Genomic DNA, 288,358 nt, shown 5'->3' with positions numbered 1-288,358 from the left:
TGATTCAGGCATTTGAAATACAGCCTTGTTGGGCAAATAAATATTTAATTCAGGCCTACACTGGTTCAGACCGTGTGAGATACACCCTATACATTCAGGGGTTTGATTCAGGCATTTGAAATACAGCCATTTTGGTCAAATAAATATTTAATTTAGGCCTACACTGGTTCACGCCCTGTGAGATACACCCTCTACATATAGGGGTTCGATTCAGGCATTTGAAATACAGCCATTTGAAATACAGCCATTTTGTGCAACAAAATCTTTAATTCAGGCCTACACTGGTTCAGGCCCTGTGAGATACACCCTCTACATACAGGGGTTTGATGCAGGCATTTGAAATACAGCCATCTGAAATACATCCATTTTGTGCAAAGAAATATTTAATTTAGGCCTACACTGGTTCAGGCCATGTGAGATACACCCTCTACATACAGGGGTTTGATTCAGGCATTTGAAATACAGCCATTTTGTGCAAAGAAATCTTTAATTCAGGCCTACAGTGGGTCAGGCTGTGTGAGATACACACTTTACATACAGGGGTTTTATTCAGGCATTTGAAATACAGCCATTTTCGGAAAATAAATCTTTAATTGAGGCCTAGTCTGGTTCAGGCCGTGTGAGATACACCCTTTACATACTGTCATTGTATTCTACTAATAATTAAACACCCATTTAGGGCAAGATCCTAAATTCGAAAAATATGAGGAGAGTGTCAAAGGGAAGTGGCCTAGGTCGTGGTGCTGCTGGTGTAGCTCCTGTTGCAGGGGGATGACGTGGTTGATCTGTTCCAGCTAGACACGCACAAGTGAAAGCCCGTCCTCAGGTGCGAGTAGGCGACAGAACCTGCAGCGGTATTCGGTAGGGCCTAATGCGGCTCTACGAATGGTGAGGCCTGAACAAGTACAGGCAATAGTAGATTGGGTTGCCGACAATGAATCCAGTTCCTTCACATTGTCTCCCACCCAGTCTCCTGCTGAAAGACCACAGTTGGCACCTGCAGCCGATGTCCATCAGTCTTTTACCTCACCCCCTCGCAAATCAGCCAAGCAGTCTGAGCCCCAAGTCATGCAGCAGTCTCTTCTGCTTTTTGATGACTCTGTTAGCAGGGTTTCCCAGGGCCATCCACCTAGCCCTGCCCCACAAGTGGAAGAGATTGAGTGCATCGATGCCCAACCACTTATTTTTCAAGATGAGTACATGGGAGGACCATAGCAGCACGTCTCGGATGATGACGAAACACAGGTGCCAACTGCTGGGGCTTTCGAAAGTGTGCAGACCAACAAGGAAGGCAGGGGTGAAGACTGGGTGGAAGATGATGTGGAGGATGATGAGGTCCTCGACCCCACATGGAATCAAGGTCATGCAAGTGACCTATGTAGTTCGGAGGAAGAGGCGGTGGTCGCACAGAGCCACCAGCACAGCAGAAGAGGGAGCATGGTGCAAAAGCGGAGCGGCCATCCTCTAGACAGTATGCCTCCTACTGCCCACCGCAGCAAGAGATCGAGCACACCAAAGCCAGCTCCAAGGAGTTCCCTGAGTGGCAGTTCTTCAGACAATGTGCTGACGACAAGACACGAGTTGTTTGCACGCAGTGCAATCAAAGCCTGAAGAGAGGCATAAACGTTCTCAACCTGAGCACAACTTGCATGACCAGGCATCAGTGGCGTAGCGTGGGTTGCCAGCACCCGGGGCAAGCCATGTATTGTGCCCCCCCCCCCCCCCCCACCTGTGTACACACCCCTTTTTACAGATAATGTAGTAGATATCACTTGCATTCATACGTAACACCCCGTATAACACAGTGATAACTCTTTGAGTACAGATATTGTAGTACAGGCATGCTCAACCTGGGTCACTCCAGCTGCAAAACTACAACTCCCAGCATGCCCAGTCTGCCTACAGCTATCAGCCTACAGCAGGGCATTGTGGGAGTTGCAGTTTTACAACAGCTGGAGGGCCGCAGGTTGAGCATGCCTGTTGTAGTAGATGGGTGGGAGACCCCAGAATTCAGAACATCCGGCAGAGTTGATCTGTTCCGTTTTTTGCATAACAGATCTGGACCAGATCTGGACCCATTCATTTTCAATGGGTCCTGAAAAAAATCGGACAGCACAATGACTGATTTTTTTTCAGGACCCATTGAAAATGAATGGGTCCAGATCTGTTCCGCAAAAAATGGAACAGATCAGGAAAGAAACAACGGACGTGTGAATGGACCCTTACCGTAGGTATTCATTCTGTGGGATATTCATGACTGGTTGGTGGGCCTGGAGGACTGGAGTTGAGACACACAGTATCTCCAATAGCAATCCCATTGTTATGTGCTCAATAATAATTCCCCCATGGGGCCCCTAGTAGACATAAGGCCTCCAATAGTGCCCCCACCAGCAGTAACAGAAGGGGACATTTTTTATATATATATATATATATATATATATATATTAATTACAGAGGGGGCCATTAGATATTATATAAAGGGGCCATAATATATATACTAATACAGAGGGGGCCATTATTTATAATTATACAGGGGGTTATTATATATATTATACATAATGTGAATGTGTATACAGCAGAAAACTTCCATGTGTAGAGCCCTGGTACAGATTATGCAGTATAGGGATTGTTGTCATGTCTTGGTGAGCGGTGACCAGCAGAACCAGGCCTCCAGCACAGTACAGCAGGCACGATCATGAACAGCTCTGTACCGGGAGGGTCACTGAGTTCACACTGTGAGGGACAGACAGAAAGTGTGTGCAGTGTACATGTTAGGGGTCCCTCCTTTTTAACCAAAATGCCTCTGTCACTCCTGGGTTGGATCTACCGGTAATTATTGAGACTGCAGTGTAAGTAGGTTTGTTTTGCAGTCACTCACAACAGCATCTTGAGATCATGCCTGGCATCCAAAGTGGACCCTGGATCGCCGTTGCGCTTGGTCCTAAAGCGGCAGCCATCTTTTCTTAGTTTTTCTTGCTCCGCAGTGTCTGAAAGGTGGGCGGAGCCTATATCAGTGCCAGGTGCTTACAGCCGTGCGCGCGCTCCTTCGGCCGAGCTGAGAGTTTACTGCTCCCCTTGCTCACTCTCTGCACAGTGCAGCAGAGGTGATTTTGCACCAGCGGACAGTCAGCGCCCCCTGCAGTCTTGCGCCCGGGGCAACGGCCCCCCCAGCCCCCCCCACGCTACGCCCCTGCCAGGCATTTAAGTGAAAAGCACGAGCTGCAGTGGAGTAGACACCTCAAAAACCAAGAAAGGTCTCTGGCTATTCCTGCTTCCTCTTCTGCTGCAGTCTCGGCCTCATCATCCACCTCTGGAGTGACAGTGCCACCTGCCACCCCGCAAACAGAGGATCTGCCAGCAACACCAACACCTGGGTCACCAAGCATCTCCACAATGTCCCACGGAAGCGTTAAGCTCTCCATCTCCCAAATGCTGGAGAGGAAGAGGAAGTACCCCCCTACCCACCCGTGATCCCTAGCCCTGAATGCCAGCATTTCTAAATTACTGGCCATTGAAATGCTGTCATTCCGTCTGGTGGAGACGGATAGTTTTAATGGCCTTATGGTGATGGCTGTCCGACAGTACGTCGTGCCCAGCCACCACTACTTTTCCAGGCGAGCCATCCCTTCCCTACACAACCAAGTAGGGGACAAAATCAGGTGTGCACTGCGCAATGCCATCTGTGGCAAGGTGCACCTAACTACGGATATGTGGACCAGTAAGCACGGTGAGGGCCGTTATATTATATCTCCATAACAGCACACTGGGTAAATGCAGTGGCAGCTGGGCCTGAGGCAGATAGCAGTTTGGCGCATGTCCTTCCACCACCGAGGATTGCAGGGCGCTTCAGTTTGCCTCCTGTTGCTTCCTCCTCCGCTTCCTCATCCTCTACCAGCTCCTTATCCGGTCAGCGTAACACCTTCACCACCAACTTCAGCACAGCCAGGGGTAAACGACAGCAGGCAGTTTTAAAACTTATCTGTTTGGGGGACAAACCCCACACAGCGCAGGAGCTGTGGACGGGCCTTGAACAACAGACCGATGAGTGGTTTGTGCCAGTCAGCCTGAAGCCCGGCCTGGTAGTGTGCGATAATGGGTGAAATCTCGTAGCAACTCTGAGAATTTGGTGGTGCAGAGATTCCTTAAAAATTACCCCGATAAGTCAGAGCTACTGCATAAAGTGCGGGCCATCTGTGCGCGCTTTCAGCGTTCTTACCCTGCTGCTGCTCGCCTGTCAGCGCTGCAGCGTAACTTCGGCCTTCCCGCTCACCGCCTCATATGCGACGTGCCCAAAAGGTGGAACTTCCCCTTGCACTGCAGCCAGCCAGTCACAGGGGGAACATGCGAGGTTCACGGTGTACCGATGAGGGGCCAAATGGTATAACACATGGTTCATCAGTTTACTCACGGTTAGCAGATAGTCTCCCTGGGCTGGCAGCACAGTGTTGAGGTGGACAGCACGAAATCCTCCGGGGCACACTCTGTGGTAGGAAGCATCAGCCAAGATGGTGGTTGAGGTGCCCTTGATGTTAAGGGTGCTTAGGGTGCTTGTTGCGGCTGAGTCCTTTGATGGTTTTTGTCGTGACGCCAGTACCGTTAATGGTGGTACAACCATAGGTAGTAATAATGAGGTAGACAGTGGTAAGATGCAACTCACAACTTTTACTTTGGATGTCTTTCAGTTGCAGTAGTACAATTATGCAGTCTTTAGATGAGACAGAGGTAATTCTGCAAATCCACTGTTTTAGGCTTGTCAGGTCTTGTGGTTTTGGAGCAGTGGGTTAGGTGTACCTGGTTCCTTTAGATGCTTTGGATCCTTTTCCTTGTCTTTCCCTACAAGCTGAATATGTGTAGACAGGAAAGCTCAACTGTCCCTTAGAAGTTTGGTGTGGCTGCCTGAAGCTAATAAACCTCCACCATGCAAATGTGTCTGTGGCCCTCAATAATGGCTCTTATCACCGATGGATTCCTAGGAATGCTTGTTTCTTTTCCAGGGAGGCAAACTCTTCTCCTACTGTCAGCAATGCAAGTCTATAGTCCAGCGACAGAAGGAAAATGCTCTTCTGCGCCTAACATCTGATTCCACCTATTAGCGAAGTTGGCTCCACTCACTAATCTGTGTTGCAAAGTCTTCACTCTATCTTTCCTCCCACTAAGTTGATCTGACTACCTCAGATCTGCTCTCTTCTGAATTACATTTTCCCTTCAACTCCTCTCATCTCAACCACTCTCAACTAACTAACTAGGCCTGACCTGAATATATATAAGACGTAAGCTCTATCCCCATCTAGTGGTGGGATGTAAAAATTGCACCTAATAGGCCTGTTAACAGGGATTTTGCATTTACACAAATGCAAAATTATACATGACAACCTAGTGCTTATAATAATATAAAAAGTGCTTTTAAGCAGTGCCAACACACACACGTAGTGGGATGCTGCAGCACATGCTGGACAGACTGTGCGAGCAGCAGTAGGCGATAGTGGAGTTTCAGCTGCAGCACGCACGGGTGAGTCGCTCGGCGGAACAGCACCACTTCACCACCAATGACTGGGCCTCCATGCGAGACCTCTGTTCCTTGTTGCGCTGTTTCGAGTACTCCACCAACATGGCCAGTGCCGATAACGCCGTTCTCAGCTTTACTATCCCACTTCTATGCCTCCTTGAAAAAACGCTCCTGGCGATGATGGAAGAGGATGTGGCACAGGAGGAGGAGGAGGAAGAGTGATCATTTCGTAGGGTTTCCGGCCAGTCATTCCTAAGTGGCTCCGAGGGTGGGTTCCTGCAGCCACAAACCCAAGGTACACAATTGTCCAGCCAGGGCACAGTTCTGGAGGATGAGGAGGTGGAGAATGAGGAGGAGGAGATGGAGGAGAAGAAACCATGTTCACAGCAGGGTGGCACCCAGACCAGCTTATGGCCATCACTGGTGCGTGGATGGGGGATACAGAGGACACAGACGATACATCTCCCACAGAGGACAGCTTTTCGTTGCCTCTGGGCAGCCTGGAACACGAGAGATTACATGCTTCAGTGTCTCCGCAACGACCGCCTAGTTGCCCACATTCTAACTTGTGCTGATTACTGGGTGGCCACGCTGCTGGATCCCCGTTACAAGGACAACGTACCATCCTTAATTCCCTCACTGGTGCGTGATCATAAGATGCGTGAGTACAAGCGCATGCTGGTAGACGCGCTGCTGGTGGCATTCCCACCTGACAGCGGGGGCACAGTGGAAGACAAGGGGAAGGCAGAGGACGAGGAAGAGGTCGCCAACGCAGCTGGGACATCGCCAGAACCTCAGAAGGCAGGGTTAGCATGGCCGAAATGTGGAAAAGCTTTGTCAGCACGCCACAACAACCAGCACCACCAGCTAATATGGAACATCTTGGCAGGAGGCAGCATTTCACCAACATGGTGGAGCAGTATGTGTGCACACGCCTACACGTACTGAATGATGGGTCTGCCCCCTTCAACTTCTGGGTCTCCAAATCGGGCACATGGCGGTGCTGGCCTGCCCTGCAGCCAGTGTATTATCTGAACGTGTGTTTAGCATGGCAGGGGCGTTATCACAGACAAGCGCAGCCGCCTGTCCACAGCCAATGTGGACAAGCTCACGTTCATTAAAATGAACCAGGCATGGATCCCTCAGGACTTGTTCGTACCTTGTGCAGAATAGACATGTATACCGGCACTAACCAGCCATTGTTATACTGCAGTGCAATTGCTCATTCTTGCATTTTTGACACTCTTTTAGAGTGTACCCTAATTTAAAAAAATAAAATTAAAACCAAAAACCTGTGTTGGCTACCTCGTCATCTCCACCGCCTCTTCCACCTACACCGCTACGTCCACCGCCTCCTCAAACTCCTACTCCATATGGAACTCCACCTCATAAATCAATTTTTTTTTTATTTGCACGTATTTTATTTTATATCATTTCACTACTTTGTCATTTACATTTTCATGTGAAATTCTCAAATTTTGGGGTGTATAGTACTACTGCAATACCTAGTAGGCCATTTAAAAAATAAAAATAAAATTGTCATTAACATTTTTGTGGGAAATTCACCAATTTTTGGGTGTATAGTACCATTGCGATACCTAGTCGGCCATTTAAAAAATAAAAATATGTTGTCATTAAAATTTTCAGGTGAAATTCACAAATTTTGGGGTGTATAGCACCACTGCTATACCTAGTAGGCCGTTAAAAAAAAAAATTGTCATTAACATTTTCGGGTGAAATTCACCAATTTTTGGGTGTATAGTACCACTGCTATACCTAGTAGGCTGGTTAAAAAAAAAAGTTGTTATTTACATTTTCGGGTGAAATTCACCAATTATTGGGTGTATAGTACCACTGCTATACCTAGTAGGCCAGTTAAAATAAAAAAATTGGCATTTACATTTTAGGGTGAAATTTACCTATTTTGGTATGTATAGTACCACTGCTATACCTATTGGATCGGCAAAAAATAAATAAAAAATTGTCAGTTACATTTTCTGGTGAAATTAACAAATTTTGGGGTGTATAGTACCACTGCTATACCTAGTAGACAGGTTAAAAAAGGTTAAACAAAAAAAAACTGTCAGTTATATATTCTGGTGAAATTCACAAATTTTTTGGTGTGATGTACCACTCCTCTACCCAGCTGACAGCTTAAATTTCTATAATTTTTCTGTTACATTCTTGGGTTGACATTATACAATTTTAGACGTGAATAAACACCTGCTATGCATAGGTGACAGGGAATAAAATGTAATATATTATTCAGTAATTAATGTGCGCCACATCCTTTCATTCAATGCTTAAACTTTGAAAAGTTGTCACACTTTTATGCTTTAATAATTTCTCCATATTTCAACTCTATAATTTTAAATTTTAAAAAATGAATCCTCCCTTGGATGTGGTCTCGCTTTCTCACGCTCCCTCTCTGGCCTGGAATCCTGATTCCCCGCCACCCGTGATCACCATGGTAGGCGTATAAAAAAACATCGAAAGTTGATAGAGCAGATATCAAATTGGATGGTGAACATCACGGGGGACGTGCGACATGGTGGGGCAGTAAGTGTGCACAAGCCTACACGAACTGACTGACAGGGGTCAGCCCATGCACTTCTGGGTCTCCAAATTGGGCACATGGCCTGAGCTTGCCCTTTACCCCTTGGAGGTGCTGGCCTGCCCTGCAGCCAGTGTATTGTCTGTATGTGTGTTTAGCATGACTGTAGGGGGTTATCACAGGTTATATTTCCCAATGTTTTGTGGTGTGCCCTAATTTTAAAAATAAAATTTAAAACCAAAAAGCAGTGTAGGCTACCTCCTCCTCCACTGCCGCTTCCACCTACACCGCCACATCCACCGCCTCCTCAACCTCCTACTCCATATGGACCTCGTCCTCCTAGATCAAGATTATAATTTTTTATTTTTACGTATATTATGTTAGTTAAAGCCATTTTCCTATCCACATTTGTTTGCAGAGCACTTGCCATGCTTTTAACCACATTTTGCTGGCATTTTCAGCCCTCTAGCCCTTTCCATTTTTACAGCCATTTTAGTGCTCAAAAGTTCGGGTCATGTTGCATAGTGCAATTCGCACTATGCAACATGAATGTATTCTAAAGAAATTGACTATCTCAGCGAAGGCCAAACAGTTTACAAGAATAGCGCTTTTTTGAAGAAGCTTGATCCCATTATTGACCAAAATGGGTTGCTAAGAAAGGAGGATTCAGTGGTGGCGTCTGTTGATGCCAGATGGGGAGTGTTCTGCCCAGCAGGGTTTGAATTTAATTATATTTCACGTCAGCCAGGTTTTAGTATTTATGTAGTGATTAATGTGGTAATAGCACCATCTAGCGGTGTTACCTTATTTTTCTTGTTTTAAAGACTTTTATATTGTGGATGGTGCAAAGCTTTGTGGGAGAGCAAAGCATCCTGGGAAAGAGAAGTCTCGAGGACACAGTACAGAGCTGTCCTCCTGCATATCTCCTTCTTTTACTCCTCCACCCTGGTAAAAGTTTATCTGGTGAAAGATTGATCTTTGTTTCAGAGACCAAAAGTTATGCAGAGCTGTTTAGTTAGTTATAATTGTCACTCAGGGAATTGTTAATTCTGTTAGTTTGACATGTAATCTTTGTTCAGGCAGCAATTTAACCATGTGCTTCAGTGTTATGCAAATGTTACAGTACATGCTATGCTATATACTTATTCATGTTATTTGTATTCTTATTGTTTTGCCAATCAATTGATCAATCACTCAAATACTCCTGTTTTGCGAATAAACAAGTTAGACTACAGAAACAGTCCTCTTATTTAGAAGACAGGAATGGTTTATGCTGAATGTCAGACTGCACACTGTGTGAACGTGTATGAAGACAGAACAGTTACATAGCATCATAAATCAATATAATGCTATGTGACCCCATCAGTGCTAGGAGGTCAGGCCGGCAGCTAAGCTGCAGACTCGCAGCTTGACTAATGCTAGTCTGCAAGGGGCCTAAAAGTCACACACAGAATTGACACACATATAAAAAACAAAACAGAAAAAGTGTTGGCTTCTTCCCCTGCCTCATCCACCTACACCGCGACATCCACTTCCTCCTCCTCTACTCGGACTTCCACCTCCTGGCTCAAGATTATTATGTTTTATATTGGCAGAGTAGAGAAGTATACCACCCCAAAAAATGGCTGTTGGCTTCCTCCTCCGCCTCCTCCACTTACACTGCCACGTCCACAACCTCCTCAACTTCCTTCTCCACTTGGACCTCCGCCTACTGATTCAAGATTATTGTTTTTCATTTTTATGTATTTTATGTTATTTTAAGTAATTTCTCTATCCTCTTTTCAGGGCAATTGTATTGCTCTTACCCCAATTTTGGATCATTTTGCCGCTCTAGCCCTTTCTATTACTATTACTAAGTTCAGGTCCCCATTGACTTCAATAGGGTTCGAGGTTAGGTTCAGAAGCCGAACCCATCGAGCCTGAACATCTACCAGTCCGCTCATCACAAGAAATACCCTTTATTTAATGCTGGGGGATTCCTACCATTTATGTTTGACTGAAGCACTTATGAAATGACACCATTTAATGGGGGATTCCTACCATTATGTTTGACTGAAGCACTTATGAAATGACAGATAAGAAAAGTCGAGGGCAGCACCACGGCCGAGGGAAATGAGCACTTCCATTGTGAAAGCGCTCATCTCTCTATATCCAGCTGTATCGCCGTCCTCACAACTGTGATACAGCAGAATGCTGCAGCAGGGCACGTCATCATCATCACACTGCCTGAGCCAGGCAACCTACAGCATGGGACACAGGCCTGAAGAGGTCTGCACCAAATTGCTGACAACTGCATGAAGGAAAGTATATTATTATTATTTTTTTTATTTGACCCTGTGCTGTTTGGTCAATATGGAAAAGGGGGAAGAGGAGCACTATGGGGGCATTTACTGCAGGCACTATATAGGGGAATTTTATTCTGGCACAGATTACGGGGGCACTATGGGGAAGGGGGAAGAGGAGCACTATGGGGGCATCTACTAGGGGCACTATATAGGGCAATTTTATTCTGGTACATATTATAGGGGGGCACTATGAGGAAGTGAGAGAGGAGCACTATGAGGCATCTACTGGTGGCACTATATAGTTTTTTTTATACTTGCACACATTGTGGGGGCACTATGGGGACAATAGTTCTACTGGGGGCACTAAGTGGGTTTGTTTGTGTACTGATATACACAAAGGAGGCATTGGCACATGTTATGGGGGCACTGTGGGGACATTGGCTCTCAAGGGGGCACTAAAAGGGGGTATTTCTTGTACTGATACACAGTAGGGAGCATTGGCACACATTATGGGGGCACTATGGGGATATTGGTTCTACTGGGGGGACTAAGAGGAGGTATTTTTTGTACTGGCATTTAACAGGAGTATTTTTTTTAACTGTCACACAACGGGGCATTTTTTGCACTTGCACTAGCTTTATATAGTATATATTTAGCTTTATAGTATGGGCACTGTGGGAGCATTATTACTTCTGGTACACAATAGGGACATTATTACTGTTGGGGGCACTGTAGGGTCACTATTACTACTAAGTGCACTCTGGCAGAGAATTATTACTCTTGGTGGGACATTGGGGAACACTATTACTGTGGGGGGAACCCTGGCACAGCATCAGCTTGGCACAATTATTTTCGAGGGACATCATGTTTACAACAATTAGTGTCAAAGGCACTATTTGCTGGGTGCAGTTATTTTTGAAGGGGGCACTATCTGTGTGGTACTAGTATTTCAAGGGGACTCTTTCTGTCATATAGTTTTGGGGAGCACAGTAGGCACAGTATTGAGGTTGGAAGGATAGGGTGTTCAGAAGGTGGGGAGGATGATGGAAAAGTAGGAAATTAAGATGTCTGTTTGTCAATCTCTGCAGAGAGAAGACATGACTGAAAGAAATCTTCATGGCGATCTGGTCTGAAGGAGATGAGGAAAGAGAACGTCTACATCAGAGGAAACATCACTGGATGTAAGTGGCCAGGGGTCCACCACCAATGAGGCCAGGTGAGGCAGCACCATGTAGGGGCAAGAAGGGGCAGCGGAAGGGCCATTGGCAATGAGCACTTTCATTGTGGCAAAGGGGTTCAGTTAAGAAATTGGTATTGGGGGAGTGGCGTTTCAGTTTTTTCGCCAAACTGCAGAACGGCTAGGTGCACCCCTGTATATGGCAATATATTGCCCTATATGTTTTGTAGTGCTGCAGCAGAAAGGCTAGGTGCACCCCCTGATGACACCTGAGGTGCTGTTGTTACTATGCAGGGCCATTTAAAGGAATTTGGGGGCCCCAAGCAAAATAGACATGGAGGCCCCCACAGTATAGCCATACAGTTTAAGTTCACCCACACTTTTTGCCGCCCTAGGCAAGATAAAAATTGACACCCACCCCACCCCTTTCTCAGCTTTTAAATTAAAAGAACTGCTATGTTTCCCTTAGGGTTAATCCAGCTTCTTGTAGCTGTCTCTTTTTGTGGAACGGAATTGCGGACCCATACATTTCTATGGGGCCGCACGACGTGCGGCCCCGATCCGGAATTGCGGACCCGGATCCGCAATTCCGATCCTGAAAAAAATAGAACATGTCCTATTCTTGTCCGCAACAGCGGACAAGAATAGGCATATTCTTAGTGCTGGCAATGTGCGGTCCGCAAAATGCGGAACGCACATTGCCGCTGTCCGTGTTTTGTGGATCCGCAAAACACACACGGATGTGTGAATGGACCCTAAATGTGAGGTAAATTAGTTTCCAATGTAGTATTAATAACTAAACAATTACATAATAAACATATTGCATTGTCTACTTACCACCAGGACAATAAGATGATCTGGTCTCTGGCTGCAGTCTGGCTCTTGGTCTGGCTCTGCGGACTCCCTTGTCACTCTCATTATCCCCCCCCTCCCTTGTCACTCTCATTCCCCCCCCTCCCTTGTCACTCTCATTATTCCCCCCCTCCCTTGTCACTCTCATTATCCCCCCCCTCCCTTGTCACTCTCATTATTCCCCCCCTCCTTGCCCCCCTCGTCCCCCTCATTATTCCCCCCCCCTCCCTTGCCCCCCTCATTATTCCCCCTTCCTTGTCACCCTCATTATTCCCCCCTCCCTTGTCACTCTCATTATTCCCCCTCCCTTGTCACTCTCATTACCCCCCCCCTTGTCACTCTCATTATCCCCCCCTTCCTTGTCACTCTCATTATCCCCCCCTTGTCACTCTCATTATTCCCCCCTCCCTTGTCACTCTCATTATTCCCCCCTCCCTTGTCACTCTCATTATCCCCCCCTCCCTTGTCACTCTCATTATCCCCCCTCCCTTGTCACTCTCATTATTCCCCCCTCCCTTGTCACTCTCATTATTCCCCCCTCCCTTGTCACTCTCATTTCCCCCCTCCCTTGTCACTCTCATTCCCCCCCCTTGTCACTCTCATTATTCCCCCCTCCCTTGTCACTCTCATTATTCCCCCCTCCCTTGTCACTCTCATTATTCCCCCCTCCCTTGTCACTCTCATTATTCCCCCCCCTCCCTTGTCACTCTCATTATCCCCCCCCTCCCTTGTCACTCTCATTATTCCCCCCCCTCCCTTGTCACTCTCATTATTCCCCCCCTCCCTTGTCACTCTCATTATTCCCCCCCTCCCTTGTCACTCTAATTATTCCCCCCCTCTCTTGTCACTCTCATTATTCCCCCCCTTGTTATTCTCATTATTCCCCCCCTTGTTATTCTCATTATTCCCCCCTCCCTTGTCACTCTCATTATTCCCCCCTCCCTTGTCACTCTCATTATTCCCCCCTCCCTTGTCACTCTCATTATTCCCCCCTCCCTTGTCACTCTCATTATTCCCCCCCTCCCTTGTCACTCTCATTACCCCCCCTCCCTTGTCACTCTCATTATTCCCCCCTCCCTTGTCACTCTCATTATTCCCCCCCTCCCTTGTCACTCTCATTATTCCCCCCCTTGTCACTCTCATTATTCCCCCCCCTTGTCACTCTCATTATTCCCCCCTCCCTTGTCACTCTCATTATCCCCCCCTCCCTTGTCACTCTCATTATCCCCCCCTCCCTTGTCACTCTCATTATCCCCCCTCCCCTGTCACTCTCATTATCCCCCCCTCCCTTGTCACTCTCATTATCCCCCCCTCCCTTGTCACTCTCATTACCCCCCCCTCCCTTGTCACTCTCATTATTCCCCCCTCCCTTGTCACTCTCATTATTCCCCCCCTTGTCACTCTCATTATCCCCCCTCCCTTGTCACTCTCATTATCCCCCCCTCCCTTGTCACTCTCATTATCCCCCCCTCCCTTGTCACTCTCATTATCCCCCCCCCTTATCCCCCTCATTATTCCCCCCCCTCCCTTGCCCCCCTCATTATTCTCCCCCCCTCCCTTGCCCCCCTCATTATTCCCCCCCTCCCTTGTCACCCTCATTATTCCCCCCTCCCTTGTCACTCTCATTATTCCCCCTCCCTTGTCACTCTCATTACCCCCCCTCCCTTGTCACTCTCATTATCCCCCCCTTCCTTGTCACTCTCATTATCCCCCCCTTGTCACTCTCATTATTCCCCCCTCCCTTGTCACTCTCATTATTCCCCCTCCCTTGTCACTCTCATTATTCCCCCTCCCTTGTCACTCTCATTATCCCCCCCTCCCTTGTCACTCTCATTATCCCCCCCCTCCCTTGTCACTCTCATTATCCCCCCCTCCCTTGTCACTCTCATTATCCCCCCCCTCCCTTGTCACTCTCATTATTCCCCCCCTTGTCACTCTCATTATTCCCCCCTCCCTTGTCACTCTCATTATTCCCCCCTCCCTTGTCACTCTCATTTCCCCCCCTCCCTTGTCACTCTCATTCCCCCCCCCTTGTCACTCTCATTATTCCCCCCTCCCTTGTCACTCTCATTATTCCCCCCCTCCCTTGTCACTCTCATTATTCCCCCCTCCCTTGTCACTCTCATTATTCCCCCCTCCCTTGTCACTCTCATTATTCCCCCCTCCCTTGTCACTCTCATTATTCCCCCCCTCCCTTGTCACTCTCATTATCCCCCCCTCCCTTGTCACTCTCATTATTCCCCCCCTCCCTTGTCACTCTAATTATTCCCCCCCTCCCTTGTCACTCTCCTTATTCCCCCTTGTTACTCTCATTATTCCCCCCTCCCTTGTCACTCTCATTATTCCCCCCTCCCTTGTCACTCTCATTATTCCCCCCCTCCCTTGTCACTCTCATTACCCCCCCTCCCTTGTCACTCTCATTATTCCCCCCTCCCTTGTCACTCTCATTATTCCCCCCTCCCTTGTCACTCTCATTATTCCCCCCTCCCTTGTCACTCTCATTATTCCCCCCTCCCTTGTCACTCTCATTATTCCCCCCCTCCCTTGTCACTCTCATTATCCCCCCCCTCCCTTGTCACTCTCATTATTCCCCCCCTCCCCTCCCTTGTCACTCTCATTATTCCCCCCCCTCCCTTGTCACTCTCATTATTCCCCCCTCCCTTGTCACTCTCATCCCCCCCCCTTGTCACTCTCATTATTCCCCCCTCCCTTGTCACTCTCATTATTCCCCCCTCCCTTGTCACTCTCATTATTCCCCCCTCCCTTGTCACTCTCATTATTCCCCCCTCCCTTGTCACTCTCATTATTCCCCCCCTCCCTTGTCACTCTCATTATTCCCCTCTCCCTTGTCACTCTAATTATTCCCCCCCCCTTGTCACTCTCATTATTCCCCCCTTGTTACTCTCATTATTCCCCCCTTGTTACTCTCATTATTCCCCCCTCCCTTGTCACTCTCATTATTCCCCCCTCCCTTGTCACTCTCATTATTCCCCCCCTCCCTTGTCACTCTCATTATTCCCCCCCTCCCTTGTCACTCTCATTATTCCCCCCTCCCTTGTCACTCTCATTATTCCCCCCTCCCTTGTCACTCTCATTATTCCCCCCTCCCTTGTCACTCTCATTATTCCCCCCTCCCTTGTCACTCTCATTATTCCCCCCCTCCCTTGTCACTCTCATTATCCCCCCCTCCCTTGTCACTCTCATTATTCCCCCCCTCCCTTGTCACTCTCATTATTCCCCCCCCTCCCTTGTCACTCTCATTATTCCCCCCCCCTCCCTTGTCACTCTCTTCTCTCCCTCCTTTGTCACTGTCTCCCCCCTCCCTCCTTTGTCACTGTCTCCCCCCTTCCCTCCTTTGTCACTGTCTCCCCCCCCTCCCTCCTTCGTCACTGTCTCCCCCCCTCCCTCCTTTGTTACTCTCTCTCATTTCCTCCCCCCCTCCCTTGTCGCCTCTAGTGTAGCGTGGCCGAGCTCTGTTCGGTCCGTGGTACAGGAGCATTTGTTTCCTGTACCCGGCCGGACTGAAAGGAAGTGCACACTAAGTGTGCACTTCCTGTCAGTCCGGCCGGGTACAGGAAACAAAAGCTCCTGTACCACGGACCGAACAGAGCTCGGCCACACTACATTAACAACAGCATAGAGGCAGAGCAGACACAGCAGGCAGGATTCTTTAGAGCGGCGCCGGCAAGCGCTCAGCCTCAGCCGCTCAGGCAAAACAAGCCAGCTCGGGGCCCCAAGCAATTGCTTGTTTTGCCTGTGTATTAGCGACGGGCCTGTTACTATGGTATCACATTTGGCCAGGGACGCCATGTGACTGCTCCTCTGAAAATGCTTGTTGTGATGCACAGGATTTTTATCTTCACTTCCACCCCAATACAGCCTGATCAATGAGAGCATGCTATGCTGAACACGTTAGAATATATGTATTGTTGCTGCATCTCCTTGAGCCCCTGCACTCCTGCTTCAACGCCGCTTCCACCTACACCGCCACATTCACTGCCTCCTCAACCTCCTACTCCATATGGACCTTGTCCTCCTAGATCAATATTATTTTTTATTTTTCTGTATTTTATGTTATTTGAAAAAAAAAAAAAACTGTGTAGGCTACCTCCTACACCGTCGCTTCCACCTACACCGCCACATCCACTGCCTCCTCAACCTCCTACCCCATATGGACCTCGTCCTCCTAGATCAAGATTATTTTTTTATTTCTACGTATTTTATGTTATTTGAAGTCATCAACATTTGTTTGCTGGCATTTGCAGCCCTCTAGCCCTTTCCATTACATTTTTTGAGCCATTTTAGTGCTCAAAAGTTCGGGTCCCCATTGACTTCAATGGGGTTCGGGTTCGGGGTCAAGTTCTGGTCCTGAACTCAAACTTTTTTGTGCCGTTCGGCCGAACCCGAACATCCAAGTGTCAGCTCAACTCTAGTCACTATGAAATCCTATGTGGAAGTTGCTGCGGCTTGGTGAAGCTCATCAGGTGGAACAAAGTATTGCTGAGAGTGTTGCCAGCTGGAGGACTGTGCAATGGAGGATCGTTTGATCAGGAGATCTGACAAAACATGCGATTGGTGATTGGGAATCCAGCTGGGGGTCATTCTATATTTCTGCCAACAAGTGTCTTGGGTTATGCCAGAGATACTGGACTTCCTGGATAGGGGGCCAGAGACAGATACCACGGTTGTCTCTGACCTTGGCTACGGACTATGGCTCTGTACAGTGGGAGCTATTGATATACGAGACCCAGGAGGTAAAATTTGTGCTGGGCAGAGACTTCCCATTTTTGGCAACTATGGAACAGAGGAAGTGCTTCAAATTGTGCAGATGGAGAATCCGAGAAAAAGTCTTTAGCAGAGTGTGTGTCCTGAGAAAGAAGACTGGTTTCAAGGCCAAGATGTTTCCCATGGCAACTGCTGCACTAAGGAGCCTGCATGTGATCGTGTGACCAGGAACCAAGGGCTGGAGGTTACTAACATCCAGAAAAAGGATAATGACTAGAGATAAGCAAATTTTTTTAAAAAATTTCGATTCACCGTTTCGGCAATTTTTTGGGGAAAAATTTGGTTCGATCCAAAATTATTCACAGCGAATTTCTTTAAAAAACGCATATTTCCTGGATGCAATGAGTCTTTATAGTTTATGGTACAGAACTCTGTGTCTTGCAGTAACACGCATAGGGAGTCTGCTCTGGTACTTAAATAATACTGAGTCTGTATGACAAGCAGATGACAGGCGTCGCTCTTAGAATCACTGCACACTTCACTTATTTGGGCAGTCCCGGGACCATAACTGACCAAATAAATCAAGTATGAACTAAGCCTTACAGGTGGATGTTAGAGCCAAGAAGAAGCGCACTCCTTTTACACTGTCGTCAGCGGATTCCACATATATGTCTACAGAACCTGTTCTGTTACATGCTTCCCCGACAGAGTGGAGAGCGTGTCAGCAGTAAGTTTGTGTTGACGTCACTTATTATTTTGCCATTCCTCTGATCCGTCAGAACAATAACCCCACAAAAACCGGATCCTGTTTGTTGAACATCCACCTTCACTTGGTCAGCATTTGGTCAGTAATCCATCAGTATTGCTAATGCCCAAAAAAACAGGAGTGGATCCAAAGAAGAGATGACACGTGAACGGAATATTTGCAAGTCTTCTATGTTTTGTAACCACTCCTGCTTTTGGCTATAAAATCATAGCCAATTCTGATGGGACCATACAGGCCTTACAGCTGCTTCACAGAGAGGATCCATTGTGCTTCTCATTTCACATTCCTTCTGACAGATAAGAAGAAGGGTCAAATAAATGATGATGTCAACCAAGCCGAAAAAGGCTAAATAGTGGCCCAGTCATGAAGTGGGGAGGGTGGGAGCAGCATGAAAAGTCCACAGAGTGGCCCTATGACATAGTGGTGAGGTGGAAGCAGCATGAGGAGACCACAGAGTGGACCAATGACATAGTTTGGAGGTGGCAGCAGCATCAGGAGGCTACATAGTGGCAAGGTGACATAGTGTGGAGATAGGAGGAGCATGAGGAGACCACAGAGTGGCAAGGTGACATAGTTTGGAGGTGGCGGCAGCATCAGGAGGCCACAGAGTGGCTAGGTGACATAGTGTGGAGGTGGCGGCTGCATCAGGAGGCCACAGAGTGGCTAGGTGACATAGTGTGGATATGGCAGGCCACAGAGTGGCTAAGTGACATAGTGTGGAGGTAGGAGCAGCATCAGGAGACCACTGAGTGGCAAGGTGACATAGTGTGGAGGTGGGTGGCAATACCAGTACCGCTGAAGATGGTAGGTGAAAGAAGGAGCACTTGGCATCAAATGTGTGGCATCAGGTGGGTGGCAGCATCAAAATTGTAGCTGAGCAGGTATCCACAATAAACCGGTCTCTTTTGTCAAAGTGTTGGTGTGGCACCATGGATTATCTAGTCTGATGCATCAGGAATTGGTGGGTGGAAATCCTGGCTGATCCACGCCTGATTCATCTTGACAAAGGTCAGTCTCTCCACATTTTGGGTGGATAGGCATAGAGGGCCCCCCCAGTCAGACCTGCGAGACGATGGTCGATGGCGCAGATAGGCAGCGGCCAACTGACTACATAGGATGTCTCTATAGTAGTTCAGTTTGTCTTCCCTCTCAGCAGGTGCAAAAAAGGTCCCCATTTTGGACCAGTAGCGAGGGTCCCACAAGGTGGAGAGCCAGAAGTCATCCCTCTGCCGAATGGTGACAATTCGGCTGTCACTACCCAAGCAAGTGAGCATGCAGCGGGCCATTTGCACAAGTGACTCCCTGCCTCCATCTTCACTGCAAACTTCCACAGTGTGTCTGGGTCCTCTGCCTCATGTTCTTCATTGCCATTTAGCTACTATGGCTGCTCCTGCACCTCCTCTGCTGGCACCTGTGTAGAAAAACCACCCATTTCTCTACACATTGCTTGTGCTCCCATGTGCTCCTCTTCCTCCTCCAGTTCAGCCCCCACAGGGCTCATGTGGCCGTGAGATCTAGGCGCCCCTTCTCCAGTCCCCTGACCAGCCAGATTAACCAGCATCTGTTCCAGGACATGAAGCAGTGGAATGACGTCGTTCATCCCGTAGTCCTGGAGACTGACAAATAACGCGGCCTCCTCAAAGGGCCTGAGCAAATGGCAGGTGTCACACATGAGCTGCCATTGGCTGACATCAAAGTTACACAGGGGAGTACTCCGATTGGATCATCAGGAAATTGTTTATCCCCTTACGGACACATGACGAACCAGTACGGCATGTTTCCCGAGTACTTAAGGACCTATGACGTACCGGTACGTCATTGGTTTTAAACGCGATTGTGGTGCGGCGGGGGTTAATCGGAACAGGATGCCCGCTGAAATAATTCAACGGGCATCTTGTCACAACGCCGGGGGGGTCATGTGACCCCTGTATCGGCAATTGCCGCAAACCGCAGGTCAATTCAGACCTGCGGATTGCTGCGTTTCCGGTCCATTAAGGTCTCCGGTAACCCGATGAACAGGAAAATAACTGTGATCGGTGGTGTGATTACACACCACCAATCACAGTCCGAGCATTTGGGAGAGGCGGTGCTGGCCGTGGTGCTGATGGCTGCTGTCCAGGGTGCTGATTGGTGCGGGGAGAGAGGCGCGAGATTCAAACTCCCCGCGCTCCTCTCTCCCCTCCTCTTCCTGTTTCAGCACCTGCACCGTCCAGCACCGTCCTCAAGAGGCTCCTGCGATCCCCCCGTCGGCACCCATCACCCTCCTGCACCCATCACCCTCCAGGTAGGTTAGGGTCAGTGAGGGAGAGGCACCGTTAGGCAGGGATAGAAGGGAAAAGTTAGTTAGGAAAAAAAAATAAAAAACACTTTATCTAAATGTATTGTTTTCCAGCTTTGAGACCCTAGGAAGGGGATACTCTAGCCCCGAAACGCGTCTGGTCTGACCCCCCAAGCTTATGTGAGTGCACCACATTGAGGACACTAAAGGACGACTCTGGAACCGATCATCATTGTCAGCCGATCTGAAGTCTTTTGCCCGGAAGGTTGGTAACCACTATTGGGATCCGAAAGAGGCGAGGTCGTAAGCAGTAACTAAACTGCAAACAGGTGACTAATCACGGCCGACCATAAAGGATCCATACGACCGCAACGAATACACCAGGAATAAACTTCGAAAGACGGCAGACACCGGTAAGAGCGTCCTATATCTTTAAAGTGAGATAACGCAAGATCGCTTCTTGACCCAAAACAGGTACTCACCAGAGTTTACCTCATCCGCTCCACTATTATGGAAATCATTTAATAACCGGTTTTAAGTATTATACTGCTTGTATACATCGAGCCACTATACCATCTGTATCATCCACATCAGGGAAGTGTATCTATCCCAATAACTCAACGTTGCTACAGTCACAAACCGGGTCCTCTGCTTCTCATCACTATTCAATGTGTCTACACTGTGCGAGTACAAAGTAGCAAAATCAAAAGCGCACAGTTTTTATACCAATTCTAACGCATTGGACCTAAGGTGTAGGCGTTGAGAGGCTTCTATTGTGCGCTGTCCCGGCGTCCAAACCAACCACTCTCCACTACACATTAGTTACAATGCTTTACAATTCGATCTCCTGTAATCGATTGTAATGTTTTTAGGACTGATTATTCTGTATTATGGCTGCATGATTTTATAGGGCTTTTACAGGCTTTTATAACACTTTTTAATATACTGTAACTTATTGTGGCTGTATTATCCCTTTAAGGTTTTACTATTACTATTTCTTCCATGTTTTAATACTACTAGTATGATCTAAGCAATAAAGACTTATTTACCAAATACCCTAGGTGTGCTCAGGTTTTTCAATTAGAAATTATTACTGGTTACAGCAGTGGGGTGACTCTGCGAAACTGAGAGCACCCTTTTTGGTATATCAACCACCCTGTGCAGCGCACTAACATATATTCACATTACTCAGATAATGCAGCATATCCCCCATGACGCAGGCCTACGTACCTGGAAGGGAGGTCGCGGTTGGTGAGTCTCTCGTTGCGTTCAAGGGGAGACTCAGTTTCTGCCAATACATTCCCACTAAGCGGGAGAGGTATGGCGTGAAGCTGTACAAAATTAGTGAGAGTACCTCAGGGTACACTTACAAATTTCGTGTGTACGAGGGGCGAGATTCCCGTATTCACCCCCCAGCATGTCCCCCCACTCTGGGTGTTACCGGGAAACTCGTGTGGGACCTTATGTACCCACTGCTAGATAAGGGTTACCACTTGTACGTGGATAACTTTTATGCTAGCATTCCCTTGTTCAGGTCCATTGCCGCCAGATCCACGTTCGCTTGTGGGACCGTGCGGAAAAATCAGCGCGGCCTCCCTGCCCACCCCCTCCAGGTACCTATCCCCAGGGGTGAGACCTGTGCCCTTACCAGTGGAAACCTGTTGCTGGTCAGGTATAAGGACAAGAGGGATGTCCTTGTACTGTCCACAATCCACGGTAATAGCATCACCCCTGTCCCTGTGCGAGGTACCACGGCAACGGTCCTCAAGCACGATTGTATCGTCGACTACAATCGGTATATGGGAGGAGTTGATCTCTCTGATCAAGTCCTCAAGCCATATAATGCCATGCGCAAAACCTGGCATGGTACAAAAAAGATGAGGTCTACTTGGTACAGGTTGCCTTGTACAACGCTTTTGTACTATTCCAAAGCACTGGCAGCACAGGGACATTCCTCCAATTCTATGAGGCAGTCCTCAAGGACCTGATTTTTTCAGACCGGGAAAGAGCAGGCCGGAGTACCTCGGGAATTGGAGGTGTCCGGATCGTCCCTGGTCATCATTTTCCAGGTGTGGTCCCCCATACTGGAAAGAAGGGACGAACCCAAAAAAGATGCAGAGTGTGTCACAAGAGGGGGATATGGAAGGACACCACCACTCAATGTGACACTTGCCCCGATCATCCGGGCCTCTGCGTTATCGATTGCTTCAGGAAGTATCACACTTCAATGGAGTACTACATTTTTATAATCCCCAACAGTCCCCTAGAGAACATAAAAAACTATGGCTCTCAGACTTTGGAGACACGGAAACAATTTTTTCCCCGTAAAATATTAGTTTTAATGCAGGCATCCTCAAACTGCAGCCCTCCAGATGTTGTATATTATAGTGTAAAATCTAAATAAATTTTAAAATGTAGACATATTAGGTATTGCTGCATCACATAACATTTGACCAAACCCCTCGGATGAACAGCGTTAAAAATATAAAATGAAAACGGTGCCAAAACACCAATTTTTTGGCAAAATTTCCATTTGAATACTTTTTTTACGGTAATAAAGCAAGGATTTACAGCTAAACAAAACTAAATATTTATTGCTCTGATTCTGTAGTTTGCAGAAACACCCCATATGTGGTCGTAAATGGCTATATAGCCACACGGCAGGGCATAGAACGAAAGGAACGCCATATGGTTTCTGGAAGGCAGATTTTGATGGACTGGTTTATTTACACCATGTCCCATTAGAAGCCCCCCCCCCCCCCCCCCCCGATGTAGCCTAGACTAGAAACTCCAAAAAAGTGACCCCATCTAAGAAACTACACTCCTCAAGGTATTCAAAAGTTACTTTACAAACTTTGTTAACCCTTTAGGTGTTCCACAAAACGAAATAGCGAATGTAGTAACAATTGGAAAAAATGGATTATATTGGAAGATTTTTAAAAAAATTAAAATTCTTAAATGTTATGTCAATTTGCCATGAAGTCTTGTGGAAGACCTAAAGGGTTAACAAAGTTTTCAAAATCAGTTTTGAATACCTTGAGGGGTGTAGTTTCTAAAATGGGGTCATTTTTGGATAGTGTATATTACGTAAGCCTCACAAAGTGACTTCAGACCTGAACTGGTCCATAAAAAGTGGGATTTGGAAAATTTCTTAAAAAATTCTAAATTTGCTTCTAAACTTCTAAGCTATGCAACATCCCCAAAAAATAAAATATAATTCCCAAAATGATACAAACATGAAGTAGACATATGGGGAATGTAAAGTCATCACAATTTTTGGGGGTATTACTATGTATTACAGAAGTAGAGAAACTGAAACTTTGACATTTACAAATGTTTCCAAATTTTTGGTAAATTTGCTATTTTTTATGCAAAAACTTTACTTTTTTGACCCAATTTTAGCAGTGTCATGAAGTACAATATGTGACGAAAAATCTATATCAGAACGGCCTGGGTAAGTAAAAGCCTTTTAAAGTTATCAGCACTTAAAGTGACACTGGTCAGATTTGCAAAAAATGGCCTGGTCCTTAAGGGGAAATAGGGCTGAGTCCTTAAGGAGTTATGGCCTTTCTCTGTTCGTAAAGTCGGTCCAACATATGGAGGGTGAAATTCCAATGGGTGAAAACGTCGCATATCAGCCTATGTTGGGAGGGTGCCGTTCTGCCGCTGCAGCTCGAGGAGGGTGTGCTTTGCAGTGTACGAGTGGCTGAAGTGCATGCAAACTTTGCTGGCCAATTTGAGGATGTCTTGCAGATGGGTGGAAGATTTCAGGAACCGCTTGACAACCAGATTGAACACGTGTGCCATGGCTCAGCCCTCCTCGACACAGTGCCGACATAATGTTCTTCCCGTTGTCATTCACCATGGTTCCGATTTTGAGTTGTTGCGGAGAAAGCCAGGATTCGATTTCATGCTGAAGCACACAGAGCAGTTCCACCCCTGTGTGACTCTGTTCATCTAGGCAAACAAGGTGCAGAACAGAGTGACACTGCCGTGCCCTACACATGTGATATGCTGGAGGGGCACTGTGCATGGTCCCTGCAGTGGAGGCTGAGGACACGGTGGAGGATGAGGAGGCAGAGCCGGATATTGTCGCTGGACCAACAGCGTGGCAACTTGGAGGCGGAAGCAGCTTCACCTGGCCAAGTTGCTGGTGTGGCTGTGCAGGAACTACATTCACCCAGTGAGTCGTAAAGGTCATGTACTGTCCATGACCGTAGATACAGCTCCACACGTCGGCGCTGCTGTGCACTTTGGCAGACACCGACAGGCTCAAGGACTGGCCCACCTTCTGTTCTACATATTTGTGCAGGAATGGTACTGCCTTTTTGGCGAAGAAATGACGGCTTGGGACTCTCCACCTCAGCTCGGCACAAGCCATCAGTTCTCTGAAAGGTGCATAGTCCACCACATGGAAAGGGAGGGCTGCAGCACCAGCAACTTGAACAGGAGCACATTCTTCTTCTATGCCATTGGATGAGTGCACGCATACTGTCTTTTGGCAATTGCTTCAGTGATCGATTGCTGAAGTAATGCATAACGAGGAGTAGGAAGAGGAGCAGGAGCATCAGGACCGGCAGATGATGAGAAGGACAGACATCTCCCTTCGGCTGAGTTGGTGGACTGACAGAAACCGGGTGCATGCCAGTGGGTGATGCAGCGGTTGCTGCAGCAGGCTGGACCACCACATCGGAGCTACGGTTCTCCCAGGCCACTTTATAGCGACGCTGCATATGTTGACGCAGGGGCATAGTACCATCATGGGCACCCTGGCCACGCTTCACCCTCTGCTCACAGATTCTACATATGGCCACGTTCACCTCCTCCAGCGGCTTAAAAAATGCCAACTAAGAGTTGTGTCTGACGAACCCATTGACTCTTGGCTTGGGGTGTCTGATATAGTGTTGAGCTTGAATATTCAAATTACGAATATTTATCGTGACTATCGCAACTTTGAGAATTCATGAATATTTTGAATATAGTGCTATATATTCGTTTTTCGAATATTTGTCATATTTTCTTTTTACTCGAAAAATTGCATAATATTACGCGATCAATACAGGAGTGGGTCAAAAACAAATATATAGCACTACAGAATATAGTGCTATATATTAGTTTTTTTAAATATTCGTCATTTTTTTTCCATCTGAAGTTATAATTCCTCCCTGCTTAAATTGCTTGTCAAGTAACTTAAACAGGGAGGAATCATGACTTCAGATGGAAAAAAATGACGAATATTCTAAAAAACAAATATATAACACAATATTCGATGTAGTGCTATACACTCACCTAAAGAATTATTAGGAACACCATACTAATACGGTGTTGGACCCCCTTTTGCCTTCAGAACTGTCTTAATTCTACGTGGCATTGATTGAACAAGGTGCTGATAGCATTCTTTAGAAATGTTGGCCCATATTGATAGGATAGCATCTTGCAGTTGATGGAGATTTGAGGGATGCACATCCAGGGCACGAAGCTCCCGTTCCACCACATCCCAAAGATGCTCTATTGGGTTGAGATCTGGTGACTGTGGGGGCCATTTTAGTACAGTGAACTCATTGTCATGTTCAAGAAAGCAATTTGAAATGATTCAAGCTTTGTGACATGGTGCATTATCCTGCTGGAAGTAGCCATCAGAGGATGGGTACATGGTGGTCATGAAGGGATGGACATGGTCAGAAACAATGCTCAGGTAACCTGTGGCATTTAAGCGATGGCCAATTGGCACTAAGGGGCCTAAAGTGTGCCCAGAAAACATCCCCCACACCATTACACCACCACCACCAGCCTGCACAGTGGTAACAAGGCATGATGGATACATGTTCTCATTCTGTTTACGCCAAATTCGGACTCTACCATTTGAATGTCTCAACAGAAATCGAGACTCATCAGACCAGGCAACATTTTTCCAGTCTTCAACAGTCCAATTTTGGTGGAGCTTGTGCAAATTGTAGCCTCTTTTTCCTATTTGTAGTGGAGATGAGTGGTACCCGGTGGGGTCTTCTGCTGTTGTAGCCCATCTTTCTTTCCCATTCTGACATTCAGTTTGGAGTTCAGGAGATTGTCTTGACCAGGACCACAACCTTACATACATTGAAGCAACTGCCATGTGATTGGTTGACTAGATAATCGCATTAATGAGAAATAGAACAGGTGTTCCTAATAATTCTTTAGGTGAGTGTATATTCGTTTTTTAGAATATTCATAATTTTTTTCCATCTGAAGTCATGATTCCTCCCTGATTAAGTTGCTTAACAAGCAATTTAAGCAGGGAGGAATCATAACTTCAGATGGAAAAAAATGACGAATATTGTATATTGTATAGTGCTTTATATTCGTTTTTGACCCACGGCTGTATTGATCGTGTAATATTCAAATATTACGCGATCATTACCTTTACGCGATCATTTTTCAAGTAAAAAAATGTAGAATATTCTAATTTGTAAATATTCAACGAATATTCTACTAAACATTCGCTAAATATTGCAAGTTCGAATATGACCCCTGCCGCTCATCACTAGTCTGATGTCACTTTTGCGACAAATTAGAACATCTAGTCAACCATTCAAGAACCGCTGGGTTGCTGGTCACAACACAACAGGACCGCTACCTGACACTGGACACTCAGGCCTCTGGAAGTGACCCCTGCTGCCACGGTCCCTTACTCTGCTGCGACCTCTGCCTGCACCAGAAACATTTAGGCCTTTTTCACATGGGCGTCTTATTTTTGGGCCGGATAAGAGGCGGATGTGTTGCGGGAAAATGCGCGATTTTTCCGCACAAGTGCAAAACATTGTAATGCGTTTTGCACTCGCGTGAGAAAAATCGCGCATGTTTGGTACCCAAACCTGAACTTTTTCACAGAAGTTCGGGCTTGAGATTGATGTTCTGAAGATTGTATTATTTTCCCTTATAACATGGTTATACAGAAAAATAATAGCATTCTGAATACAGAATGCATAGTATAATAGTGCTGGAGGGGTTTAAAAAAAATAATAAAAAAAGTTGAATGATGAGCTGTGGGCTAAATGACCTTTGGTGACGTCAGATCACATGCTCCAATAACATGGTCCACCCCCTCCAGCACTATTATACTATGCATTCTGTATTCAGAATGCTATTATTTTCCCTTATAAACATGTTATAAGGGAAAATAATACAGTGAATAGACTGTCACCTAGTAACCATGCGTGAAAATCGCACCGCATCCGAACTTGCTTGCGGATGCTATGCGATTTTCACGCACCCCATTCACTTCTATGGGGCCTGCGTCGCGTGAAAATCGCACAATATAGAGCATGCTGCAATTTTCACTCAACGGTCAGGATTCAGTGCGGGTGCAATACGTTCACCGCACGCATCGCACCCGCACGGAAAACACGCCCGCGTGAAAGGGGCCTTAGGCCTCTGCCTCTCCCTGTGCAGGGCCTGGCACTTCTCTGCCTGACATACTGTTAGATCAAATATTTTTTATTTTGCCACTAATACACAGCAAACAGGGTTTTAGAATATACTGCACTACACCACTAAACGGCAAATAGGATCTAATTTTTTTTGAAACTTTTACAGAACACAACAGGCTTTTCAACAGATAAGTGCAACGCAGGACGGCAGATATATTTTTATTTCGCGAGTAATACACGGCAAACTGGGCTTCAGAAAATTTCACAGCACCGCTGAGCGGCAAATATATTTTTCCTTTTTCCACTAATACACGCAAAAAAGGGCTTTAAAACAGATAACTGCACCGCTGAGCGGCAAATATATTTTACTTTTGCCACTAATACACGACAAAAAGGGCTATAATTTTCACACTTCACCACACAACGACTAATAAGCCCCTTTTTTCCCACTAATAAAAGCCAAAAAATGCTTTAGAACAGGCATGCTGAACCTGCGGCCCTCCAGCTGTTGTAAAACTACAACTCCCACAATGCCCTGCTGTAGGCTGATTTGGCATGCTGGGAGTTGTAGTTTTGCAACAGCTGGAGGGCCGCAGGTTAAGCATGCCTGCTTTAGAACATATAACTGCACCGCACTAGGGCAAATAAAATGTAGAAATATTTCCTTGTAATAAACCACTGTTAATGCCTGTATCAAACAGCACTTACACCCTAATAAGAACGGTTAGATGGAATTACAGAGCTGGATAATGGCAATTTGGATCTCCAGTCAGTGCTACAAGGTGTAAACTGAATTTTCCTATTACCCAAGCTGTAACCTCCCATACTGTTCAACAGAAATGCTGGTGGAATGATTCCTCCCTATCCTTTCCCTACACCTTGAATAATCTTTCCCTGCACTTGCACAATTATGTTTTTTCTATCACTGTCCCTAGCGCCTCCAGACGTCTCTCCCTGAACTAAGTACACTGGTCAATGGCAGAATCTAAGATGGCTGCCGCTATTTATAGGGCTGGCTGGCTGCTGATTGGCTGCATGCATGGCATTGTGGGTGATCCCGCCTTCCCAGAGTTCCTTGCCCCATGTCCTCACACGTGCAGCAGCCATTTTAGGAAAGAATGCGATTCTTTGCAAAGTAGCGTGAGGAAATTCGTATTCCGTGCAAATCGAATTTTTCCTGATATTCAGAACGAATTCCACTTCATCAGCTTCGATTTGCTCATCTCTAATAATGACCTCTAATAACGTGGAGATGTTCCAATGGCACCCGGGAGCACCGAACCCATGGTGTCTGTGGGTAAGAGCATTTCTGTTATTGTGTGTGTGACAGAAAATGTGATAGAAAGCAAGGCTCTGGAGGGTGGGCAGTTGACTGACCAGTGCCCTGGTGCCTCAGAAGCCATGAACTGTGGGGAGAGCCGGCGGCAGTCACTATGTGCTGAGCCGGTAGGTGTTAAAACACTGGATCTAGAGACTGCATCGGAAATGTGCAACATTGTGGTGAATGGCAATCCAGTCCAAGCATGGTTGGATGCAAGGAGCCAGCCGAGCCTAGTACATGCAAGCTTGGTAGCTGGGGACTATGTGTTGGACAAACAACTGAGTGGGATGGACTTAGTCAGACCACACATGGAGTACTGTGTACAGTCCTGGGCTCCTGTGCACAAGACAGACATAGCAGAGTTGGAAAGGGTTCAGAGGAGGGCAACTGAAGTAATAACTGCAATGGGTGGACTACAGTACCCTGAAAGATATAAAAATTTGGGTTATTCACTTTAGAAAAAAGACGACTAAGGGGAGATCTAATAACTAGGTATAAATATATCGGGGGTCAGTACAGAGATCTCTCCCATCATCTATTTTTCCCTGGACTGTGACTGTGACGAGGGGACATCCCCTGCGTCTGGAGGAAAGAAGGTTTATACACAAACATAGAAGAGGATTCTTTAGGGTAAGAGCAGTGACACTATGGAACTCTCTGCCTGAGGAGGTGGTGATGGTGAGTTCACTAAAAGAGTTAAAGAGTAGTGTCACGGATGATCCGCGAGAATATTGAACTGTCCTCCCAATATTATCAATATTACTCTGCCTTATTGAACAGTATTGAACAGTAGGTCTATTAAACAGTAATTATTTCCCTAGGCCCCAGAACCTACAATTTGATTATTCAGAGCGTCTCCTTCTGTCCTTCTGTTGTACCCAGAGAACAACATAGTCCTTTTGTTCAAGTCAGTCAATAGATGCCCAGCAGATAACGCAATTACAGCTGGCTTCCTCAGGTTGACAAAAGAACTTCCCTTCCTGAGGAGATATCACAGCTAGGTGTGAAGACTGCACCTGGGGGGGGAGACATTTGGTGTCGCTGCCATAAGGGGTCTGTAAGCTGGCTTGCTGCAGACAGGCCGGCACCAAGGTTTCCCAGACTGCAACATGAATCTGAGATATGATTTTTACCTTTTTAAGAGAGCCCATGCATCTTACAGACATAAAAATTACATCATCGTGTCACTCAGGACAAACATACGTTTACATAGGACAAACATAACTCTAAGATGTGTCCAGGTAAAGTTATGGTGTTACCCCATCATAGAACCAGTTATAATAGTAATATTTGGTATCCCTGAACTCCATATTTTGTGGGGAATGTGAATATGTGCTTGTTACTTGTGTACAGCGGAGACATCCCACGATATGGCACATGCCATATTTCAGAACTGACATTCACCTCAGGAATACAGCCTGCCCAGCAGGCGGACTCTCAATTCTCCGCCTTGATTCTGGGACCCTTTATAACAAAGGCCTAGAATCTGCTAAAGGAGTTCTCCACTTTTAACAACACCTAAAGAGGGCCTCAGCCAGAGAACCTGTGGGCTGTAGGCATATTACACTGGACAAAGGCTTCTTGGACTTTACCCCTGCAACGGACTATTTCACCATCTTTTCTGCGGAAACTAAGTATTTTCTTTCTTTTCTCCCTTTTGTTTATTGGACTATACTTTCCTTGATTATTGTGTTATAATTACTGTGCATCGTGATAATTTGTATTGTATATAGATATATAATAAATGACCTCCAAGTCATTTCTCTAGCCATATGCCTGTTTTCAAACACTGCAAAAACTTACCCTAGCCTCTCCGAAGAGAAAGCTACTCGGTTGTGTTATCTAGATAGTGGGTTCCTCGCTCCCATAAATTGTGAGGTGGTGGCAGTTAAACTACCCTGTGTGTAGTTCCGGTCGCAGATCGTCGCACGCTTACTGGCGGTCAATCGGCGGTCCACTCCCTGCGCTTTCAGCCTATCGACTGTACGGACTCAAGTTAGACTGTCGGTGTGCTGAAAGTGGCTGGGAGGCCTGTTTGCGGATTGACCACTAGGGGCGCTGTGACGGTTTCGTGACGTATTGTGGCCGCGGCGGTCGCAGTTCGTCACAAGTAGTGTGCCGAATACCGTACCCCTCGTGCCCTGACTGACGCCGGACGTCAACTACGTCGAGCCTCTAAGGATACGGTATGGTCACTGGTTACCAAGGCATGACGTTACACCCTCCTGGAGGAGCAGGTAAAGTCAGTCTTGGTACAGTTTTCACAGACTCCTCCTGTCCACACGGGCACAGAGAGGCAACAAGCTGAGAGAGCCCCAGTGAAACAGCTCGTTCTCAGCCCGGGAAGACTGCCACCGCTAACGGGATTATATAGGGTAAGAAAACATCCCGCGGTAGAGCATTACTAGGCCGACACATGGAAGTGGGGATTCGTGATCGAGATACAAGACAGCACAAGATTAAATTATATATTTAATCACCTTAAGGGCTCACTAGAAATGACACTATACACACTAAGAATATACAGTGGTCTGAGGTTACAAATACAGGTAATAGGGTACAACAGGGTTAAGCAGAGCAATAAGTCAGTTTACCAGATATATGAGTCCTTTGGGCTGTGATGAGTTCTTAGCTGCATTCACATCGGAGGCAGTGATGTCAGCCGGTTGCAGGTCCTTCTAAACACATGACACGATGTGACCCCCTTTCAGAGAAAAAGACACGCCCACTTGCTGCCACAAGCCTTTTAATCTGTAGCCGACCCCTCCTCTTCCCGCCTCTGGGAAGGGTCCCACCCTCCATGCTGATCCTGGCAGCTCAATGACCCACAAAACCCTTTAGGGTTCATAGCTCCAGACCATAAGGTCATGGGGAGCTGGTTCTGGGACCAACAGACCCGCCTGGGTTCCAGCTACAAATAGAGTCCAAGCATGGTACCGTTATTTAGTTTCTGTGGGGAGATATGTACAGTACAGACCAAAAGTTTGGACACACCTCATTCAAAGAGTTTTCTTTATTTTCATGACTATGAAAATTGTAGATTCACACTGAAGGCATCAAAACTATGAATTACCACATGTGGAATTATATACATAACAAAAAAGTGTGAAACAACTGAAAATATGTCATATTCTAGGTTCTTCAAAGTAGCCACCTTTTGCTTTGATTACTGCTTTGCACACTCTTGGCATTCTCTTGATGAGCTTCAAGAGGTAGTCACCTGAAATGGTCTTGAAGGAGTTCCCAGAGATGTTTAGCACTTGTTGGCCCTTTTGCCTTCACTCTCTGGTCCAGCTCACCCCAAATTATCTCGATTGGGTTCAGGTCCGGTGACTGTGGAGGCCAGGTCATCTGGCGCAGCACCCCATCACTCTCTTTTATGGTCAAATAGCCCTTAAACAGCCTGGAGGTGTGTTTGGGGTCATTGTCCTGTTGAAAAATAAATGATGGTCCAACTAAACGCAAACCAGATGGAATAGCATGCCGCTGCAAGATGCTGTGGTAGCCATGCTGGATCAGTATGCCTTCAATTTTGAATAAATCTCCAACAGTGTCACCAGCAAAGCACCCCCACACCATCACACCATCTCCTCCATGCGTCACGGTGGGAACCAGGCATGTAGAGTCCATCCGTTCACCTTTTCTGCGTCGCACAAAGACACGGTGGTTGGAACCAAAGATCTCAAATTTGGACTCATCAGACCAAAGCACAGATTTCCACTGGTCTAATATCCATTCCTTGAGTTCTTTAGCCCAAACAAGTCTTTTCTGCTTGTTGCCTATCCTTAGCAGTGGTTTCCTAGCAGATATTTTACCATGAAGGCCTGATTCACACAGTCTCCTCTTAACAGTTGTTCTAGAGATGTGTCTGCTGCTAGAACTCTGTGTGGCATTGACCTGGTCTCTAATCTGAGCTGCTGTTAACCTGCGATTTCTGAGGCTGGTGACTCGGATGATCCTCCGCAGCAGAGGTGACTCTTGGTCTTCCTTTCCTGGGGCGGTGATGTGAGCCAGTTTCTTTGTAGCGCTTGATGGTTTTTGTGACTGCACTTGGGGACACTTTCAAAGTTTTCCCAATTTTTAGGACTGACTGACCTTCATTTCTTAAAGTAACGATGGCCACTCGTTTTTCTTTACTTAGCTGCTTTTTTCTGGCCATAATACAAATTCTAACAGTCTATTCAGTAGGACTATCAGCTGTGTATCCACCTGACTTCTCCACAACGCAACTGATGGTCCCAACCCCATTTATAAGGCAAGAAATCCCACTTATTAAACCTGACAGGGCACACCGTTATTTTAGAAAGAAAAAAGTCCTTCATACAAAACGGAAAACTAAAACGATGATGTGAACCCAGCCTAAAGCCTCATTCACACGTCAGAGTTTTGGTCAGTGATTTCCACCTGTGATTTTGGGCCACACGACTGTTGGTGTCCCGTCCCATTTGCGGATCCGCAATACACGGGCACCGTTCCGTTGTCATTCTGCATCACGGATGCGGACCCACTCATTTCAATAAGTCCGCAAATCCGGAGATGTGGAACGGAAGCACGGAACGGAACACTACGGAAGCACTACGGAGTGCTTTCTGGGGTTCCGTCCCGTGCCTCCACACCGCAAAAAGATGACCTGGAATTAAAACCATCTGATAAGGGAGGTAATGTCGTACTTATGGATAGGGAGGAATATGTCACGATGGTGATGAGACTGTTAAATGATAAGATCACGTATAAGAAATTAGAACAGAATCCAACAGAAAAATATAATAAGGAATTGAAAAACATATTGTTAAAAGCAAAAGAAGAACTTATTACAAAATAAGAATTTAAAATTCTTTGTAAACCGCATCCAACCATCGCAACTTTTTACGCCTTACCAAAGGTCTACAAAAAATGAGACCCCATTCCAGGAAGACCAATAGTTTTGGGAAATGGTAAGTTGTGCGACGGTATCAGCGTCATTGCACCATTTGTGCAGACGCTCCCTTCCTTCATAAAGGACACAAATGACACTGTCATCAGACTGAGGGATTTACATGTGACGGAGAATACATATATAGCAAGTCTGGATGTTGAGGCCTTATATACAAGCATCTAACACAAAATGGGCATAAAAGCTGTAGAATCTTACTTGTACACGAAAGGGATGCAATTTCATGAACACAATAAATTTGTTCTTACACTTTTACAGTATTTACGTACGCACATTTTTTTCACTTTTGATGGACTATTTTATTTACAGATAAATGGCACCGCGATGGGCACGGTTTGTGCACCGAGTTTCGCAAATTTGTTTTTAGGGTGGTGGGAGGGTAAATATGTTTTCACAGAGCCCAAGTCACGATACACTGATTACATTTATTTTTGGGGAAGATATATAGACGATATTTAGATTTTCTTGGGATGGCACAGAGTATGATTTTCTTCAATTCAATAGAAACCTCAATGAAAAGATATAGGCTTATCATTTACTGCAGAGATTCAAAAACAGAGTTTGAATTTTTTGAGGTCTGATGGCAGTGTCATGATGGAAGTGTACAGAAAGCCTACATCCACTAATGGGTTCCTTCATTGGGAGAGCTTTCACCCACCGGCCCTGAAAGCAGGTATTCCGGTGTGACAATACTTGAGAGCCAAATGAAATAGCACTAGTGAGCAGGCTTTTGAGGAAGAAAGTAGCCTCTTATATCGCAGAGTCATAGCTAGAGGCTATACAAAGAAAACACTCCATCGAGCCTATAACAGACCTAAAAGTGTAGAAAGAGATAGTTTATTTTATAATAAAAAAGAACAGAAAAAAGATAGAAAAACAGTACGCTGTATAGGCACATATGAAATAGAACATCAAAAAGTGTATAAAATTCTTAGATGACATTGGAATATACTGTGGGCAGTTAAGGATCTGAGAGAAGTAATCCCAAAAAACCCGGCTATAACATACAGGAGAGGGAAAAATGTAAAAGAAATATTAGTACATAGCCATTTCCAGCGATGACAAAAAATACTGAAACATGGTTAACAACAAAGGGATCTTACCCCTGTGGAGGATGCACCTTCTGTAAATATATGGCCCCAAAGAAAGAATTTAAAAACCAGACGGATGGAAAAATCTACATTATAAAAGACTACATTAATTGTAGGACCACAGGAGTGGTATATAAGATCCAATGTGGGTGTCCAAAGCTCTACAATTTGGCATGGTATTAAAAAGCAGGAAGTGCTCAACCCCTTATGCAGTGGTGCATCTATACCGAGGGGGCAGATCCTGTACTTGCGGACCACAAGTACCACAATGGACATCCTACACAGGATAGAAAATGTGTGGATGTGAAAACAGTAAAAATAATATAACAAAAACAAAGACAGGTGCACTCTGCGGGTTTACTAAGCCCTCAAACTGGTGTTAAAATTGAGAGATTAGCCAACATGCCCTACATGAGGACATGTCTGAGCCCGAGCACAGCGCCAAGGTTTCTCAAGTAGCTCAGGACCTAACGCTAAACCTACCTGGGCCGTATGGGCAATACCAGGAGCCAGTGGGCGAATTACAGGAGCGCAAGGTCTGACTCAAAGCACTCTCCCAGTAACCTCCAGCATGTGACCATGCATACAATGGGAGGAGGCAGAGAGCTCTGAGCCCCACCCAAGACTGGCTGATATAGCCCGGGCCTCACATGTGCACCAGAATGCTGCCTGTGGATGGAAATAAAGGCACATTCAGACTAGGAGTCTGTGTGTCTATGGAGAGATAATGATGGGGAGAAGAATGAAATTGTGACTAATGGAGGAGATATACAGTATATACAAATAGAAAAAGAAAATACATCTAGAAACAGTAATAAAAATGTATATATCAGAAAAATCAGTTTATAAGTACTGAATTTCCCAGCAGGAATAATATATATGTATATAATTCCCCCCCCCCCCCCCATACTCTGCCCCCTCCCCTTCCCCCTTTTCCTTTCCAACTTTCCTTTCTCTTCCATTAGTTCATACATTCTACTATACATCTGGAAAATATCCCCTTGGGATAATACAAGTAGAGATGGGCATCTCTAGCAATACAGTGGAACCTACAAGAAGAAATTCAGACTAAGTCCACAGTCATGCGCACTAGAGGAAGATAAGGCTCCAGTTTTCTAAGTCCGTGCGCATGCGCGAAGATTCGATGCGGCGCACGGGCGAAGACGAGACTGCGGCATGACGTGGAGGGAAGGCGATACCTGGGAATAGAGTAAGCCTGCAGAGATTGGAGGAGGGTAGCGATGAGGAGGGGTCACGGTACGAGGAGCGGTATGATTGACCGAGCAACAAACGTCACCAAATACTGAATCTTTAAAACATGGTCCCCGCCCCCAAACACACACACCTGCTTTTCCCCTGAAGACGTTGGGTGTCCAGCGAAACATGTCGGGACGCAGGGTGCGCGTGTGTTAAACGTTTTTAGAATCAGTAGTGGCAGGCAGGGAGCTCTAACAAGAGCAAATTACAAATTACACAGTACAGTGAGCAGTGTAGGATTGACCGCTCAAGCGGCAGAAATGAATACAACATATCAACCTCCAGGATTTAAAGGAGAGTAATAAATATAGTAAAAGCTCAGATAAGAGCTAACAAAACAGCATAAGAAGAGATTAGAACTGTGGTTGCCAGCCGAGTGAGCACGCAGCCAAGGTCACCTAACACATTAAACCTCAGTACACTGCTGGAAAGAAATACAGATAGTAAATGGTGTATTACCTGCCAGCATACCACAGAGAATTTTTAAAGAGTCTATAATGTTTAAATGGGTGTTTTAAACAAAATAAACAAAAGTGAAGTTTTAAATAAATATACAGCACATAAATAAGACGTAATTAGGTGTCAAGGACCACGTGTATCAGTTCCTTAATCCCCTGCACGCGCTATGTAACAGCAGTGTTTGAAGTCAAGGGGGCAGCGGTATACTCGCTTCAAGTCAAGATAATCACGCCCCCTTTCCCCGCCCCTTCGCTTTTGATTGACAGCCGATAGCTTTCTGCTGTTCAGCAAAGCCGGGCAAGTATGAGTGCACGTCAGACTTTCACGTGCATGGCTGTCAATCAGAGGTGAAGGGGCAGGGAAAGGGGGCGTGGTTATATTGACTTGAAGCAAGGAGGCCGCTGCCCCTTTGACTTCAAAGTCTGCTGTTACATAGCACGTGCAGAGGATTAAAGTTCATTTTTCAAGATCTTGGTGCATCTGGCCGGAGGAAGAAAAGGATCTTTAGGAACATACTGCTGGCTACTTTAACCCCTTGAGGACACAGCCTTATTTCACCTTAAGGAACAGGCCATTTTTTGCAAATCTGACCACTGTCACTTTAAGTGGTGAAAACTTTAAAACGCTTTGACTTATCCAGGCCATTCTGGGATTGTTTTTTCGTCACATATTGTACTTCATGACACTGGTAAAATGAAGTAAAAAAAAAAATCATTTTTATTTATAAAAAAATACCAAATTTCCCAAAAATTTGTAAAAAATTGCACATTTCCAAGTTTCAATTTCTCTACTTCTATAATTCATAGTAATATCTCCAAAAATAGTTATTACTTTACATTCCCCATATGTCTACTTCATGTTTGGATCATTTTGGGAATGATATTTTATATTTTGGGGATGTTACAAGGCTTAGAAGTTTAGAAGCAAATCTTGAAATGTTTCAGAAATTTTCCAAAACCCTTGTTAACGTTGTTAACCTTTTAGGTGTTCCAAAAGAGTTAATGGCAAATGGAGATAAAATTTCAGAATTTAGATTTTTGGGAAAACTTTCCATTTTAATAAATTTTTTTCCAGTAAAAAAGCAAGGGTTAACAGCCAAACAAAATGCTATATTTATTGCCCCGATTCTGTAGTTTGCAGAAACACCCCATATGTGTCCATAAACTACTGTACGGGCACACAGTAGAGCGTAGAGGGAAAGGTGCGCCGTATGGTTTTTGGAAGGCATATTTTGCTGGACTGGTTTATTTACACCATGTCCCATTTGAAGCCCCCCTGATGCACCCCTAGAGTAGAAACTCCATAAAAATGACCCCATCTAAGAAACTACACCCCTCAAGGTATTCAAAACTGATTTTACAAATGTCGTTAACCATTTAGGTGTTGCACAAGAGTTATTGGCAAATGGGGATGAAATTAGAGATTTGAAATTTTTGGGCAAATTTTCCATTTTAATCCAGTTTTTCAGTAACAAATCAAGGGTTAACAGCCAAACAAAATGCTACATTTATTGCCCCGATTCTGTAGTTTGCAGAAACACCCCATATGTGGCCGTAAACTATTTTAAGGGCACACAGTAGGGCGTAGAGGGAACCCCTAGAGTAGAAACTCCATAAAAGTGACCCCATTTTGGAAACTATGGGATAAGGTGGCAGTTTTGTTGGGACTATTTTTAAGGTACATATGATTTTTGGTTTATCTATATTACATTTTTGTGAGGCAAGGTTACTAGAAATAGAGCTTCTGAAATATCATCTCCATTTGCCAATAACTCTTGTGGAACACCTAAAGGGTTAATGACGTTTGTAAAATCAGTTTTAAATACCTTGAGGGGTGTAGTTTTTTAGATGGGATGTTTTTATGGAGTTTTTACTCTAGGGTTGCATCAGGGGGGATTCAAATGGGACACGGTGCCAAAAAAAAAAAGGCCTTCCAGAAACCATACGGCATTCCTTTCCTTCTGCGCCCTGACGTTTGCTCATACAGCAGTTTACGACCACATATGGGGTGTTTCTGTAAACTGCACTATGAGGTTCATAAATACTAAGTTTTGTTTGGCTGTTAACCCTTGCTTTGTTATTGGAAAAAAGCAAATTAACATGGAAAATTTGCTTTTTTGGCACTTTTTTTTTTTTTTTTACCGTGTTCATCTGGGGGGGGGGTATTTTTATAGAGCAGATTCTTACGGACGCGGCGATACCTAATATGTCTATATGTTAATGTGTTTTATACTATATTATCTTTTTATAAACAAAAAAAGAACATTTTAGTATCTCCATAGTCTCTCCAGAGTCATATTTTTATTTTTTTTAGCCGATCTTCTTATTTAGGGGCTAATTTTTAGCGGGATGAGAGGACGGTTTTATTGGCGCTATTTTGGGGGGCATATGACTTTTTGATCGCTTGCTATGTAAGGTGCACCGTTTTTACTTTTATTTTTTTTACCGTGTACATCTGAGGAGTTGGGGGGGGGGTTATAGAGAAGATTCTTACGGACACAGCGATACCTAATATGTCAACTTTTTTTATTTATTTTAGTTTTACTAAATAATATTTTAGAAAATTTGTTTTTTTGTTTTAGTGTCATAAGTCTGAGAACCAGTTTTTTATCCGATTGTCAGTGGCTAAATTGGGATATAAATTTAGTACTCCATGGAAGTGTGGTACTCCCTGAAGCAACCAATAATGCAGAGGCCCGGATGATCGGGGCACGTGTCACACTGAGTAGTGATGTCCTTCCGTATCCCCCTCCTGTGACACACTCTGCACCTTTTTGGGGTCCGTCCCTTCTTTCCAGTATGGGGGACCACACCTGGAAAGTTTAGGTCAGGGACAATCCAGGCGCCTCGAGTTCCCGAGGTACTCCGGCCTGCTGGTACACCAGACAAGTTCACCGGCAGGGGGCTCCGGTGGATTTAACTAGTACGAGCCCTAGAGCTGCTCGTACTAGGGTGGGCCCCTTGCTCCGCCTGGCGGCATCTCCGCTGCCTTGGGAGCTCATCATCATCGCTAGATGATGAGGAGGACGCGGATGACAAAAGGAAAGTGGAGTCATCCTCGTCCTCACTGGGACTCTCGGACTCGGAGGCAAGCTGGGCGTATGCCTCCTCGGCCGAGAACATCTGGCGGGCCATTGGGGAGTGTGTGTCTGCGCGCGTGTGCGTGGGGGCGCAGGTGTTCGCGAACTCACCCTAAACCTAACAGACAAAAAAAAAGACTAACTAAAAAAAAGGGAAAAAAATGTGAAAAAAAAATGTAAATTCAAAATCAATGATCAACCGTCCAAAGTTGATCAGCAGTGGGGTGTGTGATGCGCTAACAGTGGCCGGATGCTAAGAGTGCCGGCCACAGTCAGCGTCCGCAGGGGGGCAAGCTGCAGCACCCCAGGGGGGTCTAGGGTCACACAGCTGTGCTGTGGACCCCAGACACCCGATTTAGGGTAATGCAACAAAAATGTGTTGTTGTTTTTTCCACACTAACTTTCCCTGAATATCCCTGCCTAACCCAACCTTTCTCTAACCTTTCCCTAAATACCTGGGGGGTTCATGGGCATAGATGGGGTGCTGGGGTGCTGGCTGGAGATCAGTGCAGCTCTGGATCCACGTGCAGCAGCGCTCCTCTCTCTTCGGCTCCCGGACACAAAAGGAGGAGTAGATGAGCACTGCTCTAATTTGAACCTCTCGCTCACCCACCTACCAATCAGAGCCGATCTTGAGAGTTGATGTCACCATCAACTCTCAGGATCGCAGGATAGTGATTGGTGGTGTATTATCACACCACAGATCACCATCCTGTTCTGGGTTATCGGGTCCTCAGAGACCCGAATAACCCGGAAAAGCGGCAAACCGCAGGTCTGAATTGACCTGCGGTTTGCTGCAATCGCCGACATGGGGGGGGGGTCACAGGACCCCCCGGTGCATTTAGCCAAGGTGCCTGCTCAATGATTTGGGCAGCGGTGATCGGAACTATACATGACGTACTGGTATGTCATGTGTCCTTAAGTACCAGGACAACATGCCGAAACGGTATGTTATGTGTCCTGAAGAGGTTAAGGTAATGCTGGTGGTTTGGGAGGAGTTTTTTAGGTGACAGGTTCCCTTTAAATGTGGCAATAAACACAACCACAAATGCTGAGAACATACAACAATTTACATACACCCAGCCCTAAGGCTGAGACCCTTGTACTGCACAGCACGGCGCCCTCCGATGGATGCAGGAGGAAAGGGCAGTAATTTACCTACTGGCAGGCACAACTAAACTGCCACTCCTTACCTGTTATTACCCTAAAAGGACAAGATTCACTGTATGGTTGTGTGGTACGGGCTGGCCTGCGGTGCAACACACAACAGCTTACAATCTTACACAGATCTACAGTATTCCCCCTCCCATAACTGGTCCTGTAGCACATGCCTGAGTATTACTTCTGAGCAAAACGCCAACCTGGCTTAAGTTTGTGGGGATTAATCAGCTCTCCAAGGTGAAATGTCCCTTTAAGTTATGGAGTCCTTGCAATGAACAGTATTAACACTTGTGGCCTGACACAAGCAGAAACCCTAACTAACTACAGGCCTGGTCTCAGTCTCTAGGTGCCAACACTGTGATGAGGTGAGTGCACGATCTTACCGACCCGGGTCTGCTTTGCATCCGCTGGTGACTCTGATCAGAACATGCATCTCACCAACAAGCATGCGGTACTGCAGTGAATGTTGCTTTGTTCCTCTGCTCTCTTTAGCGTTCCTGGCCGCAATCTTCCTTCCTCTGGACAGGATCAGGGTTTTGGGCATGATCAGCTTCACTCACACACCTAGACTCCGTTGGATTCACTGCTCACACAGTTCCTCAGTGTCTCTCACAGCATCCTTCTAATATGGCTGCTGGCTTCCTCTCCAGACTTGTAATTCCACCTCTCTCATGAATATGAAGATATATGTACAGTCTGTAGCTGTGTTAGGAAACAGCGGCATCTTGTGGCCAAACACAAGAATGTCAGTCCAGAACATTTAATTTAATCACACAGTGTTCAGGCTAGGAGAGCTGTTTCCCCATCTTACATATGCACACTTCCGCTGTCCCAGCCACCAGAGAGGCCAGAGCTTTTTCCTATAGTATGCAAGAATGGCCACCGGTGATCGATTACAGGGTGGTCATAACCATGGAAATGAGCAGTGTATAAATGTAATGAAAAAACAGCAAAGGAGGTAATATGGACACAGTACATTTGTAAGTGTTGCGTATTAACTTTGTCTACATGATAAATGCCATTAACTGAAGGTAACAACCCCTTTAAGGGTGCATTCACATGATTGTATGTATTTCATACAGTCTGCAAAACGTGCTTCCGCAAAAAATACAGACGTCCATGTGTGTTGCACCTGGGTTTTTTTATTTTAGTTTCTGCGGGACTACAACAATCATACTAATGCAGACAGCACACGATGTGCTGTCTGCATTTTGTGCAGTCCCATTAAAATGAAAGGGTTCACATCCAATCCGCAATTGTATCAGATATGGACCAAAAATACGGTTGTGTGAATCAGGCCTAAACCTAAAATTTTTGCCTCAAAAAGCTACTCCAGTTTTCCTACTCCACTCTTCTGCAGGAGTGAAACTGCAACATTTTTCGATTTTTTAAGTCTGTAATTAACCCCTTAAAGACCGGGCCTATTTTCATTTATCTTTTTTTTCTCCCTATGTTCCAATAGCCATAACTTTTTTTATTTTTTCGTTCACATAGCTATATGAGGGCTTCTTTTTAGGGGCAAGATGCATTTTTTGAATGCCACAATTTTTATTTACCATGTCTTGTATTAGAAAACAGGGAAAAAAATTATTTGTGTGGCAAAATAGAAAACAAAAAACTGAATTCTACCAAGGTTATTGGGGCTTTGACATCACAGCAGTCACTAGTCACTAAAAATAATAGTAGAAAATTGCGGCACACAGCTTTTTTTAGATTCGCAATTAGTCAAGTTTTAATGGTATCATTTCACATCATCAACATGATCCAGTTACAATCCCACATCACAATGGTAGTCACAATCAGTGAGTACAATGACCGTATGTTTCGGCCAGGGTGGCCTTCTTCAGCAGTCCAAAAATCTGGAGATGATTTGGGTGGCGAGCGCTGGATCACAGGCTCGCCACCCAAATCATCTCCAGATTTTTTGAGGTGGGATTGCAACTGGATCATGTTGATGATGTGAAATGATACCATTTAAACTTGATTAATTGCAAATCTAAAAAAAGCTGTGTGCCGCAATTTTCTACTATTGTGCTCCGACTGCAAAGTCCTTGTGGGCACCAGCGAATACGGAGTGCGGTATTTCATCTAGTGAATATTAGGCACAAAAATGACCTGACGTCCTTATTCTGCGGCTCAATACGACAATACAAATGCAGCAATACCAAACTTCAAAATTTATTTATTTTTTTACTACTTTAACCCCTTAAGGACATAGGACGTACCGGTACGCCTATTTCCCGAGTCCTTAAGTACCGAGGACGTACCGGTACGTCCTGACTTAAAAATGTAATTCCGGCGCCGTGGGGGTTAATCGGAACGGGATTTCACCCGTAACAACGCAGGGGGGGGTCATTGGACCCCCCCCCCCCCCGTATTGGCGATCGCAGAAAACCGCAGGTCAATTCAGACCTGCGGTTTTCTGCGTTTCCGGTCCATTTGGGTGTCCTGTGACCCGATGAACCGGAAAAAGACTGCGATCGGTGGCGTAATTTTACACCACCAATCGCAGTCCGAGGATTTGAGGAGGCGGTGCTGTCCCTGGTGCTGAACACTGCTGTCCAGGGTGCTGATTGGTGCAGGGGAGAGAGGCGCGAGATTCAAACTTCCTGCGCTCCTCTCTCCCCTCCTCTTCCTGTCCAGCACCCTGACCGTGCAGCATCGTCCAGCACCAGCTCCTGTGTCCCCCTAATCGGCATCTGTGTCGACCACCCGCCAATCCCGTCGTACTAAGCCACAGTTGCCATACAGGTCTCCACTAGAGACTCCTGGAGGCGAATCCACTGTGAGCACAGAAGACGTTTAAGATTGGTTGGTGGGCCCAGACAGGATGCAATCACGATTGTATGTACAATCGGTAAAAATAAAATTACTGATTTCACGCTGGAAATCAAATTAATTTGCTGCCACCACTCTTCGTATTGAATCGGGGCGAAGAGACCCCGGCTAGCTAATCCTTAAGGGACGAAACGGTTATTTGCAACCTAGCTAGTACATTAACAATGAGAACACACAGAGAGAATGCACCAAACAGATATAACACTGACTATGCTGGCAAGACATAAGTAAAGGTATTAAAAGCTGAGACTTTTGCCAATATGTTCCAGTCATGGAGATATCGGAGCCCACATGCACCACGTCACGGTTTCTCAGCATAGCAAGGGGTCCTAACCACTGCTCTGACTATGGTGTGAACACGGTCTGGGGATGATATAATTCAGCTCACAGCCAAGCTCCCCACAATTGCCCAGCATAAATGCTGTGGTTGTACAATGTGGATGAAGCCAGGCCGTGAGCCACACCCACACCAGACCATGTGAGGGAGGTTACCAGGTGCAAAAAAGTGCTAGAGTGCCAAATAAAGGCAAACACACTCAAATCTAACAAGACAGAAAATGAAAAACAAAAAAATTTAGTGGCAATTCTGGAGGAGCTGCTCAGCCCATGACACTGTAGCGTGTCTTTAGTTAGGGGAGCAGCCCGACCGCATGTGGACCGCAGTAATCGACTAACCCCAGCAAAATATGCATACAATGGAGGATATCGACGCGGTCCACATGCACCACAAGAGCAAACTACACAGAATGTAGCAATCATAGAGAACACACAGAGAGAATGCACCAAACAGATATAACACTGACTATGCTGGCAAGACATAAGTAAAGGTATTAAAAGCTGAGACTTTTGCCAATATGTTCCAGTCATGGAGATATCGGAGCCCACATGCACCACGTCACGGTTTCTCAGCATAGCAAGGGGTCCTAACCACTGCTCTGACTATGGTGTGAACACGGTCTGGGGATGATATAATTCAGCTCACAGCCAAGCTCCCCACAATTGCCCAGCATAAATGCTGTGGTTGTACAATGTGGATGAAGCCAGGCCGTGAGCCACACCCACACCAGACCATGTGAGGGAGGTTACCAGGTGCAAAAAAGTGCTAGAGTGCCAAATAAAGGCAAACACACTCAAATCTAACAAGACAGAAAATGAAAAACAAAAAAATTTAGTGGCAATTCTGGAGGAGCTGCTCAGCCCATGACACTGTAGCGTGTCTTTAGTTAGGGGAGCAGCCCGACCGCATGTGGACCGCAGTAATCGACTAACCCCAGCAAAATATGCATACAATGGAGGATATCGACGCGGTCCACATGCACCACAAGAGCAAACTACACAGAATGTAGCAATCATAGAGAACACACAGAGAGAATGCACCAAACAGATATAACACTGACTATGCTGGCAAGACATAAGTAAAGGTATTAAAAGCTGATACTTTTGCCAATATGTTCCAGTCATGTAGATATCGGAGCCCACATGCACCGTGACGTGGTGCATGTGGGCTCCGATATCTCCATGACTGGAACATATTGGCAAAAGTCTCAGCTTTTAATACCTTTACTTATGTCTTGCCAGCATAGTCAGTGTTATATCTGTTTGGTGCATTCTCTCTGTGTGTTCTCTATGATTGCTACATTCTGTGTAGTTTGCTCTTGTGGTGCATGTGGACCGCGTCGATATCCTCCATTGTATGCATATTTTGCTGGGGTTAGTCGATTACTGCGGTCCACATGCGGTCGGGCTGCTCCCCTAACTAAAGACACGCTACAGTGTCATGGGCTGAGCAGCTCCTCCAGAATTGCCACTAAATTTTTTTGTTTTTCATTTTCTGTCTTGTTAGATTTGAGTGTGTTTGCCTTTATTTGGCACTCTAGCACTTTTTTGCACCTGGTAACCTCCCTCACATGGTCTGGTGTGGGTTTGGCTCACGGCCTGGCTTCATCCACATTGTACAACCACAGCATTTATGCTGGGCAATTGTGGGGAGCTTGGCTGTGAGCTGAATTATATCATCCCCAGACCGTGTTCACACCATAGTCAGAGCAGTGGTTAGGACCCCTTGCTATGCTGAGAAACCGTGACGTGGTGCATGTGGGCTCCGATATCTCCATGACTGGAACATATTGGCAAAAGTCTCAGCTTTTAATACCTTTACTTATGTCTTGCCAGCATAGTCAGTGTTATATCTGTTTGGTGCATTCTCTCTGTGTGTTCTCTATGATTGCTACATTCTGTGTAGTTTGCTCTTGTGGTGCATGTGGACCGCGTCGATATCCTCCATTGTATGCATATTTTGCTGGGGTTAGTCGATTACTGCGGTCCACATGCGGTCGGGCTGCTCCCCTAACTAAAGACACGCTACAGTGTCATGGGCTGAGCAGCTCCTCCAGAATTGCCACTAAATTTTTTTGTTTTTCATTTTCTGTCTTGTTAGTACATTAACAATTTATAAAAATAAAACAATTTGGTAGTATGTCTTCTGAGGACAGAGTTCTTAGCATAGATCAGGTCATCAAGTAACAAGGGCAAAACTGGAACGATGAAATTGTTAGTTTTTATTCTAAAACTACACACAAAAATATATATATTAAAGCTGACAGATAAATATACCTGCCAGGTGAACAGATTGGTTTGGATAGAAATAGTTAGAGGTGGAAGGAAATAGAATGTCTGTAAGTTCAGAATTACCGTGGTAAAGTCCAGTAATAGGCAAAGTCTTTGAAAGGAATAATCCAAGATGGTGGGGTGCCCGTGTCCCGGGGGCGGTCGTGATGTTAGACGACGTCAGATGGTAGGTGAAGGACGCAGGACCTGAGTGTGTCACTGGTTTTACCCCCTCTGGGGAGTGGTTATGACACGTTCAGGTCCAGTCTTGTGTAATTGGAACAGGGGCAGTCCTTTGCCCCATAGGGAGAAAACCTGGCAGCATCTTTGCTTTGCCCATTTCTCCATATCCCGTATGTCCAATCAAGAAATATAGTTGATATTGATAATCAGTACAATTTTACGCATTATCTGATAACAAATATGACTAAAAGATAACACAGGGTGCCTGAGAACCTTTATATCTCAGAGCGGGAATCTCTGATTTGTCCGCGGGTTTCCTAGAAGGTGGGTTAGGAGAACCAAAACCATCTCTGAAAAGATGGTTCCTTTCACATTTCCATAACCCATGAAATATTAGGAAAACATGGGAAAAATATGAAGCTTATGGATTGAAGGGGACTTTCAGGTCATCTTCCTTCCTGTACCAACCAGCTGTGTGATAAGGATCTGTCCTTTTCTTCTGAAGCTCGCTGCCTAGGCTAAAGGTGTGAGACCCCTGCTGGTATTGGAGACACTATGGCTGCAGAAAGGAAGTTTTTTATGAGGTTCTGTCAAGAGAATACCAGATTGATGGGTACTCAACCTGGCATGAGGCAGGAAGATTCTTTGGCAAGAAGGTGCTAATTGTACCTCTGATCTGTGAGTTACTCCTTTAGTGAAAGAGAAGATTCTTAGTGAAGGCTCTTTTGTCTTTGTGATTGAGAAATATGGCGCATTTGTGATTTCCTAGTATCGCTGTGGATCGCAAAGCGTCACAGCATCCATCACCCTCCTGCACCCATCGCCACCCAGGTAGGTTAGAGTCAGTGAGGGAGAGGCACAGTTAGGCAGGGAAAGAAGGGAAAAGTAAGTTAGGAAAAAAAAAAGTACTTTTATTCCAAACTTCCAAACTTCCATCTATCCATCTAACCCTAACCCCGACCCCCCCTGCCACTTGCCCCCCCCCCCACCAGCCCCCCCACCCCCCACCAGCCCCACCTACACGCACACACACCCATGGCCCGCCGGGTGTTCTCGGCCGAGGTGGCATACGCCCAGATTGCCTCCGACTCCGAGAGCCCCAGTGAGGATGAGGATGACCCCACATTCCTTTTATCATCCGCATCCTCCTCATCATCATCGGATGACGATGAGCCACCAAGGCGGCGGAGACGCCGCCAGGCGGAGCCAGGGGCCGCGCATGCTAGGGATCCTGTGGCCCACCCTAGTACGAGCCGCCCTGGGGTTCGTACTGGTTTCCCGGCCCACCAAATAAGTATTAGGATATATATATAAGGATTTCGCTGGCAATCCTGGAATCCAGATTCCCACAGTGGGGTTTACTGAAATAGACTTTTTTAGTTTTTTTTTCAGTAACCCACTGGTGAATTTGATGGTGGAGCAGACGAATCTGTACGCCCAACAGTTCGTCGCTCAAAACCCAGGCTCAGTTTTGGCTAGACCCGGTGGCTGGACGCCGGTCAGTGCAGCCGAAATGAGGACATTTTGGGGCCTCGTGCTGCATATGGGTCTAGTCCAAAAACCCAGTGTCAGGCAATACTGGAGTGGGGACGTCCTGTACCAGACCCCACTGTACAGTATGGTCATGACACGTCACCGGTTTGAGGCCATCCGGAAATGTCTGCATTATTCCGATAATGCAGCATGTCCACCCCGAGGTGATCCTGCCTATGACCTGCTGTATAAGATACGGCCGGTCATCGATCACTTTGGGGCCACATTTCAGCAGGCCTACGTACCTGGAAGGGAGGTCGCGGTTGATGAGTCTCTCGTTGCGTTCAAGGGGAGACTCAGTTTCCGCCAATATATTCCCACAAAGCGGGCGAGGTATGGTGTGAAGCTATACAAAATTTGTGAGAGTACCTCAGGGTACACTTACAAATTTCGTGTGTACGAGGGGCGAGATTCCCGTATTCAACCCCCAGAATGTCCCCCCACTCTGGGTGTTAGCGGGAAACTCGTGTGGGACCTTATGTACCCACTGCTGGATAGTGGTTACCACTTGTACGTGGATAACTTTTATACCAGCATTCCCTTGTTCAGGTCCCTTGCCGCCAGATCCACGTTCGCTTGTGGGACCGTGCGGAAAAATCAACGCGGCCTCCCTGCCTACCCCCTCCAGGTACCTATCCCCAGGGGTGAGACCCGTGCACTTACCAGTGGAAACCTGTTGCTGGTCAGGTATAAGGACAAGAGGGATGTCCTTATGCTGTCCACAATCCACGGTAACAGCACCACTCCAGTCCCTGTGCGAGGTACCGCGGCAACGGTCCTCAAGCCCGATTGTATCGTCGACTACAATCGGTATATGGGAGGAGTTGATCTCTCTGATCAAGTCCTCACGCCATATAATGCCATGCGCAAAACCCAGGCATGGTACAAAAAAGTTGCGGTCTACTTGGTGCAGGTTGCCATGTACAACTATTTTGTACTATCCCGAAGCGCTGGCAGCACAGGGACATTCCTCCAATTCTATGAGGCAGTCCTCAAGGACCTGATCTTTTCGGACCGGGAAAGAGCAGGCCGGAGTACCTCGGGAACTGGAGGCGCCCGGATCGTCCCTGGCCAACACTTTCCAGGTGTGGTCCCCCATACTGGAAAGAAGGGACGAACCCAAAAAAAGTGCAGAGTGTGTCACAAGAGGGGGATACGGAAGGACACCACTACTCAATGTGACACGTGCCCCGATCATCCGGGCCTCTGCATTATCGATTGCTTCAGGGAGTATCACACTTCCATAGAGTACAAAATTTTTATAATCCCCAACAGTTCACTAGAGAACATAAAACACTATGGCTCTCAGACTTTGGAGACACGAAAACAATTTTTCTTTCCCCCAAAAATATTAGTTTTAGTGCAGGCATCCTCAAACTGCGGCCCTCCAGATGTTGTAAAACTATAACTCCCAGCATGCCCAGACAACCTACAGCCATCATCAGGGCATGGTGGGAATTGTAGTTTTACAACATCTGGAGGGCCGCAGTTTTAGGATGCCTGCTTAGTGTCTCTAAAGTCTGAGAGCCATACATATTGGGCATCGTCGCGTGCGTAAAAGTCGTCGCTATAAAAATAACTTTTTACCAAACGCCTCGGATGAACGGTGTTAAAAATATAAAATAAAAACGGTGCCAAAACACCTATTTTTGGGCAAAATTTAAATTTAAATCCATTTTGCCGGTAATAAAGCAAGGGTTAACAGCCAAACAAAACTGAACATCTATTGCCCCAATTCTGTAGTTTGCAGAAACACCCCATATGTGGTCGTAAATGGCTATATAGCCGCACGGCAGGGCATAGAACGAAGGGAACTCCATACGGTTTCTGGAAGGCAGATTTTGATGGACAGTTTTTTTTTTTTACACCATGTCCCATTAGAAGCCCCCCCTGATGTAGCCTAGACTAGAAACTCCAAAAAAGTGACCCCCATCTAAGAAACTACACCCCTCAAGGTATTCAAAAGTTACTTTACAAACTATGTTAACACTTTAGGTGTTCCACAAAACTAAATAGCGAATGTAGAAACAATTTTTTATTTTTTTTTGGTGTTCAACACATAGTCCATTGTAATAGCATCCAAAACATACAAAGATATGGGACTTGCCTATGATTAAAAGCTTGGCTCTCTATTTGCGATCCACAAAACAGAGGGTCAGAATAGAAGCAAGTATAAAAAGGAAAATTGCATGCTGCTTGGACCTGCTGTTTTATGGATCGAAACAGAGAGCCAAGCTTATAATTGTTTTTTTTATATAACCTTTATTTTTTTATTTTTCAAGACATAAAATCTTTCATCAGATCAATAACATAGCATAATAGAACATATTCCATATAACTACTATATAAAAAAAATAGTTAATTTTTCATAATCCTCTATATTACCAGAAAATTGTATACCCAAATATTTGAAACTCTCGTGTTTCTCAAGTACTTGAACTCTTAAGTCTCTCCCTAACTGCCCCTCCCCCAATACCATCATGTGAGATTTCGCCCAGTTAATATTTAATCCAGAAAAAAATAAAACTTATCTATTTTATCTAATACTCTACTAAACTGATCCCCTGTGTTATGCATAAATAATAGAATATCGTCGGCATACATTAATAGTTTTTCATCTCCTCCCGAATATTGAAAACCTTTTATCTCCCTATCATCTCTTATTATATTTGCAAGAGGCTCAATTGCTATAGCAAATAATAATGGGGAAAGAGGGCATCCCTGCCTGGTGCCCCGATAAAGGGCAAGAGGCAGGGACAAACTCCCGTCCACCATCACTCTAGCCCTTGGGTTGTAATATATTAGCTGAATCCATTTTATAAGTCGATCCCCTATACCAACCCTTTTCAAAACTGCCCATAAATACTCCCATTCGATACAATCAAAAGCCTTTTGGGCATCCAATGAAAGTATTGCTTTATCACCTGGTTTTGTACGATTAGCCTCAATATTCAAGTACAACCTTCTTATATTTGAATATATCGTTCTACCTGGTATAAAACCAGTCTGATCTTCGTGAATTACACCTTTAATCACCTTGGAGAGTCTCCCTGCCAAGAGCTTTGCCAGGATTTTAACATCTGTGTTCAGCAAGGATATTGGTCTATAGGAACCAGGGTCTAATGGTTCTTTACCTTTTTTTGGGATCAATGTAATAATTGCCTCTTTCATGGAGTCTGGTAACTCCGCTATCCTTTGCGCTTCCTTCAATGTTGTTATTAATTCCGGTATTAATACCGAGCAAAGGTCTTATATATTTCAAAAGGAAGGCCGTCACACCCTGGTGTTTTTGTGGGTTTTACATTGCCCAAAACTTCATAAATTTCAACAATTGATATTTCTCTATCCAAATATTCCTTTTGGGCCTGGGATATCTTTCTTCAGGCAACCTGATCAAGATATAAATCTAGACTTGAATATCAGGCCCTAGTTGCATACACTACATGCAGAATTATTAGGCAAATGAGTATTTTGACCACTTCATCCTCTTTATGCATGTTGTCTTACTCCAAGCTGTATAGGCTCGAAAGCCTACTACCAATTAAGCATATTAGGTGATGTGCATCTCTGTAATGAGAAGGGGTGTGGTCTAATGACATCAACACCCTATATCAGGTGTGCATAATTATTAGGCAACTTCCTTTCCTTTGGCAAAATGGGTCAAAAAAAGGACTTGACAGGCTCAGAAAAGTCAAAAATAGTGAGATATCTTGCAGAGGGATGCAGCATTCTTAAAATTGCAAAGCTTTTGAAGCGTGATCATCGAACAATCAAGCGTTTCATTCAAAATAATCAACAGGGTCGCAAGAAGCGTGTGGAAAAACCAAGGCGCAAAATAACTGCCCATGAACTGAGAAAAGTCAAGCGTGCAGCTGCCAAGATGCCACTTGCCACCAGTTTGGCCATATTTCAGAGCTGCAACATCACTGGAGTGCCCAAAAGCACAAGGTGTGCAATACTCAGAGACATGGCCAAGGTAAGAAAGTCTGAAAGACGACCACCACTGAACAAGACACACAAGCTGAAACGTCAAGACTGGGCCAAGAAATATCTCAAGACTGATTTTTCTAAGGTTTTATGGACTGATGAAATGAGAGTGAGTCTTGATGGGCCAGATGGCTGGATTGGTAAAGGCCAGAGAGCTCCAGTCTGACTCAGACGCCAGCAAGGTGGAGGTGGAGTACTGGTTTGGGCTGGTATCATCAAAGATGAGCTTGTGGGGCCTTTTTGGGTTAAGGATGGAGTCAAGCTCAACTCCCAGTCCTACTGCCAGTTTCTGGAAGACACCTTCTTCAAGCAGTGGTACAGGAAGAAGTCTGCAAGGTAAGAAAAACATGATTTTCATGCAGGACAATGCTCCATCACACGCGTCCAAGTACTCCACAACGTGGCTGGCAAGAAAGGGTATAAAAGAAGAAAATCTAATGACATGGCCTCCTTGTTCACCTGATCTGAACCCCATTGAGAACCTGTGGTCCATCATCAAATGTGAGATTTACAAGGAGGGAAAACAGTACACCTCTCTGAACAGTGTCTGGGAGGCTGTGGTTGCTGCTGCACGCAATGTTGATGGTGAACAGATCAAAACACTGACAGACTCCATGGATGGCAGGCTTTTGAGTGTCCTTGCAAAGAAAGGTGGCTATATTGGTCACTGATTTGTTTTTGTTTTGTTTTTGAATGTCAGAAATGTATATTTGTGAATGTTGAGATGTTATATTGGTTTCACTGGTAAAAATAAATAATTGAAATGGGTATATATTTGTTTTTTGTTAAGTTGCCTAATAATTATGTACAGTAATAGTCACCTGCACACACAGATATCCCCCTAAAATAGCTAAAACTAAAAACAAACTAAAGACTACTTCCAAAAATATTCAGCTTTGATATTAATGAGTTTTTTGGGTTCATTGAGAACATGTTTGTTGTTCAATAATAAAATTAATCCTCAAAAATACAACTTGCCTAATAATTCTGCACTCCCTGTATAGTTCCTGGAAATACTCCTTAAAAACCTTTTTAACACCTTCCGAGGAAGTAATTATTCTATCGTTGTTATCTCTAATTGCCCCCATCCAAGATTTGCCTCTTTGGTTTTTTACGATTCCTGCCAAAAATTTTCCTACTTTCTCTCCCTCTGATGCCAATCTAAACCCTTGGAAGAACAGTTCTTTCCTACTTTTCTCAAGTTGGTATATTTTTAATTTTTCTTGTTCTTCCTCCCATTCCTTCCTATTTTGTTCAATGGGGTTAATCATATATGCCCTTCTTACTTCTTGTACTTTATTTTCCATTAGATTAAAACTTTCCTTGTTGCACTTTTTCCAATAATTTACCTTTTTGAACAGAAGTCCTCTCAGGACTGCCTTGGCTGTGTCCCAGACTATCAGCCTACTGGAGGAATTATTATTCTCCTGGAAAAAAAAAATCATTTCCTCGATTATACTATCCGTATCTGTAATAAAAGACAACCAATGGGCATTGAACTTAAACAAGGGAAAATTGTTCTTTTTACTCAGCTCTAGTTCCATTACCACTGCACTGTGATCTGAAAGAACCATAGGTAGGTATTTTATCTTGATCCTATTTTGGAGCATTAGATTTTTATTCCCCAACACAATATCTATTCTTGACCAAGATTGGTGGGTTTTAGAGTAACAGGAATACATGGATACCTCCGGGTTCTGTTGGCGCCACACATCTATCCAGTTAAATTCCGAGACCAGTTTGAACAAATCCACATTCTGTATTCTTCCCCCTCTGCTAGAGAGCCTATCCTTTAGTGGGTCCATTACCGCGTTGAAATCTCCTATCGCTACCATTATACATTCTTGTCTGTTCAACATAAATCTATGTAGTTCATACAAAACATCTGGCTTATATGGTGGTGGAATATATATGTTTGCAATTACTATTTTAATCCCTTCTATATTGCACTGCAGCTGTCCGCCTCACATGAAACACACTCAAATCTAATCCCGCGATGTACCAAGATTGAGACCCCTCTAGAAAAGGTGGTATGTACCGAGTGGTACCCAGAAACTATCCATCTTTTCTCTAGCCACCTTAACGAATCTTTATCCAAGTGTGTCTCTTGGAGGCACACGACAGCCGGCAAGAACCCCTTCACCCACTCCAAGATAGCGTATCTCTTTACTCTATCTCTCATACCTCTCACATTCAATGAAAGAATCCTGACCATCTAGCAGGGGGATAGAGAAAAAAAAATAAAAAATTTCTATATCCCTCTCCACCGTCCTCTCTCTCCCTTCCCCCCCACTTCCCCCCCACTTCCCCCCCCCCCTTAGATAGCCCCCCCGACCACACTTAGGCGGTTGGGGTGACTCCGTTACTATGCATATTGCTCCTTATCCCCCCCCCCGCACCTTACCCTCAAAGACCCAACCCGTCCGCCCATTCCTTAGCTTCCGATGGTGTCTGAAAAAATTCCGACTTTCCTTTGTACTCGACCCTTAATTTTGCCGGAAAGAGTAAACTATACTTCAATCCTGTCTCCCTTAATCTCTTTTTGACACTTATATACTCTTTCCTACGAGCATTCGTATCGGCTGAGTAATCCGGGAAGAGTCTTATCTTTTCACCATGCATCCGATACTTTTCGGAAGTACGGGCATCCGACAGTACTCTATCCCGGTCCTTGGCCAGTAGGAATTTAATCAGCATGTGTCTAGGATATCCTCCTGGTGGCCCTTTTTTTGTGGGGACCCTATGTGCTCTCTCAATGGCAAACAAAGGGGAAAGAATACCCTCTCTAGAATTGTCCCTTATCCATTTCTCCATGAATTCGATACAATTATCCCCTTCTGCCTGCTCTGGGATCCCGACACAGCTTATGTTCGTTCTCCTTGCCCTATCCTCTTGATTTATCAGTTTTTGTTCCATCTTAATATTCGTCTGTTTTAAGGATATAACCTGTTTCTCTAAATCACAAACCGAAACCTCCAGGGCGGGAATCCTTTTTTCCATCTCGTGCAATCGCTGCCTTATTTTCTCCATCTCATCCCTTATTACACTGACATCCGTTTGCACTGCCCCGATCTGTACGACCATATTCCCCATTAATTTTTCCATCCTCGAGACAGTGCAAAATATGTCCTTCATCATTTTTGTATCTATTTCTGTGTTTACCCCCGATGATCCCTGGTCGCTTACCGCACCCGGAGATCCGTTTTCATGTGTCAAAACTTGAGAGTCTAGCACTGTATTTTTTTGCTTCTGTAAGGGGCTAGAACCTGGAGAACTTGGTGCCAAAAATTTACTTAAACCCTGTTGTTTCGGCCCAATCTCTAGTCCTGTCCCTGACCTCCTACTACTGGCACCTGTAAGGGCACGTTGTTCCTTTTTCTCTGGGGACATCTTTCCTCCCTCTCCCTTCCCTCCCCTCTTTCTATCATTCCCCTCCCTCCAACTTCAGACCTCACCTTCAACTACTCCCTTCCCCCCCGTCTCCCCCACCTCCCCCACCCCGCAAATCCCCACCCCCAACAATATCAGTGGCAGGTCTCTACCCCAGGCCGTTACCTATAAATACAAAAATGGGATCAAATCTTGAAAACACAGTGTCTAATTTCAGTGTCCAACAAATTCAGCAACCCCAAATATCCTTACAAAGAATATAGACCCTTCAAGAGAAGATGCGTCGATAACTGGAGGATAAACGAAGGGGGAGAAGGGGGGAAGAGAGGGAAAGAAAGAAAGGGGGGAAAAAAAAAAAAACACACACAAAATTTCCAGCTAACCAGCTGTAACAGTTGTCAGAAGTCCAATTGTTTTAAACATTGCATCCCATGCAGCAGTATCCGACGGTCCGAGTTCATCCTGGTTAGTCAGGGAAAGTTCAATAATATCATGCAATCCACAGGTATTAAAATAAGATTTGTCCAGAGCCGTTTTCTTGATATTAGTCAAGACAGGGAAAAAAAAAGGAGAGCACAAATCCACAACACTGCGATAACACAACAGGTGTAGGAGAGGGTTAGCGTACAAAGAGTTAGTCCTTGGTTAGTCCAGAACATAGGTGAAAGGAGCCCCTGGTTTGTCTGTGGGTGAATCACCGGCCGGACAACCACTGAAGACCAATACACGTTGATAGGTATAAAATGGTTGCTCCTTTATTTTGACATCGTAGAAAATTTATAGCTTCAAACCACAAATTAACATAGATACATAGACCTGCCCTACGTTTCATCCAATCAGGTAACGAATTTTCAAGGACATCTTTATTCCAACAAAGTAAAAAAAGTCATGATAATTTCTTAGAAACAAGGTACATATGTGACGCATTTATTATTCTTAGAATTTAGATATCTAATCACCATCTTTGTTCTTTGTCGCCCTTCGCTTTGTTCAAATATTTCGCGGAATTATCTTGGTTTATTTCGTACCAACATTTACCTGATAAAACATCCTTTACTTTATCTAAACCCAAGGTGAACGTCAATATACAAACCCATATTGCAGTAAGTGTAAAATATATGTCTAATGCACATATTAGATATAAGTGTAAAAAGGTATTTATGTATATATGCATATATATGTTTCTGCAGCTATGATGTCATGCATTCAGCAATTCTCTCTCCAGATACCTTCATCATAAATGTGGCATTCTTTTGCAAAGCATGCATATCTCTTTCTAGCCATGCGGTTTTGAGCTTCAGACAGCCATTTCCTGTTAGCTTGTGTTACTAGACCTTGTTGTTACTTCCTTTAAAGAAGAACTCTGTATACTTTAATACAAGCATATAAGGCTGAATATATATATGTGAACGTGTGTGGATACAGACATAATTTCCTTACAATCCCCTCTTTGATCATATGGAATTCCCATTCCATATGATCACTCCTTATGCCACACACCATTTTCATTCTCTGAATCATCTGCTTACTAAATGGTTCAGGAAAGTTTTGATCTTTTAAGTCCTCTGTCTCTAGTTCATTGGTATACTCCCTGAACATAAATTCTTCCTCATACAAGTCCTGCATAGTCTTTGGATCCTCTGGACAAAGTGGTTTAGGATAGCCTCTTAGCCATCGCTCATATCTATTTTGCAGGCTTGGGGGTATGATCAAAGTCATCTCCTTCGAAGGCATCTTGTCTAATGGACTCATGTTTGTCCGGGGAATTCCTTGAGGACTCCTTCTGGTGTCTTCTTGAGTCGGCTGGCGTGTATCCACTGTGGACTCTGGTCAGTAAGGACAGCCGTTCGAGCAACTCTCAGAACCTCAAATGGACCTTGATATATTGGACCAGTCTTGTGGCGGACAGCCAGTTGTTTCACCAGAACCTTGTCTCCGGGCAAGAATGGATGAGTTGGGTCTGTGGAAAGAGGAGGAAAGGTGACAGCAACCTTATCATGATTTTCCGAGAGTATACCTACCAAATGTTTCACGTACTGCTCCTGCAAGGCAAAAACGTTACTGTCAATATCTGGTTCCTCACGGGTATTAGGGGGTCTTCCGAATAACACTTCATAAGGTGACAACCCTGTCTGTTTATTTGGTGTCGTTCTTATTTGGTAGAGAATGGCGGGTAGAAATTTCAGCCAATCCTTCAATGTTCCTGAAGTGGCCTTTTTTAACCTATCCTTAATGGTTCGGTTCATTCTTTCCACGACTCCTGCACTTTGTGGGTGATAGACTATATTGAGCTTCCACTGGAAACCCAGAATCTTCATCAGTTCTTGTATTAGTTTGGACTGGAAAGCAGGTCCCTGATCTGAATGAATTACCCGAGGGAGTCCATACACTGAAATCCATTGATTTATCAATGCCCTAGCTGTCACACCAGCTGTTTCTCCGGAAGTAGGTACGGCTACACACCATCCGGAGAACCTACAGACTATTACAAGGAGATATCTTATATTCCCGGGTTGCTTTGGCATGTGTGTGTAATCCATCTGCAAATCTTGCAGAGGGCCTGTAGGGGGTGGTAGATTCCCATGTCTTCCGTGTGCTTTTCCTTGAACATTATTCTGTGCACAAGTCATGCATGAGTCGACCAGATCGTCTATCAATCTCTGCAATTGGTGTGTACAGAACAGTGACTTGTAATGTTCTGATATGTATTGTTTTCCCAAATGTCCAGGACCATGAAGATAGGATATTAGGAGCGGTGCTGATGCAGTGGGAACCCCCAATATCCGATCTTTTGTCCACATACCTGTACCTGTCATCTGCAGTCCCTGAGATTTCCAGTACTTGATGTCCTCACTGGTAGACTGCTTCTGTAGTTGACATACTACTGACACCCAGTTTTCACTTTCAAAATCTGTCATGAATAATAACTTACTTTCCCTTCTCGTGTCTCTCTTGGCTGCCATTTTCGCTGCTCTGTCTGCTAAGTTGTTTCCCATAGCTTGATAATCTCCTTTTGCAGAGTGTCCTTTCACTTTTATCACACTTATAGCTTCTGGCAGTTGAATTGCACGTAGCAGGTGATCTATGTATTTTTGATTCGCTATCTGCTTCCCATCTGCTGAGATATATCCCCTATTTTTCCATATTAATGCATAATCATGCACTGTTCCAAATGCATAGCTACTGTCAGTATAAATATTCACTTTGTGTCCTGCGAATATTTCACAGGCTCTTGTGAGCGCTACCAGCTCAGCTTGTTGTGCCAAAGTTGTGACAATTGGTTCAGCTTCTATCACTTGATTTGGGAGCATGACTACTGCGTAACCTGTTTGATATGTCCTGTCATCTGGTCTTGTGCATGATCCATCCACAAAAACATCTATACTGTCAGTCTGTGGCGTGTCCTTTAAATCTTTCCGAGGTGTTGTGCATGACAAGATCACTTCATCACATCTGTGTTCAGGTGTTGGGTCTACTTGTTCGTCAGAACCTTCACACTTAAGTCTCAAAAGTGTATGCAAAAATCTTATCACTGGTGAGGTGTCTGGACATGTCTTTATCACCAGGTTTGCCGTACTGAGTAATATGGTCTCATATCCGGACAGTCTCTGAGCTGTCATGTGTTGTGTGGTCATGTTTTGAAGGAGGGACAAAACTGTATGAGTGGTGAAAAGTTCCATTACATTCCCATGGACTATCTTAGTAGCATCTTTTACTGACATGGCCGCGGCTGCTAATGCTTGGAGACAGTGAGGCATTCCAAGAACTACAGGAGGTAATTTTCTCGATAGGTATGAAACTGGCCTGTTTCTTCCCCCATGTGTCTGTGTCAAAACCGCTGCATAGGTTTCTCCTGATACCACACAGTATAATTGGAATGGTTTTCCATAATCTGCCAGGGCCAAGGCTGGGGCTTGGGTCAGGGACCGAATCAATCTCTCAAAGGCTTCTACTCTGTCCTCTGTCCACTCCACTACCTTTGGTGCTTCTGTGAGTGTAGTTTTTCTTAGGATTGAATCCCAATGGGAGCAATCAGGAATCCACTGCCTACAATACACTATTGACCCTAGAAAGGACAGCATTGTAGCTTTGTCCCCTGGCCTGCTTAGGGAGGTCACTGCCTTGACTCTAGCGGGTGAGATCTTTCTCTCTCCTGCCTCTATTATGCACCCCAGATACTCTACCTGGGTACTTGCATATTGGATTTTCTTCTTCGAGGCCAGGTGTCCTTTGCTTGCCAAGTGGTCTAATAAACTCAGTGAATCTATTTCGCAGGCTTCTAACTCCGAATTGGAGAGTAAAAGGTCATCTGTGTACTGTATTAAGGTGGATCCCCTCTTTGTTCCCAATCTTCCAATGTAGCCTTTAATACAATAGAAAAGGCTGCTGGACTATCCCCAAAACCTTGTGGGAGACGGGTCCAAGTCACCTGACCATCATCAGCCCACTGAAAAGCAAAAAGGCTTTGTGCATCCCAAGCCACTGGTATGGAAAAGAACGCATTACTGAGGTCAACTACAGTGTAGTATTTGGATCCAGCAGGAATGGCCCCAAACACAGCTGTAAGGTCTGCCACCAAGGGGGGAAGTGGGATAATTGCCTTGTTTACCTTCCTTAGATCCTGTACCAATCTCCATGTGCCATTATTTTTTTTTACGGGATTTATCGGTGTATTCCAGGGACTGACAATCTTCCTAAGAATTCTCATCTGTAAGTATTTCTCAATTTGCGGCCTTATACCCTCTAACTTTTCCTCACTCAGTGGGTATTGTTTCTGAAAGGTTGGCATAACCCCCTCCTTCAAACAGGGCCGGTAGGGCTCACAGTTAATCGTTCCTACTGAGTCTTTACATTTAGCCCAGATTGGATGATTTTCCAGGGACATTGGTATGCTTAAAAAGAACCCATTCATGTCAAGTCTTTTTGGGTTTGTCAGGTCGCATTTCATTGAGGTTGCTGTCAGTCTACCCTTTTTGTCAAAAACTAATGAAATCTGTAATGCTGCCATTAGATCCCTTCCTAATAGGCAAACGGGGCATTCTAGCAGGACTGCAAAAGACATGTGCGTCACTAGTTCTCCCGTAAGAGTACAAACCGGGAGCGGTGCTGTCACCTTATGTATCACTGTCGTCCCATTGATACCCATAGAACTTCCTTCGGTGCATTTGTCGTTAATGAAGTCTATTTTGTTTACGCTTGAAGTCGTTGCTCCGGTGTCAAGCAATAAATTAACTGTAATACCATCAATTTGCAGTATTACTTGTGGTAAAACTTGCCAATCAGTTGGAACAAAATGCATAATGAAGGACGGGACTCGTTCTGGGCACCCCTAATAGTGATTGTTCCCCCGTGGGGACGGGTGTTCATGCTCAGACCACCTCCGTATTGATTTGGGAGCCAGTGTCTGGGTCTATGGCTGAGAGTATTATCTGAATATCCTCCATTGTTAATTGGCTCCCTGCAGTATACTTCTGCAGAAACATAGCTGCTGCTCTAGGGTCCTTTTTTGGATTGGGACACATATCCTTCAGTTCTTTCATTAATCCTAAAGGAAGAGGGATATGGACTTCAGTGTCACCTACAGTGATCATGGGGAGCTGTAGTTGTGTGCCTTTCTTATCCCCTTCCTCAGGTGTTATAGCGAGTTTGGAAAATTTGTCTGTCAGGGGTTGCATCACTCCAGGTACTCTAGGGGTGGAGGTTGCCAGGGGCGTTCCATGTTCTAAACTGTCTGCCTCTATCTGTGTTTCAGTTCTCCTACTGTATTCTTCCTGAGCTCTGGTTTCCCAGTCCTTCCTCACCCTCCTGTACTCTTGTCTTAGTTTTTCTATCTCGGTCAGCAGCTGGTCCTTTTTGTTAGTTACAGCTCTGGTTTTCCCACATTCTCCTCCCAGAATACCCTTCAATTCATCCATCTGTTCCTCACTAGGGAGGTCAGTATTATCGGGGTTCTCGTGATTATACGCGATGGGAAGGACACCCTGAAGGGGAAGTTGTTTAATGTAGACTATGTCTATCTTTAGTTTATCCCTCAGTTGGGTCAGCTCCTGTACATAAATGTTCATACTTTTTCTATATTCCTTTCTCCTTTCCTGAGCCTGTTTGACTTGTGGAGTCACATCTTTTTGTTCCCTAAGTGCTGCTGCCACTATAACTGCAGTACTCACAAGGGAATCTCTATCCCCCAAATCCGGGTACAGTCCGGTTCTCTTTTGGTTCTCACCAGAAAATAATAATAATTCTGGTGCGGTTGCTTGTTTTGGACAGGGGACCTTATCATAAGGGTCTTGTAGCATGTCCTCCGTAGAGACAGCTGGGAGTGTTGCCTTTTCTGGTTCTAATACCGTCACATCATATGCCGGTGGTTTATCTGGTAAGGAGGGCAGAATTTCTGACCATGGAACTTCTTCCTCTTTACTCACTGTCCCCCTATCCTGTTTTAAGTATATGTGATGGGTTGGTGGAAATCTCTTCCTATACTCTTTTAATGCTTTCTCCCATTTTTTAAAACATGTTTTCATATAATTTTCATCCCAGGCACCGGCTGGATAGTTATATTTCGGGTGAAGCCCCACCATTTTTCTAACCTCCTCCCAGTCCCCTTCATTGCGAGGACCTACATCGCTGATCTGCGTAATACACAGTTGCTGACTGCGGTCACAGATATTTACCCAAAATGGATCAGTTACACTAATCCCACAGGTGCCTGATACAAAATGTAACGGTGTGGGTCTGGTCTCTGGCTCACCATCCAGATCCTTTCCCACGCTGTTACCCATAATGTTTAATGCAATTGACAATAAACTCTATATATATATATTCGAGCAGCAAACAGTGAGGTGGAAATAGCAGCGTAGAAATAGCAGCAAGTAATTGTGTTAGTACTGTTATGTTGAGGATCAATTAAGCCAGCACAATCAGATTTTCCACCAGTACAATATTCTTATAACACGTGTAAAATATCTAATATGGGCAACACCATTTATGGACTTAATAGACTGCAGTACTCAATGTCACCTTCCAAGTTATAACCGTACAGTTATGTTCTTTAAACAATTCACTCCACAGACAATCCTAGTGAGTTAGAAACCAACATCTGCATTGAGATGTATGCGTTTCCCTCACTTTTTCCTTTTTATCATATGTATTCCTTTACATATATTCCTGGTACCTTGTTTCCTTGTTTCACATAAATCCAGAGTTATCCTTTAACTCATTCACATATATCCGGAGTTATCCTGTAACTCAATAAACCGTCAAGTGAGACTAATTCCCACTTGTAAAATCCCTGCCAACGTCCGAAGAGACTAGTTCTACATTCGGAAAATTCCCTGCCATCAATATGATGTATGTTCCTGGAACAACATCCCCTGCCAACCACTGTGCCTATAGGAGACGCCGCTCCTATCAGGATACGCAGAACACTGAGTGCTGCCTCGTGTCTGTCCCACAGTCATATGAACACTAAACTAACCTGCCATCAACTAACCTGCCATCCAGTATACATTAGATATCCACCGTATCCAGGAGAGAAACATTCCAACCAACATAAATAGTGGCAGAAATTATTACTCACCTGGATAGTCAGTGAACCATCCTCTGCTACCAATTGAAAGGAGCCCCTGGTTTGTCTGTGGGTGAATCACCGGCCGGACAACCACTGAAGACCAATACACGTTGATAGGTATAAAATGGTTGCTCCTTTATTTTGACATCGTAGAAAATTTATAGCTTCAAACCACAAATTAACATAGATACATAGACCTGCCCTACGTTTCATCCAATCAGGTAACGAATTTTCAAGGACATCTTTATTCCAACAAAGTAAAAAAAAGTCATGATAATTTCTTAGAAACAAGGTACATATGTGACGCATTTATTATTCTTAGAATTTAGATATCTAATCACCATCTTTGTTCTTTGTCGCCCTTCGCTTTGTTCAAATATTTCGCGGAATTATCTTGGTTTATTTCGTACCAACATTTACCTGATAAAACATCCTTTACTTTATCTAAACCCAAGGTGAACGTCAATATACAAACCCATATTGCAGTAAGTGTAAAATATATGTCTAATGCACATATTAGATATAAGTGTAAAAAGGTATTTATGTATATATGCATATATATGTTTCTGCAGCTATGATGTCATGCATTCAGCAATTCTCTCTCCAGATACCTTCATCATAAATGTGGCATTCTTTTGCAAAGCATGCATATCTCTTTCTAGCCATGCGGTTTTGAGCTTCAGACAGCCATTTCCTGTTAGCTTGTGTTACTAGACCTTGTTGTTACTTCCTTTAAAGAAGAACTCTGTATACTTTAATACAAGCATATAAGGCTGAATATATATATGTGAACGTGTGTGGATACAGACATAATTTCCTTACCATAGGAGGTGGTTAGGAGGAATTAAACTCCAAAAGGCATTCCAAGGAGGCTTATGACCGGAACCGATAGCTTAGTATAAAGGCGGTTCTGCTGAATCACAATCATATTAAGTGAAATGTACCATCGCCAACCACGCATCTTCATTCCTTATTCCTACTTTTCCATCCTCTCTCACTTGCTTCGGTTTCCACAAGGAATATATTATTATCAATTCATCAGATAGTGCAGAATGTCACAGCACCTCCAATTTCAGCTCTCCAAGCCCCCTCCTACACAACGTATACGCTGATGGCCCAGAAGTAATGAGGCTTCTGCCCTGTGAGATAAGCCGTTTTTTTTTTTTCCACCACTACCCACAGCTCACACTAACAGTGTACCCACAGCTGTGTAGCTCAACGGTCAGCAAATCTCCAGGGCTCACTCGGACTCCAGGCTCATTTTCGGCTCCTAAGGATACCATGCCACAAACAGCGTTCACACACCAGCCCACATCACACTGAGCGATAGCAACGCTCCAGCTCTCCTCTGTTAAAGGGCTCTCACCACCCCAGTGTCTGTGTCCTCCACATCTTCAGCCGGCAGCGGTCCTCAGTAGCAGCGGTCCTCAGTAGCAGGCATAGCGTCCTCCGTCAAACTTCACCGCAAGCGGCCCACGGCAGGGCAGGCAGGAGCAGCGCACGCCGCAGCAGACAAGCGGGCCGGCAGGGCAGCGGGGGGCGGGGGGCGGGCGGAGCCTAGCGTCCTACGTCAGACGCTCCCATGCACCAAGTTTATGAGGGCAAATTGGTTCTGAGAAACAATTTTAGAATTAAATTTTTTTGTTACATTGCCTCAAAAAAGAGTAATATAGAGCAACCAAAAATCAAATTTACCCCAAAAATAGTCCCAAAACAACAACCACCTTATCCCGTAGTTTCCTAGATGGGGTCACTTTTATGGAGTTTCTACTCTAGGGGTGCATCAGGCGGCTTGAAAGGGTACATGGTGTAAATAAACCAGTCCAGCAAAATCTGCCTTCCAAAAACCATATGACGTTCCCCTTCTTCTATGTCCTGCCGTTTAGCCAAATAGTAGTTTACCACCACATATGGGGTGTTTCTGCAAACTACAGAATCAGGGCAACCAATTTTGAGTGTTGTTTGGCAGTTAACCCTTGTTTTACTCCTGGAAAAAACTGATTATATTGGAAAATTTTCCAAAAAATAGAAATTTCAAAATTGTTTCTCCATCTGCCATTAACTCTTGTGGAACACCTAAAGGGTTAACAAAGTTTGCAAACCCAGTTTTGAATACCTTGAGGGGTGTACTTTCTTAGATGGAGTCACTTTTTTGAAATTTCTATTCTAGGGGTGCAACAGGGGGCTTCAAATGGGACATGGTATAAACAAAACCAGTCCTGCAAAATCTGCCTTCCAAAACCCATATGGTGTTCCCCACCTTCTATGTGCTACCGTTCGGCCAAACAGTAGTTTACGACCACATATGGGGTGTTTTTGCAAACTACAGAATCAGGACAACCCATTTTGAGTGTTGTTTGGCAGTTAACCCTTGTTTTACTCCTGGAAAAAATTGATTATATTGGAAAATTTTCCAAAAAATAGAAATTTCAAAATTGTTTCTCCATCTGCCATTAACTCTTGTGGAAGACCTAAAGGGTTAATAAAGTTTGAAAAAACTGTTTTGAATACCTTGAGGGGTGTAGTTTCTAGAATGGGGTCATTTTGGGGAGGTTTCTATTATCTAAGCCTCACAATATGACTTCAAACCTGAACTGGTTCATAAAAAGTGGGATTTTGAAGATTTCTCAAAAATTTCAAAATTTGCTTCTAAACTTCTAAGCCTTGTAACATCCCCAAAAAATAAAATATCATTCCCAAAATGCTACAAACATGAAGTAGACATATGGGGAATGTAAAGTCATCACAATTTTTGGGGGTATTACTATGTATTACAGAAGTAGAGAAACTGAAACTTTGAAATTTGCAAATTTTTCAAAATTTTTGGTAAAAAATGTATTTTTTAATGCAAAAAAATTAACTTTTTTGACCCAATTTTAGCAGTGTCATGAAGTACAATATGTGACGAAAAAACAATCTCAGAACGGCCTGGGTAAGTCAAAGCATTTTAAAGTTATGAGCACTTAAAGTGACACTGGTCAGATTTGCAAAAAATGGCCTGGTCCTTAAGGTGAAAATGAGCCTGGTCCTTAAGGGGTTAAAAAAAATAAAACTTACATCGCTATATTCTGACAGCCATAACTCTTTTTATATTTCGGTCTACAGAGCTGTATAAGGACTTGTTTTTTGCATAAGGAACTGTAGTTTTTATTGATGCTATTCTGCCACAGATGTAAATTAGAGAAGTCTCTGACTGGTTGTGAGTGTTAATCTCTGTACAAGCAATGGTAGACAACTGAACCTGCTAATATCCCTTAGGTCGTGGTACCAGTTGTATGTGAAGATTCAGTGAGGAGGATACAATGGAGTTGCTTTGGTAATTTATTGAGTTTACCTTGAGCAAAGACATATAGAGGACATTAGAGGTCAAAACTAAATGCTCTCACCAGCTCTGAGTCTGCTGCAGAAAAGAAAGACACAGGAACAGAGCACAGGATGTGATGTCACAGAAAGGGAGGAGTAGAACAGAGAGCAAAGGCAATGGGATTTACATAATACATTCACAAAACCTATAACAAGAATGACCAAAGGCAGCATTACATAACATGGTAATGATATGATAACACAAATACAGCAATAAATCTTAAATGGAAGAAATAAATGCTGGAACAGCACAGATGCCATTTTTGTAGTATGTACGACGTTTGTGGGACAAGATGATAAATGGCAAATCGTGTGCTTTTCATTTTTTATTTTCGGACGGGGCGATCCCAAATATGTTTTTCTTTTATTGTTTGAGTATTTTTATATGTAAAATTGGGAAAGGGGGTGATCTAAACTTTTAATATATTGGTGTTTTTTTCATTTTTTTTATTAATAACTATTAGCCCCCATAGGGGCCTAGTACATGGGATCTTTTAATTCCCTCTCCTATTAACCTTAATAGAGATCTGTGCCTTGTGCATAGCTCAGAATGGAGAATGCAATGGCAGGCCTGGATCGCTTCAGAAGCGTCCAGGCTGCCATGACAACAGATCGGAGCCCTGCAATTTCACTGCAATTTCACTGCAGGGCTCTGATCGGAAGGCAGAGGGAACTGCACTTGAGGGGTTAAATGACAGGGGCAGCGTGATCACCACCCCCTGTCAGTGCTGCCTCGTGTCGGCTGTATGAAACAGCCAACGCCGCGTATGGAGCAGAGTCATTGCAGAGGACCGGCACTTACACCCACGAGACGGTAACGCCGTATATATACGGCGTGATGGGTTAAGGGGTTAATCTAGAGTGACTCTCATTAGCATACCTAACCACACCCACTTTCCCACCAATATTTCAAAACTGGAGTGAGTGATGCAAAAATGCTAAAAGTTGCAAACATTTTGAACAAGTCACAAAAGCCCCATTTTTTTTACTTTTTCAATTCTGTAATGAAGGCAAGATAATTCAGGGCCAAAATACTCAACAGGGTCATACGCAACATTTTCAGGGACACGGACTAATCAAATTTCATTTTGGCGCAGCCTATTTTCAAGGTCGTTTGTTGTATTGATAAGAAGGTGGACACATTGTAAGACCTTTTTCAGATCTCTTTGCATGGGTAATAGAACGCCCACCTTTTCTTCAACATCTTTGACTCTCTCAGTTGTGTTTTGCAGATGAGGGACATGTCCTGTTTAAAGGGGTTGTTTCACTTCAGTAAGTGGCATTTATCATGTAGAGAAAGTTAATACAGGGCACTTACTAATATATTGCTTCCTTTGCTGGCTGGATTCATTTTTCTATCACATTATACACTGCTCATTTCCATGGTTACAGACCACCTTGCAATCCATCAGTGGTGGTCATGCTTGCATAATATGTTGGGCATATTTATATCTGCACATTAAGGTCTGACAATATTAGAACCAAAATGGAGATTCACATTACCTTTAAGATGCCAAACTCTCTGTTGGAATAAGCCAGAAAAGGTCAGGATAAGTTTAACTGGTACGGAAAGTCACTGGCATGCAATGTACAGTATATTGTTTTAAAAGTTATTGCCAACAGATGTGGTATCTTAAAGAATACAATGAGTCTCACATAAACTGTTTTAAGTACCGGGGTCAATAGAGGTTATTTCTTAAGACACTGGTATGCAACATTATTCCATATAATCACCAGTATAAAGTACATATTCACGTGTGATTGCATATAATTTTATATATTTTAACCAATGATATATATAATGTTTGTATATTCATATCCAGTTATTGATAATGTATCATTGTATCCATATATATATATATATATATATATTATGCTACATATGTATCAATGAATCAATGAGAGTATATCCTGTAAAAGCATATAAGCTGGTTTTCTACTAAGAGGATATTCTTTTAGAGAAGAGCTCAGTTATCTTAGAAGGCAATTAATTAGTCATTTGGATGGCTAAGATACACAAACTGGGTAAAACTTTCTAAGGACTATTGTACTCTTATCTGCCCCGTAAATTCAAGGATTTGGGAAACTTCTAATACCGCCAGTCGGTCTGAGCAAAGTGTCAGGAAGAGTACCTCCTTGGTTGATGTAATGGGGTAAAAGGTTAAGAAAGTCATGGGAACAGGTTAGATATGTGTACATTTGGCATTCCTGAACATTTAAATTTCATATATGATACAACAGTGCCATATAGTGGTAGATGGGCAGAAGTTTCTAAGGAATGCCAATTAAGTGACATCATCCCCATGATTAATATACGTCACACCCACCTTATCTAATTGGAAATCCCTAATCCAAGAGGGGATGGGCATAGATAAGGATTAGAATATCTGATCCAGTTTTGGAGATCAGGATATCACTTCACACGTCAGGAACATACTACAGGAACGTCACAGATTACAGAACATCTTCACCATATAGGCTCCCAACACCCTAAGGAATTCTTCCAGGGACATACCCAAGACTCGCAAAGAAACTGACAGATCTAAATCTTGGAAAGCTGGGTCCCTTCTAAAAGCTCTTTATCCCAAAGCCAGGGGTAATATATAATTTATTTTATTTCCAGTAATTATAAATCGCTCCAATTGGCATATAGTTGAGACCCTATTATTAGTGTGTCAATAGTGTTAAAACAGTAATTTTATGGGAAATTTTAACGAACGTGCACATCATTAGAATACCTGTAATATTTCTATCAGAGTGGGATCTCTGATCGGATTTTATTATCCGTTAGGCCAACGGGCATATTTATAAGGTGTTTCTTACTGCCATATTCTTTGATTGAGCATAAAGGACTTTCCACAGATTCATTTCTATTGCTTTTTTTAATTATTTTTTTCATTGCATTAAAATGTTTTGATAACCAGTACACTAATCGGTAATAATTTGATTTAAAAAAAAAGAGTAGCATTGTATTGTACTTGGTGTAGTAAATTAAGTGAGCCTGGCGTAAACGGTGGAGCACCATCATGTGGTCAATTTTGATATTGTCCTTGTATTAATTTGTATGCCATTTTTACTGAATTTATTTGTAATAAATTATATTTTATATAATTAATTGCACCCTGTTTCATTAGCTGCATGAATTGACTTTAGATCTCATCAATAAAAGAACTGGCGTTTATATGTCCGCCAATTAAATTAATTTTTATGATTTCATATCTTATATGAAATAAATACTTGACAAATATTGGAAAAAGCACTAGCCTATATGCGCTCCCATTGTCCCGGCCACCAGAAAGGCTGATGCAAGCACGACCACCTTGGATTGCAGGATGGTCTGTATCCATGGAAACAAGCAGTATATAATGTGATGGAAAAATGAATTCAGCTGCAAAGGAAGCAATATGGATAAAAACAATACATTAGTAAGTGGCTTGTATTAACCTTCTCTACATGATAAATGCAACTAACTGAAGTGAGACAACCCCTTTAAGTCTGCCCATGTCCACTCTTGGCTGCGCCAGTGTTGGATTGAGAAACTGCCGTAAATACATTTATTCAAGAAGGTTCTGGTTCTGCAGAGGCAGCAGATACTGTAGGCAGAAAGTTACCTTGTTCACCTTTGCAAGGAGGCAGCGGTGGTAGGCATAGGAAGGACTCTCCAGGCGCCATGATTGAAGTTATGGCCTCTAGATCTTTCTCTCCTATGTAGCCATCAGCAGTATCCTCCTGGGCTCAATAGCACTATGAGGTTGTCAGAGGCGCCTTTGTAGCAAGCTTAAAAAAGCGTTCCCATGCAGACATATTGGTGGCTTTGCCCTTCAGTGGCATATTACTCTCTAGAGCCATATTGAACACATTCCTTCCCCATGCAAGCTTTCTCCCACCTTTGGTGCATCATGGCTGCGGGAAAAACTCAGAAGTTTGGTCCACAGAATCAATGTGTAAGTAGAAAGTACAGGTACACTTTTTTGTTAACAAAGAAGTGCAGGTACTGAAAAATGAACTGCATGCATCTGTTCAAATTGCCAGTCAGGCTATGCCCCCAAGTATTCCTTGACTTTTTTTTTTGTTTCAAAAGCTTTATTATGTAAAAGCTAAAAGGTGGCTTTAATGTCTTTTCAGTAGTTTTCACTGATCATTGGTAGGAGATTCTCTGCAAATTCCTGACAAGATAGACCCTTCACAAACATTTTCACAGATGAAACATTGACCATTTTTTTTACAGATTTTAAACTGGCATGGATCTATCAAAGTAAAGTAGGGCGACTTTAATTAAAACAGATAAATCGCATGTAACTGGCAGAATTACTGATTATTAGCAGATTTTTAAAGCAGCTCTACCAGTGTAGCACACAGACATCTTAGCTTCTTCACTTTTCTATCATCATCTCCCAACCTGGAGTCCAAACAGTGTTATCCTGCTGCTCGCTGTGCTCCCCAATACCCCCATATACTATTGTAGAAATATTAATATTAGAAATACGCTCTCATCAGATTTTGTGTAAGGACAGGCAAATCTCTCAACCGCAGTCAGAAAAAGTTGTTTTCATGTTGAGTTCTGCTGAGCAACTGCCCCTCCTCCACAGTCTGCTCACCTTTTATTTAGTCACAGTAACAATAGAAAAGGGGTTGGCCCATCACCTGACCACTTACTTCATGTAACAAGGATACAGGAAGTAATGGACACAAGAAGATGAGAAAGTTCAGGTACTTGTCAAAGGACAGGGGATTGCATCAACGTGGCTGGACACGTTGTATAAGGAAGGATGAGTCATGTCCACTGTCTGATCAGCCAGGCGGCCTGCCATCCCCCATCACTGTCAGCATGGACCACATTCAATACTGCTCAAAGTGACCAGTATGTAGTGAAGATCATTCTACTGGTTCTTACAGGTTTGAGATTATCTGCGAGACATTGCTACGGCTATTGTCAGTATACGGTACGAGTATATCGACAAGGCAGATATGCATGTCTTAAAAGCAGATATGTAGCCAGAAAGGGATAGCGAAGCTGCAGCAGAGGTATAATATGTATCTCTCATTATGCAGACTTCCCTTCTCTAATGTGTATAGACATTTGAAGGGAAGAAGCCCAGTGCATTGCACTTAGTGCTCACAAACCGGCAAATGCCCCCCTACACACTGAGAACACGTCTCCAAGCCCATGAGAAGGTTTTCATACTGACGGTTTTACCACTGGTCCCGATTCAACCCAAGTACCCTCTGCTAGAGCGTTCTTCGGTTAAATCCAACACAGGGAGACAGATGACAATCTATAAAAACACACACACATCCTAAGATAAAATGTCTGCATAATAAAATTTCCACAACACTATTCTGAAGAAAAATTAGTACCCCCCCCCATAGTAATAGTGCTCCTTATAGTCCCACCAATAGTAATTCCCATCTAGAATGCCCTCATTAGTAATACTACCCCCTACAGTGATAACTAGAGATGTCCCGTACTATTCACCGGCAAACAGTTCCCGGCGAACATCGCTTGTTCGCGTTTGCCACGGCGGGCGAACATATGCGATGTTCGGTCTGCCCCCTATTTGTCATCATTGAGCAAACTTTGACCTTTTACATCACAGTCAGCAGACACATTCCAGCCAATCAGCAGCATACACTCCCTCCCAGACCCTCCCACCTCCTGGACAGCATCCATTTTAGATTAATTCAGAAGCTGCAGTCTTAGTGAGAGGAGGGACAGTGTAGCTGCTGCTGATTAAAAGGGAAATTGATAGCTAGGCCAGTGTATTCAGTGTCCACTCCAGTCCTGAAAGACTCATCTGATCTCTGCTATAAGGACAGGGTCCTGACAGCACCCCAAAATGCCCTTTTTAGGGCTAGTACATCATTCTGCTTTTTTTACCTCTGTAATCTAATTGCAGTTGCCTGCCAGTGTGTGTGTCAGGCTCACAGCATATACTGTGCCCACTAGCCCAGTGCCGCCACTCATATCTGGTGCCACAATAGCTTGCATTTAAAAAATAAAAACAACAATTTTGACTGTAATATAATAGCAGTTAGTTTTCTGCAAGCGTGTGTCTTAGGCCTACAGCGTCTACTCTGCCAACTTCTGCCAGTGCCACTCATATATCTGGTGTCACACACAGGAGCTTGCATTTAAAAAAACAAAAAAACTATTTTGACTGTAATATAATAACAGTTAGTTTTCTGCAAGCGTGTGTGTTAGGCCTACAGCGTCTACTCTGCCAACTTCTGCCAGTGCCACTCATATATCTGGTGTCACACACAGTAGCTTGCATTTAAAAAAATAAATAAAAATTTACTGTAATATAATAGCAGTTAGTTTTCTGCAAGCGTGTGTGTAAGGCCTACAGCATTTACTCTGCCAACTTCTACCAGTGCCACTCATATCTGGTGTCACACACAGTAGCTTACATTTAAAAAAAAACACAACAATTTTGACTGTAATATAATAGCAGTTAGTTTTCTGCAAGCGTGTTTTAGGCCTACAGCGTCTACTTTGCCAACTTCTGCAGGTGCCACTCATATATCTGGTGTCACACACAGTAGCTTGCATTTAAAAAAAAAAAAACAGACGTGTTGTTGATGGAGGACATGCGGAGCTTTTTAAGTCCTATGCATCTCCACAGCCCTTCGGGGTCCACCCTCAGAGAATGACTCGACCGACGGGTAGCAGACTACCTTGCCTTAACTGCAGATATCGACACCCTGAGGAGCGATTAATCCCTTGACTACTGGGTGTGCAGGCTTGACCTATGGCCTGAGCTATCCCAATTTGCGATAGAACTTCTGCCCTGCCCCGCTTCAAGTGTCCTGTCAGAAAGGACCTTCAGTGCAGCAGGAGGTATTGTCACTGAGAAGAGAAGTCGCCTAGGTAAAAAAAAGTCTAGATTACCTCACCTTTATTAAGATGAATGAGGCATGGATCCCGAAGGGACTGACAGTGGGCAATACATTCGACTAAAAAAGGCCTGATGACTGAGATGAGCTGCCTTGGGCTAAAAATTGTCCACACGCTGCTGTATTTTATCTCTGAATGCCGGATGACTTGCGTGACTTATCTGCCACCAACTAGGGTTCAAGCCGCAATGTTTTAGGGCACTTTCTGCCTGGAAAACATCAATTTTTCTGGTCGCTGCTACAGCAGCGGCCACAACAATACCTATTTTTTCAGGCATGTGTACATGCCTAATTTTTCTGGCCTCTGGTGCTGCACTGTGGCTACAAAAATAAAACAAAAGAAAAAGGCACATACATGTGTCAATTCCCCTTCGTGATTGTTACCTTGTTGTGGTGAAGGGTATCACAATGAAGAGACCACCTCTATGAATGTGTTGGCAATGTCAATGTTGGTACACCCCAGATGATAAGGTTGTTGCTTCATTGTGAACAGACCAACACCGATCGGCTGGATAATTTTGCATAAAAAAAACATTAATTATCTTTGTGATCATCTAAGGTGATCATTAAAGCCTACTAGGCCAACAATGGGCCCACACTGCAGAATCATTGTTTTCTGGGTCACTTAACTGTCACTGAACTACCTCAGCACGACCATAGGCTTTGAAAAAAAAAACATCGCCTGCAATCTCCCAAAACGTGCGCACGAGCACAGTCATCACTACACCAAGATTGACGCATAGAGGAATAAAATTTATGTAATGAGTGTGTCAACAATTAACAACTCTTTGCGGTTGTCTAAAATCTATTCCATACACGTCCTCTGATAGGGGACGTAACAGGGATTAAACTGATAGGAATAGTACTACTTAACACACCACTCATATCTGGTGGCACAGTACATTGCAGGCGCAGTGCCCCAAATTGGAAGTAGGAGGACCAACCAAGCATCTTTTTCCATCTCCCGGTTCCTAAAATCTATTCCATACACGTCACCTGATAGGGGACGTAACAGGGATTAAACTGATAGGAATAGTACTACTTAACATACCACTCATATTCGGATTGCATAGTACATTGCACGGTGCACGCGCAGTGCCCCAAATTGGAAGTAAGAGGACCGACCAAGCATCTTTTTTCATCTCCCGGTTCCTAAAATCTATTTCATACACGTCCCCTGATGGGGGACGTAACAGGGATTAAACTGATAGGAATAGTACTACTTAACACACCACTCATATCTGGTGGCACAGTACATTGCACACGCAGTGCCCCAAATTGGAAGTAGGAGGACCAACCAAGCATCTTTTTCCATCTCCCGGTTCCTAAAATCTATTCCATAGACCGGCCCCTGATAGGCGACGTAACAGGGATTAAACTGATAGGAATAGTACTACTTCACACCACTCATATCTGGTGGCACAGTACATTGCACATGCAGTGCCCCAAATTGGAAGTAGGTGGACCAACCAAGCATCTTTTTCCATCTCCCGGTTCCTAAAATCTATTCTATACACCGGCCCCAAATAGGGGACAAAACAGAGATTAAACTGTTAAGAACAGTTTTTTTTTTTTTTTTTCATTTAAAAAAAAAGAGGACAGCCTCAGCGGATCTGGGTATTTTTTTGGCCGCGTTACTGAACGCTCATGCACAATGGCTGTAGGGTCATGCTTCCTTTTGCAGAGGTGACAAACCTGGTCAGTCAAACCCAAGGCAACATCATCGACCTCATCCCATATGCGTTTTTTCTGGAGCGTGCCCTGCGAAGAGTGCTGGATCAGGCCGTAGATGAGCATGAAGAGGAAGAGTTGTGGTCACCATCACCACCAGAAGCAGCCTTGTCGTCGTTGATTGCTGGAGAGAGGAGTCTGAAGAAGAGGAGTCAGAGGAGGAAGGTGGCTTTGAGGAGGTGGAAGACTAATCACAGTAGGCATCCCAGGGTGCTTGTTGTCACCTTTCGGGGACTCTTGGTGTTGTACGTGGCTGGGTGGGAGAAGAGACCTTCAATGACGTCAGTGAGGACAAGGAATGGGACATGGCTAGCTTGGTATGCAACCTTGAGCAAATGGGGAGTTTGTGGTTGTGCAAATGGACTGTTTGCGGTTGTTTGCGGTGCGTTAAACGGGGAGTTTGGTCTGTCAGAGTTTGGTCTGTCACTGCAAAGCGCTGATCGTATACACACACTGGATGTTTTAAAGCATGTTATTCCAAACAATTTAGGAATGTTAGGTGATTTATGCCCTTTATGGATTAAAACCCGACTCTGCGTCAACTACGTAATTTTCCACGGGAGTTTTGCCATGGATCCCCCTCCGGCATGCCACAGTCCAGGTGTTAGTCCCCTTGAAACCACTTTTCCATCACTATTGTGGCCAGAAAGAATCCCTGTGGGTTTTAAAATTCGCCTGCCTATTGAAGTCAATGGCGGGTTCGCCCGGTTCTCCTGTTCACGAACATTTGTGAAAATTTGCGTTCGCCGCTCACAAACAGAAAATTTTATGTTTGCGACATCTCTAGTGATAACGCTCCCCAAGAGTGTCCCCATTAGTAGAAGAGCCTTCCAGTATTAATAATGCCCTCACAGAGCCCCCAGTAGAAATAATGCCCCTATTGTTCCCCCAGTGGTAATAAATCTATCTACAGACCCCTCAGTAGTAATAAGGCCCCCATAGTGCTCTTAGAAGAAATAAGGTGGATCTATAAGTCCCTCCTATAGAGCCCCAAGTAGTAATAACGCCTATAATGTCCCCTGGATTTGCAGAGCCCCCTGTAGGTATACTCCCTCCTCCATACAGTCCCATACAAATAACATCACACCTTCTCTCCAGCCCCCTCCAAAATACAGCCCCATGTAAATAACATCACTTCCTCTCCAGCTGCCTCCAACATGCAATCCCAAACTTTTAGGCCTGGGCCTTCTGCCATACATCCCTGTCATATCCTCTGCATCTCCTGCCTCACTGCCCACTGCTGTCACTACCAGAAAGGGGCAGGCGCACGTCTGCCAGATGAATCCTCCGGCCATGCTACCTCTATGTTGGCATCCCATAGGGGCGCGCACCCACTGCTTCCTGTCATTTATGCTTCCAAAGGTGTTTGCTTCCTGCCTCCCAGCATGGCCCATAGGCAGGGTTACAAGTTTAAATAGCAGCTTCCTCTCCTCTAAAGTTGCCCGAGTGAGTTACTATCAGTCATAACAAAGGTGGTCTGATCTTCTGTGTTTGACCCAGCCTGTTTGACCATTCCGTTTGCCTGCTGCCTTCGACTACTGGACCGGTGTGACCATGAGCTGTCTGATCTTCTGTACCATGCTACTATCTGATACCAGCTTCTGACCTATGGTTCGTCTCTGACTACGCTTCTGCCTCTGACAAATATCATCATCTACTGCTTTTACTGCAGTCTTCTCTACAATACTACTTCTCACCACTGTGTCTACTATTGGACTCTAACTCTATCCGCAACTTGAGCTACCTGTTGTCTGACTCTGTGAGTTAGCTGTCAACCATATTAGCTAATCCTGTAGGTAGTGGTACAGTTTCTCACTTGCTGCTTTCAGTCTTGTCTTCTGTGAGAGTGCTGAATAACAACCTAGGAGTTAGTGGCTGCCATGCCTTGCTTGAATCCACACTATCTCTGGTTTGACCGGTGGATACCACCCACTGGTTGTAATGAGGCATGTTGCGGATAAAGTGGTATAGCGGCAGGATGCTCTGTCGCTGCAAGAACAGGAGAGTTTTCCTCACCACGTAAGAATGGCTGAAATGTTTGGACAGTCTCTTGGACATTGCCAGCACCTTGCGCAAGCCAGTATATTTATTTAGAAAGCGTTGCACGACTAGGTTGACAACTTGCACCATGCAGAGAGCATGTGTTATTTTCCCCAGTTTCAGGGCGGCCAGGATGTTGTGGCCATTGTCAGCGTCGGCAGGGTGACAGCCAGCGGGATGTTTGCTGCTTGATGTAATTTAGCAACTGCTCGGTGGTGTGGCAACTCTCGCCAAGCCAATTACCTCAAGCATGGCGTGGCAATGCTTGTTTTGTCACATGTGATCAGAGGGAAGGGTAGTTCGAGCAACAATGTGCCCTACTGCTGTTGTGGATGGGCAAGGAGGAGGCAGATAAGTGCCTGGTGTGGGAGCCAGGCCAACACAATCGTGGGCGGGTCAAAAGGACCTGTCCTCATTGCTGAGGTGCTGCCTTAACACTGCCGCAAAAAATATTGACCCAGTGGGCTATGAAAGACATGCACTGTCCCTGCACATAAGAGCTACTCAGGTGTCCACCATGGCGTGAACCTTGCCGCAGAGCGAGAATAGCAGAGAAAGGGCCACATTGACCGACACGTGAGAGTACTTTTTACTTCACTCTACATTTGCACGACTAGCACTTTTGCTACCCTGAAAACCAATAATCCGGCTACAGGTGCCACCACTACCACCACCAACACAGCCATGCATGGGTCTCTAACCTCCCCAATAACCTCCTCCTCAGGGCAATTGAAAAGGCTGACTACTCTCAAACAAGTTGTCAACAGGGAGACTCTTGACTATCTGCCGTAGGGCGAGATTAAGTTGTGTTGCCACTTTTTAGTAAAAAAGGAAGGCGCCCCACTAGGAAAGGGCAGTTAAGATTGATAGGATTTAACTGAAAGTTTTCTTTGGGGCTGCAAAGAGGAGAAGCAGGAGGAACGCTGTGACCCCTGCCTCCACAACACACTGTCGGACTCAGAAGTCACCTCCACATGATCCAGCTTCAACTGAGAGGAGGAGTGAGCCACCTAATCACTATCTCATCCTCTTTCTCCTAAAATTGAACTCTATCATAGCCCTGACGTTTTTGGGCCTTATAGATAATGTTGTGCACTACCCTTTGTTTTGGTGTAGTAATCACGTGTATGGTGGTTTTGAATATATTCAACTATTTATTTATAGCATTAAATGGAAACAGATATAGGCCTAAATTCATTATCACTCACAGATAATTTTGGGCACTACCCTGTGTATTGCTGTAGTGATCACGTATATATGCTGGTTTAATTAAATTACACAACCCCCAAAAAATTGCAATCATATGAAGACAGAAATAAACGGAACGAAAAGGAATGATTGAGGCCTAATGCCTAATATCACATTATCACTCACATATTTGTGTGCTACCCTGTGTTTTTGTGTAGTGATCACATATATGCTGGTTTTATTAAATTGAACAACCCTAAAAAAAATTGGAAAGATATAGAGAGAAATAAAACAGAAACAAATGATTAAGGGCTCAGGCCTGATGCTTAATATCATGTTATCACGTTGCGCATCCTATATATATATATATATATATATATATATATATATATATAATATGGCAAAAAGAAGGCAGCACTCCAAATAGTTGTGAAAAAGTGGACGGTTTATTCACTCATCAGCGACGTTTCAGCTCTCACTATGGAGCCTTTTTCCAGCGGAGTAACATGTGCCAAATTACATCTATAAATAGTGCAAGTAATTGACTTGATACAAATTGATACATCACATAATAAAGTGCAAATGCATAAATATTACAGCCATATTACAAAAATGGTCAGTGTAACAGCGTAATTCAAGATAGCAGCATTATCAATATATACATGGAAATTTCATAGTGCAATAAAAACGGTACAGAATCACAAAAACTCCATAATTATTAATCATAAGTGACAAGTGAACAAGTGTGTCAAACATGATGTAAATTAAAAACCTTTGAATGGATCACTTCAGGCACAGTGGACGTGATGGGAGCTTGTTGGCGTCCGGAAAGGAGCATGGCGCACACTTTATTATGTGATGTATCAATTTGTATCAAGTCAATTACTTGCACTATTTATAGATGTAATTTGGCACATGTTACTCAGCTGGAAAAAGGCTCCATAGTGAGAGCTGAAACGTCGCTGATGAGTGAATAAACCGTCCACTTTTTCACAACTATTTGGAGTGCTGCCTTCTTTTTGCCATATTATCTATACTTGGGACCTTGGTCACAGGTCCCCTAGGAGGATTTTTTTGCACCCACATTTTTGTGTGCTGCTTCTCTTTTTTCTAATATATATATATATATATACACAGTACAGACCAAAAGTTTGGACACACCTTCTCATTCAGAGTTTTCTTTATTTTCATGACTATGAAAATTGAAGATTCACATTGAAGGCATCAAAACTATGAATTAACACATGTGGAATTATATACATAACAATAAAAGTGTGAAACAACTGAAAATATGTCATATTCTAGGTTCTTCAAAGTAGCCACCTTTTGCTTTGATTACTGCTTTGCACACTCTTGGCATTCTCTTGATGAGCTTCAAGAGGTAGTTACCTAAAATGGTCTTCCAACAGTCTTGAAGGAGTTCCCAGAGATGCTTAGCACTTGTTGGCCTTTTTTGCCTTCACTCTGCGGTCCAGCTCACCCCAAACCATCTCGATTGGGTTCAGGTCCGGTGACTGTGGAGGCCAGGTCATCTAGGGCAGCACTCATCACTCTCCTTCATGGTCAAATAACCCTTACACAGCCTGGAGGTGTGTTTGGGGTCATTGTCCTGTTGAAAAATAAATGATGGTCCAAATAAACGCAAACCGGATGGAATAGCATGCCACTGCAAGATGCTTTGGTAGCCATGCTGGTTCAGTATGCCTTCAATTTTGAATAAATCCCCAACAGTGTCACCAGCAAAGCACCCCCACACCATCACACCTCCTCCTCCATGCTTTACGGTGGGAACCAGGCATGTAGAGTCCATCCGTTCACCTTTTCTGCGTCGCACAAAGATACGGTAGTTGGAACCAAAGATCTCAAATTTGGACTCATCAGACCAAAGCACAGATTTCCACTGGTCTAATGTTCATTCCTTGTTTTCTTTAGCCCAAACAAGTTTCTTCTGCTTGTTGCCTGTCCTTAGCAGTGGTTTCCTAGCAGATATTCTACCATGAAGGCCTGATTCACACAGTCTCCTCTTAACAGTTGTTCTAGAGATGTGTCTGCTGCTAGAACTCTGTGTGGCATTGTCCTGGTCTCTAATCTGAGCTGCTGTTAACCTGTGATTTCTGAGGCTGGTGACTCAGATGAACTTATCCTCCGCAGCAGAGGTGACTCTTGGTCTTCCTTTCCTGGGGCGGTCCGCATGTGAGCCAGTTTCTTTGTAGCGCTTGATGGTTTTTGTGACTGCACTTGGGGACACTTTCAAAGTTTTCCCAATTTTTCGGACTGACTGCTCGTTTTTCTTTACTTAGCTGCTTTTTTCTTGCCATAATACAAATTCTAACAGTCTATTCAGTAGGACTATCAGCTGTGTATCCACCTGACTTCTCCACAACGCAACTGATGGTTCCAACCCCATTTATAAGGCAAGAAATACCACTTATTAAACCTGACAGGGCACACCTCTTAAGTGAAAACCATTTCAGGTGACTACCTCTTGAAGCTCATCAAGAGAATGCCAAGAGTGTGCAAAGCAGTAATCAAAGCAAAAGGTGGCTACTTTGAAGAACCTAGAATATGACATATTTTCAGTTGTTTCACACTTTTTTGTCATGTATATAATTCCACATGTGTTAATTCACAGTTTTGATGCCTTCAGTGTGAATCTACAATTTTCATAGTCATGAAAATAAAGAAAACTCTTTGAATGAGAAGGTGTGTCCAAACTTTTGGTCTGTACTGTATATATATTCATTAATAGAAAGTACAAATTCTGCAAATGAATCTACACAACTTTTCGTCTAAGCCATATGTACGATAAAATTGCAAGTCACTGTTTACATTGGCAACATCATTTTTAGACCTGGGACAGAGGTTAAATGTTTCAGCAGGAGTTGATTTTTATGGATTGCAATTCAGATGGATTAATTTTCAAAAGGTGTACTTTCTCTTCCAGGAGATAAGCTTCCGCCAGAGGTGTCTGCCAGCAGCTTTCTCTGCTCTCAGCATTGAATACATATACAGTACAGGTCAAGCTGTGCCCAACATGTATGTGCATGAGAGATCTAGCAGGGAGTCAGGAGAGAGAGAACTCCTTGCAACTTAGTGATCTATGATCCTGTAAGTTCCAGTCCAACCACACGTCTACTGCCTTGTGCTTAAATTGTGCTGTGAATACAGGAAAGTAGTCTTGTGGTTGGGTTGGAACTCACAGCATCAGAAATCAATATGATGCAGATCAGCTGTTGGTCCAAGAGATTCTGCGTGGCTGTCATATGCATCATGTTTCACAGACCGAACCTGTTCATCTGGACCATTTAATATAATTATTTAGCAGAAAAATGTACATATTCCATAGAATAACTCGTTATTCTAAAAAATCCGTAGTTAATGTATATAAGGTCAAAATGGAGTGACCTTTCATACCAAAAACTGAAAAACTGCTACCCATTCTAAAGAATAAATATACGCTTCATATGCATCTATATGTGACCATGCACTGTATATGCTGAGTTATAGTTCAAGTCATAAGACAAACTTGGCATGTAAGGCTAAGTTCACATCTCCATCAAGGAGATCTGAGATCCGGCAGGCTGTTCCACAAAGAACTGCTTGCTGGATCTGTCATTGCCGGATTCTCCACTTCACTGGATCTCCATTGACTATAATGAGGTCTAACAGTGATCCGGTCGCTTTTCAGCATAAATGCTGGGTTTCAGACAGACAAAAACCATTGCATTTGTCTGTCCGACAGTCTGTATTTGTGCCCAATCAGGGGACTGAATCTCCATGACGGAGATGTAAATAAGGCCTAGAGTAAGTATCCCATGTGTGTGCATATGACACCACTTTTTCCTAAGCCACAGACATGTACAAGGAAACTGCAAGACACTGTTTACATTGACAACATCATTTTTAAACTTGGGACAGAGGTTATGTTTCAGTGGGCATTGATCTATCTAGATTGCAGATAGATTCATTTTCAGAATTTGTACTTTATATTCCAGGAGATAAGATGCTGCCCAGGGTGTCTGACAGCAGCTTTCTCCAAAACCATAGAACAAGAGTATTGGGCAAAAATATTAATTTTGCCAGATCCTTCTCTCCCCCGATCGTATAGCCAACAATACACTAATTTGAATTGGAGCTTTTAGGGTTAACTCTAATAAATTTATGACTAAAAAAACAACAAATTCTATGTTATGTCCAGGAATGTTCTATAATACCTAAAGCTGGATTTACATGGCCCAATGGAAAAGGCAATTATCGGAAAGGGACCATTTCTTCCAATAACTGTCTGCTCATTAGTGGAGGTGAAGAGCTGTGTTTACATGCAGCAATCACCTCCACTGTATTTGGACAAGCAATTGTTACCGCTATTGCTTGTCCTCATTCAGATTTGTTGTTTCTAGGCAGCAGATTGCCGCTAGTGGAGTCAGCTCCCAGCCAAAAATGAAGATGCTGAGAGGAAGAAGACATTTCTCTGACTGCTAAAACGGCTTTCTGTAGCAGCTTGCAGATATCCACGCAGAAAGAAACTGCACTGAAGCTGGACACAAAGAAGAGGATCTAAGGTTCCAAATTGATCACATTCCACCTGTTAAAAGAGGTGGTGACAGAAAGGCTCTCTTGAAGCAGAGAATTAAGGTGGATAGACAAGTTCAACACAGTCCTCACAGTCGCAATGTTGACTTAAAATTGGGCGTATATGAGTGATTGAGGCGTCGTTCTCTGTTCTCAGTGTTACCCTCCCTCTGGATCCCAGTGCCGTAGGGACAATTTGGTCATGCCATATTTTTATTGTTCTTACACTTATTTTCTGCTTGTTGTACAGATCAAACTCTTTTGTCGATCTCTATAGACGTCACCATCATATGAGTTCCTTTTTTGTATTTTACTTTATACTTACTTTTGTACTAGTTGCTGTACTATAGTCTCTGTTTCCAGGATTGGTTCAGCCCTCAATGGTCACTTTTCTACTTTAAGAATTCTACCCTGATGAGGAGTTACAGTGTTGGTTGCACCTTAATGGTGGGACATGGAATTGTGCCCTCCCAGTTGACTGCATCAGGGGTGAGTTTTGTGATATGGGTCTCACCCTTGTGACTTTTCTGCCCCAAACTATGGCCCAACTTATTCATTTGGTGTGGGTACCGCTCTTCAGCTTTGGGAGGGACATGGACACATGCACCTATGCTTGGCTTGCAGTATGGGTAGGAGAGCCACATGGTTTATCCCCTAGTGCCTACCTACCTTTGGTACTCTTTACACCTAATCCCTCTTTGCATCCTTGCAGGATAACAGGTTGAAATGGATGGACAGATGTCTTTTTTTCAGCCTTATAAACTACGTTACTATCCTGGTCCTGCATTGATTTCCCCTTGGAATTGCGACATAGCGATGGAGTGGAAGAACTTAACCGTCCCCCTACTCCATGGCATTTATTTGATGTGTCAACCCCCTATGGGTCCTCTGTGAGGTGATGCCCCTCCCTGATTTTGTGATACACAGCCCTAGATCCTGGCTTGAGAGACCAACAGTGATTACTTGTTGCCGATCACCGCTATCATTAATGTTTACTGTTACCATGTCCACCGCTCTATCACCTCCCAGTATGTGTTTGCCAGCAGTGCGCATGCGCAACCAGTCCCTGACCCGTCTGACGTGTATGATGACACATCGTTCTTTTCATCTGCAGTGCCAGCTGCACAACGCTGAATCTAGTTAACAAACCTGCGATGGAGACCTATGTATTTAATTGATTAATATGTAAATATGATGCACTCCTTTGATGCACAGCTGTTGCTGCTCATGTTTTTATTAGTGATTTACTATATATATTTATATTTTGTACTATGCACACTATATTGATCGGAACGGTGATCTTTACACTGTATTATATAACACTGGACAACATATGTCATTTGGCAGCGTTGTGGATCACTCTTTCTATTGCTCTATTATGAAAAGTTTAATTATATTATTACAATAATTATGTTCACTTGTGTATACAGTATGTACCTTCATATAGCTTGTTATCTTTGCTTTGTGAGATTGGGAAACAGCTCTCCTTGTCTGAACACTGTGTAGATTCAATTAAATGTTCTGGACTGACATTCTGCTGTTTGGCCACAAGATGCCGCTGTTTCCTAAAGACAGCTACAGACTGCACATATATCTCCATATTCATGAGAAAGGTGGTGTTTACACAGAGTCTGGATAGAAGAGAAGGAGATAGCAGCCATCTTAGAGGGAGGTGAAACAAAGGAACTGTGTGAGCAGAGAATCTGACGGCATCCAGGTGTTAGAGCCGCCCTCAGTGACCAGAGCTGCAGCTAAGTGAAGCTGATCGTGTCCAAGACCCTGATTCTGTCCAGGGGAAGGAGGATTGCTTCCAGGAATGCTGATGAGAGCAGAGGAACAAAGCAACATACACTGTGGTACCGCATGCTTGTTGGAGAGACGTTTGTTCTGTTCAGAGTCACCAGCAGATGCAAAGCAAACCCGGGTTGGTAAAATCGTGCACGCACCTCATCACAGTGTTGGCGCCTAGAGACTGAGACCAGGTCTGTAGTTAGTTAGTTAGGGTTTCTGTTTGTGTCAGGCCACAAGTGTTACTACTGTTCATTTCAAGGACTCTATAACTTAAAGTGACATTTCACATTGGAGAGCTGATAAAAGTCTCACAAACTCAAGCCAGGCTGGAGTTTTTTTGCTCAGGAGGGATACTCAGGCACGTGATACAGGATCAGTTATGGGAGGGGGAATACTGTAGAACTTGGTAAGATTGTAAGCTGTTGTGCTGCAGCGCATGATAGCCTGTAACACACACCCATACAGTGGCTCTTGATTTTAGGGTAATAACAGGTAAGGTGTGGCAGTTTAGTTGTGCCCGCCAGTAGGTAAATTACTCCACTTTCCTCCTTAATCCATCGTGTGCAGCACAAGGGTCCCAGCCTTCAGGCTGGGTGTATGTAAATTGACAGTATGTTCCCAACATTTGTGGTTGTGTTTATTGCAACATATAAGTAAAATTCTGTTTTGACAAAACCTGGTGTTGGGGTTGCTTTCCTCGTTCATGACGTCACTGTATCCTGGGGAGCCCACCCCGGTACATGGCTTACATCTTGACAAGGGCCTCATTGTGCTGGGCTGAAACGTAGCTGGGGAATACGCCATTCACCACATATTGCAGTGATGCCTCATTTTTCTTTGCTTAAATCATGCAGAAGGAGCTAAAAACTTTATTTAGCGGGTTTTGTTATCGTCCTTGTTTTTCAGGATTTAGTGGCTCTTTAAAGGCAGTGGATTTACTTGTTTTCGGCATCTTCACGCAAGAACAAATAAACTCTCAGTGATCGACCTATGGCTGTTTATCACATGGATGTTTTCTAAAAGGGTTATAACTCCCATCTTGACATTTATGGTATATCCACAGGATATGAATAAGTGTCCAATAGGTGCAGGTCCCACCTCTGAGCCCCACCTCGCACTGCCAGGAATGGAGTGGTTGACACACCTGTTGCTCTCTCCAATCACTTTTATTGGAGTTCCAAAAATACTGTAGAGGAGTAAGCATAGGGAGCTATTTTTGGAACTCCTATATTTTTCCAAAAGAATGCCAGTTCTTTATTCCCAGCGGTGGTCTTGAGATACGTGTGGAATTAGGATTGTCAAAAAAAACTAAAAAAACTGAGTACACAGGTAAAAAGACTGTGTGATTTGGAAGCATGGCTTAACAGAAAGTGGGATTTGACACCTAATTTGTTTTTACATTTTTTATATAAAATGTAGCCACAAATGCTGTCCTGTCCATGTGTAGACAGTGTAATGGATGAGCTGTTACAGACAAGCAAATAACCGCAAAGCAATTAAAAAATCCCCTCCACCTATTACACTGCTGCTCGTGAACTGTGCAGCCCTATGCAGCAGCCCGGGTTTCCCTGGTTTGTCACTGTTTTTTCTGTCAAACTAACAAGGCATTACAGTCAGCAAGAGAAAATGTCTGTTTTAACAAAACCTCCCCACCTGTCAGAAATCTATTAGCTCTTCTTATCTAATGATAGTAGCCATTACAGCAGCATGTAATGGGTATCGCTGGAGAAGCGCTCCTCAGGTTCTACACAAGAGATTCAGTAAGGACAGGAGAACAATGTAACATGGTGTTGTAGAAATATTAATAGTTGTAATCTGCTTGCATCAAAGTTTGTGTAAGGAAAAAGGTAAATCCCTATTCTCTTAGCCGCAGTCAGAGACAGACCCAGGTATTAACATATTGATTGAATTCTTGCTGAGCACTCCTCCCGCCCTGCTCAGTCTGAGTCTTTTATTTACTAACAAAAGGTGTAAAAGGGGCTGGCCCAAGACAAGGATACAGGAAGTGATGACATAGGAAGACAAGACACCATCATTTAGAATAACATAGCTAGCTAACAAACACGTGTATACTATAACCTACCATTACCACTGGAGCTAACTTTATCCAGCCTTGCTCAGTGATCAATGCCAGATAAAATCCTCATGCATGTTTATTTATAACTTAAAACCTAAAACTCAAATACAAAACCTAAAACCTTAGGAACACATACAATTGTATAGGACTGAATTAACAAATCAATGTCTTGGAGGGTTCCCCTGAAACCGTACAGGAGAAATTCCTACCCACCCAGTAATTGAAATGTTAATTTGCCCAGCCCCAAACAGCTTCAGATTCATTTGACCAGAGAAGCAGGATTTAACATTACAAGGTCACAAAACCGTTTTTTCCTAGGGGAAGGGAATCTATTCAAATTAGGTCTTAAGAGTTAAAATGGTTGACAAAGACCTTTATGTACCCTTCTTTGGCACACAAAAATTAGAAACTCTACTGAATTCCAAGAACCGATCTCTTTCCTCTCTGAGCTTTACATTTTCACCGTTCATATTGTGATTTAAAATCCGCTTCACTGATAAATGACCTTGGCTGTCCCTGGGTTCTCTGCCTTTGCAAAGAAGCATGTCTGGGACCATTACCCCACCTTGCTGAATAAACCACTTCACTTCTAGGTGTGGTTCTGGGGTACTTAATATACCTGTGTCTGTTGCCATTAGCAACGTTACAATATTGTGCAATGTGCCCGTATTCCCTGCATGTGAAACAACGGATAGCTTGTCTCCCTGCACAATACCTTCTCTGGGCACATGGCGATTTGACTTGGCGCACAACATTAACCATCCTAGCATGACTAGATCCCACACTACTATCTGTATTGAGTCCACTTACCACGGACTCATCTGAGGAATCTTCTGGCATTGTGTTAACACTTCCAACTCCAGGGTCAGACACATTGTCCATCTCCATCCCTGATTCAGATCCACCATGTGACCCACAGTCCTCAGACTTCTTCATGCTTACAGCCCATACATTTCCTCTAATCCCAGACACATTACTCTCCAACGGTTGTTTCAATATCTCTGGCAATTCCCTTACAGCACCCTGTGCATGCATCAGGCTTTCAGATAACCATTCATTTTCCTTGCACAGCTCAGTATTACACCTCACAGTACATTCATAATTAGCGCTAGCTTCAGCTGCCTGCTGGACAAGAGTTCTCAATTTAACAATTTCCACTTTTAAATCTTTCACTTCTCCTTACAAACTCAACTTCAGCCTACAAGACTCTTGTTATTTATCCGCTATCACCCAGCAGCAAAAATCAGAGCATACTTGCCTTTCCTTTTGCGCAATTTTTTGGTACCGATCAGGTTTGCTACACAATTCTGAGCCTGCAGCCATGGATCAGTAGATCCCTGCATAGCCTGAAGAATGGCCGCAGTGTCCTTCAACTTTGCTACTTCTTTAAAAATACTTTCCATTGCACAAGAAAACAAAACACCACAATAGTTGCTACAAAAAAATATAACACACTAGTACCAATTTCTAGGAGTTGTCCCAATACTTTTGGCACAGAACCTTTCTACACTGTAGTACCCGTATTAATTATGCCAAACAAGTCTACAATTCAATTTAACAGACACAAATATACAAACATTAAGCAGAATCATCAACTATAGGACGATTTCACCACTAAACTGCCACTAATGCTCACACAATGATTCCTGTATCAGACTGGTCACTGCACTATACCATAACCGAACACTGATATCCCGCACAAAACTTATCAAAACAAAATCAAACTGTACATAGAAAGGTTACACAAAGACAAGATAACTATTCTGGACAAAACTAACATTTCAGGCAAAAACAATCAAATCGCTTTCCATAGCAAACTAAGATGGCCGACAGAGCACACGGTCCCAAAGATGGCCGACGAGCCACATGGTCATCACACAAAGGAAATCAAGATAGTGTCTACAAAATCCAGCAATATAAACAGTTTCTATATTTCCTGTTCCCTACCCCCGAAACCAGAGCAAAACCTCCACTCTGTGGGTGATTTACAGGTTAACAATATAAAAACACTCTCTAAACGCTGTCTCTAATGTACAAACACTAAAACCAATTGCTGCCTCTATAAACCTCTATAAAATCGCCTCTTACAAAATCACAGTAACATAAAAATTAAGAAGTTACAAAGAAAACACAATACCCTGTACTACTCATCATACAATCTCTGTACAATCAACTCAGATCCACCAAAAACGACACAACTGAAACACTCTTACCTTATCCTTACACCCCTTGATGCAGCAGATAACCACATACACCAAAAGGTTCTTTAAGTAGATTTTTTTATGATACCACCAGATTGGAGTACACAGATTTCAGTTCACAAAGAGCAAAACTTTCTCAAAAATGAGAGTAAGGAAAAGGATATTACCATATGCCGGCCTTTTTTGCTTTTTGAAAATTAAGCTATGTCTCCTTTAAGTTCTGCTGATAACAGGGAAAAATATTATCTCCTTAACTGAGCTTGCCAAACTGTTGTAGAAATGTTAATAGTTGGAATCTGCTTGCATCAAAGTTTGTGTAAGGAAAAAGGTAATTCCCTATTCCCTTAGCCGCAGTCAGAGACAGACCCAGGTTTTACCATATTGATTGAATTCTTGCTGAGCACTCCTCCCACCCTGCTCAGTCTGAGTCTTTTATTTACTAACAAAAGGTGTAAAAGGGGCTGGCCCAAGACAAGGATACAGGAAGTGATGACATACAGGAAGTGATGACATAGGAAGACAAGACACCATCATTTAGAATAACCTAGCTAGCTAACAAACACATGTATACTATAACCTACCATTACCACTGGAGCTAACTTTATCCAGCCTTGCTCAGTGATCAATGCCAGATAAAGTTACTATGATCCTCATGCATGTTTATTTACAGGACAACGTCATTATCTCCGACGGCTGATCAGGCGCACTAGAGACAAGAAACGCATGTTCCTTTCATATATTGTTCTCTTAACAAATGCATCCACGCCAAGCCAATAAATCCGTGTCTTGTGCGGGGGCCCTAGCCGGCGTCCATACATCAGCCAACAAAACACTGCTCTGCTGAACACATCAGTCTCCCCCGGCCCACAGCCCAGTGCTTAGCACATGGACCATTCGCCGACAGAGACCTCTGCGCCCAGCAGCTGTGACAGGACATACACGGGAAGATATCCACGCCAATGGTTTACCCTGACACTGAGAGACATGATGACAATACACAATATATTAAATACACATCCTAATAAAATTTCCACAACACTGGAGACTTTACTGATGTCTGTGTGTTTAATGCAAATGATCAGATACTATGATCCAATGTCTGGGTCATTGTGTCAATAAAATGGTCTATTTCAGTGCAGAGGGTATTATAGATGTATGAGCGATCATCTTCTCAATCTTTTTCTGAAAAGAATCCCCATAGAGCAGGTATAATCTGACTGATGGAAGCACTGAACACATGCAGAGTGTCATGAAAGGGTAGAGAAAAGTGCAGTCCTGTACTCCACCCGCTCCACTGTCCCTACTTACTTGCATGATCTGTCCTAAATGATAGCCCACAACTGGATGAAAATCCCTTCTTAGCTAAATGCAAGGACCTAATCCAAAATGAGAAAAGAGTAGTTAGACAGAAAGAGGTGAAAGACAGGCAAAACCAAGACTGGATCAGAATTCAAAACCTGACACAAATACACAACAACAAAAGTCAAATATCAAACAGTGTCCAAAATCAAGCAAGGTCAAATAACAGGCAGAGTCAAATAGCAGGAGTCAAATACCAAACATTGTCCAAAATCAAGCAAGGTGTCACCACCAGACATCTGAGAAGCTCTGACAGATGTTCTTCAGAACCTCCCGCTTGAGGTTCCTTTTGTTTTGCTTTCGTTTTCTCATCTCGTTAGCCTCTCTCAGCTGTCATGTAGTTGCACTGATTGCATCCCTTTAAATCCCTTCCCATACTGCATCACTTTGCGGTTTATACAACTTCCTGGAGTATGCTGATGCTAGAAGCTGTTACTACTGCATCCACAAGATAAGTCTGTTTTCTTTATTTCTGTTTGCCTGTGGGCTTGATCCTAGGTGACCCTGACTCCCTCCGTATTAAGTGTAGGGAGCCGGTGGTCATGTCCCCTCACTATTATAGGGTGTTCAGGTGCATACAGTCGAGGAACGAGGATATGCAATTTTCTACCATCGAGATTTTTGCATAGGCTGAGCAGTTAGGGAGAGAGGGCTCTTACAGGGCTTACCCTCCTGTTCCTTAGTTTTGGATCAAGTCAGTCGGATCTTCATTTGTGTCTTCTAGTTTTCTGTACACCTTCCGTGACACAAGGTCAAATAACAGGCAGAGTCAAATAGCAGGAGGTCACATCAGAGGAAAAATCAGAAATCAGAGGCAATGTCAGAAAACAGGCTAAAGGTCAGTGATCCTCAGTATCAAACACAACTAGCTAGTATTGCAGGAATACCATTCACAGGCAACTGTGGCCAGCAGCTGCCTGTTTAAAGAGCCCACCTTCAGGAAGCATGTGCCGCCATCCAGGGCCGGTTTTAAACAAAATGTGTCCCTGGGCAAAATCAAAAGAGGGGGCCCACATCTTGTAATAATGTGCTAAAAACACAGTCCGACATCCGACACCCCCGCCGATTAGCTGTTCCATAGACATACAGCAGCAGAGCAGGAAGAGAGAAGGGAGACGGCACGTGCACACAGCATCTCCTCAAGCAGCTAATCGTCAGGAGTGCCGGGTGTCAGACCCCCGCCAATCTAATATTAATGACCTATCCTGAGTATAGGTCATCAATAGGAAAAAAAACTGAGAACCTCTTGAAGCTACCCCCATTACTGTGCCTGTTCTGCTCCCCCCCATGTCCACAAACACTATACTATACTATACACCCAGACTGCGCTCATTAGTAATGGTGCCCCCAATAGTGATAATACTCCCCAAGATAGCCCCCATTAGTAGCAATGCCCTCCATATTGCGTCAAATAATAATAACGCCCCTACAATACTCTAGTAGTAATAATATAACCATAAAGCTCCCAGTGGCTCTAATGTCCCCCTGTAGTGCCCCCCACTAGTTCCAATATATAATGCTTCCCCTCATAGTGCCAACATATATATATATATATATATATATATATATGTGTATAATGTTCCACCGTAGTGCCAGTACGTATATAATGCTCCTTAATTCCTCCCCAGTAGTGCCAGGTAGATATAATGATCTCCTTCCCCCTTCCCTGGTGCCCCAGCAGTGTGGACATTTAATATAAAAAACTAACCCCCCCCCCCCAAAAAAAAAACGCCTCCCTCCTGTCCCCTCACTGCTGTCTGTGATGCAGACCACAGTTTTATCTGTGGCTTGTGTTGCTTCATCCTGATGCATGCGGTCCCAATGACATCACCACTCCTGCTCCGGGTCTCACGTGATGACGTCATCATGCATGACCCAGAGCAAGAGGTTGCAGTGGTGTTATTGTGGCTTCATGCTCTGTTCTAATGCCTCACAGGCTTGAGGCCTAGCGGCCAGAGGCTTGTGAAGTTGGACGGCCATGAGTGCGCCCCCTTTTAAGGGTAGCGAAGTGACGCCCTAGGTTGATGACTACCCTCCCCTATCCATCGTCCCGGCCCTAATTCAGAGCACATTACTGCAGGAGATAAAACAGGAGAGGACTATAACTCCCAGCATGTCTAAGCCATTATTATTTAATATCAGAGCACATTACAGGGGGAGGTATAAGAGGATGGGACTATAACTCCCAGCATGTCCAAGCCATTATTATGTAATTTCAGAGTACATTATAAGAGGATGTCCCAGCATGTCCAGGGTGTTGTAATGTACCATGATATTATATAATAATGGCCTGGGCATACTGAGAGTTGCAGTCTTCTCCTCTTATACCTCCTTTTGTAATTTACTCTGATATTACATAACAAGCTGGACATGGTGGTAGTTGTTTTCCTCTCCTCATACCTCCTTTTGTAATGTACTCTGATATTACATAACAGGAGGTATAAGAGTAGAGGACTACAACTCCCAGCATTTCCCTGGCACTTACATTGAATCCATACTTCTTCACATGCACTGCTGATCTTCTTCTTCGCTAGTTTACTGCACCTCCTGTTTTGATGGTGAGGTCATCCCAGGTCCTTCATCCCCCTCTTCTCTGCTGAGCTCTGCCTTCTGCATCAGTTGTGTCTAAACGCCATACACAGTATGGACCTGGTCCTTACCAGGCATGGGAAATAGCCGACTCCACATGAGCTGTCTAAAATCCATGCATGGTATGGACTTCTTGGCCCCATCTCACCCCCCCTGTTAGAACAGTGTTTGGGCTATGATCATGCTCCATATAAGCCTCAAATCACTGCCAAATTTCTGCATTGAGCAATGACTGAAAAGTTGTACAGTGCACGAGAAAAATAAATGATGGGCGCAAATTTTACTCCTCTTCAGGCATGGAGTTTAGCCTGCTCACAGTGTACTGTCTATTTCAGATACCCCAGATGGACTTTTTCTATGTGTTATCTACAGATAGGTTTTCCTGCTGGTGAGGTCCTCTTTAGGCATAGGGTTTAGCCTGCTCACAGTGTACTGTCTCTTTCTCATACACCAGACGGACCTTTTCTATGTGTTATATGCAGAGAAGCTCTCCAGCTGGTGAAGTCCTCTTCAGGCATGGGGTTTAGCCTGCTCACAATGTACTGTCTATTTCCCATACACCAGATGGACCTTTTCCATGTATTAACTACAGAGAAGCAGAGAAGTTTTCCTGCTGGTGAGGTCCTCTTCAGGCATGGAGTTTAGCCTGCTCACAGTGTACTGTCTCTTTCTCATGCACCAGACGGACCTTTTCTATGTGTTAGATGCAGAGAAGCTCTCCAGCTGGTGAAGTCCTCTTCAGGCATGGGGTTTAGCCTGCTCTCAATGTACTGTCTATTTCCCATACACCAGATGGACCTTTTCCATGTATTAACTACAGAGAAGCAGAGAAGTTTTCCTGCTGGTGAGGTCCTCTTCAGGCATGGAGTTTAGCCTGCTCACAGTGTACTGTCTATTTCCCATACACCAGACGGACCTTTTGTTATATGCAGAGAAGTTCTCCTGCTGGTGAGGTCATCTTCAGGCATGGAATTTAACCTGCTCACAATGTACTGTCTATTTCCCATACACAAGATGGACCTTTTCGATGTATTAACTACAGAGAAGTTTTCCTGCTTGTGAGGTCCTCTTCAGGCATGGAGTTTAGCCTGCTCACAATGTACTTTCTATTTCCCATACACCAGACGGACCTTTTCTATGTATTAACTACGTAGAAGGAGAGAAGATTACCTGCTGGTGAGGTCCTCTTCAGGCATGGAGTTTAGCCTGCTCACAATGTACTATCAATTTCCCATACCCCAGACGGACCTTTTTATGTGTTATATGCAGAGAAGATTTTCTGCTGGTGAGGTCCTCTTCAGGCATGGGGTTTATCCTGCTCACAGTGTACTGTCTATTTCCCATACCCCAGACGGACCTTTTTTTATGTAAAAATACGTTTTTTTTTCTTTAAATGGCCTTCCAAAATGTATTCCTTTATGAGGCGCAGGTCCTAAATGGGTGTTGCCTACATTTCCAATACAGAAGAGATCAGGGTGGACATAACATGGTGTCATAAACTCCATTGTAACCAATTTATCAACTTACTTCCAATAAATACAACACACAAAGTAGTATTAATCATTTTTATTTTATTTTCTTTCTTTTATTTGTTGGATAAAATTGGCCACGGTGTTACTTACGTTACTTAATAAATATTTAAACAGAATTAAATCTGATAAACCAATTCAATAAATATTAACTCCACCTAGTCCACTCAAAGAGTGACTATTACCCCAAAGCTAACACCGTGACATAAATTTAACAGGGGGATGGGGGGGAGGGGGTTTCTTCGCCTGCTGCTCACCAACTGACGATTAACCGTGCGATTCTTTTCTTTTATAGGTACTCACATGCGGACCGTTGAACCATTCTCCAATCAGGAAGAAGATATTCCTTCAAGTCCAGATCGCACAAGGCATCTGTTACCAGCAAAGACCCAGATCGCAATAGCATCTGTTACCAGGTAAGAATATAATTATTATTAATTGTACATGCATTTAAAGGTGCCATGACACCATGTCACCCCTAATTGCATGCACAATCAGGTTTGTCCATGGTGTCATAAACTCCATTGTAACCAATTTATCAACTTACTTCCAATAAATACAACACACAAAGTAGTATTAATCATTTTTATTTTATTTTCTTTCTTTTATTTGTTGGATAAAATTGGCCACGGTGTTACTTACGTTACTTAATAAATATTTAAACAGAATTAAATCTGATAAACCAATTCAATAAATATTAACTCCACCTAGTCCACTCAAAGAGTGACTATTACTCCATATAAATAATTAAATCCACCTAGTCCACTCAAAGAGTGACTATTACTCCATATAAATAATTAAATCCACCTAGTCCACTCAAAGAGTGACTATTACCCCACACCACCAAATAGCGAAGCTAGATGGCTAATTAACACCGCAGCCTTTCTCCACCAAATTTTGCAATCCAACATTGAAAATGTCTAATCCTAAATCAGATAATGAATTGTTATCCATATTATATAATCCTGCTGTAAACCCTTCTAATTCAATATGTCTATAAGACAACTTATTATGTGACCCCCATAAACTTTCCAATATTCCTATTGATTCGTATTCCCTTTTTTTCCATAAAAGATAGTTGAGATGAATTCCAATCCCAATTTGGTATAATTTCAGAGAATGCTATTTTTGAGTATGGTAATAATGTTTGAATTTTACAAATTGTATCCTGTATATCCTTTAATAATACATGTGTGCTTATTCTGCCCAAGTCATCAGTACCTATATGAAAAATAATCAAATCGGCATAGGCCAAGTTAGAGAAAAAGAACAACCTAAAGAATAAATTTCCTGAATTCTGATACCATAAATACCTCTCCAAAACACAACCACTTTATTGCCAAAACCTAAATTATCTGATTTAAAACGCATCGTTGAACGATCACGTGCCAAAGAAATAAGCTGGTTTCCTATGATCCATACGATCTTTAAATCTGAAAAATATTAAAATAATAATTCAGGTCTAATGTATAGTTGGTATCTATTGGATTTCCATCTTCCAATTCGTTTTATTGCTTCTTCCTTAAGTCCTAAAGAATGAGCATAAGTGGCTGCCCCTACTCGAAATGAATGAGCAGATATTTTTTCTTGCTCTAATTGTAAATAAGTCTTACATTTTGATAATATAAAATTAAATTGAAATTTCGTTAGTGGGGATTTGTCGACATGCATGAATAATGGACCAGGAATTACCCCTCTAGTTTGTAACCAATCCTTCATAGCTATGACTGGGCATAATTCTGGAAAAGGGTATTTATTTAACATGCACCAATCACCTTTACCCAACTGATCTGTTTTAGATTTTTTAATAAATATTTTTATTTTATTTTCATATAGGCATATATCCTTGAGGAGCAGCGGGGCCTCTGAAATTCTGTTTGCTGCCATTATCTCACTGATTCGGAAAGCTCCGAAAAAAGTCAGCAAGAATACAGCTTTAAATAGAACATTTTCATAAGGAGAAGAACACATTTTTGGTAAGTATAATATTAAATTTTTTAAATTTTTTAAAGATAAAGGTTTTGTTCTAACTGTAGTACTTTTTACACGTTTAATTCCTTTTATGATCTGTTTTACTAAAAAATTATTTGAAAAAGGAGGAATATTAAGAACTTTTTTTTAAAAAACAAAATACCGTAAATCATTTTTTGAATATAATCCCCTTTTTTATCTTCCTTAAATAATTTTTGAATAAATAATAATAATTGCATATAATCATTCTCAGTTTCTACAAAATTATTGACCGAGCAAAATTGCCGCCAATTAGCCCATGCAGCTGAATATGCAGCCCATGTAGTGTTTGCTACCGAATTTTTTAGGAGCTTGTCTATAAATTTGCCATCAAGTCCCATAGTTGTGTTGGACACTCTATTCCTTCTTTGTCCGCATCTGGATTGAGGTCCCTGAATAGTGTCATGTTCTGTCGGGACAAAGCGTCGGCAATAATATTATTCCTACCTTCAATGTATCTAGCTTTAAGCCAAATATTATTTTGCAAACACGTTAAAATGATTAATCTAAGTAAACTGATAACAAAAGTAGAATGTGCAGATAGACAATTTATAGCGAATACTACTCCTTTGTTATCCGAAAATAATAATATTTGTCTGTTTTTAAAATGTTCACTCCAAATAGATAAAGCAATTCAAACTGGGACAAGCTCTAAAAAATTTATGTTTTTTATGAAAGGCTTTTCATGCCATTCTATTGGCCAACTACTGGCAGACTAATGTGTACCATAACAGGCTCCATAACCTACTGACATAGCTGCGTCAGTAAATAAATGGAGAGAATCCGAATCCACGAATTCCTCTTGCCAAACCGTACATCCATTAAAATTTTCAAGAAAGCTTATCCATATGCGAATATCCTCTTTCAATTGATAGGATAATCGTATGTGATCGTATGGGTTTTTAACACCAGCCGTGGCAGCGTATAGTCTTTTAGAAAATATTCTGCCCATAGGAATAACTCTGGAAATAAAATTCAAAGAACCTAATACTGATTGCAATCGCTTGAGTGTACTTTTTTTTTTGCTGATAACATATTAATAAGTTGAACCCTTGTGGCGAATAATTTTTCCTCTGGAATTTTAAATTCCATTTTTTCTGAATCAATAAAGATTCCAAGGAATTTTATATTTGTTGTTGGCAATAATTTTTTATTTTTTTTTAGCTAACGGAATATTAAAATATTCTGCTATTCCACAAAAAGTATTCAGCAGATTAATGCATTCTTCTGTTCCTTCCTTGCCTATGAATAAAAAATCATCCAGATAATGAATTGTATATCCAGATTTATAATGCTTCTCTACCATCCATTGTAAGAAGGTAGAAAAGGCTTCAAAGTAATTACAAGAAAGAGAGAACCCCATTGGGAGAGCTTTATCAAAATAAAATTTACCGTCAAAATTGAAACCTAGTGAATTGTAACCAGCTGGATTGATAGGTAATAGTCTAAATGCTGACTTAATATCTGTTTTAGCCATCTGAGCATTTCTGCCTGCCTTACCAAAAGATGCATAATGCACTGTAGACCATTCTTTATCAATCGTGTCATTCAAAGATCCATCCTTAGGGAAAGACAGATTATGAATCAGACGAAAATAATTATTTTCTTTTTTCGGGACTAGACCAAATGGAGAAATTCTAAAATTCTAAAAAGGGGGAGAAGAAAAAGGGCCAGCAATTCTATTATCCGAAATTTCTTTATCTATTTTTTCTTGAACAATGAATTTATTTAAATCAACGGATTTAGCATTTTTTACAACAGTACAACCTGTACCTAAAAAAGTTGGTACATAAAAACCCTTTGAAAAACCATTAATTAGAAGATGGGCCTTCTGTTTGTCTGGGTAATGTTTTAAATAATGTAATCTCCTTTTTTATTTTGCTGGTTACGAAAAAGAAAATTCCTTTGTGGTAACATTAAATTGAGCCATAAGCCCACATCTTTTGTCCCCCAACCTAAATTAGGGTATACTGCTAATTTTTGCCTATAGGATTCGTCATAATTAATCCATGCTGTGCCTCCAAAATTTCTGAAAGCCTCCAAAATACTATCCAAGTAATAAAATAAATCACAGCAATGTAAAGGCTGTTTTTCCCCTAATACTGCTGCGTAAATGCAGAATGATTGTACCCAATTTAAAAAGGATTTTTGTATATTGCGTTTTCTATCATCTTTTTCCTTCTTATCACTTTTTATATCTTTTGAAGAAGGGAGTAAAGAGAATAAATCCACATATTCTCTTCTCCATATTTTTTCTTTAATTTGATGGGATAGATGGAAGCCCAGAGGAGACATTTGGCAAGGCATGGTGTCTTTTAATGAAGTTTCTTTAATACCTGTACTGTTATCTAAATATGGAATTAACTGAGGGCCTAACCTGTCCTCTGGCTTTGTAATGTTATCCAAGTTTGCTAACGTATTAGGGATTTCAACTAACGAATCATTATCTTGAATTGACCAAACAGATTCCTCATGTCATTCCACCATGTCACCCCTAATTGCATGCACAATCAGGTTTGTCCAGCGACAGATAACTGGCTGTGTAATGGTGATTGCGGCAGGGGCGAGTTGTCATCAGCGGCAATACAGTTTGGAACATGATGTCGGCAAAGCAGCAGATGTCTCGCTGTGTAGTGGTGAAAGCAGCAGTGGTGCGTCAACATAAATGGCTGTACAGTATGGAACATCATGGACAAGGCTGGATTTGAATATCAAATAATGTCTGGCTGTGTAGTGAGAATGGTAGAGGCACTAGTGGTAGGAGTAACTGGTGGCAGTACAGTATGGAACATGATGGACAAGATGCAGAAGATGTCTGGCTGTATGGTACTAGTAGTTGGTGGCAGTACAGTATGGAATATAATAGACAAGGTTCAGGACATGTCTGGCTGTATGGTACTAGTAGCTGGTGGCAGTACAGTATGGGACATAATAGACAAGGTTCAGGACATGTCTGGCTGTATGGTACTAGTAGTTGGTGGCAGTACAGTATGGAACATCATGGACAAGATGCAGAAGATGTCTGGCCTTGCAGTTGTAGTAGCAGTTGGTGGCAGCAGTGGCAGTATGGAACATGATGGATGATGTCTGGCTGTTGTGGGTTTGCAGTGGCGGCAGGAGCGGACACGTTACTAGTGGACAAACCTAGAAATTCGCTAACCAAATATATCTCGGTCTATCACACACCAAATCTGTGAAGTGTACCTTTTTTTAAATACACACATAAATGGTGTTTGTACACAGCCCGAGGCAAGAAATTGAATTACCACTGAAAATACAATTTTAAAATGTAAATTTTCTCAAATACTAACCAAAATAGCGTGTGATGATTACCTACTGTATAAAATGCACACCAAAAAATAGAAAAAGCCAATTTTGTCTGGCACTGCACTAAATGTAGAGCGCGCAGTCACTTAAGTGTCAAATTTATTTTGCGCAGATAGATTGTGTGGGAATTTGTGAATGTGATGCAGAGCAGTCAGTGACACACACAGCCTGTGTAAATGGCTGCCATGACCCTGCCTGGCACACTGTGCAGAAACTGCAGGGGTGACAGTGTAAATGACCGAGACTCCCCTCCCTCCCTAACACTTGGGGTCATTTATCAATCAGATTCCACCTTTATCAATCAGATTCCACCTTTCATTTTTGACAGCTCCTTTGGAAAATGAAAGGATGAATCTATTTGGTTGCTATGGGCAACTAAGCCAAATCTACTTTATACCAGTTTGATAAATGATCCCAACTATTTTTACTCTCTAAGGCTAGTTTCACACTAGCGTTCGTCGGTCCGCTCGTGAGCTCCGTTTGAAGGAGCTCACGAGCGGACCCGAACGCCTCCGTCCAGCCCTGATGCAGTCTGAATGGAGCGGATCCGCTCAGACTGCATCAGTCTGGCGGCGTTCAGCCTCCGCTCCGCTCGCCTCCGCACGGACAGGCGGACAGCTGAACGCTGCTTGCAGCGTTCAGCTGTCCGCCTGGCCGTGCGGAGGCGAGCGGATCCGTTCAGACTTACAATGTAAGTCAATGGGAACGGATCCGCTTGAAGAGGTCACCATATGGCTCAATCTTCAAGCGGATCCGTCCCCCATTGACTTTACATTGAAAGTCTGAACGGATCCGCTCAGGCATCTTGCGCACTTAGAAAATTTTCTAAGTTATTAATGCAGACGGATCCGTACTGAACGGAGCCTCCGTCTGCATTAATATGAACGGATCCGATCAAGCGCTAGTGTGAAAGTAGCCTAAATCTATCTAGCTCTTAATAACTATCTCTTCTCATTATCTCTGTCCGCTCTGTGGATGCTTTATACTGATAATTAGTATTTTATACTTTCTCTGCTGACAGATTAGCACATACATGATGCGCCTCTTCTCATTATGTCTGTCTGCTCTGTGGATGCTTTATACTGATAATTAGTATTTTATACTTTCTCTGCTGACAGATTAGCGCATACATGATGCGCCTCTTCTCATTATGTCTGTCTGCTCTGTGGATGCTTTATACTGATAATTAGTATTTTATACTTTCTCTGCTGACAGATTAGCACATACATGATGCGTCTCTTCTCATTATGTCTGTCTGCTCTGTGGATGCTTTATACTGATAATTAGTATTTTATACTTTCTCTGCTGACAGATTAGCACATACATGATGCGCCTCTTCTCATTATGTCTGTCCGCTCTGTGGATGCTTTATACTGATAATTAGTATTTTATGCTTTCTCTGCTGACAGATTAGCACATACATGATGCGCCTCTTCTCATTATGTCTGTCTGCTCTGTGGATGCTTTATACTGATAATTAGTATTTTATACTTTCTCTGCTGACAGATTAGCACATACATGATGCGTCTCTTCTCATTATGTCTGTCTGCTCTGTGGATGCTTTATACTGATAATTAGTATTTTATACTTTCTCTGCTGACAGATTAGCACATACATGATGCGTCTCTTCTCATTATCTCTGCTCTGTGGATGCTTTATACTGATAATTAGTATTTTATGCTTTCTCTGCTGACAGATTAGCACATACATGATGCGTCTAGTCTCATTATGTCTGTCTGCTCTGTGGATGCTTTATACTGATAATTAGTATTTTATGCTTTCTCTGCTGACAGATTAGCACATACATGATGCGTCTCTTCTCATTATGTCTGTCTGCTCTGTGGATGCTTTATACTGATAATTAGTATTTTATGCTTTCTCTGCTGACAGATTAGCACATACATGATGCGTCTCTTCTCATTATGTCTGTCTGCTCTGTGGATGCTTTATACTGATAATTAGTATTTTATGCTTTCTCTGCTGACAGATTAGCACATACATGATGCGCCTCTTCTCATTATCTCTGTCTGCTCTGTGGATGCTTTATACTGATAATTAGTATTTTATGCTTTCTCTGCTGACAGATTAGCACATACATGATGCGTCTCTTCTCATTATGTCTGTCTGCTCTGTGGATGTTTTTTTTATTGATTATAAGTATTTTTAATACTTTCATATATATGATGCCGCCTGGTCTCTTTTTTTTATTCTGCACAAGATGGCACCGTTCTGGGTATCGCTGATGCCGCCAGGCATTCAATGCTGCAATCAAACCTGATTAACTGGGTTATCATGTTCGTGTGCATGAACCCTTATATAGTTTTATGGGTTTTGTTTTTACAGTCTTCCTTATGAGATAAAACTGACCTGTTCTCTCCTTCATTCTCTGGCTCATTTCGATTACAGCAATACCACATTTATATAGTTTTATGGGTTTTCTTTTTACAGCGTTCCCTATGAAATAAAACGGACCTGTTCTCTTCATTCTCCAGGTCATTATGATTACAGTGATATCACATTTATATAGTTTTATGGGTTCTGTTTTTACTAGAGATGAGCGAATTTCATATTTTGAAATTCGCTCATGCTTCGTTTGGTGGTAAAAGCAGAATTGCGTTATGGATTCCGTTACCATGGACCATAACGTAATTGTGTGACGGAATGCCTTTAAAGGCATTCCGTTATTCATTCTGTCATAATAGAAGTCTATGCGCTGCAAAACGGATCCGTCCCGTTCCCGTTGTGCAGGGGAGTCCTCTCCTACATAACGGAAACGGGACTGATCCGTTTTGCAGCCCATAGACTTCTATTATGACGGAATGAATAACGGAATGCCTCTAAAGGCATTCTGTTATGCATTCCGTCATAGAATTGCATTATGGTCCGCGGAATCCATAACGCAATTTTGATTTTACCACCAAACAAAGCTATGGTGCTTGCGAGCGGCCGCCATATTTAAATACCCACCCAACGAGGTATATTTACGTTGGGTGGTCAGGAAGGGGTTAAAGCATTGTACAGGGAGTCCCCTTGTAGCAGTAAATGCTGCTCCTCACAGATCAGCAGGGCGGTGTAATATGCGTGTCTGTTAGGCCATTGTTGGTGTCGAGGCAAGTGAGCTTTGGATGCTTCATCCGAAGTCGCTTCGTTCAAAACTTCGGAGTAATACTGTACAGTGATTTGTCGCCGTACAGTATTAGAATGTATGGGCTCCGAGGAGCCAAAGTAGGTTATTCACAAAGTCATGCAAGACTGCATTGAATAACTTCAGTAGTGGATTTTTAAGACTTGAAACCGAACTCGGCTTCAGTCCCGTCTAGTTCCTCTCAACCGAAGCCGAGTTCAGTTTCAAGTTTTAAAAATTAACTACCTGAGTTATTCAATGAAGTCTCGCGCAAAAAAAAAACAAATTAATAATAATAATTAGAGTTGAGCGAACACCTGAATGTTCGGGTTCGAGAAGTTCGGCCGAACTTCCCGGAAATGTTCGGGTTCGGGATCCGAACCCGATCCGAACTTCGTCCCGAACCCCATTGAAGTCAATGGGGACCCGAACTTTTCGGTACTAAAAAGGCTGTAAAACAGCCCAGGAAAGGGCTAGAGGGCTGCAAAAGGCAGCAACATGTAGGTAAATCCCCTGCAAACAAATGTGGATAGGGAAATGAATTAAAATAAAAATTAAATAAATAAAAATTAACCAAAATCAATTGGAGAGAGGTCCCATAGCAGAGAATCTGGCTTCACGTCACCCACCACTGGAAAAGTCCATTGTCATAAATTTAGGCCCAGCACCCAGGCAGAGGAGAGAGGTCCCGTAACAGACAATCTGGCTTCATGTCAGCAGAGAATCAGTCTTCATGTCATAGCAGAGAATCAGGCTTCACGTCACCCACCACTGCAACAGTCCATTTTCATAAATTTAGGCCCAGCACCCAGGCAGAGGAGAGAGGTCCCGTAACAGACAATCTGGCTTCATGTCAGCAGAGAATTAGTCTGCATGTCATAGCAGAGAATCAGGCTTCACGTCAGCCACCACTGCAACAGTCCATTGTCATAAATTTAGGCCCAGCACCCAGGCAGAGGAGAGAGGTCCCGTAACAGACAATCTGGCTTCATGTCAGCAGAGAATCAGTCTTCATGTCATAGCAGAGAATCAGGCTTCACGTCACCCACCACTGCAACAGTCCATTTTCATAAATTTAGGCCCAGCACCCAGGCAGAGGAGAGAGGTCCCGTAACAGACAATCTGGCTTCATGTCAGCAGAGAATTAGTCTGCATGTCATAGCAGAGAATCAGGCTTCACGTCAGCCACCACTGCAACAGTCCATTGGCATATATTTAGGCCCAGCACACAGGCAGAGGAGAGAGGTCCCGTAACAGAGGATTAGGCTTCATGTCAGCAGAGAATCAGTCTGCATGTAATAGCAGAAAATCAGGCTTCACGTCAGCCACCACTGCAACAGTCCATTGTCAGATATTTAGGCCCAGCACCCAGGCAGAGGAGAGAGGTCCCGTAACAGAGGATCTGGCTTCATGTCAGCAGAGAATCAGTCTGCACGTCATAGCAGAAAATCAGGCTTCACGTCAGCCACCACTGCAACAGTCCATTGTCAGATATTTAGGCCCAGCACCCAGGCAGAGGAGAGAGGTCCCGTAACAGACAATCTGTCTTCATGTCAGCAGAGAATTAGTCTGCATGTCATAGCAGAGAATCAGGCTTCACGTCACCCAACATTGGAACAGTCCATTGGCATATATTTAGGCCCCGGCACCCAGACAGAGGAGAGGTTCATTCAACTTTGGGTAGCCTCGCAATATAATGGTAAAATGAAAATAAAAATAGGATTGAATGAGGAAGTGCCCTGGAGTACAATAATATATGGTTAAGGGGAGGTAGTTAATGTCTAATCTGGACAAGGGACGGACAGGTCCTGTGGGATCCATGCCTGGTTCATTTTTATGAACGTCAGCTTGTCCACATTGGCTGTAGACAGGCAGCTGCGTTTGTCTGTAATGACGCCCCCTGCCGTGCTGAATACACGTTCAGACAAAACGCTGGCCGCCGGGCAGGCCAGCACCTCCAAGGCATAAAAGGCTAGCTCTGGCCACGTGGACAATTTAGAGACCCAGAAGTTGAATGGGGCCGAACCATCAGTCAGTACGTGGAGGGGTGTGCACACGTACTGTTCCACCATGTTAGTGAAATGTTGCCTCCTGCTAACACGTTGCGTATCAGGTGGTGGTGCAGTTAGCTGTGGCGTGTTAACAAAACTTTTCCACATCTCTGCCATGCTAACCCTGCCCTCAGAGGAGCTGGCCGTGACACAGCTGCCTTGGCGACCTCTTGCTCCTCCTCTGCCTTGGCCTTGGGCTTCCACTTGTTCCCCTGTGACATTTGGGAATGCTCTCAGTAGCGTGTCTACCAACGTGCGCTTGTACTCGCGCATCTTCCTATCACGCTCCAGTGCAGGAAGTAAGGTGGGCACATTGTCTTTGTACCGTGGATCCAGCAGGGTGGCAACCCAGTAGTCCGCACACGTTAAAATGTGGGTAACTCTGCTGTCGTTGCGCAGGCACTGCAGCATGTAGTCGCTCATGTGTGCCAGGCTGCCCAGGGGTAAGGACAAGCTGTCCTCTGTGGGAGGCGTATCGTCATCGTCCTGCCTTTCCCCCCAGCCACGCACCAGTGATGGGCCCGAGCTGCGTTGGGTGCCACCCCGCTGTGACCATGCTTCATCCTCATCCTCCTCCACCTCCTCCTCATCCTCGTCCTCCTCGTCCTCCAGTAGTGGGCCCTGGCTGGCCACATTTGTACCTGGCCTCTGCTGTTGCAAAAAACCTCCCTCTGAATCACTTCGAAGAGACTGGCCTGAAAGTGCTAAAAATGACCCCTCTTCCTCCTCCTCCTCCTCCTCCTGGGCCACCTCCTCTTCCATCATCGCCCTAAGTGTTTTCTCAAGGAGACATAGAAGTGGTATTGTAACGCTGATAACGGCGTCATCGCCACTGGCCATGTTGGTGGAGTACTCAAAACAGCGCAACAGGGCACACAGGTCTCGCATGGAGGCCCAGTCATTGGTGGTGAAGTGGTGCTGTTCCGCAGTGCGACTGACCCGTGCGTGCTGCAGCTGAAACTCCACTATGGCCTGCTGCTGCTCGCACAGTCTGTCCAGCATGTGCAAGGTGGAGTTCCACCTGGTGGGTACGTCGCATATGAGGCGGTGAGCGGGAAGGCCGAAGTTACGCTGTAGCGCAGACAGGCGAGCAGCGGCAGGATGTGAACGCCGGAAGCGCGAACAGACGGCCCGCACTTTATGCAGCAGCTCTGACATGTCGGGGTAGTTGTGAATGAACTTCTGCACCACCAAATTCAGCACATGCGCCAGGCAAGGGATGTGCGTCAAACTGGCTAGTCCCAGAGCTGCAACGAGATTTCGCCCATTATCGCACACCACCAGGCCGGGCTTGAGGCTCACCGGCAGCAACCACTCGTCGGTCTGTTGTTCTATACCCCGCCACAACTCCTGTGCGGTGTGGGGCCTGTCCCCCAAACATATGAGTTTCAGAATGGCCTGCTGACGTTTACCCCGGGCTGTGCTGAAGTTGGTGGTGAAGGTGTGTGGCTGACTGGATGAGCAGGTGGAAGAAGAGGAGGAGGAAGCCGAGAAGGAGGAGGTGGCAACAGGAGGCAAAGAATGTTGCCCTGCGATCCTTGGCGGCGGAAGTACGTGCGCCAAACAGCTCTCCGCCTGGGGCCCAGCTGCCACTACATTTACCCAGTGTGCAGTTAGGGAGATATAGCGTCCCTGGCCGTGCTTACTGGTCCACGTATCTGTGGTTAGGTGGACCTTGCTACAGATGGCGTTGCGCAGTGCACACTTGATTTTATCGGATACTTGGTTGTGCAGGGAAGGCACGGCTCTCTTGGAGAAGTAGTGGCGGCTGGGAACAACATACTGTGGGACAGCAAGCGACATGAGCTGTTTGAAGCTGTCTGTGTCCACCAGCCTAAATGACAGCATTTCATAGGCCAGTAGTTTAGAAATGCTGGCATTCAGGGCCAGGGATCGAGGGTGGCTAGGTGGGAATTTACGCTTTCTCTCAAATGTTTGTGAGATGGAGAGCTGAACGCTGCCGTGTGACATGGTTGAGACGCTTGGTGACGGAGGTGGTGGTGGTGTTGGTGGTACATCCCCTGTTTGCTGGGCGGCAGGTGCCAACGTTCCTCCAGAGGCGGAGGAAGAGGCCGAGGCGGCAGCAGCAGAAGAGGCCGAGGCGGCAGCAGCAGAAGAGGCCGAGGCGGCAGCAGCAGAAGAGGTAGCAGGGGGAGCCTGAGCGACTTCCTTGTTTTTAAGGTGTTTACTCCACTGCAGTTCATGCTTTGCATGCAGGTGCCTGGTCATGTAGGTTGTGCTAAGGTTCAGAACGTTAATGCCTCGCTTCAGGCTCTGATGGCACAGCGTGCAAACCACTCGGGTCTTGTCGTCAGCACATTGTTTGAAGAAGTGCCATGCCAGGGAACTCCTTGAAGCTGCCTTTGGGGTGCTCGGTCCCAGATGGCGGCGGTCAGTAGCAGGCGGAGTCTCTTGGCGGCGGGTGTTATGCTTTTGCCCACTGCTCCCTCTTTTGCTACGCTGTTGGCTCGGTCTCACCACTGCCTCTTCCTCCGAACTGTGAAAGTCAGTGGCACGACCTTCATTCCATGTGGGGTCTAGGACCTCATCGTCCCCTGCATCGTCTTCCACCCAGTCTTGATCCCTGACCTCCTGTTCAGTCTGCACACTGCAGAAAGACGCAGCAGTTGGCACCTGTGTTTCGTCATCATCAGAGACATGCTGAGGTGGTATTCCCATGTCCTCATCATCAGGAAACATAAGTGGTTGTGCGTCAGTGCAGTCTATGTCTTCCACCGCTGGGGAAGGGCTAGGTGGATGCCCTTGGGAAACCCTGCCAGCAGAGTCTTCAAACAGCATAAGAGACTGCTGCATAACTTGAGGCTCAGATATGCATAGTCCCTGATATGCATGGGGGTGATGTGACAGACTGATGGGGTTGGTTTTCAGGCGCCATCTGTGCGCTTTCTGCAGAAGACTGGGTGGGAGATAATGTGAACGTGCTGGATCCACTGTCGGCCACCCAATTGACTAATGCCTGTACCTGCTCAGGCCTTACCATCCTTAGAACGGCATTGGGCCCCACCATATATCGCTGTAAATTCTGGCGGCTACTGGGACCTGAGGTAGTTGGTACACTAGGACGTGTGGATGTGGCAGAACGGCCACGTCCTCTCCCAGCACCAGAGGGTCCACTAACACCACCACGACTATGTCCACGTCCCTTAATAGATGTTTTCCTCATTGTTATCGTTCACCACAACAACAAAAATATTATTTGGCCCAATGTATTGTATTCAAATTCAGCTGAATATAAATTTGAGGCCTAGTATTTAGGCGCTGGGTGACCGGTATAGATTTACTGACAGAATTAGACTTGGAAATGCACAGTAGCGTGTGTGTGAAGTTATTCTGAATGACCCTATGTGCACCTTGAATATTATATACCCTTTTAGGGATAGATTTCAAATAGCTCTGATACAGCAGAAACCACTAAATTATGAAATTGCTAAATTGGGAATTGTATTTCAACCCAGAACAAAAAATGTGCTTTGACGGACACTAAATAACTTGCCCAGCCAGAACAGTACAGCGGTAACGACAGATTTAGCGGGATATAAATTTGAGGCCTAGTATTTAGGCGCTGGGTGACCGGTATGGATTTACTGACAGAATTAAACTTGGAAATGCACAGTAGCGTGTGTGAAGTTATTCTGAATGACCCTATGTGCACCTTGAATATTATATACCCTTTTAGGGATAGATTTCAAATAGCTCTGATACAGCAGAAACCACTAAATTATGAAATTACTAAATTGGGAATTGTATTTCAACCCAGAACAAAAAATTTGCTTTGACGGACACTAAATAACTTGCCCAGCCAGAACAGTACAGCGGTAGCGACAGATTTAGCGGGATATAAATTTGAGGCCTAGTATTTAGGCGCTGGGTGACCGGTATAGATTTACTGACAGAATTAAACTTGGAAATGCACAGTAGCGTGTGTGAAGTTATTCTGAATGACCCTATGTGCACCTTGAATATTATATACCCTTTTAGGGATAGATTTCAAATAGCTCTGATATAGCAGAAACCACTAAATTATGAAATTGCTAAATTGGGAATTGTATTTCAACCCAGAACAAAAAATGTGCTTTGACGGACACTAAATAACTTGCCCAGCCAGAACAGTACAGCGGTAACGACAGATTTAGCGGGATATAAATTTGAGGCCTAGTATTTAGGCGCTGGGTGACCGGTATAGATTTACTGACGGAATTAAACTTGAAAATGCACAGTAGCGTGTTTGTGAAGTTATTCTGAATGACCCTATGTGCACCTTGAATATTATATACCCTTTTAGGGATAGATTTCAAATAGCTCTGATACAGCAGAAACCACTAAATTATGAAATTGCTAAATTGGGAATTGTATTTCAACCCAGAACAAAAAATGTGCTTTGACGGACACTAAATAACTTGCCCAGCCAGAACAGTACAGCGGTAACGACAGATTTAGCGGGATATAAATTTGAGGCCTAGTATTTAGGCGCTGGGTGACCGGTATGGATTTACTGACAGAATTAAACTTGGAAATGCACAGTAGCGTGTGTGTGAAGTTATTCTGAATGACCCTATGTGCACCTTGAATATTATATACCCTTTTAGGGATAGATTTCAAATAGCTCTGATACAGCAGAAACCACTAAATTATGAAATTGCTAAATTGGGAATTGTATTTCAACCCAGAACAAAAAATGTGCTTTGACGGACACTAAATAACTTGCCCAGCCAGAACAGTACAGCGGTAACGACAGATTTAGCGGGATATAAATTTGAGGCCTAGTATTTAGGCGCTGGGTGACCGGTATGGATTTACTGACAGAATTAGACTGGGATATGGCCAAAAAAATAACCACACTATTGCTGGTTAAATGCACTTGGTGTGACAGCTTGACCAACCACACTACTGAGGGTTAAATGCACTTGGTGACAGGCGCAGCTTGCCCCTGATGTAGTATATGGCCAAAAAATGAACAGACTATTGCTGGTTAAATGCACTTGGTGTGACAGCTTGACCAAGCACACTACTGAGGGTTAAATGCACTTGGTGACGGGCGCAGCTTGCCCCTGATGTAGTATATGGCCAAAAAATAAACAGACTATTGCTGGTTAAATGCACTTGGTGTGACAGCTTCACCCTGATGTAGGCTTTAGCCAAAAAACAACCACACCATTGAGGGTTAAATGCACTTGGTGACAGGCGCAGCTTGCCCCTGATGTAGTATATGGCCAAAAAATAAACAGACTATTGCTGGTTAAATGCACTTGGTGTGACAGCTTCACCCTGATGTAGGCTTTAGCCAAAAAACAACCACACCATTGAGGGTTAAATGCACTTGGTGACAGGCGCAGCTTGCCCCTGATGTAGTATATGGCCAAAAAATGAACAGACTATTGCTGGTTAAATGCACTTGGTGTGACAGCTTGACCAACCACACTACTGAGGGTTAAATGCACTTGGTGACGGGCACAGCTTGCCCCTGATGTAGTATATGGCCAAAAAATAAACAGACTATTGCTGGTTAAATGCACTTGGTGTGACAGCTTCACCCTGATGTAGGCTTTAGCCAAAAAACAACCACATTATTGAGGGTTAAATGCACTTGGTGACAGCCGCAGCTTGCCCCTGATGTAGTATATGGCCAAAAAATGAACAGACTATTGCTGGTTAAATGCACTTGGTGTGACAGCTTGACCAACCACACTACTGAGGGTTAAATGCACTTGGTGACGGGCGCAGCTTGCCCCTGATGTAGTATATGGCCAAAAAATAAACAGACTATTGCTGGTTAAATGCACTTGGTGTGACAGCTTCACCCTGATGTAGGCTTTAGCCAAAAAACAACCACACCATTGAGGGTTAAATGCACTTGGTGACAGGCGCAGCTTGCCCCTGATGTAGTATATGGCCAAAAAATGAACAGACTATTGCTGGTTAAATGCACTTGGTGTGACAGCTTGACCAACCACACTACTGAGGGTTAAATGCACTTGGTGACAGGCGCAGCTTGCCCCTGATGTAGTATATGGCCAAAAAATAAACAGACTATTGCTGGTTAAATGCACTTGGTGTCACAGCTTGACCAACCACACTATTGAGGGTTAAATGCACTTGGTGACGGGCGCAGCTTGCCCCTGATGTAGTATATGCCCAAAAAATAAACAGACTATTGCTGGTTAAATGCACTTGGTGTGACAGCTTCACCCTGATGTAGGCTTTAGCCAAAAAACAACCACACCATTGAGGGTTAAATGCACTTGGTGACAGGCATAGCTTGCCCCTGATGTAGTATATGGCCAAAAAATAAACAGACTATTGCTGGTTAAATGCACTTGGTGTGACAGCTTCACCCTGATGTAGGCTTTAGCCAAAAAACAACCACACCATTGAGGGTTAAATGCACTTGGTGACAGGCGCAGCTTGCCCCTGATGTAGTATATGGCCAAAAAATGAACAGACTATTGCTGGTTAAATGCACTTGGTGTGACAGCTTGACCAACCACACTACTGAGGGTTAAATGCACTTGGTGACGGGCACAGCTTGCCCCTGATGTAGTATATGGCCAAAAAATAAACAGACTATTGCTGGTTAAATGCACTTGGTGTGACAGCTTCACCCTGATGTAGGCTTTAGCCAAAAAACAACCACATTATTGAGGGTTAAATGCACTTGGTGACAGGCGCAGCTTGCCCCTGATGTAGTATATGGCCAAAAAATGAACAGACTATTGCTGGTTAAATGCACTTGGTGTGACAGCTTGACCAACCACACTACTGAGGGTTAAATGCACTTGGTGACGGGCGCAGCTTGCCCCTGATGTAGTATATGGCCAAAAAATAAACAGACTATTGCTGGTTAAATGCACTTGGTGTGACAGCTTCACCCTGATGTAGGCTTTAGCCAAAAAACAACCACACCATTGAGGGTTAAATGCACTTGGTGACAGGCGCAGCTTGCCCCTGATGTAGTATATGGCCAAAAAATGAACAGACTATTGCTGGTTAAATGCACTTGGTGTGACAGCTTGACCAACCACACTACTGAGGGTTAAATGCACTTGGTGACAGGCGCAGCTTGCCCCTGATGTAGTATTTGGCCAAAAAATAAACAGACTATTGCTGGTTAAATGCACTTGGTGTCACAGCTTGACCAACCACACTATTGAGGGTTAAATGCACTTGGTGACGGGCGCAGCTTGCCCCTGATGTAGTATATGGCCAAAAAATAAACAGACTATTGCTGGTTAAATGCACTTGGTGTGACAGCTTCACCCTGATGTAGGCTTTAGCCAAAAAACAACCACACCATTGAGGGTTAAATGCACTTGGTGACAGGCATAGCTTGCCCCTGATGTAGTATATGGCCAAAAAATAAACAGACTATTGCTGGTTAAATGCACTTGGTGTGACAGCTTCACCCTGATGTAGGCTTTAGCCAAAAAACAACCACACCATTGAGGGTTAAATGCACTTGGTCACCCCAGAAAAAAGTGACTGACAAACGGTCTGGGCAGCCTAAAAACAGTGAGCAATTGAATTTCAGCAGCTCAATGACCCACAGCTGCAGATCGATCAATAATCAAGTCCTTTGGAGGAGTTAATCTGCCTAATCTCGCCCTACTGTCGCAGCCGCAACCTCTCCCTACGCTAATCAGAGCAGAGTGACGGGCGGCGCTATGTGACTCCAGCTTAAATAGAGGCTGGGTCACATGGTGCTCTGGCCAATCACAGCCATGCCAATAGTAGGCATTGCTGTGACGGCCTCTTGGGGCAAGTAGTATGACGCTTGTTGATTGGCTGCTTTGCAGCCTTTCAAAAAGCGCCAAGAAAGCGTCACAAAAGCGCCAAGAAAGCGACGAACACCGAACCCGAACTTTTACGAAAATGTCCGGGTTCAGGTCCGTGTCACGGACACCCCAAAATTCGGTACAATCCCGAACTATACAGTTCGAGTTCGCTCATCCCTAATAATAATAAAAAAAGAGAAATGAACAAAAATATATAGATGTTTTGGTTTAATAATAAGTTTTTATTAAAAACAGTAAAAGCTGCAGCTTTCACTTCACTTCTACAGTAGAAAATATATATGAATAAATATCAGGTGAGGAGAACATACTGAAAACCTGTTGTATTCAGTAAAACATGTCACATACAATGTGGCCTCCTCAGATAGCAGCCCGCAAACAAAATCACACTGCACCCCCTCTCTGCATACAAAAATCACACTTCACCCCCCTCTGCAGACAAAATTACACAGCACCCCCCCTCTGCATACAAAATTACACAGCACCCCCCCCCCCTCTGCATACAAAATTACACAGCACCCCCCCTCTGCATACAAAATTACACAGCACCCCCTCTGCATACAAAACTACAAAGCACCCTCCTGCATATAAAATTACACAGCACCCCCTCTGCATACAAAACTACACAGCACCCCCCTGCATATAAAATTACACAGCACCCCCCCTCACAATCAAAATTACACAGCACCCCCTCAGCCCTCTGCATACAAAATTACACAGCACCCTCCCCCCCGCTTTGCATACAAAATTACACAGCACCCTCCCCCCCCCCCGCTCTGCATACAAAATTACACAGCACCCCCCCCCCGCTCTGCATACAAAATTACATAGCACCCCCCTGCATACAAAATTACACAGTACCGCCCCCTCTGCATACAGAATTACACAGCAACCCCCCCTCTGCATACAGAATTACACTGCACCTCACCCGCCCCCGCATACAAAATTACACGGCAGCGCCCCCCCCTGCATACAATATTACATCTCCCCTCCATAAATATTGCACAACCCCGTCTGCATACAATATTACACGCCCACCCCCTGCACATTACGCAGCCACCCCGCATACAATAGTACACAGCACCCCCCCTGCATACAAAATTACATGGCACCCTCCCCTCTGCATGCAAAATCACGCGGCACCCCCCTGTAAAGAATATTACACCTTCCCCCTCTGTATACAATATTACACGTCCCCCCTGAACCCATTACATAGCCCCACCCTGCATACAATATTACACAGCCCCACCCTGCATACAATATTACACAGCCCCACCCTGCATACAATATTACACAGCAACCCCTCTGCATACATTACACAGGCCTCACCCCACATAGAATATTACACAACCCCCCTGCATACATTACGCAGCCCCCCCCACATACAATATTACACATCACCCCCCTCCACACACAATATTACACTGCAGCGGCACCCCCCCTACAAAGAATATTACACCTTACCCCTCTGCATACAATATTACACCCCCCTACATAAATATAACACAACCCCCGCTCTGCATACAATATTACACCGCCCACCTGCACACAATTACGCAGCCCCAACCCGCATACAATATTACACGGCACCCTCCGCTCTGCATGCAAAATTACACAGCGCCCCCCCGCTAAGAATATTACACCTACCCCCTCTGCATACAATATTAGGCCCCATGCACACGGCCGTTGTTCACGGCCGTGTGCGGGCCGTGGAACCGCGGCCTGGATCCCTTCCTGAGAGCAGGAGCGCACGTCGTCACTGGTTGCTATGACGCCGTGCGCTCCCTGCTGCCGGCACAGAACAGTAATACACTGGTACGATCTATACCAGTGTATTACTGTACTGTGCCGGCAGCAGGGGGCGCACGGCGTCCTAGCAACCAGTGACGCCGTGCGCTCCAGCTCACAGGAAGGGATCCAGGCCGCGGTTCCACGGCCCGCACACGGCCGTGAACAACGGCCGTGTGCATGGGGCCTTACACTGCCCCCCTGCATACAATATTACACTGCCCCCCTGCATACAATATTACACGACCACCCCTGCCCAGAATATTACACGACCCCCCCTGCGCACATTACGCAGGCCCCCCGCATACAATATATATCACGCCACCCCTCTCTGCACACAATATTACACAACCCCCCTCTACATAATACAATATTACATGACCCCCCTGCATACAATATTAAACGGGGCCCCCCTTCCTCTGAATAACATATTACACAACCCCCCCTGCATAAGATATTACATGACACCCCCCTGCATACAAAATTAAACGAGGGCCCCTCTGCATACAATATTACACGCCCCCCCCCCCCCATACAATATTAAAGCCCTCCTCACCTGCACACAATATTACATGGCCCCCACCTCTGCATACAGTCTGACACAGAATCCCCCAGCATACAGTTCTCGACCCCCCCCCCCCCCCCCCTCAGCACGTCCACAGCACGTCCACAGCACGTCCACTCCACAGCACACACATATGTACCTCCAGCACTGACAGACACTCTCTCCTCCCTCTATGAGTGATGAGCGGCCATCCGTGACCTGCTCTGCAAACAGCCTGATCTCTCCATCGTCCAACCCTTCTATTCACACTGTCGATTCAGAGTCACGTGACAAGAGAATGTCATGTGACCCAGTGACGTCAGGAGGTCCGTTTACTGTATGGAGTTTAGCCGCTACTCTTCTGCATCTGACATTATGGCAGGTCCTGTCAGCACTGTGGTAATGATTTCTCTTACATGTGAGGGAGGGGATCATACACTTCATTGTAAAGTGCAGCTGTACAGCTGTCCGCCCGTTCTCTTCCTCGGATGTTCAGCTGAACAGCAGCACTGAAGCAGGGCAGGGCCGGTGCAAGGATTTTTTCCAACACAAGCGAAGGTACATTTTGGCGCCCCCCCCCCGGCAGCTCACCTGGCCCTGGTCCCGTCTGCAGCAGCTGGCTTCTCCTCTGTGTGGTCCTGGTATCTTCTCTCTGTTTCAGACAATCGCTTGTTTGAGGACCGTATTTTTCGCCCTCTAAGTCGCGCCGGCCCATAAGACGCTCCTAGGTTTTAGAGGAGGATAATAAGAAAAAAATATTTTCCATTACACCTCAGGTCAGACCCCAATGTTAATCAGACCTCAGCTGACAGCTCCAATCAGACCCCCAATGTTAATCAGACCTAAGATCAGACCCCATGTCAGACATCAGCCCCCATCCATCAGCCCCCCATGTCAGCCATCATGCCGCCATGTCAGCCATTAGCCCCCCATGTCAGCCATCATCCCCCATCCATTATGTCCCCATGTAAACCATCATGCCCCCATGTCAGTCATCAGCCCCCATGTCAGCCATCAGCCCCCATGTCAGCCATCAGCCCTCCATGTCACATTTCTCCCCCTCCATGTCACATTTCTCCCTCTCCATGTCACATTTTTCCGCCCTCCCCAGGGGGCGCCCTAAGGCAGCCGCTTGGTCTGCCTTATGGTAGCACCGGCCCTGAAGCAGGAGGCCCCTTAGACAATTGGGACCCCGGGCAATTGCCCAGTTTGCCCCCCCCTAAAGCCGGCCCTGCCTCCATCACCAATCCTTATTTGCCCGGCATGCTTGCTCCCCGATAGGTCGACCAGCCCCACTGCCAGCAGCGCCGCCGTCATAGAGTGGCCAGACTTACCACAGGGACGCAGACAGGTAAGTACATAACACACAGAAGTCGTAGTTGTTTCCCCTGTATCTGTATAGGAGGATCTGTCAGGAACTTCTGGTGCAGCTTCCATCAAAAATACAGGGCAGAATGGAAACCAGATCTCATTGCAGGTCATTTGGTGGCATTCATTTCCATCATTTAATGGAGATAGTATTTCCATTATTTTAATTGTTCTCCTTCTATAATGGACAGTTGTGTAATTATCATATGTATTTTTTTGTGGCATTAACTTTTTTTTGCAGTTATTAAAAAGATTATAAAATGACACTTCTACTTGTATCCTCTTAAAGTGTAACTGTCATGTCTGGAATTATCATGTGTAGGGACAGAGATAGGGAATAGTTTATTTAGAGAAATGGTACATTTATACTAGGACATTTGCCCAGAATTGTCTCCTAGCAGTGCTCTCTAATTGAGTGCAGCTAAGGCACATCCATCTTCCTAGTACAGCGCAGTTGGACTGGACAGTAGATTAAAGGGTTTCTGTCAGCAGAATTAACCCTATTAAACTAGCTGACATTAGCGATGTGCTAATGTCAGCTGACCCGAACTAGCCTATTCCTACTTGTATTCCATTAAGCCAGAAATCTAACTTTTATAATATGCCAATTCGCCTCTAGGAGCAGGGGGAGCGTTACCCCTGCTCCTAGAAGCTCCGTTCTCCCAACTCTGGACGCGCCCCGCTGCACTTGATTGACAGGGCCAGGCAGCCTTGGTCTCCTCCTGCCGGCCCTGTCTGCCACCATGTATCTTGTGCCTGTACCTGAAAGGTTTATTTATATTCCTGGCTATTTCACAGTGATCAGAGTGGCCAGTGCTTCTGCCGTCATTCCTAGGCGCTGATTAACTAAACAGTCACCAGGAGATACAATTCAGTGAGTAGGAAGCATTTGCTAATGTCAATGCAGGGAGACAGAGGGAAGTTGTTCTAATGTATATAGGGACAATTGTATACTATAATGGGGCACTATATGGGCAATATTATCACTGAGGATATAACAGTAGGGCATACTTGTTGCTGGAGACAACATATTGGGAAATTATTAAATGTAAAAAATGAAAACCAGACATCATATAGTACATGACAACCTCTTTCTAACAAAGCTAGAACCAGCCCTGTACCTCACATGGATCCAGAGATCTCCCCATTCATTGCTCTGCTAGATTGATATCAAGCTGGCAGCTCAAAGGGAGTGTCTTTTCTGCTGCAGCTAAGGGGCGTGTCCATGCTCTCCCTATCACAGCTCAGGAGCCAGTTGAAGGATGAAGATCAGTGAGCAGGTCGAAGAAATAAGAAAAAAAAAATGTGATGCTATACAGATACATTGTATCGAATAACTCAGTGGCTATGCTAAATATTTAATTACATATAGTTACAAAAGTATTCAGATCCAGGTGCTGGTTTGAAAACTGCTGAATATTTATCATGGGGTAACCCCTTTAAATTATTATTATTATGCGTATTATATGAGAAAATATTACTGGGGGCACTATAAGGGAAATTATCACTTCTAAGGGCAAATTGAGAAGTATTATTTTACTGGAGGCACTATGGGGGCATTAATACTGAGGCACAATAGGGGCATTATTATTATTGGGGCATTATAGTTGTGCATTTTCATATGTATACAATATTATCTAATGACATTATGATCAAAATGTATGCTCATCTCATTGCCTTTAAGAATAAAATCAGCCTGAACCAAAGTTCTATTATGTGGCTGAGGAAGCCAAGATGAGTTCATGGCATGAGTTCATGGCAAGTTCAGTTTATAAAAAAATTATTGTGAACATAAACGGACATTGTGTTTAAAAGTTATTGCAAAAGATATGGGACCATCTGTAAGGAGTGAGTCAACTCCCTAAGACATGTCTGTCTGGAGGGAACAAGGTTACTTGATAAGGACTCATATACTTGAGGCACACCTGCTGTATGAGATTCAATGTATATATTCATAATTATATTATATATATCTCTGCATGGTATATTTAGTTTACAACATATGTTAATCAATAATTCATATAATGTATTATCTATGTTGTGAGGAATATGGATTAATATTTACTGTCAGCCATGTCCTCACATCCCCCATTTGCTGACAGACAGCAGAGGTAGGGAAATGTACAGGATTTCCCTGCTTCAAAGCCCCCAGCTCTGATTGTAATTTGATGCACCTCTTGGCATGATTCTGTGTACATGCCAAATAAGTTTCCACTCCCCCCCCCCCCCAGCCAACTGAGTGTCAGTTGGCCAGGAAGACACCCCTCAGGGGGTCCAAGCTTCAAGGAGAAGTTCACACCTCTGTGCAGCAGTTGGGAGCCACCTGAATCTGCAGGAAAACCCCTGCTGTGGGTATCTGCTTTTGCCTGGATCAATGAGATTTCCTAGACATATTGGCACCTACCTCTCATAAGGAATTATGAATCACCTGGCCATCGCAGGCGCAAACCAGATACATATTTGTGTCACGGTGGCCACGAGGTACGGTCCCATGGTCTTTGTTTACTCGTACCCAGTCGGGGTAGGGAGATACCCATATCTCCCCATAGAGGCCACCTACCGGTACCAGGTTTGGGCTCTACTTGTAGCCGGAACCCAGGCAGGTCCATTAGTCCCAGAACCATCTCCCTGTGACCCTCTGGTCTGGAGCTATGACCCCTAAAGGGTTTTGTGGGTCATTCACCGTCAGCCCAGAAGAGGGGGAGTTGACCCCTCCCTGAGGCATGGAGGGGAGGGGCCGGCTACAGGTTAAAAGCCTGGTGCCAGCAAGTAGGCGGCGTCTTTTCTCTGAAGAGGGGTCACATCCTACACATGTGTTTAGAGGGACCCAGGAAATAGCAGGAGATCACAGCCCCTCGTGTGGACTCCAGCTCAGGACATCACAAAGAACTTTCATCATACTTGGTAACTTACTTTTACACTGCTTAGCCCAGTTGTACCCATATAATCTGTAATCTCAGACCACTGTATATATTGTCTGTGTATATTGTGTCATATCTAGTGTGCTCTTACAGCGATTAAATCTATAATTTAATCTTGTGCTATCTTGTATCTCGATCACGAATCCCCACGTCCGTGTTTTGGCCTAGTTATAAGCTACCGCGGGTTGGTTTCTGACCCTATATAATCCCGTTAGCGGACCGGGCTTATATCAAACGAGAAACTGGTGGCAGTTACCCGGGCTGAGTGTGGGCTGTTTTCACTGTGGCAGTGAAAAGGCCCTTTCAGCTTGTTGCCTCTCTGTGCCCACGTGGACAGGAGGTGTGTGTGTAAACTATACCAGCCTGACCTTACGTGCTCCTCTGGAGGGCGTAGCTTCACGTTTTTGGTAAACCCCGTGATCATACCAGGTCTCGTGAGCTCGACGTGGTTGACGTCAGCGGGCACGAGGGGTGGTATTCATCACATATGTGTAACAATGTATCGATTTTTATATATGTCATACCATGTATTTACCATTTAGAAGGTATTGTAGAAGGTATAGAAACAAGTAAGTTTATGTTAATTGGATTTCTGGGAAGAGTAAATCCCATTTCAAAACAATAGTTATTCATGGATGTAGATAAGTGAAATGTACAAGTTCCGATGCCAAGCATAGAAAATTTTCATCAAGTCAACCTATATTTAAAAAAGATAGGAGAAGACAGTCAACTCCAACAAGTCCAGGATATAGGTAATTAAAAGTGTCAGGAAAAGACCTTCCTCAATGATTTATATTTAAATAGGTCAAGAAGGTCATGAGAACGTATTATTAGATATTTAATTGTAATGCTTAAAGTTGTGATGTTCATTTACAATACCGCAGTGCCATCTGGAGGCAGATGGACAATATTATATTATTTCATTATTTGTTCTATACCATATTAGGAGTTGATATGACATCATGGTGTTATTAGCATGCAAGTACACCAACCTTACCTGATTGGGAATCAGGGGATGATTCTTAGATAAGGGGGGGGGGGGATAATTACTTGTGTGCGGGGTAGCAAGAGAGAGCTGGAGAGAGAGGAAAAAAGATCCATATATCCATTGATCCATTCATTCAATCAAAAAGAAAAAAACGCTATCAGAAGAAACTTGGATTATTCTTTTTGGATTAATAGAACTCTGAACTCTGTCTACCTTTGATCCGGTAACGTATATTTTGTTTACTATTCATGATATTAATAAGATATTTCTCTCGGTATATAGCCAAGAGTTCCCATACTGTGGGAATATATAGTCTTAGGTGCCTCCATAATGCTGATAATTCTCTTAGCAAAGATGCATATTGTTAATGGAAGATCTGACATTATTTGAAAAGAGGACTAAACCCTTGGAAAGTTATTTTCCTTAGTCTGATTGCCGAGCTGAATATTTTATCATACTGATATCATATATTTTTGATTGGTCATAAGCAAACACAGTCAAGGGATAACAGTTATTTTCCTGTAAATCCATGTTTTATTGTTATAGCCTGTTTGATAACAGAAGACCCTAAGTTTCTCTTGGTATATGAGTCCGTTTGTTAAAAGTATGACACTGGTTGTCATTAAATCATACTGTGCTGATCAGATAGGGGTGTGTTAACACCACCGTGTGGTACATTTTGGGTGTTACTTTGTAACTTCATCATTTGTTTTGCAGTTGTATTGTTTTTATATTCTTTGTTTCTATAATAAACGATTATATATTTTTGCATATACAATTGTTCCTTTGTCTCACTGCTTGCACAAATCAAATTAAGATACTTTATAAAAAGAACTTAGAGGCGTTTTTATGTCCGCCTGAGGGATAATATAATTTTTATATTTTTTTTTTATCCTCTCTTTTATATGAAGATTCTTTCATATAGAAGATATATGACATAGGCATTATTTTTAATGGTGGAACTGTAAGGGGCATTATTATTACTTAGGGCACAATCAGTGGCTAACATGCAGGGGTTGCAGTTGCTACTAGGCCCGGCACTCCAGGGGGCCCGGCCGCCTGTGGACCCCCCTGGACCCTGCAGTCAGTGTTCGCTCTAGGCTGTGCGGGTGGGCGGCCGCGCAGCAATTATTGTGGCCCCGCTCACAACTTTATAATCCTCGCTCAGCCAAAATGCCAGCAGTCAGTGCAGTGACAGAAACATCTCCGTCATGCGCCTCCTGCCCCGTCTGCCTGCTCCTCCCACTTTATGAATGAAGCAGGCAGGCGGGGCAGGAGGCACATGACGGAGGGAAAGATGTTAATCTCAAGCTGCTGGCGCGGCGGCGAGTCTGCATGCCACCCTAGTTACACCCTAGTTAAGTACAGCAGTTTTTTTTTTTTACAAAGATTAAGCTTTATGAATATACTTTACAGCTGTGTGCGGGGCCGGTGTATTAGAGTAGAGTCACTGCACCGGCCCCGCCAGTGTCCCCGCCTCATCCCTTCCCACTGATACATTACAACAGCAGGCCAAAATGAGCGAGGGAGAGGAGAGTGAGGAGGGACTCAAGTAATTACTACGCTTCTTCCCAGGGCCGCTGTAACCATAGGGCGAACCCTGTGAGATGACTTGAAGCTCTTCTATTCCTGTCTGTTTCAGACAGGAATAGAAGAGCAGGCCTGACATGGGAGACCTGACCTGGACGCTCCTCAGAGTCTCAGCTTCCCTTGTGTGCTCTCTTCTGGCTGGCCTCAGGTCTAGGCTCCCCCTACCTCCTTGCCATTATCCCCACTGCTCCCAGTTACCCCATACCAGGCCTGGACTGGTCATATTGAGTCTGTGGCACTGTCTGCTGTCCCTAGAGCACTGGCTCTGCCCCCTGTCTTCACCTGCCGGCAGAAGTTCTTGGCATCTGCCTCCTGCTGAAACCTGAAGCCTGGCAGCTACATCCCATAATGAACTGTGGAGTACTAGATTTACACTAGGTAGGCACCAGCATGCCTGTATAATACCCATAACAGGCACAGTGTAGCAGCTGGCTGGTCTGCAGGACATGGGATAGTGTGAGGTGCAATACTCTGCACAGCCTGCAACTGCTGTGGTCAGGGGAGGAGAGGGTGCAGACACTGAAGCCATGACTCAGGATTCCTGAATGTGTCCTTCCAGTAATGGGAGGCAGGGGAGGCTTATTCACTTCTTGGTATCTGGGATAAGTGGAAGCTGATAACAGACAATGAGGTATTTATTAAAACTGGTGTAAAGGAAACCTGGCTTAGTTTCCCATAGCAACCAATCAAATTCCATCTTTCATTTCCCAAAGCAGCTCTGAAAAATGGAAGCCACTTTTCCTCTACACCAGTTTTGATAAATCTCCCCCAATGGCTATAGTGTGCACAGTGCTACTTCATACACAGGCCAGTGCTTCCATTATCTATGGAAAGTAGTCCTGTGCATTATGTCCCACCTTGTAATTTACTGACCCTAGGCTGGATTAGGTAAACCCTGGTACTGTTTATGAGCGATACAAGAGTCCGGTGTAACAGTGTGCACCGTACTACTACACGAGCAATACTTCTGTAATCCCCTGTAGTATATTATCTCTGCTCATCAAACACAGTGCTGTACAGTACATGGTATAGCGGCTCTACTTGGTGTCACAGCTCCGCACCATTCATTGCACCTAGGCCATGTGACCAATGAATGTGATGTTACATGGCTTAGGAAAAGCTGTAGGAAGGCCGCGGCGCTACTGTGAGGTGTCAGACCCCTACTGGTCAAATACTTAGTAAAAGAGAAAACACTTGGGAAAACTCCTTAAAAATACTATAGAAATGTCCTATCCATGTTGGCAAAATGGACAAGAATAGGACATGATCAATTTTTTTGCGGTAAGACCGAACGTACAAAAGGAAGCGGACAACACACAGGGTGCCGTCAGCATTTTTGCCAATCGATTGAAATGAATGTCTGTATAATACCTGGCTTGCTTGGAGATTTTATGTCATGCAACTAGTACATCCACATGTGGTCTGCACGACTATCTGAATTCTGGGAGGCAAATGGAGGGAGGGGGCCCAAGATGGGTAAACAGCCCCAGGCCAATGATGCACTTAATCCACCCCTGGTTATGGGGGAACTGTGGATGATACTTATAGGGATCTGTGGATGACACTGTTATGGAGATATCTGTGGATGACACATACTGTATATAGCATAAGATGCTATATATATGTCATCCACAGATATCCCCATAAGTGTCATCCACAGATATCCCCATAAGTGCCCTCCACAGATCCCCCCATAACAGTGTCCTCCACAGATCCCCCATAACAGTGCCCTCCAAAGATCCCCCCATAACAGTGCCCTCCAAAAGATCCCCCCCATAACAGCACCCTCCACAGATCCTCCCCATAACAGTGCCATCCACAGATCCCCCCATAACAGTGCCCTCCACAGATATCCCCATAACAATTCCCTCCATAGATATCCCCATAACAGTACCCTCCACAGATCCCCCATAAGTGTCATCTACATATCCCCATAAGTGTGTCATCCACAGATCCCCCATAAGTGTGTCAACCACAGATATCCCATAACAGTGTCCTCCACAGATATCCCATAACAGTGTCCTCCACAGATAGGTAGGGGAGGTAGTGGGGGATAGGGTGTGGAGGTAGGTTGGGGGGGGGGGGTGGCGGCAGTGGGTTTATTATTGCTGGAGGCACTTTAGAGGGCATTATTAATACTGGTGACACAATAGTGCCATTGTTACTATTGAACTACTTGTGTTATTACTTTGGCAATTACAGAGGCAATATTACTGGTGACAAAGCACTATGGGAGAATTTTTACTACTGCTACTAGGGGCACAATAAGAGGTATTTTTATTGCTTGATGCACTATAAGGGTATAAAGGGGAGATGGCGACGTGCGCTCTCCTTGCAGCGCCGCCGCCACCTCTCTGTCTGTGTGGAGCGTGGCCGGCATTCTCTATCCCCTAGGCAACCAGCAGCAAGAGAGCTGAGCGCCCATAGGAATGAATCAGCGCTCAGCTGCATTGAGGTGCGTGATGCAAGTCATGTGACGCTGGCAACGTCACGTGACACATCCGTTGGGGCTATTTAACAGGCAGCCTGCTGGCCACAGGTTTCCTGGGATTGATCTTTCAACCTCACTAGCGTTTGCCTGAATGTGTGACTTTGTGGACTCGACCTTGGCATGAATTTGACTCTTGATCCTGTTTTACCCCTTTGTACTGTGTGACCTCCTGACCTCGGCTTGTATTTGACGTTGATTTAGGTGTTTCCGCTGGTACTGATTTGATCTTCTGGTTCTGACCTCAGCGAGTATTGACCTTGATATTGTGTTCTGCCTAAGTGTTCACTTCTGTCCTAGCTTTGTTTTTTGTTTTTCTCCACTGTTGTTCCTCCCTGTAAGCCCCTGCATGTACTTAAGCTAGGGACCGCCGCCCAGTGTACACCGCCAGTTAGGAAGAACCGTGCAAGTAGGCAGGGATAGTGGTGTGGGTGGAGCTTAGGGCTGCACTTATCCCTACCATTTGTGACAAAGGGGCATAATTATTACTGAGGGTATTAAAGGGGCATTAAAACTGGAAGCATTATAAGGATGGTTAATATTGACACAGTGGGGGCATTATTATTCTTGGAGGCATTGTAGGGAGCATTATTAGTACTGAGGGCACCAGTACTAGTAATCAGGGTCTAAAAGCATGGCTGTCTAGTAGTCATCCCTTTGTTTGATGCCAACAATTCATTTGTCAGTACATTAAGCATCCAGCTTGGCATGCTCGCCAGTGTGTCCGAAGATCCAGTTTCATTCTCTTCCCTTAACTGTAATGGTTGGTCTCGGTCAGCGTCATGATAATTATTATGTCTGCCACAAAGAATGTCTAGCTGTGCCTTTGAAAACTCCATCTCTGCCTTCATCAGCATCTCCTCCACCTCCTCTTGCACGTGATATTGTGTAGGTCCTTAATTGCCACAAGGCAGAAAATAAGGAAATAAGGTGTGGGAGATGTTTCTGTAACACCCCAGAGTGGTGTTACCATTCCTGCACCCTCCTACTGTCTTCAGTGGGCTAACACAATGTCATCTTATGTATTTTGGTCCAGGTCCTCACCATATTGTGCATTGTTAATCCTGCTGTGCAACTGTTTATTACAAGTAATGTGCCTGGTTCACCAGCAGGTGACAGCAAATATGGCAGTACTACACTTCGAGAGAATGGAACTTACCATTCCATTCTCCTCCCCCCCTTTGGGCTGAAGTGAGCCATTCCTGCTTCCTGCCTAAGCTCTGCTAGCCTTGGAGGCAGCAGCTTGGAAACCTCAGGCGCCAGAAGAATAGTTCCTTGGCTGAAACCAAGTTAGACTAAAGAGTGTAGTGCAGCATAAAGAAGGAATCAAGGTCACTAAGCTAGTCTGTCAGTACAGCAGAGAGAAAGAGATAAAGCATAGTTGAGTTTGCCTGCCAGTTTATGCTAAAGACTGCTGGAACCAAGACAAAGCCTGAAAACTGTTGGTAAGAAATGTTTATTCAAGTGAAGCTGCCATAAAACTTCATTTCAAGGTCTGGGCTCAAGTTATTCTTTCAAATCCTTCAATTATTCCCCCTGTTTATTGCTTCAGAGCCAAAGCCTGGGGTCCAGCAGTGTCCAGGTAGGAGCACCGTGACACACCTAAAGAGTATAAGACAGCGTTGCAGCACTTCACTTTACCTGTGTAAAGGAGAGAGGGTGTGGACTCAACTATCCAGTTTGAGGCCTTATTCACACAGTCAGTGCCAGTGATTTCCATCAGTGCTTGTGAGCCAAAACCTAAACACATAACAGGTCCAGAGTTTTCCCTTTTGGTCTCATGTACACAAACTTATTTTTTCTCCTTTTCCGATTTTTTACAGATCCGTATGCGGACTTCAATGGGTCCACAAAATGGAAGCACTCTCCTCCACTGTTTCCTTCCAGCAGTATAGAGGGGCCTTAAAGTGAACCTGTCACCGGGATTTTTGTATAGAGCTGAGGACATGGGTTGCTAGATGGCCGCTAGCACATCTCCAATACCCAGTGCCCATAGCTCTGTGTGCTTTTATTGTGTAAAAAAAAACGATTTGATACATATGCAAATTAACCTGAGAGGAGTCCTGTCCCTGACTTATCTCACGTAAAGGACACATTTCAGGTTAATTTGCATATGTATCAAATCGTTTTTTTACACAATAAAAGCACACAGAGCTAAAGGAACTGGGTATTGCGGATGTGCTAGCGGCCATCTAGCAACACATGTCCTCAGCGCTATACACAAAATCCCGGTGACAGGTTCCTTTTAAGGTCTGACTTTGAGCTAAACCCAGAGGCGGATTGACCATAGGCTCTACAGGGAAATTTCCCAGTGCGCCATTGTCCAGGGGACCACCTAACCCCTCCTCATTGCCACTGGCCAGGTACATTACAATCTGATGCTCTCAGCATTTATTAATGCCAGGAGCATAAAGTACTTATGCATGTGGCCAGCAGCTGCAGGTGCCCTCCTGAATTCAATTGTATCACCATCCTTGGATGTCAGAGCTATTCCAAAATGTCTGATCAGGAATCATTTCTGGTACCACTAGCTTACATTTAAAGGGCTTTTAGATAACAGATGCTGTTATTTAAAGCAAAAAAATAAAAAATAAATAGTCAGAACAAGTTAAACATAACCAAGAAGCATTACTTGCCTCCACCAATTCTCCATTTCTGTCCCGACTCTGGTCTGGTAACTACTGCTCTCCGCACCCTGTACCAGAAATACCACTTACCTTTTCTGGCATTTCTGGTGTGTTGAGCTGGCACAGGAAGTTGAAAGTAGCAGGTACGTATTACTACTTTTATTACTTTTAAATCATACTAACCAGTTTATCTCAATTAAATTATCACCCTGGAAGACCCCTCTCTCTGAAGAGTTGCTTGGCTTGACGCCATGAAACAAACATTGCTTGTGTTCTTGATGATATACATTTCTATCAGGAAGGTGACGCAAGACATTCTACAAATAATGCACAACATTCATTGTGGAGGACAAAGCACTAAGATGCTCAAGTCGTAATTTCATCATGGTGATTTCTTAAAGTTTATTATATTAACAAAATCAAAATAACATTCTGGATTTATGGAATCTGTGAACCATTTCCAACATCCCGTTTTCTTCTACAACGCCAGGAATACTGTATGCAAGACCTCCAGTTTAAAGCATCAGGACTGTACGGATGCTGAAGAAAAATATATAATTTAACAACATATAATTTAAACTATAATAAATAAAAGGGTTGTCTTACCTCAGGCATTGGGGCATATCGCTAGGATATGCCCCCAATGTCTTATAGGTGCGGGTCCCACCTCTGGGCCCTGCATCTATCTTTAGAACAGAGCCAAAGCAGCACGCTTGGCTATTTTTTGCAGTCCCATTGAAATGAATACGAGGTGTCCACCACTTCATTCACCTCTATAGGGCTCACGGAAATAGCTGAGCAAGCTGGCTTGGCTATTTTCAGCGTTCCCATAGGAATGAATTGAAAGCGGCCGCGCATGTGCGGTGCACCCCCTGTCACAACCAGACATCTGAGAAGTTCTGACAGATGCCTTTCAGAACCTCCTCCTTGAGCTTTTCTTTGTTTTGGTTTTCAGTTCCTTATCTCGTTAGTCTCTCTCAGCTGTCTTGTAGTTGGACTGATTGCATCCCTTTAAATTCCTCCCCATAATGCATTAGTGTGTGGTTTATACAACTTCCTGGAGTGTGTGTGCATGCTGATCCTATTTCCCAGTCTTCTACACGATAAGTGTTGTACATTCATTTGTGATTTTATGTTTGCTGGATCCCAGGAGACCCTGACTCCCTCCGTGTCTAGTGTAGGGAGCCGGTGGTCGTGTCCCCTCACTATTGTAGGGTGTTCAGGTGTTATATAGTCGAGGTACGTGGATATGCGATCATCCACCATTGGGGTGTTTGCATAGGCTGAGCAGAGTCAGGGAGAGTGCCAGGTCTTATGCAGGGGTCTCCCTTTTGTTCCTTAGTTTTGGATCCAGTGAGTCATATATTCATTTTGCATTGTCTTGTTTCCTGTACACCTTCCGTGACACCCCCTTCTCTTTGTGGGCTCAGTTCTAAAGATAGGTGCAGGTCACAGAGGTGGGACCCACACCTATAAGACATTGGGGGCATATCCTAGCAATATGCCCCCAATGTCTGAGGTGACACAACCCTCTCAAACTTAATTTGAGAAGTAAATAATGTCTATTTACAGTATCTATTGTGGGGTTTCACTCTAGACAGGATCAAACAGTTCAGTGTTTTATTCACACTTTAGGCAAGTGACAAAACAAACAGTCATAATCACATGTGTCACACTATGTATTTGTTCATCTGATTATTTAGCTTTCATTCTATACATCATTTTTAACCCCTCAAGAATGAGGTTTATTTTTGATTTTTTTCATTAAAATAACCATACGAGGGTTTATTTTTGTGAGGGCAAAATGATATTTCAATTATTACAACATTGGGGTACATTTAATGATATGTATAACTTTTATATAACCCATTGCTTTATGGGTCTTTCTTAATGAAGTTTGTCATGTGGTTTAACCTCTTAAGGATACAGGGCGTATAGGTACACCCTGATGTCCTGGAACTTAAGGACACAGGCCGTACGGTGATCGGAACAAGGTGCCTGCTCAAATCATTGAGGTTTCCTGCATTTCCGGGTTATTCTGGTCTCTGGTGACCTGATAACCCGGAACAGGATGGTGATTGGTTGTGTATTATCACACCACCAATCACCATCCTGCGATCCTGAGAGGTGATGGTGACATCACCTCTCAGGGTCGCTTCTGACTGGCTGCAGGGCGGGCGGGCAGTTAAAATTATTGCAGCGCTCCTCTCCTCCTCCTTTCTGTGTCCAGGAGTGAGGAGAGAGGAGGCTGCATCAATCTCCAGAGCCAGCACCCCCATATCGAGCCAGCACCCTCCTTCTGACCCTCCACAGTGCCATCTGGTACTAAAAGGTATTTAGGGAAATGTTAGGTTAGGCAGGGATATTCAGGGAAAGTTTAGTGAAAAAAAAAAAAAAATGTCTGTGTGACCCTAGACCCCCCCAGGGGTGCTGCAGCTTGCCCCCCCCCCACACACAAATTTTTATTTTAGTTTTGCGTACGCCGACTGTGGCCAGCACTCTTAGCATCCGACCACTGTTAGCACCACATCGCACACCCCACCGCTGATCAGCTTCGGACAGCTGATTAGCTAATTTGAATTTGATTATTTTCCCATTTTTGGGCCTTTTTTTTATTAAAAAAAAGAAATAAATCTGTTAGTTTTAGGGATAAGTACGCGAACACCCGTGCCCCCATACACACGCACACTAAATAAAGATTTCCACACACGCACACACACACTCCCCTATGGCCCGCCTGATGTTCTCGGCCGAAGAAGCACGCCCAGCTTGCCTCCGACTGTCCCAGTGAGGACGAGGATGACCCCACTTTCCTTTTGTCATCCGCGTCCTCCTCATCATCTAGCGATTGTGAGACGCCGCCAGGCGGAGCAAGAAGACCGCCATGTCAGGGACTCTGTGGCCCACACTAGTATGAGCAGCTCTGGGGCTCGTACTAGTTTACCGGCCCACCGGATAAGTCCACCGGAACCAGTGAACTTGCATGGTGTACCTCAGAGCATTTTGAGCCTGCGATTCCTGATTTTGTTGGCCAACTAGGAATTCAGATTCCCACAGTGGGCTTCACTGAATATGACTATTTTAGTCTTTTTTTCAGTGACCACTTTGTGAAGCTGATGGTGGAGCAAACGAATGTGTTCACCCAACAGTTCATTGCTCAACACCCGGGCTCCTTTTTGACTAGGGCCGGTGGCTGGACTCCGATCAGTGCAGCCGAGATGAGGACGTTTTAGGGCCTAGTGATGCACATGGGCCTAGTCAAAAAAAATGGTGTCAGGCATTACTGGATTGGGGACATCCTCTACCAGACCCCACTTTACAGTACGGCCATGACACGTACCCGGTTTGAGGCCATCCGGAAATGCCTGCATTATGCAGATAATGCAGCATGTCCCCCCCCCCCCCAAGGTGATCCTGCCTATGATCCCCTGTACAAAATCAGGCCAGTCATCGATCACTTTGGGGCCGAATTTTTGGAGGCCTATGTACCTGGAAGGGAGGTCGCGTTTGACGAGTCTCTCATTGCTTTCAAGGGGAGACTAATTTTCCGCCAGTATGTTCCCTCCAAGCAGGCGAGGTATGGCGTGAAGCTGTACAAACTTTGTGAGAGTACCTCAGGGTACACTTATACACGTTTGTATTGTCAACTACAATCGGTATATGGGAGGAGTTGAGCTCTCTGATCAAGTCCTAAAGCCATATAATGCCATGCACAAAACCCGGGCATGGTACAAAAAAGTTGCGGTCTACTTGGTACAGGTTGCCTTGTACAACTCTTTTGTGCTGTCCCAGAGCATTGGCAACACAGGAAAATTCCTTCAGTTTTATGAGGCAGTCCTCAAGGCCCTAGGCGCCCGGATCATCCCTGGCCAACACTTTCCAGGTGTGGTCCCCCATACTGAAAAAAAAAAATGATGGTCCCCAAAAAAAGTGCAGAGTGTATAACAGGAGGGGGATACGGAAGGACACCACCTCTGTGTGACACGTGCCCCGGTCATCCGGGCCTCTGCATTGACGGTTGCTTCAGAGAGTACCACACTTCCATGGAGTACTAAATTTATAATCCCCTTCCCCAATTTCATTTAGCCATTGCCAATTGGAAAAAAACTACGGTTCTCAGACTTGAGACACTAAAACAAAAACTTTTTTTTTTTAAATATTATTTTGTAAAACTAAAATAAATGAAAAAAATGATATATTAAGTAGCGCCGTGTCCTTAAGAATCTGCTCTATAAAAATACCCCATGACCTAATCCCTCAGATGAACACGGTCAAATTTTTTTTATAAAAACGGTGAAAAAAAAGGTATTTTTTGGTCACCTTACATCACAAAAATTGCAATCGCAAGCGATCAAAAAGTCATATGCCCCCCAAAATAGTGCCAATAAAACCGTCCTCTCATCCCGCAAAAAAGGAGCCCCTACCTAAGATAATCGGCTAAAAACTAAAAATAAACTGACTCTTAGACTATGGAGATACTAAAATGTTTTCTTTTTGTTTGTTTATAAAAGGATAATATAGTGTAAAGCCTAAATAAATGTTAAAAAAGTAGACATATTAGGTATCGCCGCATCCGTAAGAATCTGCTCTATAAAAATACCCAATGACCTAACCCCTCAGATGAACACGGTCAAAAAAATTAAATAAAAACGGTGCCAAAACTGCAATTTTTTGGCAAATTTTCCATTTTAATCCGTTTTTTTCCAGTAACAAAGCAAGAGTTAACAGCTAAACAAAAGTTTATATTTATTACCCTGATGCTTCAGTTTACAGAAACACCCCATATGTGGTTGTAAACTGCTGTATGACCAAACAGCAGGACGCAGAACAAAAAGCTGTATGGTTTCTGGAAGGCAGATTTTGATGACCCCTTGATGCACCCCTAGAGTAGAAACTCCATAAAAGTGACCCCATCTAAGAAATTACACCCCTCAAGGTATTCAATACTGATTAACCCTTTAGGTGTTCCTAAACAGTTTATGGCAAATGGAGATGACATTTCAGAATTTCTATTTTTGGAAATTTTGCCTCACAAAAATTAAATATAGAGGAACCAAAAATCAAGGGTACACTAAAAATAGTCCCAATAAAACTGCCACCTTATCCCGTAGTTTCCAAAATGGGGTCATTTTTATGGAGTTTCTACTCTACTAATTTGCCCAAAAATGTAAATTCTCAAATTTCATCTCCATTTGCCAATAACTCTTGTGGAACACCTAAAGAGTTAACAAAGTTTGTCAAATCAGTTTTGAATACCTTGAGGGGTGTAGTTTTTTAGATGGGGTCATTTTTATGGAGTTTCTACTCTAGGGGTGCATCAGGGGGGCTTCAAATGGGACATGGTGTAAATAAACCAGTCCAGCAAAATATGCCTTCCAAAAACCATACGGCGCACCATTCCCTCTATGCCCTACTGTGTGCCCGTACAGTAGTTTACGGCCACATATGGGGTGTTTCTGTAAACTAAAGAATTGGGGCAATAAATATAGCATTTTGTTTGGCTGTTAACCTTTGCTTTGTAACTGGAAAAATGGATTCAAATGGAAAATTTCCAAAAAAAATAAAAAATGAAATTCTGAAATTTTATCTCCATTTGCCATTAACTCTTGCAGAACACCTAAAGGGTTAACAGCATTTGCAAAATCAGTTTTGAATACCTTTAGGGGTTTAGTTTCTAGAATGGGGTCATTTTTGGCTGGTTTCTATTATGTAAGCCTCACAAAGTGACTTCAGACCTGAACTGGTCCTTAACCCCTTCAGGACCTTGGACGAGTATACTCGTCCTGGAGCAACGGTACTTAGCGCACCAGGACGAGTATACTTGTCCTGGCATTAAACTGTCACCATGTCTGCAGACATGGTGACAGCGCTTAGTGTCGGCTGTTACACACAGCCAGGCACCCAGGGTCAATGCCGAGGGGGTTCCTGTGACCCCCCCATATCGGCGATCGCTGCAAACCGCAGGTCAATTCAGACCTGCAGTTTGCAGCTCTTTATGTCGTTTCTGATCCGTAAACATATTTTTTTTTGTTTCAAAAATGAAATCATTGTGTAAAACTTACATAAATAAAAAAATTGTAAAAATCATACCCTACCCAAGATAATCGCCCAAAAACTGAAAAAACTATGGCTCTTAGACTATGAAAACACTAAAACATGAAATCATTGTGTAAAACTTACATAAATAAAAAAAATGTATACATATTAGGTATCGCCGCGTCCGTATCGACCGGCTCTATAAAAATATCACATGACCTAACCCCTCAGGTGAACACTGTAAAATAATAAAAATAAAAACGGTGTAAAAAAAAAGCCATTTTTTTGTCATCTTATGTCACAAAAAGTGTAATAGCAAGCGATCAAAAAGTCATATGCATCCCAAAATAGTGCCAATAAAACCGTCATCTCATCCCACAAAAAATAAGACCCTACTTTAGATAATCGCCCAAAAACTGAAAAAACTATGGCTCTCAGACTATGGAGACACTAAAACATATTTTTTTTTGTTTCAAAAATGAAATCATTGTGTAAAACTTACATAAATAAAAAAATTGTATACATATTAGGTATCACCGCGTCCGTGACAACCTGCTCTATAAAAATACCACATGATCTAACCTGTCAGATGAATGTTGTAAATAACAAAAAAACGGTGCCAAAAAAGCTATTTCTTGTTACCTTGCCTCACAAAAAGTGTAATATAGAGCAACCAAAAATCATATGTACCCTAAACTAGTACCAACAAAACTTCCACCCTATCCCGTAGTTTCTAAAATGGGGTCACTTTTTAGGAGTTTCTACTCTAGGGGTGCATCAGGGGGGCTTCAAATGGGACATGGTGTCCAAAAAAACTGTCTAGAAAAATCTGCCTTTCAAAAACCGTATGGCATTCCTTTCCTTCTGCGCCCTGCCGTGTGCCCGTACAGCGGTTTACGACCACATATGGGGCGTTTCTGTAAACTACAGAATCAGGGCCATAAATAATGAGTTTTGTTTGGCTGTTAACCCTTGCTTTGTAACTGGAAAAAAAATAGTAAAATGGAAAATTTGCCCAAAAATTTAAATTCTGAAATGTCATCTCTATTTGCCAATAACTCTTGTGGAACACCTAAAGGGTTAACAACGTTTGTAAAATCAGTTTTGAATACCTTGAGGGGTGTAGTTTCTACAATGGTGTCATTTTTGGGTGGTTTCTATTATGTAAGCCTCACAAAGTGACTTCAGACCTGAACTGGTCCCTAAAAATTGGCTTTTTGAAAAGTTCAGAACAATTTCAAGATTTGCTTCTAAACTTCTAAGCCTTGTAACATCCCCAAAATATAAAATATCATTCCCAAAATGATGCAAACATGAAGTAGACATATGGGGAATGTAAAGTAATAAATATGTTTGGAGGTATTACTATGTATTATAGAAGTAGAGAAATTGAAACTTGGAAATTTGCAATTTTTGACAAATTTTTGGTAAATTTGGTATTTTTTTTATAAATAAAAATGTATTTATCTTTACTTCATTTTACCAGTGTCATGAAGTACAATATGTGCCGAAAAAACAATCTAAGAATGGCCTGGATAAGTTAAAGCGTTTTAAAGTTATCACCACATAAAGTGACACTGGTCAGATTTGCAAAAAATGGCCTGGTCCTTAAGGTGAAAATGAGCCGGGTCCTTAAGGTGTTAAACTAGGATAAGGGCCCGTACAGTACCTTCGAGAAATATGTACATCAGGAATTATAACAAACTGACAAAACAGAATGCAAATGATTGTGGTTACCTTTGCCCAGATTGCAAAAGGTGAAATCCTTCATTGATGTCTTCAAATGGTAAAGTATGGCTCACTAATCCATCTAAATTAAATTTATTTGCCAGGTAATCCGCAACCAATCTGGGAACAAAGTCTTTGCTTTTCCAGCCTGGAAATTGAAAACAAGAGTGTTATTATAATACCCCAGACCTGGGGGTATTACTATTGTGGTCTTTAATTGCTGCATTTTATTTTATATACAATTCTGTGTAATGCTAAAGGGGTTGTCCGAGTTATTTTTTTGTTCTTTGTATGTTTCTAACTAGGCAAATCACCTGTGATGTCAGCTTCTCTCCCTGCTTTGATGATTAGAGATGAGCTAATTTCATATTTTAAAATTCGTTCACGCTTCGTTTACTGGTAAAAGGTGAATTGCATAACAGAAACGGGACGGATCCGTTATGCATGCCTCTAAAGGCATTCCATTATGCATTCCGTCATAGAATTGCTTTATGGCCTGTGGTAACGGAATCCATAACGCAATTCACCTTTTACCAGTAAACGAATCGTGAACAAATTTCATAACCAGAAATTCGCTCATCTCTACTGATGATGTTTCGTGCACAAGCCTGAGAGAGCAGATATGAGTCTGTACACAAGACGTCACTGTGCTGGCCACGCCCCCTGCACAGCTCTTGAGGAAAAAATTAACCCCTTCAACTGCACAGACTCAGGACTGAAGGCTTTACTGAGTAGCTGCAGGCAGTGAGGAGACAAATGCTGGGCAAAGGAGCTAAGAGAGAAGTTCTTCAGAGCATTGCACAAGAACAGGTAGGGGGGAGAGCCTGCGTGTATTAGCAGTGTCATTGTACAGCTGGGACTTGTAGTCCTACAAATACAACATGCTGCCGAGTCTCCCAGCAGGCAGACATGTTACTCTTGTATTCACTCTCTTTGGAGAGCAGGGGGAGTGGCAGAGATTGTTGTTATTGCAAGTAAACAAAGGACCAGAAGAGAACCAGGGAAATGAAGAAATAGATATTTTTTTTGCCTAAAACTTGCTTAGCTTAGTTATATATTGCTGCACATCAGATTTACAGTGCTATTTTTTTTTCATAACTCGGACAACCACTTTAAGTATGGCACCTGTATTATGTAATCTAATCCAGCAGGGGGAGGTATTGGTTGACAGTGGCTGGCTGTAACAGGGTTTAACCACCCTATTCCACCCCTCCTAGTAGAGTAAGCTTGACTGACTTCCTGCCAGGAGGGAGAGGTCTATAGTTAGTGCAGTTTAGTGTTGGCGTTAGATGGAAAGGGGACGTGAGAGGTCCTGTCCTGATAAAGGTGCATTCACACGACTGTTATTCTGGGTTCACATCCCTTCTGCAATTTTGTGATAAGGGTGCAGACCAAGTCATTTCAATATAGAACATGTACTGATCTATAAAACGCCAGCCTTGTGCGGTCTTTCACTGCAACGGATCTCAGGGAGCGACAGCCGGAGGTACATAGCAGACTGTGACACAACTACAGGGAGTGCAGAATTATTAGGCAAGTTGTATTTTTGAGGATTAATTTTATTATTGAACAACAACCATGTTCTCAATGAACCCAAAAAACTCATTAATATCAAAGCTGAATATTTTTGGAAGAAGTTTTTAGTTTGTTTTTAGTTTTAGCTATTTTAGGGGGATATCTGTGTGTGCAGGTGACTATTACTGTGCATAATTATTAGGCAACTTAAAAAAAAACAAATATATACCCATTTCAATTTATTTTTACCAGTGAAACCAATATAACATCTCAACATTCACAAATATACATTTCTGACATTCAAAAACAAAACAAAAACAAATCAGTGACCAATATAGCCACCTTTCTTTGCAAGGACACTCAAAAGCCTGCCATCCATGGATTCTGTCAGTGTTTTGATCTGTTCACCATCAACATTGCGTGCAGCAGCAACCATAGCCTCCCAGACACTGTTCAGAGAGGTGTACTGTTTTCCCTCCTTGTAAATCTCACATTTGATGATGGACCACAGGTTCTCAATGGGGTTCAGATCAGGTGAACAAGGAGGCCATGTCATTAGATTTTCTTCTTTTATACCCTTTCTTGCCAGCCACGTTGTGGAGTACATGGACGCGTGTGATGGAGCATTGTCCTGCATGAAAATCATGTTTTTCTTGGAGGATGCAGACTTCTTCCTGTACCACTGCTTGAAGAAGGTGTCTTCCAGAAATTGGCAGTAGGACTGGGAGTTGAGCTTGACTCCATCCTCAACCCGAAAAGGCCCCACAAGCTCATCTTTGATGATACCAGCCCAAACCAGTACTCCACCTCCACCTTGCTGGCGTCTGAGTCGGACTGGAGCTCTCTGCCCTTTACCAATCCAGCCACGGGCCCATCCATCTGGCCCATCAAGACTCACTCTCATTTCATCAGTCCATAAAACCTTAGAAAAATCAGTCTTGAGATATTTTTTGGCCCAGTCTTGACGTTTCAGCTTGTGTGTCTTGTTCAGTGGTGGTCGTCTTTCAGCCTTTCTTACCTTGGCCATGTCTCTGAGTATTGCACACCTTGTGCTTTTGGGCACTCCAGTGATGTTGCAGCTCTGAAATATGGCCAAACTGGTGGCAAGTGGCATCTTGGCAGCTGCACGCTTGACTTTTCGCAGTTCATGGGCAGTTATTTTGCGCCTTGGTTTTTCCACACGCTTCTTGCGACCCTGTTGACTATTTTGAATGAAACGCTTGATTGTTCGATGATCACGCTTCAGAAGCTTTGCAATTTTAAGAGTGCTGCATCCCTCTGCAAGATATCTCACTATTTTTGACTTTTCTGAGCCTGTCAAGTCCTTCTTTTGACCCATTTTGCCAAAGGAAAGGAAGTTGCCTAATAATTATGCACACCTGATATAGGGTGTTGATGTCATTAGACCACACCCCTTCTCATTACAGAGATGCACATCACCTAATATGCTTAATTGGTAGTAGGCTTTCGAGCCTATACAGCTTGGAGTAAGACAACATGCATAAAGAGGATGATGTGGTCAAAATACTCATTTGCCCAATAATTCTGCACTCCCTGTACACTACATCAAGGCCGCTCCCACCCTCTACATCGGCTACCACTCCCATCCTCTACACCGGCTCCCACGGAGGCTCACTGCAATATTACCAAAGTAGAACTGTCTTAGTTGTCCATAGCAACAAACCAGATTCCACCTTTCATTTTAGACAGCTGCTTTGGAAAATGAAAAGTGGAATCTAATTGGTTACTTACTATGCGCAACTAAGGCTACTTTCACACCTGCATTAGGTGCGGATCCGTCTGGTATCTGCACAGACTGATCCGCACCTATAAATGCAAACAATGGTATCTGTTCAGAACGGATCCATCTGCATTCTATGTAAAAAAAAGTAAGTCTAATTGTTAGTCAGACGGATCCGTCCTGACTTTACATTGAAAGTCAATGGGGGATGGATCCGTTTGCAATTGCACCATATTGTTTCAACGTCAAACGGATCTGTCCCCATTGACTTACATTGTAAGCAGCGTTTTGGTGTCCGCCTCCAGAGCGGAATGGAGGCGGAACGGAGCGAAACTGATGCATTCTGAACGGATCCGCATCCTTTCAGAATGCATTGGAGCTAAACTGATCCGTTTGAGGCCGCTTGTGAGAGCCTTGAAACGGATCAAACAGGTGGACACCGAAACGCTGGTGTGAAAGTAGCCTAAGTGAGTTCTACTTTACACCAGGTAAATGACCCCCTTTGGATGCCTTCACATGAAGAAGATTTTGTTGCAGAAAATTTCTGCGACTGAAAAGCAATTCCATTCATCTGAATGAGTTTGTTTTGGCAGCAAGCTACATTGATTTCTACAAGCTACATTTAGATGATTAAAGCCGATATTTAGTAGCAGGTATTTTCTGTGGCAAATTCTACAGTGGTCGATGGCACTCTAAAATGTCAGATTAGGTTAGTTTCACATGATTTCACAGGACAAGGCCTGAAAGCCTTTCCCAAAGAGAAATTTGAGAAATTCTTTCCTGAAAATGAAATTTGCTTTTGTGCTTGAAAACAGTCATTATAGAAGTAGAGACTGTGGATGTACATAACACTCTTCACTGAGGTCCATAGCAGTTTGTCGGGTATTTATTTTATATAAGATATGGAATCATAAAAATATGATTTCATATTTTATGAAAAATAAAAAAAATAAAAAATGAAAATTTAATTGGCGGACATATAAACGCCAGTTCTTTTATTGATGAGATCTAAAGTTAATTTGTGCGGCTAATGAAACAGGGTGCAATTAATTATACAAAATATAATTTATTATAAATACAAGCAGAAAACATGGCATACAAATGAATACAAATATAATATCAAAATTGACCATAAGATGGTACTCCACCGTTTACAGGCTGACTTAAGTACAATACAATACAACTTTTTCCTTTTATCAAATTATTACCGATTAATATACTGGTAATCAAAATATTATAATGCAACAAAAACAATAGAAATTAATCTGTGGAAAATCCCTTATGCTCAATCAGAGAATATGGCAGTAAGAGACACCTTATAAATACGCCCGTTGACCTAACTACGGATAATAAAATCCGATCAGAGATTCCACTCTGATAGCAATATTACAGAAATTCTAATGATGTGCACGTTCATTAAAATTTCCCATAAAATTATTGTTTTAACACTATTGACCCACTAATAATGGGGTCTCAACTATATGCCAATTGGAGCGATTTATAATTACTGCAAGTAAAATAGATTATACATTACCCCTTGCTTTGGGATAAAGAGCTTTTAGAAGGGACCCAGCTTTCCAAGATTCAGATCTATCCCGTCCTGAGGTACGTTCCTGACGTGTGAAGTGATGCTGATGAATGAATTCCCAAGTGTTCTCCCTGAAGAAGTTCCAAGTGATGTTTGGCTCCAGTCCTCTTTGTCTCAAGTGATTTTTTTAAGTGATCTTAGTTCCTTTCTTCCCCAAAACTGGATTAGATATCCTCATCCTTATCTATGCCCATCCCCTCTTGGATTAGGGATTTCCAATTAGATAAGGTGGGTGTTACGTATGGTAATCATGGGGATGATGTCATTTAATTGGCATTCCTTCTGCCCATCTACCACTTGATGGCACTGTTGTATCATATAGCAATTTTTAGAATTTACATATATATCTGGCTTTATTACACCTCTTAACCTTTGGTCTCTCCCAACTTAAATCAATTAGGAGGTATTCTTTCTGACACTTTAGGATCACTTTCCCAGACACCATGGATCCATTTTGACAGTTAACAGACCATCTTATTTATGGTCAGATAAGAGAACCATAAACTTCTAGCTTTTGCCCTGGTTTGTATACACCTAATTGTCACAGCTATTCGAGTAATGATGTTTGAAATACCATCAGTTTCTCTGAATAGATCCTTCTTTTAAGAACATACAACTTAGCTCTCTATATTCCCTCAGTGAGATACAATACAAAAAGATACATTATTAATTGGTTATAATACATTAATATTGCATAGTATATATGAATCATTAACAAGTTCAAACGCTAAATAAATGCATACAGGAATATATATATATGAATATATGAATAGATATCTATTCCACACCAGATGTGTTTTATGGATGTCTCTTATCAGATCATGGCTTAGCCATTAAGCACTCATTGTTCCTCAGACTGATATGTTTAGAGAAACCAGTGTTTTTAAGCAATAACCTCTCTTGACCCCGGTATTTGAGACAGTTTATGTGAGACCCATTACATTCTCTTAAGATACCACATCTGTTGGCAATAACTTTTAAAACAATATACATTGTATGCCAGTGACCATTCCTTCTCTGGCTTATTCCAACAGAGAGTTTGGCCTCTTAAAGGTAATGTGAATCTCCATTTTGGTTCTAATATTGTCAGACCTTAATGTGCAGATATAAATATGCCCGACAAGTTATGAAGACAACTAGAGATGAGCTAATCGAATCAGACGAAGTGGAATTCGATCCAAATTCCAGGAAAAATTTGGATTTGCAACAAACGTGAATTTCCTCGCTTCGTGGTAACGAATCGCAATTTTTCCTAAAATGGCAGCTGCAATGACAACTACACGTGTGAGGACATGGGGCAAGGAACTCTGGCTGACCCATAATGCCATGCATGCAGCCAATCAGCAGCCAGCCAGCCCTGTGATGCCACAGCCCTATAAATATGGCGGCTATCTTAGAGTCAGACATTTTCAAGCATTCTGAGTGCAGGGACAGATGTGAGAAGGTGCAGCAATTGGAAAAACCTGATTGTGAAAAAACCCTGAAAAAAATGATTTATAAGTGCAGGGAAAGGATAGGGAGGAATCATTTCAAAGCATCTTAGTGCAGGGAGAGACGTCAGAAGGTGCTAGGGACAGTGCTAGAAAAGTGATTTTCAAGTGCAGGGAAAGATTATTTGGGGATCCAAATAGCCATTATACAGATCTTGGTGTGCAAGTGCTATTTTGAAAAGCCTTTAGCCTCTTTTCAAAAAAGAAAAATATATACGCAGTTAACTTCTGCAGTTATATGTGTTGAAAGCGTACAGAAAGAAAAAAGTATACGCTCTTCACTGGTGCACTTATTTGTGGCAAAAGCATTTAGTGGCTTATTTCATTATAGAAATAAATAAATAAATATATGCACTTCACTGGTGCACTTATTTGTGGCAAAAGCGTTCAGTGGACCATTTCATTATAGAAAGAAAAAAATAAATACACACTTCACTGGTGCATTTATTTCTGCTAAAAGCGTTTACTGGCCTATTTCAGTACAAAAAGGAAAAATATGTTTTCAGTTCACTTCTGCAGTTATGTGTTGAAAGAGTTTACTGGCCTATTTCAGTACAAAAAGGAAAAATATATATACATTTCACTTCTGCAGTTATATGTGGTGAAAGTGTTCGATGTCCTATTTCAGTACAAAAAGGAAATAAATTATATGCACTTCACTAGTGCATTTATTTCTGCTTAAAGCATTTGCTGGCTTTTTTCTGTACAAAATGAAAACTATATACGCATTTCACTTCTGCAGTTATTATTTCATTACAAAAACAAAATATATTCAGCGTTCACTTTTGCAGTTATATGTGGTAAAACCTTTAATGATGTATTTCGGTAGAAAAAAATATATATTCAGCGTTCACTGTTGAAGTAATATGTGGCAAAACCTTTAGTGACATATTTCGGTCGAAAAATAAAATATATTTAGCGTTCAGCGCTGCAGTAGTATTTGTGGTAAAATCTTTATTGACGTATTTCGGTCAAAAAACTAATTTTAATAAATTAATCGACAAAGCGGCCTCTTCATGCTGCTGCCACCTCCACAATCTCTTGTCATCGTTCCACTTTCTGGCCCCCTCGTGCTGCTGCCACCTCCGCAATCTCTTGTCATCGTGCCACTCTGTGGCCTCCTCATGCTGCTGCCACCTCCACATTATGTCACCTTGCCACTCTGTGGCCTCCTAATGCTGCCACCACCTCCACACTATGTCACCTTGCCACTCTGATCTCCTGATGCTGCCGCCACCTCTGCACACGGTCATTGTGCCGCTCTGTGGCCTCCTCCTGATGCTGCTGCAGCCACCTCCGGCCTCTGTCATTGTGCCACTCTGTGGCCTCCTACTGATGCTGCTGCCACTATCTCCACACTCTGTCATTGTGCCACTCGGTGGCTCCCTCATACTGCTGCCACCTCCACAATCTGTCATTGTGCCACTCTGTGGCCTTCTCCCAATGCTGCTACTGCTGACACCTCCAGACTCTGTTATTGTGCCACTCTGTGGTGTCCTCATGCTGTTCCCACCCTCCCCACTTCATGACTGGGCCACTATTTTGCCATTTGGCCTGGCTGACATCATCATTTGTTTGACCCTTCTTCTGAAATGTCAGAAGGAAGGAAAAATGAGACACACAACTGATCCTGTCTGTGTAGCAGCTGTAAGGCCTGTATGGTCCTATCAGAATTGGCTAATGATTTGCTAGCCCAAAGCAGGAGTGGGTAAAAAACACAGAAGACATGCAAATATTCTATTCACGTGTCATCTCTGTTTTAGATCCAGTCCTGTTTTTTTTTAGCAATACTGATGGATTATTGAACAAATGCTGACCGAGTGAAGAGGTATTCTCCACAGACAGGATATGTTTTTTGTGGGTTATTGTTCTGACAGATAAGAGGAAGGGCAAATTATTCAGTGATGTTAACACAAACTTACTGCTGACACCCTCTCTACTCTATCAGTGGGGTTCTACTTGTATAAGCGTTTAATAGAACAGCTTCTGATAACTCAATGTGGAATCAGCTGGCGATAGTGTAAAAGGAGTACGCTTCTTCTTGGCACTAACATCCACCTGTAAGGTTGAGTTCATACTTGAGTTATTTGGTCAGTTTTGGCCCCATGACTGCCCTAATAAGTGAAGTGTGCAGTAATTCTAAGTGCAACGCCTGTCATCTGCATGTCATTTGGACTAGTATTATTTTACTACCAAAGCAGACTCCCTATGCATGCGTGTTACTACAAGGCACAGTGTTCTACACCACTATAAAGGCTCTCAGCAGCCAGGAAATAGCTGGTAATGTGCCGCAAATATATTCTGATCGAATCAAATTTTTTCCGAAAAATTTAGCGAACCGGCGAATCGAATTTTTGAAAAATTCGCTCATCTCTAAAGACAACCATATCAGTGGTTCTGTGAGACTTCAAAATGTGGAGCCATCAGCATGCACAGACAACTTGGTAGATATTTTTGGCTAGATAAGGTAACTAAATGTCTATTATGGAAGGTGAGTGGTGAAGGTTGTCTACAGTAAAGGGTGTATTACACCTGCCAATTTTTCGGCAGATGATGATCGCTAACGAGAGTTCGTAGTAATGCTCATTAGCAATCATCTGGCAGTCTAATACTTCCACCGATTGCCCGATGAATGAGCAAACCCTCGTTCATCGGGAAATCCAAATCTATTCACAGGTTAAAAAATCATTGTTTGCAGTTGGCATATCATGGTGTCTAGTCATGATCTGCAGCCGGCAAACAATGATTAATTATAGTGAAGAGCGATGGTAAAAATATCGCTTCTCCTTAAACTGAGAAGGAGATCGCTGCATCTAATAACAGTGGTCTCCTCTGCTAGCAAGCAGACTGTTGCCAGGAAGGAAGCGTTCCTTCCTGGCAACCGTCTGCTCGCTAGCGGAGGAGACCGCTGTTATTAAATGCAGCGATCTCCTTCTCAGTTTGAGCTGTCAAATAGACCCTTAAGTTCCCAAGGTAGTAGAGGCCCAAGGGTATTTGCCTCGAGTGTCCTGTCCATAATCCAGCTCTGTACTTAAGTTCTGATAATAACATTGTGGGGTTAATTACACTAATCACCTCGTACCTCCAAATATACTTCCTTTCCATGTACGACCTGTGAAGAGTAGATATGGATCAAAGGTGATGTGCGCATTTGGAGGTGCCCCACCTATAATCACACTAGTTCCATATCCTATGTGAGTACACTCCAAGGCTGCTTTCTAGGTTGAAGAAATAAAACAAAGTAAATAAGAATTCTAAAAGTACAGCCTATTGGCATCTGAAGATGGTTGAGCTTCAAACAGCAAACTGATGTTGACTACGGATATAAGATTATGTACAGAATGTAAAACTGAATGTACATTTAAGTACTATAAGCTGACAAGTCTATTTTTTTCCCAGAAATATTTTCAGATAAACATAATGGAACGATAAAATTGTGAAAAATATATATGAAACATCCTGTAAATACTGTATAGGGATTTTCTTCAGGGTCCTGAAAAAAATATCCATGTCTACCCATCAGATTCTGCAAAGATGAGCAAATGAAAATTTAACTTTAACTTGGATTGGTCACATGCACACTCTGACATTGAAGCCAATGACTGACTGCACATCTCACTGTCAGATTTGTAGTGAAGAGAGATGTACCATCCTCATATTTTATCAGTGCAGTGCACGTGTGCCCTATGCCAATTGAGAAGAGTCCTAAACTCTTCTCCCAGTTAGTTTGATTTTCATTTACTATTCTTTGTGCGGATGGATGTGTTTGCTATAGGCAATTTGGCACCCTAAACCCCAGTTGCATGACAGCTTATTGGTGGTTTAATGGTCCCAAACCAGATAGTTTTTTCACTTTAAAGTGGCCATTCACTTTTGAGTCTTTCTGTAAGAAGGTTTCACTAAAAGCAAGTTAATCATATCCTTCTTCTGGAACCTCCAGCAATCAGCTGTAATCTGAAGGAGAACAAGTGTCCAATTCCCCTGCAGCATCGCTACAGGTTTACTATAGTATTACATAGTATTCCATTACAGACTTGATGGGTCATTCTCCGGGAATAATTTTGTAGTTACATTAAACAACTCTATGCTCTAGCTAATAGAAGAGTGTCCTAAATGAGTTAGGGCGGGTTCGCATTGGCGTTAGGGGAATTCTGTTACAGTTCAGAGTTATTACAGAGGTCTGGATGGAATTCTAGGATGGAATGCAAAATGGAAGCCTTTAAGAGTAGAGTTGAGCGAACACCTGGATGTTCGGGTTCGAGAAGTTCGGCCGAACTTCCCGAAAATGTTCGGGTTCGGGATCCGAACCCGATCCGAACTTCGTCCCGAACCCGAACCCCATTGAAGTCAATGGGGACCCAAACTTTTCGGCACTAAAACAGCTGTAAAACAGCCCAGGAAAGGGCTAGAGGGCTGCAAAAGGCAGCAACATGTAGGTAAATCCCCTGCAAACAAATGTGGATAGGGAAATGAATTAAAATAAAAATTAAATAAATAAAAATTAACCAAAATCAATTGGAGAGAGGTCCCATAGCAGAGAATCAGGCTTCCCGTCACCCACCACTGGAACAGTCCATTTTCATAAATTTAGGCCCAGCACCCAGGCAGAGGAGAGAGGTCCCGTAACAGAGGATCTGGCTTCATGTCAGCAGAGAATCAGTCTGCATGTCATAGCAGAGAATCAGTCTTCATGTCATAGCAGAGAATCAGGCTTCACGTCACCCACCACTGTAAGAGTCCATTTTCAGAAATTTAGGCCCAGCACCCAGGCAGAGGAGAGAGGTCCCGTAACAGACAATCTGGCTTCATGTCAGCAGAGAATCAGTCTTCATGTCATAGCAGAGAATCAGGCTTCACGTCACCCACCACTGTAAGAGTCCATTTTCATAAATTTAGGCCCAGCACCCAGGCAGAGGAGAGAGGTCCCGTAACAGAGGATCTGGCTTCATGTCAGCAGAGAATCAGTCTGCATGTCATAGCAGAGAATCAGTCTTCATGTCATAGCAGAGAATCAGGCTTCACGTCACCCACCACTGTAAGAGTCCATTTTCAGAAATTTAGGCCCAGCACCCAGGCAGAGGAGAGAGGTCCCGTAACAGACAATCTGGCTTCATGTCAGCAGAGAATCAGTCTTCATGTCATAGCAGAGAATCAGGCTTCACGTCACCCACCACTGTAAGAGTCCATTTTCATAAATTTAGGCCCAGCACCCAGGCAGAGGAGAGAGGTCCCGTAACAGACAATCTGGCTTCATGTCAGCAGAGAATTAGTCTGCATGTCATAGCAGAGAATCAGGCTTCACGTCAGCCACCAATGCAACAGTCCATTGTCAGATATTTAGGCCCAGCACCCAGGCAGAGGAGAGAGGTCCCGTAACAGAGGATCTGGCTTCATGTCAGCAGAGAATTAGTCTGCATGTCATAGCAGAGAATCAGGCTTCACGTCAGCCACCAATGCAACAGTCTATTGTCAGATATTTAGGCCCAGCACCCAGGCAGAGGAGAGAGGTCCCGTAACAGAGGATCTGGCTTCATGTCAGCAGAGAATCAGTCTTCATATCATAGCAGAGAATCAGGCTTCACGTCACCCACCACTGCAACAGTCCATTTTCATAAATTTAGGCCCAGCACCCAGGCAGAGGAGAGAGGTCCCGTAACAGACAATCTGGCTTCATGTCAGCAGAGAATCAGTCTTCATGTCATAGCAGAGAATCAGGCTTCACGTCACCCACCTCTGTAAGAGTCCATTTTCATAAATTTAGGCCCAGCACCCAGGCAGAGGAGAGAGGTCCCGTAACAGACAATCTGGCTTCATGTCAGCAGAGAATCAGTCTTCATGTCATAGCAGAGAATCAGGCTTCACGTCACCCACCACTGTAAGAGTCCATTTTCATAAATTTAGGCCCAGCACCCAGGCAGAGGAGAGAGGTCCCGTAACAGACAATCTGGCTTCATGTCAGCAGAGAATTAGTCTGCATGTCATAGCAGAGAATCAGGCTTCACGTCAGCCACCAATGCAACAGTCCATTGTCAGATATTTAGGCCCAGCACCCAGGCAGAGGAGAGAGGTCCCGTAACAGAGGATCTGGCTTCATGTCAGCAGAGAATTAGTCTGCATGTCATAGCAGAGAATCAGGCTTCACGTCAGCCACCAATGCAACAGTCCATTGTCAGATATTTAGGCCCAGCACCCAGGCAGAGGAGAGAGGTCCCGTAACAGAGGATCTGGCTTCATGTCAGCAGAGAATCAGTCTTCATATCATAGCAGAGAATCAGGCTTCACGTCACCCACCACTGCAACAGTCCATTTTCATAAATTTAGGCCCAGCACCCAGGCAGAGGAGAGAGGTCCCGTAACAGACAATCTGGCTTCATGTCAGCAGAGAATCAGTCTTCATGTCATAGCAGAGAATCAGGCTTCACGTCACCCACCTCTGTAAGAGTCCATTTTCATAAATTTAGGCCCAGCACCCAGGCAGAGGAGAGAGGTCCCGTAACAGACAATCTGGCTTCATGTCAGCAGAGAATCAGTCTTCATGTCATAGCAGAGAATCAGGCTTCACGTCACCCACCACTGTAAGAGTCCATTTTCATAAATTTAGGCCCAGCACCCAGGCAGAGGAGAGAGGTCCCGTAACAGACAATCTGGCTTCATGTCAGCAGAGAATTAGTCTGCATGTCATAGCAGAGAATCAGGCTTCACGTCAGCCACCAATGCAACAGTCCATTGTCAGATATTTAGGCCCAGCACCCAGGCAGAGGAGAGAGGTCCCGTAACAGAGGATCTGGCTTCATGTCAGCAGAGAATTAGTCTGCATGTCATAGCAGAGAATCAGGCTTCACGTCACCCACCACTGTAAGAGTCCATTTTCATAAATTTAGGCCCAGCACCCAGGCAGAGGAGAGAGGTCCCGTAACAGACAATCTGGCTTCATGTCAGCAGAGAATCAGTCTGCATGTCATAGCAGAAAATCAGGCTTCACGTCAGCCACCACTGCAACAGTCCATTGTCAGATATTTAGGCCCAGCACCCAGGCAGAGGAGAGAGGTCCCGTAACAGAGGATCTGGCTTCATGTCAGCAGAGAATTAGTCTGCATGTCATAGCAGAGAATCAGGCTTCACGTCACCCAACATTGGAACAGTCCATTGGCATATATTTAGGCCCCGGCACCCAGACAGAGGAGAGGTTCATTCAACTTTGGGTAGCCTCGCAATATAATGGTAAAATGAAAATAAAAATAGGATTGAATGAGGAAGTGCCCTGGAGTCCAATAATATATGGTTAAGGGGAGGTAGTTAATGTCTAATCAGGACAAGGGACGGACAGGTCCTGTGGGATCCATGCCTGGTTCATTTTTATGAACGTCAGCTTGTCCACATTGGCTGTAGACAGGCGGCTGCGTTTGTCTGTAATGACGCCCCCTGCCGTGCTGAATACACGTTCAGACAAAACGCTGGCCGCCGGGCAGGCCAGCACCTCCAAGGCATAAAAGGCTAGCTCTGGCCACGTGGACAATTTAGAGACCCAGAAGTTGAATGGGGCCGAACCATCAGTCAGTACGTGGAGGGGTGTGCACACGTACTGTTCCACCATGTTAGTGAAATGTTGCTTCCTGCTAACACGTTGCGTATCAGGTGGTGGTGCAGTTAGCTGTGGCGTGTTGACAAAAGTTTTCCACATCTCTGCCATGCTAACCCTGCCCTCAGAGGAGCTGGCCGTGACACAGCTGCCTTGGCGACCTCTTGCTCCTCCTCTGCCTTGGCCTTGGGCTTCCACTTGTTCCCCTGTGACATTTGGGAATGCTCTCAGTAGCGCGTCTACCAACGTGCGCTTGTACTCGCGCATCTTCCTATCACGCTCCAGTGCAGGAAGTAAGGTGGGCACATTGTCTTTGTAGCGTGGATCCAGCAGGGTGGCAACCCAGGAGTCCGCACAGGTTAAAATGTGGGCAACTCTGCTGTCGTTGCGCAGGCACTGCAGCATGTAGTCGCTCATGTGTGCCAGGCTGCCCAGGGGTAAGGACAAGCTGTCCTCTGTGGGAGGCGTATCGTCATCGTCCTGCCTTTCCCCCCAGCCATGCACCAGTGATGGACCCGAGCTGCGTTGGGTGCCACCCCGCTGTGACCATGCTTCATCCTCATCCTCCTCCACCTCCTCCTCATCCTCGTCCTCCTCGTCCTCCAGTAGTGGGCCCTGGCTGGCCACATTTGTACCTGGCCTCTGCTGTTGCCAAAAACCTCCCTCTGAGTCACTTCGAAGAGACTGGCCTGAAAGTGCTAAAAATTACCCCTCTTCCTCCTCCTCCTCCTCCTCCTGGGCCACCTCCTCTTCCATTATCGCCCTAAGTGTTTTCTCAAGGAGACATAGAAGTGGTATTGTAACGCTGATAACGGCGTCATCGCCACTGGCCATGTTGGTGGAGTACTCGAAACAGCGCAACAGGGCACACAGGTCTCGCATGGAGGCCCAGTCATTGGTGGTGAAGTGGTGCTGTTCTGTAGTGCGACTGACCCGTGCGTGCTGCAGCTGAAACTCCACTATGGCCTGCTGCTGCTCGCACAGTCTGTCCAGCATGTGCAAGGTGGAGTTCCACCTGGTGGGCACGTCGCATATGAGGCGGTGAGCGGGAAGGCCGAAGTTACGCTGTAGCGCAGACAGGCGAGCAGCAGCAGGATGTGAACGCCGGAAGCGCGAACAGACGGCCTGCACTTTATGCAGCAGCTCTGACATGTCGGGGTAGTTGTGAATGAACTTCTGCACCACCAAATTCAGCACATGCGCCAAGCAAGGGATGTGCGTCAAATTGGCTAGTCCCAGAGCTGCAACGAGATTTCGCCCATTATCACACACCACCAGGCCGGGCTTGAGGCTCACCGGCAGCAACCACTCGTCGGTCTGTTGTTCTATACCCCGCCACAACTCCTGTGCGGTGTGGGGCCTGTCCCCCAAACATATGAGTTTCAGAATGGCCTGCTGACGTTTACCCCGGGCTGTGCTGAAGTTGGTGGTGAAGGTGTGTGGCTGACTGGATGAGCAGGTGGAAGAAGAGGAGGAGGAAGCCGAGAAGGTGGAGGTGGCAACAGGAGGCAAAGAATGTTGCCCTGCGATCCTTGGCGGCGGAAGGACGTGCGCCAAACAGCTCTCCGCCTGGGGCCCAGCTGCCACTACATTTACCCAGTGTGCAGTTAGGGAGATATAGCGTCCCTGGCCGTGCTTACTGGTCCACGTATCTGTGGTTAGGTGGACCTTGCTACAGATGGCGTTGCGCAGTGCACACTAGATTTTATCGGATACTTGGTTGTGCAGGGAAGGCACGGCTCTCTTGGAGAAGTAGTGGCGGCTGGGAACAACATACTGTGGGACAGCAAGCGACATGAGCTGTTTGAAGCGGTCTGTGTCCACCAGCCTAAATGACAGCATTTCATAGGCCAGTAGTTTAGAAATGCTGGCATTCAGGGCCAGGGATCGAGGGTGGCTAGGTGGGAATTTACGCTTTCTCTCAAATGTTTGTGAGATGGAGAGCTGAACGCTGCCGTGTGACATGGTTGAGACGCTTGGTGACGGAGGTGGTGGTGGTGTTGGTGGTACATCCCCTGTTTGCTGGGCGGCAGGTGCCAACGTTCCTCCAGAGGCGGAGGAAGAGGCCGAGGCGGCAGCAGCAGAAGAGGCCGAGGCGGCAGCAGCAGAAGAGGTAGCAGGGGGAGCCTGAGTGACTTCCTTGGTTTTAAGGTGTTTACTCCACTGCAGTTCATGCTTTGCATGCAGGTGCCTGGTCATGCAGGTTGTGCTCAGGTTCAGAACGTTAATGCCTCGCTTCAGGCTCTGATGGCACAGCGTGCAAACCACTCGGGTCTTGTCGTCAGCACATTGTTTGAAGAAGTGCCATGCCAGGGAACTCCTTGAAGCTGCCTTTGGGGTGCTCGGTCCCAGATGGCGGCGGTCAGTAGCAGGCGGAGTCTCTTGGCGGCGGGTGTTCTGCTTTTGCCCACTGCTCCCTCTTTTGCTACGCTGTTGGCTCGGTCTCACCACTGCCTCTTCCTCCGAACTGTGAAAGTCAGTGGCACGACCTTCATTCCATGTGGGGTCTAGGACCTCATCGTCCCCTGCATCGTCTTCCACCCAGTCTTGATCCCTGACCTCCTGTTCAGTCTGCACACTGCAGAAAGACGCAGCAGTTGGCACCTGTGTTTCGTCATCATCAGAGACATGCTGAGGTGGTATTCCCATGTCCTCATCATCAGGAAACATAAGTGGTTGTGCGTCAGTGCAGTCTATGTCTTCCACCGCTGGGGAAGGGCTAGGTGGATGCCCTTGGGAAACCCTGCCAGCAGAGTCTTCAAACAGCATAAGAGACTGCTGCATAACTTGAGGCTCAGACAGTTTCCCTGATATGCATGGGGGTGATGTGACAGACTGATGGGGTTGGTTTTCAGGCGCCATCTGTGCGCTTTCTGCAGAAGACTGGGTGGGAGATAATGTGAACGTGCTGGATCCACTGTCGGCCACCCAATTGACTAATGCCTGTACCTGCTCAGGCCTTACCATCCTTAGAACGGCATTGGGCCCCACCATATATCGCTGTAAATTCTGGCGGCTACTGGGACCTGAGGTAGTTGGTACACTAGGACGTGTGGATGTGGCAGAACGGCCACGTCCTCTCCCAGCACCAGAGGGTCCACTAACACCACCACGACCATGTCCACGTCCGCGTCCCTTACTAGATGTTTTCCTCATTGTTATGGTTCACCACAACAACAAAAATATTATTTGGCCAAATGTATTGTATTCAAATTCAGCTGAATATAAATTTGAGGCCTAGTATTTAGGCGCTGGGTGACCGGTATGGATTTACTGACAGAATTAGACTTGTAAATGCACAGTAGCATTTGTGCACCTTGAATATTATATACCCTTTTAGGGATAGATTTCAAATAGCTCTGATATAGCAGAAACCACTAAATTATGAAATTGCTAAATTGGGAATTGTATTTCAACCCTGAACAAAAAATGTGCTTTAACGGACACTAAATAACTTGCCCAGCCACAACAGTACAGCGGTAACAACAGATTTAGCGGGATATAAATTTGAGGCCTAGTATTTAGGCGCTGGGTGACCGGTATGGATTTACTAACATAATTAGACTTGGAAATGCCCAGTAGCGTGTGTGTGAAGTTATTCTGAATGACCCTATGTGCACCTTGAATATTATATACCCTTTTAGGGATAGATTTCAAATAGCTCTGATATAGCAGAAACCACTAAATTATGAAATTGCTAAATTGGGAATTGTATTTCAACCCAGAACAAAAAATGTGCTTTGACGGACACTAAATAACTTGTCCATCCACAACAGTACAGCGGTAACGACAGATTTAGCGGGATATAAATTTGAGGCCTAGTATTTAGGCGCTGGGTGACCGGTATGGATTTACTAACAGAATTAGACTTGGAAATGCACAGTAGCGTGTGTGTGAAGTTATTCTGAATGACCCTATGTGCACCTTGAATATTATATACCCTTTTAGGGGTAGATTTCAAATAGCTCTGATATAGCAGAAACCACTAAATTATGAAATTGCTAAATTGGGAATTGTATTTCAACCCTGAACAAAAAATGTGCTTTAACGGACACTAAATAACTTGCCCAGCCACAACAGTACAGCGGTAACGACAGATTTAGCGGGATATAAATTTGAGGCCTAGTATTTAGGCGCTGGGTGACCGGTATGGATTTACTAACAGAATTAGACTTGGAAATGCACAGTAGCGTGTGTGTGAAGTTATTCTGAATGACCCAATGTGCACCTTGAATATTATATACCCTTTTAGGGATAGATTTCAAATAGCTCTGATATAGCAGAAACCACTAAATTATGAAATTGCTAAATTGGGAATTGTATTTCAACCCTGAACAAAAAATGTGCTTTGACGGACACTAAATAACTTGCCCAGCCACAACAGTACAGCGGTAACGACAGATTTAGCGGGATATAAATTTGAGGCCTAGTATTTAGGCGCTGGGTGACCGGTATGGATTTAGTGACAGAATTAGACTGGGATATGACCAAAAAATAACCACACTATTGCTGGTTAAATGCACTTGGTGTGACAGCTTGACCAACCACACTACTGAGGGTTAAATGCACTTGGTGACGGGCGCAGCTTGCCCCTGATGTAGTATATGGCCAAAAAATGAACAGACTATTGCTGGTTAAATGCACTTGGTGTGACAGCTTCACCCTGATGTAGGCTTTAGCCAAAAAACAACCACACCATTGAGGGTTAAATGCACTTGGTGACAGGCGCAGCTTGCCCCTGATGTAGCATATGGCCAAATAATGAACAGACTATTGCTGGTTAAATGCACTTGGTGTGACAGCTTGACCAACCACACTACTGAGGGTTAAATGCACTTGGTGACGGGCGCAGCTTGCCCCTGATGTAGTATATGGCCAAAAAATGAACAGACTATTGTTGGTTAAATGCACTTGGTGTGACAGCTTGACCAACCACACTACTGAGGGTTAAATGCACTTGGTGACGGGCGCAGCTTGCCCCTGATGTAGTATATGGCCAAAAAATGAACAGACTATTGCTGGTTAAATGCACTTGGTGTGACAGCTTCACCCTGATGTAGGCTTTAGCCAAAAAACAACCACACCATTGAGGGTTAAATGCACTTGGTCGCAGCTTGGATGCACTTGGTCGCAGCACCGCACAAGACACAAAATGGCCGCCGATCACCCCAGAAAAAAGTGACTGACAAACGGTCTGGGCAGCCTAAAAACAATGAGCAATTGAATTTCAGCAGCTCAATGATGCACAGCTGCAGATCGATCGATTAATCAAGTCCTTTGGAGGAGTTAATCTGCCTAATCTCGCCCTACTGTCGCAGCCGCAACCTCTCCCTACGCTAATCAGAGCAGAGTGACGGGCGGCGCTATGTGACTCCAGCTTAAATAGAGGCTGGGTCACATGGTGCTCTGGCCAATCACAGCCATGCCAATAGTAGGCATGGCTGTGACGGCCTCTGGGGGCAAGTAGTATGACGCTTGTTGATTGGCTGCTTTGCAGCCTTTCAAAAAGCGCCAAGAAAGCGTCACAAAAGCGCCAAGAAAGCGACGAACACCGAACCCGAACCCAGACTTTTACGAAAATGTCCGGGTTCGGGTCCGTGTCACGGACACCCCAAAATTCGGTACGAACCCGAACTATACAGTTCGAGTTCGCTCATCCCTATTTAAGAGGCATTCCATTTTGCTCTGTCCTAATAAATGTCTATGAGGCCAAATAACTGTTCTGTTTGTTTCCGTTATACATGACAGAAAAAATGTATGGCTGCTAGCTGGCTCCTACACACTAAGAAAAAGTATGATCGCTTTAAATATGGGAGCTGTTAGAGGAGTTGAGCAGGATATATAATAATCAAAACATTTTCCATAGCGTTCTAATATGATTGATCGTTATGGAGTCGGATAAAACTTTCACTTTTACCAAACAGTGGATTAATTTGCAGGTGTGGCCGTTCCAGGACATTTTCCACCCATAGACTTTGATTTCAGCAAAAAAAAAATGCACCATAAATGTACCTGCAGCTGTGACCAGTCTTGTAGGTTTTCGTGCACTTTTTATAAAAACTGATGTTGGAAAAAGTCTACAAAATGCCACAACGATGCATGATTTTTTGAACAATTCTAAATGAAGCCTAATGCTAGTTTTAATATTTCCCTCCCGTTGTCTTACATTTTTGTTTTAAGATGGACCCTTTTCCCCTGCAAGAACAGTACCAACTTAGTAGGGCAACATTTTTAGTAAAGAGATCAGAATGAAGTAAAAAAAAAAAAAAAAAGATAGAATCGATACTCACCCTTACCAATCTTAGACTGATGGCATTCCGATTCTGACTGGATCCTCACTGGTCTCAACTTCCTGGTCCAGACACAGGATGCAGTATAAGCAGTGACTTTCCTCAGCCAGTGATTGGCTGAGTGGGAATCTCTGGCTAGTTCCAGTGCACCGAGCCTAGACCTGGAGACCAGCGGGGACCTAGTAATCAACAGAATGGTAGTGATGAGAGAATTGGAAGGGGTAATATCAATTTTCTGATAAGTATATTTATTCCATTGTGAGCTCTATAATAAAAAAAAATGTGCCCCACCGGACTTGGTTAAAGCTACAAACAAGGTAATGAAAGGAAGTAAAACAATAGCTATAAATTAAATAAATATTCAGTAACATTCATATTTTACTAGCAGAAGAACCCAGATTCGCACTGGTATATTTTAACTATTTCAATTAATGTTTGTGTGTGTCGTTAAAAGATAGACAGTATCACCCCATAATGTGACCCCGCCCCTTAACAGTTACCTCCACAGCACCCTACCCCTTAATACTGACCCCCCCCCCCCCCACACACACAGTGCCCCACCTTTTTAAAATGGGACCTCCACAGCAGCCCACCCCCTTAACTTTGACCTTCACAGCAGCCTGCCCCTTTAACAGTGAGTTCCACAGCACCCCAACCCCTTTACAGTGACCGCCATAGGGGACAGTCCCCTTAACTGTGACCTCCACCATTTCCTACCCCCTTAACAGAGACCTCCACAGCACCTGCCCATTTAACAGTGACTATACTTACGCTAGACTATATTTATGCTAGACCCCAGTGTATTGTATGTACTATATTGGAGTTCTCTTATTGGTTGTTCTTTCTTTAACAGTGACTGCCAAAGTACCTCGCTCCCTTAACAGTGACCTCACAGTACCCCGCTTCCTTAACACTGACCTCCGCAGCAGCTGCCCCTTTAATAGTGTCCTCCACAGTCCCCTGCCCCCTTAACAGTTACCTCCACAGTGCCCACCCCTTTAACAGTAACTTCCACAGTGGACTGACAATTGTCCAATCAAATTCCATTTCTTACGGGGCATTATTGTCTTTAATTGACAGCATATAAAACCCCACAGAATTAGTATACACTAATGTAAATTACATTAGTAAGTTACATCAGCCTCTACAACAACGTTGGCTAAATAACTCAGACATAAGCTATCTTATACTAAGAATGAAGGAGAGAAAGAAGAAAACAACCACCAAGATGGCACCAAACCTAACGTAATGATTGGAAGAGAGATTATAGTACCATCAGTTGGAATAGTATGCAAATAAATAAAGTAGATGGCCTTTTTAGTGGAGATCTTATGTTGAAAATAAAATCCAATGGAAACAGGAATTAAAATAAAATCATATATTGACTTACTTCACTGAGGAGGAGGTCAATGGGATAAGGTCAAGACACCCAAGGACGTTGCCTCCCCTGCCAGGATCGTTTGTAGTATAGTAGGAAGAAAACACGTCAGTATCTGATACTTCTGGTTATTTTTATTTATTTTTTCTAAAAATCATATCTCAGGTGGGCTTAACGCGTTTCAGGGGTTATTCAATATATACCCCCTTCTTCAGGAGTAGTAAAAGTAAGTGTACGGAAAACAGAATGGAGTCATAGTGGTTTGACTTGCCAGTAGGCCGTAAATACTTGAGTTTAACAGGACGATGTGCTGGAGTGGAGGTGGGGAGGGGGGTCACTTCCTATGTTCAGACCGGAAGTGTGCGTTCAACTACAAACACATAGCAAAATAAATATATAAATGCAGCATACAATATAAGTGCTAAACAACTTTGTAAACAGCTTCAACAACTTACTAGCAGCTTAAATAACTTAAATAGCAGATATTCTATCTAAAAAAAATAATAATTACTTTTCTTGCTTTGGCATTCGCAAAGTCCTTCAGTAATGATTCAAAGTCAATCTCCTGTGCCGTCCGATTCTCAATTGATATCATGGCAAGTCCCACAAGGCGTTCTTGGGACATTGAAGACCGCAGATAATTTTTTATAATTTTTAGCTTCTAAAAGTTTTGCTCACCTGTGGCAACAGTGATTGGCAAGGTCAACATAATACGAAGTGCAATTGCCACATTTGGAGCAAATCCATTCCTTACTGCGTAGGCCAAAATATCAACAGGTGTCATCATGGGTTTTATCTCAGGAGCCAAGACAGTAAGTTCTTCACACAGTTGCCTTCCATTTACATCAGACTTTGAATTTTCATTGGTTAAGACATTCTGCAATTCCATGCAGAACTTCAGGAGTTCTTCTTTTTGCACATCTTTTTTTCCTCATCTGATACACCTGAGGGGGGGGGGGGGGGGCACTGGGTCTTTTTCCATTTTAACTGCTAGCTCTCTTGCTTCCTTAAGCAAATTCTTGAAACCATCATCTGTCCGATAAGATTGAAAAAATGTCTTGATTGATTCCAAAAGCTCCACAATATCTGGCAAGTACACTGAGTGGCTTTGAAAAACTTTTCTGACAGAATTAATAAGGCTTAATATGTTAAACCAAAGGATGATAAAACACAAGAATTTAAACTTGCTCAACTCTTTTGCCAAGGATGCAGTTTCAATTCTTGCAAGAGCAGCAAACTTCACATCACCTCTAGAGTTGAGCGGACACCTGGATGTTCGGGTTCGAGAAGTTCAGCCGAACTTCCCGAAAATGTTCGGGTTCGGGATCCGAAACCGATCCGAACTTCGTCCCGAACCCGAACCCCATTGAAGTCAATGGGGACCCGAACTTTTCGGCACTAAAAAGGCTGTAAAACAGCCCAGGAAAGGGCTAGAGGGCTGCAAAAGGCAGCAACATGTAGGTAAATCCCCTGCAAACAAATGTGGATAGGGAAATGAATTAAAATAAAAATTTAATAAATACAAATTAACCAAAATCAATTGGAGAGAGGTCCCATAGCAGAGAATCAGGCTTCACGTCACCCACCACTGGAACAGTCCATTTTCATAAATTTAGGCCCAGCACCCAGGCAAAGGAGAGAGGTCCCGTAACAGACAATCTGGCTTCATGTCAGCAGAGAATCAGTCTTCATATCATAGCAGAGAATCAGGCTTCACGTCACCCACCACTGCAACAGTCCATTTTCATAAATTTAGGCCCAGCACCCAGGCAGAGGAGAGAGGTCCCGTAACAGACAATCTGGCTTCATGTCAGCAGAGAATCAGTCTTCATATCATAGCAGAGAATCAGGCTTCACGTCACCCACCACTGCAACAGTCCATTTTCATAAATTTAGGCCCAGCACCCAGGCAGAGGAGAGAAGTCCCGTAACAGACAATCTGGCTTCATGTCAGCAGAGAATCAGTCTTCATGTCATAGCAGAGAATCAGGCTTCACGTCACCCACCACTGTAACAGTCCATTTTCATAAATTTAGGCCCAGCACCCAGGCAGAGGAGAGAGGTCCCGTAACAGACAATCTGGCTTCATGTCAGCAGAGAATCAGTCTTCATGTCATAGCAGAGAATCAGGCTTCACGTCACCCACCACTGCAACAGTCCATTTTCATAAATTTAGGCCCAGCACCCAGGCAGAGGAGAGAGGTCCCGTAACAGACAATCTGGCTTCATGTCAGCAGAGAATCAGTCTTCATATCATAGCAGAGAATCAGGCTTCACGTCACCCACCACTGCAACAGTCCATTTTCATAAATTTAGGCCCAGCACCCAGGCAGAGGAGAGAGGTCCCGTAACAGACAATCTGGCTTCATATCAGCAGAGAATTAGTCTGCATGTCATAGCAGAAAATCAGGCTTCACGTCAGCCACCACTGCAACAGTCCATTGTCAGATATTTAGGCCCAGCACCCAGGCAGAGGAGAGAGGTCCCGTAACAGAGGATCTGGCTTCATGTCAGCAGAGAATTAGTCTGCATGTCATAGCAGAGAATCAGGCTTCACGTCACCCAACATTGGAACAGTCCATTGGCATATATTTAGGCCCCGGCACCCAGACAGAGGAGAGGTTCATTCAACTTTGGGTAGCCTCGCAATATAATGGTAAAATGAAAATAAAAATAGGATTGAATGAGGAAGTGCCCTGGAGTCCAATAATATATGGTTAAGGGGAGGTAGTTAATGTCTAATCTGGACAAGGGACGGACAGGTCCTGTGGGATCCATGCCTGGTTCATTTTTATGAACGTCAGCTTGTCCACATTGGCTGTAGACAGGCGGCTGCGTTTGTCTGTAATGACGCCCCCTGCCGTGCTGAATACACGTTCAGACAAAACGCTGGCCGCCGGGCAGGCCAGCACCTCCAAGGCATAAAAGGCTAGCTCTGGCCACGTGGACAATTTAGAGACCCAGAAGTTGAATGGGGCCGAACCATCAGTCAGTACGTGGAGGGGTGTGCACACGTACTGTTCCACCATGTTAGTGAAATGTTGCCTCCTGCTAACACGTTGCGTATCAGGTGGTGGTGCAGTTAGCTGTGGCGTGTTGACAAAAGTTTTCCACATCTCTGCCATGCTAACCCTGCCCTCAGAGGAGCTGGCCGTGACACAGCTGCCTTGGCCTTGGGCTTCCACTTGTTCCCCTGTGACATTTGGGAATGCTCTAAGTAGCGCGTCTACCAACGTGCGCTTGTACTCGCGCATCTTCCTATCACGCTCCAGTGCAGGAAGTAAGGTGGGCACATTGTCTTTGTAGCGTGGATCCAGCAGGGTGGCAACCCAGGAGTCCGCACACGTTAAAATGTGGGCAACTCTGCTGTCGTTGCGCAGGCACTGCAGCATGTAGTCGCTCATGTGTGCCAGGCTGCCCAGGGGTAAGGACAAGCTGTCCTCTGTGGGAGGCGTATCGTCATCGTCCTGCCTTTCCCCCCAGCCACGCACCAGTGATGGGCCCGAGCTGCGTTGGGTGCCACCCCGCTGTGACCATGCTTCATCCTCATCCTCCTCCACCTCCTCCTCATCCTCCTCGTCCTCCAGTAGTGGGCCCTGGCTGGCCACATTTGTACCTGGCCTCTGCTGTTGCAAAAAACCTCCCTCTGAGTCACTTCGAAGAGACTGGCCTGAAAGTGCTAAAAATTACCCCTCTTCCTCCTCCTCCTCCTCCTCCTCCTTCTCCTCCTCCTCCTCCTGGGCCACCTCCTCTTCCATCATTGCCCTAAGTGTTTTCTCAAGGAGACATAGAAGTGGTATTGTAACGCTGATAACGGCGTCATCGCCACTGGCCATGTTGGTGGAGTACTCGAAACAGCGCAACAGGGCACACAGGTCTCGCATGGAGGCCCAGTCATTAGTGGTGAAGTGGTGCTGTTCTGTAGTGCGACTGACCCGTGCGTGCTGCAGCTGAAACTCCACTATGGCCTGCTGCTGCTCGCACAGTCTGTCCAGCATGTGCAAGGTGGAGTTCCACCTGGTGGGCACGTCGCATATGAGGCGGTGAGCGGGAAGGCCGAAGTTACGCTGTAGCGCAGACAGGCGAGCAGCAGCAGGATGTGAACGCCGGAAGCGCTGGGTGACCGGTATGGATTTACTGACAGAATTAGACTTGGAAATGCACAGTAGCGTGTATGTGAAGTTATTCTGAATGACCCTATGTGCACCTTGAATATTATATACCCTTTTAGGGATAGATTTCAAATAGCTCTGATACAGCAGAAACCACTAAATTATGAAATTGCTAAATTGGGAATTGTATTTCAACCCAGAACAAAAAATGTGCTTTGACGGACACTAAATAACTTGCCCAGCCACAACAGTACAGCGGTAACGACAGATTTAGCGGGATATAAATTTGAGGCCTAGTATTTAGGCGCTGGGTGACCGGTATGGATTTACTGACAGAATTAGACTGGGATATGGCCAAAAAATAACCACACTATTGCTGGTTAAATGCACTTGGTGTGACAGCTTGACCAACCACACTACTGAGGGTTAAATGCACTTGGTGACAGGTGCAACTTGCCCCTGATGTAGTATATGGCCAAAAAATGAACAGACTATTGCTGGTTAAATGCACTTGGTGTGACAGCTTGACCAACCACACTACTGAGGGTTAAATGCACTTGGTGACGGGCGCAGCTTGCCCCTGATGTAGTATATGGCCAAAAAATAAACAGACTATTGCTGGTTAAATGCACTTGGTGTGACAGCTTCACCCTGATGTAGGCTTTAGCCAAAAAACAACCACACCATTGAGGGTTAAATGCACTTGGTGACAGGCGCAGCTTGCCCCTGATGTAGTATATGGCCAAAAAATAAACAGACTATTGCTGGTTAAATGCACTTGGTGTGACAGCTTCACCCTGATGTAGACTTTAGCCACAAAACAACCACACCATTGAGGGTTAAATGCACTTGGTCGCAGCTTGTGCTGGCGCACCACAAGACACAAAATGGCCGCCGATCACCCCAGAAAAAAGTGACTGACAAACGGTCTGGGCAGCCTAAAAACAGTGAGCAATTGAGTATCAGCAGCTCAATGATCCACAGCTGCAGATCGATCAATAATCAATTCCTTTGGGGAGTTAATCTGCCTAATCTCGCCCTACTGTCGCAGCCGCAACCTCTCCCTACGCTAATCAGAGCAGAGTGACGGGCGGCGCTATGTGACTCCAGCTTAAATAGAGGCTGGGTCACATGGTGCTCTGGCCAATCACAGCCATGCCAATAGTAGGCATGGCTGTGACGGCCTCTTGGGGCAAGTAGTATGACGCTTGTTGATTGGCTGCTTTGCAGCCTTTCAAAAAGCGCCAAGAAAGCGTCAAAAAGCACCAAGAAAGCGACGAACACCGAACCTGAACTTTTACGAAAATGTCCGGGTTCGGGTCCGTGTCACGGACACCCCAAAATTCGGTACGAACCCGAACTATACAGTTCGAGTTCGCTCATCCCTAATCACCTCCGATTTCAATTAAGGTGTCATGCACTTCTCCAACATGGAACCTAAATGGCCCAATAGCATCAATTCTGCTTGACCATCTAGTATCGGATAGCGGCTTTACTGTCAGCTTACTCACATGTTTTTTTAGAACATCCCATCGATTTGTTGAACCTGATAAAAAAAAACATTTTCTGAAGAATGACAAAAAATGTATTGCCATCCCTACAGTATATAGCAGCATCATTTACTACAAGATTTAAGGAATGAGCACTGCAGGGAACATAGAAAGCATGTGAGTTCAGGTCCATAATTCTTTTCTGTACTCCTGAGTGCTTGCCCTTCATGTTGGAGCCATTATCATATCCCTGACCTCTCATATCACTCAGAGGTATCTTCAGCTTTCAAGCTCATTCAAAATTGCCTCTGTTAATCCTTCTCCAGATGAGTTGCGAACTGGCAGGAAACCAAGGAATCTTTCCTCAATGAGTATTTCAGGTTTTGCAGTAGGTAGGTCTCCTTGCCTAACTGGTACAAACCTGAAAATCATAGTCATCTGTTCAACAAGAGTGATGTCAGGGGTGCAGTCAAGTATAATAGAATAATACTTGGCATCCTTAAGCAACCGCAGAATGCGCCTCTGTATTTCTTTTGCAATTAAAACAATCTGTTCATTTTGAATGTCTTTTCCTAAATAATGATGATGAATTCTGAATTCTGTATCTTTTTCAAGTGGTTTTGCATCACACTATCAAATGTTGCCATCATTTCGACAAGTTTCAAGTAATTTCCATTATTTTCAGAGTACAGCGTGTCACTGCTACCCTTGAAGGCCAAGCACTGCTTCCCAAGGTATTGAACAATAGCTACAAGGCGCTGAAGAACCTGCTGCCAGTGCTGCGTTTCAGTTGCCAATAATCTTTGGTATGAATGGTCAATAGTACTTCCTGACCCAGGTCTTGTTAACAGTTCTGTCCAGTCTCCCATAGCAGTGAGGTGAGATGGAGAAACTTCATGTGTAGCTAGACACTGGGACACACCTTTCCAATTGTTGTAGCCTCCCGTTGTCAGGCTCATTTGCGTAGTTATAAAGAGTTTACAACAGATGCAAAATATTTTGTCCAGTCTAGGAGAATAATTAAGCCACTTTCTCACATGCACTTCACCATTTCCAAGGCGCCGTCTATAGTGGGTTGATGTAAACCGTCTCTTGGATGCATCCTTAGGAAATGTAAAGTGCTCTTTTGGCTTTGCTGGACCTTTCATAATGATGGTTTCTTTAAGTGAGTTAGTAAGTGTATCAGGCCAGTCAGCTGGATCCAAGAAGTCTACCAGCGTGCTTTTTCCATTTTCATCTTCTAATGATGATGCTGATTTCTGTGAACTATCTTCCTCAGTGTGTGCATCACTTTCCATACCCAAAGAATGCTCGCCCACAGTTGAAGTAGAAGGTTGTGGTTCGACATCTACAGCTTCGCAATTCTCTTTAGTTTTAAACTCCAACTCGCTTACAGCTTTTTGTACTGGATCAGGTTTAAAGAACTTATTTAATAATCCAGCCATCTTAGAAGTGCCTTCTTCTTGGAGCCGTCTTTTCTTTCAGAAAGCAGCACCAGATAATTTCTTTTGTGCTGGTGGTGCAGACATCTTGCTCAATTATCAAAATAACTATTGTAGAATAAATGTACATAAAAAATTATAAATATTCAATTAATATTCTCTTTGATGATCATTAAACCACAATAATACTTGAAAATCATTTTGAAACCTACTGTACATATGTGCGCGCACGTGTGTGTGTGTTTGAAAGAGGCAAATATGTGTGTGTGTGTGTGTAAGACTATGGCTTGCATGTATGAGAGAAGTTGATGTAAACACGAATAAGTAAAAATGGAGAGAGCACAGACTCACAATCATACACCGTCACAACATAATTGCACACACAGTCACATTACAAAGTCACATACAAAGTAATTCAATCTTCTATCTGGATGCATTCAACTTAATGTAATGGCGAGTTACTCCGTGTACCTCCTCCTTCTCATCACGCAGGGTGAACTATTCCTATCGCCCTCTGTTGACACCCTACTGAAGTAATGCGAAGAGAAAAAAGATTTTGAAGACGGGGTATTCTGCACGAATTGTACAAAAATAGGGGGGTGGGGGTAAAGGAAATGAAGAAGGCGCCAAGGGATGACCACAATATTGAAAAGAATGTATATAATATGTGTATATAAAATATATATAAAAGATGGAGAGAAATAGGCAGCTCCCCAAGGACACCCGAGAAAAAAGGGGGGGAAGAGAATCAGTACCAACTAGTGGACTGAAATAGGAATGAGGTTGCTGATGAGGCGGGTATCACAGGTGTCTTAATGATACCCAGGGGGGGCCACAGTCTCCAGTGTTGGCAATAAAAAATTTTGCAGTTATAGTGGAATACACTATGAAAAAGTTACACTTACTTCACCGGGGAGGAGTGTATAGGATAAAGCTCAAGACACCTATACCTCAGCTGAGGTATACCGTATTTTTCGCCCTATAAGACGCACTGGCCCATAAGATGCACCTAGGTTTTTGGGGAGGAAAATAAGAAAAAAAAAATTTTTTAACCAAAAGGTGTGCTGTGTGTTTGGTGGGTTTGGAACAAATGGTGGTCTGTGGATGGCACTATTACTGGGGATCTGTGGATGACGGACACTGTTATGGGGGGGGATCTGTGGATGACGGACACTGTTATGGGGGGGGATCTGTGGATGACGGACACTGTTATGGGGGGGATCTGTGGATGACGGACACTGTTATGGGGGGATCTGTGGATGACGGACACTGTTATGGGGGGGATCTGTGGATGACGGACACTGTTATGGGGGGGGATCTGTGGATGACGGACACTGTTATGGGGGGGGGATCTGTGGCTTGCACTGTTACAGGGGGATCTGTGGATGGCACTGTTACAGGGGGGGGGATCTGTGGATGGCACTGTTACAGGGGGGGGGATCTGTGGATGGCACTGTTACAGGGGGGGATCTGTGGATGGCACTGTTATGGGCTGGGGGCGATCTGTGGGTGGCACTGTTATATATGTGCCATCCACAGACCCCCCAGCCCATAACAGTGCCATCCACAGACCCCCCCAGCCCATAACAGTGCCATCCACAGACCCCCCCAGCCCATAACTGTGCCATCCACAGATCGCCGCCACCAGTATACTAAAATAAGATGTCATATTCAAGTAATACTTATTAAACATGCCCCCTCAGTCCTATTACTACCTTACATCCTAATCGCTTGTGTAGAATTCAGGCAGGCAGGCCGGGCGGGTGGCGCGTCTCTCACTGATGTCACTTGCCTGCGCCGCCTGCTTTATTCATAAAGTAGGCGGCGCAGGCACGTGACAAGAGTTACGCTGCCGCCCGCCCGGCCTGAATTCTACAGCAGCGATTAGGATGTAAGGTAGTAATAGGACTAAGGGGGCAAGTTTAATAAGTATTACTTGGATATGACATCTGTGATGAAACCACCCCTCGTGTCCGCTGACGTCAACCACGTCGAGCTCACGAGACCTGGTATGATCACGGGGTTTACCAAAAACGTGAAGTTACGCCCTCCAGAGGAGCACGTAAGGTCAGGCTGGTATAGTTTACACACACACCTCCTGTCCACGCGGGCACAGAGAGGCAACAAGCTGGAAGGGCCTTTTCACTGCCGCAGTGAAAACAGCCCACACTCAGCCCGGGTAACTGCCACCAGTTTCTCGTTTGATATAAGCCCGGTCCGCTAACGGGATTATATAGGGTCAGAAACCAACCCACGGTAGCTTATAACTAGGCCAAAACACGGACGTGGGGATTCGTGATCGAGATACAAGATAGCACAAGATTAAATTATAGATTTAATCGCTATAAGAGCACACTAGATGTAACACACTATACACAGACAATATATATACAGTGGTCTGAGGTTACAGATTACAGGGTATATGGTTACAATAGGATTAAGCAGTGTGAAAGTAAGTTACCAAGTATGATGAAAGTTCCTTGGCGATGTCCTGAACTGGAGGCCACACGAGGGGCTGTGCTCTCCTGCTATTTCCTGGGTCCCTCTAAACACATGTGTAGCATGTGACCCCTCTTCAGAGAAAAGACGCCCCCTACTTGCTGGCACCCGGCTTTTAACCTGTAGCTGGTCCATCCCCTCCCTGCCTCTTCTGGGCTGACGGTGAATGACCCACAAAACACTTTAGGGGTCATAGCTCCAGACCAGAGGGTCACAGGGAGATGGTTCTGGGACTAATGGACCTGCCTGGGTTCAGGCTACAATTAGAGCCCAAACCTGGTACCGGTAGGTGGCTTCTATGGGGAGATATGGGTATCTCCCTACCCCGACTGGGTACGAGTAAACAAAGACCATGGGACCGTACCTCGTGGCCACCGGGACACAAATATGTATCCGGTTTGCGTCTGCGGTGGCCAGGTGATTCATAATTCCTTATGAGAGGTAGGTGCCAATATGTCTAGGAAATCTCATTGAACCAGGCAAAAGCAGATACCCCCTGCTGGGGGGAGTTTCCTGCAAGATTCAGCTGGCTCCAAACTGGTGCATGGAGGTGTGAACTTTTCCTTGAAGCAGGGCCCTCCTGTGGAGTTCCTTACCTCTGCAATCTGTCAGCACATGGGGGGGGGGTAAACTTATTTTGCATGTACCCTGAGTCATGCCAAGAGATGCATAAAATTTCAATCAGGGCTGGGGGCTTTGAAGCAGGGAAATCCTGTCAGCAAATGGGGGGTGTGAGGACATGGCTGACAGTAAATATTAATCCATATTCCTCACACCTCCCCCTTTTAGAGGGCGCCAGGGGGCAGCACATTCCTGTGTTCCCCCGTGCGCCCATCCGCGCCCTCCCTGGTGGTTAATGGCAAAGTGGTACGGCCGGAGAGCCAGGCTCCTGCGTACCAACCTCCCATTCGTTCCTGACCCAGGTGGTCACCTGGATTGAGCCTGACCCTGAGGCCACAATGGCTGGCATCAGACGGTACCATAAACGGCCACGTGCAGTCGGCTGCCTGTAGTACCGGGAAGCTAGAAAGGGCATGCTCCAGCGCCTGGAAGGCCGTCTCACAGTCGTTGGTCAAATCGACTGCGGAGGGCAGCTTCTTCCTGGTGCGGTCCGTCAGGGGCCTTGCCAGGCTACTATAGTGGGGTGCGAACTCCCTATAGTACCCGGCGGAGCCCAGGAAGGATATCGCCTGGTGCTTGTCCCGGAGGGTGATCCAGGATGAGCTGGCATCCCCTCTCCCAGGTTCCGGTTCCGAGGCTTCCCTGCCTACCCGGGGCCCCTCACTTATGCCCAGCTGGCACTTTCCTGGCGTAAGGGTCAAGCCTGCCTGGCAGATCTGCCCGAGCATCTGCGCCAGATGCTCTCGGGGATCCTCCCATGTAGGACCGAAGACGGCAATGACCTCCAGGTACGCAGCCGCGTACCCTTCAAGTCCCTTAAGCAGCTTGACCATCCGCTGAGAAGTGGCAGGGGCATACTCCATGCCCAAGGGCATCTTGGTGGATGCAGTCCTTCCATGCTTGTTTGCTAACATTTCCCGGAAGGGGTGGCCTTCTGGGAGGGCACCTGCCTCCTGTGCCTTCTGCCTTCCCCGGGCGTGGTCCAGGGTGACCAGGTGCATCCTGGCATTGAGCTGCTGGTGTGCGAGGTACGGTCCCTCCCAGGCCGCCTGAAGCTTAGTCTGAGGTACCGAAACCAGTATCCATGCTTGCGGACCCACGTGATGGGGCCTCTCACAAGCTAACTGGTCGTACCCCTGCTTCTGAACGGTCTGGGCCTGCCCCATACTGTCGTGCACCAACCGCGACAAGGCCGGCGATTTTCCCTGGAAGCGCACGACACACTCGATGACCGATGCCCCAGGGGTGGCTAGGTCTTCACTCCAAGCCTCTGCCTTAGCGGCCCCTGGGCATCTGGTTACCGGAGTCTCATGCACAGACCACAGAAATTCTGCCCTGCATGGATAGGATACCACCAATGGTCGGTCCCTAGGCCACGCCCCTGGTGAGCCCTGTGGGACCGTTTCCTGGCACAACCGACCTTGGTCCCAGACCACCCTCTGGAGGTCTGAATCCAAGGGAGGCCGTGCCATATGCTCTGTGAGAGCTTTCAAGCTGGCGCTAGCCCCTAATGCCCCCTGAAACCCCTGGTGGGACGTGGTCAGAATGGATGAGACTGCCACGTCCCCTGTCAGTTCTACTAACTGCTGGTCCCTAGGCCACTCCTCCGGTGAGCCCTGCTGGACCGTGACCCGGCACAGCCTTCCTTGGTCCCAGACCACCTGCTTGAGGTCTGAGTCCGAGGGAGGCAGCGCCGCTTGCTCCCTGAGAGCGTTCAGGCTGGCGTCAGCCACTAACGCCACCTGAAACCCCTGACTGGACGTGGTCAGAATAGATGAGACTGCCACGTCCTCTGTCAGGTCCCTGGGACCTGTCTCTGGGCCTCCGTCTGACTTGGCAGCCACCTGGTCGGAAGGGGGAAAGCCATCAGACCCCTGAGGGGCCCCTAGGGCCCCAGCACTCCCACTGCGCATGACAGCCGCTGCCACTGCTGGTAGTGCCTGCTTCCCCTCAACTCCCGACCAAGTCGCCAGTCCAGACGGACTAACCTGGCCCTCTGACATCCCAGTGGTGGAGGAACACTGCACTGAGGCTTTACCTGGGAGCCCTACTTCTCCTGGGACAGCCCTGACCTCATTTGCATCCTCCCCCGCTGCAGCTGTCTGCCCCCTGCTTGTCCCCCCAGTCACCACACTGGAGGACAACAGGTCCCAGCATGCTTGCTGGCTACATCCTGGGGCTTCAGCCCAGCTGACAGGAATGACCCCCTCCCCACTGAGGGGGGAGGCACACATTACATCCCCCACATCCCCATCAACATGCATAATAGGTACATTCACAGTATTATCAGGGGGGGACATTACATCACATTCTGGGGAAACGGACCCTGGGGCGTCAGCGGCCACATACTTAGACACAAGCCGCCCCAGGTCCGTCCCCAGCAAAACACTGGCAGGGATATTTGCGGATACCCCCACCTCCCTTACTCCTCGGCCGGCGCCCCAGTCCAGATAAACCTTGGCGACGGGCAGCGCCGGGTCCACTCCTCCAATCCCGGAGACAGTGAGGGATCTCCCGGGCAGTAAATCATGGGGTGTCACCAGTTCAGGCCGTACCAGTGTCATTTCAGCGCCGGTGTCTCTAAGTCCCATGGCCACAGCCTGGCCCACGGTGACCGGTTGAACATTGTCAAGGGACCTCCCACCACCCCCACCCACACACAACACAGTGGACGGTTTCCGGGTTGATGACTGGGACGGATCCCTCGGGCGCTGGGGACACATGGCTTGGAAGTGTCCTGGCTGCTTACACAGGTGACAAAGTCGGGGTTCCCCCACCGACGTGGAAAGTGCAGCAGGGGCCGGTGCCCACTTGGGCCTAGGGGCAGGGGTAGCAGGTGCAGCGTGCGTCTTACCCCCTCTCCAGCCGACAGGTTTCCGGGCCTCTGAAGTCCTGTTGTTGGTGTATTCATCGGCCAGGGCTGCTGTTGCGGAGGCCCCCTTTGGCTTCCGGTCACGGAGGTACTGCTGGAGATCCTCTGGGCAGTTCCACAAGAACTGTTCTGTGGCGATGAGCTCCTTCAGCTGCTGGACGGTGGAGAGCTCCAATCCTGTGGTCCATTGGTCGACCGCTCTCAGCAAGGCCCGCATGTGATCGGCCCAGCTCTGGGTAGAACCCCGGTGCAAATTCCTGAGCCTTTTCCGGTACGACTCAGGGGTTAAGTTATACTGCCTGACCAGAGCCTGTTTGATGTCCTCATAGCTCAGGATGGTCTCGCTGGGCAGGTACCCGAAGATTTCAAGGGCTTTTCCCCTGAGCCGTGGCGTGAGGAATCTGACCCACTGGTCCTCTGGCAGTTGGTACTGATGGCAGGCTGTCTCAAATGCCAACAAAAAGGTGTCCAGGTCCCCATCTTTGTCCAGTAGGGGAAAGTCCTCCGCCCGCAGTTTGGGAATCCGGACCTCTGGAGACTCACATTGGGCTGGGGAGGGCTGCTGGAATTGAAGCTTCAGCTGGAGCATTTGTAGCTGGTGCTCACGCTCGGCCTGGGCTTGCTTGCGACGTTCTGCAGCCTCTGCTCGCTCGCGACGCTCTGCAGCCTCTGCTTGCTCGCGACGCTCTGCAGCCTCTGCTTGCTCGCGACGCTCTGCAGCTGCCAGTAGGAGCTCAGAGGCTGCCTGGTCTCCAGCCTGGAGACGGTCCATGGCAGCTTGTAGGAGAGCAGCTGAGCCAGCTTGGCTGGGGGGAGGGGCAGGTGGAGCGAGGCCCGCCGTGGACCTCACCTCTGGCGACTGGCTCCTTGGGGAGCTTTGGTTGTGCTCCCCCTCGCCTTCCACCTCCTCTCCGCCCCCATTTAAAGCATCGGCCATCTCCTTCGATTTGCTCCTTGTGATACTGGCCGTCATTGCAACGGATGGTCACTGACACCACTGCAACCTGATGCACACACACCTTATTGTATCTGCCCTCAGACTGTCTAGTGTTGAACTGATCTTAAGACTCCAGCAGCAAGAGCTACTGCTGGTCGTCTTTAGTGTCTGGAAGTATGGGTCTCACACTCACAAACACTAGTATCTCGATCCCACTTTGCTGCCACCAATATGTGATGAAACCACCCCTCGTGTCCGCTGACGTCAACCACGTCGAGCTCACGAGACCTGGTATGATCACGGGGTTTACCAAAAACGTGAAGTTACGCCCTCCAGAGGAGCACGTAAGGTCAGGCTGGTATAGTTTACACACACACCTCCTGTCCACGCGGGCACAGAGAGGCAACAAGCTGGAAGGGCCTTTTCACTGCCGCAGTGAAAACAGCCCACACTCAGCCCGGGTAACTGCCACCAGTTTCTCGTTTGATATAAGCCCGGTCCGCTAACGGGATTATATAGGGTCAGAAACCAACCCACGGTAGCTTATAACTAGGCCAAAACACGGACGTGGGGATTCGTGATCGAGATACAAGATAGCACAAGATTAAATTATAGATTTAATCGCTATAAGAGCACACTAGATGTAACACACTATACACAGACAATATATATACAGTGGTCTGAGGTTACAGATTACAGGGTATATGGTTACAATAGGATTAAGCAGTGTGAAAGTAAGTTACCAAGTATGATGAAAGTTCCTTGGCGATGTCCTGAACTGGAGGCCACACGAGGGGCTGTGCTCTCCTGCTATTTCCTGGGTCCCTCTAAACACATGTGTAGCATGTGACCCCTCTTCAGAGAAAAGACGCCCCCTACTTGCTGGCACCCGGCTTTTAACCTGTAGCTGGTCCATCCCCTCCCTGCCTCAGGGAGGGGTCAACTCCCCCTCTTCTGGGCTGACGGTGAATGACCCACAAAACACTTTAGGGGTCATAGCTCCAGACCAGAGGGTCACAGGGAGATGGTTCTGGGACTAATGGACCTGCCTGGGTTCAGGCTACAATTAGAGCCCAAACCTGGTACCGGTAGGTGGCTTCTATGGGGAGATATGGGTATCTCCCTACCCCGACTGGGTACGAGTAAACAAAGACCATGGGACCGTACCTCGTGGCCACCGGGACACAAATATGTATCCGGTTTGCGTCTGCGGTGGCCAGGTGATTCATAATTCCTTATGAGAGGTAGGTGCCAATATGTCTAGGAAATCTCATTGAACCAGGCAAAAGCAGATACCCCCTGCTGGGGGGAGTTTCCTGCAAGATTCAGCTGGCTCCAAACTGGTGCATGGAGGTGTGAACTTTTCCTTGAAGCAGGGCCCTCCTGTGGAGTTCCTTACCTCTGCAATCTGTCAGCACATGGGGGGGGGTAAACTTATTTTGCATGTACCCTGAGTCATGCCAAGAGATGCATAAAATTTCAATCAGGGCTGGGGGCTTTGAAGCAGGGAAATCCTGTCAGCAAATGGGGGGTGTGAGGACATGGCTGACAGTAAATATTAATCCATATTCCTCACAACATCTTATTTTAGTATACCGGAGCGGCGGGGCTATACTACACTGACTGCACCGCCCCGCCACTATTGCCAGCCCCCAGATCCTCCTCCCAGTCCCTCCCCGAGTCCCCGCTCACTCGTACATCGCAGCTTGCGATGTAAAACTGCAAGCATTCGCCCCATAAGACGCAGGGGCATTTCTCCCCCATTTTGGGGGAAGAAAAAGTGTGTCTTATGGGGCGAAAAATACGGTAGATGTCTTGAGCTTTATTCTATACCCTCCTCCCCGGTGAAGTAAGTAACTTTTTCATAGTGTATTCCACTATAACTGCAAAAAAATTTATTGCCAACACTGGAGACTCTGTGGCGCCCCCTGGGTATCATTAAGACACCTGTGATACCCGCCTCATCAGCAACCCTACTGAAGTGACATTGTTTCAGCCTCAAAATACAGATTAGGCAACAGTACACAAAATAAATTCAGTTTTTAATTTTATGAAGCTTCTTAAAATCACCTATACTAGTAAAAAAAACATTGAGATTCAGTTACACCATTAACCGTTACACCAGATTCAGTTACATACATTAAACTGTACTGGTTCTGGGACTATAGTGTCCTTTTAATATGAGGTAAATTAGTTTCCAATGTAGTATTAATAACTAAACAATTACCGCATTTTTCGCTTTATAAGACGCACCTGATGATAAGACACACCTAGGTTTTTGAGGAGGAAAATAAGAAAAAAATATTTTGAACCAAAAGGTGTGCTTTTGGTAGGTTTTGAACTAATGGTGGTCTGTGGATGACGCACTGTTATGGGAGGATCTGTGGATGACACACTGTTATAGGGGCATCTGTGGATGACGATGATGCATCAGTGTGGAGGGAGGAGGTGGAGACACTCATGGTGGGGCACAGTGCAGTGATTCTACTCTAATACACCGGTCCCGCAGCTGTTAAGTACATTCAATCGGAATGGGTCTGCAATTACTGTACTGTACTTACTGTAGGCAGGAGCCCACTTCTGTCCCAGAAGGAGAAGGCACTGGGAGGCAAATTGCTGGTGGTAGTGGCTAGCTGCTCGGCTGCTCAGTGTGCGGCCTTCTCTTCCTCCTTCGCTTCACCCCTCTCTCTGCGTCACGTGCTCAAGGGTGGGAGGGGTCAGGGTGAGGGTCAGGGCCCGGGGGGGGGGGAGTAAACATAGAGGTAGAGTTCAGATCAGGATCATCAGGGCGCCCTTGAGCTTGAGCTACCAAGTACCAACCCGGCCAGCCTTCAAGTTCTCCTCCAAGTCGTCAGAGCTCCGCCTCCGCTCCACCCTCAGCGGCCTGAAGGTAAGCTAACTTAGTCACTGACTCAGACCAGAGAGACAGCGGTGTAAGTCTCTCTGGTCTGCTGCGCCGGTGTGCCACCACCCCTACGGCTTCACTGAGGCTCACCCTCTGCCCTCTGGCTCTGAATTGTCTGGAAACTGGAGGAGTCGGACTCGGACAGATACATACATCATAATCTCCGACTCCGATTCTCCGGCAGGTGGCCGCTGTCTCAGTGCTGTGTCTGTGCTGACATGTGCCGCACGCCTGAGGCCGGGATTCTTTAAAGTGCTCAGCCGCTCAGGCGGCGCAGCATGAGGGGTGCCGCTGGCCGGCAGCAACTTAAGTTATAACCAACGTTTTTTGTTTTGTTTAGGGAATGGCCTAACCAGATCTGGGCGTAGCTTAGCGGGACCTAGAAGTTGATTTTTTTATTTCATTTTTTCAATCTGTCGGCTGAGGAGTGTGAGGAGGCGTGACCTAACTGAATCAGGGGCGTGTCCTTTTGCACAGCTCACTTTAAGTCAGCAGCACTGTGCTGTCTGAGTGTAAGCTGCAGGGAGTGGGAGGGAAGCTGACAGAAGTAGATTTTTACCTCAGGAGTGGGAGGGGGAGTGGCCTAACTGGATAATGGGTGTGGCATAGCAGGACCAGGGGGCAGGGTTTAAGTCTTTTGAGGGTGGGCACATTGCGGCAGGGGGCGTGTCTGGGCTCCTTCCTGCAAGAGTGACGCCCCACTAGGCACCTTACTGGCTCATTTGCATACCAAGTAAACTGGATTTTCAGAGGATAAAAACATATTTTGCTGGAACAAAGGCACATCTGGAAATAAGGTACTAAGTGCTATTAGGCCATGGCTTTACTGCAATAGCGATTATCCTGGTGACAGATTTCCTTTTAAAGCTCTCCTACAGCAGTGACGATAAATGGCTGGGTTGTTATGGAAACCTGGAGTAAAACCATGTATGTGGAGGCTGGAGGACCTGCGAGCTTCTATTGGCTGATAAGAGTCATGTGACCAAGCTTCTATTGGCTAATGCATTTTTGGGGAATATCTCAGGAACAGTACGTCCTAGAGAGCTGAGACCTGATCTAAAACCTTTGCGGACACCTGATGTACCTGTGTGCCAAATTTCGGGATTGTAAATGTGACTGTGCGGATTCCTTTAGTGGACATACACACACATACAATCAGCTTTATACAGGTGAAACTCGAAAAATTTGAATATCGTGCAAAGTTCATTTATTTCAGTAATAAAATTTAAAAGGTGAAACTAACATATGGATAGATTTATTACATGCAAAGCGAGATATGTCAAGCCTTTATTTGTTAGCATTTGGATGATTATGGCTTACAGTTTATGAAACCCCAAAGTCACAATTTTAAAGGTACCCTTTGCTCAGGGGATATTAATTAGCTAGCTGACTAGAGTGTGACACTTTGAGCCTAGAATATTGAACCTTTTCACAAAATTCTAATTTCAGCTGCATTAATGCAATTCCTTTTTCTTGACATTACTGAAATAAATGGACTTTTGCAGATATTCTAATTTTTCGAGTTTCACCTGTATATTAGATTGATTATTGAAGGGGAGAAAAAAAATAAGAGATGGGGGGGGGGGGGGGGGAGTGTATATATATATAAATTCATATATACACATAAAACTCTCTCTCTATAGATTATATATATATATATATATATATATATATAAATAAAAGAAAGTCCAGCGGGAGCACCATCCAAGGTATGGGTGCAAGGTCCAACAAGAGGTAGCGGCAATACCCAATAAGTATAAAAATTAAAAAGGTCGGACTGCACTCCTGAGTAGTAAAAGTGGAAAACTTTTATTCACCCATATTGTGGCAAACTTGCGACGTTTCGGCTCACAAAAACCTTCCTCAAGCAATGAAACAGTGAAAATGAAAGCTTATAAAGACATGAACATCCAATCACAGTATAGTTCCAATCATGATTAAATTAGATACATCTGATCCATGTGCTATAAAGTAAACAAAGTGCATGTGCATAAAGTGACATGTGCAGTAAGATCTGTAATACAAGAATCAAATCCACATCGGCAGATCGAAATCTCAATAAAGTGTACAGAACATCAAATACATAGAAGTTACATCTTGAATAAGATAATAATGTAAAGTGACTAAGTGAAACAGATGAAGATCTAAGAAATCGAACCTCTAGAAGTCATGGCGCCCACAGAGACCGTTGCGTTCCATTGAGCGTCTCCAACAATTCATGTCCAGACGAGCGTCATCATGTGTGTCATAGCGCTTCGACTTGACGCATGCGTTCTTCACACTTGTATTGAACCCGCCATATTGCTTAAGGGCATATAGCCCTATGGTTCTACAAATGCTCATCTCATTTATATAAGTAGTGCAAGAATGCCTTAATGACAATATAACAAGCCGCGGTAGGTAACTCCCACCTGGTCCAGCATATGGTAAAGGATCCCACTCCTTTGAGGTAGATCCTAACCAAAAGGGTCGCAAATGTCGGAGGGGGACATTTCGATGAACCCCGCCGTCACTGTCAGCCCAATTGCCGGCATTAACGCAGCTACAGGGGGATTCTCCCCAGATTCCAAAGAAAGCACTACCTAAAAATTACATGTCTGGAATTGCGCAAAAGAGGGAGAACGCCGATATTATCACTGAGTGGCACCACTCTCAAAGAGGTTCAGTTCAGGGATCCCCATCCGATCATGTGTAGATTAAAATTTCTAAAAGGCAAAGAGAAATTTACACATTAGTTTCAAATTAAATAATATATTTCATTTAGATTTGTGTTTTCACTATTCCTTTGCACTACCATACAAACTTGAGAAAGGAAAACCGCATCAACAGGGCAAATCAAGATCAACCTCGGCTCACCTAAATTCAACATTAAGCCCTCTAGGGTACAAACTATCCAAAGCATATATCCATCGTAATTCTCTCTTCTTTAAAATTGCTAACCGGTCGCCACCTCTTCTGGGTAGTGCAATCTGATCGATGATCCGGCATCTTAGATCCCGTTCAGTGTGTTGAAGGGATCCAAAATGTCTGGAGACTGGTAAATCGGTACGTTTTTTCCTTATTGAGTTTCTGTGGTTATTCAACCTTAACTTCAATTCAGTTGACGTCTCTCCCACGTATATTAGATTGCAAGGGCATGCTAATACATAAATCACGTATGAAGAGGAACAAGTGAGATGGAATTTAATAGGGTACTCTTTTCCTGTGGTTGGATGTGTAAAAGATCTAGACTTGCAAATATAGCGACAATTGACACAGTTGAGACACGGGAAACATCCCAGTCCCAACTGTGTCAATGTTCGCTGCACGCTACTTCTCTTGGGACCCACATCTGCTCTAACCAGATGATCTCTAATGTTTCTGTTCTTACGATATGATAACAAAAGGAGGAGTTTTAAACTCGGGAACATCCTTAATACATCTACTGAGAATACTCCAATTGTTTTTCAAAATCTGTCCAATCTCAAAACTACAGTCGGAGTATGTGGACATGAACGGTATCCTTTGAACCTTAGGAGGACTGATTTGTGCCATTTCTATGTTTGTCTGGAGAATTTTCTTTTTTTGATCATTTAGCAATCTGCGGGGATAACCACGCTCTTTAAATTTACCTTCCATTATATCCAATGTGGCAGAAAACTCGGCCTGGTCGGATACAATGCGTTTGGCCCGCAAAAATTGTGAATGAGGGAGGTGTCTGATCAAACTACTTGGATGGTTACTTTCAAACCGTACAATTGTGTTTCTATCTGTGGGCTTGACAAACAAACCTGTACAGATAGAACCATCTACCACTTTAACATCAGTATCCAAAAATGACAGATTTGTTTTAGAATAGGAGATTGTATACTGGAGATCGGGGTCTATGCTGTTAAGATATTCATGAAATTCACCTAATTGCATATCAGTGCCCGTCCACAGTGCCCGTCGATTTCTTCATCTGTTTCACTTAGTCACTTTACATTATTATCTTATTCAAGATGTAACTTCTATGTATTTGATGTTCTGTACACTTTATTGAGATTTCGATCTGCCAATGTGGATTTGATTCTTGTATTACAGATCTTACTGCACATGTGACTTTATGCACATGCACTTTGTTTACTTTATAGCACATGGATCAGATGTATCTAATTTAATCATGATTGGAACTATACTGTGATTGGATGTTCATGTCTTTATAAGCTTTCATTTTCACTGTTTCATTGCTTGAGGAAGGCTCTTGTGAGCCGAAACGTCGCAAGTTTTCCACAATATGGGTGAATAAAAGTTTTCCACTTTTACTACTCAGGAGGAGTGCAGTCCGACTTTTTATATATATATATATATATATATATATATATATATATATATAAATATATATATAAATATATATATATATACAGGTCCTTCTCAAAAAATTAGCATATTGTGATAAAGTTCATTATTTTCTGTAATGTACTGATAAACATTAGACTTTCATATATTTTAGATTCATTACACACCAACTGAAGTAGTTCAAGCCTTTTATTGTTTTAATATTGATGATTTTGGCATACAGCTCATGAAAACCCAAATTACCTATCTCAAAAAATTAGCATATTTCATCCGACCAATAAAAGAAAAGTGTTTTTAATACAAAAAAAGTCAACCTTCAAATAATTATGTTCAGTTCTGCACTCAATACTTGGTCGGGAATCCTTTTGCAGAAATGACTGCTTCAATGCGGCGTGGCATGGAGGCAATCAGCCTGTGGCACTGCTGAGGTGTTATGGAGGCCCAGGATGCTTCGATAGCGGCCTTAAGCTCATCCAGAGTGTTGGGTCTTGCGTCTCTCAACTTTCTCTTCCCAATATCCCACAGATTCTCTATGGGGTTCAGGTCAGGAGAGTTGGCAGGCCAATTGAGCACAGTAATACCATGGTCAGTAAACCATTTACCAGTGGTTTTGGCACTGTGAGCAGGTGCCAGGTCGTGCTGAAAAATGAAATCTTCATCTCCATAAAGCTTTTCAGCAGATGGAAGCATGAAGTGCTCCAAAATCTCCTGATAGCTAGCTGCATTGACCCTGCCCTTGGTAAAACACAGTGGACCAACACCAGCAGCTGACATGGCACCCCAGACCATCACTGACTGTGGGTACTTGACACTGGACTTCAGGCATTTTGGCATTTCCCTCTCCCCAGTCTTCCTCCAGATTCTGGCACCTTGATTTCCGAATGACATGCAACAGTCCAGTGCTGCTTCTCTGTAGCCCAGGTCAGGCGCTTCTGCCGCTGTTTCTGGTTCAAAAGTGGCTTGACCTGGGGAATGCGGCACCTGTAGCCCATTTCCTGCACACGCCTGGACACGGTGGCTCTGGATGTTTCTACTCCAGACTCAGTCCACTGCTTCCGCAGGTCCCCCAAGGTCTGGAATCGGTCCTTCTTCACAATCTTCCTCAGGGTCCGGTCACCTCTTCTCGTTGTGCAGCGTTTTCTGCCACACTTTTTCCTTCCCACAGACTTCCCACTGAGGTGCCTTGATACAGCACTCTGGGAACAGCCTATTCGTTCAGAAATTTCTTTCTGTGTCTTACCCTCTTGCTTGAGGGTGACAATGATGGCCTTCTGGACAGCAGTCAGGTCGGCAGTCTTACCCATGATTGCGGTTTTGAGTAATGAACCAGGCTGCACGTTTTTAAAAGCCTCAGGAATCTTTTGCAGGTGTTTAGAGTTAATTAGTTGATTCAGATGATTAGGTTAATAGCTCGTTTAGAGAACCTTTTCATGATATGCTAATTTTTTGAGATAGGAATTTTGGGTTTTCATGAGCTGTATGCCAAAATCATCAATATTAAAACAATAAAAGGCTTGAACTACTTCAGTTGGTGTGTAATGAATCTAAAATATATGAAAGTCTAATGTTTATCAGTACATTACAGAATATAATGAACTTTATCACAATATGCTAATTTTTTGAGAAGGACCTGTATATATATACATATATATATATATATATATATATATATAGTACAGACCAAAAGTTTGGACACAGCTCATTCAAAGAGTTTTCTTTATTTTCATGACTATGAAAATTGTAGATTCACACTGAAGGCATCAAAACTATGAATTAACACATGTGGAATTATCTACATAACAAAAAAGTGTGAAACAACTGAAAATATGTCATATTCTAGGTTCTTCAAAGGAGCCACCTTTTGCTTTGATTACTGCTTTGCACACTCTTGCCATTCTCTTGATGAGCTTCAAGAGGTAGTCACCTGAAATGGTCTTCCAACAGTCTTGAAGGAGTTCCCAGAGATGCTTAGCACTTGTTGGTCCTTTTGCCTTCACTCTGCGGTCCAGCTCACCCCAAACCATCTAGATTGGGTTCAGGTCCGGTGACTGGAGGCCAGGTCATCTGGCGCAGCACCCCATCACTCTCCTTCATGGTCAAATAGCTCTTATACAGCCTGGAGTTGTGTTTCAGGTCATTGTCCTGTTGAAAAATAAATGATGGTCCAACTAAACGCAAACCGGATGGAATAGCATGCCGCTGCAAGATGCTGTGATAGCCATGCTGGAACAGTATGCCTTCAATTTTGAATAAATCCCCAACAGTGTCACCAGCAAAGCACCCCCACACCATCACACCTCCTCCTCCATGCTTTACGGTGGAAACCAGGCATGTAGAGTCCATCCGTTCACCTTGTCTGCGTCGCACAAAGACACGGTGGTTGGAACCAAAGATCTCAAATTTGGACTCATCAGACCAAAGCACAGATTTCCACTAATGTCCATCCAAGTCTCTTCTGCTTGTTGCCTGTCCTTAGCAGTGGTTTCCTAGCAGATATTCTACCATGAAGGCCTGATTCACACAGTCTCCTCTTAACAGTTGTTCTAGAGATGTGTCTGCTGCTAGAACTCTGTGTGGCATTGACCTGGTCTCTAATCTGAGCTGCTGTTAACCTGCGATTGCTGAGGCTGGTGACTCGGATGAACTTATCCTCCGCAGCAGAGGTGACTCTTGGTCTTCCTTTCCTGGGGCGGTCCGCATGTGAGCCAGTTTCTTTGTAGAGCTTGATGGTTTTTGTGACTGCACTTGGGGACACTTTCAACGTTTTCCCAATTTTTCGGACTGACTGACCTTCATTTCTTAAAGTAATGATGGCCACTTGTTTTTCTTTACTTAGCTGCTTTTTTCTTGCCATAATACAAATTCTAACAGTCTATTCAGTAGGACTATCAGCTGTGTATCCACCTGACTTCTCCACAACGCAACTGATGGTCCCAACCCCATTTATAAGGCAAGAAATCCCACTTATTAAACCTGACAGGGCACACCTGTGAAGTGAAAACCATTTCAGGTGACTACCTCTTGAAGCTCATCAAGATAATGCTAAGAGTATGCAAAGCAGTAATCAAAGCAAAAAGGTGGCTACTTTGAAGAACCTAGAATATGACATATTTTCAGTTGTTTCACACTTTTTTGTTATGTAGATAATTCCACATGTGTTAAATCATAGTTTTGATGCCTTCGGTGTTAATCTACAATTTTCATAGTTATGAAAATAAAGAAAACTCTTTGAATGAGAAGGTGTGTCCAAACTTTTGGTCTTTACTGTACGTTTCATTAAAAAATGTCTAACCCTAACCTCCAAATTTAAACAAAGGTTCTCTCCTAATATGTGAGGACTTTAATACCTCTCCTGATATGATATTGGAGAAAAATCCATCCAATCATATCGAGAGTACCTCCAGATTGCATTCTCTCCTTCAGAATTAAGGTTTATTTGATGTTTGGAGGGTCCTACACGTCAATGAGAGGAACTTTACCTTCTTTTCTTATTCTCACAAATCTTATTCACAAATTGATCTATTTACCTGAGACAAATCTCTTCTATAAACTGGTCAGATCATGCCCCTATTTCTTTGAATTTGCATGAACAATTCAGCCCTCCTTATTCTTCCCCATGGCATTTAAATAACTGCCTTCTATCAAATTCTAGCCTTCAAGAAACCAATACCTATTCTCTCTTGGAATATTTTCATATGAACGTTAACACATATATATATATATATATATATATATATATATATATAAAAGTTGTATAGAATTAGGGGGAATGGACATAGATAATAGAAGAAGGAAGAACCTTTGGGCCAATATGTAACATTTGGCCCTAAAGTACTCATGGTATATATGGCCTATTGGTATATCATATTTTTATGTTCATAGGGGAACAATCAGAAAGGGTTAATAAATGGGTGCAATAATTAATCATGAAATTGTAACATTACAATAGTTCATCAAAACTTAATCGAAACTTGATACATATGTATGATAATTCATAAAAATTCATAGAAACACAAAAAAAATAACAGTAAAAATGGGGGGGACTATAATAGGTAAAAAACTAAAAATGTATAGCTGGATTTCAAGATAATATATCTATTATATAGTATATTGAGTCCTCAAAATGTTTAATAACCCATATATATGTGTAAAATCATGTGTGTGTGTGTGGGTAAACAAACATATATGTACACATATATAGACCCTTAGACCAAATAAAAACTCTCAATAAATATGAAAATAGAAAAGTGATAAATGAATGGGTTTATGTAAAAGATATTATAAAAACGGATATGAAATGTTATGAAATTGTATTTTCACTTTAAAAATGGAAATAGCCTCTGTATGGTATAAAAAACAGAAGTACTGGGCACTCCCAGATTTTGTGACCAATATTGAATTTATTAATTAGAACTATGTGCTAGGTCAATGTTACATACTAATACACACTACAATTTCAATCAATAAAATCCATTATATAACACCTAAATCCAATATGGTTGGGAATTTGGTGGGACTATAATATAACGTATGATGCATAGTTGCTTCCCTGCAAATGAAGAAATGTATGTCAATGGGGCGAATATTAGAAAATATGCATCATACGTTATATTATAGTCCCACCAAATTCCCAACCATATTGGATTTAGGTAGATCTCCTTAATTTTCATCACTACCGCATTGATATCGCATAAGGACTAGATGCGTTTTTTAGACCAAATTATAGTATTACCACCAATATGAAATTGTATGGAAGGTTTTTTTGTTTCTGATGTTGCTAGGATATGTTCAACCTAAAGAAAAGTGCAGAACAACTGTATGTGAATACATTTAAGGTTGAGGATATTGGACCAAGGCAGATATTTTTATTTTAACATAAAACGCATCATTATCGCACTGGAACCGCATTGCGACCGGATGCGTTTTTTTAGACCATTCAACAGTAATATTATAGTTATAGAACTGTATGGAAGATTTTTTATTTCCTATGTTGCTAGGATGTTTTTAACATAATAATAAAAAATGTGGAATAATTGTATGTTGAGAGATTGATGCCAATCACCTGGAGCTAATACTGGCAGCAACTCCGATTTGAATGAACCAATGCCCTGATAGCAGGAGGAGTTGAATTGGATTTGAGATTACATCATATCCCCTACAGCATTGTGGGGGGGAAAGTAACCACTGAGGAAGGGGTAACATAAGACCCCGAAACGCATCTGGTTCCAACCCCCTAAAGGATCTCATCACAACATATGGACTATTGATGCAGGAAAAGTGCCTGGTAAATATATTGTCTGCTACACAAAAGTCGACCAAAAGCGTGATAAAGATTGTGCACAACCTATGTGCAAACAAGCGGCCGACATGGGAGAGTCAGACTGAAACGATTAATATAACTCGCAGAACTACGGTCGCATATATCTAAAGACCTACGTCTAGAGCATTGCACAGGCTCGACTGATCTCCCGAGTCAGAAACACGGGTCTAAAACCGTGGAACTAACAAAAATAGACCAGTTCCTGAGGTTTCCGAGGGTTAACACAAGGGGCGGACAAAAGGAACTTGCCACAAAAAAAAAATGAGGAATCAGAGATGACTGAGCTGGAAACACAAAATGCCGCTAGATACCCCGAAGAAGAAGACGGTATAATGGGGGAAGTTATCCCTAATGACAACTCCTCTCCGCTAGAAGAAATACTGCTAGCGGTTAAACAGAACGGGGATTTAATACAGGCGGTTACAACCCAACTTGGGTTTATTCAAGTTGATGTCGGACTAATAAAAGATGATGTGTCCAAAATGCGAGACAGAGTCAATATCCTTGAGAGCTCAGTCACTCTGATACAGAATGAATCCAAAAAAACAAATATGGAAGTCTCTACATTTAAAGCAGAATATAATCTTTTGAAGAAAAAACTAGTGGACCTTGAGGATAGGTCACGAAGATACAATGTGAGAATAATTGGGATTCCAGAGGGTGTGGAAGAGAAAAATCTAACTCAATTTATACAGAAGCTAATCACTGAGAACTTCGGGAAAGAGTCATTTTCTCCTTTATTTATGATTGAACGAGCCCACCGGATCCCAGGGGGAAAACCAATCCCAGGGAGACAACCTCGGACATTCCTTGCCAAGCTTTTGACCTCAGGTGACAGAGATACCCTCCTGAGAAGGGCGCGGGAATCCGCTCCGGTTGTATTTAATGGGACTAAACTGGCCTTTTTTCCCGATTTTTCAAAAGATGTACAAGAAAAGAGGCGCACATTTATGACCGTCAAAAAGAGATTAAGAGAAAGGGATATTAAATACTCTCTTATATTCCCAGCCAAATTGCGTATTGTTTATGACGATAAAACTTTTTTTTTTGACACCCCGGACGAAGCTGAGGATTGGCTTGAGCGAAACAACCGATAACTTGACTGGGATATGTTCTGGCGGGAATAACCAGTACTATAAGGGGCTTATACCCCTAAATGTATTCTCCTGTGTGCCCTAATGGGGGTGGCTGAGTGGGGGGGGAGGGTGGGAGGGATGGTCATAGGAAAGAAATCTACTACAATATGTGGTGGATTGCTTGTAGGAGGGGGGTGAGGGGAGGGGGGGGTGGGGTTGGGCTGTGGTGCGTCAAGGTAGGTGTGGTTTCCCTTATTCTAGTTTTCTTTGTCTTGTTCTTCCTCTTTCTCCGGTTTTTCCATCTGACCACTGGTAATGACGCTGACTAGAATTCTTGCTTGGAATATACGTGGTCTGGGAGATAGAGGTAAGAGACAAGGCGATTTTTGATTTAACTCAGGCCCACTTACCAGCAATAATTTGCTTGTTAGAGACCCATCTTACCGAGGAGAATACTAGAGTGCTCGACAGGGGATGGGCTGCGCACACGTTTCATTCCACCCTCTCCAATTACTCGAGAGGTGTCACGGTGTTGATACACAGACTTATTGATTTCGTTTGTGAGGCATCCTCTGTTGACCAACAGGGGAGATTTATTTTCCTATATTGTAGGATAGGGGGGAAGATATGTATCTTGGCCTTTGTCTATATCCCACCGCCGTTTTCTCTCTCGGTTCTTAACTCTCTTCTACTATTCATGGATAAATGGCCAGAATGTCCAACATTGATTATGGGTGACTTTAACTGTGTCATCGATCCTCTTTGTGACAGGGTTTCTACGAGAGCTAGGAGTGATAGTCCGCTCCGGGGGTCCCCCCTGGCACGGTTCTGCATGGAGACTGGATTTGAGGATGCTTGGGAACATCTGAGACAGGGGAAAAGGGCTTTTTCATGCTCTAGCAAAGCAGGTAAATCATTGTCCAGAATAGATCTTGTATTGATTAACAGTAAATATGTGAAACTTATAAAGCGAATGAAATATGAAACAAGGTCAATATCAGATCACTCTCCGATACTAATTGAACTATGTCTATCTCAGGAAAGATATATACCAAAATCTCCCTTTAGATTAAATCCCTATTGGTTATCAGTTATAAAGACGCATGAAGCAATTCGAAATGATATAGGCCGATTCTGGGATATTAATTATGGTTCAGCAAAAATTCAAGTAGTATGGGATACCTATAAGGCGTATATGAGGGGATTGATGGTTAGTAATATCACGTACCTTAGAAAGGAATATGGAAAAAAACAGAAAAATCTAGAAGAACACGTAGTGTTGGCGACAGAATCCTTCCATATGCACAAGACGGAGAAGAATAGGGAAAATATGCAAAGAGCCACACAAATATATGCTAAGTTTTTATTGGATAAGGCCCAACAGAACCTTTTTTTTAAGGGGCAAAAATACTTTACAGAGTCAGGGCGACCTGGTAAACTCCTCGCTAGAGTAATCTCCAATCAACAACCTAAAAAACATATAGATAAGGTCCGATTGAGTGATGGTAGGATAGTCACTTCACAGGGCCCGGTGGAGAAGGCTTTTCTTGATTACTTTGTTGATCTGTATAAAGCTGACTCCAACATTACAGATGATAAGATAGATCTTTATTTAGATAGGATCAAGTTTCCAACTATTACTGAGATGCAAAAGAAAGCACTAGAATTGGAGGTCTCAATTCAGGAACTTGAGGGAGCTATTAAACTATGCTCAACTAACTCCACCCCTGGCTCAGACGGGCTTCCATATGAATTCTATAGTAAATATGAGGACTGTATTCTTCCCAGACTATTGGAGGTCTTTGCTGAATCAACAGAGGAGGGGATGCTTCCAGACTCAATGATGGAGGCCATAATAATATTAATTCCAAAAAAAGGCAAGGACCCTTTAGATTTAGAATCCTATAGACCAATTTCACTGCTTAATGCAGATGTAAAGCTTCTTGCGAGGGTCCTGGCTACAAGGCTCTCCAGGGTCATTTCCTCCATTGTGCATCCTGATCAGAGCGGCTTTATACAAAACAAGGGTACACACCATAATCTACACCGACTCTTTTCTAATATCCAGGCCCCGGGGGGGACTGCCCGCTCCATCCTGTCATTGGATGCCTCTAAGGCCTTTGACAGGGTGGAGTGGCGCTTCCTCTGGAAGGTTCTTGCTAAGATGGGCTTTGGGGAAAAATTTATACGTACTCTTAGGTTGCTGTATAGATCCCCAAGGGCAAAACTGAGTCTCAATGGAATTCTGAGTAGTAGTATTGATTTAAACAGAGGCACCCGACAGGGTTGCCCACTATCTCCCCTGTTATTCGATATTTATATCGAGCCCCTTGCGTTGGCCATTAGGCAGGATGACCAGATTAAAGGATTTGGTACCCTAGGAACACAGGACCGCATCTCACTATATGCAGATGATGTCCTGTTTTTTATAGACCATACGGAAACCATTCTTCCTAGGATTATTCAAATGGTTAACGCATTTGGTGAGGTATCTGGTCTCCGAATAAACTGGGCAAAAACTAGTCTGCTCCCAATAGATCCCCTGCCACAAAAGGAGGTTCCTGCTACACAAGTGGATATTGTTGATACTATTCAATACTTGGGTTTGACTATATCGCCTCGGGTTGAAAATTTTGTACAACTCAATCTGATCCCCACAATGGTAAAGATCAGAGCTAAAATAGGAATCTGGCTGAAACTTCCCCTATCCAGAGCTGATCGAGTTTCACTAGTTAAAATGGTGATATTACCACAATTTCTTTACGTGCTCAGGAATACACCTATTTGGATACAAGACAAACATTTTAAACTCATGGAAAGAATAATTAATGATTTAATATGGGGAAGAAAGCGAGTGCGAATTAAGCTGGAATACTTGTATAAATCAGTGGAGTGCGGGGGTTTAAATCTCCCCTACTTTAAAGGGTATTTTATTGCAGCCCAGCTATTGAGGTGCTATGAATCAGAGGACAGTGCACTCCTGGGGAAGCTGGTAACTAGCCACGCTCATAACAATATTTTTACCTTGTTGGAATCCGGGCTTTTGAAGAGCTACGAGCAAGGCTATAAAGAGACTATAAATCTACTCCTGAAAGTGTGGGGTACAACTAGGACATGGTTGAAGGTTAGGGGTTCACTCACATTTACGCCTCTTTGGCATAATTTTATTTACAAAGGTTAGATGATATTGCAGCTGACACTTTTTGGCAGAAGAATAAAATATTATTATATTTCACAGGTAGTTAAAGATAGAGAAATTAAATCCTTTACAGAAATGACACATAATATAAGAAATCTCTCATGGTTTAGGTATTTTCAATTGCGATCTGTACTATCCAGTTTGGACGATAAACGTCTGCTGGATATAGATAATTTATCTTTTCTGAATGATTGGGTAGGGGGTACACTTCCTAGAACTAAGATTTCCAATATATATAAGTTATTAATTAAGGCACGGCTTAGCGATACACAATCACCAGGACAAAAAGCATGGGAAGCGGACTGCCCGCATTTGCGAGTAGAAGGGTGGGAGAATATTTTTGGGAATCTGACTTCAGTATCCCAGAATTTTAACCATGTTCTAATACAATTTTACATTTCCCATAGACTATACATTACTCCCCTATGGATGAATAAATGCGGGTTGAGATCCACATCCAACTGCCCCAAATGTGATATTGTAGGAGCAGACTTCCTCCACATGATTTGGACTTGTCCAGAACTTGTAAAATACTGGAATAGTATTAATAATTGTATTATCCATAAACTAAAAATTCGAATTCCTTTTGAACCACATGTATTCGTGCTTAACGACTTTTCCAAATTAAAAAATCACAAGTACCAAAAGATCTTTCTGAGCAGAATATTGATGTTGGCTAGAGTTCTGATCAGTCGGACCTGGTTTGCCCGATCCACTCCAGACATAAATATATGGATAAATTTAACTGATAAGGTAAAAAACTATGAGAAAATTATATATAAACGGAGGGAAGTTGAGGACCAGTGGAATAGGATATGGGGTGGCTGGAAGATTGACTAACTGAGGTCATGTTGGATTGTTTATGGGGGTCCTACCTTGACGCACCACAGACTAGGGGGGAGGGAGGGGAGGGTTTTTTCTAAATGCAACCAAAAGATGAACTGACTATATTTATATTTATCTACATTTGGTTGGGTCATTAATAATTGAGGGGTTGTAAAAAATTTTGCTGTTAATGCTTTGTAATTTTCCTAATAAATTCTTTTGGAAGTGATTTAAAAAAAAAAAAAAAAAAAAAAAAAAGAGCATTGCACAGGCACCTGCTACATTGAATGGTAAGACTGTTCAAGTTTATTACCGATCTTTTGTTGGCAATACACATTATTCAGTTCAGTGGGACGCCACTGAGAATTTTATGTAGAGGGACGCCGCTTGAACAAACTTTGGGCAAGCACTTTAACACAAGTTAATTAAGTTGAAGAGACATTTCTGTTTATTCGAATATTTTTTTCTTGAAAGCATTGTATTCCCATATTTAATTGGATCGGAGATTCGAAATAATGGACTCACACCCTTGAATGTTGCTAGTGAATGGGAATATGCAAACAATCTAACTAGCTTTATTTATCGATTTTATTGATACGATTTTCACTGAGAGCACCTCACTTGATCTTGGGTGACCCAGTGCGTCACATTATACCTGTAAAGCCTCTGTATGGTGTTTAATAATTGGTTATTTTAGGGGAGCTAGTAATTTGTAGTAAAACGGGCAGTAGTAAAATGTAACTTTTAATGTTATACCTTTAAAATAGAGAGGCCCACAATCCTATTCATAGACACCTCTGCTAGATGGGCCAGTACCATCAGCAATCCCCACCATAGAGGTATGTTAATACCTAAGAAGGGTAACCAACATATAAAAGCCATATAGTTCTTACCAGATAGCCTGTGCAGGTAGGGGCTTGCTTGAATATCACACCCATTCAGGTTGTTCCCATTCCCACAAATGAACGGTGGGAATTCTGCTGCATTCCACCAACTGGGACCACACTGGTGTCTCGCCGTCTGGTCCGTTCATGTGTGTATTATGTAGCAGAAAAAACAAAGGGTAGAATCCTACTACTAGTAATAAGGGTGCAATGAAACCTACAATTAGGTGCTCAAGTAGATAGATATATGTGTGTCCCATCAAAGCGGAAGTTCGGCACTCATTTACGTTCCACCATGAGCCGGACTGGAAGTGCTCTTCCGTCCCGCTTAATACAAATATTAGGATGCCTCCACCTCCCCCCTCCCCTTTACCCTTTGATCCCTTGTACCCCTAAGAGGACTAGGGATTTGATTATCCCAATGGAATAAAAATACCAACCTTTGTAAGTGGATATCAGTGTCTATGATATGCGTTTCACCTTGGAATGCACACTTCTGGTCTGAACACAAGAAGTGACATCCCTCCCCACCTCCACTCCAGCACATGGTCCTGTTAAACTCAAGTATATAAGGCCTACTGGTAAGTCAAACCACTATGACTCCTTCTGTTGTCTGTACACTTGCTTTTCCTGCTCCTGAAGAAGGGGGTATACATTGAATAACCCCCGAAACGTGTTGAGCCCAACTGAGATATGATTTTTAGAAAATAAAAAAGAAAATCACCAGAAGTATCGGATACTAACGTGTTTTCTTCCTACAAACGATCCTGGCAGGGGAGGCAGCGTCCTTGGGTGTCTTGACCTTATCCCATTGACCTCCTCCTCAAAGAAGTAAATTTATGATTTTATTTTAATTCTTGTTTCCATTGGATTTTATTTTCAACATAAGATCTCAACTAAAATGGCCATCTACTTGCACGCTATTCCAACCGATGGTACTATAATCTCTCTTCCAGTCATTACATTAGGTTTGGTGCCATCTTGGTGGTTGTTTTGTTTTTTCACTCCTTCATTTACACATGCAGTAGTTTTTTTCTACTCGTTCAGCTACCTCAGGCAGCCTGCCTTTACTTTTGATCCTTCAGTAATTCTTTTACTTTTTTCTCCCCTCCCCGTTGCCCTTTGGCGCCCTGCTTGTTGTATCAAGACTATCTCTTTGGGCTCCCAAGGAAGGTTCTTCTGACCAAAACTCTTTTTTTTCCATCAAATAGTTTTTTCCTTAGTTGCCTATATCAAACAATCAGAGCTCATATTAATGACCTGTAGCAAAATAGAATCTGAGTTGTGATTGGTTGCTATATGCAACCTGATGAATATATATCCAGGCTAACTGCCACAACAGCCAGCAGACAATGGCTCCTGTAGTTTGGCAGTTAGGTTACTAAGCGTATTTTTTGTTAAATAATTGGAACGCGTGGGGTGAAAATATCCACTCAAAACATAGTCTATGACGTTCCCCGAGTCACAGGAGGCGGCTGTGCAAAGATTTCGCAATTGTAAATGCAGCGGTGCGGATTCCTTTAGCAGACATACATACATACACTCAGCTTTATGTATTAGATACATTTAAATTCCTGCTAATTCTAGGCTTTGAGGTCAAGGAGGTGGTCCTATCAGTAACTGACAGCCTTGAGTCTATGACTGTGCACTGATAGGACCACCTCCTTGACTTCAAAGCCCAGGATGAGGAGGTATTTGAGTTAATAAATTACATGTTTTACTGAATCATTTCCCATAAAACTATGAATCTGCTCAGCTCCATAACCTGCTGCCTGCATTGCATTTTAATGGTGACAGGTTTCCTTTAACAAATGAGCACACAACGTTTAAGCATACATACCATGACATCAGTACTTCCAATACACTCGAAAGAATAATTTACTCCATGTCCTGTCATTTCAATTATCACGTCTTCTATCGGCTTGCAGTAATCCTTAGGGTTGATGCATTCAGTAGCGCCAAAAAACATTGCCTTATCAAACTTATTGCTGTTTATATCTATAGCTATTATTCTTGAAGCTCCAGATAATTTACAGCCTATTATAGTTGACAGCCCGATGGCTCCTAGACCAAATATGGCACAAGTCGAACCAGGCTCTACCTGCACAAACACAAAACAATGTATATTGAATTTCATGCATATACAGTTGAAAGCAGAATTTGACATACACTATATAAAAAAAGACACATACAGTATGCATGTTTTTCTCAATATCTGACATGAAATAAGAATAAATCACAGAAAAAAATGCACCAAACGGATATGCCACTGACTATACTAGCTAGTCATACAAGCAGATATTAAAAGATGAGACTTTTGCCAATATATTCCTGTCAGGAACACATCGGAGCCCATCATGCACCACGTCACGGTCTCTCAGCATGGCAAGGGTCCTACCACTACGCTAACTATGGTGTGTGCCTTTATTTGGCATTTAAACATTCCTTTGCACCTGGTAACCTCCATCACACGGTCTGATATGGGTGTGGCTTACAGTCTTGCTTTGTTCACATTGCATTAGTTGTCCTGCTATGCGGTTGTGTGGAAGCTTGGCTGTGAGCTGGATTTCATCACCTTCAGACCGTGTTCACATCACAGTTAGCGTAGTGGTAGGACCCTTGCCATGCTGAGATACCGTGACGTGGTGCATGATGGGCTCCGATGTGTTCCTGACAGGAATATATTGGCAAAAGTATCAGCTTTTAATATCTGCTTGTATGACTAGCGAGTATAGTCAGTGGCATATCCGTTTGGTGCATTTTTTTCTGTGATTTATATAATTATATTTTCATCCGCACAATGATCCGTTTTGTGTAGGATGCCTTTGTGGTGCATGTGGACTGCGCCGTCATCCTCCATTATACGCATTTTTTGCTCGGGATGGTCGTTTGCTGCGGTCCACATGCGGTGGGACTGCTCCCCCAATAAGAAACACGTTACAGTGTTTGGGGTTTGAGCAGTTCCCCCATATTTGCCACTATATTTCTGTGATTTTGAAATCAGAATAAACCTTTCCTGTTTTTGGTCAATTTGGATTACCATAATTATTATTTTTACTTGCCAAATGCCAGAATAATGACAGAGAGAGAATGCTTTAAGGCATTTTTTTTACTTTCTGCAAAGTCAAAAAAGTTTACATACATTTCATTAATATTTGGTTCCATTGCCCTTAAACTGTATGACTTGAGTCAAACGTTTTGAATATCCTTCCACAAGCTTCTCAAAATAGTTGGTCTGAATTTGGGCCCATTCCTCCTGACAAAACTGGTGTAACTGAGCCATGTTTGTTGGTCGCTTTGCTCGCACCTGCCTTTTCAGCTTTGCCCATACATTTTCAAAAGGATTGAGATCAGGGCTTTGTGATGGCCACTTTGTAACCAGTTTGGCAGTATGCTTCGGGTCATTGTCAATTTGGAAGACCCATTTCCGCCCAAACTTTAACTTGCTAGCTGATGTCTTGAGATGTTGCTTCAGTATTTCCACATAATCTTCTTTCCTCATGATGCCACATCTATTTTGTGAAGTGCACCGTTCCTTCCTACAGCAAAACAACCCCACAACATAATGCTGCCACCCCCGTGTTTCACAGTTGGGATGGTGTTCTTAGGCTTCCAAGCTTCTTCCTTTTTCCTCCAAACATAACGATGGTCATTATGGCCAAAAAGTTCAATTTTAGTTTAGTCAGACCACAGGACATGCCTCCAAAATGTAGGTCTGTGTTCCTGTGTGCATTTGCAAACATTAATCTGGCTTTTTAATGTTTCTTTCCCTAATGGCTTCTTCCTGGCACACTGGCTTTTAAGCCTATGGTACTCGTTTCACTGTGGATATTGACAGTCTTACCAGCTTCCACCATCATCTTCACAAGGTCTTTTGCTTTTGTTCTGTTATTGGGTTAATACGCACATGTTGGACCAAAGCACGTTTATCTCTGGGACACAGAACCCGTCTCCTTCCTGAGCGGTATGATGGATGGACATTCCCATCTTGTTTGTACTTGCGTATAATTGTTAGTACAAATGAACTAGGCACCTTCAGGTATCTTGAAACTCCACCCAAGGTCGAGCTAGACTTGTGCAAGTCCACAATTCTCTTCCTGATATCTTGGCTGATTTCTTTAGACTTTCCTATGATGCTACACAAAGAAGCAGTGTGTTTCAGGTGTGCATTTAAATACATCCACAGCTGTGTCTCTAATTAACTGAGATGTTGCCAACAAACCTAACAGAAGGTTCCAAACACATTACATCATCATATGGGCATTCCAGAATTGTTTAAAGGCATAGTAATCCTAGTGTATGTAAACTTTTGACATTGCTGAAAGTAATAAAATGCCTTAAAACATTCTCTCTTTCATTATTCTGGCATTTGGCAAATAATTATAATTATGATAATCCTAATTGACCAAAAACAGGAAAGGTTTATTCTGATTTCATGTCAGATATTGAGAAAAACATGCATATTGTCTTTTTATATAGTGTATGTAAACTTCTGGTTTCAACTTGTACCAATTCATGGCTGTACAAATCATACTGAAAAATAGCACACAGATAGCACATGGATGTACTGTCTGCGAGATGGACTGCACCCGGACAGAACACAAACCGCGGCCAGACCCTTGTGGAGCAACTTGGAGAATTCACTATTCTGGCCCATGTCTCAGGGAACCTGGGCTTGGAGACAATTACGTATCATGTATTATTATAATTTGTGAATTGCTCTCGCAACACACACTTTCCGTTCTTCTCATCCGTCAGAAGAAGAGAGAGAAAAAGAGGATTCTATAAAAAAAATGAATCCTGTTGCATCAGTTGTCATCCATTTTAGCCATTTCCATCGGAGATCCATTTTTAGATGGGGAAAAAAGTCCTGCATGCACTTTTTATAGGCTTTTTTCAAAATTCTTGAGACTAAACTATAACATTTTAAAACACTGTTTCAACTTCTGATAATTAAAGTCCAGAGATATTTTGTATTTCAGATGAAACTCACCAAGACTTCAACTATTGAAATTAAATGACATACAGTGAAATATTAAGGGCATTCATCAATGGATTGTAAAAGGGGCAATCAATGTATTTTGTTAAAGACTTGCAAATTATGGCGCACAACATATTTGTACTATAATCTGCGACTGAGTTTCTCTCCACTTTTCTAGTGAGAGAAGGTGCTGCCTATTACAGCCTGATGGATTTACTAAAAACTATGCCAGAAACTGGTGTAAGTTATAACTCAAGTCTACAGTACATCAGTCTCTAGCTGGCGTAGATTTGAGTTTCTGGCGGACGAGTGACAGAGATGGGACAAATTTATTAAGAAGCATTTGTCTCTTAATAAATTAGGTGCATCTCACTCCGGTGCAGAGAAATCATAACTGGTTTATGGGAACACCAGTCTTGATAAATGTTTCCCATTTTCCTTCAGTTTTGGGAACTTTTTTGCCTCTGCATAAGTTAGCCTCATTGGGATAGTGGTGCTGTTGTACTTATTACTTTTAATAATAACTGCACAATCTTATATCTTTTCTGAAGTGTTTAGTATTTTAGTGCATACAGTGGGGGAGATATAATAAGACTGTCCTTACATTTTGGGGATTATCCTATCCCACCTCCATGTCCGGAAGCTAAGTATTATCATTAGATATATGTTTATCTATTTATTTTCATCCCTACGTTGCTTTATGTTTATTTTTATTTTTTCCATTACCCCCTGATGAACCTCTAATTGAAGGTAAAACGAGTCGGGGTTATTATACCATTATTTTGTTGACTTAGTAGCCTGATCTATATATCCAGGAGCATATATCACTCCATCACATTTATGTGTTATTATCTTTCTACTCTTTTTGAACTTATCCTTGTAGGGTTGTAATAGGGATGTATCGGTTTTAGGAATGGGGACAGGGAACCTCCACCATCAGGGTGCAACCCTGGGCTAAGGAGTATTTAGGGTGACACAGGGACAGTTCACCATATTCCATCCCCCTGACTTCCCTATTACATATGTATATATTATTTGTTTATATATAATATTTATCTCCCCCTTTTTTTTGTGGGAGTTTTTTGTTATAGCTATATGATATAATAAAGGTATTTTTAGACTTTCACGCTAGCTTTGATATTTCTTAATTTTCTACGTTATTCACTATTTATATGGGTATATCTAAAACATTTTTCTGTTTTTCTCAGTCTATGCTTCAGAATTTGACATCTACACCAACTATGAGCTGGGTTAGATTTGAACTACAATATCATTTACGCCAGAAGCTAAATCCAGTGGGCCATCACGACTACACCCCTCCCGCTTCATCTTCACTTTTAAAAAGTGGCAAGAGAAGTGAAAAGTCACAAATTATCGTGCGTTTATGGCATATGACATAATTAGCTATTTTTGTACACTATAAAAGTGGCATAAAACGTAATAAATGTCCCTAAATATATTTTAAAATATTTAAATAGCATCTTATATCAGACTCTCACCTACAGTGGAATCCTTCAAAAGAAACCTGAAAACCCACCTCTTCAGACAAGCCTACAACCAATGACCCTGCTGCCTCTATATCACCATGACCAACTCAACCCGCACCTACTGTGTCCTTCTCCCATACCATGTAGATTGTAAGCCCTCACGGGCAGGGCCCTCTCTCCTTCTGTACCAGTTTGTAACTCATCTTGTTTATGATTAGTACAATTGTCTGTGTTATGTATGTGCACCCCTTATCATATGTACAGCGCTATGGAATGAATGGCGCTTAAATAATAAATAATAATAATAATAATAATAATCTTACCTTGGCCGTATTGACAGCTGCTCCATATCCAGTGGGAAATCCGCAACCAAAAAGACATGCTTTATCTAATGGTGCTCTGTCATCAATCTTTGCAACAGCATCAGTAGGCACTACAGTATATTCTGAAAAAGTGCTTGTCCATAAAAAGTGATACACAGCCTTCCCCTTGCATGAGAACCTTGTTGTTTTATCAGGCATTACATTTTGGGCTTCACTCATGCTGTATTGCAAAAAGCCAAGGAGAGAGAAATAAAATGCATCTGATTCTCTATGGGAAGGAACCTGTTGTATGTCAGGATATATTGGATAGCAAAAAAGTATCCACATTTATACAATCATTTTTACATTGTTTATAACAGGAAAACATATGTCAAAAGAGTTTTTTTTTTAGCATACATTTTACTGGATACTGTTTTTCTGGAACAACTTTGGTTCCCATACTACTAAACCTTTAACAAAATGTGTATGATATGGTCCACAATTTTTCCAAAAATAATCAGATGCTAGCAAATTTGAAACTTTTGCAATTCAATTAGGACAAATGACTAAAAATGGCTGCTGCCATTTTAGAGAGTACTGTAGGGCAAGAAAGGTCCGAAGCAGGGGCGTAGCTAGAAGTGACTGGGCCCCACTGCTAATTTTTGTATGCCACCCACAACCCCCCTCACTTCGCAACTCCCTCCTCCTGTGCAAACCCCAGTCCTTTGGCTAGTCACAATAACTCCCTCAGACAAGGCCAGGCTGCCACGCCATCCTTTTCCTATATAATATATATACACTATATCCTCATGCCCAGAACTTGGCTGCAGGCAAGGGCCGGGCCAGGGGGGCAGACAAGGGCCAGGTGGGGCACAGACAGGGGCCAAGAGGGGGCGCAGACAGGGGCCATGGAGGCACAGACAAGGGCCAGGGAGCCGTGGACATGTGCCAGGGGAGGGCACAGGTCAGGACCAGGGGGGCATACAAGGGCGAGGGAGGAACATACAGGGGCAAGGGGGGCACAGGCCAGGAGCAGGGGGCGCAGAGAAGGGCCAAGGAGGGCACAGACAAGGGCTAGTTAGGTGCAGACAGGGGCCAGGGGGGCACAGATAAGGGCCAGGGATGCGGATAAAAGCCAAGGGCAAGGGGGACACAGGCAGCGCCATAGACATACCTGAGAAGCCAAGTGACTGATGTGCGCTGCTGTGCTGCTGCCTTGTTGCTTCTCCCACCTGCCGCCCTCTCCTCCTTAAGTCAGGACAGGAACTTGGTGGGCGGGCTTAATTAGTATCGCATGCTGCCGGCTTGCACTTTTTTCTAGTGATCGGCGATGTGTGCTATGCTGACACTGGCAAACTGGCAGTAAAAATAATCATGGGGGAAGGGGGCGGTGGGAAGGATGATGATGGACAACAGGCACTGTATGTGAAGGGCCCAGTCTGGCCTGAAAAACTGTATTCTAATCATGATATTAACTTGTCTGACTGAGACATTGTGGCCGGGCCCCGAAGCAGCAGCTTCCCCTGCTTCCCCATAGTTGTGCCACTGGTGCCAAATGGATATAATAATAATAATATAACATAATATATAAATATTAAACATTAAAGTTTCGTAAAAAAAAAATTGGTTGATTATAGACTAGTTTTATTTTTGTTAAACCTAATATTTCCTTTTAAATTTTAAAAAGCATTAAAGGCCATAGATGCAGTACATTTTTAAAGGGACTATTATCTACAGTAACACATGCATAGTACTGCATTACTGCAGATAAGGAGTCCAGATCACTATATTATTTTTATTTTCCTACTGCCCCCATTCCCCAGCACTCAACTGGCACTGAAATACACAGTCTGGACTCCTGTGCTATTCTAACATCATGAAGAGGACTCATGTGTGCATGCACAGGAGTCCCGATGATGCATTTTAATGCAGCTCTGACAGCTGACTACAAGGGAACAAGGCGCAGTAGGAAAATACAAAATTGTGATCTGAACTCCATATTTGCTGTACTACACATATACAGGTGAAACTCGAAAAATTAGAATATCGTGCAAAAGTCCATTTATTTCAGTAATGCAAATTAAAAGGAATTGCATTAATGCAGCTTAAAATTAGAATTTTGTGAAAAGGTTCAATATTCTAAGCGCAAAGTGTCACACTCTAGTCAGCTAATTAATCCATACCCCCTGAGCAAAGGGTACCTCAAAATTGTGACTTTGGGGTTTCATAAGCTATAAGCCATAATCATCCAAATTATAACAAATAAAGGCTTGAAATATCTCGCTTTGCATGTAATGAGTCTCTCTCATATATTAGTTTCACCTTTAAGGTTGCATTACTGAAATAAATTTACTTTGCCCGATATTCAAATTTTTCAAGTTTCACCTGGATTGCTGAAGATAATGGTCCAAAATCGGAGTAACAGATTCCTTTGAAGCCAGCTGTTTGTTACCACCGGCTCCCATCTGTTTGCACACATCGATATATATTGCTGTTGCTCTGAGATTACCATTACTGTCCTGGCATTAGAAAGCTTGAAAGGGGTTGGACACAGACATTGGAGACCCCAGAAACCTACATTTATTAGGACCTGAATCGAATCTGATAACTAATTCATACTAACTGAACCTGAAATGAATTTCAAGAAATTCACTTATCTCTAGTTTCTACCAAATGCACAACTGGAAGTTAAATTAGTCATTCATCTGTTATCCACTTCAAATGTTAAATCTGTTCCTAGTTTTATAGATGTTGCACACAGCAGATGCTCCCGAATTCCCATGCTGCAGTAGCTGATCATAAAAAACAACCAAAATGTAAATCAGACTCACAAAGTGAGACCCAACATCACGTGCATACTGGCACCTTTTCTTCTAAACACGTTCTATACAAGCTCGTTCTTCAGCCTATGTGGATCTCTATCTGAGTCGGGGAGAATTATTCTTGTTTTTTTGTCATAAACAAAATACCAACAAGTCCTATTAAAGGGCAACTGCTTAGTTCATTATGCTGCTCTCTCTGTTAACCTTTGCAGCATATGGCCAGTGCGGCCAGAAAGGAGTCCAATGATTTTCATAAGATGTGGGATCCTGTCATCCTCCATCCTCTGACTGATTTCTCCCTATTACTATGCATCAGAAGAAAGATGTCAATCAGCAGCTGGAGGGCAGGGGAAGCCACAGACTGCAAAAGATTAACATGTAAGAGCAATTCATAATAATTCAGACATGTATTCTTTATACTCTATATATAGCTTAGCTAAGCAGCCCCAACCCTAAGCTGCGATCTTCTCAGATAGGTCAGTATAGGACAAGCTACAGTATGTCTACTTAACATTTAACAAATAAACAAAAGTGATGGATGTGGATCCACTGTGCCAACCAGCCTGTTTGACTTTGGGCTAGACTATCCTGGCAGTGCCCTGATATTCACCCTTTAATCCTTTTACAGATATCTGGACTTTGCAGCAGGGGAATCGCCAGGGCACTACCTCTTGGAACAGTCCCGGTGTGATTGGGGACAAATACTCTGGTACAAAGCACTGAAGGATCAAGTAATACTAATAGGCAGGAAAGAGGCAGTTTTTGCGAATCTGTGAAACAATCCAAAAGTCAGAGCAAGCGGTACAGGATTAGTATAGTGATTAGGAACTGATTTGGAACCAGGCAGGTAAATAGATAATAGCCCTTTTACAGGCTCTAGCAATGTAGAGAGACCTGACAAGATCTGTAGAGTCCAATTGTTCAGGCCAGGACAAAAGAAACAGCGAGGTATATATAGGAGCAGCTGATTAGCAATTGGTAACAGTCATGCAGCGGCATAAAGAGCAGGGGAAAATTACGGTAACCCTATCAGTGCTGAAGGCAGAGGTACAATGAAAATAAGCCCTAATTCACACACAGGAACCTGGCACCTATGCTCATTGTAACAGTATGCAAACCACATATCCTGCAATCAACCCTGTTAAAGGACTAGCCATGGGAATAGCAGATGTTTGTGCAGTTAAGGGCAGAATAAATTTCACGTTCATTCAAACAAAGTCTCCACATAAAAGATACTTACTGTGTTTTTAGACAGCAGTTGGTGTGTGGACTCAGACAAGAACTGCACTTTCCGCACTGGGGAATACATAGTGGGATTACTTTGTCACCTTGAAAATGAAGAAAGAAACCAGAAGAGATGAAAAATCACCTACTGTCAATACTACAAAACTTTATGTTGTACAGTTCTGAGCTGTTTCTTTCAGTTCCATAGTGCATGGTTGACCACTATTCCATTCGGACTGCTCCTTGGCCTCTCTGTGTGGGGGGACGGGGTGACGGACCATTCATAGACTGCTACAAAGATTTTTCTTATTTGCTTTAGGTCAGGTGTGCACTACTTTTTTCAGGCTGAGGGGCAGAATGTCATCATGAACCACACCCAAAGGCTGCAGTAAAACGTAAAGGGTTATTTACATCTCAGAGATTTATGGTATACCAAAATTATATGTCATAAATGCCCGATAGGAGAATAGGGATCCCCTTGTGAAGTTATCCTCTCAAGAGCCAGTGCACAGGATTGGAAGAGTAGTGGCCCTGATGAATGTGTCTCGGCAAACTCCCCCTAGCCAGTGGGGATCGGTGCAGTGGAAAGGTAGTTTGAAGAATTAGACCAGAAGTAAATGTCTAAAAGTATCACTTTACTTAGTGCTAAATAAAATTTGTTGCACATCCAGCACTGTTCAGCACAAAGTTAAGTTTCTGGCACCAAATGAGTAGGTATGGTGACTGGTTGTGTGGCAATTTAATAGCACTTGCAGGCACTTGTGTATATCGGTGTCCACTGCGACACAGGCTTGATGTTATTCTAGCCTGGTGGTCATTCTAGCTAATGGGTGTCTGAGCCGTAGTCCCTCACCCGTAGCAGTGTCTGTATAGCTAATTTCACTGTTCACTCTGCTGTCTTGGCACACTGATGCATTCTGGATGCAGTGTTCTGCGTTCTAATAATGTCTCTGGAGTGATGGTCTCATAGGAGAACTGAATAGGGTCCCTTGGAGTAAGAACTCTGACATGTGTTATCTCTCCCTTTTCTGTCTACTCAGGAACTCCCCCTGCTTGCAGGACGTAGGACCAGCCCACTCAACCAAGACGGGAGGAACAGGGTGGTTAGCCCTGTTCCTGATAACCAAAACTTCTCTTCTGAAATGAACAGCCAAAACAATGACACAACATGACATACAGTAACAATACATAATAAAACTTTTGCAGATACCTCCAGGTCTGGGGTACTACATTTCTCTCCCATTTGGCAATCCAGAGGGGAGGTGATCATGCATGTAGCTCTCTTCAATGTAGAAAATAGGAGCTGCAGAAAAAGTCAACCATTTTCATGACTTTCACAAACTACAGTGGAGAAAATCACATGAATAGATTTCTATCTCTCCACCTCATGTACACCTTTCTGGAGTGCTAAACAGGGAGCAAGAAAACCCTGTTCTCCCGTCATGGCCACACAGTGCGCCAGGCTCGGACTGGCCCACTGGGGAGGCGGGGGATTCCTCGGTAGGCCCCCAGTCTCCTGCGCCAAGAGATAAGACGGAGGAGTAATTATTTATCTTGTTTCTGAGGAGAGATCGTTATTGAAGCAACTAGGTGGCAGTATCGCACAGTGATGCAGTCTCCTACTGGTGTAAATTGTACATGAGGCCCTGCAGTATCTTCTAAGCTTCCCGGGCTGCTGGCAGTGAAGGAGGAGAGAACATGTCTGGCCATCCTCCTTCCCTCCCTGCTGTCAGAAAACTGTGGTTGCTAGAGAGAAGGACTCCTCTGCTGTGCTGCGCTGATTTCTCAGGTGTGTGACAGTAGTGAGTAGGGATGAGCGAACTCGAACTGTATAGTTCGGGTTCGTACCGAATTTTGGGGTGTCCGTGACACGGACCCGAACCCGGACATTTTCGTAAAAGTCCGGGTTCGGGTTCGGTGTTCGTCGCTTTCTTGGCGCTTTTGTGACGCTTTCTTGGCGCTTTTTGAAAGGCTGCAAAGCAGCCAATCAACAAGCGTCATACTACTTGCCCCAAGAGGCCATCACAGCCATGCCTACTATTGGCATGGCTGTGATTGGCCAGAGCACCATGTGACCCAGCCTCTATTTAAGCTGGAGTCACATAGCGCCGCCCGTCACTCTGCTCTGATTAGCGTAGGGAGAGGTTGCGGCTGCGACAGTAGGGCGAGATTAGGCAGATTAACTCCTCCAAAGGACTTGATTAACTGATCGATCTGCAGCTGTGGATCATTGAGCTGCTGATCCTCAATTGCTCACTGTTTTTAGGCTGCACAGACCGTTTGTCAGTCTCATTTTTCTGGGGTGATCGGCGGCCATTTTGTGTCTTGTGGTGCGCCAGCACAAGCTGCGACCAAGTGCATTTAACCCTCAATGGTGTGGTTGTTTTTTGGCTAAAGCCTACATCAGGGTGAAGCTGTCACACCAAGTGCATTTAACCAGCAATAGTCTGTTCATTTTTTGGCCATATACAAAATCAGGGGCAAGCTGCGCCTGTCACCAAGTGCATTTAACCCTCAATGGTGTGGTTGTTTTTTGGCTAAAGCCTACATCAGGGTGAAGCTGTGACACCAAGTGCATTTAACCAGCAATAGTCTGTTCATTTTTTGGCCATATACAAAATCAGGGGCAAGCTGCGCCTGTCACCAAGTGCATTTAACCCTCAATGGTGTGGTTGTTTTTTGGCTAAAGCCTACATCAGGGTGAAGCTGTCACACCAAGTGCATTTAACCAGCAATAGTCTGTTCATTTTTTGGCCATATACAAAATCAGGGGCAAGCTGCGCCTGTCACCAAGTGCATTTAACCCTCAATGGTGTGGTTGTTTTTTGGCTAAAGCCTACATCAGGGTGAAGCTGTCACACCAAGTGCATTTAACCAGCAATAGTCTGTTTATTTTTTGGCCATATCCCAGTCTAATTCTGTCACTAAATCCATACCGGTCACCCAGCGCCTAAATACTAGGCCTCAAATTTATATCCAGCTAAATCTGTCCCTAGTGCTGTAGCTGGGCGAGTTATTTAGTGTCCGTTCAAGCACATTTCTTGTTCTGGGTTGAAATACAATTCCCAATTTAGCAATTTCATAATTTAGTGGTTCCTGCTATATCAGAGCTATTTGAAATCTATCCCAAAAAGGGTATATAATATTGAAGGTGCACATTGGGTCATTCAGAATAACTTCACACACACCCGCTACTGTGTATTTCCAAGTCTAATTCTGTCACTAAACCCATACCTGTCACCCAGCGCCTAAATACTAGGCCTCAAATTTAAATCCCTCTAAATCTCTCGTTACCGCTGTACTGTTGTTGCTGGGCAAGATATTTAGTGTCCGTCAAAGCACATTTTTTGTTCTGGGTTGAAGTACAATTCCCAATTTAGCAATTTCATAATTTAGTGGTTTCTGCTATATCAGAGCTATTTGAAATCTATCCCTAAAAGGGTATATAATATTGAAGGTGCACATTGGGTCATTCAGAATAACTTCACACACACGCTTCTGTGCATTTCCAAGTCTAATTCTGTCACTAAATCCATACCGGTGACCCAGCGCCTAAATACTAGGCCTCAAATTTAAATCCCTCTAAATCTCTCGTTACCCACCGCTGTACTGTTGTTGCTGGGCAAGATATTTAGTGTCCGTCAAAGCACATTTTTTGTTCTGGGTTGAAGTACAATTCCCAATTTAGCAATTTCATAATTTAGTGGTTTCTGCTATATCAGAGCTATTTGAAATCTATCCCTAAAAGGGTATATAATATTGAAGGTGCACATAGGGTCATTCAGAATAACTTCACACACACCCGCTACTGTGTATTTCCAAGTCTAATTCTGTCACTAAACCCATACCTGTCACCCAGCGCCTAAATACTAGGCCTCAAATTTAAATCCCTCTAAATCTCTCGTTACCGCTGTACTGTTGTTGCTGGGCAAGATATTTAGTGTCCGTCAAAGCACATTTTTTGTTCTGGGTTGAAGTACAATTCCCAATTTAGCAATTTCATAATTTAGTGGTTTCTGCTATATCAGAGCTATTTGAAATCTATCCCTAAAAGGGTATATAATATTGAAGGTGCACATTGGGTCATTCAGAATAACTTCACACACACGCTTCTGTGCATTTCCAAGTCTAATTCTGTCACTAAATCCATACCGGTGACCCAGCGCCTAAATACTAGGCCTCAAATTTAAATCCCTCTAAATCTCTCGTTACCCACCGCTGTACTGTTGTTGCTGGGCAAGATATTTAGTGTCCGTCAAAGCACATTTTTTGTTCTGGGTTGAAGTACAATTCCCAATTTAGCAATTTCATAATTTAGTGGTTTCTGCTATATCAGAGCTATTTGAAATCTATCCCTAAAAGGGTATATAATATTGAAGGTGCACATAGGGTCATTCAGAATAACTTCACACACACGCTTCTGTGCATTTCCAAGTCTAATTCTGTCACTAAATCCATACCGGTGACCCAGCGCCTAAATACTAGGCCTCAAATTTAAATCCCTCTAAATCTCTCGTTACCCACCGCTGTACTGTTGTTGCTGGGCAAGATATTTAGTGTCCGTCAAAGCACATTTTTTGTTCTGGGTTGAAGTACAATTCCCAATTTAGCAATTTCATAATTTAGTGGTTTCTGCTATATCAGAGCTATTTGAAATCTATCCCTAAAAGGGTATATAATATTGAAGGTGCACATAGGGTCATTCAGAATAACTTCACACACACGCTTCTGTGCATTTCCAAGTCTAATTCTGTCACTAAATCCATACCGGTGACCCAGCGCCTAAATACTAGGCCTCAAATTTAAATCCCTCTAAATCTCTCGTTACCCACCGCTGTACTGTTGTTGCTGGGCAAGATATTTAGTGTCCGTCAAAGCACATTTTTTGTTCTGGGTTGAAGTACAATTCCCAATTTAGCAATTTCATAATTTAGTGGTTTCTGCTATATCAGAGCTATTTGAAATCTATCCCTAAAAGGGTATATAATATTGAAGGTGCACATAGGGTCATTCAGAATAACTTCACACACACGCTTCTGTGCATTTCCAAGTCTAATTCTGTCACTAAATCCATACCGGTGACCCAGCGCCTAAATACTAGGCCTCAAATTTAAATCCCTCTAAATCTCTCGTTACCCACCGCTGTACTGTTGTTGCTGGGCAAGATATTTAGTGTCCGTCAAAGCACATTTTTTGTTCTGGGTTGAAGTACAATTCCCAATTTAGCAATTTCATAATTTAGTGGTTTCTGCTATATCAGAGCTATTTGAAATCTATCCCTAAAAGGGTATATAATATTGAAGGTGCACATAGGGTCATTCAGAATAACTTCACACACACGCTTCTGTGCATTTCCAAGTCTAATTCTGTCACTAAATCCATACCGGTGACCCAGCGCCTAAATACTAGGCCTCAAATTTAAATCCCTCTAAATCTCTCGTTACCCACCGCTGTACTGTTGTTGCTGGGCAAGATATTTAGTGTCCGTCAAAGCACATTTTTTGTTCTGGGTTGAAGTACAATTCCCAATTTAGCAATTTCATAATTTAGTGGTTTCTGCTATATCAGAGCTATTTGAAATCTATCCCTAAAAGGGTATATAATATTGAAGGTGCACATAGGGTCATTCAGAATAACTTCACACACACGCTTCTGTGCATTTCCAAGTCTAATTCTGTCACTAAATCCATACCGGTGACCCAGCGCCTAAATACTAGGCCTCAAATTTAAATCCCTCTAAATCTCTCGTTACCCACCGCTGTACTGTTGTTGCTGGGCAAGATATTTAGTGTCCGTCAAAGCACATTTTTTGTTCTGGGTTGAAGTACAATTCCCAATTTAGCAATTTCATAATTTAGTGGTTTCTGCTATATCAGAGCTATTTGAAATCTATCCCTAAAAGGGTATATAATATTGAAGGTGCACATAGGGTCATTCAGAATAACTTCACACACACGCTTCTGTGCATTTCCAAGTCTAATTCTGTCACTAAATCCATACCGGTGACCCAGCGCCTAAATACTAGGCCTCAAATTTAAATCCCTCTAAATCTCTCGTTACCCACCGCTGTACTGTTGTTGCTGGGCAAGATATTTAGTGTCCGTCAAAGCACATTTTTTGTTCTGGGTTGAAGTACAATTCCCAATTTAGCAATTTCATAATTTAGTGGTTTCTGCTATATCAGAGCTATTTGAAATCTATCCCTAAAAGGGTATATAATATTGAAGGTGCACATAGGGTCATTCAGAATAACTTCACACACACGCTTCTGTGCATTTCCAAGTCTAATTCTGTCACTAAATCCATACCGGTGACCCAGCGCCTAAATACTAGGCCTCAAATTTAAATCCCTCTAAATCTCTCGTTACCCACCGCTGTACTGTTGTTGCTGGGCAAGATATTTAGTGTCCGTCAAAGCACATTTTTTGTTCTGGGTTGAAGTACAATTCCCAATTTAGCAATTTCATAATTTAGTGGTTTCTGCTATATCAGAGCTATTTGAAATCTATCCCTAAAAGGGTATATAATATTGAAGGTGCACATAGGGTCATTCAGAATAACTTCACACACACGCTTCTGTGCATTTCCAAGTCTAATTCTGTCACTAAATCCATACCGGTGACCCAGCGCCTAAATACTAGGCCTCAAATTTATATCCCGCTAAATCTCTCGTTACCGCTGTACTGTTGTTGCTGGGCAAGATATTTAGTGTCCGTCAAAGCACATTTTTTGTTCTGGGTTGAAGTACAATTCCCAATTTAGCAATTTCATAATTTAGTGGTTCCTGCTATATCAGAGCTATTTGAAATCTATCCCAAAAAGGGTATATAATATTCAAGGTGCACATTGGGTCATTCAGAATAACTTCACACACACGCTTCTGTGCATTTCCAAGTCTAATTCTGTCACTAAATCCATACCGGTCACCCAGCGCCTAAATACTAGGCCTCAAATTTATATCCCGCTGAATTTGAATACAATACATTGGGCCAAATAATATATTTGTTGTTGTGGTGAACCATAACAATGAGAAAAACATCTAGTAAGGGACGCGGACGTGGACATGGTCGTGGTGGTGTTAGTGGACCCTCTGGTGCTGGGAGAGGACGTGGCCGTTCTGCCACATCCACACGTCCTAGTGTACCAACTACCTCAGGTCCCAGTAGCCGCCAGAATTTACAGCGATATATGGTGGGGCCCAATGCCGTTCTAAGGATGGTAAGGCCTGAGCAGGTACAGGCATTAGTCAATTGGGTGGCCGACAGTGGATCCAGCACGTTCACATTATCTCCCACCCAGTCTTCTGCAGAAAGCGCACAGATGGCGCCTGAAAACCAACCCCATCAGTCTGTCACATCACCCCCATGCATACCAGGGAAACTGTCTCAGCCTCAAGTTATGCAGCAGTCTCTTATGCTGTTTGAAGACTCCGCTGGCAGGGTTTCCCAAGGGCATCCACCTAGCCCTTCCCCAGCGGTGAAAGACATAGAATGCACTGACGCACAACCACTTATGTTTCCTGATGATGAGGACATGGGAATACCACCTCAGTATGTCTCTGATGATGACGAAACACAGGTGCCAACTGCTGCGTCTTTCTGCAGTGTGCAGACTGAACAGGAGGTCAGGGATCAAGACTGGGTGGAAGACGATGCAGGGGACGATGAGGTCCTAGACCCCACATGGAATGAAGGTCGTGCCACTGACTTTCACAGTTCGGAGGAAGAGGCAGTGGTGAGACCGAGCCAACAGCGTAGCAAAAGAGGGAGCAGTGGGCAAAAGCAGAACACCCGCCGCCAAGAGACTCCGCCTGCTACTGACCGCCGCCATCTGGGACCGAGCACCCCAAAGGCAGCTTCAAGGAGTTCCCTGGCATGGCACTTCTTCAAACAATGTGCTGACGACAAGACCCGAGTGGTTTGCACGCTGTGCCATCAGAGCCTGAAGCGAGGCATTAACGTTCTGAACCTGAGCACAACCTGCATGACCAGGCACCTGCATGCAAAGCATGAACTGCAGTGGAGTAAACACCTTAAAACCAAGGAAGTCACTCAGGCTCCCCCTGCTACCTCTTCTGCTGCTGCCGCCTCGGCCTATTCTGCTGCTGCCGCCTCGGCCTCTTCCTCCGCCTCTGGAGGAACGTTGGCACCTGCCGCCCAGCAAACAGGGGATGTACCACCAACACCACCACCACCACCTCCGTCACCAAGCGTCTCAACCATGTCACACGCCAGCGTTCAGCTCTCCATCTCACAAACATTTGATAGAAAGCGTAAATTCCCACCTAGCCACCCTCGATCCCTGGCCCTGAATGCCAGCATTTCTAAACTACTGGCCTATGAAATGCTGTCATTTAGGCTGGTGGACACAGACAGCTTCAAACAGCTCATGTCGCTTGCTGTCCCACAGTATGTTGTTCCCAGCCGGCACTACTTCTCCAAGAGAGCCGTGCCTTCCCTGCACAACCAAGTATCCGATAAAATCAAGTGTGCACTGCGCAACGCCATCTGTAGCAAGGTCCACCTAACCACAGATACGTGGACCAGTAAGCACGGCCAGGGACGCTATATCTCCCTAACTGCACACTGGGTAAATGTAGTGGCAGCTGGGCCCCAGGCGGAGAGCTGTTTGGCGCACGTCCTGCCGCCGCCAAGGATCGCAGGGCAACATTCTTTGCCTCCTGTTGCCACCTCCTCCTTCTCGGCTTCCTCCTCCTCTTCTTCCACCTGCTCATCCAGTCAGCCACACACCTTCACCACCAACTTCAGCACAGCCCGGGGTAAACGTCAGCAGGCCATTCTGAAACTCATATGTTTGGGGGACAGGCCCCACACCGCACAGGAGTTGTGGCGGGGTATTGAACAACAGACCGACGAGTGGTTGCTGCCGGTGAGCCTCAAGCCCGGCCTGGTGGTGTGTGATAATGGGCGAAATCTCGTTGCAGCTCTGGGACTAGCCAATTTGACGCACATCCCTTGCTTGGCGCATGTGCTGAATTTGGTGGTGCAGAAGTTCATTCACAACTACCCCGACATGTCAGAGCTGCTGCATAAAGTGCGGGCCGTCTGTTCGCGCTTCCGGCGTTCACATCCTGCCGCTGCTCGCCTGTCTGCGCTACAGCGTAACTTCGGCCTTCCCGCTCACCGCCTCATATGCGACGTGCCCACCAGGTGGAACTCCACCTTGCACATGCTGGACAGACTGTGCGAGCAGCAGCAGGCCATAGTGGAGTTTCAGCTGCAGCACGCACGGGTCAGTCGCACTACAGAACAGCACCACTTCACCACCAATGACTGGGCCTCCATGCGAGACCTGTGTGCCCTGTTGCGCTGTTTCGAGTACTCCACCAACATGGCCAGTGGCGATGACACCGTTATCAGCGTTACAATACCACTTCTATGTCTCCTTGAGAAAACACTTAGGGCGATGATGGAACAGGAGGTGGCCCAGGAGGAGGAGGAGGAGGATGAGGAAGAGGGGTCATTTTTAGCACTTTCAGGCCAGTCTCTTCGAAGTGACTCAGAGGGAGGTTTTTTGCAACAGCAGAGGCCAGGTACAAATGTGGCCAGCCAGGGCCCACTACTGGAGGACGAGGAGGACGAGGATGAGGAGGAGGTGGAGGAGGATGAGGATGAAGCATGGTCACAGCGGGGTGGCACCCAACGCAGCTCGGGTCCATCACTGGTGCGTGGCTGGGGGGAAAGGCAGGACGATGACGATACGCCTCCCACAGAGGACAGCTTGTCCTTACCCCTGGGCAGCCTGGCACACATGAGCGACTACATGCTGCAGTGCCTGCGCAACGACAGCAGAGTTGCCCACATTTTAACCTGTGCGGACTACTGGGTTGCCACCCTGCTGGATCCACGCTACAAAGACAATGTGCCCACCTTACTTCCTGCACTGGAGCGTGATAGGAAGATGCGCGAGTACAAGCGCACGTTGGTAGACGCGCTACTGAGAGCATTCCCAAATGTCACAGGGGAACAAGTGGAAGCCCAAGGCCAAGGCAGAGGAGGAGCAAGAGGTCGCCAAGGCAGCTGTGTCACGGCCAGCTCCTCTGAGGGCAGGGTTAGCATGGCAGAGATGTGGAAAACTTTTGTCAACACGCCACAGCTAACTGCACCACCACCTGATACGCAACGTGTTAGCAGGAGGCAACATTTCACTAACATGGTGGAACAGTACGTGTGCACACCCCTCCACGTACTGACTGATGGTTCGGCCCCATTCAACTTCTGGGTCTCTAAATTGTCCACGTGGCCAGAGCTAGCCTTTTATGCCTTGGAGGTGCTGGCCTGCCCGGCAGCCAGCGTTTTGTCTGAACGTGTATTCAGCACGGCAGGGGGCGTCATTACAGACAAACGCAGCCGCCTGTCTACAGCCAATGTGGACAAGCTGACGTTCATAAAAATGAACCAGGCATGGATCCCACAGGACCTGTCCGTCCCTTGTCCAGATTAGACATTAACTACCTCCCCATAACCATATATTATTGGACTCCAGGGCACTTCCTCATTCAATCCTATTTTTATTTTCATTTTACCATTATATTGCGATGCTACCCAAAGTTGAATGAACCTCTCCTCTGCCTGTGTGCTAGGCCTAAATATATGCCAATGGACTGTTGCAGTGGTGGCTGACATGAAGCCTGATTCTCTGCTATGACATGCAGACTAATTCTCTGCTGACATGAAGCCAGATTGTCTGTTACGGGACCTCTCTCCTCTGCCTGGGTGCTGGGCCTAAATTTATGACAATGGACTGTTGCAGTGGTGGCTGACGTGAAGCCTGATTCTCTGCTATGACATGCAGACTGATTCTCTGCTGACATGAAGCCAGATCCTCTGTTACGGGACCTCTCTCCTCTGCCTGGGTGCTGGGCCTAAATTTATGACAATGGACTGTTGCAGTGGTGGCTGACGTGAAGCCTGATTCTCTGCTATGACATGCAGACTGATTCTCTGCTGACATGAAGCCAGATCCTCTTTTACGGGACCTCTCTCCTCTGCCTGGGTGCTGGGCCTAAATTTATGACAATGGACTGTTGCAGTGGTGGCTGACGTGAAGCCTGATTCTCTGCTATGACATGCAGACTGATTCTCTGCTGACATGAAGCCAGATCCTCTTTTACGGGACCTCTCTCCTCTGCCTGGGTGCTGGGCCTAAATTTATGACAATGGACTGTTGCAGTGGTGGCTGACGTGAAGCCTCATTCTCTGCTATGACATGCAGACTGATTCTCTGCTGACATGAAGCCAGATCCTCTGTTACGGGACCTCTCTCCTCTGCCTGGGTGCTGGGCCTGAATATATGCCAATGGACTGTTGCAGTGGTGGGTGACGTGAAGCCTCATTCTCTGCTATGACATGCAGACTAATTCTCTGCTGACATGAAGCCAGATTGTCTGTTACGGGACCTCTCTCCTCTGCCTGTGTGTGTGCTGGGCCTAAATATATGCCAATGGACTGTTGCAGTGGTGGCTGACGTGAAGCCTCATTCTCTGCTATGACATGCAGACTGATTCTCTGCTGACATGAAGCCAGATCCTCTGTTACGGGACCTCTCTCCTCTGCCTGGGTGCTGGGCCTAAATTTATGACAATGGACTGTTGCAGTGGTGGCTGACGTGAAGCCTGATTCTCTGCTATGACATGCAGACTGATTCTCTGCTGTCATGAAGCCAGATTGTCTGTTACGGGACCTTTCTCCTCTACCTGGGTTCTGGGCCTAAATTTATGAAAATTGACTCTTACAGTGGTGGGTGACGTGAAGCCTGATTCTCTGCTATGATATGAAGACTGATTCTCTGCTGACATGAAGCCAGATTGTCTGTTACGGGACCTTTCTCCTCTGCCTGGGTTCTGGGCCTAAATTTATGAAAATTGACTCTTACAGTGGTGGGTGACGTGAAGCCTGATTCTCTGCTATGATATGAAGACTGATTCTCTGCTGACATGAAGCCAGATTGTCTGTTACGGGACCTTTCTCCTCTGCCTGGGTTCTGGGCCTAAATTTATGAAAATTGACTCTTACAGTGGTGGGTGACGTGAAGCCTGATTCTCTGCTATGATATGAAGACTGATTCTCTGCTGACATGAAGCCAGATTGTCTGTTACGGGACCTTTCTCCTCTGCCTGGGTTCTGGGCCTAAATTTATGAAAATTGACTCTTACAGTGGTGGGTGACGTGAAGCCTGATTCTCTGCTATGATATGAAGACTGATTCTCTGCTGACATGAAGCCAGATTGTCTGTTACGGGACCTTTCTCCTCTGCCTGGGTTCTGGGCCTAAATTTATGAAAATTGACTCTTACAGTGGTGGGTGACGTGAAGCCTGATTCTCTGCTATGATATGAAGACTGATTCTCTGCTGACATGAAGCCAGATTCTCTGTTACGGGACCTCTCTCCTCTGCCTGGGTGCTGGGCCTAAATTTATGACAATGGACTGTTGCAGTGGTGGCTGACGTGAAGCCTGATTCTCTGCTATGACATGCAGACTGATTCTCTGCTGACATGAAGCCAGATTCTCTGTTACGGGACCTCTCTCCTCTGCCTGTGTGTGTGCTGGGCCTAAATATATGCCAATGGACTGTTGCAGTGGTGGCTGACGTGAAGCCTCATTCTCTGCTATGACATGCAGACTAATTCTCTGCTGACATGAAGACAGATTCTCTGTTACGGGACCTCTCTCCTCTGCCTGGGTGCCGGGGCCTAAATATCTGAGAATGGACTGTTCCAGTGGTGGGTGACGGGAAGCCAGATTCTCTGCTATGGAACCTCTCTCCAATTGATTTTGGTTAATTTTTATTTATTTAATTTTTATTTTAATTCATTTCCCTATCCACATTTGTTTGCAGGGGATTTACCTACATGTTGCTGCCTTTTGCAGCCCTCTAGCTCTTTCCTGGGCTGTTTTACAGCCTTTTTAGTGCCGAAAAGTTCGGGTCCCCATTGACTTCAATGGGGTTCGGGTTCGGGACGAAGTTCGGATCGGGTTCGGATCCCGAACCCGAACATTTCCGGGATGTTCGGCCGAACTTCTCGAACCCGAACATCCAGGTGTTCGCTCAACTCTAGTAGTGAGCTGTAGGAGACTGTAAGGGGGAAATAGGGGATTTGTTTATAGTAGACTCAGATCTGTGTATGTGTGCTGCTCTCTGCAGAGTTCAGAGTGGAATTGGGCGGACTCTGCCTTAGGTTCCCCCCCAATGCCTCTGCTTTAGGTGCACCACCATTAGTTCCACAGCTCCAGATGCCCCCACTCTATATGCACCCCTAATATTGCCTCTTCTTCAGTTGCCCCCCTAATACCTCTGCTCCAGGATCACCACCATTACCCTGCCTCAGGCGACCCCAATGCCTCTGCTTTAGGTGCACCGCCATAAATGTCCCAGCTTCAGATAACCCCCCTCTAAATGCACCGCTAATATTGCCTCTTCTCCAGTTACCCCTGCTCCAGGATCCCCACTATTACCCTGCATCAGGTGACCCTAATGCCTCTGTTTCAGTTGCTTGGGCATTGTTAAAGGTTATGACCTTCAAAGGGGGTTGGCCTTATGACTGAAAAACTCTACACAGTGTGTCACATTCTCCAGTATTGACACATATGGTTTACTTGGCGGTAGTGATGATATTCCGCATTTATAGGCATCACTGCTGCCATATAAAAAGTGATACTGGTGGTGGAGTGGTTGAGAATTTAAAGGGGTTGTCCAAGTTTTCAAGTTATCCTCTCCACACCTTAGGGCATAACTACAAAATATAAGAAGAAAAAAGGCGGCACTCACCATTGTGAATTAAAACAAATGCTTTGTGTGTGTGGCCAGAGGAAGCACGTTTGCGCGAAACGTCCGTCGCCACTAATATGTATTGAAGGAATGTGTGCCGCCCTGGTCTGCTGTACTGAAGCTTTGTTGCATCAATAAAGAAGCATTTGTTTTGATTCACAGTGATGAGTGCCACCTTTATTCTTCTTCTATTTTGTGAACAATTTATGCTTTTGCTGGGCTGGAGCACCGCTATACTGTAGACGTGGACAAGGAGATGCGATGGACTATTAGTGGTTGTTGGTGTGTGAATGTTACAAGCTGACAAGCAGTGCCGTCCTGCCTTTTTCTCTTTTTGCCTAGACACCCATGGATCACTTAGTTATCCCCGATCCTGTGAATAGAGGATAACTAGAAAAGTGGACACAGGTCGTTTAACAGGTGAGCATTTCTATTTTAGTTTGACACATATTTTGGGCCAGATTTTTAATATTTATTTAATTTAGCTATTTTTACACCCAAAGAAAACCTTTAATGATAGGAAGTGTGAAAAGGTCCAACAGCTATGACACGACTGGTGATAAGTGTCTAATTGATGGGGTTCCGACTGCTGGGACCCCCATGAACAAGGGAACGTGGTCTTAAGACCCTTGTGTACATAGATTGGTGGTAATGTTATTGAATGTCTCAGGACCCCTTTTTTCATGATGAGTGGGTGTTCCGGCAGTCAGACCCCAGCAATCTGATATTTATCACATATCCCGTAGATAGGAGATAGGTCATTATGGTAGGACAACCCTTTTAATTATAATGTAGATTATGTACAATATAAGGAGGTTAAGATTTGGTAAATTTCATGCCAGACATTTATGCTTAAAGGGTTTGTCTCACTTCAGTAAATGGCATTTATCCTGCAGTTAATGCAAGACACTTACTAATGCATTGTGATTGTTGATATTGCCTCCTTCCCATCACATTATACACAGCACATATCTGTGGTTATTACCACCGTGTAATCCAGCAGTTTACACACTATAGGGAAAGGCTGGAAGTGCACATAGGCCAACACCTTTACCTATAGTGTGCAAGCACGGCCACTGCTGCTGGATTGCAGAGTAGTCAAAACCATGGATACATGCTGTGTATAATGTGATGGAAAAGAGTCAATATGGACAATCACAAAACATTAGTAAGTGCCTTGTATTAACTTTCTCTTCATGATAAATGCCAAGTGCTACCTACACTTAATAGAGTTAGGCATAAATTTATTGGTGTGTGCATTGCGTGTTTCCTATGTGTGATATATATGTTCTATGTATCAGTGGTGTACCGTATGTGCAGTATGTGACATATGCATCAGTGTCTTGTCAACCCATATATGTGATCTGATCTTCATCTAAGTCACAACAATAGACAATCACAGTCTGCTTAAACTAATCACACATAAATAATTAAATGTTACCATGTTTTTATTGTACACACCATGTAAACATTCACAGTGCAGGTGGAAAAAGTATGTGAACCCTTGGATTTAATAACTGGTTGAACCTCCTTTGGCAGCAATAACTTCAACCAAACATTTCCTGTAGTTGCAGATCAGATGTGCACAACGGTCAGGAGTAATTCTTGACCATTTCTTTTTACAGAACTGTTTCAGTTCAGCAATATTCTTGGGATGTCTGGTGTGAATCGCTTTCTTGAGGTCATGCCACAGCATCTCAATCAGGTTGGGCCACTCCAGAAGGCGGATTTTCTTCTGTTTAAGCCATTCTGTTGTTGATTTACTTCTATGCTTTGGGTCGTTGTCCTGTTGCAACACCCATCTTCTGTTGAGTTTCAGCTGGTGAACAGATGGCCTTAAGTTCTCCTGCAAAATGTCTTGACCCATCAAAGCAACCCCAAACCATGATGCCGCCACCACCATACTTCACAGTTGGTATGAGGTTTTGATGTTGGTGTGCTGTGCCTCTTTTTCTCCACACATAGTGTTGTGTGTTTCTTCCAAAAACTCAACTTTGGTTTCATCTGTCCACAGAATACTTTGCCATTACTGCTGTAGAACATCCAGGTGCTCTTGTGCAAACTGTAAACGTGCAGCAATGTTTTCCTCTGTGGTTTCTTACCATGAAATCCATTCTTGTTTAGTGTTTTACGTATTGTAGATTCGCTAACAGGGATGATAGCATATGCCAGAGACTTTTGTAAGTCTTTAGATGACACTCTAGGATTCTTCTTCACCTCATTGAGCAGTCTGCACTGTGTTCTTGCAGTTATCTTTACAGGACGGCCACTCCTAGGGAGAGTAGCAGCAGTGCTGAACTTTCTCCATTTATAGACAATTTGTCTTACCGTGGACTGATGACCAGCAAGGCTTTTGGAGGTACTTTTATAACCCTTTCCAGCTTTATGCAAGTCAACAATTCTTAATAGTAGGTCTTCTGAGAGCTCTTTTGTGCGAGACATCATTCACATCAGGCAATGCTTCTTGTGAAAAGCAAACCCAGAACTGGTGTGTGTTTTTTGTAGGGCAGGGCAGCTGTAACCAACACCTCCAATCTCATGTCATTAATTGGACTCCAGTTGGCTGACACCTCACTCCAATTATCTCTTGGAGAGGTCATTAATCTAGGGGTTCACATACTTTTTCCACCTGCACTATGAATGTTTACATGGTGTGTTCAATAAAAACATGGTAACATTTAATTATTTGTGTGTTATTAGTTTAAGCAGACTGTGATTGTCTATTGTGACTTAGATGAAGATCAGATCACATTTTATGACCAATTTGTGCAGAAATCCATATAATTCCAAAGGGTTCACATACTTTTTCTTGCAACTGTATGTGTAAATTCTGCCACATGTATGTTTGTGCATTTTGCTGTGAATGTCTGCTATCATACTTCATCTTTAATATTTCTGTTCACACTGTAAGTGCTCATGAACACGACCGTTGGAGGTTTTGCAGTCTGCAAATTGCGGATCCGCAAAACATGGAAGCCGGGTGTGTGCATTCCACATTATGCGGAACAGAACAGCCGGCCTCTAATAGAACAGGCCTATCCTTGTCTGTTATGTGGACAATAATAGGACATGTTCTATCATTTTGCAGAGGGCCTATGCGAACATACAGACACGGAATGCACACCGAGTCATTTTTTGTTTGTTTTTTGCAACGCCATTTTAGTGAAGTGAACAGTACAGACATGGAAAAAAATAAGTTAGTGTGCAGGAGCCCTAAGGTGGGCCCTCAAAATCAGTTACACTGGTGGGCCCTAAGTACCCCAGTCAGACACTACAGTGCGCCATTATTACTTGTGCATCCCTACTCCAAAGCTATATGCCATTCATTTCTCCCATGGAAACTATGTGTAAGCAGCCACCAGACATAGACAAGCATGCCTGTATCCAGATGGCTGGGGGCTAAACAGAATGGTGTTCTGCGGGCCACAGGAGGTGCCTGCACCGCAGGTTGAGCACCCCTTCTTTAGGCCAATAAAGCTTAATTGTGTAATGAAAAGTTGAACAATATTTCATTTCTGACTTTCTTCAAGCTCCCAGTATGCTGTCACTCAAGGGAACATTCTTGTTTACATCTTGAGGCTTACAATTTGGACAGACCTAATACATCTTGCAGCAGAGAGGTAGGTGCAACTGTATCCACTCTAGAAAATCCTCTTTTAACATATCAACACATACCTCTCCAGTACTGATAGCTTCATATCATTGTACCTCTCTCTCATTTGTAGAAAGCATTCGTTTTCAGCTTCTGGATATAAATTATACTGCTTTTAACCTCTCAAAGCAAGCAGGGATCTTGAAAGTGGAAAGGCTTAGAAACATAGGCCCTGATTTATCATGCTTTTACTCCAGCTTTAAAAAGTCGCACTCACTCCAGTTTTGTAATATGGGTGGAAAGGTGGGTGTGGTTAGCTATGTTAATGAGTTTCACTCCAGATTTATCATGAAGCCTTTTTTTTTTAATTTGCAGAACAAAATCGTAATCTCACTCCAGTTGGAGAGATAAGTAGGTAAACTGGAGAAGCTTTTCTAGACAAAAGTGTTAAGGATGAGACAAATTTATCAAACAACATAAGACATTTGATAAATGTGGCATAAAGTACTCCAACGCAGACTCAAGAAAAACTGAAATCAAATATTCTCCTCATGATAAAAATGATCTTATGGAGCCAGGGAGAGTGACAAAACAATCAGGGACAGTCAGAAAAAAAAAAAAAAAAGCTTGTATTCTACTGCAAAGTAGAGTGAAGGGAAAGGCTAAAATTACAAAGTAGAAACAGTGTGTGTGTAGAATAGGGATAAACAGGGAAGCTGTCAGCTAGGGAGGAAGGAGCGAGGAGCTAAGGCTGGCCGTGCCTGCTAGCACAACTCCAGCTGCTGCAAACCTCAAAAGCAGCCACCTGCAGGAACATCCTTTTATATTTTTTCCCTATTTTCACAGAAATCCTTTTTTGGGAGGTGTGGGGGGTGGAATAATAGAAAACAGTACAACACATGTTTTACCATCAATCTAGCACAGCGTATAGAATACCAGGGAGAATCTGTCAGGTCATCTCACATATTTATTTAATTTTCATCTCACATATTACTTTTTTTTTTAAACCATATACAGTGAGGAACAGAAGTATTTGAACACCCTGCAATTTTGCAAGTTCTCCCACTTAGAAATCATGGAGGGTCTGAAATTGACATTGTAGGTGCATTTCCACTCTGAGAGACAGAAATAAAATAAAAAAATGTCAGGAAATCACATTGTATGATTTTTAATTAAGGCAACCAGAATATAGGTGATTAGTTCACCAATACCCAGGCTAGGGCAGCAATTTACATGTGAATGTTAATGTGAAATTGAGTGTCAGGCCTGGCCCTCAATCATCCGTTATTCTTTATTTTATATTCACATGGTTGGAATGTAATAATTTTTTGGGGAGGGGGGTTCAATTTAATTAATCTAGCATATAGTTGATAAGTGCAGCAATACATAGGGTAGGGCAACAATTTACGTGTGAGTCTTAACATGATATTAAGGGTCAGGCCGCAATCATCTGTTTCCGTTTAATCTATTTCCACAAGGTTGGAATTATGTTTTTTTGGGGGGGATTGTTCAATTTAATGAAACCAGCATATAGGTGGTCAGTACACCAATACATAGGCTACAGGAGCAATTTACCTGTGAGTGTTAACATGAAATTGAGCACTAGGCCTTGCCCTTAACCACTTAGTGACCACCAATACGCCTTTTAAAGGCATTCAATAGGGGACCTTAGGCTTGGCTGCTTGCTTTTCACGGAAGCCCAGTCTAAGCGCTGCATGGGTCTCCTGCTCTAATAGTCCAGACCGGCGGGAGTGCTGATCTGGGCTATTAAACCCCTTACATGCCGCGGGCAATGGTGTCTGGGCAATGGTGTCCGCCGCCGTAAGAGTTGACAGAGGAATCGGATTCCCTCTGTCTCCCATCAACACCCCGCAAATGCGATCGCCTCTCTCTGGCACAGCCTGCTGGTTAATGTCAGTATAGAATTGACATTAAAATGCAATGCACCATAGGGATAGTGTATTGTATTTTAGAACCAAATCAAAAGATTGCCTGTTATAGTCCCCTTATGGGACTATTAAGTAGTTAAATATAGTAAAAGAAAAAAAATATTTTTATTTTAAAAAAATCTATTTAAAAAATACACTTTTTTCCATTGAAAATATGCTTTTTAATAAAATAAAAAAAATAAAATCTCCCCCAAATGTTTGGTATTGCCCTAACAACCCGCACTACACAAATATCATGTAAATTATCCCCTACGGTGAAAGCTATAAAAAAAAACTGCAAAAAAATGCCAGACTTGCTAATTTATACTTAGTCGCAATCAAAAAGTGTTATTTACCCCAAAATGACACCAAAAATCAAATCCATAGAAAGAAAGATAAAAAAGTTATGGGTCTTGGGATGCAAAAACATTTTCTTCTTTTTAAAAAATATGTTTTATTGCACAAAAGTAGTAAAAAACTTTTAAAAAAAAACTACAGTACAGACCAAAAGTTTGGACACACCTTCTCATTCAAAGAGTTTTCTTTATTTTCATGACTATGAAGGCATCAAAACTATGAATTAACACATGTGGAATTATATACATAACAAACAAGTGTGAAACAACTGAAAATATGTCATATTCTAGGTTCTTCAAAGTAGCCACCTTTTGCGTGGGTATTGGTGGGTAGTCTCAAGGATGATGACAGTAGCCACACCGGCGAGCAGTTGCCGCTAAAGTACATCAAGCGGCAAACATCCCGCTGGCTAAGTCATCTCAGCAACTCCAACTATGCAAGATGGTCAGCAACAATGGGCACAACATCCTGGTTGCCCTAAACCTGGGTAAAAATAACACATGCTCCCTGCATGGCCTTTTAAAGAAAAATGCACTGGCTTGCGCAAGGTGCTCGCAATGTCCAGGAGACTGTCCCTTGTTTCAGCCATTCTCACATGGTGAGAGAATGCTCTACTGGACAACGTCTGCAGTGCACTGCAGAAACACAGCTTAATTTGCACATCCTCGAGCATATGTACAAGCAGCAGAAAGCCGTAAACAATTTTGTTATACACCAGACCGCCTAAGCAGGGAGAACGTGTTGTTTCCAGGTTGCCAAGTGGCAGCTCATACTGCTCATGCTGCAGTTGTTCCTCATTCCCATCATATGTATTTTTGAAGAGACACTGATGCTCATGCAACAGGTAGTGACGAAGGAGGAGGGAGAAGAATAGCTAACGCATTTTGCTGTCTGTCCTGTAGCTGTTGGGGACTCCTAAACGGATCAAATTGTCCTCTGCCAGTGTCCAAAACATCACATTTGTCAAGCCTGGATTGGGGAGGATTTTCACACTCCTGCTGAGGCCAATTAATAGATTTGGCCTTGCTGGTGGTGCCCCATCTTGCCATTGTTGCTGCCTACCAACCATCATGTTCTATACAGCTGCTGCTGCCTACATCATGCCACCGCCACCATCATGCTACTGCTGCAACCTGCCAACCATTATGTTCTGGGGGGCCCAAGGCAGCTGCCTCTTGAGCCCTGCTGGCCACTGCCCCGGGTGTCAGGCTGTCAGCTAAACAGGGGGGTGCTGCCATGCCATGTCTGCCTGCCGGCACTCCAGGCAGCGAACTGTGAGAGCTGTGATTCTCTTAGGAGAAAGGGTCTTAGATGACATCATCACAGTGTGACCAGTAACCTAGCAATATTACTGGTCACATGGCTATAAGGTCCTTACTTTCTACCAGGGGTGTTGCTGCAGGAGAAGTTTGCCTTAACTGTGAAGCATTTTTTGTGAAGATTACATCAGGAAAAGGTGACAGGGGCTGTTATACTAATATATTGTAAGCTACTGTATACTGTGGGGTGCTATACTGCTCTACTGTATACTGTGGGGTGCTGTATATTGTGGTGTTCTATACTGCTCTACTGTATACTATGGGGTGCTGTATACTGTGGGGTGCTATACTGCTCTACTGTATACTTTGGGGTGCTATACTGCTCTACTGTATACTATGGGGTGCTGTATACTGTGGGGTGCTATACTGCTCTACTGTATACTGTGGGGTGCTATACTGCTCTACTGTATACTGTGGGGTGCTATACTGCTCTACTGTATACTGTGGGGTGCTGTATACTGTGGGGTGTTGTATACTGTGGTGTACTGTATACTGTAGGGTGCTGTATACTGTAGGGTGCTATACTGCACTACTGTATACTGTGGGGTGCTATACTGCACTACTGTATACTGTGGGTGCTGTATACCGTGAGGTGCTGTATTCTGTATAGTTTGGGGTGCTGTATACTGTGAGGTGCTGTATACCGTGAGGTGCTGTATACTGTGGGGTACTGTATCCTGGGGAAGTGCTATACTGCTCTACTGTATACTGTGGGGTGCTATACTGCTCTACTATATACTGTGGGGTGCTATAATTCTCTACTGTATACTGTGTGGGGCTGTATAATGTGGGGTGCTATACTGCTCTACTGTATACTGTGGGGTGCTATACTGCTCTACTATATACTGTGGGGTGCTATAATTCTCTACTGTATACTGTGTGGGGCTGTATAATGTGGGGTGCTATACTGCTCTACTGTATACTGTGGGGTGCTGTATATTGTGGGGTGCTATACTGCTTTACTGTATACTGTGGAGTGCTGTATACTGTGAGGTGCTGTATATTGTAGAGTGCTATACTGCTCTACTGTATACTGTGAGGTGCTGTGTACAGTGAGGGGCTGTATATTGTGTGGTGCTATTTACTGTGGGGGCTGTATACTGTGGAGGGCTGTATATTGTGGGTGCTGTATAGCGTGGGGTGCTTTATAGCGTGGGGTGCTGTATACTGCTCTACTATATACTGTGGGTGCTGTATACTGTATAGTGTGGGGTGTTGTATACTGTGGGGTACTGTATAGTGTGGGGTGCTATACTATATACTGCATGCTGTGGGTTGATGCAGGGGCGTAGCGTGGGGGGGGGCCGGAGGGGCCGTTGCCCCGGGCGCCAAATTGCAGGGGGCGCCAGGCATCCGAAATTTCAATGAGGGCTACGGGAGCCTATGGCTCCCGTCCCCTCCGTTATGCCCCATAGGCTTCAGGCCACTAGGCCTGCAGCCTATAAGGCAGTAGAGGCGAGCGACGCAGGACTCGGTCACGATAACCTCACTGTGACCTCCTGCGTCGGGTCTCGCGAGATGACGCGATGACGTGGCGCAGGAAGGCACAGTGAGGCGTTCGTGACCGCCTGCGGCGGGAACAAGCGGGGATGGAGATAGGTAAGTATTTTTTTTTTATGTTAACTTACCTAATTGCAGAGGCTCTGGCGGCAGTATGGGGGGTGGGAGAGGAGAGGACTGGAGCAGAAAGGCTTCAGTGGCATGATTGGCACAGCAATAAGAGGGGCGATTATATTAGCAAAGAGGGGGGCCAGTACATTAATAACAGAGGGGCCATTACATTAATAACAAAGAGGGGGACATTATATTAGCAAAGAGGGGGGCCAGTACATTAATAACAGAGGGGCCATTACATTAATAACAAAGAGGGGGACATTATATTAGCAAAGAGGGGGGCCAGTACATTAATAATAAAGAGGGGGGCCAGTACATTATTAATAAAAAGGGGGCCATTATATTAATAATAAAGAGGGGGCCATTACATTATTATTATTAATGTAATGACCCCCTCTTCATTATTAATGTAATGACCCCCTCTTTATTATTAATGTATTGGCCCCCTCTTTATTATTAATATAATGACCCCCTCTTCATTATTAATGTAATGACCCCCTCTTTATTATTAATGTAATGGCCCCTCTTTATTATTAATGTATTGGCCCCCTCTTTATTATTAATATAATGACCCCCTCTTCATTATTAATGTAATGACCCCCTCTTTATTATTAATGTAATGGCCCCTCTTTATTATTAATGTATTGGCCCCCTCTTTATTATTAATATAATGACCCCCTCTTCATTATTAATGTAATGACCCCCTCTTTATTATTAATGTAATGGCCCCCTCTTTATTATTAATGTAATGGCCCCTCTTTATTATTAATGTAATGGCCCCTCTTTATTATTAATGTACTGCCCCCTCTTTATTATTAATATAATGGCCCCTCTTTATTATTAATGTAATGACCCCCTCTTTATTATTAATGTAATGGCCCCTCTTTATTATTAATGTAATGGCCCCTCTTTATTATTAATGTAATGGCCCCTCTTTATTATTAATGTAATGGCCCCTCTTCATTATTAATGTAATGGCCCCCTCTTCATTATTAATATAATGACCCCATCTTTGTTATGAATGTAATGACCCCCTCTTTGTTATGAATGTAATGACCCCCTCTTTGCTAATATAATGGCCCCCTCTTTGTTATTAAAGAGGGGGCCAGTACATTAATAATAAAGAGGGGGCCATTATAATATACAGGGGGAATGAAAGCTATCTGTCTGGCTCTAGCTCAGTATTGGGGGGCAGCAGGATGACAGTGTTGAAGGAAGGAGAGCATGATAGTAAAGTGAGGAACCTAAATTTTTTTCGGTGAAACTCTGCAGAGACGAGAAGCGGCTGAAAGAAGTTATCATGGTGGTCTTATCTCTGAATGAAGACGTCGAGGAGAGTCTACATCACAGGAGACGTCACTGGATGTAACAGGTATGGTGCGGTATTCTACTGTAATAATAATGTCCATCCACATATCTGTTTCATGGTAGGGTTGGGGGAGAAGATTGAGAATTTGGCCCATACTGCCGCATTCTGGCCCCAGACTTCAGGTCACACTGTACGTGTTCAGAATTCTGGGGCCTCACACCCATCTACTACATTATCTGTACTCAGAGAGTTATCTCTGTGTTATCTGAGGTGTAACATAGGACTGATAGTGATCTACTACAGTATCTGTTAAAAGTGGCGTGCCTGGGGTAGGCGCGGGGGGGGGGGGGGGCGCAATTTTTGGCTTGCCCCGGGTGCTGGCAACCCACGCTACGCCACTGGGTTGATGTATACTATAGGGTGCTATGCTGCATACTGTGGGGTGCTGTATACTATAGGGTGCTAGACTGCATGCTGTGGGGTGCTGTATACTATAGGGTTCTATACTGCCTACTGTGGGGTGCTGTATACTATAGGGTGCTAGACTGCATACTGTGGGTTGCTGTATACTATAGGGTGCTATACTGCATACTGTGGGGTGCTGTATACTATATGGTGCTATACTGCGGGGTGCTGTATACTATAGGGTACTATACTGCATACTGTGGGGTGCTGTATACTATAGGGTGCTGTATACTATAGGGTGTTATACTGCATACTGTAATGCTAGGGTGAGCCGAGCCCCAATCTCCTTCCTGCAGAGCGGTGCCCACTTCCAGCCTGAGCCCAGCTGCCCAGATCACTGATCCTGAGCCGCTGGAGTCTTCAGAACTGTAAGTATTTACAGTCATTCACTGTACTCTACCAGATGTGTGGATGTGTGTGTGTGTGTGTTATGGTGGAGGGCGTGATTGCCTGCTAGGATGTGGGAAGGCGGGATCCAGGGGGCCCAATTAAGTTTTTGCCCAGGGTCCAATCAATATTAAAGACAGCACTGACTACTGCTATTACTACTACTACCCATAGAGAGCCTTGTAAGTTCCATGCCATGTCGCTTCTACTGCTGCTACTATTGCGGCCACATACCACTATATCCGTGCCCTCTCTACATCCACACTGCACTGCTGCTGCTCCCAATTAAAAAGGATACATTTTTTAGGCTTTTTTCTTCTGACAATCAACACTTGTGTCTGTCAGGCATTCTGACCCTGGATGCTTGGTCCCCCCAAGCCACATTTTTTTTTTATTTTTTTTTTTAATCCTATAACACCGCGTATGTTATTAAACATAGTCTGCCTTCATTAAGTTTTTAAACGCTCTATATGATAACACCATCAAATGTGGTTTACCCACAGCTAGGTATGTCAGAGTCACTCAGACATCATTTACTATTCCTGTTGATGCGTGCCACAGCTTGGGGAGGGGAAAAAAAAATCATAAAAAATAAACTAAAAAAGATAACAAGTTTTAATTAAAAAATTCTGAGTCCGAGGAGGTTAGAAGGAGTTATATACCAATTTTCAGGGCAATTGGAGCACCTTCAATTTCGTCCTGAACCGCTTCGGGTCTGAACCAAACTTTTTCAGAAATTCGGCGAACCTGATCTAAACCGAATCTCGAGTGCTTCGCTCATCTCTAATCAGACCCCTAAATCAAACCCCCAATCTTCATCAGATCTCAGATCAGACCCTCAATTTTCATCAGATCCATCAGATCAGACTCCCAATCTACATCAGACCTCAGATCAGACTGCAGATCAGGCAAAAAAATAAAATAAATAAACTTATCTCTCCTGCTCTGAATAGTGCCACCACTTGGCAAATCCAACACACTCTTCCTGCAGCACTCAATTGTGACTTGATTTCACATAGTGCCAGGTCACAGTGTACTTTTATGACTGGAGAAGACCAGGAAGCGGTATTAGTATTCACATTATAAGATGCACTGCCATTTCACCCCACTTTTGGGTGAGAAAGTGTGTATTATAGTGTGGAGCCGCAATACACCGGGCCGGCACCCCTATAGACAAGCCTATTCTTGTCCACTATTGCCACTATTTTTTTCGGAGCAGCGGGCTGGAAGTACGGAGCTGTGGACCGGAAATGCAGATGTGGACAGCACAATGTGTGCTGTCCACATCCTTTCCGTCCCTATTGAGAATTAATGGGTCCGTACCCATTCCACAGAATTGCGGAATGGATTTACGGACGTGTGACTAGACCCTAATTTTGAAATGTACTTTCTGCTACAAAATGCCACCCTGAAAATCTCTAACCTATCTACAGCTAATCCTCTACATGCTAAGGCCTCATACACATGATCCACAAAAAACTGAAGCAACCCGTGTGCCTTCTGCAATTGGCGAAACGGAACGGGCGGCCCATCGTAGAAATGCCTATTCTTGTCCACAAAACGGACAAGAATAGGACATGTTCTACTTTTTGGACGGGGCGATGGAACGGAGCAACGGATGCAGACAGCACACGGAGTGCTGTCTGCATCTTTTGCAGCCCCATTGAAGTGAATGGATCCGCAACCGAGCTGCAGTTTTTGCGGCTCGGATGCGGACCCGAACAACGGTCGTGTGCATGAGGCCTAACAAAGACTCTCGTTTTCAGTTCACGTTGGATGTGTGTGAGATTCCATTATGAACTCAACGGCAGATGACAGGAGTGTACAGATAATGTGTAAAAAAAGGATCCACATAAATTCATCATCATACCTGGTTTTAGTTCTATCACTTGTTCGCCAACACTTTCCACAATTCCAGCTCCTTCATGGCCAAGAATAACTGGAAAATTTATATTTTTCAAATCTCCATGCAATGCGTGGTCATCTGTCCGACATATTCCTGAACTCACTATCTGTATATAGTAAAAATAATAATCTTTAGGTTAGTATTGACATTCAGAGGTAGAATTCTCACTGATTTTCAGAACAGATTTTCCATACAAATTCTGCATTAAAAATATGTGACAATGTACACTTTAATACATTTGGATATAGCAGAAAAAATGTCTGCCAAAATTTGCATGCTATTCTGCACAATCTGTTGCGCATATCTACCATTTGCCACAAAATTCATGGCTTCAAATGTGGTCTGCATTGGGCCTTACATACTCCAAACTCAACACTGAAATTCCAACAGGATTCCTATCATGGGATCGATGGACATGTTAATGACATGCAAACGATAAAGAAATGGAAACAAAATATTGAAAACATTTCAATTAATTCAGTATCAAGTATAAGTGCCGCATGCAAAAATACATGCACTTACAAGTCTTGACGTCTTATCAATGAGGTAATTAATGGTTGTCTGAGGAATGTTATGCCACTCTAATGGGCATGTAAATCATCAAGATCCTCTGCTGGCATCTCCTTTTGCTGACCAATGACATCCCAGATTTGCTCAATGAGAGGACAAGTCCAGAGGAGACAATCCAGGCCATGGCAGCACCCTTAGGCCACCTAGGTGGCACAGGCAACATGCAGCCTGGCATTGTCCTGTTGAAAAATGGTTCTGTGACACTTTGGAGAAATGGCCGCTGTTAAATAATATGTGATATAAAATTAATTGGTATTTAATATAAAGGCTTTAATACACTACACACTGACACAATCTATAGTAATACACAAGGGTGATGGGAGGTCTGCATGGGAACGTCAAGACCTATATTTGAAGTCTCCATATATGACAATGTAGAAGCACATAAATGTGTAAGACACGCCTGTGTCTATGGTATAAATTTCAGGCTAATGCAGAGCGGGCATAGGCAAGGAGCACAATGCACAGGGAAGTTGCTGGCACACCACTTCCTCCGCTCAACGCTGATAGGAACCTGCATATCACATTGATGCAGCCTATTAAAGAAGCAGAGCGAGCATAGGCCAAGAGCTCACATTAGACGTTGCTCATCTGCCTGTGCCAGCTCTGCTAAAGCCTGACATGACCCATCTATGCCAGGCTTTAGAAAAGCAGCATTGGCACAGATAAGAAAAGTGATGTGCTATGGGAGATCCTGCCTGTCCTATGCAACCCCAGTGGAATCTGTACTACCAACCACAGCAGTATACAAGAGTATAGACACTAAAGTGCAACATTATTCTCTCTACCTTTGCTCAACAGACTCTAATGGTGACCAGGACTGCCCTGCTTTCTCCTGTTTCGCTCCTCTGGTTCCCGGTGCCTGCGGGTGTCTGGCTGCAGGTTTGAAGCTGTGAACTTACGTTACTTTCTTTACTCCCCTGCCTTCATGTGTAATCTACCCTTTCCCTTGCTCTTCCCAATCATCTCCTTGATCTCCAAACTCTCAGTAACCACTGTTCTGACCCTCCTGTAATTAATCCTCTTGCTTCAGTAATATGTTGTCCTTCCTGCTTCCCTGAATTGTACATCAGTCTCAAGCTGGCTGGCTGTGGATGAACTTTGAACACAATAAGGTAATAAGGTTGTTGTGATCTCACTGTGGTGCTGGCTTTAATAAGTGGGAGAGGTTGAGAACAACAAAATAAAGAAGCTAATTAAAGTGAAGTAAGAAGAAAGATCAAGAGAGTTATTAGGAGGGAGGATAAGGGGAGAGGAAGAGGAGGGGTCAGAGAGGAGGGGGAGAAGGAAAAGGAGAACAGAGAGGGGGGACCCTAAAAGAAGAGAACCACAGAGGAAATAGAGAAGGGAGAAGAAGAGGAATAGACCGCAAGCAAAATAACATAACCACCAAAACAGGCCAGAAAGTGTCCAATTCTGTTAAAATTAAACATTTTTTTAAATCCCCAAGGTGCTAACTACAAGGGCCGGGCAGAAAGCATTGCACGATCTGAATATAGAAAAAAAAAGGGCGGACCAAGAATGGAGGATACAGGAGATGACGACATTCAGGAGGCAGAGGCGGAGAGAGATGATGAAAATGTTTTCTCTAAAGACAAACCCTCTCCATTGAAGGAAATCTTAGCTGCTGTTAAAAAAAAAATAGAGAGCTAATAAAAGATATCTCAACTCAACCCGGGGTAATTCAGATTCATTTGGTCTGATAAGAAACGATGTCTTTAAAATTCGGGACAGAGTAACCACTATAGAAATTTTTTTTGGAGGTTCTGGAGAAGGATACTAAAAGGTTTCAAATCAAAATCCCCACGCTAAGATCAGAGGATAAAACCCTTAAAAGAAAAAAATAAATGGTGGGCTTGGAAGATAGGTCTAGGCGAAATAATGTGAAAACATGGGCCTACCAGAAGGCATGGAAGGGGATAACCCTGGGGATATGTTACATACTTTAATTTTGGAGAAGTTTGGGAAGGAGCACTTCTAGCCAATGTTTTGTGTGGAAAGGGTCCATCGGGTCCTGGGGGTAAACCAACTCCTGGGAGACATCCGCGGATACTCCTTGCAAAGACTTGTGTCACGAGATAGGAATATGATTCTTAGAAGGGCAAGAGAGCATCCTATATAATGGAAATAGATTGTCCTTTTTCCCCGGTTTCTCTAAGGAGACCCAAAAAAAGAGACGTAACTACACTGAGGTCAAGAAAAGGGTATTAAATACTCATTTGTTTTTCCAGCTAAATTGCGAATAATTTTCAACAGTGGGACACTTTTTTTTTTTTTTTGTCTCCTGACCTTGTAGTAGATTGGCTAGACCGTAATACTATCTGAGTGTTTTTTGGTTTTTTTCTCTTCAAAGTGGCGGGATGGAGGGAGGAGGTTAGTTGGTCTTAGGTGAGAGATCTGTCCCAAGAAGGTGACAGATCAAAGAGTGTAGGGTTGGGCTTGAGGGGGGAATGTAGTCTATGGGAAGGGAATGAGAGGAGTCTCTTTCGAGGAGGGTGAAGGAGATCTCATTATTCTCTTCTCATTTTTTTTATCTCTTTTTTTTTTTTTTTTCCTTCTCTCGTGATGTCACGGCCGTGGTTATGGTCATGACTCCTGAACCGCATGCGGTTGTCAGCGGTCTTTGGTTTGGTTGTCAATCACAGGTGAGGGCTGTGGTATTTGCCTCACCTGTGGTTGCCGCTGGCAACAGTATGTATGTGGCAGCATAGCAGTCTGTGCTGTATCGTGGCAGCTTGCTATGTTGTGCATGCGGTTCCGTTTGGTATGTGTGTATGTGTGCACTGTGTTTTATGTATTGTGTGCACTTCCCCTTTAAGTGGTGTTTTCCCTTCCCTGGTGGTGGAAGGGTTAACTCCCTTTCTGTGTGTGTGAGACACTGGGTGTGTCTGTGTGGGTGTGGCCACTTAGGCCTATAAAGCCTCTGTGTTTGGCATGGCTCAGTGGGTTGCTTCAGCCATGCTTAGCTGGAGCAGCCTCCTGTGCATTCCATCTGCCAGTGAGGGCCACCCTTGTGGTCATAAATGTAAAACAAACAAACTGTGACTCTTAGGTTTATCTGTGAAGTTTATGTCTTGATGTTCAGTTGATGTTTTCCTTTGTCTCTGTTTATTTGCAACTACGGATGTCCTGGTTACCTGTGTGTTATGTGTGCTGTGTCCTCTAGTTGTTCTGTGGACATTAGTAGTGCATGCGTGGGTTCCAGTCAGCGTGGCTGTGACTGGTACGTGTGGAACTAGTTGTTCGCCTGTCATATCTGTATGTTGTATGTGTTTCCCCATTCCTTGTAGCTTGGCCAGTGAGACCCCTGTTCCTCCGTGTCCAGAAGGAACAGGCCGTCTTACCTTGACTCCTAGTTCAGGGACCGGTCGGAGGGTGAGTTAGGGATCCGAGGTTCCTGAGCATGGGACCTCCTACCTTCAAGGTCGGCCCATGCAGCTAGGAGTTAGGGTCAGGTTAGGGACGCTTTAGGAGGTGACCTGCTCCCTAATCCTGTCGTCCTGGCCGAGCAGCCTAACATATTCTGGCATCGCACGGCTGAGGGTTTTCCCCATCCTCAGCAGTGACACGTGAGCCTCAATTGGCTGATTAAATATCAATTAAAATATTAAACCTGGAATGTGCAAGGACTTGGTGATGGGCTTAAAAGACAAGTGGTCCTTGATGTGGTTCAGAGCCATTTAGCAGAAATTGTGTGGAGACCCACTTGACTGGGGAAATGGCTATGCGGCTCGATAGAGGTTGGGCCATGCAGACGTATCATTCTATCTTCTCTAGTTATTCTAGAGGAGTTTCAGTTCTAGTTCATAATCTGATTGATTTTGTCTGCCAGACATCCTCTATCGATAAACAGGGAAGATATGCATTTCTTTATGGGAAGCTTGCTGGAAGGCTATGTATTCTGGCTTTTGTTTATATCCCTCCACCTTTTTCTCTTGAAGTACTTAATTCTTTGCTAACCTTCATAGATCGTTGGCCTGAATGCCCAGTAATAGTTAATGGAGATTTAATTGTGTTATTAACCCAATGACTGATAGGTTTTCAATGGGGGGTAACATGCAGATTCCTATACAAGGGTCTCCCCTGGCACGATTTTGTCAGGAATCAGGTTTTATTGATGTATGGGGCCTTGTAGGGAGGGGGAAGAGAGCCTATTCCTGTGTAAGTAAGTCTGGAAATTCTATGTCCAGGATAGACCTGGCTTTGATAAACAAAGATTACTTTAGATGTATTAAGCGGATTAAATATGAAGCCAGCGCTCTATGGACCATGTACAGTTCTCTCTTGAGGTATCCATGGTGAATAATAAAGGTAGGGGAAGACCTCCCTTTAGGTTAAATCCCCATTGGATTTCCTTAATGGACAACCATGATGTAATGGAGCAGGACATGATCCGATTTTGGGATATTACTTACAATTCAGCAAGTATTCAATTAGTATGGGATGCATTCAAGGCCTATACGAGGGGGTATTTGTTAGTAATCTCTCTAATTTAAGAAAGGGATATGGGATAAAAGAGAGGGATTTTAAGGAAGCAGTGGCATCTGCCACGATTGAATTCTCCAGAAATAAAACAGTAGATAATACGGAAAGTATGGAGAAGGCAAGTCAGAAATATTCCAATTTTCTCTTGGATAAGGTCCAGCACAGGCTCTTTTTCAAGGGACAAAAATTCCTTGTTGAATTAGGACGTCCAGGGAAACTACTGGCTAGGATGATTTCGAATCAGGATAAAAAAATAAAAAAAATATTAAGTATTCGATCACCTGAGGGAATAGTCGAAGATCAGGAGTATATAAAACGAACATCTGTTAAGTATTTTGCCGAGCTATATAAATCAGATAAAAATATATCAGACGAAACGTTCAATGTTTATTTGGATTCTATCGCTCTACCGGTCCTTACGGATAGTCAAAGAGAATATCTTGATCTTGACTTTTCCCCTCATGAGCTAGAGGCAGTTTTAAAAGCTGGTTTGGGAAACTCCTCCCCTGGTTTAGATGGATTCCCATATGAATCTTATCGCAAATATAGGGAGGCTGTGATAGCATGAATAAAAAAAATAAGGTAAAGATCCCTTGGATATGGAGTCCTACAGGCCGATTTCCCTACTACATACCTATGTGAAGCTTTTTCCAAGGCTTTTGGCTAAGAGACTTGCTAAGGTTACTATATCAATTATATAGGTTACTATATCAATTATCAAGTGTGGGGGGGGGGGGGTCTCCCGCTCCATACTGTCTCTTGATGCCTCTAAGGCTTTTGACAGGGTGGGGTGGAGATTCCTCTGGAGGGTTCTAGGGAAAATGGGATTTGTGGCCAGATTTATAAACATGAGCTCTTATATAGGTTCCCCAGGGCTAGCTTGCACATAAATGGGAGTTTGACAGAGAGCTTTTCCTTGAGTAGAGGCATCCGTCAAGGGTGTCCTCTTTCCCCATTACTTTTTGACATCTATATTTAGCCTTTGGCAGCAAAGGTAAGGTAAAACCCTGGGATTGAAGGATTTGGGTCATTAGGGATAGAAGAGAGAATTTTGTTCTATGCGAATGACGTCTTCTTTTTTAATTTAAAAATACTAATCTAATACTCCCAAGAGTTATTCAATTAGTTAATTCCTTTGGGGAAGTATCAGGTCTTGATGATAACTATGCCTGTAGATAGATTTTAACTTCTCAGAGAGGGGCCCCTCAGTATGTTAAAGATTTCTGAGTCCTTTGAGGCATGACGATCTCTGCCAAGATAGAAGACTTTCCCTATCTTAATTTAAATCCATTGATAACTAAATTGAGATCCAAAATTGTGATATGGTTCAGACTTCCTCTATCTAGAGCCGATAGAATATCCTTGAGTAAGATGGTGTTTTTACCTCAGTTTCTTTATATTTTCAGGAATTTCCCAGTATGGATTGATGATACATTTTTTAAACTAGTTGATAGAATCATCAATGACCTACTGTGAAGAAAGCGTGTAAGACTTAAACTAGAACATCTATATAAACCAATCGAAAAAGGAGGGTTGAACCTTCTATACTTTAAGGGTTATTTTATATCTGCACAGCTATGGCTATTTTGCCGCTGGAATGAAAGCCCATTATGTAGCTCATTGGTGATTAGATCGGGCTATGATAACATGTTTACTTTACTCGAATCCGGGCAGTTATCTAGTATGTGACAGGATTGTGCCGAGACAAGGAAACTGTTCAGTAGGTCCTGGCGCACTGCTAGAGAATGGCTGGGAATAAAGGGATCCTTAATTTGTACACCCATTTGGCATAACTAGACAGCTACAAGTCTTAAATGAATTAGGAGCGGATCAGTATTGGCAAAAAAAAATTATATTCTTTATCTTTCACAAGTGGTGAGGAAGGGAGAAGCACTTTCGTTTTTTGTAGTTAGCACAAAGAGAGAATATATAACAAATGTATTATGGTTTACGTATCTACAGCTTAGTTTGGCACTCCTTAGTCTTAAATATACATCTTTATTAGATATAGACACTTCTACACTGTTAAATGAATTAATGGGGAATATAGGTCACGATGTTAAAATTGCCAAAGATTATAAATTATTTTTAAAAGCACTATTTAATGATATTAGCTCCCCCATTCAAAAGGCTTGGGGAGCTGATTGTTCAACTTTAAAAGAAGATGATTGGGAGAAAATATTTGTTAATTTAAGATTAGTCTCCCATAATTTTAATCACATTTTGGTTCAATTTTATATTTTACATAGAATTTATGTTACGCCAATATGGCTTAATAAATGTGGTTTTAGAAACCCATCCAATTGTCCACGATGTGATTCACCTGGGGCTAATTTTAACATGTTCTTGTCTTGTATAGAATTAAAACAGTATTGGGGAGGAATTTACATGGTTATTACAGAAAAATAAATGGATAATGGGTGACCTCTCCAAGGTGAATTGCAATAAAGACAAAAAGACCCTTTTGTTAAGAGTAATGTTTCTGGCAGGACTTTTGATTACTAGGGTCTGGTTTTCACGGAATGCACCAAATGTAGCTGTATGGTTAAATTTGGTGAACAAGATCAAGAGATATGAGAGGGTTCTTTACAAACAGAGAAATATAGAGAAAAAATGGACTAAGATATGGGGTATGTGGAAATAATGGCCCTTTTCTGTTTTTAACGCCTCTAGAAAGACGCATCGCAAAAGGAAAAAAAAGTGCAGCAGGCACCTGAATTTTAGATGCCCACTTTGCAAGTAAAAGTAAAAAAATGTTTTAAGTATATTACAAACACCATCATTAGGATGAATATACTGACTGGATCATTTGCTGAATTTAGATAATACAGTATAAAGCCTCATACACATCGCTGTATTACAGTTCTGTATAACATAGGGGAATTTCACAGAGGTACTTGCACCCTCTGCTTTACCCCTGTCTGATCTCTGATTTCATATCTGCTCCATGTCATGCCCTAGGTCTGGAATTATTCTCACCCAACAATGTTCTGTAAAGGGCATCTTACACAGGCTGATTATCGGCCAAATGAATGTTCATAGGAATGTTTTTTACTAGAAAATTGTTCTGTGCAAAACACCCTGCAATCCCGAAAAATGTTGACTGGTGGTACCGTAAACGGTTAAGTGTCAGCAGCACATCTCCCCATCATAACAGGGGATGTGCTGTTAAAAATAATAGGAATGAAAAACAGCACACATAATTGTAGGTTATAAAGTATTGTTTGTGCAGCCCCACAATTCATATAGTGTAGCCCAAAAATACAGCCATACAGTACCCAGAAATTGGAATCGTGATATTGGTTCAGAATCTACTTCTGTATAAGTAGTACACACACTGCCCATACAGTCTGGAGGTAAGCAGAGATAAATATATCTATACAGTGCCATGGTATTGTCAAAATAAATTAAAGGGAACCTGTCACCGGGATTTTGTGTATAGAGCTGAGGACATGGGTTGCTAGATGGCCGCTAGCACATCTGCATTACCCAGTCCCCATAGCTCTGTGTGCTTTTATTGTGCAAAAAAAACTATTTGATACATATGCAATTTAACCTGAGATGAGTCCTGTATGTGAGATAAGTCAGGGACAGGACTCATCTCAGGTTAATTTGCATATGTATCAAATAGTGTTTTTTTTTACACAATAAAAGCACACATGGCTATGGGGACTGGGTATTGCGGATGTGCTAGTGGCCATCTAGCAACCCATGTCCTCAGCTCTATAAACAAAATCCAGGTGACAGGTTCCCTTTAACTTATTTTGACAATACCTTGGCACTGTATAGATATTATCTCTGCTTACCTCCAGACTGTATGGGCAGTGTGTGTACTACTTATACAGGGAGTGCAGAATTATTAGGCAAATGAGTATTTTGACCACATCATCCTCTTTATGCATGTTGTCTTACTCCAAGCTGTATAGGCTCGAAAGCCTACTACCAATTAAGCATATTAGGTGATGTGCATCTCTGTAATCTAATGACATCAACACCCTATATCAGGTGTGCATAATTATTAGGCAACTTCCTTTCCTTTGGCAAAATGGGTCAAAAGAAGGACTTGACAGGCTCAGAAAAGTCAAAAATAGTGAGATATCTTGCAGAGAGATGCAGCACTCTTAAAATTGCAAAGCTTCTGAAGCGTGATCATCGAACAATCAAGCGTTTCATTCAAAATAGTCAACAGGGTCGCAAGAAGCGTGTGGAAAAACCAAGGCGCAAAATAACTGCCCATGAACTGAGAAAAGTCAAGCGTGCAGCTGCCAAGATGCCACTTGCCACCAGTTTGGCCATATTTCAGAGCTGCAACATCACTGGAGTGCCCAAAAGCACAAGGTGTGCAATACTCAGAGACATGGCCAAGGTAAGAAAGGCTGAAAGACGACCACCACTGAACAAGACACACAAGCTGAAACGTCAAGACTGGGCCAAGAAATATCTCAAGACTGATTTTTCTAAGGTTTTATGGACTGATGAAATGAGAGTGAGTCTTGATGGGCCAGATGGATGGGCCCATGGCTGGATTGGTAAAGGGCAGAGAGCTCCAGTCCGACTCAGACGCCAGCAAGGTGGAGGTGGAGTACTGGTTTGGGCTGGTATCATCAAAGATGAGCTTGTGGGGCCTTTTCGGGTTGAGGATGGAGTCAAGCTCAACTCCCAGTCCTACTGCCAGTTTCTGGAAGACACCTTCTTCAAGCAGTGGTACAGGAAGAAGTCTGCATCCTTCAAGAAAAACATGATTTTCATGCAGGACAATGCTCCATCACACGCGTCCAAGTACTCCACAGCGTGGCTGGCAAGAAAGGGTATAAAAGAAGAAAATCTAATGACATGGCCTCCTTGTTCACCTGATCTGAACCCCATTGAGAACCTGTGGTCCATCATCAAATGTGAGATTTACAAGGAGGGAAAACAGTACACCTCTCTGAACAGTGTCTGGGAGGCTGTGGTTGCTGCTGCACGCAATGTTGATGGTGAACAGATCAAAACACTGACAGAATCCATGGATGGCAGGCTTTTGAGTGTCCTTGCAAAGAAAGGTGGCTATATTGGTCACTGATTTGTTTTTGTTTTGTTTTTGAATGTCAGAAATGTATATTTGTGAATGTTGAGATGTTATATTGGTTTCACTGGTAAAAATAAATAATTGAAATGGGTATATAGTTGTTTTTTGTTAAGTTGCCTAATAATTATGCACAGTAATAGTCACCTGCACACACAGATATCCCCCTAAAATAGCTAAAACTAAAAGCAAACTAAAAACTACTTCCAAAAATATTCAGCTTTGATATTAATGAGTTTTTTGGGTTAATTGAGAACATGGTTGTTGTTCAATAATAAAATTAATCCTCAAAAATACAACTTGCCTAATAATTCTGCACTCCCTGTACAGAAGTAGATTCTATACCAATATCGTGATTCCAATTTCTGGGTACTGTATGGCTGTATTTTTGGGCTACATAGTGTATTTTCTTTTACCATATCACTGCATTATTCAGCTTTTATTTTATTGAGTACACCATCCATTATGTGGTAGTTTGTCAAGCCATGTACAGTATGGTCTAAGGGTGGAAGGTTAACCTACAGCACATCCTGCAGAATGCTACATTAATAACACTATATGATATCATGTCACATCATGACAAATGACAAGCTCAAATCTTCTGTACATGAAGAAAATAGGTCTGATACATCAGTATGTAACATTATTTTTTAGGTAGTGAACACTGAACATACTACCTTTATCCGAACTTCATGGGCTTTTGGCGGTTGCACCTCCACTTCTTCAATGGTAAGAGGTTGACCTACACTCCAGGCAACAGCTGCCCTGCATTTTATAACCTACAATAAAGTTATGTATTAGATGATTACATGTATGGTTTATGCAAATCAAATGCAATCAAAATGTATTCCTACATTGTTATAATTATCCTCCATGTAAAATACAGCATTAATTATAAGATTTTTGCTACATAAACTCAGGCCCATGAGGCATTATGGCGTGGTGTTACATTAAAACATAGCAATTGAGTAGACCTTCCATCTGGCCCTAGATCAAAAACCTCCTGAAGCTAGGGAAAGCATGAAAACTGGGCAGCGAGGTGGCTCAGTGATTAGTACTGTTGCCTTGCAACCTCCGACCAAGGGCAACTCCTCCCTGTGTTTGCATGCGTTTCCTCCCACATTCCAAAAAACATAGTGATTGGGAATTTAGACTGTGAATCCTACAAGAGAGAGCAAGTGATGATAATGTCTGTAGAAAAACTCTTTGGGCTCATGCACACAAACGTTTTTTGCTTTCCGTATACGGGCCGTATTTTGATTACGTATATGGAACCATTGATTTCGATGGGTCCGCAAAAGATGTGGACAGCACACAGAGTGCTGTCCGCATCCGTTGCTCCATTCCATTCCATAATAGGCCTCCTGTTCTGTTCCACAAATTGCGGAAGGCACATGGGCTGCATTCGTATCTTGCAGGTCCGCAATTTGCGGACCGCAAAAAACGGCACGGTCGTGTGCATGAGCCCTTTGGTATAGCTTGGCACTATATAAGCAAGAGAAACAAACTACATACAGAGGCTTCCTGGTTGGTAGTACTGTGCTATGTTTTACTAAAACTGGAGGTATAGATATATTAGCCTGGTGGCAGAATATGGGCATAGGTCCACTTTCCTCTTAGCCCAAGCAGCCCATAAAATCATGTGCCACTTGGCTAATAGAAGCTGTCAAAGAATACAATAACATAGAAACATAGAATGTGTCGGCAGATAAGAACCATTTGGCCCATCTAGTCTGCCCAATATATCTGAATCCTATGAATAGTCCCTGGCCCTATCTTATATGAAGGATAGCCTTATGCCTATCCCATGCATGCTTAAACTCCTTCACTGTATTTGCCGCTACCACTTCTGCAGGAAGGCTATTCCATGCATCCACTACTCTCTCAGTAAAGTAATACTTCCTTATATTACTTTTAAACCTTTGCCCCTCTAATTTAAAACTGTGTCCTCTTGTGGTAGTTTTTCTTCTTTTAAATATGCTCTCCTCCTTTACCGAGTTGATTCCCTTTATGTATTTAAAAGTTTCTATCATATCCCCTCGGTCTCTTCTTTCTTCCAAGCTATACATATTAAGGTCTTTTAACCTTTCCTGGTAAGTTTTATCCTGCAATCCATGGACCAGTTTAGTAGCTCTTCTCTGAACTCTCTCTAGAGTATCTATATCCTTCTGGAGATATGGCCTCCAGTACTGCGCACAATACTCCAAGTGAGGTCTCACCAGTGTTCTGTACAGCGGCATAAGCACTTCACTCTTTCTACTGCTTATACCTCTCCCTATACATCCAAGCATTCTGCTAGCATTTCCTGCTGCTCTATTACATTGTCTTCCCACCTTTAAGTCTTCTGAAATAATTACTCCTAAATCCCTTTCCTCAGATACTGAGGTCAGGACTGTGTCAAATATTCTATATTCTGCCCTTGGGTTTTTACGCCCCAGGTGCATTATCTTGCACTTATCCACATTAAATTTCAGTTGCCAGAGTTCTGACCATTCTTCTAGTTTTCCTAAATCCTTTTCCATTTGGCGTTTCCCTCCAGGAACATCAACCCTGTTACATATCTTTGTGTCATCAGCAAAAAGACAAACCTTACCATCGAGGCCTTTTGCAATATCACTTATGAAGATATTAAACAAAATTGGTCCCAGTACAGATCCCTGTGGAATCCCACTGGTAACATGACCTTGTTTTGAATGTTCTCCATTGACTACAACCCTCTGTTGTCTGTCACTCAGCCACTGCCTAATCCACTCAACAATATGGGAGTCCATGCTCAATGACTGCAGTTTATTGATAAGTCTTCTATGTGGGACAGTGTCAAAAGCCTTACTAAAATCTAGATATGCGATGTCTACTGCACCTCCACCGTCTATTATTTTAGTCACCCAGTCAAAAAAATCTATAAGATTTGTTTGACATGATCTCCCTGAAGTAAACCCATGCTGTTTTTCATCTTGCAATCCATGGGATTTTAGATGTTCCACAATCCTATCCTTTAATAGGGTTTCCATTAATTTGCCTACTATTGATGTCAGACTCACTGGTCTATAGTTGCTCGATTCCTCCTTACTACCTTTCTTGTGAATGGGCACGACATTTGCCAATTTCCAATCTTCCGGGACGACTCCTGTTACTAATGATTGGTTAAATAAATCTGTTAACGGTTTTGCCAGCTCACCACTAAGCTCTTTTAATAATTTTGGGTGTATCTCATCAGGCCCCTGTGACTTATTTGTCATTAGACTCATAGATACAGATCCACTGTATTCATGAAGGGGGTGCCCTCCCTGCCTCTTCTTGCCACTCTCACAAGTGATCAATACGCCTCTGGCTATACAAATGGGCAGATTTACTCATAGTAGTGCACTTTACACTGTCTAAAACTATAAATCACAGTCTTAGGCCTCATGCACAGAAGCGTGGTGTGTTTTGCGGTCCACAAAACACGGTTTCCATCCATACACGTTCTGCAATTTGTGGAACGGCACGGACAGCCTTCAATATAAATGCCTATTCTTGTCCACAAAGCGCGGAGAAGAATAGGACATGTTATATTTTTTTAGCGGGGCAACGGAACGGAGCAACGGATGCGGACAGCACACAGAGTGCTTTCCACATCTTTTGCGGCCCTATTGATGTGAATGGGTCCGCATCCAAGTGCGGACCAAAACAATGGCCGTGTGCATGAGGCCTTAAAGGGGTATTTCCATTACAGACAATGGGGTCATATCGGTAGGATATGCCCCCATTGTCTGATAGGTGTGGGTCCCACCTCTGGGTCCCGCACCTACAACGAGAACGGAGTGGGGAGAGCTGTTTCTGGAGGACCCTGGATTTCCCGGGGTCCGTCCACCACTAAGCGCTGCTCCCATAGAAGTGGATGGGAGCAGACCGCGCACGCGCGGATCCTGCTGCCATTCACTTCTATAGGGCACACAGAAATAGCCGAGCCAGCGCTTGGCTATTTTCGGCGGCCCCATAAAAATAAATGGGGGGTGCCCTCCATTCATTTCCCCACTCCCTTCTTATTGTAGGTGCGGGTCCTAGAGGTGGGACCCGCACCTATCAGACAATGGGGGCATATTGCTAGGATTGTCTGTGATAGGAATACCCCTTTAATATTAGACAAATTTACTATTCTGGCATATGGACCTTTGTAAATGTGGAATATCGTAAATCCTGTGCCAGATTTAACCTAGAATTCCATTAATTCCAAACGTTGGCCATGGGAGAGAATTTTGTCTGCGCCAAAAATCTGTCCATGAGCCAAAAAAACTGTCTACACCACCCATAAGTTCACATAATTTTACTCAAAAAATGCTCCAAAAAAGAAGCATTTAAGCCACTCCCTATTTCTTGTGAAGCTACACCCTCTTATCAGACAAAGTGTAAAAAGCTTAGAAAAGTGTTTAAAAAAAGTTGGTAAATGTGATGCAAATCATGTGTACATGTATGATGGATTATGAGTCTCTGAAGATGGTGCCCGCTCAGCTACTGGGTACCTACTGTTTTAACTGGTGACAATGTCAATCACAGACTTTTAATCGCTCAGAGGCCATGGTCAGTTGTGACCACAGCATCTAAGTGGTCAATTACTGGGTGCGCTCCTGGTGACCAAGCAGCTTCCCCACAACGAGATGGTGGGAGCTGTTCATTTGCTATGGCATCCTCAGGTCTTCTGAAGGCTCCAAGGCCTGCCACAGTAAAGTTCCTATTAAGCCCCGCCTGCATATAAATGACACCCATAAAACTATGGAGGAATTGCATTTTTTTTCCAATTCTACCCCATTTATACAATTTTCCCAGCTTACCACTACATCATATACAATTTTAAATGGTGCCATTGGAAAGTACAACTGGCTCTGCAAAAATAAACCTTCATATGACTGTGTGAACCCAAAAAGAAAAAGTATGGCTCTGAGAAGGTACAGAAGGTACAGGTCAGTGTTTTGGTTAGTGATGTCCATCAGTGATTTTGATCTAAAACCAGGTGTGGCTCTTTCCCTTAGGGCCCTTTCACACGAGCAAGTTTTCCTGACCCATTCATTTCGATGGGTCTGTGTACATGAGCGTTGCTTTTTACGCATCACTTCTGCGTTGCGTGAAAATCGCAGCATGTTTTATATTCTATGTCAGTGATGGCTAACCTTGGCACTCCAGCTGTGGTGAAACTACGACTCCCAGCATGCTCCATTTATTTCTAGAGTTCTGAGAGCAGCCAAGCAAGGGGGTCATCTTGGGAGTTGTAGTTTTACCACAGCTGGAGTGCCAAGGTTAGCCATCACTGTTCTATGTGAAACACAGCTCTGGCCTCATAGAAGTGAATGGGGCTTCAGTGAAAAACGCATTGCATCCAAAAGCAAGTGCAGGTGCAATGTGTTTTTCACTGATGGTTGCTAAGAGTTTGTAAACCTTTAGTTTTTTATCACACGCGTGAAAAACGCATTACACCTGCGCAGAAAAAACTGAACAACTGAACGCAATTGCAGACAAAACTGACTGAACTTGCTTGCAAAATGGTGCGAGTTTCACAAAACGCACCCTGAATGCATCCTGAGACAATCCGTCATGCTCGTGTGAAAGAGGCCTTATACCTCATGTCTGTGGAGGCTCCAATCCTGGGTTTGGCTCACCATCACTGATGGAAATCACTGACATGTGAATAAGGCCTCATGCACATGACCGTTGTTTCATTCCGTGTCCGTTGTTCCGTTTTTTGTGATTTTCTGCAGACCCATTGACTTTCAATGTGTCAGTTGAAAATTCGGCTAATGCACCGTTTGTCATCCGCATCCGTGATCCGTGGTTTCAGTCCATCAAAAAAATATAACCTGTCCCATTTTTTTCACGGAAAACGGTTTGCGGACCCATTCAAGTCAATAGGTCAGTGAAAAAACGCAGAGGCACACAAGATTGTCATCCGCGTCCGTTTTTTTCCTATCATTTGCATGGCAAACTTGACTTAGACTTTTTTTTTACTTTCCTTCATGTCTGGTGATCCTCCAAAAATAAAGGAAGACACACGGAAACAAAAATGGAAATGGATCACAGAACAACGGAACCCCATTTTGCGGAACGGAACACAACAACGGTCGTGTGCATGAGGCCTAAGGCTACATGCACACGAACGTTGCTTGTTTCCGTGTCCGTTCAATTTTTTTTTGCGGATAGGATGAGGACCCATTCATTTCAGTATGTCCGTACCGTAGCCCCGCCAAAAAAATAGAACATGTCCTATTCTTGTCTGTTTTAGGCATTGTTACAATGGATCCGCAAAAAAAAAATAAACTATGGCATACGGATGTAATTTTTTTTTTTTTTTTGAGGATCCGCAATTTGCAAAACATACGGTCGTGTGCATGTAGCCTAAGGCTTTATTCTGCAATTTTGTACTATATTGTGGTATTTCAGAAAATGATGCACCTCTGATTATATATGCACACGACCACACGCACACGATCCCAAAAAAATGGATGACGTTCCGTATGGCATGGTAATGACTCTGGCTGCAACAATTATTATTCATAGTGGCAATCCTTAGGCTACATGCACATGACCGTATGTGTTTTGCGGTCCATAAATTGCAGATCCGCAAAAAAAAAGGATGACGTTCCGTATGGCATCTGTTTTTTTTTTGCGGATCCATTGTAATAATGTCTATCCTTGTCCGCAAAGTAGAAAAAAATAGGACATGCACTATTTTTTTTTTGCGGGGCAACGTAAAGGACATACTGATGTGGACAGCACACGGTGTGCTGTCCACGTTTTTTGCGGACCCATAAAAAAAAAAAACGGAACGGTCACGGAAACAAACAACGTTCGTGTGCATGTAGCCGAAATGTAACAGAAGTGCAGCCTGAGCTCTCACAGACAGCATGGTATGCACATGTAGAAACAGGCCTATCTTTTCACTTTCCTTTCCTGAGGTTAGATGTGCGCTGGAATGTAACCCAATTGCAAATATGTAATAATGCTGCACTGACCGCAGCTCTTACTTTTCCTGCAGTATCCATTCTTACAATCTGCCTTCCTTGTCGGATCTAGAAGCGTCTCTCGTACTCAGTTCCTCTTCCTAAACCCTCCCTCAGTCACGTGACATTTGGCAGCTGCAGCAAGTCTCTGTGCTGAGCTCCGGGTACTTTGCACATCATTACACAGTGCAGTATTGGCCTCAGATTTCATTATTTTACTAGACCAAGTGAACTGAATGAAGAAAACTGAAGATATTAAGAGCTAATTCAGAAATGTAGGTTTGAGCTAATGCATATGGCAATGCTATGTGCACGGGCTCTATATTGTCTTGTCTGAGTCTGAATACATTGAGAGATATCAATCAACGTGTGCGGATAGAAGCAGGACTCATTCCTCTATGAAGGCTGATAAAATAAAAAAATGATTTTACCTGAATGAGTCAAACCATTTATTTAAGGGATTTAATGACAGATGACAGCTCTGCTGGACTGTGGAATAATGCTTGATCGCAAAATTGTACAAACCGGATTCCAAAAAAGTTGGGACACTAAACAAATTGTGAATAAAAACTGAATGCAATGATGTGGAGATGGCAAATGGCAATATTTTATTTGTAATAGAACGTAGATGACAGATCAAACGTTTAATCCGAGTAAATGTATAATTTTAAAGGAAAAATACTTTGATTCAAATTTTCACGGTGTCAACAAATCCCAGAAAAGTTGGGACAAGTAGCAATAAGAGGCTGGAAAAAGTACATTTGAGCATAACGAAGAGCTGGAAGACCAATTAACACTAATTAGGTCAATTGGCAACATGATTGGGTATAAAAAGAGCTTCTCAGAGGGGCAGTGTCTCTCAGAAGCCAAGATGGGTAGAGGATCACCAATTCCCACAATGTTGCGCAGAAAGATAGTGGAGCAATATCAGAAAGGTGTTACCCAGCGAACAATTGCAAAGACTTTGCATCTATCATCATCAACTGTGCATAACATCATCCGAAGATTCAGAGAATCTGGAACAATCTCTCTGCGTAAGGGTCAAGGCCGTAAAACCATACTGGATGCCCGTGATCTCCGGGCCCTTAAACGACACTGCACCACAAACAGGAATGCTACTGTAAAGGAAATCACAGAATGGGCTCAGGAATACTTCCAGAAACCATTGTCAGTGAACACAATCCACCGTGCCATCCACCGTTGCCAGCTGAAACTCTACAGTGCAAAGAAGAAGCCATTTCTAAGCAAGATCCACAAGCTCAGGCGTTTTCACTGGGCCAGGGATCATTTAAAATGGAGTGTGGCAAAATGGAAGACTGTTCTGTGGTCAGACGAGTCGCGATTCGAAGTTCTTTTTGGAAATCTGGGACGCCATGTCATCCGGATCAAAGAGGACAAGGACAACCCAAGTTGTTAACAATGCTCAGTTCAGAAGCCTGCATCTCTGATGGTATGGGGTTGCATGAGTGCGTGTGGCATGGGCAGCTTGCATGTCTGGAAAGGCACCATCAATGCAGAAAAATATATTCAGGTTCTAGAACAACATATGCTAACATCCAGACGTCATCTCTTTCAGGGAAGACCCTGCATTTTTCAACAAGATAATGCCAGACCACATTCTGCATCAATCACAACATCATGGCTGCGTAGGAGAAGGATCCGGGTACTGACATGGCCAGTCTGCAGTCCAGATCTTTCACCTATAGAGAACATTTGGCGCATCATAAAGAGGAAGGTGCAACAAGGAAGGCCCAAGACGATTGAACAGTTAGAGGCCTATATTAGACAAGAATGGGAGAACATTCCTATTTCTAAACTTGAGAAACTGGTCTCCTCGGTCCCCAGACGTCTGTTGAGTGTTGTAAGAAGAAGGGGAGATGCCACACAGTGGTAAAAATGGCCTTGTCCCAACTTTTTGGGGATTTGTTGACACCATGAAATTCTGATTCAACATATTTTTCCCTTAAAATGGTACATTTTCTCAGTTTAAACTATTGTTCCGTGATTTATGTTCTATTCTGAATAAAATATTAGAAGTTGGCACCTCCACATCATTGCATTCAGTTTCTATTCATGATTTGTATAGTGTCCCAACTTTTTTGGAATCCGGTTTGTATGCAGCTTTGTTGCCCCATACTGGTCTCTGTGGGACAGTTGCAGCAAGCCCAGTAGCAGAGAGAGGGCATGGTAGTGACTCTGGCTGCAACAGTTATTCATAGTGGCAATCCTTAGGCTACATGCACACGACCGTATGTGTTTTGCGGTCCGTATATTGCGGTTCCACAAAAAACAGGATAACGTTCCGTATGGTATCAGGTTTTTTTGCGGATCCATTGTAATAATGCCTATCCTTGTCCGCAAACTAGAAAAAAATAGGACATGCACAATTTTTTCTTGCGGGGCAACGGAACGGACATACTGATGCGGACAGCACACGGTGTGCTGTCCGCGTTATTTGCGGACCCATTGAAATGAATGGGTCCGCATCCTATCAGCAAAAAAAAATAATGGAACAGACACAAATAGACAAAATACGTATGTGTGCATGTAGCCTTACCCGGATACCTGGATGCCCGTCTAGGGCCATGCAGTAGTAGGAGGACACAGCCTTTCTTCCCTCGGAAAACACCCTGGTGTCGGGGCTCCTGCCTGACGGTAGTTGGGGTTATTGTGATGAGTGCAAGGCAGGAGATGTAGGTGCTGTGACCGGTGAATGGTGCTGGAGTCAGTAACCAGGACAGTTGTAGAAGATAAACAAGACTCTCTTCACTAAAGTGCAAAATGTTTCAATAAAGTTCCAATATGATTCATAGTGCAACGCTTCCCATATAGCAATGTATGTATATAAGGCTACTTTCACTCTAGCGGCAGCCTTTTCCAACAGGCTGTTCCGGCGGGAGAACAGCCTGCCTGATCCATCCTGCCACTAGTGCACACGTTCTGCCGGAAGTCCGCTCAGGCAGCAAACACGCCGAGAGGTGGCCATAATAAAACTACGACAGGATGGACCTGGCAGGCTGTTCACCCGCAGGAACAGCCTGCTGGAGAAGGCTGTCGCTAATGTGAAAGTAGCCTAAGCAAGGTTGGGGGTTGTAGGACTACTTCCATCTATCTTTCCAAAGTCTCTCTCTCTCTCTGCAGAATCTAAGGCTGGAAACAAGGTTCTTGAGAGCTTGTCTGTAATTCCCAAGCTTTCGTGGGATTTTAATCCACGTCTCCGCACCGCAAAAAAATAGAACATGTTCTATTTTTTGCAGTGCGAAATGAATGTTGCGGATCATGGACCGATTATTAACCTGTACTGATCCATACAAAGTTATACTGGGTATAATACATTAAACCAGGCATGCTCAACCTGCAACCCTCCAGCTTATAATGTGAGCATACGGTAAGTGTAGTGCATATAATGTGTATATATGATAATTAATCTACATAGTGTCTAGATATATATGGTAAGTGTAGTATATTTAGTGTATGAATAGTGTATATAGTGTTATATAGGGAAAGTGTAGTGTATATAGTGTATGTGTAGGGTAAGTGTAGGTATAATCTATATAGTGTGCTTATAGGATAAGTGTAATCTATGTAATGTCTGTATATAAGATAAGTGTAGTTTATATAGTGTGCATATAGGGGTAAGCAATTTATATAGTGTCTGCATATAGGATAAATGTAGTGTATATAGTTTATGTATAGGTTAAGTGTATTGTATATGGTATATCTGCATAGTGTAGTCTATGTAGTATGTATATACTGTAGCATAAATGTAGTATTTATGTTTTGTATATATGATAAGTGTAATCTTTATAACAAGTCTGTACAGTATATTAGGTATGTGTAGAGTATATAGTAAATGTTTAGTAGTGATGTCCCGAACTATTCGCCGGCGAATAGTTCCCGGCGAACATAGCTTGTTCGCATTCGTTGCGGCGGGCGAACATATGCGATGTTCGGTCCGCCCCCTATACATCATCATTGAGTAAACTTTGACCCTGTACCTCACAGTCAGCAGACACATTCCAGCCAATCAGCAGCAGACCCTCCCTCCCAGACCATCCCACCTCCTGGACAGCATCCATTTTAGATTCATTCGGAAGCTGCATTCACAGTGAGAGGAGGGACAGTGTAGCTGCTGCTGATTTAATAGGGAAAGCGTTAGCTAGGGCATTGTTCTGTGTCCACAGACTCATCTGCTGTCAGGACAGCATCCAGACAGCACCCCAAAAAGCCCTTTTTAGGGCTGGTACATCAGTGTGCTTTTTTTTTTTTTATATATATATATATATATATATATATATTATAAATATATATATTGCAGTTGCCTGGCTGCCCGTGTGTGAGAGGCTGTAGGCTCAGTCATAGACAGCATGTGCACACCATCCATACAGGGTGTGACAGAAAATACATTGCAGATAAAAAAAATTCTATTATTTTTTTTTATTTTTCTGTGACATAATCACATTTACAAGCCCATGTGTGTCAGGCCCACACAGACTGTATTGTGGCCACTGGCTAGTGGCTTGGCCTCCACTCATACCGTTACAGGTGTCATTCACTCAAATACCTTGCAGATAAAAAAAATTCTATTTAACATTTTTCTGGGATATAATCATATTTGCAAGCCCGTGTGTGTCAGGCCCACACAGACTCTATTGTGGCCACTGGGTAGGCCTCCACTCATACCGTTACAGGGTGTCATTCACTCAAATACCTTGCAGATAAAAAAAATATATTTAACATTTTTCTGTGATATAATCACATTTGCAAGCCCGTGTGTGTCAGGCCCACACATACTGTATACTGGCTAGTGGCTAGGCCTCCACTCATACCTTTACAGGGTGTCATTCACTCAAATACCTTGCAGATAAAAAAAAATTATATTAAAAATCTTTCTGTGATATTATCACATTTGCAAATTGCAAGCCTGTGTGTCAGGCCCACACAGACTGTACTGTGCCCACTGCCCACAACTTATATAGGTTGGCACAGTACCTTGCACGCATAGTACCACTTATCTAAAAAAAAATGTCAGGCAGAGGCAGGCCACCCCGCAGGGGCTGTCATGGTCGTGGTGCTGTGATTTCCACTGGCCCTGGAATAATGCCCAGTGTTCAGAGGCCACTACCCTGAACCCAAAAAATTCTGAGAAAATAGTTGACTGGCTTTCACAGGACACCCAATCTTCAACAGCTTCCGCTAAGAACCTTGATGCACCATCCTCCTCCAGCTCAGCTTTGGTCACCTGCTCTCAAGTTACCACTCTCCCGCCTGCCGCCACCACCACCACTAACACCACAGCTGCTTCACTTGATCCCTCAGAGGAGTTATTTACACATCAGTTGGATGAAATTAGTGATGCGCAACCATTATTGCCAGGGGATGTAGATAGCAGGGATATGTCTCAGTCAGGCAGCATTACACACATGGACGTACAGTGTGATGATGATGATGATGTTGTACCCGCTGCTGCTTCCTTTGCTGAGGTGTCAGATACAAGTGAAGTGGTTGATGATGACGATGTGTCCGTGGATGCCACTTGGGTGCCTGCTCGAAGAGAAGAAGAAGAGGGGGAAAGTTCAGAAGGGGAGACAGAGAGAAGGAGGAGATGAGTTGGAAGCAGGGGAAAGTCAGACAGCATGTATAGGCACCCGGGGTCAGCCAGACAGCACACCAATCAACGCATGCTGTCGCCACCACCAGAATGCCGTCATTGCGAAGCTCAGCAGTGTGGCATTTTTTTTGTGTGTCTGCCTCTGACAACAGCGATGCCATTTGCAACCTGTGCCAAAAGAAACTGAGTTGTGGGAAATCCAACACCCACCTAGGTACAACTCCTTTGCAAAGGCACCTGATCGCACATCACAAACGCCTATGGGATCAACACATGATGACGAGTAGAAGCAGCACACAAGCTCAAAGCCACCATCCTCCTCCTGGTCCAGCATCTTTAGCCACGTCAACCACTGCTGTCCTCCTTGCCCCCTATCAACCACCCGCCACGCCGCCTCTCACCTTCAGCAGTTCCATCTCATCTGCCCACAGTCAGGTGTCTGTAAAGGAAATGTTTGAGCGTAAGAAGCCAATGTCACAGAGTCACCCCCTTGCCCGGCGTCTGACAGCTGGCTTGACGGAACTCTTAGCCCACCAGCTTTTACAATACCAGCTGGTGGAGTCTGAGGCCTTCAAAAAATTTGTCGCTATTGGGACACCACAGTGGAAGGTACCCGGACGAATTCTTTTTTCAAATAAGGCAATCCCAAACCTCTACTCAGTGATTGAAAAGGAAGTCATGGCATCTCTGGCATACAGTGTTGGGGCAAGGGTCCATCTGACCACTGATACCTGTCTGCAAAGCACGGTCAGGGCAGGTATATCACCTACACTGCGCATTGGGTCAACCTGCTGATGGCTGCCAAGCATGGAATGCATGGCTCTGCAGCGGAGTTGGTGACACCGCCATGACTTGCAGGCAGGCTTACTGCCACCTCCTCTACTCCTCCTACTCCATCCTCTTTCATAACCTCCTCGGCTGAGTCCTCTTCTGCTGCGGCGTCTGGCTGCACATCAACTGAATCCCCCCAGCTCCCCAGGGGCTATTCCACATCCCGGATAAGACAGTGTCACGCTGTCTTGGGGTTGACTTGCCTGAAAGCAGAGAGCCACACCGGACCAGCACTCCTATCCGCCCTGAACGCACAGGTGGATCAGTGGCTGACCCTGCACCAACTGGAGATCGGCAAAGTGGTGTGTGACAATGGAAGCAATTTGTTGGCGGCATTGAATTTGGGCAAGTTTTCACATGTGCCGTGCATGGCACATGTGTTGAATCTCATCGTACAACGCTTTGTGTCTAAGTACCCAGGCTTACAGGACGTCCTCAAGCAGGCCAGGAAGGTGTGTGGCCATTTCAGGCGTTCCTATACGGCCATGGCGCATGTCACGGATGAGCCGCGAGAATATTGAACTGTCCTCCCAATATTATCAATATTACTCTGCCTTATTAAACAGTAATTATTTCCCTAGGCCCCAGAACCTACAATTTGATTATTCAGAGCGTCTTCTTCTGTTGTACCCAGAGAACAACATAGTCCTTTTGTTCAAGTCAGTCAATAGATGCCTAGCAGATAACGCAATTACAGCTGGCTTCCTATGGTTGACAAAAGAACTTCTCTTCCTGAAGAGATATCACAGCTAGGTGTGAAGACGGCACCTGGGGGGAGCCGATTGGTGTCGCTGCTATCAGGGTCTGTAAGCTGGCTTGCTGCAGACAAGCCGGCACCAAGGTTTCCCAGACTGCAACATGAATCTGAGATATGATTTTTACCTTTTCAAGAGAGACCATGCATCTTACGGACGTAAAAATTACATCATCGTGTCACTCAGAATTCACTGGACGTTTACATAGGACAAACATAACTCTAAGATGTGCCCAGGTAAAGTTATGGTGTTACCCCATCATAGAACCAGTTATAATAGTAATATTTGGTATCCCTGAACTCCATATTTTGTAGGGAATGTGAATATGTGCTTGTTACTTGTGTACAGCGGAGACATCCCACGATATGGCACATGCCATATTTCAGAACTGACATTCACCTCAGGAATACAGCCGGCCCCAGCAGGCGGACTCTCAATTCCCCGCCTTGATTCTGAGACCCTTTATAACACATCTAGAATCTGCTAAAGGAGTTCTCCACTTTTAACAACACCTAAAGAGGGCCTCAGCCAGAGAACCTGTGGGCTGTAGGCATATTACACTGGACAAAGGCTTCTTGGACTTGACCCCTGCAACGGACTATTTCCCCAACGGACATCTTTTCTGCGGAAACTAAGTATTTTCTTTCTTTTCTCTCTTTTTGTTTATTGGACTATACTCTCCTTGATTATTGTGTTAATAATTACTGTGCATCGTGATAATTTGTATTGTATATAGATATATAATAAATGACCTCCAAGTCATTTCTCTAGCCATATGCCTGTTTTCAAACACTGCAAAAACTTACCCTAGCCTCTCCGAAGGGAAAGCTACTCGGTTGTGTTATCTAGATAGTGGGTTCCTTGCTCCCATAAATTGCAAGGTGGTGGCAGTTAAACTACCCTGTGTGTAGTTCCGGTCGCAGTTCGTCGCACGCTTACTTGCGGTCAATCGGAGGTCCACTCCCTGCGCTTTCAGCCTATCGACTGTACGGACTCAAGTTAGACTGTCGGTGTGCTGGAAGTGGCTGGGGGGGCCTGTTTGCGGATTGACCACTAGGGGCGCTGTGACGGTTTCGTGACGTATTGTGGCCGCGGCGGTCGCAGTTCGTCACATATTGGTAGGCAGCTACTGGGATTCTTTTTTGCATGTGTTTAGAACATCTGAACAGAGATTAACTAATTTACCTCTGTCAGAACCAAACCAATTTGGTGGTGGTGTGGCTGAGTGCAATACATTTATCTGTGTGTACAGAGAGACTGTGTAGTCCAGTACCCTCCCCGAAATCTTGTTTTCTTTATCTATCTTTTATTTGGCGTGAAAATGTCCGGGGAATACAAGAAAATTGCTTTGGCAGATCTGGAAAATCTGTGCCAAGAACGGGGCATTGAAGTCGGTCGCAAGACGAAGACCGACCTGATAAAAGACTTGTTCCGATGGGATAACCAACAACTGCGGCTGTTGGATGTGTCTACTGCGGGAGACACCGGCCCATCTGACTCAAGTCCTGAGGAACCGGAGACTGAGAATCCTGACTACTCGGAGGGGGAACATCCTGCGGGCCCTGTTGGCCCCCCAGCGCAGTATTTCAGTACGGATCCTAATTTTTCTTTAAGTACTCGCCCGGAAGCGGCCAGTACCGGACTATCTATTTGTATGGACCCTATGATGCAGCAGGCCCTCCAAAAACTAATGGACACTGACCCGGTAAAGTACCTGCAGTACATGGCGGAGCGCGAAGAACGCCGAGCTGAGAGGGAGGCCGCTGCTGCCGAAAGCCAACGTCGGCATGAACTGAGCATGGCCAGAATACACCAACCCAGCCGAAGCTCATCACCCAACTTTCCTGCAGAAGGAGCAGCATCACACGTGAGTGCAAAATTTAAATTTGCTCCCATTGAAAAGGACACTGACATAGACTTGTTTTTGCGATCCTTTGAGAAAGCCTGCCGTCAGTATCGTCTGCCCCAAGAGCAGTGGGCCAGACACCTGACCCCCCTGTTGCGCTACAAAGCGCTGGACGCGTTTGCGGAGTTATCCATGGAGCAGGATGAAGATTATTCCGCCATAAAAGACGCTATCATTGCTAAATACCAGTTGACCCCTGAAGTCTATCGGAAAAGGTTTAGGTCCTTACAAAAGGATCGTACGGACTCTTATCCGGATGTGGTCAGCAGCTTACGCACTACATTCCGCCAGTGGACTTTAGGCCTAACAAAAGGGTCTTATGACATCCTAGAGGACTTGATGGTGCTAGACCAGCTTCTTTGTATTTGCCCTGCGGATGTGAGACAATTCGTGCTAGAACGGAAGCCTGTGTCAGCAACCGCTGCTGCAGACTTAGCTGAGACTTTTGTCACAACCCGAGTGCCCGATCTGCGTAAATCTGCACCATCTCACTGGAGAGGAGGTCTGCCCAATGTCAGGGCAGACCCCCCTGCCTCTGTGGGCCGTCCACCACAGAGACCACCAAGTGCAGCTACTGCTTCCAGACCTGGGGCACCTAATGGAATCACCTGTCACTACTGCCGCAAGCCTGGACATATGAAATTCAACTGTCCTGAGCGGAGACAGCCACAGCCAGCATCTGAACCACCTGTACCTCGCCCACGACAGACACAGCCAGCGAGCGCACCCCAGCGTGAACCATCATCCTCAACTGTTTTGTTCGCCGGTGGGGAGGAGATTCACCCCATCACCAGCAATCACCAGCTTGTTACAGTGAATGACCAGCTAGTCACCGGTTTCCGGGACACGGGAGCCGATGTCACCCTGGTGCGTCCGCACCTTGTGCCCACAAAGGACATCATCCCAGACAAGTATCTCACCCTCACTGGGGTGGGGGGCACTCTTTCTCACATTCCCCAAGCCCGGGTTTCCATCGACTGGGGGGTGGGTGTTCAAGAAAAGGTAGTTGGTATCCTAGACCAGCTACCAGTTCCTGTTTTGTTGGGGTCCGATCTAGGCAAGCTGGTATCCTATTATGAACCCGCCACGAACCCCTCGGGATCCCAGGAAGGGGGTCCGCCCTCTGCCCCCACCCAGGTGCTTGGCACCCGGGGGCAAGAGTCTGTGGGAGGGGGGTTGAATGTATCCAATATTAATGTTGATGATATGCATGATGTACCTGCTAATGTGATTTCTACATGTGATATTGAAAATGCTAATCTGCCTTGCTCCGAAGTCATACCTGTCCTAGCTGTGACTCGGAGTCGGGCCACCCAAAACTTGAACTCAGAACAGGGGAAGAGGCTCCGGTCTCCTCCCACTCCTCTGACCCCAGGGAGGGTGACTGTCAGCCACAGGCCTCGTACGCCACGGGCCAGCTGGCTGAAACGGATCAGGCGGCCTTCGAGCACGCACTTCAAACCGATCCTAGCCTCGAGGGTCTCAGAAGACAGGCTGCTGAGCCCCTCGCGGATGGGGCCGGGTTCAAAGTGTACTGGGAAGGTGGGAAGTTGTATAGTGAGGCGATACAACCCACCGAAGGCGAAATGACCGTGAGTACCAAGTCGCTTGTGGTACCTAGTGCCTTCCGGGGGCATGTGCTGAAATCCGCCCATGACATCCCCTTGGCAGGGCACCTAGGAATTCGCAGGACACTTGACCGTATTCAGGGGCATTTCTACTGGCCTAGAATGAGGATAGATGTCATCAATTATTGTCGCTCCTGTACGGTTTGTCAGAAAGTTAAACGAGCTGGGAATCCGCGCAAGGCTCCCCTGTGTCCACTGCCAATCATAAGTGAGCCATTTCACCGAGTGGCAGTCGACATAATTGGACCTCTGCCCATTCCCAGCCACAGCGGCAAGAGGTACATCTTGACGCTGGTGGATTACGCGACTCGCTACCCAGATGCGGTCGCCCTCTCCTCCCTGAGGGCAGACAAGGTAGCAGACGCGCTAATTTCCATATTTTCCCGTGTAGGGTTCCCTGCGGAGATGCTCACAGATCAGGGACCCCAGTTTATGTCTGAACTGATGAACGCCCTGGCGGCAAAGATCCAGATGACGCACCTCGTCTCCAGTCCATACCACCCGCAAACCAACGGCCTCTGCGAGCGCTTTAACGCGTCATTAAAGCAGATGCTGGCCACATTCATTGAGTCGCAGGGTGGGGACTGGGAACGGTACCTGCCTCATCTGCTGTTTGCCTACAGGGAAGTACCGCAAGAGTCCACCGGGTTCTCCCCGTTTGAACTCCTGTATGGCAGGAACGTCCGAGGGCCACTACAGCTGATGCGAGAGACGTGGGAAGGCAAAGGTGATCCCACGGATGTCTCTGTAGTGGATTACGTCCTGAAGTTCAGAGACAAAATGGAGTCACTCTCTGCCATGGTAACGGAGAATCTGGCCCAGGCCCAGGCCAAACATAAACTATGGTACGACCGCACCGCAGGAGACCGGGCATTTGAAACTGGAGACAAGGTCTATGCCCTTCTTCCCATACGGCACAATAAGTTACAGGCGGCATGGGAGGGGCCATACACCATAGAGAAGCGTTTAAACCCCCTGACATACTTGGTGAACATGGGGGGTAGAAAACAGAAGGCCTTTCACATTAACATGCTGAAGGCTCACCACGATAGAACCCAGTATGTACTCCCAGTGTGCAGCCGGTTAGAACAGGGCGAGACAGACCCTCTGGTAGATCTGCTGGCTCACACCCGGGAGACGGACGGGGACATAAATGTCAACCCGCAGCTCTCCCCGTCCCAGAGAGAGCAGTTACAGGAGGTGTTAGGTCGGTACCACCGGACCTTCTCAGGTATCCCGGGACGGACCAATCTGGTCGCTCACCGGTTAGATACCGGAGCACATCCCCCCATCAAGCAATCCGCCTATCGCGTCTCTCCGGAGGTGCAGGCGGACATGCAGCGTGAGGTGGGGGAGATGCTAGAACTGGGGGTCGTTCAGCGGTCCTGTAGTCCATGGGCGGCACCCGTCGTCTTGGTACCCAAGAAAGACAAGACAACGCGGTTCTGCGTGGACTACCGGAAGTTGAACGCTGTAACCACTACGGACGCCTACCCCATGCCTCGCATCGATGAGATGCTAGATAAGCTGGCGGCTGCCAGCTATCTATCAATCATGGATCTGAGCCGGGGGTACTGGCAGATCCCTCTTGCCCCGGACGCGCGGCAGAAGTCGGCCTTTATCACTCCCTTCGGGCTCTTCGAATTTACGACGATGCCCGTTGGAATGAAAAATGCGCCTGCCACGTTCCAGCGGGCTATGAACGACCTGCTGGAGGAAATGCAGCCGTTCGCTGCAGCATATTTGGACGATATTGCGGTGTTTAGCCCCACCTGGGAAGAACACCTCAAACATCTGTCCCAGGTACTGCAACGGCTGGCTGCAGCCAATTTGACAGTTAAGCCAAGTAAGTGTCAGATCGGCATGACGGAAGTCCAGTATTTAGGGCACCGAGTGGGAGGGAACACCCTGAAACCGGACACGGGAAAGGTTGACGCCATCTTAGCGTGGCCTCGGCCTATCACCAAGCGACAGGTTCAGGCATTCCTGGGGACCGCGGGCTACTATAGGAAGTTTGTACCGGCCTATAGTGCCATCGCGAAGCCCCTGACGGATGCCACTGGTAAGAAGCACCCGAAAGTGGTTACGTGGACCCCTGAGTGTGAGAACGCCTTCCGGGCCTTGAAGCAGGCGTTAGCTAGCGCCCCTGTGCTTCAAGCCCCAGATTTCAGCCGTCGGTTCGTAGTGCAAACCGACGCATCAGATTATGGTCTCGGCGCTGTCTTAAGCCAGGTGGATGGAAAAGGGGACGAGCATCCTCTTCTGTACCTGAGCCGGAAACTTCTTCCCCGAGAAGTCTCCTACTCAACTACAGAAAAGGAGTGTCTGGCGATTGTGTGGGCCCTGCAGAAGCTTCAATCCTATCTGTACGGCCGCTCCTTCACAATCATTACGGACCATAATCCTCTCAGTTGGCTGAACCGTACTGCGGGGTCCAACGGGAAACTCCTACGTTGGAGCTTGTCGCTGCAGCAGTACGATTTTACCATCCAGCACAGGGCAGGCAGCAGACATCAAAATGCGGATGGCTTATCCCGGTGCAACGGCGATCCAGACCGATCAGCGCAGGTTAGCGGCGACGCCACCCGTCTTGCGGACGGATGTCTAGCCACAGACGCGGGGGGGAGGTGTCACGGATGAGCCGCGAGAATATTGAACTGTCCTCCCAATATTATCAATATTACTCTGCCTTATTAAACAGTAATTATTTCCCTAGGCCCCAGAACCTACAATTTGATTATTCAGAGCGTCTTCTTCTGTTGTACCCAGAGAACAACATAGTCCTTTTGTTCAAGTCAGTCAATAGATGCCTAGCAGATAACGCAATTACAGCTGGCTTCCTATGGTTGACAAAAGAACTTCTCTTCCTGAAGAGATATCACAGCTAGGTGTGAAGACGGCACCTGGGGGGAGCCGATTGGTGTCGCTGCTATCAGGGTCTGTAAGCTGGCTTGCTGCAGACAAGCCGGCACCAAGGTTTCCCAGACTGCAACATGAATCTGAGATATGATTTTTACCTTTTCAAGAGAGACCATGCATCTTACGGACGTAAAAATTACATCATCGTGTCACTCAGAATTCACTGGACGTTTACATAGGACAAACATAACTCTAAGATGTGCCCAGGTAAAGTTATGGTGTTACCCCATCATAGAACCAGTTATAATAGTAATATTTGGTATCCCTGAACTCCATATTTTGTAGGGAATGTGAATATGTGCTTGTTACTTGTGTACAGCGGAGACATCCCACGATATGGCACATGCCATATTTCAGAACTGACATTCACCTCAGGAATACAGCCGGCCCCAGCAGGCGGACTCTCAATTCCCCGCCTTGATTCTGAGACCCTTTATAACACATCTAGAATCTGCTAAAGGAGTTCTCCACTTTTAACAACACCTAAAGAGGGCCTCAGCCAGAGAACCTGTGGGCTGTAGGCATATTACACTGGACAAAGGCTTCTTGGACTTGACCCCTGCAACGGACTATTTCCCCAACGGACATCTTTTCTGCGGAAACTAAGTATTTTCTTTCTTTTCTCTCTTTTTGTTTATTGGACTATACTCTCCTTGATTATTGTGTTAATAATTACTGTGCATCGTGATAATTTGTATTGTATATAGATATATAATAAATGACCTCCAAGTCATTTCTCTAGCCATATGCCTGTTTTCAAACACTGCAAAAACTTACCCTAGCCTCTCCGAAGGGAAAGCTACTCGGTTGTGTTATCTAGATAGTGGGTTCCTTGCTCCCATAAATTGCAAGGTGGTGGCAGTTAAACTACCCTGTGTGTAGTTCCGGTCGCAGTTCGTCGCACGCTTACTTGCGGTCAATCGGAGGTCCACTCCCTGCGCTTTCAGCCTATCGACTGTACGGACTCAAGTTAGACTGTCGGTGTGCTGGAAGTGGCTGGGGGGGCCTGTTTGCGGATTGACCACTAGGGGCGCTGTGACGGTTTTGTGACGTATTGTGGCCGCGGCGGTCGCAGTTCGTCACATATGCGCAAGGAGTGGACCTCCGATTGACCGCAAGTAAGCGTGTGACGGTTTCGTGACGTATTGTGGCCGCGGCGGTCGCAGTTCGTCACAGCGCACTTTTCAGACATTCAGCGCCGAAACAACATGCCAGTTAGGCGCTTGATTTGCGACAGCATGACACGTTGGAATTCAACACTCCTAATGTTTGACCGCCTGCTCCAACAAGAAAAAGCTGTCAACGAGTATTTGTATGACCGGGGTGCTAGGACAGCCTCTGCGGAGCTGGGAATTTTTTTTCCACGTTACTGGACGCTTATGCGCAATGCATGTAGGCTCATGCGTCCTTTTGAGGAGGTGACAAACCTAGTCAGTCGCACCAAAGGCACCATCAGCGACCTCATCCCATTTGTTTTCTTCCTGGAGCGTGCCCTGCGAAGAGTGCTGGATCAGGCTATAGATGAGCGTGAAGAGGAAGAGGAAGAGTTGTGGTCACCATCACCACCAGAACCTCCTTGTCATCATCGCTTGCCGGACCTGCGGCAACGCTGCAAAAGGAGTATGAGGAAGAGGAGTCAGAGGAGGAATGTGGCTTTGAGGAGGAGGAAGACCAACCACAGCAGGCATCCCAGGGTGCTCGTTGTTGTCACCTAACTGGGACCCGTGGTGTTGTACGTGGCTGGGGGGGAAGAACAGACCGTCAATGACATCAGTGAGGAGGAACGGGAAATGAGTAGCTCGGCATCCAACCTTATGCAAATGGGGTCTTTCATGCTGTTATGTCTTTTGAGGGACCCTCGTATAAAAAGGGTGAAGGAGAACGACCTGTACTGGGTGGCCAAGCTACTAGACCCCCGGTATTAGCAGAAAGTGGCGGAAATGTTACCAAATTACCGGAAGTCAGAAAGGATGCAGCAGTTCAAAACCAAACTAAAAAATATGCTTTACACAGCTTATAAGGGGGATGTCACAGCACAACGGGAATCTAACAGGGGAAGAGGTGGAAGTAATCCTCCTCCTACCACGACCACAGCGGCAAGGACAGGATGCTTTACAGATGTGTTGTTGATGGAGGACATGCAGAGCTTTTTCAGTCCTACACATCGCCACAGCCCTTCGGGATCCAGCCTTAGAGAACGGCTCGACCGACAGGTAGCAGACTTCCTCGCCTTAACTGCAGATATCGACACTCTGAGGAGCGATGAACCCCTTGACTACTGGGTGTGCAGGCTTGACCTGTGGCCTGAACTATCCCAGTTTGAGATAGAACTTCTGGCCTGCCCCGCTTCAAGTGTCCTGTCAGAAAGGACCTTCAGTGCAGCAGGAGGCATTGTCACTGACAAAAGAAGTTGCCTCGGTCAAAAAAGTGTTGATTACCTCACCTTCATTAAGATGAATAAGGCATGGATACCAAAGGGACTGACAGTGGGGGATACGTTTGACTAACAAAAGGCCTGATGACATGCCTTGGCCTCAAAATGGTCCCCACGCTGCTGTATTTCATGTCTGCATACTGGATGACTTTCATGAATTCTCCGCCACCAACTAGGGTTCAAGCCGCAATGTTTTAGTCACCTTTCTGCCTGGAAAACATCAATTTTTCCGTCCACAGCAGCGGCTGCAACAATACCACATTTTCAGGCATGTGTACATGTCTAATTTTCTGGCCTCTAGTGCTGCACTGTGGCTGCAAAAACAAAACCAAAAAAAGGCACATACATGTGTCAATTCCTCTTCGTGATCGGTACCTTGTTGTGGTGAAGGGGCTTGCGTATCACAATGAAGCGATCATCACCTCTATGAGTGTGTTGGCAATTTTGCTACACCGCAGATAAGGCCGTTGCTTCATTATGATCAGACTAAAAGCGATCGGCTGGATAATTTTTCATAGAAAAAACATTTTTTTTTTTTTGTATGGGTTTTTAATACATAAAATAAACTATTAAGAGACTTTATTATAATTTGTTTTATTAGAAATAATGCAGACAATTTAAAAAATCCCCATCAATTCCAATACAAAGCAAGTACAGAGCTCAGAACAAAATTATTTCAGGATGTCGTTAATTCGACAATGATTGATCAATTCGACACACGTCCCCGAATAGGGGACGTTACAGGGATTAAACTGATGAGAATAGTACTACAGAAAATACCACTCATATCGGGTGTGACAGTAAATTGCACGGTGCAGACGCAGTGACCGTGGCGTGGATTCAAACAAAGGGGGGGGAGCCAGCGTTTTTTTTAACCATCTCCCCGTTCGAAAAATCTATTCAATTCACCTTTCGGGGACCCTTGGTGTTGTACGTGGCTGGGTGGAGGAAAAAACCTTCAATGACATCAACGGGACATGGCTAGCTTGGTATCCAACCTTGTGCAAATGGGAAGTTTGCTGTTGGGCAAATGGACTGTTTGTGGTTGTTTGTGGTGCATTAAAAGGGGAGTTTGGTCTGTCAATGTCTGTGAAGTGGGAGCGTAACCCTTACACTACCTAATCGATACAACATCATACCTGATCGTATACACACACTGGATGTTTTAAACCACGTTGTTCAAAAAAAAATTGGATTGTTAGGAGATTTATGCCCTTTATGGATTAAAATCTAACTCTGCGTCAACTATGTAATTTTCCATGGGAGTTTTGCCATGGATCCCCCTCTGGCATGCCACAGTCCAGGTGTTAGTCCCCTTGAAACAACTTTTCCATCACTACTGTGGCTAGAAAGAGTCCTTGTGGGTTTTAAAATTCGCCTGTCTATTGAAGTCTATGGCGGTTCGCCCGTTCGCGAACATTTGCAGAAATTCGCGTTCACCGTTCGCGAACTGAAAATTTTATGTTCGCGACATCTCTAATGTATAGTGTATATAGTGTTTGTACAGGGTAAGTGTTGTTTAATTTATATATTATCTGTATAGAGGGTATGCGTAGTGTGTGTGTGTGTGTGTATGTATGTATATATATATATATATATTATGTGGGGTAAGTGTAATGTATATATTGTATGTATAGGATAAATTTAGTGTATATAGTGTATGTATATAACATGTGTAGTAATTATAGTGTTACATACTGTATGTGTAGTGTATATAGTGTGTGTGTGTGTGTGTGTGTGTGTGTGTGTATATAGGATAATTAATCTATAAAGTGCCTGTATATAGGGTCAGTGTAGTATATTTAGTGTATGTATCTAGTGTGTGTATAGGGTAAGTGTAGTGTATACAGTTTATGTGTAAAGTAAGTGTAGTTTACATAGGATAGGTGTAATCTATATAGTGTGCTTTTAGGATAAGTGTAATCTATTTAATGTCTGTAAAAAAGGTAATTTATATAGTGTCTGTATATAGGTTAAGTGTAGTGTATATAGTGTATGATATCAATTCCTGCGTTATATCTATAAAATGTTACACAGTAATAAGAGAAGTTCTGTTCTAAATTTTAAATTTTAGAAAAATCAAAGCTTGGCCTCCGCCACATAATGCACTCAATATTGTTATAACATTACATGTGTTGAATTCTATTTCATATATTAAATTCACATCTATTTTGTTAGCCCCTTTTGCAGTGCTTAATCCCTCCTTGTTTAGGTGAGTCCCTACACTAACACGTTATACATATAACAGGATATATTGAGTGTAACTGGTGTTATCACTTGCAGTGTGTTCTTACATTATTTTATATACAGTAGTCAGTTGCTATAGAGAAACACCAATATACTGCTTATCAGTTTGGCTTTTCAAATTAATAGTGCAAATCAGTGCAAATCATGTTATTTAAAAAAATGAGTCTTAGTGGAGGGACCTATCTGAATGAGGTCGCCTTGACGTGGCAGATGGGCTCACACAATGTCATCAGATTGTGTGCTAAGAACTTCATGTTTTTAAAAGTGTGGGTGACAAGATTCTTCTGAGAGTTTTTGAGCTTCCAAATGTTAAGGAATTAATCAGTTGTCCCTCTTGAAGCATAGATACGTTCAAAGAGATAGATGGCATCATTTATTTTTATTAAGGCTACGCCATGAGTGGGCAGCAAGGTGGCTCACTGGTTGCCACTGGTGCCTTGCAGTGCTGGGATTCTAGATTTGAATCTGACCAATAACAACATCTGCATGGAGTTGTCACAACCAGACAGCTGAGAAGCTCTGACAGAAGCCTTTCAGAACCTCCTCCTTGAGTTTTCTTTGTTGTGGCGTTCAGTTCCTCATCTCGTTAGCCTCTCTTAGCTGTCATGTAGTTGGACTGATTGCTTCCCTTTAAATTCCTCCCCATAATGCATTACTGGGCGGCTTATACTTCTTCCTGGAGTGTGCATGCTAATCTTATTTCCCAGTCTGCTACTAAGTTAAGTGCTGTACATTTATCTGTTATTTTCTGTTTGCTGGATCCCAGGTGACCCTGACTCCCTCCGTGTCTGGTGTAGGGAGCCGGTGGTCGTGTCCCCTCACTATTGTAGGGTGTTCAGGTGTTATATAGTCGAGGTACGTGGATATGCAACCATCCACCTCTGGGATTTTTGCATAGGCTGAGCAGCCAGGGAAAGTGCCAGGTCTTGTGCAGGGGTCTCCCTTTTGGTTCCTTAGCTTTGGATCCAGTGAGTCATATATGCATGTTGCATTGTCTTGTTTCCTGTACACCGTCCGTGACAGGAGTTTGTATGTTCTCCCTGTGCTTGTGGGGGTTTCCTCCAGGTACTCCAGTTTCCTCCTACACTCCAAAGACATACTGATAGGGAACTTAGATTGTGAGCCCCATTAAGGACAGTTGGATGCTAATGTCTGTAAAGAGCTGCGGTATATAGCGGCGCTATATAAGTGCACAAAATAAATAAATTAGGTCTGGACACCTTGGGAGACTTTTTGAAGAGTATGGGTTTCTACTGTAAAATACAAACCGGATTCCAAAAAAGTTGGGACACTATACAAATCGTGAATAAAAACTGAATGCAATGATGTGGAGGTGCCAACTTCTAATATTTTATTCAGAATAGAACATAAATCACGGAACAATAGTTTAAACTGAGAAAATGTACCATTTTAAGGGAAAAATATGTTGAATCAGAATTTTATGGTGTCAACAAACCCCAAAAAAGTTGGGACAAGGCCATTTTCACCACTGTGTGGTGTCTCCCCTTCTTCTTACAACACTCAGCAGACGTCTGGGGACCGAGGAGACCAGTTTCTCAAGTTTAGAAATAGGAATGCTCTCCCATTCTTGTCTAACTGTTCAATCGTCTTGGGCCTTCTTTGTTGCACCTTCCTCTTTATGATGCGCCAAATGTTCTCTATAGGTGAAAGATCTGGACTGCAGACTGGCCATTTCAGTACCCGGATCCTTCTGCTAAGCAGCCATGATGTTGTGATTGATGCAGAATGTGGTCTGGCATTATCTTGTTGAAAAATGCAGGGTCTTCCCTGAAAGAGATGACGCCTGGATGGGAGCATATGTTGTTCTAGAACCTGAATATATTTTTCTGCATTGATAGTGCCTTTCCAGACATGCAAGCTGCCCATGCCACACGCACTCATGCAACCCCATACCATCAGAGATGCAGGCTTCTGAACTGAGCGTTGATAACAACTTGGGTTGTCCTTGTCCTCTTTGGTCCGGATGACATGGCGTCCCAGATTTCCAAAAAGAACTTCGAATCGTGACTCGTCTGACCACAGAACAGTCTTCCATTTTGCCACACTCCATTTTAAATTATCCCTGGCCCAGTGAAAACGCCTGAGCTTGTGGATCTTGCTTAGAAATGGCTTCTTCTTTGCACTGTAGAGTTTCAGCTGGCAACGGCGGATGGCACGGTGGATTGTGTTCACTGACAATGGTTTCTGGAAGTATTCCTGAGCCCATTCTGTGATTTCCTTTACAGTAGCATTCCTGTTTGTGGTGCAGTGTCGTTTAAGGGCCCGGAGATCACGGGCATCCAGTATGGTTTTACGGCCTTGACCCTTACGCACAGAGATTGTTCCAGATTCTCTGAATCTTCGGATGATGTTATGCACAGTTGATCATGATAGATGCAAAGTCTTTGCAATTTTTTGCTGGGTAACACCTTTCTGATATTGCTCCACTATCTTTCTGCGCAACATTGTGGGAATTGGTGATCCTCTACCCATCTTGGCTTCTGAGAGACACTGCCACTCTGAGAAGCTCTTTTTATACCCAATCATGTTGCCAATTGACCTAATTAGTGTTAATTGGTCTTCCAGCTCTTCGTTATGCTCAAATTTACTTTTTCCAGCCTCTTATTGCTACTTGTCCCAACTTTTTTGGGATTTGTTGACACCATGAAAATTTGAATCAACGTATTTTTCCTTTAAAATGATACATTTACTCGGATTAAACGTTTGATCTGTCATCTACGTTCTATTACAAATAAAATATTGACATTTGCCATCTCCACATCATTGCATTCAGTTTTTATTCACAATTTGTTTAGTGTCCCAACTTTTTTGGAATCCGGTTTGTACCAGAAATGCATTTTCATTCAGACATAAGGTGCAGAAAATAATGACTGTTGGGCTCCACGTTTACCCCTAACTAATATACAGGGTGGCCCACAAAAAAGTAGCCCACCTCCAGCGATAGTATAACAAGATGAATGAGCAAGTGGATTCGTAGTGTCCCACTAGGTAAAGGTGGGCACTACACAAGGGTTAATGTGTTGTATTTCCCTGTGTTATCTGGGTGTCAGGCCTGTCAGGGTGCAGTTTAGCCTCCCAGACGTTAGAGGGAGCTAGAGAGCCCTAGATATATATATAGGAAGGCCCAGACAGGGGAGTAGTAGTGTATTCCAGGGGACTAGAGGAGTTACCTCGTCAGCCTGAAGCTCCTGAGGCTAAGGATAGCTCAGTTGAGATACCCCAGTAGTAGGACAGCACCTCCTGGGAGAAACCTGCAGCCACCTTTCCCACCAAGCAGAGAGACAGCTAGGAAACAAAGGTATTGTAACCTTAAGCAAGTGCCAATACTGGAGGAAGGAATTTATACCAAGGATTTAAGCCATCAATTAGGCATCCGGGCCTTGGGATCCAGCCAGCTAGAATAGCTGTGGGGATAGAGCAGCATAGCACTGCAAAGCATTAACTATATATACCCTCCAAGTATCTTGCAAGATTGAAACCTGCTGTGATATAAACCTGCTGTGCATTTGGAACTGTAAAGGACTGCATTAACCTCTTCTGTACTGCATGTATAAAGTTGGACTGTTTTCACCAAGTAAAGCAACGTTTGGTTCAACAACTGCGTACTCATTTAATCCTCCTGCAAACCGGTGTGCCACCGTTACAGGCACTGGCGTCACGATCCTTAAAGGGACCTTGCCTCAGGCACTCTAAACACCTGCAACAACCAGGGCACCTCACCCAACATCAGGCCAGGTCTCTACACCCAGAGTGTGCCCCAGAGGAACTAGTGTCTGCCTCTCATTCACTGCTGCATGCCTGCCCAGGGTCCTCCAAAAAGTGAGTAACCCTCGATTGCCCATACCGTGACCTCACTGTCGCTATACCCTGCAGGTCTGGCGTGCTGCAGATTGTTATTTTTTTAATCACCCACAAGTCACAAAAGATGCTGAAAGTGGTCCCTGTTCCGGTCTATGCATCTTTGGGCACATCGGATTATGTTGGCTGATACTGCTTGCAGCTCTACAGCAGTGATGCTGGTCTGGGGCTTGCATCCTGAAAGCTTCTTGCCTTAACTATCAGCCTGGCGTCCCCCGGCATGCCACGCAGATAGGAAGACTGTTGTAACCGTCTCTGTGTGGTTGGTGATTGAACCTGTTTGGTTGCTGCATAAAATTTTTTGGTGATGCTATGACTGCTGTGTGTTTAATCCATAAAGTTGAGTTCCTATAGAAGGACAGAAAAGCATAGTAAATATGTGGTTGGAAACCAACTGTTTCAGATTGATAGACAAAACCTGCGGGGTAAAATATCTGCCCATTAACGGCATATCCATATCAAAAATATCTCATCCGAAAAGAGCGGAGCTCGCTTACTTGACTATTTTCTTAAGCCCCACTAAAGTGAAAGGAGAGAGCAGCCCAACGTCGGCCACTTCCCCCTCTCCTGGCTGTGTGTGACAGGGTCCCTTTCTTGGAAATTTTACTGCAGATTTTGCTAACATTCCACGGTGGATTTCAGTGCGGATTTACCAAAGATCTAACCCTACGCATTGCAAACTGTAAAATATACAGTGGAACTCTGTAGCATAAATTAAACCAATCAGATTCTATGTTTCATTTTGGACAGCTCCTTTGGAAAATTAAATGAGGAATCTGATGGGTTGCTATGGGAAACTAAGCCAGTTCTACTTTACACCAGTTTGATAAATGAACCCTTTAATTCTTCTCTGTACCAATCCTGATACCTGTTCGTTTTGAATGTGTACTCTTTGTGGAAGCTTCCTTGCTGATTTTTTTTTTAGATGAGGTATTGGTCATTTCAAAGACAATGTATAAGAAACTGGTTATACTAAAATCTTGTTACTGTGATAGTTTGGTAGATCGCTACTTATTGGCACCAAAAGAAAAGTCCACCGGAATCTGTGTACATTCAGATGTAGCAAATGGACTTGAGGGCATGGGTGGGCATATTACACCTCAAATCTGTCATTACACTCCCTAACTTACTATTGTTAGGGCAGCTTTTAAATGCCATAGTGATTAGGGGCCTTTCTAGTGACAAGTATATTGTAGAGTCTCCAGTCAGTCAAGAAAGGGTTAATACTTGGGACCACTGTGGATGACTTCACAGTTAAAGTGCATGAGGTAGGTATCGATAATAAGCCCCTGTAGTAACTATGGCAACTGTGCTGCTGATGTCATAGATGCATAAGTCTATGACATAAAGGACCCACAAATGAAGGTTCCATAACAGAAGGACAAACGGCCATTTGCAGAGCAATGCTTGCTGTGTCTGGAGACCTGGAGCTTCACCATCTGTAGAGGGAGGAAGGAGACGCCCGCCTAGCCAGCCAGATCAGCCCTATCGCCTAACCATCCAGATCAAGTCCAAAAAGTTGAATGGTATGCTGCTGACATGTGAATTAGGCTTAAAGGGGTTGTCTCACTTCAGCAAGTGGCATGACGGGTGTATTGGTTATATTTCACTCGCCCCCAACTGCAACTACCTGCTCTCACCTATTCAGCCCACCCATTATACCAATACACCCAACCATCCCAAAAGACTCGGACACCTGTTGGAATGTATTGGCCACAGCAGCCGTTTATTAATATAAATACAAACATAACATAAACCATAAACTTTCCCAACAATGACTCCTCCTAACGGGGGAGGTCCTTGAAGCCCCCCAAAAAACCAGCTGCCGACCCGGGGTGAGCCATTTTGCCTCCAGCTCGGAAGCACCACAGAATGGCCACCCCTCAACAGCTCGGCCACCATGGCAGTCCAGTCCCAACCGTGGGGGCCCTCCCAATGTCCTCCAGTTCCACCGTAACCAACTCCAAGGACCCCCCACCGTCAACGCCACTGTGACAAAAAAACGATCCCTTCTCCACATGCACATATCTCCCCCCCCCCCCCCAGCCAAACTTAAAAAGGGCGGGTGGGAGGGAGCTTTCTGAGGTAACCAAAATGGCTACCGTCCTCTTCCCCCCTACTCTATTTAACCCCTATGTCCCTCCCCTCCTGCTTAAACCCACCAATACGGCCATCCTGCCTCCACCCCACCCCCTGCTACCCCAATCCTAATCTCCCTGGGGCTCCCTAACCAAACCCCCCGTCATGTGGGCCTACCCTTAGGGCCCCCCCCCCTTTCTCCCCCCTTTCAGTCCGGCCATTTCCTGACGGGGGTATTGGTTATATTTAACTCGCCCCAACTGCAACTACCTGCTCTCACCTATTCAGCCCACCCAATATACTAATACACCCAACCATCCCAAAAAGACTCAGACACCTGTTGGAATTTATTGGCCACAGCAGCCGTTTATTAATATAAATACAAACATAACATAAACCATAAACTTTCCCAACAATGACTCCTCCTAATGGGGGAGGTCCTTGAAGCCCCAAAAACCCCCAGCTACCGACCCGGGGTGAGCCATTTTGCCTCCAGCCGTTACCCCCAGCTCGGAAGCACCACAGAATGCCCCCCCCCCTCAACAGCTTGGCCACCATGGGAGTCCAGCCCCAACCATGGGGGCCCTCCCAATGTCCTCCAGTTCCACCGTAACCAACTCCAAGGACCCCCCACCGCCACCAACGCACAGATTTGACTCCTCAACTCTGTGCGTTCCTCCACATCCCTTAGGGCCACCTTAATACCCTCCTGCAGCGCCAGACTCCACATATCCACCCCTACTGCATTCAGGTGCACCCCGTCCGGAAGGATCCAACCCTGCCCTCCAAGTCCCTATGCCTGACCACCACTGCCCCATTCCGTGCCATAAACCGCCCAATCGCCCGATTAACTTTAACCCGAGCCTTATTTACTGCCTCCAACGACCTCGCCTCCCTCCAGACTCGCCTCGGGACTATGTCCGACCACACAGTCACCAACCCCGGGAACAAAGACTACAACCGCAACATGTCCCATTTTATATCCTTCACCAGCTCCCTGATAGGCCTCGCAGCCAAATCATTTCCACCCGCGTGGATCACCAACACATCAGGCGCCCTATCCATCCGTACAAAACAATGCACCTCAGGCAGCACCCCCTCCAAATCATGCCCCTATGCCCTATCCATCTTACCACCACCGACGCCCTGTTGAAACCTAGCTGCTGACCATCCGGCGGAACTGCTGCCCGAACGGCCCCCAAGAAAACATATGAGTGTCCCAAAATCCACACCAGGGTGGGTGCTGCACCTGAAACGAGAAAAATAATGCAAGAACAACACTGCCGACCTTAAGCACAATATTATCCACACTCACATCCCTTCCTCCCACCCCCTTTTTTTTTTTATTATTACAAACGATTAAAACGAACATATAACCTAAAACACGTAGATTCCCATTGTCCTATGCGTTTTATGACCTCATCCCCCAAACCCAGCCTTGCCGCTTCAGTTGCTGTCCCAATCCTAAACTAGTGACTGGAGTACCCCTCCCGATTCAGCCCCAACCGTTGCAAACATTTAGAAAACACTGCCGAAAACTGAAAACGGGACAAATAGGATCCATCTGCGTAAATTTACAGTGGACCTAGCCCCACCTCCACCCGTGAACCATATTCCCGAAGACAGCTGACCGGACACATATCACACTCCGCCACTGCAAACAACACCACCCTACGACCCCGACCTTCCACATCGGTCTTTGATCGACGGATAACAAAATCCACCCTATCCGGAAACAAATCCACATCATCCCTTATTAACCCCCCCCCGGTCTATACACCGACGGACAAACTAGTTTGCCCAAACGAAGCGCCCCAAAAAACACCAATCTAAACAAACGGACCTCTCCCTCCGAATGACACCCCCCTCAACTGACCCCCCAATTCCAACAATAACGCAAACGATACCGGCCTCCTGGTATCCAACCCAACTGCAGCCTACGCCATCCTTTTAACGCCTGCACCACCAGAAACGACTTAGTAAAATCATACATCCTTCTCATTTTAAAACCGAAAGCCAGCCCAGCCATACAACCATTAATTTTACTAACTGACCATCCCTCCTCCTTACAGTGACCCAAAAACATCAACAACGCTACCTCCAAATCCTCTGTTTTCGCACCCAGGTCCACACAACAAGTCTCCCAATGATCCCAAGCTCTGACATACATAGCCCACATACCGGGCGCCAATGACGCTTGAATGAGCCCATTCACGGTTCCTCCAGCAGATCCCACAGGCAAGCCGGACAAGGTAGTCCCATAGCTTCCGCATCCGGAGCCAACTGATGAAAACTATCCCACTGTGAACGAGAGAGGGCGTCAGCAATACAGTTCTCCACCCCCGGGACATGCACCGCCACCACCCAAGCATTAAGCGATAAGCACTCCAACACCAACCGCTGAAGAAGCCGTACCACTAAAGGCGAAGATGCCGACAAACCATTTATCGCCTGCACCACCCCCATCTTATCACAGTGAAAACGAATCTTCCTATTCCGAAAACGGTCCCCCCACAAAGACACCACCACCACAATTGGGAAGAGCTCCAATAACGCCAAATTTCGAACCCAGCCGCGCTCAAACCACCCCACCGGCCACTGCCCAGCACACAATTGACCACCACAAAATGCACCAAAACCGGAACCGCCCGCCGCATCTGTAAACAGCTCAAAGGCAAACGACTCCATCACCTCCCCCATAAATAACGAGCGACCGTTATACTTCTCCAGAAATGACATCCACACTTTTAAGTCCGCCCGCAATTCCTTCCCCAGCCGAACGTAGTGCCGAGGCGAAACTACCCCCGCGGTCGCCCTAGCCAGTCGTCTGCAAAAAACCCTTCCCATGGGCATGACCCGGCAAGCAAAATTTTGTTTCCCTAGCAGTGATTGCAGCTCTCGTAGCTGTAACTTCTTCTTCCTCTGGGCATTTACCAGATTTTCTTTTAAATCCTCTAATTTATCTAGCTGCAGTCTACACTCCATCTTTTCAGAATCAATCACAATCCCCAAGAAACTCAATACTGTTACCGGACCCACCGTTTTTTCCGCCGCCAATGGAACCCCAAACCAATCAAAAAGTGAACGTAACGTTTCCAACAACAAGGAGCACACCCGTGAACCCGGGGGGCCTATACACAAAAAATCATCCAGGTAGTAATCAGAGATACACAACCTGATGAGTCTATCACAGCCCATTCCAGAAACGAACTGAACGTTTCGAAATAGGCGCACGACAAAGAACACCCCATGGGCAAGCACCGATCCACAAAGAAACCCCCCCTCCCAAAAACAGCCTAACAAATGGTGACAATCCGGATGCACCAGCAGTAACCTAAACGCCGCTTCAATATCCGTCTTAGCTAAGAGTGCCCCCGCTCCAAAGCGCTTCACCCACGCGACCGCTGCATCAAATGACGTATATTGCACCGAACAAAGTGCGGGGTCAATACCATCATTGACCGAAGAACCCTTTGGAAAAGACAGGTGATGAATAAGTCGAAACTTATTCACCTCCTTCTTAGGTACCACTCCCAGCGGTGACACTCGCAGATCCGCAAAAGGCGGCTCCTGAAACGGGCCTGCCATCCGATCCAAAAACACTTCCTTATTTAGTTTATCTGACACCACCTCCGGATGCTCCCTAGTCGACTGCAAATTCTTTTTTAACAACACTGTCCCCCTGGCACGAATGGAATCCTAAAGCCCTCCCCAAACCTCGCCTCCAGCAATATCACCGCGTCCCTATCCGGATACCTAGCGAGAAAAGGCACCATCCTTTCCAGTCTGACCGGCATCACCCCCTTTACTATTGGCGTCCCCTTTTTGCTTCCCGCCCCTAAAGCATCTTGCCGCTCCATGATTCCCCCCACAACCCGAGCATTCGTGTTTAAATTTACATTTAAACCCGAATTTATAGTTTCCTTCATTAAAGGCAAAGCACAAGCATCTTGCTGAGGCCGTCGCCATGCTGGAAGACCCCCCGCTCCCCCCATCCCCCCGAAAGGGCTGCCTAGATCTAACCGGTGCCGTCACTTTCAGCCACAAGGCAATATCCTTGTGATTCCACCTCATTTCTGGACGCACCGCTTTCCTCTGCCGGAATTGTTCATCGTAACGCTAGCAGGCAACCCCCCCCCGTAAACCCTATAAGCTTCGCCTATAGCATCAAGATAACAAAACAGCGCCAAACAATTCTCCGGCGCCCTCTCCCCAATCACACTCGCCAAAATTGCGAACGCCTGCAACCAATTGGCAAATGTCCGCAGTATCAACCTAAACCGCCGTTTTTCCTCCTCCTCTTTTTTACCCTCATCCTTTCCCGTCCTATCCAAATTAAACCTCTCCAGGGGGAGCAAAGAAAAAATGTCTACATACTCCCCCTTCCAAATCCGTTCCCGCACCTCCGCCTTCAAATGAGCCCCCAGAGGTCCTTCGAAACAAACATACACCTCTCCCTTTGCCTTATCATCCACCCGCACTGTCTCCTTTTCTGCCCAAGCCCCAGCCTGTGTCTGCACTGACACCCCCACTCCCGGTAATGCCCGCCGAGGCTCACCCCCCAACCCGAAACCTCCCGATGGACCCTGTACACCCCATGCCTGTAAAGGGGATCCCCCCGTCACCCCCCAACTAGCCATCAATCCGGCCAACCCCCCCAACAATTGCCCCAAACCCCTGCGGCCCACTACCCCCCCCCCCCCCCCCGGCCTCCATGCTCTGCACTGCCTGAGCTAACGGTCCCCAAGTAATCTCACCTGGCTGCCTGGGTGCTGTGTCCCCATCAGCTGCGATTCCTGACTCCAGACGAACCAGCCCTTGAGGAAGATCTTCAGATCCCGCAGCCAAGCCATCTTCATCCTGTCCCCTGGAAACGCTGGGACCAGGGATGATGCGCTGGGACCAGAAGCAGGGCAGCTCCCTCCAGGACAATCAGGATCCCTCCTGCTGCATCTTCTCCTTCCTGTCCCATGGTTAGCCTCAGACCAGGGACGCTAGGGTTAACTGAGGCACTGTGGGCGGAGCTATCCTCACACACCGATCGGAGGGCCTGCTGCTCATTTCTCCCTCCATTGCAGCAGCCCTGTATTGCAGCCTGTTCCTCCCACGCCGGGCGGGCACCCCCCTGCCAGGAGTTAGGGAGGCCTCCGCCGCACCAGGTCCCTAACCCCCGCCGCTGCCGCTGTATGAAGGAGATGGCCGGGCCCGGCCACCCCTGGGGCTCCGCCTACCAGTTGGATTCCTTCCACGTCGGGGCCTAGAAGCAGCTGGCACCGGAGGCGCCCGACGTGAGGGGTCCTGTGAAGGGCTCCGGACACGGCGCTGAGCCCGAGGGGGGGATGAGGATGGACGAAAGCGCGCCGGTGGCCGTGCCCACCGCGGCCGTATTAAAGGTGGCTGAGGCAGGACAGGAGCCTCAGCCTCCCCCCTTAGTAACATCCGAACCTGCTCCTGGGCCCATGCAGATCCGTGGACCGCTGCCGCCACCCGCAACTCCTGAATCGCCGCCTCCAACTGCTCCATCACCGCAACAGGTCTGGCCAGCTTTCTCATGTAACCAAAATGGCTACCGTCCTCTTCCCCCCTACTCTATTTAACCCCTATGCCCCTCCCCTCCTGCTTAAACCCACCAATACGGCCATCCTGCCTCCACCCCACCCCCTGCTACCCCAATCCTAATCTCCCTGGGGCTCCCTAACCAAACCCCCCGTCATGTGGGCCTACCCTTAGGGGCCCCCCCTTTCTCCCCCCCTTTCAGTCCGGCCATTTCCTTTCTTATGTAGAGAAAGTAAATGCAAGGCACTTACTAATGCAGTGTGATTCACCATATTACCTCATTTGCACACTATAGGAAAAGCAATAGCCTATGTTAGGTCTTACGGTACCAACCACCAAATATGTAGGTCACCACTTTTTCCTATAGCGTGCAAGCACGACCACCACTGATGGATTTCAGGGTGGTCATAACCATGGAAAAGAGCAGTGTATAATGTGATGGAAAAATGAGTCCAGCCAAACGAAGCAATATGACAATAAATTAGTAAGTGGTTTGTACTAACTTCCTCTGAGTCTACATAATAAATGCTATTTGCTGAAGTGAGACAACCCCTTTAAGATGACCGTGGTCAGGCCGGGAAATACAAAGAAAAAAGTATACTATTAGACTCTGCCATAGGTGCTTTTACACTTCTGCACATGGCTGACCTGGAGGTCTTTGTTAGGCCTCCTACTCCTATAGCAACCCAGCGGCACCACACAATTTTGTTGCAACGTGCTGACATAGGCCCCTTTCGTCTCTTAAACTCCTTAGATGCTACGGTTGCTATTGTTTGCAGCATCCAAGGCATTAAACAGCCAGGCCTGGAGCCTGGTTTTCAGTCAAAACTGGCCTCCCACAGCGACCACACAGGAACAACTTCTGCTATTATGTCAATTGGCTGGAACTGCATAGTTCCCATGATGTAATAAAATGTCACAGGGTGAGAAGGGGTTAACAAGTAATGGTAACGCTGTAGTCACACCTATGTTGTGTTGTCTGTCTGAATATCTGGCAATATCAGCAGTCATATGAACAGGTAACCAGTACATTGCTGCCACCTAGTGGAGGTGTGAAATACATTTTACTTACAAAGGAATAAACGGCCCCATTTCCACCCTGGAGAAAGGCATCTACTGGAGCTACTAATGAGTGGAAATGACACAAGGCTATTGAGCCTTTCAGTACAATCTTTTCAGGGAGCTAATCCCTAACATGCTGAACCGACATGTCTCAATTCTGTTACTGTACAGTCCTAAACGCTCTAAGCTCTATAACGCCTCATTCACACCTCAGTGTTCCACGCATGTGCGCTGTACATGTTCTCCACGGACAGCTCACGTCCTCATTCATTTTAATGTGTGTATTCACACATCAGAGTTTTAGCACGGTCCGTGGGTCTGTGTTTTCAGCACGAATAAATGCTCTACTTTCACGGATCCATCATGCCCATTAAAGTTTATGTATCCGTGAAAACCACGAATGCAACACGGATCCATCAGTGTTTCACGGATCATTAGGAAGAGATGCTTTGAAAATTATTTTTCAGCTGTGCAGTGTCAGTGAAACACGGGTGACACACGGACCACACGGACCACACATGGATCCTTCACAGATATCTCCATGGAGGCATCACTGACCTCCTTTTCACAGATTTCAGCACGGATGTGTAAATGAGGTTTAAGGCACACTGTCAGTTTTTCGTGGCCATTTTCCAACCATTTGTGCATCCATTTTTTGTCTGTCTGTTTTTAATGCCCGTTTTGCATCTGTTATTCACGGCTGTTAAAAATGGCTTTAAAAAAAAAAAAATATTCCATACCCCTGCAGTGCCCTCAGTGTACATAATGTCCCCCATAGTGGCAGTAATAATGTTCCCCATAGTGGCCCCCAGCAGTAATAATATCCTCCATAGTGGCCCCCCGGCAGTAATAATATCTCCCATAGTGGCCATTAGCAGTACTAATGTTCCCCATGGTGGCCCATAATGTTCGCCATAGTGACCCCTGCAGTAATAATGCCCCATAGTGGCTCCCGCTGTAATGTTTTTTTAGAGAAAAAAAATATATATACTCACTTCATCCTATTGCTCCTCTATTGAATGAAAAGGACCTGCCGAAGGACTGGCGCTCAGCATGATGACGTCACCGCACGCTCCCAGCGCGACAGATCCTCTTCAATCAAAAGAGGAGTTACTGTCTCTTTGTGTGCAAGTGGATGAGGTATCACAATATATGCAATGGGAGGGCCGCGCCACCGGGCCCTCTATGTCGTGTCCCAGGTGTAGGAATGGTCGAGTGGTATAGGGTGGCCTAAAATGTCCCTTTATATGAGGTGTGAGTGTCACAGTGCTCCTACCTGGATACGGCTGGACCAAAGGCGTTGGCTCCGAAGCAAACAAATAGGGGGAATAGTTGAGGGATAAAAGAATAACTTGAGTCCAGATCTTGAGATGCAGTTCCAACTTTGCCTTGGTCCCAGCAGGCTTTAGCATTAAGCGCAGGCAAACTCATCACTGCTACATTTGTTGCTCTCTGGCCCTGCTGTACTATCAGGCTGGCTGTATAACTTTGCTTCTTCTTTATGCTGCACAACACTTAGTAGCCTGACTCTATGTTTGGCAAGGAAATACTCCTCCTGGCTCCTGAGGCTTCAAGCTTTGGCCTCCATGTCCAGCAGAGCTGAGGGTGCTCTGGATGGCTTGGCTTGGGCATGTTCAGGAGAGAGGGTTTAGAATGGAATGGAAAGCTCCATTCTACCTAACTATAGCTCTGCCGTATTTGCTGCCACCTGCTGGTAAACCAGGCAAATTACATTTAAACGCAACCGTTGCAAACATTAGAAATGCACAGTGTAGTGGACCTGAAATAAATATACAAGATGACATGATATTAGCACATTAGAGATAGTAGCGGGGTGAAGAAGTGGTAATGCCGCTCTGGGGCGTTATATATACACTGCTCGTTACCATGGTTATGACCACCCTGTAATCCTCTCTGGAGACCAGGACTGTGGAAACTCACATAGGCTGGTGCTTTCTCCTATAGTGTGCAAGCAGGGCCACCACTGATGGTTTACTGGGTGGTCGTAACCATGGGAAAAAGCAGTGTATAATGTGATGGAAAAATGAATCCAGACAGCAAAGGAATTGAAGTTGAATAGGTCTCGATTCGTCATGGCCGCCGCACGGACATTGCCCGTGCATTAGGGACCGCAAATTGCAGTCCCTAATGCACGGAACGACCGCACAACGGCCGTGTGCATGAGGCCTAAGGCTGAGTTCACATGTATTTTAAGCATCTGTTATGCACATGTTGCCTTCGTTTTAGCCATTTCTGTCTACGATCCGTTATTTTAGACTGCAAAAAAAAACTTTATGTAGGAATTTTATCCCTCTAAAATAACGGATCCCAGAGGGAAATAGCTAAAAAGGATGCAACACGTGCATAACTGAGCATAACGGATGCTTAAATTACAGAAGAACGGAAAGCTAAACGGTAATGTGAACCTGGCCTAACAGGCGCTCCAGCACTAAGGTCCCGTCGGAGATTGCCACTGCTTAATAAAAATCAGGATTTCTGTCACCTTTATATACTGCCCTCAGATAAGGCAGCACAAATAGGTGACAAACCCCCTTTAATTTCTACCTCTCCATGGCATAAAATGTAAAGATTATTTGGATTTCATTCACACTTGACATAAGTGATCAGGAAGGTAATGTCCCCTTTAACTCTGATGTTGACATCCCCATGGCAACTGCAGTAAACAGACAGCTATTGGTCGGCTTAAATCTAAAAATCATCAGTTGGCTCCTTGAGAGATGAAACTGATTTTATGGTTAGTGATGAGTTTCAGAGACACCCAGAGGAGCTGCTTTTACGCCCACTGCTCACGGTGGGATTTCTGGGGTAAGATACTGAGACATATCTAACTGTTATATTCAGGTGCAGGATATCTCCGTATAAAACTGGTGTGTTTTTAGTAAGCTACAATAAATACAATAAAACAGGAAAAGATGTTTAGCGTTTTCCCTAAATTTGAAGGGTTTATTGTGTCTAGGGAAAATAGGACTTTTGGTCAGGTCTACAACACTTGTGGTAAAGTTACCTAAAGAAAGGTGAAGTATAAAGAATGGGCGGACACTGCAGATGATTGCATTAGGGCCTTATTCGCACAGTCAGTGTTTGGTCAGTGATTTCCATCAGTGATTTTGAGCCAAAACCAAGTGCTGGTCCAAAACACAGAACAGGTGCAGATCTTTCCCTTCTACCTTATGTCTGTGTAGGATCCACTCCTGGTTTTGGCTCACAATCACTGATGGAAATCACTGACCAAACACTGACTGTGTGAATGAAGCCTTAAAATGTGAAAATTCTTGGCGTCTTTAAACTCATCTCATGTAGTTGCCTGTAAGTGAGGTTCTTCATATGCATTGCGGCTTTAGGCCTCATGCACACGACCGTTGTTATAGGCATTTATATTGCCAGCGCCCGTTCCGTTCCGCAAATTGCGGAAGGCAACACAGGCGGCTTCCGTTTTTTGCGGATCCGCGGTTTGCGGACTGCAAAAACGGCACGGTCGTGTGCACGAGGCCTTAGTTTGTGAAACCAGCTTTTTTGGATTGAATCCTTAAATGCAAATCTTGCTCTATTACTACAGACACAGTCATATAAATATCGGAAAAACCCTCCCAAAAAGGGTAATTTTTTATTCAGATAGTTGGTTGGGCTGGTATGAGTTAATTTGCATACTCCCCTCCAAGCCTTAGGGTGCCTGTACACAGGTGTAGGGTAAGGTGCAGAAAATCAGCACAAATTTCTGTACGGATTTCTGTGCGCTTCTGCAACAAAAACCGCATGAGCAGAGCGGGCGCGATACCCGCCAGGGGCCTTCTGTTTTAAACTGCAGGCACCTGGGACTAATGTAATCGTAATGACCAAGAATACAAATAATAGGTCAGTTTTAATGCAAAGGAAACAGTGTTAAAAAAAAACAATATAAATGTTGAAGAATTGTTTATTTTTTTATAATTCCACCCCATTTGATATTTGTTTCCGCTTCCCATTCACATAAATGGCGCCGTTAGAAAGTACATCTTTTACTGCAAAAGACAAGCCCAAAGCCTTTTATTGCCCAAATTGCTGTTGCAGAGATATCTTAATGAATATGCTAATTAGGGTCTCAGTGCACGATTTGGGAATACTTTTTATACTTCTTTTTGCAACCCATTAAGAATCTCCATTGGGCTGAGACTACATGTACGTTTTTTATGTGACAACATCAACAAAATCACAGAAAATGACAGAATGTTGGAAATTAGTGAGTATCAGAAGTTGCAGTTGTCCAGTTCACTTAGCAAATGAAAGGTGAGGTGTGACAAGTTACAATGGACATCGGGGTCACTCGTTGTTTGATACTAGATTGAGGCACGGGGTCCATCCTGATAGACAGTATGTGTTAAAGAGTCCAACAACTGCTGCAATATTTATGTCATGTTTTCTTTTTAATTCAGACACAATCTTCAGTCTCCGCAGTCTTCCCAGAGAACCTTCTCACGGACCACAAGTTTCTATATATGGTAAATGTAGGCTATACAGTATGTACATAGGGGAAGTGTAGTCTACATAGTGTGTGTATATAAGGTAAGTGTAGTCTACATAGTGTGTGTATATAAGGTAAGTGTAGTATACATAGTGTGTGTATATAAGGTAAGTGTAGTCTACATAGTGTGTGTATATAAGGTAAGTGTAGTCTACATAGTGTGTGTATATAAGGTAAGTGTAGTCTACATAGTGTGTGTATATAAGGTAAGTGTAATCTACATAGTGTGTGTATATAAGGTAAGTGTGGTCTACATAGTGTGTGTATATAAGGTAAGTGTAGTCTACATAGTGTGTGTATATAAGGTAAGTGTAGTCTACATAGTGTGTGTATATAAGGTAAGTGTAGTCTACATAGTGTGTGTATATAAGGTAAGTGTAGTGTACATAGTGTGTGTATATAAGGTAAGTGTAGTCTACATAGTGTGTGTATATAAGGTAAGTGTAGTCTACATAGTGTGTGTATATAAGGTAAGTGTAGTCTACATAGTGTGTGTATAAGGTAACTGTAGTCTACATAGTGTGTGTATAAGGTAAGTGTAGTCTACATAGTGTGTGTATATAAGGTAAGTGTAGTCTACATAGTGTGTGTATATAAGGTAAGTGTAGTCTACATAGTGTGTGTATATAAGGTAAGTGTAGTCTACATAGTGTGTGTATAAGGTAAGTGTAGTCTACATAGTGTGTGTATATAAGGTAAGTGTAGTCTACATAGTGTGTGTATAAGGTAAGTGTAGTCTACATAGTGTGTATGCAGGATAAGTGAATCTTTATAGTGTTTGTGCATAGGGTAAGTGTAGTGTATATATTGTATTATACGGTAAGTGCAATGATTTTAGTGTATGTGTAGGGTAAGTGTAGTCTATGTAGTGTGTATATAGGATTGGTGTAATCATGGTAAGTGCAGTGCATTTAGTGTGTATATATAGGATAATTAATCTATATATTGCCTGTATATATGGTAAGTTTAGTATATATAGTGTATGTATAGTGTATATAGTGTATATAGTGTGTGTTTAGGGTAAGTGTAGTGTATATAGTCAATGTGTAAGGTAAGTGTACTCTACATAGTGTGTACATAGGATAGGTATAATCTATATAGTGTGCTTATAGGATACGCCTAATTTATTTAATGTCTGTATATAAGGTAAGTGTAGTATATATAGTGTTTATATAGGATAAGCAATTTATATAGTGTCTGTATATAGGATAAACATAGTGTATATAGTTTATGTATAGGGTAAGTGTATTGTATATAGTATATCTGCATAGTGTAGTCTATGTAGTATGTATATAGCATAAATGTAGTATTTATGTTTTGTATATATGATAAGTGTAATCTTTATAACTAGTCTGTATATTAGCTATGTGCAGAGTATATAGTAAATGTAGAGTGTATATAGTGTTTGTACAGGGTAAGTGTTGTTTAATTTATATATTATCTGTATATAGGGTATGTGTAATATATATATATATATATATATATATTATATGTGGGGTAAGTGCAATGTATATATTGTATGTATAGGATATGTGTAATTCCTGTATAATTTCTGTATATGGGGTAAGTTTAGTGTATATAGTGTATGTATATGATGTGTAGTCATTATAGCGTTACATGTGTTAAGTGTAGTGTATATAGTGTGTATATAGGATAATTTATCTATAAATATCCTATGTATAGGATATGTGTAATTCCTGTGTAATTTCTGTATATATGGGGTAAGTTTAGTGTATATAGTGTATTTATATGATGTGTAGTCATTATAGCGTTACATATGTTAAGTGTAGTGTATATAGTGTGTATATAGGATAATGTATCTATAAAGTGCCTGTATATAGGGTAAGTGTAGTATATATAGTGTTTGTATAGTGTATATAGTGTGTATAGGGTAAGTGTAGTGTATACAGTTTATGTGTAAGGTCAGTGTAGTCTACATAGTGTGTACATAGGATAGGTGTAATCGATATAGTGTGCTTATAGGATAAGTGTAATGCATTTCATTTCTGTAAAAAAGGTAAGTGTAGTGTATATAGCGTGTATATAGGATAAGCAATCTATATAGTGTCAGCATATAGGATTAATGTACTGTATATAACATATGTATAGGTTAGTCTATGTACAGGGAGTGCAGAATTATTAGGCAAGTTGTATTTTTGAGGATTAATTTTATTATTGAACAACAACCATGTTCTCAATGAACCCAAACAACTCATTAATATCAAAGCTGAATATTTTTGGAAGTAGTTTTTAGTTTGTTTTTAGTTTTAGCTATTTTAGGGGGATATCTGTGTGTGCAGGTGACTATTACTGTGCATAATTATTAGGCAACTTAACAAAAAACAAATATATACCCATTTCAATTATTTATTTTTACCAGTGAAACCAATATAACATCTCAACATTCACAAATATACATTTCTGACATTCAAAAACAAAACAAAAACAAATCAGTGACCAATATAGCCACCTTTCTTTGCAAGGACACTCAAAAGCCTGCCATCCATGGATTCTGTCAGTGTTTTGATCTGTTCACCATCAACATTGCGTGCAGCAGCAACCACAGCCTCCCAGACACTGTTCAGAGAGGTGTACTGTTTTCCCTCCTTGTAAATCTCACATTTGATGATGGACCACAGGTTCTCAATGGGGTTCAGATCAGGTGAACAAGGAGGCCATGTCATTAGATTTTTTTCTTTTATACCCTTTCTTGCCAGCCACGCTGTGGAGTACTTGGACGCGTGTGATGGAGCATTGTCCTGCATGAAAATCATGTTTTTCTTGAAGGATGCAGACTTCTTCCTGTACCACTGCTTGAAGAAGGTGTCTTCCAGAAACTGGCAGTAGGACTGGGAGTTGAGCTTGACTCCATCCTCAACCCGAAAAGGCCCCACAAGCTCATCTTTGATGATACCAGCCCAAACCAGTACTCCACCTCCACCTTGCTGGCGTCTGAGTCGGACTGGAGCTCTCTGCCCTTTACCAATCCAGCCACGGGCCCATCCATCTGGCCCATCAAGACTCACTCTCATTTCATCAGTCCATAAAACCTTAGAAAAATCAGTCTTGAGATATTTCTTGGCCCAGTCTTGACGTTTCAGCTTGTGTGTCTTGTTCAGTGGTGGTCGTCTTTCAGCCTTTCTTACCTTGGCCATGTCTGAGTATTGCACACCTTGTGCTTTTGGGCACTCCAGTGATGTTGCAGCTCTGAAATATGGCCAAACTGGTGGCAAGTGGCATCTTGGCAGCTGCACGCTTGACTTTTCTCAGTTCATGGGCAGTTATTTTGCGCCTTGGTTTTTCCACACGCTTCTTGCGACCCTGTTGACTATTTTGAATGAAACGCTTGATTGTTCGATGATCACGCTTCAGAAGCTTTGCAATTTTAAAAATGCTGCATCCCTCTGCAAGATATCTCACTATTTTTGACTTTTCTGAGCCTGTCAAGTCCTTCTTTTGACCCATTTTGCCAAAGGAAAGGAAGTTGCCTAATAATTATGCACACCTGATATAGGGTGTTGATGTCATTAGACCACACCCCTTCTCATTACAGAGATGCACATCACCTAATATGCTTAATTGGTAGTAGGCTTTCGAGCCTATACAGCTTGAAGTAAGACAACATGCATAAAGAGGATGATGTGGTCAAAATACTCATTTGCCTAATAATTCTGCATCTACATATTGATTATGTGTAGAGTACCATATTTTTTGCCCCATAAGACGCACTTTTTCCCCCCTAAAAGTGGGGGGAAAGTGCCCCTGTGTCTTATGGGGCAAATGCTGCCAATTTACATCGCAGACTGCGATGTATTAGTGAGGAGGGAGGAGGGGCTGTAGTATGCGGGGAGAGCGGCAGGCAGTGCAGGCACTGTACTCTGTCCCCGCCGCTCAATATGTACTGTATTAGTACTGTATTACGTAGTGTTAATCATAATATCTAACCTGAATAATGATGCGCTCCCCCTGTGCTTACTGGTACATGTCACGCTCCTGTAGTAAGCACTAGCAGCTAGCAGACAGGCCGGGCGGCCGTAACTCACGGAAGTCACGTGCCTGCTCCGCCTACTTTATGAATGAAGCAGGCACGTGACCTCAGTGAGTTACGGCCGCCCGGCCTGCCTACTAGCTGCTAGTGCTTACTACAGGAGCGTGACATGTGTACCGGTAAGCACAGGGGAAGCAGGGGGAGCGCATCATTATTCAGTTTAGATCTGATGATTAACACTATGTATAATACAGTACATACTGAGCGGCGGGGCCAGAGTACAGTGCCTGCACTGCCCGCCGCTCTCCCCGCCTACTACAGTCCCTCCCTAGGAATCTGTGGATGGGATAATGATGGGGGGGGCTGTGGATGGCATTATGATGGTGGGGGGATCTGTGGATGGCATTATGATGGGGGGATCTGTGGATGACACATATAGCAGTGTCATCCACAGATCCACCACCCTATAACAGTGCCATCCACAGATCCCCCCATCATAATGCCATCCACAGATCCCCCCATCATAATGCCATCCACAGATCCCCCCACCATCATAATGCCATCCACAGATCCCCCCACCATCATAATGCCATCCACAGACCCCCCCATCATAATGCCATCCATAGCTCCCCCCATAACAGTGCCATCCACAGATCCCCCCCATCATAATGCCATCCACAGATCCCCCACCATAATAATGCGATCCACAGATCCCCCCACCATCATAATGCCATCCACAGACTCCCCCATAATGCCATCCACAGCTCCCCCCATAAAAGTGCCATCCACAGATCCCCCACATAACAGTGCCATCCACAAATCCCCTACCCCATAACAGTGCGTCATTCACAGATCCCCCTTAATAGTGTCATGCACAGACCGCCATTAGTTCAAACCCACCAAAAGCACACCTTTTGGTTAAAACTATTTATTTTCTTATTTTCCGCCTCAAAAACCTTATAGGGTGAAAAATACAGTATATAGTGTGTATATATAGTGTATGTATTGCTTGTATAGGGTAAGTGCTGTCAATATTATGTGCACAGGGTATGTGTACAGTATATAGTATATGTATAAGGAAAGTATAATGTATGTAGTGTACATTTAGGGTACATGTACTCTATGTAATGTATATATAAAGTAATAATAGTCTAGTGTATATTTACTGTAAGTGTAATCTATATAGTCTATATATATCAGGTAAGTGAAATGTAATATATATATATATATATATATATATATATACTGTGCATACACAGGGTAAGTGTAGTCTATATAGTGTATGTGTATGTATAGGATAAGTGTAATTTTTATAGTGTCTGTATATGCGGTAAGTGTAGTGTATGTGTAGTTAATATAATGTGAGCATACGGTAAGTGTAGTGCATATAATGTGTATATATGATAATTAATCTACATCGTGTCTGTATATATGGTAAGTTTAGTATATTTAGTGTATGAATAGTGTATATAGTGTTATATAGGGAAAGTGTAGTGTATATAGTGTATGTATATGATATGTGTAGTTAATATAATGTGAGCATACGGTAAGTGTAGTGCATATAATGTGTATATATGATAATTAATCTACATCGTGTCTGTATATATGGTAAGTTTAGTATATTTAGTGTATATAGTGTTATATCGGGTAAGTGTCGTGTATATAGTGTATGTGTAGGGTAGAGATGTCGCGAACATAAAGTTTTCCGTTCGCGAACGGCGAACACGAATTTTTGCAAATGTTCGCGAACAGGGGGAACCGCCATTAACTTCAATAGGCAGGCGAATTTTAAAACCCACAGGGACTCTTTCTAGCCACAGTAGTGATGGAAAAGTTGTTTCAAGGGGACTAACACCTGGACTGTGGCATGCCGGAGGGGGATCCATGGCAAAACTCCCATTGAAAATTACATAGTTGACGCAGAGTTGGATTTTAATCCATAAAGGGCATAAATCACCTAAAAATCCTAAATTTTTTTGAACAACGTGGTTTAAAATTTCCAGTGTGTGTATACAATCAGGTATGATGTTGTATCGATCAGGCAGTGTAAGGGTTACGCCTGCTTCACAGACATTGACAGACCAAACTCCCCTTTTAATGCACCGCAAACAGTCCATTTGCCCAACCGCAAACTTCACATTTGCACAAGGTTGGAAACCAAGCTAGCCATGTCCCGTTGATGTCATTGAAGGTTTCTTCCTCCACCCAGCCACGTACAACACCAAGGGTCCCCGAAAGGTGAATTGAATTGATTTTTCAAATGGGGAGATGGTTGGGGCACTGCGCGTGCAAGGAGCAATGTGCTGTGACACCCTGACCCTATATGAGTGGTGTCTTAACTAGTACTATTCCTATCAGTTTAATCCCTGTTAAATTGATTAACCATTGTAGAATTAACGAACCATTACGACATCCTGAAATAATTTAGTTCTGAGCTTTGTAGTTGCTTTGTATTGGAATTGATGGTGATTTTTTAAATTGTCTGCATTATTTTTAATAAACTATTAAGAGACTTTATTATGTTTTTTTATTTTATGTATTAAAAGCCCATACAATAAAATAAAATAAAAATTAATTAATGTTTTTTCTATGAAAAATTATCCAGCCGATCGCTTTTGGTCTGATCATAATGAAGCAACGGCCTTATGATCTGGGGTGTGGCAACATTGCCAACACACTCATAGAGGTGATGATCGCTTCATTGTGATACGCAAGCCCCTTCACCACAACAAGATACCGATCAAGAAGGGGAATTGACACTTGTATGTGCCTTTTTTGTTTTGTTTTTGCAGCCACAGTGCAGCACCAGAGGCCAGAAAAATTAGGCATGTACACATGCCTGAAAAATAATGGTATTGTTGCAGCTGCTGTTGCAAACTGGGATAGCTCAGGCCACATGCACACCCAGTAGTCAAGGGGTTCATCGCTCCTCAGAGTGTCGATATCTGCAGTTAAGGCGAGGTAGTCTGCCACCTGTCGGTCGAGTCGTTCTCTAAGGCTGGATCCCGAAGGGCTGTGGTGATGTGTAGGACTGAAAAAGCTCAGCATGTCCTCCATCAACAACACATCTGTAAAGCGTCCTGTCCTTGCCGCCGTGGTCATGGTAGGAGGAGGATTACTTTCACCTCTTCCCCAGTTAGATTCCCGTTGTGCTGTGACATCCCCCTTTTAAGCTGTGTAAAGCATATTTTTAAGTTTGGTTTTGAACTGCTGCATCCTTTCTGACTGTCGATAATTTGGTAACATTTCTGCCACTTTCTGCTTATACCGGGGGTCTAGTAGCGTGGCCACCCAGTACAGGTCGTTCAACCATTTGCACAAGGTTGGATGCCGAGCTACTCATTTCCCGTTCCTCGCCCTCACTGATGTCATTGACTGTCTGTTATTCCCCCCAGCCACGTACAACACCACGGGTCCCAGATAGGTGACAACAACGAGCACCCTGGGATGACTGCTGTGGTGGGTCTTCCTCCTCCTCAAAGCCACATTCCTCCTCTGACTCCTCTTCCTCATACTCCTTTTGCAGCGTTGCCGCAGGTCCGGCAAGCGATGATGACAAGGCTGTTTCTGGTGGTGATGGTGACCACAACTCTTCCTCTTTCTCTTCATGCTCACCTACAGCCTAATCCAACACTATTCGCAGGGCACGCTCCAGGTAGAAAACAAACGGGATGATGTCGCTGATGGTGCCTTCGGTGCGACTGACTAGGTTTGTCACCTCCTCAAAAGGACGCATGAGCCTACAGGCATTGTGCATGAGCGTCCAGTAACGTGGCAAAAAAATTCCCAGCTCCGCAGAGGCTGTCCTAGCACCCCAGTCATACAAATACTCGTTGATGGCTTTTTCTTGTTGGAGCAGGCGGTCGAACATTTGGAGTGTTGAATTCCAACGTGTCGGGCTGCCGCAAATCAAACACCTCACTGGCATGTTGTTTCGGCGCTGAATGTCTGAAAATTGTGCCATAACCGTGTAGGAATGCCTGAAATGGCCACACACCTTCCTGGCCTGCTTGAAGACGTTCTGTAAGCCTGGGTACTTATTTTTTGAAGGCCTCAGACTCCACCAGCTGGTATGGTAAAAGCTGGCAGGCTAAGAGTTCCGTCAAGCCAGCTGTCAGACGTCGGGCAAGGGGGTGACTCTGTGACATTGGCTTCTTACACTCAAACATTTCCTTTACAGACACCTGACTGTGGGCAGATGAGATGGAACTGCTGAAGGTGAGAGGCGGAGAGGCGGGTGGTTGATAGGGGGCAAGGAGGACAGCAGTGGTTGACGTGGCTGAAGATGCTGGACCAGGAGGAGGATGGTGGCTTTGAGTTTGTGTACTGCTTGTACTCATGTGTTGATCCCATTGACATTTGTGATGTGCCTTCGCAGTTGTACCGAGGTGGGTGTTGGACTTCCCACGACTCCATTTCTTTTGGCACAGGTTGCAAATGGCATTGCTGTTATCAGAGGCAGACACACACACAAAATACCACACTGCTGAGCTTTTCAATGACGGCATTCTGGTGGTGGCAACAGCATGCGTTGATTGGCATGCTGTCTGGCTGACCCCGGGTGCCGATACATGCTGTCTGACTGTGCCACTAGCTCCTTGCGACAACCTCCCCCTGCTTCCAACTCGTCTCCTCCTTCTCTCTATCTCCCCTTCACAACTTTCCCCCTCTTCTTCTTCTCTTCGAGCAGGCACCCATGTGGCATCCATGGACACATCATCATCATAAACCACTTCACTTGTATCTGACACCTCAGCAAAGAAAGCAGCAGCAGGTACAACATCATCATCATCATCATCACACTGTACGTCCATGTGTGTAATGCTGCCTGACTGAGACATATCCCTGTTATCTACATCCTCTGGCAATAATGGTTGCACATCACTAATTTCATCCAACTGATGTGTAAATAACTCCTCTGAGGGATCAAGTGAAGCGGCTGTGGTGGCTGTGGTGGTAGTGGTGGTAGTGGTGGTAGTGGCGGCGGGCAGGAGAGTGGTAACTTGAGAGCAGGTGACTAAAGCTGAGCTGGAGTAGGATGGTGCGTCAAGGTTCTTAGCAGAAGCTGTTGAAGATTGGGCGTCCTGTGTAAGCCAGTCAACTATTTTCTCAGAATTTTTTGGGTTCAGGGTACTTGGCCTCTGAACACTGGGCATTATTCCAGAGCCAGTGGAAATCACAGCACCACGACCACGACGGCCCCTGCGGGGTGGCCTGCCTCTGCCTGTCTTTTTTGTTTTTAGATAAGTGGTACTATGCGTGCAAGGTACTGTGCCACCCTGTATAAGTGGTGGACAGTGGGCACAGTACAGTCTGTGTGGGCCTGACACACACTGGTTTGCAAATGTGATCATATCACAGAGAAATAATATAAATTGAATTATTTTTATCTGCAAGGTATTGTCTGTGACACTCTGTATGAATGGTGTGCACACAGTACTGTCTGTGACTGAGCTTGCAGCCTCTCACACACGGGCAGGCAACTGCAATGTATATACAGTACAGACCCAAAGTTTGGACACACCTTCTCATTCAAAGAGTTTTATTTATTTTCATGACTATGAAATTTGTAGATTCACACTGAAGGCATCAAAACTATG

The 288,358-nt window shown here is 44.3% G+C and overlaps 1 protein-coding gene across 3 annotated transcripts; it reads right to left on the bottom strand.

Annotated features, from left to right (window-relative positions):
* Window positions 1-127,303: 127,303 nt before the first annotated feature.
* On the bottom strand, window positions 127,304-243,448 carry LOC122924588 (alcohol dehydrogenase 1-like). 3 transcript variants are annotated; one of them, XM_044275849.1, is made up of 9 exons: window positions 243,369-243,448; window positions 237,051-237,152; window positions 226,218-226,359; window positions 199,603-199,690; window positions 195,562-195,781; window positions 190,611-190,871; window positions 144,107-144,242; window positions 134,700-134,838; window positions 127,304-127,466 (listed from the first exon to the last, which is right to left on the bottom strand). In XM_044275849.1, the coding sequence occupies exons 1-9, from the start codon at window positions 243,384-243,386 to the stop codon at window positions 127,442-127,444; spliced, it is 1,131 nt and encodes a 376-aa protein (XP_044131784.1). In that variant the 5' UTR covers window positions 243,387-243,448; the 3' UTR covers window positions 127,304-127,441. The 3 variants fall into 3 exon arrangements, 2 of the variants coding, with proteins under 2 accessions (XP_044131784.1, XP_044131774.1); XM_044275839.1 differs by having other exon boundaries at window positions 243,357-243,446; XR_006387414.1 differs by lacking the exon at window positions 144,107-144,242 and having other exon boundaries at window positions 243,357-243,446.
* Between the last annotated feature and the right edge of the window lie 44,910 nt (window positions 243,449-288,358).

This window comes from Bufo gargarizans, chromosome 1 (assembly GCF_014858855.1).
Source record: "Bufo gargarizans isolate SCDJY-AF-19 chromosome 1, ASM1485885v1, whole genome shotgun sequence".
Taxonomy (NCBI): Eukaryota; Metazoa; Chordata; class Amphibia; order Anura; family Bufonidae; genus Bufo; species Bufo gargarizans.
The sequence above is the reverse complement of the archived record's forward strand: the minus strand, read 5'-3'. Positions and strand labels throughout refer to the sequence as shown.

Coding starts and splice junctions, on each gene's coding strand:
- LOC122924588 (XM_044275839.1), bottom strand. CDS start 243,386: ATGGATACTGCAGGAAAAGTAAGAGCTGCG. Junction 226,360..237,050: donor CCCATGAAGTTCGGATAAAG/GTAGTATGTTCA, acceptor TACTATATACAG/ATAGTGAGTTCAGGAATATG. Junction 199,691..226,217: donor AGTGATAGAACTAAAACCAG/GTATGATGATGA, acceptor TTCATTTTCAAG/GTGACAAAGTAATCCCACTA.